Source organism: Centropristis striata, chromosome 6 (genome assembly GCF_030273125.1).
Source record: "Centropristis striata isolate RG_2023a ecotype Rhode Island chromosome 6, C.striata_1.0, whole genome shotgun sequence".
Taxonomy (NCBI): Eukaryota; Metazoa; Chordata; class Actinopteri; order Perciformes; family Serranidae; genus Centropristis; species Centropristis striata.
Genome location: NC_081522.1, coordinates 10,397,066 through 10,684,240, shown reverse-complemented (window position 1 = coordinate 10,684,240; position 287,175 = coordinate 10,397,066). Strand labels below are relative to the sequence as shown.

At 39.1% G+C, this 287,175-nt stretch overlaps 18 protein-coding genes across 26 annotated transcripts; 11 read left to right on the top strand and 7 right to left on the bottom strand.

Moving 5' to 3' along the window:
* Window positions 1-252: 252 nt before the first annotated feature.
* On the bottom strand, window positions 253-4,890 carry LOC131973538 (intestinal mucin-like protein). The gene is made up of 18 exons (XM_059335558.1): window positions 4,679-4,890; window positions 4,398-4,572; window positions 4,054-4,301; window positions 3,692-3,875; window positions 3,393-3,603; window positions 3,113-3,288; window positions 2,856-2,925; window positions 2,464-2,564; window positions 2,349-2,380; window positions 2,082-2,259; window positions 1,861-1,965; window positions 1,725-1,765; window positions 1,488-1,610; window positions 1,283-1,381; window positions 1,016-1,144; window positions 883-922; window positions 677-800; window positions 253-558 (listed from the first exon to the last, which is right to left on the bottom strand). Exons 2-18 carry the CDS (start codon window positions 4,537-4,539, stop codon window positions 348-350), a joined length of 2,214 nt encoding a protein of 737 aa, XP_059191541.1. The 5' UTR covers window positions 4,540-4,572; window positions 4,679-4,890; the 3' UTR covers window positions 253-347.
* Window positions 4,891-6,874: 1,984 nt separating this feature from the next.
* muc2.1 (mucin 2.1) lies at window positions 6,875-52,495 on the bottom strand (the record flags this gene model as incomplete). The annotated part of the gene is made up of 28 exons (XM_059334837.1): window positions 52,213-52,495; window positions 51,116-51,232; window positions 43,616-43,717; window positions 21,795-22,050; window positions 21,601-21,715; window positions 17,693-17,783; window positions 17,443-17,570; window positions 17,142-17,358; window positions 16,094-16,219; window positions 15,902-16,016; window positions 15,657-15,807; window positions 15,428-15,541; window positions 15,275-15,344; window positions 14,929-15,066; window positions 14,035-14,199; window positions 13,795-13,889; window positions 13,580-13,706; window positions 12,908-13,163; window positions 12,535-12,587; window positions 12,319-12,422; window positions 12,006-12,157; window positions 11,741-11,879; window positions 10,832-10,942; window positions 10,535-10,714; window positions 9,972-10,211; window positions 9,736-9,892; window positions 9,150-9,281; window positions 6,875-8,931 (listed from the first exon to the last, which is right to left on the bottom strand). Coding segments are annotated over exons 3-28 (5,493 nt in total), but the record flags the coding sequence as incomplete, so codon positions are not given.
* Window positions 27,512-33,901, top strand: saal1 (serum amyloid A-like 1). Its single transcript, XM_059335574.1, has 13 exons — window positions 27,512-27,652; window positions 29,237-29,436; window positions 29,583-29,684; window positions 30,511-30,594; window positions 30,702-30,781; window positions 30,872-30,931; window positions 31,007-31,122; window positions 31,504-31,672; window positions 32,018-32,100; window positions 32,223-32,408; window positions 32,672-32,829; window positions 32,931-33,023; window positions 33,526-33,901. Exons 1-13 carry the CDS (start codon window positions 27,649-27,651, stop codon window positions 33,601-33,603), a joined length of 1,413 nt encoding a protein of 470 aa, XP_059191557.1. The 5' UTR covers window positions 27,512-27,648; the 3' UTR covers window positions 33,604-33,901.
* Window positions 44,613-51,086, top strand: tph1a (tryptophan hydroxylase 1 (tryptophan 5-monooxygenase) a). The gene is made up of 11 exons (XM_059335572.1): window positions 44,613-44,758; window positions 47,104-47,238; window positions 47,376-47,559; window positions 47,656-47,756; window positions 48,212-48,279; window positions 48,370-48,566; window positions 48,655-48,790; window positions 48,881-49,007; window positions 49,103-49,198; window positions 49,920-50,053; window positions 50,136-51,086. Exons 1-11 carry the CDS (start codon window positions 44,669-44,671, stop codon window positions 50,308-50,310), a joined length of 1,443 nt encoding a protein of 480 aa, XP_059191555.1. The 5' UTR covers window positions 44,613-44,668; the 3' UTR covers window positions 50,311-51,086.
* sergef (secretion regulating guanine nucleotide exchange factor) lies at window positions 52,044-62,389 on the top strand. Its single transcript, XM_059335575.1, is given in 12 exon segments — window positions 52,044-52,073; window positions 52,076-52,132; window positions 52,411-52,549; window positions 53,940-54,092; window positions 54,987-55,081; window positions 55,262-55,322; window positions 55,405-55,518; window positions 55,636-55,698; window positions 56,456-56,614; window positions 56,716-56,882; window positions 58,734-58,770; window positions 61,253-62,389. Coding segments are annotated over 12 exon segments (1,269 nt in total). The 3' UTR covers window positions 61,447-62,389.
* Window positions 60,038-75,002, bottom strand: kcnc1b (potassium voltage-gated channel, Shaw-related subfamily, member 1b). Of its 3 annotated transcripts, none has more exons than XM_059335564.1 (4): window positions 73,481-75,002; window positions 68,751-69,669; window positions 67,698-67,871; window positions 60,038-60,177 (listed from the first exon to the last, which is right to left on the bottom strand). In XM_059335564.1, the coding sequence occupies exons 1-4, from the start codon at window positions 74,045-74,047 to the stop codon at window positions 60,104-60,106; spliced, it is 1,734 nt and encodes a 577-aa protein (XP_059191547.1). In that variant the 5' UTR covers window positions 74,048-75,002; the 3' UTR covers window positions 60,038-60,103. The 3 variants fall into 3 exon arrangements, with proteins under 3 accessions (XP_059191547.1, XP_059191546.1, XP_059191545.1); XM_059335563.1 differs by lacking the exon at window positions 60,038-60,177 and adding an exon at window positions 62,390-64,018; XM_059335562.1 differs by lacking the exon at window positions 60,038-60,177 and adding an exon at window positions 65,286-66,659.
* A 796-nt stretch (window positions 75,003-75,798) lies between these two features.
* On the top strand, window positions 75,799-88,039 carry LOC131973557 (CD81 antigen-like). Its single transcript, XM_059335586.1, has 8 exons — window positions 75,799-76,111; window positions 77,828-77,942; window positions 84,833-84,930; window positions 85,013-85,087; window positions 85,186-85,299; window positions 85,415-85,516; window positions 87,249-87,332; window positions 87,426-88,039. Exons 1-8 carry the CDS (start codon window positions 76,046-76,048, stop codon window positions 87,489-87,491), a joined length of 720 nt encoding a protein of 239 aa, XP_059191569.1. The 5' UTR covers window positions 75,799-76,045; the 3' UTR covers window positions 87,492-88,039.
* A 5,366-nt stretch (window positions 88,040-93,405) lies between these two features.
* pkp3a (plakophilin 3a) lies at window positions 93,406-110,775 on the top strand. Its single transcript, XM_059335552.1, has 13 exons — window positions 93,406-93,766; window positions 99,415-99,506; window positions 100,310-101,121; window positions 102,435-102,558; window positions 103,639-103,843; window positions 105,397-105,568; window positions 106,014-106,131; window positions 106,231-106,395; window positions 106,496-106,678; window positions 107,484-107,637; window positions 107,797-107,992; window positions 108,149-108,236; window positions 109,633-110,775. Exons 1-13 carry the CDS (start codon window positions 93,544-93,546, stop codon window positions 109,672-109,674), a joined length of 2,574 nt encoding a protein of 857 aa, XP_059191535.1. The 5' UTR covers window positions 93,406-93,543; the 3' UTR covers window positions 109,675-110,775.
* Window positions 110,776-111,036: 261 nt separating this feature from the next.
* sigirr (single immunoglobulin and toll-interleukin 1 receptor (TIR) domain) lies at window positions 111,037-120,026 on the bottom strand. Its single transcript, XM_059335571.1, has 10 exons — window positions 119,376-120,026; window positions 117,619-117,888; window positions 117,144-117,348; window positions 116,909-117,036; window positions 115,901-116,059; window positions 115,674-115,817; window positions 115,187-115,289; window positions 114,861-115,011; window positions 113,935-114,112; window positions 111,037-112,343 (listed from the first exon to the last, which is right to left on the bottom strand). Exons 1-10 carry the CDS (start codon window positions 119,443-119,445, stop codon window positions 112,171-112,173), a joined length of 1,581 nt encoding a protein of 526 aa, XP_059191554.1. The 5' UTR covers window positions 119,446-120,026; the 3' UTR covers window positions 111,037-112,170.
* Window positions 120,027-120,828: 802 nt separating this feature from the next.
* Window positions 120,829-136,054, bottom strand: LOC131973535 (anoctamin-9). Of its 2 annotated transcripts, none has more exons than XM_059335554.1 (25): window positions 135,939-136,054; window positions 135,702-135,834; window positions 134,974-135,048; window positions 134,749-134,871; window positions 134,501-134,637; window positions 133,549-133,598; window positions 133,401-133,459; window positions 132,089-132,168; window positions 131,118-131,252; window positions 130,932-131,025; window positions 130,795-130,855; window positions 129,487-129,569; window positions 129,291-129,395; window positions 128,161-128,325; window positions 128,042-128,078; window positions 125,547-125,658; window positions 124,573-124,630; window positions 124,351-124,448; window positions 124,052-124,248; window positions 123,799-123,951; window positions 122,886-123,033; window positions 122,679-122,801; window positions 121,824-121,917; window positions 121,479-121,602; window positions 120,829-121,372 (listed from the first exon to the last, which is right to left on the bottom strand). In XM_059335554.1, exons 2-25 carry the CDS (start codon window positions 135,720-135,722, stop codon window positions 121,269-121,271), a joined length of 2,436 nt encoding a protein of 811 aa, XP_059191537.1. In that variant the 5' UTR covers window positions 135,723-135,834; window positions 135,939-136,054; the 3' UTR covers window positions 120,829-121,268. The 2 variants fall into 2 exon arrangements, with proteins under 2 accessions (XP_059191537.1, XP_059191538.1); XM_059335555.1 differs by having other exon boundaries at window positions 135,702-135,750; window positions 135,939-136,043.
* Window positions 136,055-143,121: 7,067 nt separating this feature from the next.
* Window positions 143,122-164,078, top strand: ano5a (anoctamin 5a). Of its 3 annotated transcripts, none has more exons than XM_059335550.1 (22): window positions 143,122-143,820; window positions 146,979-147,046; window positions 147,544-147,681; window positions 148,010-148,051; window positions 151,830-151,937; window positions 152,975-153,043; window positions 153,427-153,711; window positions 154,305-154,424; window positions 154,598-154,713; window positions 154,802-154,936; window positions 155,679-155,784; window positions 155,885-155,945; window positions 156,203-156,354; window positions 157,147-157,221; window positions 158,260-158,488; window positions 158,649-158,821; window positions 158,939-159,036; window positions 159,562-159,692; window positions 160,106-160,311; window positions 160,403-160,593; window positions 161,404-161,509; window positions 161,703-164,078. In XM_059335550.1, the coding sequence occupies exons 1-22, from the start codon at window positions 143,751-143,753 to the stop codon at window positions 161,931-161,933; spliced, it is 2,910 nt and encodes a 969-aa protein (XP_059191533.1). In that variant the 5' UTR covers window positions 143,122-143,750; the 3' UTR covers window positions 161,934-164,078. The 3 variants fall into 3 exon arrangements, with proteins under 3 accessions (XP_059191533.1, XP_059191534.1, XP_059191532.1); XM_059335551.1 differs by lacking the exon at window positions 157,147-157,221 and adding an exon at window positions 156,705-156,785; XM_059335549.1 differs by lacking the exons at window positions 147,544-147,681; window positions 148,010-148,051.
* A 438-nt stretch (window positions 164,079-164,516) lies between these two features.
* Window positions 164,517-165,952, top strand: LOC131973554 (succinate receptor 1-like). Its single transcript, XM_059335581.1, has one exon. It carries the CDS (start codon window positions 164,618-164,620, stop codon window positions 165,611-165,613), a length of 996 nt encoding a protein of 331 aa, XP_059191564.1. The 5' UTR covers window positions 164,517-164,617; the 3' UTR covers window positions 165,614-165,952.
* Window positions 165,953-166,122: 170 nt separating this feature from the next.
* Window positions 166,123-177,480, top strand: slc17a6a (solute carrier family 17 member 6a). The gene is made up of 12 exons (XM_059335565.1): window positions 166,123-166,766; window positions 168,120-168,375; window positions 169,347-169,465; window positions 170,445-170,559; window positions 171,524-171,611; window positions 171,840-171,926; window positions 173,011-173,153; window positions 173,240-173,389; window positions 174,010-174,142; window positions 174,229-174,339; window positions 174,425-174,552; window positions 175,687-177,480. Exons 1-12 carry the CDS (start codon window positions 166,681-166,683, stop codon window positions 176,014-176,016), a joined length of 1,746 nt encoding a protein of 581 aa, XP_059191548.1. The 5' UTR covers window positions 166,123-166,680; the 3' UTR covers window positions 176,017-177,480.
* A 6,755-nt stretch (window positions 177,481-184,235) lies between these two features.
* On the bottom strand, window positions 184,236-185,739 carry fancf (FA complementation group F). Its single transcript, XM_059335578.1, has 2 exons — window positions 185,236-185,739; window positions 184,236-185,154 (listed from the first exon to the last, which is right to left on the bottom strand). Exons 1-2 carry the CDS (start codon window positions 185,597-185,599, stop codon window positions 184,568-184,570), a joined length of 951 nt encoding a protein of 316 aa, XP_059191561.1. The 5' UTR covers window positions 185,600-185,739; the 3' UTR covers window positions 184,236-184,567.
* A 205-nt stretch (window positions 185,740-185,944) lies between these two features.
* LOC131973552 (growth arrest-specific protein 2) lies at window positions 185,945-208,369 on the top strand. Of its 2 annotated transcripts, XM_059335579.1 has the most exons (8): window positions 185,945-186,781; window positions 192,325-192,486; window positions 195,256-195,386; window positions 199,285-199,426; window positions 201,531-201,594; window positions 201,697-201,907; window positions 201,995-202,102; window positions 207,339-208,369. In XM_059335579.1, the coding sequence occupies exons 2-8, from the start codon at window positions 192,342-192,344 to the stop codon at window positions 207,546-207,548; spliced, it is 1,011 nt and encodes a 336-aa protein (XP_059191562.1). In that variant the 5' UTR covers window positions 185,945-186,781; window positions 192,325-192,341; the 3' UTR covers window positions 207,549-208,369. The 2 variants fall into 2 exon arrangements, with proteins under 2 accessions (XP_059191562.1, XP_059191563.1); XM_059335580.1 differs by lacking the exon at window positions 192,325-192,486.
* Window positions 208,370-209,039: 670 nt separating this feature from the next.
* On the bottom strand, window positions 209,040-212,339 carry svip (small VCP interacting protein). Its single transcript, XM_059335590.1, has 4 exons — window positions 211,798-212,339; window positions 211,429-211,479; window positions 210,520-210,636; window positions 209,040-210,330 (listed from the first exon to the last, which is right to left on the bottom strand). Exons 1-4 carry the CDS (start codon window positions 211,858-211,860, stop codon window positions 210,316-210,318), a joined length of 246 nt encoding a protein of 81 aa, XP_059191573.1. The 5' UTR covers window positions 211,861-212,339; the 3' UTR covers window positions 209,040-210,315.
* A 3,353-nt stretch (window positions 212,340-215,692) lies between these two features.
* Window positions 215,693-271,607, top strand: ano3 (anoctamin 3). 3 transcript variants are annotated; one of them, XM_059335548.1, is made up of 27 exons: window positions 215,693-215,723; window positions 221,750-221,917; window positions 235,966-235,974; window positions 239,090-239,296; window positions 244,216-244,349; window positions 244,455-244,610; window positions 244,696-244,796; window positions 245,762-245,806; window positions 249,267-249,401; window positions 250,520-250,626; window positions 252,204-252,259; window positions 252,358-252,479; window positions 255,739-255,873; window positions 255,991-256,087; window positions 258,119-258,179; window positions 260,369-260,451; window positions 262,252-262,392; window positions 262,770-262,934; window positions 263,139-263,175; window positions 263,297-263,408; window positions 263,709-263,766; window positions 264,037-264,134; window positions 264,430-264,584; window positions 264,950-265,102; window positions 266,357-266,507; window positions 266,597-266,777; window positions 267,297-271,607. In XM_059335548.1, exons 1-27 carry the CDS (start codon window positions 215,696-215,698, stop codon window positions 267,477-267,479), a joined length of 3,078 nt encoding a protein of 1,025 aa, XP_059191531.1. In that variant the 5' UTR covers window positions 215,693-215,695; the 3' UTR covers window positions 267,480-271,607. The 3 variants fall into 3 exon arrangements, with proteins under 3 accessions (XP_059191531.1, XP_059191529.1, XP_059191528.1); XM_059335546.1 differs by lacking the exons at window positions 215,693-215,723; window positions 221,750-221,917; window positions 235,966-235,974 and adding an exon at window positions 225,642-225,887 and having other exon boundaries at window positions 244,219-244,349; XM_059335545.1 differs by lacking the exons at window positions 215,693-215,723; window positions 221,750-221,917; window positions 235,966-235,974 and adding an exon at window positions 225,642-225,887.
* Window positions 271,608-281,201: 9,594 nt separating this feature from the next.
* On the top strand, window positions 281,202-284,417 carry fibina (fin bud initiation factor a). The gene is made up of 2 exons (XM_059335587.1): window positions 281,202-281,336; window positions 283,188-284,417. Exon 2 carries the CDS (start codon window positions 283,355-283,357, stop codon window positions 283,982-283,984), a length of 630 nt encoding a protein of 209 aa, XP_059191570.1. The 5' UTR covers window positions 281,202-281,336; window positions 283,188-283,354; the 3' UTR covers window positions 283,985-284,417.
* The last annotated feature ends 2,758 nt before the right edge of the window (window positions 284,418-287,175 follow it).

Here is a 287,175-nt window from a genome sequence, read left to right as displayed (position 1 = left end):
GTTATAGTTTATTTTCCTGTCACTGTGATGGACCACATTAGATTTATCTTTTGGGCTTTATGTGATATTATTAAAGCATCTTTTTTTTTTTATGTTATAAGATTACAAAAACCAGTGTGTAAGCAACAACAAACACTGAAACAATATGCAATGAAACAATGAAATCTGGCACAAACAAGACAACAAAAGAGATGAGACATAATCAGAGTTGCAAGCTTTTATTGGATTAACTGATAAATATTCTCTCTACAAAGGTATTTACTTTCTAGAGATGTGATGATTTTTAATACAATATGGGAAGAAACTTTTTCATTCCACATAAATTAATGTAATGACGGATGTTTTTATTACACCAGAGTGAAGCTTCGCCTCCTGCGAGCAGGCTGAGCAGCAGCTGGGGCGCAGGTTGACTGGCCGCAGGAACACTGCTCTACATGGATGTATGTGTAGGGAACTACATCTCCATTCAGGCAGCGCAAATCAACAGTGCGATTGCTGGAGCGTGTCTCCCTGCAGCAGGAGCAAGAATGCTGCATGGCAGCTGCTGCATTAGAGTACCTGAATAAAAAAGAGGCAGGTTGATTAATACACTCAAAATCTACACAAACAACACCTCAACATTTTTATGTTTGTGACTATTCTGAGGAATGAGAAATATTAGTAATGTCATCCTTACATGGTGAAAGTGTTGCAGGATCCTTCACAATAGGGCATATCTACCTCCTGGTAAGACTGACAGCCCTTGTGCTGAATGTATTGTTTCATGGCTAGTAACTTGCAGCCATTCTCCTTTGGCTCACCTTTTCAAAAGAGACACACAAAATTAGCTTATTTTTCATTACAGAACCTACTACCAGAAAGTAAAGAAAATGTCATACTCACAGATTCTACAACAGCCATTTGCTGCAGTTTGAATTGTGCCCTATGGAGGAAAATTCACATCATAATATACTATTAAAATAGTTTCTCACAGAAAATCCAGGTTCATTTGTTGAATGTGATAAATGATACTTACAGGTTGGCAGTTGCTCTGCTGGAATGGCGGGCAGACAATGTGGGAATTGAACAATGTTAAAGTGTCACCGACCCTGATACAGGTGTAATGCAGACACTTATTGTCAGGTGGTGACCAGGTATCTCCTGGCTGGAGAGGAGTGACATGGATGCACACACACATGTAGACAAAGAGCCGAAGGTCAGACATATATCAAAATACTGAGGTAATTTAGGCTACAAAAATCATCATGTGAAGTCACAGGAAAAAGGAAATGATTCAACGTACGTTCAGGAGAGTCTCTGTGTTATTAACACTGGCGACACAGTGTGTCTGTACACACTTCCCACAGCATTCATCTTCATCAGTTTCCACATATTTATAACCCTGAGAGAAGGGGGGGGGGGTAATAGTTCACTCTCCCAAAAATATGAATAAAACTGACAATAACAAGTATTGTGTGTATGAAAATGATGGGTGTAGTTTCTCTTACCAAGTCACATTTTTCTTCACATTTCTGAAACTCACACTTTACTTTCAATAGACCAGTATCTGTCTGCACCTCATTGGAACAGATACAATCCTGACATGGAGCTGCAGGAACTGAACTGCCCGGCTAGCACATAAAGAACAAATGCTTTCAGTGTTTTTAGCCATAAAAAAACTAAACAGCTGAAATCATAAAATGACAAAAGTGATATAACACACTAACAAATCAGTTCTTTGTTACCTGATATTCAATTTTTTTGTGGACACAAACTCTTTTAGGCTCTAGAACAGAGAAAGACAAGGGAAATTACATTAAAATGTGACTACTATTATTAGATTTGATATATATATTCAAACTATGAAATTAATGAGCTCACCACATGTACGTTCAGGACAGCATTTCCCATCAGGAACAGTAATAACTGGATTAAATCCTACTGCACAGCTTGTGTCAAGGGCTGGGCAAGTGTTGCTGTGGCACTCTGTGGAGATGATGAAAGGGTGATAGTAAATACTAAAGGGCCATCAAGGTTGTCATCAATGTATAGCTTTCTGAAAACTCTGAAGGGAAAATGTGCATGGATGCTACATGTCTTACGGCAAACAAAGACAGAGCAGCAGGGGTCTGATGGACTAGTTTGGTTGACGAGGACATAACCAGGACCGGTGCAGTCTACTACAGGTGTAGTTGGGCATTCCTTTGGCATGCAAGTCACAGTCTTGGTTGCCTCCAAACAGATGCAGTTTTGGCATTTGTATTCAAACCTCTCGTTAAACTGAAAGAATAAACCACAATAAAGACGTATTAACTCCTGCAAGAAAACTACACGTTAGGATTTTGACTGATCACTAGTAGAAGACTCACCTCACGAGGATTGCCCTCAGGATCGAGACATCCTGTTGGAAGATGAGCACTTTGTGATTGAGACAAAGACATGTTCAGCTCATTAATCAAACTTGGGCATAAACACCACACTTACCACACTTATCAACACATATTCCAGAGTCTTTGTTGAAGAGTTTCGTTCCATCAGGACAAAAGCAGCCCTCAGTAGTGTAGTTAAGAGTTGGTTCATTAGGACTGTAATAAGAAAGAAGAGTAAGATTATGTCATTTCTTTCAGATCTTGAAAAAAATAGTTTTAAGTAATTAAGTTATTAATAATAATAATAATAATAATAATAATAATAATAACAACAACAACAAAACAACAACAACAACAATAATATAGTTCATTTAATACATTTATTATTTATTTATTATTCTACTCCACTCCCTTATTACCACATGGTGTCAACAAGAAATATGTATTGCCACAATTCACAAGATCTTCGCTTCAGAGACGCTAATATGCATTTTTGGTTTAACTTACTTGTCATCACAGGTCGGCTGTTCTGCGGGACCACATGGCTTGTAAACTCTGTTCGATGGGCAGTCACTTGCTGTTAGTTAAGAAAAGACAATCTTTTTAAAACACATAGTGCCTACTTAATGTATGTAATAAAATGTGCAGCCGTTCAAGCAGCGGTTCAATGTGTGCAAGATGCAACAAAAATAAATGAAACATGTTGCCCCTCTTGATTCCACTGATCCCAGCATTTACAGTAAAAATAATGAGGCGTTGCTTACTACACAGCTGGGTGTGGTTCCTCCAGTGAAGACAAACCCCAGCCTGAGCACAAGCTGCAGCATAAGTCTGCAAACTTGTGCACTCCACTGCTGGGTTGGAAACATGGCAGCTATCAAAAACACAACCTTTGAAGAAATTGTCAGGAGAGACAAAGGGATGGCATGGTGCAAAGAGACTGTGAAGGTAAAACACAGGAGAAAAAATAGAGTGTATTAACTGCATTTTGTCAAACTTATTGGAATGAATGTGAATAACTACATTAGATTAGATCATGTCTACCTGCTATGAAGCATGTCACACATGGAGTGTGGCTTGCATGGAGATAAGGTTGGTTCGGGTTCAGGTGCATTGGTGGGCAATACAGAAGGTATTTCGCAGATCGGCTTGTTAATGTCCTTTGCAGGCCAATAGTCGGCCATCACAGCACAATTTTCCACCAACTGGCCTCCAGGCAACCTGCAGTCATCAGCCTGGTTGTTATTGCATGTTCCTGATGGTAGAGTCACAAAACAATACATATTAAAGTCTTACTTCAGAGGACTCACCAATATGGCTACTGGAAAGAGATTTGTTCTTACCACAATGGCCCACTGTGTTATCGCCAAAGTTTTGATACGGAAGGAAGACACTAAAGCCAGTTATTCCAAAGGTAATGACTACTCTTAGGCGAGGGATCTCGTAAACCAAGTTAATGCCAGTATCCATGATTTTAACATTGTTTTGTGAATAAGGTAATTTCAGAGGTACACCATCTTTCAGCACCTACATGGGAAAAAAGTGAAGCACAATATAAGAAGAGAAAATGCAACAAAGTATGACAAAATAATGTCATAATCATGGCTTTTCTATCTACATTCACAGTGATAACCCACTGGAAGCTGCTCTGATGAGTTTTTCAGAAAATACAACAAAACTTTCGCATAGCCATATATTAATTTACCTCCAACTCTGCTCCTCCAAGAAGGTCATGGTTTAAGAGTGTGACAACTTCCCGATGGTATGAAATAATGATTGATCGCGGACAAGAAACATCTTCGGTGGGATCACAATAGACATTGTCAATATAAATGTACAAGCTATGTTTTGGTACAATCTCTTGCATCAAGACGTAAGTACAGTTTCCTTGATAACTGTAGTAGTGCCCGTCAAATGTGATGTAATGAGGATCTCCCCATCCTGTACATTCACCTGAAAAGAAACAAAAACAAGATTAAGATGTATTCAAACTAGAAACATTTGAGTAAATAAATTTGTCATACACTCTTTTAAGACAGCATGGCTTACAGTCACAAGCAAGATGCTGACAACAATGCCACTCATCCCACACAAGAACTGGATCCGCTCCATTGGTACAAGTGATGGGCTTTATGGGTGGACATATATATGGAATTATTTCAATTGTCTTGTTCTCAATGCATTTGGCCATGGTGCAGTTGCACAACAAGAAGGTCTCATTTTGCTGTTGAAAAGAGAAATAAAGGGGGAAGTATCAGTATTCAGAATTATTTCTATTATTATTGATGCAAGGATATATTTCAGTTTGTGAGAAAAATTAAGAATCTTACTGAAACATCCCAGTCAGGGCAGATAGGTACAGAAGATGTGGGTGTGGGTGTGGGTGTAGGTGTGGTTGTGGTTGGTGTTTCAGTTGTGGTTGTGGTTGTGGTTGGTGTTTCAGTTGTAGTGGTCGCCGGGGTTGTTGTAGCTGTTGTGGTCGGCGTTTCAGTTGTAGTAGGGGTTGTCGTTTCAGTTGTAGTGGTTGGTGGGGTTGTTGTAGCTGTTGTGGTTGTGGTTGGTGTTTCAGTTGTAGTGGTTGGTGGGGTTGTTGTAGCTGTTGTGGTTGTGGTTGGTGTTTCAGTTGTAGTTGTGGTCGGTGTTTCAGTTGTAGTAGTGGTTGGTGTTTCAGTTGTAGTAGGGGTTGTCGTTTCAGTTGTAGTGGTTGGTGGGGTTGTTGTAGCTGTTGTGGTTGTGGTTGGTGTTTCAGTTGTAGTGGTGGTTGGTGTTTCAGTTGTAGTAGTGGTTGGTGTTTCAGATGTAGTAGTGGTTGGTGTTTCAGTTGTAGTAGTGGTTGGTGGGGTTGTTGTAGCTGTTGTGGTTGTGGTTGGTGTTTCAGTTGTAGTGGTAGGCGTTTCAGTTGTAGTAGTGGTTGGTGGGGTTGTTGTGGTTGTGGTTGGTGTTTCAGTTGTAGTTGTAGGTGTTTCAGTTGTGGTTGTGGTTGGTGGGGTTGTTGTAGCTGTTGTAGTTGTGGTCGGTGTTTCAGTTGTTGTAGCTGTTGTGGTTGTGGTCGGTGTTTCAGTTGTAGTTGTGGTCGGTGTTTCAGTTGTAGTGGTTGGTGTTTCAGTTGTAGTGGTTGGTGTTTCAGTTGTAGAAGTGGTTGGTGGGGTTGTTGTAGCTGTTGTGGTTGGTGTTTCAGTTGTAGTGGTAGGTGTTTCAGTTGTAGTAGTGGTTGGTGGGGTTGTTGTGGGTGGTGTTTCAGTTGTAGTTGTAGGTGTTTCAGTTGTGGTTGGTGGGGTTGTTGTAGCTGTTGTAGTTGTGGTCGGTGTTTCTGTTGTTGTAGCTGTTGTGGTTGTGGTCGGTGTTTCAGTTGTAGTTGTGGTCGGTGTTTCAGTTGTAGTGGTTGGTGTTTCAGTTGTAGAAGTGGTTGGTGGGGTTGTTGTAGCTGTTGTGGTTGGTGTTTCAGTTGTAGTGGTAGGTGTTTCAGTTGAAGTAGTGGTTGGTGTTTCAGTTGTAGTAGTGGTTGATGGGGTTGTTGTGGTTGTGGTTGGTGTTTCAGTTGTAGTGGTAGGTGTTTCAGTTGTGGTTGTGGTTGGTGGGGTTGTTGTAGCTGTTGTAGTTGTGGTCGGTGTTTCAGTTGTTGTAGCTGTTGTAGTTGTGGTCGGTGTTTCAGTTGTTGTAGCTGTTGTGGTTGTGGTCGGTGTTTCAGTTGTAGTTGTGGTCGGTGTTTCAGTTGTAGTGGTTGGTGTTTCAGTTGTAGAAGTGGTTGGTGGGGTTGTTGTAGCTGTTGTGGTTGGTGTTTCAGTTGTAGTAGTGGTTGGTGGGGTTGTTGTGGTTGTGGTCGGTGTTTCAGTTGTAGTGGTAGGTGTTTCAGTTGTGGTTGTGGTTGGTGGGGTTGTTGTAGCTGTTGTAGTTGTGGTCGGTGTTTCAGTTGTTGTAGCTGTTGTAGTTGTGGTCGGTGTTTCAGTTGTTGTAGCTGTTGTGGTTGTGGTCGGTGTTTCAGTTGTAGTTGTGGTCGGTGTTTCAGTTGTAGTGGTTGGTGTTTCAGTTGTAGAAGTGGTTGGTGGGGTTGTTGTAGCTGTTGTGGTTGGTGTTTCAGTTGTAGTGGTAGGTGTTTCAGTTGTAGTAGTGGTTGGTGGGGTTGTTGTGGTTGTGGTTGGTGTTTCAGTTGTAGTGGTAGGTGTTTCAGTTGTGGTTGTGGTTGGTGGGGTTGTTGTAGCTGTTGTAGTTGTGGTCGGTGTTTCAGTTGTAGTTGTGGTTGGTGTTTCAGTTGTAGTGGTAGGTGTTTCTGTTGTGGTTGTGGTTGGTGGGGTTGTTGTAGCTGTTGTAGTTGTGGTCGGTGTTTCAGTTGTTGTAGCTGTTGTAGTTGTGGTCGGTGTTTCAGTTGTTGTAGCTGTTGTGGTTGTGGTCGGTGTTTCAGTTGTAGTTGTGGTCGGTGTTTCAGTTGTAGTGGTTGGTGTTTCAGTTGTAGAAGTGGTTGGTGGGGTTGTTGTAGCTGTTGTGGTTGGTGTTTCAGTTGTAGTGGTAGGTGTTTCAGTTGTAGTAGTGGTTGGTGGGGTTGTTGTGGTTGTGGTTGGTGTTTCAGTTGTAGTGGTAGGTGTTTCAGTTGTGGTTGTGGTTGGTGGGGTTGTTGTAGCTGTTGTAGTTGTGGTCGGTGTTTCAGTTGTAGTTGTGGTCGGTGTTTCAGTTGTAGTGGTAGGTGTTTCAGTTGTGGTTGTGGTTGGTGGGGTTGTTGTAGCTGTTGTAGTTGTGGTCGGTGTTTCAGTTGTTGTAGCTGTTGTAGTTGTGGTCGGTGTTTCAGTTGTTGTAGCTGTTGTGGTTGTGGTCGGTGTTTCAGTTGTAGTTGTGGTCGGTGTTTCAGTTGTAGTGGTTGGTGTTTCAGTTGTAGAAGTGGTTGGTGGGGTTGTTGTAGCTGTTGTGGTTGGTGTTTCAGTTGTAGTGGTAGGTGTTTCAGTTGTAGTAGTGGTTGGTGGGGTTGTTGTGGTTGTGGTTGGTGTTTCAGTTGTAGTGGTAGGTGTTTCAGTTGTGGTTGTGGTTGGTGGGGTTGTTGTAGCTGTTGTTGTTGTGGTCGGTGTTTCAGTTGTTGTAGCTGTTGTAGTTGTGGTCGGTGTTTCAGTTGTTGTAGCTGTTGTGGTTGTGGTCGGTGTTTCAGTTGTAGTGGTAGGTGTTTCAGTTGTAGTAGTGGTTGGTGGGGTTGTTGTAGCTGTTGTAGTTGTGGTCGGTGTTTCAGTTGTAGTGGTAGGTGTTTCAGTTGTAGTAGTGGTTGGTGGGGTCGTTGTAGCTGTTGTGGTTGGTGTTTCAGTTGTAGTTGTTGACGTTTCAGTTGTTGTAGCTGTTGTAGTTGTGGTAGGTGTTTCAGTTGTAGTGGTAGGTGTTTCAGTTGTAGTGGGCGTTATTGGGGTTGTGGATCCACATCCTACAGGACAACAAACTCTAATCTTATAGTCCAAACACTTTAGTGGAGCATGTTTCTGGTCCTCATGTCTACATATTAAACCCTCCTCCACACGACAAGAAACATTTTGGTTAGTTTCATCCAAAAAGTCATTGAAGTCTTGTTGAGGCTTAGCTGTTGATCTACAATCAATTATCATGGGGTCTTCACATATTTCTTTACCATTATTTTTTATGTTCTCATATGTTTCCAAGTCATTTTTGTCAACCTTTGGGTCATGCACATCATACCAATCTGACCATTCACACGTTGGAATACATGTAGTGGTTTCAATTGTTGTTGTGGTTGGCGATTCTGTTGTAGTAGTTGGCGGGGTGGTTGTAACTGTTGTAGTTGTGGTCGGGGTTTCAGTTGTAGTAGGGGTTGGTGTTTCAGTTGTAGTGGTTGGTGGGGTTGTTGTAGCTGTTGTAGTTGTGGTTGGTGTTTCAGTTGTAGTGGTGGGTGTTTCAGTTGTAGTAGTGGTTGGTGGGGTTGTTGTTTCAGTTGTAGTGGTAGGTGTTTCAGTTGTAGTAGTGGTTGGTGGGGTTGTTGTTTCAGTTGTAGTGGAAGGTGTTTCAGTTGTAGTAGTGGTTGGTGGGGTTGTTGTTTCAGTTGTAGTGGAAGGTGTTTCAGTTGTAGTAGTGGTTGGTGGGGTTGTTGTTTCAGTTGTAGTGGTAGGTGTTTCAGTTGTAGTGGTAGGTGTTTCAGTTGTAGTAGTAGGTGTTTCAGTTGTAGTAGTGGTTGGTGGGGTTGTTGTTTCAGTTGTAGTGGTAGGTGTTTCAGTTGTAGTAGTGGTTGGTGGGGTTGTTGTAGCTGTTGTGGTTGGTGTTTCAGTTGTAGTGGTTGGCGTTTCAGTTGTAGTGGTCGGTGTTTCAGTTGTTGTAGCTGTTGTAGTTGTGGTCGGTGTTTCAGTTGTAGTAGTAGGTGTTTCAGTGGTAGTAGTGGTCGGGGTGCTTGTTGTAACTGTTGTGGTTGTGGTCGGGGTTTCAGTTGTAGTAGGGGTTGGTGTTTCAGTTGTAGTGGTCTGCGGCGTGGTTGTTGAAAATGCTGTAGTTGTTAGTGATTCAGTTGTACTGGGTGTAGGTGAAGGTGTTGGACATAGCTCCACACACATCCCAGTTTCCTCATCAAAGAAGGGCTTATCTTCCGGGCAGGGTGCAGGGTAACAGCCTGTACAAATCAAAGCATAAACATAATACATTATTTTTGTCCATTGTTTTTGTATTTGTTGTTGTTGTTGTTGTTGTTATTCATATTGCTGTTTTTTTCTTGGACACTGAAGCTGGCTAGGTGATCTTTGGATCTATTTCCTTATTTTGCAACCTAAAGCAAACCCAAAACAGTTCAACATACAAGAGTTTAATTAGCACATTAAGTTAACCTCTTACCGTCAAGGTTGGGTAAGGTTTCATTACAAACTCCTTCAGGATTCAAACAGGTCTTGTAGCAAGGTTTGTGGCAAGGGTGGTAGTGCCACTTGCATTCATATGGGCCATCATTGTAGTAATCACAAAATACAGCTAGGAAAAAAGATACAAAGGCATGTTATGTTTTAAATAAAGAGAAAGAGACTTGAAACTTGTGCTCCATCCCATACATTTTTGCATCATATTTATTTTTGGCCAGAGGACAACATACAGTTTTATCTAAACTTTAAGTTATCACTCACTCAAAGGCATTATTTACATAAATAAATGCAGTTTAAAAAATTGTACTGTTCATGAAGTATGCACCGACGCTCATAGTCCTCAAGTCATCAGCTATAATTACATTTGGTGCCTATTCACATATTAAATATATATATATATATTTTTAAAAACTGTAGGATATTACAGATATAAGCCCTGTCCAAAAAGACATAAATAGCTGACCATACTTATAAAAATGTCAAATCTCTAAATGCTATTTTTTTTAATCCAAAAAAAGGCTGGAAAACTTCAGTTTAATGTGGGAATATTATTGTTGTTTACTTACGACAAATTTCTGGCGTTCTCCATGCAACACACACAGAAGCCTCATTACAAGCTTGAGCATAAGCTGCGACTGCTGAACAGAAACACTCGCAGTCTCCTCCAGTGTCGCAGGCACATGAGTCTCTCACACAATTATCATAAAATGGATTGGGATCCACCTGAATTTTTAAAATGTGTTAAATGTTTTGAACCATTGCATTTGAAACAATGCTAAATTGGAAACAAACATGACCTTACCTTTTTATGGCAGTCTTTGAACGTGTTTCCAGTTATAATGCTGCACATCATTTTTGCCCAGTGATGTCGATGAGGTTTTACTGCACAAGGGTCACCATTCAAATCCACATCTGGGCACTGGCTTGACACTTTCCAGCTGTTTGCAAAGTCTAACGGACTGCTCACTACCAGCTGGCCCTGGGTGGTGAAGTCGTTCAGTGCATCGCCATCAAAATCTCCACACAGGCCACATACCTCTCCCTGCACAGCCAAACAAAAGGAGTCAGTGGCTTGTTTCACACAAAGATAATAATCCAAATCAATAATCTTTGAAAGGGAATTAAAGGAACACAATTTCCAAGCACTAATGTGTTTGTTATGAATCTGATAAAAATTGCAGAAAATGTGTTTTCAGTAATGTTAATATACCATATACATCAACATCATTGTTGTCCCAAAGCTTTACAAATAAGTGGTGTAAGAAAGTTATGACAAAATATGTGCCCCATTATATATCTAAAGTTCTAAAACTTCTACTGTAACAGATTTCAGTCATATTTATTAGAACAAATAATGTGACTTACACTGTGCTGTGGTTGCAGCATGATGCGAACAGTTGTTTTGCCGTCCCACATCACTGCCAGACCAATGGCACTTTCTATCACCAAGTACAAGCCAACCTTCTGTATTTGGTACGGAATCTCAGCACCACTTTCCAGGTCGATCACTTCATGTTTACCCTTTGAAAGTTTGATTTCCGTTCGCTGTAAAGTTAAGGAGAGTTTTGTTGCTTTCATTGTAACTCAGTTAGTTTTATTTATTTGATTATATTGAGAATTTAAGACACAGAATGCATATCAGGTGTTGGTATGAGGTCTTACCCCCAGGTAGACTCTGACAGTTTTGGAGCAAGTGGTGCCTGTAGTTCCACATGGTACATTTTCTGTGATGACTCCAAAGCTGTCCTGTACTGTTTTATTGGCACAGTTGTTCTTAAAAGAAAGAAAGAAAAGACTCATTTTGCATGTTTCTTTTATATTAGACGAAGACCAGTGACCTTTACATGTCCATAATACTTTCAGGTTGTTAAAGAAAAGCTACAACATAAAATAAAAGTGTAACTGAACCCCAGGAGAGCAAGATTAAATAGTTATCTGCATGAATTATTATAACAAGCATTTATCTAAAAGTGAATGTAAGAAAACAGCTGTTATTTTTTAACATTAATGTTCAAGTTTAATAATAAGTGAGAATTGTCTAAAGGCCATATAGAGATTGGACAATATACAATTTTCATTATAGGGATAATTGTGAATATCTGGCTTGCTAATGTACAGCCCTACATAGCCACACGTTATGACGTTACTGTGTGATGCAGTCCCTCTATTCCTACCCCATGAGGTCTCCAGTGAATTTAACAGTTTTATCTCTACCCTGCTGTCTAAAGCATATTTTGCTGGTTATTAGGATGAAATTGTGCATTGCAGTTATTTTCCTCAGGATAATTGTGACACGAAAGTTTCATATCATCCCAAGCCAAATGTTATATCTATGACTTTCAGAGACGAAACCTTATAAAACATTGTAATTGAAGCATAATTTTTCAGCATTGTCCAAAATCCCTTGCTATTTACTTTTTTTTTTTTTACCATTTTGCCATTTTATTTGTGATGATGATACAAAATGATGATGAGTAAATGTATGCAAGGTAAGAATTTACTGCTCACTATGTAGTGTCCATTATCTAGGCAGCAGAGAATGAGTGAAGAAGGTTGTGATGCATTGTTTACCTTAACAGCAACGTAAGCACAATGTCCTTGAAAGCCATAAGATTTCTGATCAAATGTATTGTAGTGACCGCTCCCATAAATAGTGCAAGTTTGTGGGCATTTTTTCTGACTGCACTTCCAGCTTCCACTTTTGCAGGTACTAGATGAGATATGGTTAAATATATTATAGTTTTGTGAATACTGCATTCAAGTAAAAGATGCAGGCAAATATAATAACATTTATGCTTAATTATACCGGCATGTCTAAATAACAAAAAGGCCATACCAGGAGTTGCACTGGTAAGGGACTTTTGTTCCATGGGCATAAATAAAGCCATCGTGCTGACATGGACATTCGTTTTCTTTCACACAGGACCCTTTGCCATCATCAAGCAGACCAGCTGGACACCGACAGCCGGATTCACACTCAGTGGATTCCTAGGGAGATAGAAAGATCACAGAAATAGAAAATAAGAAAAAATACTATTAAAAACAATTGTCCAGAAACTGCTGAAGAAACTACACAATACACAATGATGCACATAAAACACTGTCCACCACAGAGATCCACATCCAGTTAGTTTTAACTGAGAGCTCACACAATCATTGCTGTCCAGATTTAAACAAGTTCGAGCACAGTGCAGTCCCAGCTCCCCTGTGGTCGCAGCGGAGCAGTTGAAGAACACTTTAGGAGAACGACATGCTGTAGAAGAAGAAGAAACTGATTAAATATATATATATATATTAACTACCAACCAGACCAGAATCAGTGTCAAACAAATGCTTGTCTTGTGGTAGAAAAACAAAAAACGTACTTGATGAGCGGGCTCTCCAAGAATGGCAATGAAGAACTCCATTGGTACACACGCTAGAAAAAGACGGCAAAGATAGAAGATGATATGCAACACAAAGACGAGCAGTTTCATGTTGGAGCTATTTTCTTTCTAATTAAGTTCCTGCATGAAACTGCTCACAACAAGGTTTGTGAATTATCTTAACTGGGTCTTGATTTCTGGAAGGAGACATTGCTGTTGAGTTTTTCAAATGATAAATAGCACGAGAGGTACAGTAAGAGAAAACATATGTATTTAAAATAAATCTTATGACGTGCAGGCATTACAATCATACCAAATCCTTAGACTAGATCATTAAAATCCAATGTCATCAAAACGTAAACAGCTGACTCACCAGTGCTCGTCTTTGACACTGATGGACTTTCCTGACTTGATGTAGACGTCGTTATGGTAGCAGGGACATTTCTCCATGGGGACGCAGATGCTGTTCTCATTAAGGTAGAACCCCTCAGAGCAGGAGCAGCCATCCACAGGCAAGAAGTCAGAAGTGCAGCTTTGCTGCACTGTGCTCAGTGAGCTGCAAGTCAACTGGCATCTCTGATGTGTGTAAGAGAACGTCTGAGATGCTGGGCAGCTCCTTGTGTACTTATCTGTATTGTACACAATGTGAGAATGGATTACTTAAAGGGTCTGTACATGGCATTCAGAACCTAATATAGCACAGACATCTCCCACTTCAGTAGAGGAATATGAAAACACCTCTCGAGTGACAAACTTTGCACAGATACAGGTCAGTCCAGTTAAGGTTGAACATTTTAGGGGACATGAACATAAGAAAAACACATGTAATGGGAATCACATGGTATCACAAACTGACATGTCTTGAACCACAGCATTTAATTAGTTTTACAGTCACATGTTTATGTTAACCTGGGTTCTTCAGAAATTACCACTTCAGCACATTTCTGAGAGTAGTAGGACTTTATGACTAACTGATGAAAGGAGAGGTGTTAATCAAACTCCAAAATTCTCACTTTCACCACCATATAATGAAAGGAAGCCTTACCGCACACGCTCTCTCTCCAGTCAGTCAGGAACACTCCCTTTGATGCACAAGCCCGAGCGTAGGAGGAGAGGACGGCACACAGGCAGTCTTCACTCTTCTCACAGTTACAGCTGGCATAAGTACAACGCTGCAGGAAAACGCAAACACTGTTAGAGGATTACAGTACCATCAAAAATGTAATCCAATGAAAGACAAACTGAAAGGTTCTGCAGTACCTTGTAGTATATCTCAGGATCCACTACTGAACGGCACTGTGCAAAGGCACTGTCTGGACTCAGCAGCATGGCGCACCAGTGTTTAGCATACATCTCTGGGGAAACAATAAATTGTCTACTTTCTGTACAAACAACATACTTGCAGACTAAAAATAAGACACACAAGATAACAGTAAAATAATCAAGCAGTATTAATATTATTATTATTATTATTATTATTATTATTTATTTATTTATTACCATTTTCCACACTGAGGGAGCAGGGGTCCTCATGTCTTTCCTCTTTGTCCTCACACATGAGGTTAGCCTTCCAGGAGTTTATAAAAGTTGCTGCTGCTCCCTCCACAATTCCCTGAGGAGTCTTCATGTCATCAGACAGGACCATGTTGTAATTCCCACATAACCCTGAAGAAACCAAATATTTTACAGTTAGAATCAAGTAACAATTGAGCATTAAAGTTGGATTTATAACAAACAGTTGGCTGAAACCACAAATAGGAAAATGGATGGTGTGAATTAATGTAATGCAACAACTCCTTTGAATTTATTTAGTTATTTGATAAGAAAAACAGATATTATACAGTGAGAATTAAGGCTTGCAGTGATGTGAAATAAGTTAGATCCACTGTTTTATTCATGCAGAGAGGGAAAAAGAGAGTGGGAGATATAAAGGGTGCATATTTGAAGTCAAATGCATGCCACCACCCGTTTGAAATAAGGGTTAACTGAGCTGATAATCAACTGCTGAGTGCCGAGTTAGGCTTCACCACTGATCCAAAGTTTATAAAGATCACAAACTGGTAATATGTGTCTCTAAATCTTTGAATTAATGTCTGAATTTTTTCTATATTATCCTGATTGGCTTATTTTATTGGATTCAGGTATGGTGGGAGGACAATGAAAGCAACAGGCATGGATATACATTTTTTCTTCTTTTGGAGTTACTGTCAATAATAAAATCATAAAATAAAAAGTATAACCAAATATCATCATGCACATTTGTGTCCACCCATCCAGCACTACATGGCCAACAAGTATTCTGGGTGTTTCGTTTATTTATTATTGTTAATGTACTCATATAATCTGACATACATTATGATGATGCCCAGAGGTCATGTTAAGGTAAAAACTTACCACGCGTCTTTGTTTTGTAGCTTTGCTCCAGGCTGACATAGACTTGCATGAGAGGCACGTGCTGGATCTGAATTTGCAACCCAAAACTGGTCTGAAGCATGATGTGGAAGGATGAAGCGTGGAAAATGTTGATGTCACCTTTGGATAAAGACAAGTACAAAAGCAATCAGATAATTTGCTGAGGTCACTGCAAAGAAGAAATATGACAATAACATTTTATCACTTTATCACAAGAACAAAATATTAAAGCATTACATATAATGCCATTTAAAACAGAGGTAAAGAGGGTTATATATGTACCTATAAACAATAAAAAAAAAAAAGAGTTTCTTATTATCTGACCCACCTGAGTTGTATGGTAAATTGACAGTCTGCATGTTCTGTTTTACTTTGCCGTCAGAAGTGAACATTAACACCTGAATAAAAACAGAATTGATCATTTGAATGTTGCCGATATCAGTCTAAATTTATAAATGAGTATTATTTCACTTCAACTCACATTGTTTCTGTCATTGTTCAGCAGGATTTTGAGGCTCTTCAGACAAGTGTCAAACTCCTGATTTGCACACGGCACCAACTGAGTCAGGATGGTAAACTTTGGACTTGCTTCATCCTGAAATATACAGAGTGAGTGTAATTAAATGAAATTAAAAAATATATATATATTTTTACACCACCTGTTTAAGTATTTTCTGCCATTAAATTTTTCAAAGCTATAGCTCATTCACCTTGCTTTCCACTTTAGCGAGGGTGTAGTAGCAGTCTCCATGGAATTTGTAGGTTTTCCCATCAAAGGTGGTCACATGTGAACCCTCTTCAACTGCACATGTGGCAGGTGCTTGAAGGCTCCTACAAGCCCATCTGCCCTCAACACATGTACTGAAAGAACCCAAATGTTTTTAAATTAACAATAAATATATACCATTATCAGGAGACCAGATGAAATATAACTTTGGTGAAATATTTGACATACCATTCCTCTTTGTCCTGTCGGTACACCTCACCGGATTCATAGATTTTATTGTGTTTACACTGACATTCAGATTGAGCAATGCAGCCTCTCAGGGAAATGTCATCATACACAGTTCCTGAAGAAGACACATGTGACGTCAGAGTGAAATCTAAAAGAATCTTTATAGGTGATAAAAAGTGAAACAGCACCAACCAGGGGGACAGAAGCAGCCGTCCATCTTGTGATCCTCGCACAGTGAGCTTGTGTCTAGAAGTGAACATGTATCCATGCAGGGGGAACCACTCTCTTCATAAACCATGTTGAACGGGCACTCTTTAGCTGTGAGGATACACAACAATTACATTAAGGTAGGTGTGAGTTTATGTGAATCATTAAATAGTGTATCAATGCGGAGAGTGGGAGTTTTTCCTTATGTACAGTGCTTAACAAATTCATTTGACCACCGGTTTGTGCCACAGCTGTCCTAAATTAACAGTATGAGTAATAACCAAAATTATTTTTTATGTTTTTGTAATGGTTAATACAGTATGGTTAATAGCAGTATTTAGAAGCTCTTAAACTGAAGTGATATTTCAAATTCTGAAATATAATTATTATTGTTATCCATGAATCTTCTATTTTATCCACCCATCCATTTTCTTCTGCTTATCCGGGGCCGGGTCGCAGGGGCAGCAGGCTAAGCAGGCTAAGCAGGGCATTCCAGACGTCCCTCCCCCCAGCCACAACGTCCAGCTCTTCCTGGGGGTCCCTGAGCTGTTCCCAGGCCAGGCGAGAGATATAATCCCTCCACCGTGTCCTGGGTCTTCCCCGGGGCCTCCTACCAGTTGGACGTGCTCACTTTGGTTATATAGGGACCGGATAGCTCGTAGCATCAAGCCCGGTACCCCATAGTTCCGCAGTACCCCCCACAAGACTCCCCGAGGGACACGGTCGTAAGCCTTCTCCAAGTCCACAAAATACATGTAGACTGGATGAGCAAACTCCCATGACCCCTCCAGAAGTCTTGCGAGGGTAAAGAGCTGGTCCGTTGTTCCACGGCCAGGACGAAAGCCGCATTGTTCCTACTCAATCTGAGGTTCGTCAATCGACCGGAGCCTCCTTTCCAGCCCCCTGGAGTAGACTTTCCCGGGGAGGCTGAGAAGTGTGATTCCACGGTAATTGGAACACACCCTCCGGTCCCGCACCATATAAAAAGTAAATATGATTTTAAAACACAAAAGAGAAAATGTTGAAAAGTTACCACAGAACTGAGGTGTCCTCCAGCTGGGAGGCTGCCCTCCTGCGTGGGAACACTGTCGAGAGAACTCGGACAGTGTGCTGCAGACACAGAAGTCCTTTGAGCTGTTGGTGCAGCCGCACATGTCCTGCACACAGGCCTGGATGTACGGTTCAGGGTCAATCAGTCCGGTGCAGGAGCTCCAGGCCTCTGAATGCAGCATCTGCTTACAGGTGGTTTGCTAAAAGGGAAAAGGAGACAAAGTTCCTACCTGTGTGTATTATCGAGATCACTTTTACTAACACTAGGTAGATAATCAACTCACAAACTCTTTGCATGAATCCAGCACAGCCTCCACTGATTCTTCTTCCTCTTCAAAGGGGTCCTCACAGTCGTCATTTGGACGGTGGGCTTTCTGCTTGTTGCCAAACTCAATGGGGCTGATTTTACGCCCTGCATGTGATTGCAATCATAATGTCAAAGATACAGTGGCTGATTGTAGAATATCATATAATATAAGCATATATATAACAATATAATATATATTAATAAATATAGTGAATAACCATATCTACCATTATGAATGAACTCATTCTGCAGAGGAACACCATTGAAGTCTCCACAAAGTCCACAAGTTCGATTTGCATAATCTGTATCCAGTTCCACCTACAGCAAAGCAAGTAGTTATACAAAGTTTTCTCACAATACAAATAACACTTAAAAAAATAAGAGGACACAAGTTAATTATAGTTACATTACATTAAATTACATTACATGTCATTTAGCAGACGCTTTTGTCCAAAGCGACTTACAATAAGTGCATTCAACCTGATGATACTAGACATAGACCATAGGAATCGAGTAAGTACATAACTTTAAGAGCTAACTGTCATTGCTAAGGAGTGCTATATGTTAAAGAAGAAAAGAAGAGAAAAGAATAAGAACTTTTTTTTTTTTTTTTTTTTTTTTAAATATATGTATCTGTTAGGTGACCATGACTTAACCGAGGTATTGTTGGAAGAGATAGGTCTTCAGCCTGCGGCGGAAGATGTACAGGCTGTCTGAGGTCCTGATGTCGGTGGGGAGCTCGTTCCACCATTTGAGAGCCAAGACAGAGAAAAGTCTGGAAGTGGTTTTGAGTAGCTCAGTCTTTCCCAGGTTGAGTTTGAGGTGGTGCGAGGACATCCACTGGGAGATGTCGGCCAGACATGCAGAGATACGTGCTGCTGCACGTGTTTCAGACTGGGGAAATGAGAAGATTAGCTGGGTGTCGTCGGCATAGCTATGATAGGAGAAGCCATGCGAGTGGATGAGGGAGCCAAGGGAGTTGGTGTATATCGAGAAGAGAAGCGGACCAAGGACCGAGCCTTGAGGGACCCCGGTGGTGAGTAGACAGGGTTCTGAAACAGAACCCCTCCAAGTTACACGGAAGGTGCGGTCCTTGAGATAGGATTTGAGCAGAGAGAGGGCAGAGCCAGATACTCCAAGGTGGTGAAGGGTGGAGATGAGGATCTGGTGATCCACAGTGTCAAAAGCTGCAGAAAGGTCCAGTAGAACCACAACAGATGAGAGAGAGGCCGCCTTCGCCTTGTGAAGCTGTTCAGTCACAGCGAGAAGGGCAGTCTCTGTTGAGTGGCCCTTCTTAAAACCAGACTGGTGAGGGTCAAGGAGGTTGTTCCCATGCAGATAGGAGGACAGCTGATTGAAGATAGCCCGTTCCAGAGTTTTGGAGAGGAACGGCAGGAGAGAGACGGGTCTGTAGTTGTCCACTAAGGATGGGTCGAGGGTGGATTTCTTTAGGAGAGGATTCACCCTTGCTTCCTTCAGAGAGTTAGGAAAGCAGCCAGTAGTCAAGGAAGTGTTGACAAGATGGGAGAGGAACGGGAGGAGATCCGGAGCAATAGACTGAAACAGGTGGGAGGGAATAGGATCCAGCTGACAAGTGGTAGGACGGGCAGAGGTTACAAGGCTGAGCATTTGAGGAGGAGACAGTGGAGTGAATGCTGAGAGGGAGGGAGACACTGATGGGGAGGGAGGAGAGGCAGGTTGTGAGACTGGATGGGTAAATGACGAGCATATGTCCTCAATCTTTTTCAGGAAATGGTTGACAAAGTGGGTTGGTAGGAGGGAGGAGGTAGGAGGGGGAGTTGGAGGGACCAGGAGGTTTGTAAAGATGGAGTAGAGCTTCTTGGGGTTGGAGAATGAGGATTGGATTTTGGTCTGATAGAAAGAGCTTTTTTCAGCTGAGATTAAAGATGAGAAGGCAGCAAAAAGAGATTGGTAGTTGTGTAGGTCCTCAGGGTGTTTAGTTTTCTGCCACTTCCGTTCTGCTGCCCGTAGGGGAGCTCTGGTGGCACGCACAGAGTCTGACAGCCAAGGGGCAGGGGAGGACTTGCGCACTTTCCGAGGAGTGAGAGGACAGAGTGAGTCAAGAGAGGAGGAGAGGGTGGCAAAGAGAGTGTCGGTTGCAGAGCTGGGCTGCAGAAGTGAGAATGAGTCCGATGAAGGGAGGGATGAGAGAACAGTTGAGGCCAGAGCAGGAGGAGAGAGAGAGCGAATGTTGCGGCGGACCAGTGCAGTATCTGTCGGTGAGGACAGACAGTCCGATCGGGAGAGTGGGAGGGAGAACTTGATAAAGTAGTGGTCAGAGACATGAAGTGGGGTTACAGAGAGATTGGTAGTCGAGCAAATCCTGGTGAAAATGAGATCGAGGAGGTTGCCAGCTTTGTGAGTAGGGGGTGATGGAGTGAGCAAAAGAGCGAAGGAGGAAAGTAGAAGTAGTAGGTCTGCTGACTTCTCGGGCTGGATGTTGAAGTCCCCGAGAAGGACAAGTGGTGGACCATCTTCAGGGAAGTTTGACAGTAGGACGTCAAGCTCCTCCAGAAATTCCAAGGGGACAAGGTGGGCGGTAGAGAACAACAATGGTTATTGGTGAGGGAGAGGTTATGGAGACAGCGTGGAATTCAAAGAACCGTGGAGAGAACTGTGGGAGTGGATGGAGGGAGAACTTCCAGTCACGGTTGATAAGAAGACCTGTTCCTCCACCCCTACCAGTGTGTCTAGGGGTGTGAGAGAAGGAGAAGGCAGCAGAAAGAGCTGCAGGAGTGGAGGAGTTGGTTGGTGTTAACCATGTCTCGGTGAGGGCAAGGAAGTCCAGTGATTGCTGAGCAGCAAAGCCAGAGATGAACTCAGACTTGCGACATGCAGACTGACAGTTCCAGAGTCCACCCTTGACGAGATACTGAGTGTGCTTGGAGCGAGCGGGGTGCACAAGGTTGTGATAAGTGCGACAGGTTGTGCGAGGTCTGAAGAATCTTCTAGTTGAAACTCGAACTGGGATTGAGTACGTTGTCATGGTCAGGGCAGGAGGTACAAAGATGGTGCAAGGGGCCAAGCCACCAGCAACCAGCAACAGGGCTGCTGGTTTGAAAATTTTTCTCACAATCTTAAAGCAAAAATACATAACCAGAGACTAGGAGCTAGGTTAAGTCCACACAAGATAAATGCACTAAAGATTCCCAGCTAAATTTCACAGTTTTTAAAGGGGCTGGCCACTCCCAGATACTTGTAAACAAAAGCCACTAAATAGCCAATCAACAGATAAAGTAGCTAGGCAGTGGGGCTCTGAAAACTGACCTTAACTTTAAACTTAAACCAAGCAAATAAAGCAGAAAGCCCAGCAAGCAGAGAAACAAACTTAGGCAGAAACACTAAGCAACCTTAAGCAGAAAAACACTAAGCAACCTTTAAGCAAAACAATTAACAATCTTAAAGCAAAAATACATTACCAGAGACTAGGAGCTAGGTTAAGTCCACACAAGATAAATGCACTAAAGATTCCCAGCTAAATTTCACAGTTTTTAAAGGGGCTGGCCACTCCCAGATACTTGTAAACAAAAGCCACTAAAAAGCCAATCAACAGATAAAGTAGGTAGGCAGTGGGGCTCTGAAAACTGACCTTAACTTTAAACTTAAACCAAGCAAATTAAGCAGAAAGCCCAGCAAGCAGAGAAACAAACTTAGGCAGAAACACTAAGCAACCTTAAGCAGAAAAACACTAAGCAACCTTTAAGCAAAACAATTAACAATCTTAAAGCAAAAATACATTACCAGAGACTAGGAGCTAGGTTAAGTCCACACAAGATAAATGCACCTTAGTTGCCTTATAATATTACATGCATTGAATATACTGTATGAAATCAAGAAAGATAATTGACTAAAAAACAAAAATCTGGGTAATTGATGTCTTCCCAGGAAACTTAAAAATGAATTCAAGTATAATTAACAAGAAACATACAAAAGCTTGACTGCATCGCTGAGGGGAAAAGTGTTCCAATTTCAGACTCAAAAGAAATTGTCTATGGACTATTATGCACTCCTTAAAGTCTACTGTATATGTCTCATACATCTAGGCCCGATTGATTACACCATCTGTTTAAATAGGCATGGAGGGCAGAAGAGGAACTATTATGTAAAGTTTTACCATGACTGCATCTTCTCCGTTCCACATGATGGTGATGCCGACTTTAGACTGGAGCTTGAAGTAAACAGCATTTCTTTCCACTTGTACTCCTGAATTGTAGTACGGCAGGTTGACACTGGAAAAAAAGAGATTTTTTTAAATTATAATGCACAAATATATAAAAGAGAAGCACAGCTGTATTGCTTTTGACTCACGGGAGCTCATTCACAGCCACCACGTCCTTGGTGAGGAAGACCATCAGGTCATTGATGGTGACCACCACATGACTGACTGTAGAGTATCCATCTTGCTTTTTCCTCTTGATGTGCACGGAGAACTCCTGGTAGGACTCGTGGCAGTCGGAGACCAGGTTGTAGTCACACATACCAGGGAACTGGTACACATCTCCGTCAAACGTCTTGAAGTGCTCTCTGCCCCATGTGCTGCAGATGCTGCTCACATGGTTTTGAACTAGGGAAATATTTTAAAGTATAGAAAACAGTTAGAGACAATGCTATAAATTATTTAACGTAAAGATGAAGCAGAATGATCCATCATACCCAGTCTGGCTTGGACATCAATGTCACTGGTTACACACAGAGCAAGGAAACACAACCACACACACTTCCACCTCATGGTTACCACTGTGGGCTTGTTGTCACCAAAGCAGGTAATGGTCAGACTGCACTTGACAGCCCTTTATATCGGGGGTTTTTGCTCACGCCTTTCCAAACATGACAAAACATGTCAACCATGTGCTGAATGGATTAATCATATCATATATCCTATATCTCCTTATCACTCAGTTGAACAAATATGCACTCCGATTATGATGTTATGTTATGATGTGTGCTCCTTTTATTACGTTAAAGTTATTCAAGTAGTTGCTTCTGGATGTAATGTGTGAGAGTAGTGTGTGTGTGTGTGTGTGTGTGCGTGTGCGTGTGCGTGTGTGTGTGTGTGTGTGAAGGATTTCAGTAAAATTGGACCTGTTGCACAAAGCACCTGAAAATAAGATTTCACTTTAAATTCTAGTTAAGGTTTCCTTGAGTCTTCTCCTTAGTTTCTTTAAGATGTCCTACTTATCTTGGTCTTATACTTAAGGAATTGCTTGAGGAGCTGCACAAATGACCGTAACAACCAAAGTAAGGAATAAAAGGTAAAGTCCCTCTGACTGACACTAACCTAATGATTAACTGTAACTAAGTTACCTTTTTTGTGGGTTTCTGGAATGGACCAATGAACTAGACTTCTTGAATTAATTTTGGTTGCATTTTCCTCCCACATTTGTTGCTTCATGCTTGCTGTTATTTTATTTATTTTTTAACTTTTTTTTACTGAATTCTTTTAGAAGTATGTTTTTTCCCCTCCTCTGACCAATTTGTTTTTCTTTTCTTCCATTCTGCCATTTTAGCATCTCAGCTCTCCATTAAAAGTATATAATTTTGCTACTGAAAAACTCTAACTGTGCTGTAATTACTGTATGTATTTATTTTACTAAGGAAACCTGTTAAGTGATTCAGTGCAACACCTTTAAGTAAATTCCTCAGTGTCTTACTGAAGGAGAAAACTTAAGATGCTTAAAATAGTGATGATCACTTCACAGCCATAATTGCCATGAGAAATGTGTTATAATGTGATTAAACAGGAAATAATATTTCTTTATTATTTGATTATTGTCTGTCACACCCAGTGTCAGCTGGGATATGCTTAAGCACGCAACACTGCACAGGACAAGCAGGGAGAGATTACTTTTACGTGTCTGAACAACCCTGTGTCAACAACGCATCCTGACGCTTGATTTCCAGGAAGCAATTTTAATAATAATGATCATGATAAGAACTAATAAACAGAAGGGCCCACGGAGGTCGCAGACTCCAAAGAAGGTCCTGTCCTGCAATGGTGACGTTCCTGATTTGAGGATTTTCCTGGTCAGGAAATAGTTTTTCAGATTATTCACAAACCAAGTGAATGCAACACAATGTTAAAGAGAGTGAAAATAATTAGTGTATCCATCCTGTGATTATAATCCCTTCCGAGTTAAAGGCTTCTCCCTTTGCCCATGTTACCCTTCCAACAAGTTTCATGAAAATAAGGCATGCAGACAGACAGACTCAGCTGAAAACATAAATACGATACTAACAAAATTAAATGGAATTAAGACAACTTGACATTTTGATGAGCATAAATAAATACATGGATGTCCTGGACCAAGAAGAGTAAAGATATCTTGAGTAAGCATGACCTTTATGAAGGTGTCGACCTATAATGACCTTAAACTTTGACTGTGCATGCTCGAACAATCAGCCTGTCTGCCATCTGCTTTATATTTGATCGGCAGGTGGATAATTAACAAATCTATCCACCAGGGATCTTGTTCTTTTCAGGGTAATCACTTTTCTGAGTAGTAAGGTTTGATAATAAATATCACTATGCATTATGTATATTGTGAGCTCATAAAAATGTGTTGACAGGTACAGATTTAGCTTTATAGTTTACTTTGAGAGAGCTCATTCGTCTGTAGTAGCATATTGTATGAAATGGTGGACGTTTTTGAACAGGGCAGTCATTTGCAATATTGGATGAAGTAAAAAACATAAAATCATGAGTTTAATTTGAAAACAACATCTTTCTAAACATGTTAGCAAGTTGTATCTACATACACTGATTTGGGGGGATAATATGTGACCTGCCAGATTCTGTAATGCTGCATAAGAAAAAAGACTGATATTAAGATGAAGTCTTGTCCTGCTATCACAATAACATTCAAAACATGTTTTACATAGAATGGTACTCATGTCATTATACTTTTCTTTTTTACTTTTTAGATGTTACCTAATCTTAAATGTACAGAATCCTTACTAAAAAGGGAATTTAACAAAACAATTTAACATGACAGATGTATACAAGATTTGGCTTGACATTGAACATTTAATTATTAGGGTTGAAGCTGAAGTGCAATCCATTCATTTGTAATTATCAGAATATATTACAGGACACTATGAGGTGTCCGAGGAGCTGAATTATTCTTTGAAAACGTATTCTCTGGGACATTACAAAGCAAATGTGTTATCGTGTGAATGTGAAAAAGACAATATGGCATTAAATGTTTGTTTTGATGTGAGTTTACTGTGATATCATATTACATCTGACTGCTGAATGGCCCAGGATGTGCAACTGACTCCACCACATCCTTGATTGCTATCATCTGTGCAGTATCATGTGACGTGGCATTGAATAACATGACACTTCAGTTAGAGATTAAATTTCCAGCGAACAGATAAAATTGGGACGGCAAGTTGTATTGTGGGTACAGTAATCATTTGTTCAAACATCATTTAATTATTGAAAACTCTTTTAAACAATGAGTTACTGTATTAATTCACCCGTAAACAAATAATTAAATGTTACAGGTGAACAGATATTTGAACAGATTATCATTAATTAGTTTTCTTTCTCTCATCAAGGTGATAGGATTACTTGACCTTTATTAATTACACCAGTTTCATTATGCACATTCAGTCAGTTTAGACATTTGTCTTTTCTGTGGTTATATCTTGGCAACAAACATAAAGTTATGTTTTATGTTGTCAAATAGCAGTTCAGTAAAAGCTCCTCCAAGTGCAAACAGGTCTTTGGACCACTCCCACAGGGGGACAGCTGCATGATGAGGAAGGCGTATAGTTATTCCTGTCTCTAAGCCTCATGCAGTGTTGATCCAGGGAGGACAGTACACTCACTATATTACCCCAAGACAGTTTTGATTAGAGGTGTAGCTGTGTAAGATTTTGTAATCCGTGTTGACATAATACTGTTTGTCTTCAAAACTCATCGTCATTCCCCATGAAAACAGACTGAAATGATGTGTTAAACAAGGTAATGTGTGGGAATAGGAACAGAAAATGGTCTAACATGAGTTTGCTGCAGAATGTTTTATACATTAATTTGATTTATTCATTTTAAGGGTTAAAATACATTCAAGAGGTTATTTGTACCTCATTTGGTAAAAGATAAGGGACGTAATATGATTATATTCAATATGTATGAAGGATATTTCAAACAATTTTCCAACAATTGCACTGAAGTTAAACTGTCCAATTTCACATTAAATATAGACTATTGCAAACAGAACCAATTCACTCTAATTCATTTTCTAAAAGTCTTAAGATATTAACATACGTTCCTTTTATAGTTCAGGATGTATACCCTCTGAATATTATCATGGGTGGGAGGAGTGGGTACTTATACATTGAATTGTCAAAAATGTCTTAATAAAGACTAAAGATATTAACTTTGTTAAAAAAATAACATTTTAGCAAGAACATTTTACACAGGTTTTGTTAGAGAAAATAATAGAAAAAAACTTTAGTTAGGATCAAGCCTAATAAAACTATTTGACTACAGGGCAAGGTTGGTAAATTATTGGTAGAGGGACAGGTGCATGCACGTCAAGTATGCAAAGACAACACTGTATGTCTGTAACAACACACAAAAAGCAAACAGTGTGAGACAGTAAAAACTAACACTGCATTATTAGTTACACAATCATTATCAGCTGTTGCTAATGCTGGTGTAATTATTAGATCAGCAATGAATAATTATTTACATTAAGAAACCGTGTTATTATTACTTTCTCAATTTATCATTCCATCTATATTAAATGTCAAAAATGCCTGTAAATTCCAAGATATCTAATATCTTTAAATTCGTTGTCCATTTTACAATCAGAAATCCAATGAGATTCTATTCACTATTGTAGATGACGAAGAAAACCATCAAATTAGACTTTTGAGAAGATTTGAAAAATGTATCTTTTTTAAAAAAATCTAATAATTTAACTTCTTTTATTTATTATAATGAGTTTGGATTATGAATATACCTATATTTTGCTTATTTTTAATTTGAGTAACAAGTGAAAATGGGATTAGGGTTAAATCCATGCAAACCTCTCGCTGAGGATCAGTCTCGATAGTTTTTTAATTGCTTTATGTTGAGAATAACGGAATAATGTAAAAGATAATTGGGGGAAATAATAGCCATTATATTATAATTACATGCTAATTATCATGATATGATATACTTATAAGGATACAGTTCTAACATAAACATGGTACTATACCATCTGCCAGATTAATTTCAGGTCCATGGTGTCCCTTAATTTCTTAAACATCATTAAATCAAATCTAAACACTAAAACAAGTCACCTCACCTGTGACGTGACAGTTGACATCTCAGAGAAGGATAACTCCAAACATGAGAATAAAACACAAAAGGAGTGATTAAGGTGAAGCCTTCAATGCCCAATGTGTAGGTAATTCAAATTACTGGAGACCGTGGATTTAGGTTAATAAAAGGTAAATATAACCTACAATCAGTGGTGGAATGTAACTAAGTACATTTACTCAAGTACTGTACTTAAGTAAAGATTTTAGGTACTCCATTTTATGTAACTTAATACTTCTACTTCACTACATTTAGCCAACAGCTTCACTTACTTTACAGGTCAAGATTTAACATTAAAACTTATTGTTAAATGAGCTCTATCTTTACAAAATTAAGACGCTGCTTACATTAATGCATCAATACGAATAATCCAATAATATATTTAGATTGCATATGACTATCTGAGTAGGGTCATTTTGCATGACGAGTACTTTTACTTTTGATACTTTAAGTACATTTTGATGCTGATACTTTTGTACTTTTACCAAAGTAAGTTTTGAATGCAGGAGTTTTAATTGTAGTGGAGTAATTTCGCAGTGTGGTATTCGTACGGTATTCAATGGATCCTCTTCTTAAGTACACCTCATAGACTGTATACACCTGTTAAAACAGCCTGTCATTCCCTGTGCACCCTGCAGGTGGCAGCATTCGTTCTAACTTGACTTGGTCTACCACAAGAAGAAGACCGTTCGCGCATGCGCATGTTATTAGTTGTACTAAATGGAGGCTGTTTGAAACATTGAAACGTCGCCTGGAAACTGAAATATTGCTGAGACAAGTTAAAAACATGCAATGATATTACATTTAATATTTACCAGATAGCTACGATTGTAGAGACCGGTCATTATGGGTGAGTTGACATGAAAGAGGTACTTTTTTTAATCAGAATGACAGCTAGATCCGCTGTAAGAAGCGGAATTTACGTCTGCTAGCTAAACTGTTAACTTGAACGTTTAATGGGAATTATACAAAGTTTGCATTCGGCGTATAGTTAGTTACTTAATTCATGCAGAAGTTATATAATGTAGTCTGCTGAAAGTAACTGGACGCCAAAACTAACGCTAAAAGTACCGACTATTTATTTTAGCTTAATAGAAAACCAAACTTCATACATAACAACGTTTATGCCATAATGCCATTATGAAGCTCGACATCATGGGATACAGGAACACGAAACTGTTTGGGTGTTTCTACTATTTCATTTACCCTTATTAAAATAAAATGGGATGGACAGAATATAAGTGAATCTCGATATAACGCTGTATAATCCAACACCACCTCAAACTACAGCCTCCAAAATGACTGGTTGAATCAATAAAACCTTTATATTATAACCTTGACAATCACTGCGGTCAAGTGAGCAGACGTTCATCTATCAAGTGCGCCCGTCCATAAAATACTGTAAAATCCCTTTGATCCATAATTTCTGACAAAGGTTTGTTCAGTCGATCTCAGGACCATCCTAACTGTTCACTCTCACGTTATCAAGCATATTTACTGTATCACTTTTTAGAGAGAAAAAAAGGCATTAATGAGCATAATGCCCTTTTTTTCAAACTTTTTGGCTGAATTTCTCAAAAGTGATACAGTAAATATGCTTGATACTGAGTGTGTGAATAGTCAGGACGGTCCTGAGATCAAGTGTACAAGGGATTTTACAGTAGAGTAAATATAGATCATAATGCCTTTTTCAATTCAAAAGAAGGAACTTTGAGGCTGAATTTCTCAAAACTGATACAGTTAATATGCTTGATACTGAGTGAGTAAACAGTCAGGATGGTCCTGAGGACAACTGTATCAACGTTTTTCAGAAATTATGGATCAAAGGAATTTTACAGTAGTGTAAATATAGAGCATAATGCCTTTTCAATTCAAATGAAGGAACTTTGAGGCTGAATTTCTTTTAAATGATACATTCAAAATTAGTATGAAAGCATCAAGTCTTTTCATAAGAAAATATTAGCATTTTGGTTTAATAGCTTCTAGACTACGTGGCCTTCAGCTTCGGATCACATTGGCATGTCTATTTTTACTGCCTTGAATAACCGACTTATTTTGAAAACCGTATGTTTGCTCGCTCCACTGGACTACCTGCATTTACCATACATTCTGTAATACGGGCGCACTTGAAACCTGGAAAATACAACGTCTGCTCACTTGAGCTGAATTTTAGCTTTACTATGTGTACGAAATTAACTGTCAACTGAGTGTAAACGGTTATGTAGACTAGATAGGATGTCAGTTTTTGCTGGCCGGGGAAATGTGACATTGATCCTCAAATCCTGTGCATTCTGTAGCAAGTCTGTAGCAGTCCTTCTCAATGATGGTCTAATACAATATGACAAAACCATACACACACACACACACACACACACATATATATATATTAGTCATATCACCCAGCTTTTATATTTGCCACTATTTTTTTCCCCAGACGGTTCCGTTGATGGTGCTGAGGAAGTGGACACTGACAGGTCCTCATCTCCGACTGGAGCAGAGACTCCTGAAATGGACCGTAACCCATCACCGCCCCCAGACCCGGCCGATGGAGAGGAGGAAGGAGATTTGGACGCCATTGGAGACACCGTTTACAGCAAGCACTGGCTTTTCAGCACCCTGACTCGACTCATCCATGTCAGTTGGCTGTTATTGCTAATGTCAAATCTGAGGCATGAAAATGGAGAATGAAGATGTAAAATGTTGACTGTGCCACTTTGCTGTCACTCTCTGCTGCACACTGTCCCCTATATCTAACATTTCTTAATGGTCATTTCCTGCAGATGGTTACAGAGCATTCAGAGGTGGACTCTGAAGGTCAGATGCAGCTCCCTGATGATGATGAGGAAGATCTGTGTAGAGTCTGGGACATGGCAATGGATAAGGTAGAATATTTTGTCTGTGTCCCATATAAGCTTTACATTCTCTAACTGGTAAGGGTTTTATTTGTTCTGCTTTCATTTCTCTATTGTGTTGTGTTAGGTGGTATTCATAAACATAATTATACCCCAATAAAAAGAGAAATGGATGAAAATTTTGATTGCAGCAGTGTAGTAAAATGAAAATAAAAATAAAGAATAATAATAATAATAAAAGCAGATGGAAATTCTTTGAATATGTTTAGTCAATCCTTTTCAAAACCTATATCAGAAAAATGGAAATTAAACATTATCTAGGCAACACAAGTAGCACTGCATTCTGTGAATTCACATTCAAACACAGATTATTAAATTTGTGATGTTATTTTTGTGTCTGCCGTTCACATATCATTTCCATTGAATTAAACCATACACTCAGCCGCCAGTTTCAAGAAATCCTAAATACCTTCCTGAAGTCATAATGTTAATTTTTTTGCTGAAATTTTTTAGAGCGGTGTTTTTTGGTGCTGTACTGTATCATAATGATAGGTGTTTCTGTTATTTAACCTATGCTCACTGATATAAATGGGGTGGACAAAATATTTGAAACATCTTTAAGTATAATACAACATTAATAATTTACCACAAATGACATCCTCAAAATGGCCGTGAAGCTGAATCAACACCTAGAGCATTTGGCCTTTATGAAAGTGTTTAGGATTTATTGCATTTTAAGCAGTTTTTAACTCGGTGTACGTAATAAACTGGAGAGCGAGTCTATGTTGCCGTTAGATGTGAATCACGTAATTTCATGTACTATTAACATATGACTGTTTATTTTTACTGTGTACAGGATGTGGCTGGTTTTCTGCAGGAATTCAAAGCTACAGATATCCTTCTTGGGGTAATCGCCAAATCTCGTTGTCCACGTCTCACAGTGAGTGCGTCATTATGCTATTTAATATATTTACATTTTTTAAAGCTGTATTTCTGGTCTTTGAGAACTCCCATGGCAAGTCATAGATTTTTCTTTTGCCTCTTTAGGAAATCTGTGTGGGAATCCTTGGGAATATTGCTTGTTTTCCTGACACTTGTCTGACTCTCAGTGAAAATGAAGACTTAGGGTGAGTAAAAGTCATCATGTGTGATTAGTAATAGATTTTGCACACTGTTGTGATTCGTTCTAATTAATGCAACTCCCTGTTTGCCCACAGTGCTGTGCTGTTGCTTCTTCTTGGAGATACAGATCCTCCGACCCTCCTGGAAACCAGCAGGTGACATTTACGTTTCTTGCAGACATTTGAGACAAGACTGAGTGAAGTATTAATCTTCTCTGATCATGTTTGCAGATTGCTGCTGACCTGTGTCTCTCAGAAAGACGTCTGCTCGCTGTGGCTTCAGAGAATACGAGAGAAGACGTCTGTACGCGCCAATCTCCTCTTCATCATGTGCAGTTCGACCAACAGTAATGTGCTTTTACTCTTCCTTTTTAACAAGCCGATGACGATGACGTGTTACTGGTGTGGGGAAAAAATCAGTTTGACATACCAAGTTGACCTACATTAAGTCAAAGTCCCTGTAAGCTGTTTATCGTCAAGGTTCCCTGCGGAGTTTCTGACCTCTAGTAACTCTAGAACTAAAATGCTGGATTTAAAATACTAATACTATTAAACTGGTTTTAAAAATAAATGATTTGACAAAGTTAGACATCAACGATACACTTAATGCCTTTTTTGTTATGTATGAAAATTTACACATAAACTCCACAAGGTATTTTTAACAACTTGTAACCTTGTGTTTGCCTTCCGAAATGGTTATTATAAGTCATTTTTTGTTTGTTTTACAGCTGACCTGCTTGAGAAGGTTGGAGAGCTGGTTGACAAACTGTTTGACCTTGATGAGGAGCTGATGAAGAGTTGGATCACAGCTCAACCAAGTGGGGAGGACGAGGAGGATGGTGCTGAAAGCCGCCTGGATGTCCCCTCATGTTTTCTTGAGGCAGCAAAGCAGCTCAGGTGAGAATATGGAAATTTAAATTTTGGAGAATGTTGTAGAATTCATAGAGTTTGAACAATTAGATTGACTTCAAACAGGAGTAGTAATGTTTTTCTTATAAGGCATATTTAGTTGAATAAGAAATGAACTAACTTTAATTTCTTTTGTTACAATGCCCTTTTCATATTTGTATCTCTTTATTTAGCTGCAGATGCAATGCGCTGGTGTATTTGTTTATATTGACTAGTGTCAATAAAACATACGATTATTTACTGTTGGTCTAATTCGGCGCAGTTCACACTAAGTACATGGTACTTGATGTTGGTGTTGATGATGTAGTTGTCAGTATTTAACCGCTTTCACAGATCCGAGAGTCCGAATGGCTTAGAGGTTTACCTTCATGCGCTACAGCTCCTCACCACCATAGATGAGGGCATTCAGACTTTTGGTAAGACTTTTGCCATCAAAACAGTTTAATAATAAAAAAAACAATAATAACTGTGTTAAACATAGTTATTAATTCAGTAAAATCTATTAGAAGATAAAACACTGTGTAATTGTGTCTTGTAGCTGCTCCTGATGGACCCGGCAAAGCAGTGTGGGACTTTGTGTGCGACGTTGTGTGTGAAGACCTCTGCCAGCCAACAGATCTTCCAGTTGTTCTACAGGAGCAGAAGAGCATTTTGGTTCAGGCGTTCGCTGTGCTGCAGGCTCTTTATAGATGCCAGGATCAGTGGCACAGCAGAAGTGACACAAGTAAGTTTTGCAACAGAATGGCATCAGCCGTGAGATCTGCCTTTTTCAGTGCATTGTGTAGGTGTAAATGTATGCTATATTAGGATTTTTAAGGTGATTTAACAGGATTAGGGCTGGCACAAATAAAATCTAAATTTTAAAAAATGGTCAAAAGCTCAGAGTCTGTAATAAGGACATCCCCTACTTCTGCCCAGGTTTTTATTAATTATTTGATTTGTTTTGTGCTAATACCTTATATATAATACCTTGTCTTTTCCCTCCAGGTCTTCCCCTTATTGGCACCATTTTAAGGGTACTTCAGTACCACAGTGAGGGCAAACATGTCAGTACCAGCGAAGGAGACACAAAAGATGAACAGCTCCAGACTCTCGCAGACATCACAGTTGAGTTTCTAGCCGACATCTGCATTCAGATTCCCAAGGTAATGACGCCAAAGACAATGAAACGCTCTCCTGGTGGACCAGATTGCTGCATTGATTGTTAAATGCAAAAAAAATGTATTGTGCTTTTTGTTCTCCGTAGGACACTATGGCAGATTTGTTGAAGGGAGGTTACCTTACAGAGAAGACTGCTCTAACAGCTGCGGGCAGTTTAATGCCGAACTTCAAGACTTCAGTAAGTGCTTTTTCATGACGGTTCAAGTTTAACTAGATATATTTTGTATTCAAGTAGGGATGCACCGATCTGATCTTTTGAATCAATCACTCAATTAATAGGTAATGGTATGTTGAACGATTAATCAAAGTCTTTATTTTAGGTACAAATATCAGATTTGTTGATGACAGCTTCTTATTTTTCTACATATACATATATATATACACATACAAACATATATACAGATATATATATATACACACACACACACACACACACACACACACATATATATATATAGACCCTATGATAAATCGATATATTCAAGTTAAATCCACTGTGAAGTTTCTCTGATGACCTAATTCAGTGCAAACTGCTGCCTGTGGCGCCGTTAACAAAAGGGCTTCGGATTTATTTTAGTGCTTGTCAGTTCGAGATGTGTGATGGAGTGCAGCTGTACACCAGCAGCTCCAGTGGAAAATAAACATTATGTTTCCACCCCGCCCTTCCTTCTCTCGTGCAGTTTCAGCACCTGCAGTCCGTGCTGTCAGAGGCTGATCCCCAAATGGCAGACATGGTGAGGAAACAGTTTCCTGTCTGAGGCGCCCAGCAGATCAGTGTTCAGCACTCATCCAGACTCTCAACACAGCTTTTTATAGCGGCTTCTATTTCCTCTCCAAAGATCCTGCTTCGAGTCATGCTATTTGGATTTCCGTTGGAAAGACCAAAGGAGGATGTCACACGATCACGAGTAGCACACAGTGACACAAAGACTGTCATTTTTTCATATTTTGAGCCACACTTATCAGTTGTGTTTCTGTTTCTGTTTTATTGTTCTGTGAATGGTATTTTTGTATTAAAAACAGAGTCAATAAAATTAGCTTTTTTAAAAAAAAGGATTTTCCTTGTTTGTGTTTAAAAGCCTTTACTGAATCTTCATGAATCAGCAGAGAAGTCTCCCTGACAATAAAAACATTTGACAACAAAAATTTGGGCATTTTCAAAAAAAAAAAAAGGAACAGTAAAAAGCAGATGGAAACATTTCCTATAGTTAAAAAAAACAGCACATAAAGAGGTGAGAGAGGTTCCAGTTGTTTATCCTAAGTTGTCTACTTTTCTGTATTTTGCCTTATTTTTGACTTTTTATGGAGCTGAGGTTGAGCTTTCAAAATTTGAAGAAAAAGAAAAACCCTCACACCCTCACCATCATTTACGCCATACACATTTTAACTGCCAATTGATTCAAAAAAACAAATTAAAAGGTCAAAAATGTCCCTCAGGACACCTCAGGGTTAAACATTAAATGCATCCACAACAATAATATTTGTTGCTGTTTTTTAATGGTGAAAATGTACATTTCAATATCAAACTGCTTTGCCTGTGTATCGAGTCACCTTTCCAAGCATATGAGTAATGGTACTAATGCTGATGACAGCATCAAGTGTTTACCAGAGGGTGACAGTCACTCGGTAACAACAATAAAATTAGATGAAAGGCTCGAGCATGGCAACAATGATCTCATTTGGTTTCCAAATGCACCATTTCGCCCACTCATGGAGAAGAGAAGGACAACCTGCGCATTTCCAGCAAGCTAACGAAGGCGAATGTGAATATAGCAGCTTTTTAATTAAAGCTTGGATTGATATGTAGAACACGCTTTCTAACGGAAATCCCGAAATGGTCAGAGCTTACGAGAGATCACCCTATGGGAAAAAAACCCCTGTCTTTTTAATCTTGCCATCTCTGGACACGATCTGAACCTCGAGTAGACTTGTGATGCACATAGGTGCCTTGATCTGCGAGTCACGTCCTGTTTGTGCTGTAAATTGTTGGAATGATGTAGATGTAATCGTGCTTGGCCTTTTGAGATTGCTTGTGGCCAGTGACTTGACTTTGCTGGTTGCTCCGTCTTCAGGCCTCACTCCTGGTTGTGTCATGTCAAAAAGATCAGGGTGAAGCCCAGACGTTTCCTGCTGCCCTGCCAAACTTCATTGTCAGCCTGCCGGTCTTCACAGCAGCTTGATATGATCTGACTTCATGCACACAGCACAACAGGCTGTTCCTCGTATGGTTGGTGCCTTATAAAAATGGCAGGCGCTGAGGCATGTCAGGCCTCTCTGACGCTGATGCTGGATGTCAGTTACTTGTTTTTCTGTTTACCTCGGCCCACACAGCGCACCATTCTCTTAAATGACCTGACATTTTGTCTTACAGTGAAATGTGTTCTATTTTTGATTTTACATCTTGTACAAGTTTTTATGTAACCTGACAAAAATAGTACTACTACTTCTATTTGTCACATGACAAACATGACATGACAGTGTAAGAAAGGTTTTTCAAGTCCGAGTCCATTTCCGCCAATGTGATGACAAAAATATCCTGAAAGTCATAATGAGAAACTTTCCCAAAATAAAGACTTAGTATCTCAAAAGCAATGCAAATTATTGAAAAAATTATGATTTACTGACCTCAATTAAAGATTTAGTATCTCCTCTTTTTGATACTAAGTCATTATTTTGATAAATTGTCATTATGACCCATGATCTTTTGTTATTCCATCATAAGGCTTAATTTTCTTCTATTTTTTTCTTTAGCAAAAGAAAAAAATGACAATGGCTTAGTATCACAAAAAAACCTTTTACTTATTAAACTATTTTCTCTTGACATTGCTTTGTGATACCAAGTCATTATTTTGAGAAAGTTTATCAATATAAATATATATGTAATATATGACTTACGGGATCTTTTTTTTTCATCATCAGCCTATGTTTTCATTTTATAGTTTTTTCTTCTTTATTATGTAACACATTATAATGAGAACAATGTCTTAGTATCTAAAAAGTAATGACTTAGTATTGCAAAAGAAGAATTTAGTAATAAAAATAATGAGTAATTTTAATAGATTTAATTAATGTAACAAATTACTTCTCTCGAAATGACTTTGTACCTCAAGATAACGACTTTGAGAGTTTGTCATTATTTTTTGATACTAAGTAATTATTTCAAGAACATTTCTCAATGATTTACAGGATCTTTTTTATCATAAGGCTGTTTTCTCCTTATTGTAATTTTTCAAAGAAAGATCCTCTTATACATTGTAAAGATACATTTTCTCTAAATTATAAGTAGCTTAAATTACTAATTACTTTGTATTTTTCTCATAATTTTGTGAAATTAAGTCTATATTTCGAGAAACATTTTCATTATAATTATTCGCGCCATATGTCTTCTTTTTATGTTTTTCTTTTTTACTGGTGGAAATAGGCTTCCATAAGTTATGTAAATTAACAAAAAAAAAACCGAAACAAAAAGAGCTTAAACCTGTGATCAAGTGGGATCACAAGGCAGTGAAAGGAATTGAACTGCCCTCTCATGACAGCCTGTCATTAAACATAAGCAGAGAGCTTTCTTGAGGAGATTACATTTTTTTGAAAGTACTGTTATGTCATGCTAAAAGATTGACTGACTCATCCCGGATTATAAAAATGACAAATGTGTATGGTCTCGTTAAGGCTGAAGCCTTCTTGAGTGTGTAAATTGTCCCTGATGCTGTTGTAGTACTTGTTGCTGGGCGAGCAGGAGAGATAATGAAGGGGTGAAGAATGTGTGTGCAGCGTCACGTTCCCTCTCCTTTGATTCCAAGGCCCGGCCTATTCACAACCACCTGGTCAAGGCGTGTTAATAAAGACACATGATGCTATTGGGTGCAATCAAAGCCCCCTTCAGCTCATTTCCTGCGTTCCCCTGGCTTTCTATCTCTTGTCAACAGAATCACAATGAAACTTTCCCCTTCGTGATCCCTGGATATCAAAGACACTGACGTTTCCTGCTCGCAAAGAAGTGATGCGATGACGTTGGTGTTTGCATTTTGCCTTTACTTCCTGTTCTGCTTCTTCAACCACCTTATCTGTTTGGCCGTTGTCATGATAAACTAGACAGCTAGGATGCTAAACAGTGTGCACTCTTGATAGAGGCAACATCTTTTTTAACATGGTCACCAACAAAACCTCATTTATAACAAGGTAGAAAGGTTGTATATATTAAAATATACAGTAATGCTTTATATTAAGGTCCTTGTAATAACCATTAATTAACAAGCAATAAGGCCCTTGTAAGTCCTTACAAGATGCTTATTAACATTATTATATGTTTATAAGCTTATATAAGTGTTAATAATGTCATTACAAACACCCATGACCCACCCATTATGCCTTTGCCATGCCTTTATTAATCTTATTTTGTTTGCCTATTGATATTAAAATATACTTTATTGCTCATTTATTATAAGTTAACTATAAGTTAACTATGCTTTTTGCAACTACCGGATCTAAAGCGAGAACAATGCCTTATTACTTGTTAATTAATGGTTATAAAGGACCTTATTATAAAGCGTTACCAAATATACTTTTATATATTTACTTATTATAAGATAATAATCTTTTAAGGAGCAGATTAAAAAGATTGATCCTAAAACCAATTCAAACATCTAAAAACAGCTATACTACGCATTTGTCAAATAATTATAATAATAATAATAACAAAACAATTCTTTGCCAGTATTATATAGGCTATGAGTGTCCATTTATGTCTTCATTCATGAAAACGCATATTGACATCAACCTCTATTGCTAAAATCTGATTATGGCTGCACAATATACAATTTTATCTTCATCATCAGGATATTAACTTGTGCAAATGCAAAAGAATGCAATATCAGGGATTTTGCACTCAGGGATTTTTCTAAACTTTGTTTAAAGAGAGAGATTGTCCTCCCCCCGAAATATGTTATAAACAACAGCTTTTTACGACCCATAATTACATTTGTAGTTAGCAGCATTGGTGGATACAGTTATTATGAAGGATGCCAAAGCAAAAGTGAGATAACGTAAAGGCAAAGGGAGAGGCTAGGCTCCGGAGTATAAATCAAACTAACAGGACTTTCACCCAGGAGTCTGATGTTCGTGTCCTGTTTAAAAGCTAAATAAAACAATGTTATTTGAAATGATTTAACATAACTAAGTATCAATCATTAAATCATCAATGTAACTACCTCACCTCTGGCAGCAGCATGCATTTATCTTCTGTAACGCCTAACCATTTACTTGTATGCAACCAATTCACAACACTAACAACGTTTTTTTTTTATTGGAACCAAAAGCATAATGAACCGTCTGGTTTGGAGGACTCATTGGAAAGAGAGGCTAAAAAACTGCACTTTAAAATATCAAATTAAACTGAATCATTATTTTTTCATCAGCGCCTTTTGTCTTAAGTTCAATGCAGCAGCAGAAAGTCAGAACTAAGAACACTTTTAAACCTATTACAAGTAATAATGTTATAGCGACATATTCAACTATGTCATTATATATTATCCTCATATTGTGCAGCTTCATTTTAGAAATGCAGGCATTAAATTGCTTCCTTTGATTTGTAAGAAACCGTTAGCAAGAAAAGGCAGGCATTTTTTTTATATGCTGTGTAAAACTGCCTTTTTTTCAAAAGTATGTTTTGAATTGCTTCTATTGGAGAAATCATGTAAATGTACAAAAGTAATGTTAACAGACCTCTTAAATGATCACCTAACCAAATTTATAATCAAAACACACTTTCCAGGTGAAATGCTCATGACTTTCAGTGACCCTTTTGAAGCACATATCACATTTCTATTTTGAATGTGGCAGGTGTTTATGGGTGCAGCTCTGTCCTGTCCTTGTGTACCGCTGACGCCTGTCACCAAGTGGCATATGCTGTTGTTTGTTCTGCAATGAAAGAATTGGAGCTAATTAAAGAGATGTAGTGCTGCCACAGGAAGTGTACGTAAGCGGACCATTCACGGCTCTGATTAGTTAGTTGTTCAAACAAGGCTCAGGATCAGGTGAAAGACTGCAACTCTGTTGATGAAGTGCTGTGAGAAGACCTTGAATTCACTGGAAATTCAAATAACACCAGAGAGGAGTGGAAAGTGAGACTGAACATCCCACTCAAGTAGAAATGAGACTGAGATGGTTTCTTTAAAGGAAAAAAAAAAAATGTTTAAAAAGAAAAAAAAAACCCTCAATGGAAATAATGGAAGCCTAGACTTAGAGTATCTAAAAAAAATAAGAAACTTTCTAAAACTAATACTTATTCATTATTTTTGCAATATTTTGTCATTAATTGTGGATACTCATTATTTCCATTAAGTTTGTTGTATTGACTCTTTTTTAGTCACATTGGCCAAAATGGGCTACCATACAAATAGATCACACTATACTGATGTTTCTTTTTTTATTGATTATTATTACAAATAAATCCCATCTTTACTACCCTCATATATTCATTTGTGCATTTATGTGTTGTTGTTGTTGTTATTATTATGTTTGCTGAAGAAAAATGTACAATTGCACTGTTTTTGGTTTAGAATTTTTATTTCACAAGATCAGAATTTATTAAAGTAATAAGTAACTAGTAATATGTGTGAATCAGTGTTTGTGCATTTATAGTCTCATGTTGTATTTATTTGGTTTTAGCCAGTTTAAATGTTTCACACATGAACAGCTAACTCAGTTGCATCATCCATATAAAAACAAAAATACGGTTTTTGAACAACAATTAAACAACAATCAAACCTATGTGCTGTATTCCTGTGTGACTGTAACACTTAATCTGCGATGCAAATCAATACGTTGAAAATGTTTAGTCTTATTTATCGTCCAAATGCCCAGTGAGATGTACTGCAGTTTTAATACACTGTAAAGCTCATGCTGGGCACTTTCTTAGTACCAGGGGTGAGATTAGCCAGAGAGAGCTCTTGCAGCTTGATGCTCAGACACTGTGAGTAAATCCCTCTGATTGAAGTGAACAGAACTGGGACAGACTGGCAGACATGGGTGAAGCCCTCACGCTCTCAGACATGTCTGATACGCAGCATTTACAAAAACCTGCAGAGGGTGATCAGAAAAAAAGAGCTTGTGCAAGGCTTTTTTTGGAATAGTAAATATATTAATATAAATATAAGTTAATAACTGTTAAATAATATTCTGTGAGCATGCTTGGCAGGCGACCAGTTTGGTTGACTGGGTGGCCTGGCACCACTACAACAGCCTTTCCATGGCTGGTTTTTCCTCATAAGTGGATTATGTTTCAGTAATGAGAGGTGAGAATGTTTGGAATATTCTCGTTGTCTGACTGCAATAGAGCATGGAGAGCCTTCTGAGGAGGTGAAAGAAACCAATACTGGGTGGAACTGAGTTCAGCTGTAACTAGCAAAAGAATATAAAGTTTATAGTCTATGCACATGTATTTTTTATGAATATACAGATTTTTGCAAAGTGTGCACAATTTAGTACAAGGTGGAAGAATATTTCTGCTATAATTTAAACTGCTGGTGTTCAGAATGTATTTAAAACGGTAAAAAAAATGCCTTTAGCATAAATGGTAAAAAGATTATTACATGCCATATTATATGATCTTTGTAATTATCCAGAGGCCACACACCACACAGGCTTAGGCCAGGACAGCCACACTGAGCCATCCTATTCATGTTGCACTCTCTGACCTCTGCAAAGGTACTCGATGGCTTAAAGCATCTCTGTCAATTACCCTCTGAGGAGCTGGAGAGCAGCTGCACAACACGCCACGTCCAGTGGTGGAGGAAGTATTCAGATCCTTTACACTAGTAAAAGTACTAATAACACTCTGTGAAAACACTGTTACAAGTAAAAGTCCTCCATTAAAAATGCTGCTTGAGTAAAACTATGTAAGTATAATCAGGAGCTTGGGCTTAAAGTCCTCAAAGTAGTGTTATATATAATATTTTTAAATTATTTATACTCATGAATGAATGTAAAAGCAGGATTATGTTGCTCTAATTGGCTGAGTTAAAGCTTATTTTAAACTCAACTGTGGATTGTTAATTTTTTAATTGATTATTTCATCTATGAATCGATTGATTGTTTGGTTTGCAAAAATGCAGAAAATAGTGAGACATTTTGTCACAATTACCCAGAGCCCAAATTTGAAATTATTAAAATATTTAAAAGGGAAACACAGCAAATCTTGTATATCTATATATTATGTGTATAAATATCTATAATACATCCAAAAGGACTTTGAATATCAGAATAGCTGCCAATTAATTTTTTTGTCAATCAACTGATTGATGCAATGACCATGTTTTAGCTGTTATTGTTCTTTTATAAACTGTTGGGTAATTTAATTTATAACAATATATGTTTTTATTGTCATATTACACAGCATCCAATTTTTAAAAATCAGGTTTGTAGTAAATCAAGTGGTTCAGTTATGGAAATTAAGTAAAGTCAGTAAAAGTACAATATTTCCCCCTGAGATGTAGTAGGAGTCGATGTAGAAAGTGCATTTTCTTCTCATTTGTGCTAACAGTATTTGAGTATGTGTACTTAGTTAAATTCCGTCACTGAAAAATAAAAGACAGTACTAGTTGTTTATTTAATATAATAAAAGTATAATGTAAGCGTTAGTGTGCTTATTGGTTCACAGTTAAAATCTGTAAGCCTGTGAACCTCTGATGCCAAATAAAGGAGATGTGATCCAGGAGCTGTCAGGACACGAGGAGATCAAACACAAGGCCAGAGCGTGTGCAGCATGTCTGTGAAATGTATTTCTAAGTAGATTTTGATGTGCTTGATGCTGCTGTGAGGCAGCTTCATGAAAGGAGATGTTCATTACTGAATGAGGAACAATACCACGTCCATACCATTCAGGAGGCTTTGTCCTTTCCCCTGCCTTTTCTCTCCTCTTGGTAAATGACAGAGCAACAACACCGTTCTACGAAAATCATTTCAACCCTTTTCTGTGTATTAGTCATGTGTATAAGGTCCACAATGCTCTTTGTATTTGCTTCAGGCAGCAGCAGCAGCGTGGTTAACTACTTGTGACATTCACTGACGTATTCTGGTGTGAATAGATAGATGCAGAACTACAGAAAGAGAGTTTGTCTGAAAGAAGTCTCATTTATTTCTCTGACTTTTTAGACAGCCACATTTAATCCATACAGGCAGAGGACAGTATGGAATAGCCACTTTATATTTTATGACACGTCAAAATCAAAGCACATTTGTTTTATCCACCTCAGAGAAAATGAGACAGAGAATCAGAAGTTTAGGCTACAACTGATGCTATCGTAAGGTTATTAGAGCTTAATGCTTCGTGCAAACACTGCCATTCATCTAAGCAGCGATAAATTGGAGGCACACTTTGTTCCTGCTGACCTTTCAACTGTATATTTATTGTTCATTTGTCGTATTTTGAAGCTCTGATATAATTTTTATTGTGTTTGCACATTAAAGCGGAACTGTTTGCCTTCTGTAGGTGGAGGCGATAAGGAGCTTAAGCCAACAGTTAGTCAAACATGTTCACTCATGCTTTCGTGATGTTAAAGGAGGGTAAACCATAGTAAACTTCATGAGCAATACATGCTGGTACATGCAGTCACTGTTGGAGAGGCTCTTTGTACAGTAAAAGCCTGATTCCTCTGTTCATATCCACAGTTAGTGTATTAGCGAACCCTTTAAAACACCGAAGTGAAGTCCTCCAAACCACACAAACACAAAGGCCAACAGGAGCCCAACAGGAGACTTTCCAAAATCAGCATCCTTACCTGTGGCAGAAGATCAACACATAACGTAACAGTTGCCGTTTTGGTTAACTCTGTCAAAGGGTCGCATTTTGGTTAAGTTTGGGAAACAAAACAACATGGTTCGACTTGGGCAGAGAGAAAACGTGAGGTAGTTATGGTACATACTTTCTACAGTTATGGTAGTTTTGCTAGTGAAATAAAACATGACAAAACTATACATGGAAGTTAAACAATATACTTTCAAACATAAAAGAACAATGCTGACTTTTGGCAACACTGGGAACATGAACACTGGTCTCCTGGGTAAAAGTCCTGTGTTTGTTTGAACCATCCATTGCCCCTTTAGTCCACCCAAAGTGGACTTTCTCATTCTTTATACCACATATCCTCACTTCCTCCTTCATTTCCATCATAACTCCCAACAGCCACTCAATAGCGCCGCCTAAAAATAAATGTAAATATGGGTTGCCATAAGCTGCTGTGCAAACAACATAGGGGTCGTTTCTGTGAAGAGGAAAGTCTCAAAGTCTCACTATAACACAAACAAACTAAATGATGGAGGCAGCATAAGACCAACAACTGTCTTGTTCTGTGAGTTAAAGTTACTGTTTTTGTCAAAGGAGGCTGGTGGCTTTGAAGAGAGGATAAACAACGGCTTTAGTTACCCATCGGAAAGGGTTGTCTGACTGCAAGGTAAACATGGAGATATTCTAAATATAGCGTATGCTTAAATTAATAAAAAAAAATTTGGGGGGGGGGGTTGCTGCTGCCCAGCTTTACATCGATTAATTTCTGCTTCTCTCCTCCTGCCTGCTTCTTCAAACTGGGGACATGCTGACTGCCATCTACTGTAGCTAATACTCTGACTACGGATAAGAACTTAATGCAAACCCACATAAAAAAGACTAACCATCCCTTTATTGGCCTACACTGACCGCCAGTACAGACTGGATGCCCACATGATTAGTTAAAATGCTTAACTGTTTTAAAACATGACTGCTTAATGAAAGCTTACTCATCTGAGAGCAGATCTGGATTCAGTCCCAGAGAAGAGGAAGTGCCCTTCACTGCCTCCGCTGTTGTGTAAAGCATCACGGGTTACACAGGCCAGGACCACCTGAGACAAACAGCATGTGCATCAGCCACATGTATCATTAGTAGCATTAGAGCTGCGAGGAGCTAAAGGTACTGGCTAGCAGACAAAGACATTTCACCTGTCCTACTTGTGAGGTGACTGAAGCTTAGAGGGAACAGTGGTGTTATCTGTCTAAAGTAATGAAGTCTCTTCCAGTGCTCCCTCATCTCATCTTGATTCTGCTTGCAGAGGCCTCCAAAGCTTTTTGCACTGATTGTCTTGATCTTATTAAAAGGCTCATGGTGTTAAAGACAAAAAAAACATGCAGATTATGTATGCTATGTGCACGAGAGCCCAGAGGTGCTTACAGTGCAGAGGATTTTAAAAAGGGGGGCACGTTTGGATCACTGTACAATGAAGGCAGGTGGGCTTGAATCCTCTTAAACCTTGACCTCTTCTTAGTCCAAAGGTGTCAACAAAGGAGAATTAACTGCTTGTGTGAATTATCAGAAACTAAATGAGGGCACATTTTCCAGATTTGGTTTTAACCACTAAATGCTTACAGATGACACAAAAACAAAAAATAGAACATAAGTTTTGTTGTATATGTTTTATTATGACAACTGCTGAAAGAACTTTTGTCCTCAACAAGTTGAAATATCTAATTTAAAAAATAGAAATATCTATTTTAAAAACACTTCTATTGAGTATTCCCTTAAAATAAAAATCTGAATTCGTGATTGATCTCATTGAAGCCGTTTCAGGCCTTTAGGTAAATAAAAGATTTTTCCCTAATGACGTGAGCCGTGCGGCTGTTTTTCCATTTGCTCCTGTGGGTGAGATTATTGCCCCCTCCTCTTTCTCTCCGTGGTTAAATAGCAAAGCGCACTGCTTGTCGGGGTAGACAGCCCACTTTACATAGCGGAGGTTATTGAGATAATCCAACCTTCAAGAACCTACATAAAAAGGCGAATAACACAGCAGCACTTTAACATGTACTCAAACAAAAACGAGGGACCACGTAGAGGAAGATCTTTTGACTCCATGAACATTGGCTTTGAAGAGAAGCTGCTGAACAATGAGGTAAGACCTTTTTGGTACAAAGGAAAAAGTAGAAAAAGGTGAAGAAGTTTATTTTGCAAGTGATTTTTTTTTTTTTTTACCGTGATGGAGAGATCGGTGCAATGGTCTTAATAAATAAGCCTCCTGTTTCTCGTCAGCGCAGATTAATTTAAGCCGTTTGTTACAGGCTTCTGTAATTTGCGTCAAAGGGATAAGAAGGTTAAAGTGGGATACCACAGAATCTTATAACTTTTTTGAAGTAGAAACCTATATGTAGATAGATCACATTACATACTATTTTGAAATATTTGTCATATGCGTGTCTTTCCATTTCAAGGCTGCAAAAAATGCAATAACAATACACCAAATAATCAACAAGTCGAAGGTAAAATTGTCCTTTAAACTGTGACTAAACGTCTGCAGTTTTAGTAGACAATCCCACTGTGTCTGTGACCTTCACCTGCAAACTTTTATACATCTTAAACACAGGCTTCTTTGTGGATGTTAGGCCTTTTCTGAAACAGTAATGTTGCAAAAACAAAATTAAATCTAAAAAGGAAATAAGTGTGAAACAAACGTATCTCGCAGTGAGGAAAAAAAAGGAACGTGGGTTAAATTACGCAGCTGTAATTAGGCTTAACTGCAGATTAAATTTAGAATAATCACTTGGACTTTTAATGTGCATATGTAAAACACATTTAAAGCAGTGTATAGATTAAGTTGCATTAACTGACATGGCGAGAAGTAAATTAAGTATTTGAGGATGAACAAGTGTGCGTAAAACCATGTCTCATTACGCGCTGCAGTGATTAAACGCTGCCTAATGTCTGCTAAGATCTCAACATGCAGGGAGCTAATAATAGGCTTCCCCGCTGTCTAAACGGGATTCCAGTAAGGCGATTCTTTGAGACAGAGACAAGTTCATCTTCGTTAAACCGAGACGCAAAGAGTTGACCCCGTGGAGCGTCCTGATCCAGTCTCGATACACTAATGCTGCCAGGGATACTACCGACCAGGGTCCACCGAAAACTATTATGCAGCGCTGTCTACACAATGCTCGAAGGGCGGAACATGGTAGGCAGCAAATTAATTGATATAACAGATTTCAAATCAGTTTGAATCCATTAGAGTTTGCAGATGTTATATTAATGTAGGTTCACATTACATAAATAAAATTAAGCGTCCGAATCGCATATAAAGTGATTTTTTTTTTGGGCAGCCAATCAAAACAGATTAGTTTTTCTGTGCTGTTACGTGTTACACTCCTGCTTCTAAAATCTGATGTGGGATTACTTAAAATTTTCCGCTGGTGCAGCGCGCGCACAGCCCTGAGTCAACGTGAGGCGCTATCCAAGGTGCTGAAACACACCAGAGGGGCTGGTTAACCTCACTAATCTCAGCCGTCTCTTCATGCATATCTAATGCTTTAATGTTTCCTGTTTCATCAGGAAGGATGTAAAGAAATGAGCCATGTTTCCTTTTCAGGGTGACAGAAATATTGACTCTCGGCCTCACTGCCCACTACTTGTTGCATGCTTATTAGGATGTTCATAGGATGTTTGTGTGGCTATAGTTGCTCTTAAGTGATTAGAAGTTGTGCAACGTCGTTACCTGCGCTGAGTTATGGTTTGATGACGGGGTAATGCATTGTTCATTGACATTCACTCAAGTTTTTTTTATTTGAGCATATCATTGTGCCCCTCCCATACAACTTTTACCCATGCAAAAAAGATAACTTTAAAAAATGGCGATAAAAACGGTTTAGAAAAATAAAATAAATAGATAGAGATATAATAAATGAATACAAATAAATTAAATACATTTAAATACATTTAAAAACATACATTGGGACATTAAGTACAATGCACCCTATTCAAATGAACAAATTAGCTGTGATAATTTATAATTTTTGTTTAAGATATAAAACACACTTTATGTCATGCATTTTTGCAATTGGAAAACACATTCTGTGTGCCACAAGTATAGCAGCTGCACAAATCCTGCATTAGATTTATTCAAAAAGGGGTGTCACACAGTTCAGTTGGGTACTGTGTACAGGAGTCCCATTTGTTTGACTGAAACTATGCAGCACAGAACAAGGTAAAAAAAAAAAAGGGGTGGCTTTCATACAATTATTAATACTGGGAAAATATTTTTTATTACATTTTGCAATTTTGTATTTACTTTTATGGGCAAAAACTAACTAAAGTAGTATTTCCGTACATCTTTTTTGAAAAATTTATAAAATTTGTATATCTTATCACATGACTATCAGAGGAGAGACACTTTTAGTTGTGGAATGAAGATGATATCTTGCAGTTACACAAATACAAATCTAACGGACTTTCATTACTTTATTTTTCCAGATAAATAAATCAACCTTCACAAAAATTGAAGAAAACACTGAAAAGAAGAATACGTCAGAGAAAGGGAGAGCAACAATTATCTTTTCCCTCAAGAATGAAGTGGGAGGACTAGTGAAGGCGCTCAAACTCTTCCAGGTATGGACAAAGTTATTATGCTTATAGTTTCTCTTTCTTCATATTTTGGAATACAGTGTCTACATTATAGAATAAAAATGCATAAAGCAGATGTAGATGATAAAATGTTATAAATGATTCTCAATGTTTCTTTGCAGGAAAACCATGTCAACCTTGTGCACATAGAGTCCAGAAAATCCAAAAGACGCAACTCTGAGTTTGAAATTTTCGTGGACTGCGACAGTAACCACGAACAACTGAATGAAATAATCCAGCTGCTTAGAAAGCATGTGAACGTGATGGATATGGAGCCTCCAGATAACTCCTGTCTAGATGAAGAAGGTAAATAAAATCCAGCGGAAACTGTATTACCAGTGTATTATATTTAGACAGTATTATCAGAAAAAAAAATACTAATGTTTTCTTCTCTCTTCTCAGATATGTATAATGTGCCCTGGTTCCCAAAGAAGATTTCAGACTTGGACAAGTGTGCTAACCGTGTCTTGATGTATGGCTCAGACTTAGATGCAGATCATCCGGTATGTCACTAAAAATATATGGAAACATAATGTATTTACTTGAGAGAAAAAATATTTATATATTTGCCCTGTTGTTCTGACTAAATGAGATGTTTATCACAGAATTCAGAGAAAAGGTTTCAATGAAAAAAATTGGAATAAGATATCTCATTAATTCAGGAAATCTAAGCTGAATTTTCAAGCAAAAATAAAAAAAAAATTTTAATTGATGACATAATTATCTGAATTTTTCAGAATTAATAGGATAATTAACCTATTTAATTCTGTAAAAAAAACTTTGAAAAAACTTCTGAAGTTTTTTTTCAGACTTAGATAATTATCTCATTAAATCAGAAAAACAAGGCAAATCTTTTCAAGTGAAAACTTAATGCTTTTGTACAAATAGTTGGATTAAAAAATTGCAAACTCCTTAGATGTGAAGCCTTCTCATATCCTTCCATGTTAATCTCCATTAGGGTTTCAAGGACAATGTCTACAGGAAACGGCGAAAGTACTTTGCTGATCTCGCCATGGCCTTCAAACAGTGAGGGATTTTTTTGTATATTTTGATGGTTATTTGGAAATCTGCAATGTTTGGTACTTAATATTCATAGAATTATTCCTATTGTTGCAGTGGAGATCCCATTCCTCGTGTTGAGTTCACAGAGGAGGAAGTGCAGACTTGGGGAGTTGTGTACAGGGAGCTCAACAAGTTGTACCCCACCCACGCCTGCCGGGAATACTTGAAGAACCTGCCACTGCTGTCCAAATACTGTGAATTTCGAGAGGACAACATCCCTCAGCTGGAAGACGTATCCCGCTTCCTCAGGGGTAGGTTTTTTGTTTTTTACTTCACATACAAAATCCTTTGAGCTTTGTAAATGTAGTTCCCTTACTCATCTGTGTTTTATCTCCTCAGAACGCACTGGATTCACCATCCGGCCTGTGGCTGGTTATCTGTCCCCACGTGACTTCCTCGCTGGTTTGGCCTTCCGGGTTTTCCACTGTACCCAGTATGTGCGTCACAGCTCCGACCCCTTGTACACCCCAGAGCCGTGAGTAATATACAGTACTTTATTTAGAAAAGGAACATCAGCGTTCATGTAAAGCTACTTCCTAATATTCTGTTATCTTTTATTATTAAGGGACACATGCCATGAGCTGCTGGGTCACGTCCCGCTGCTAGCAGAGCCCAGCTTCGCCCAGTTTTCTCAGGAGATCGGCCTTGCCTCACTCGGAGCCTCAGACGACTCAGTGCAGAAACTGGCCACAGTGAGTGACAATGATCAAATCAAATTCAAATGAATAGTCTCAAATTCAAAAATCAGTGCCATGACACTTTCTTTTCGTTAACTCCTGTGTTTCAGTGCTATTTCTTTACGGTGGAGTTCGGCCTATGCAAACAAGAAGGGAAGCTGCGAGCATATGGAGCAGGACTGCTGTCATCCATCAGTGAGCTGAAGGTAAAAAAAAACAACTCAATCCAAATAATAAAATAATTTGCCTTTTCAGTTCACTATATGATGCTAAATTGCTATCAAATTCCCAAATTGCTGATTCGGCTGCATGACTTTTTTGTGCAAGTTGCATTGTTTTAACACCTGCGCCGTAGTCCACACACGTTTGTATTCAGAAAGGTTGGACTATGTAGACTGTAATTCAAACAGTTCAGTTTGCTGTGTACAACATAGTGGCGTTATAAGTAAGAATTTTTATTGACTATTTTGAAAGACCAGTCAATAGAGTACTGCTATATATATATTTGACACAAAAGCATGAATACATGTTTCTGCATCTTTATGGGATAGAAGTTGCCATACTTTGGCAATGTTTCTTAAGAGATAAAAGGCAAATTGTAAAAGAAAGAAGGAAACTGTCTTTACTACCTTTTTTAAATCCTATTTCTTTTTCTAATATTAGGAGTGTAATTCCTAAAATTTAACTTGGTCAATCTGTCTGCAAGACAACCCAGTTTTAGTGCCATAAAAATGATTGCAGTGAGATGAACAGACAAAACCTTTCTTATAGATAAAAAAGTTGTACAGCTATATCGTTAACATGGTAATAAATCACAATATATCACATAAAGAGCTATTCTTTCATTTGAAACAGCTAAATAGAGATGGATTTAATTTAATTTCAGGTTAACATATAATGATTACAACATCTGTTTTTCTATTACAGCATGCGCTCTCTGGTAATGCAAGGATAATGCCTTTTGACCCCAAAGTTACATCCAAACAAGAATGCATCATCACGACATTTCAGGATGTCTACTTTGTGTCAGACAGCTTCGAGGAGGCCAAAGTCAAGATGAGGTGAGCTTGATTTCTCAGTAACTTCACACAGATAAAAATTATATGCAACTACCATCATTCATTGATCTTATGTTCGTTTCAGGGAGTTTGCCAAGACCATCAAGCGTCCCTTCACAGTCCGATACAACCCTTACACCCAGAGTGTGGATGTGCTAAAAGACACTCCCAGCATCAACAGCGTGGTGGAGGAGCTTCGACACGAGCTTGACATCGTCGGCGACGCCCTCATCAGGCTGAACAAGCAGCTGGGCGTCTGACCGCCCACATACAAGTTATCCACCTACAGTCCATCAACGCTCACCGTGTCACCCCCAAGCACCGCTGTAGAGATACTGCTTGTGTATCGCCCTTCGTCAGTACAATGAATGTGCACTGCTTTTGGCAAAAGGCCCCGTTGTTCCCGCTGCATGGTGTGTGACTTTTACATTTGCAAACACATTTACATTAGGTATGTTTAGTCACTGAAATCAGTTAATTGCACAAACCCAAAGAGCTTCTTAACCTTGAGACACTGTTTTGCTTCTGGCTCAATCGGCTTCTGTATTGCAAACATCGACGCGCTTTCATGGTACTTTAGTACCCTTTTAAAACATCCCCCACTTTTATAAACACATATGTGGTTTCCTCATCCTATTGTAAACTCTGCTGTTGTATATTATCATGTGATTTTTTTGTATTCTTCTTCTTCTTCACATTTAATCTTCCTCACGTCAGTGATATGTACAAAATGTACCTTGTTTGTATACTTTTGGTGTGTGTATCATGTTCCTTTTTGTGTGCTGTTGAAAGAAATTATGAAAGTGAAAACTGGTGTTATAAGAATGTTTTCTTGACTGGTTATGACAGACTTGGCCCGTGGACCCTGACCTATTTTATTTTACAGTGATGATTTTGAATACCTCCTCTTGAAGTGAATATAATTGTAGTACTCCTGAAATCAAAACATTATTTTTCTACTGTAAAGAAATATAGGCATCATGAGTAGGATATGTATTCACACAATTAAAAAAATAAAAATAAAATGTTCACCGTGTCTTCACAGTGGGTCAAGTGGTTTGTTACCTGTTGAATTGTCACTGTTTTATGTCCTCATGGTGGTGGATGGTTTTGGATACTAGATGTAGAGGAAGATGATGATGATGATGATCATGGAGTTGCAGAATGATGACAGTGAGGACCCTGAAAGTGATTACAAAGGTGTTGATCCAATGGTCATTTTAGAGTATGTGATGTTGTTAAACTGTGTTGCAGTATAATGAGAGTTGTTTCTCTTATTTTCTCAATCTCATTGATATAACTGAGTAGAATACACACACTACATATTAGAAAGGGTTTAATCTAGGTGATTGTACATAGTGGTGAATTGTAACTAAGTACATTTCCTTAAGTACTGCACTTAAGTACAAATTTGAGGTATATATCCATCCCTTAAGTCGTTTCTTTTCATGACTTCTACTCCACTACATTTCAGAGAGAAATATTGCACTTTTTATTTCCCTACATTATCTGACAGCTTAAGTTACTAGTCACTTTACTAATCAAGGTTTCTTTTTTCTTTTTAAATAAACGAATGATTTATAAAATATGATGCTTGTTTGTAAATTAAATTACCCAACAGTTCAAAAAGTACAGCTGCAATGAGTAGTTGATTAACCAATTAGCTGAAAATTAGTTGGCAACTATCTTGACAAACATTTAGTCTTTTATTTTTAAATTAATTCCGAGTTTTTATATATTATTTATAGGTACGTTAACTGTTAATACACTAGGTAAATTGTCCTGAGAATTTACTTTTACTTCAGTAACATTTTCATTGTTGGACTTGGATTCAAATACCTCCTCCACTACTGACTGTACCAAACTGCCATCTAGGTGTATGTCTAGGCAGGCAATTTAACGTTATCATTAAAAGTGTGAAATTAACACATTATAAATTGCTTTTCTACTTACAAAAAGTCATGAAAATATATCCACAACAACCACTGGTGGCATGCTTCACGACAGTGTCGTAAATCATGATGCAACACAACGTTACTCATGGAAACGAGCTCGAGGATGGTGGTTTGTTTACACTCTTGGGTAAGTTGATAATATTCGCCGTTTAAGCGTTAAAGTTGTGCATGTCTGACGATTTTGGTTTAATTATCTCAAGTACTCACCACTGGCAGAGTTACGCTTCAATGGGAGGTGTTAGCATAGCACTTTTGCTAACATTAGCTTAGCAGTTAATGTTAGCGAACTAGCTCCAACGTTCAAGTACTGCCAAAACAAACAACCGTTAAAGTTGAGTTAATGTTACCGGTTAGGTCAGAGTAACGGGCGCTAGCTGTTAACGGGGTTAATGTCGTTACTGTCAGGGAGCTAACAGCTACGGACAGCTGGGACAGGGACATGTGGAGGACCTGTCGGAGCCCCGGCTTTCTAACACAACTGCTCTACAAAACAAGGCTGTTCGGGCTCTATGCGGCGGCGGGGGACACTCCGTAGTTATCACCGGTAAGTCACTGTTCGCTCCTAAACCACACTTTTCCTTTAATATCGTCACCCTGTTGAAAATAATCGCCTAACTCAGTTTTGCAGGAAACACAAAAAACTTCACCAAAAGTCTAACAAATTACTTTTTTTTATCATTTCACCCAAAAGGGATGTAACAAAGAATGGCTATTGTATTGGCATTGTAATAACACTGTGTGTAAATTATGTAATTATGAGAAGGTGTCTACATAAGAGTCACACAAGCCTGTCAGAAACATGACATGACAAGTATCATGAGCATTAATGTTACTTCAAAGTGTCATTAATGTTCATGGCACATCCCATGTCATGTTTCTGACACACTCTTATGTAGACACCTTAGAGTAAAGTGTTACCGATATTAGTGTCAACAATAAAACACTGATAAACTAAACTGATAACTAAACAATCTCCCTCTAGCTCTTCTTTGCTGGGTTCTTATCTGATGCCTATGAATGTGGCAAATTGTCAAAGAGGTGATGATCTTAAAGGGGTAAAATCACATGATCTGATCAACTGAGAATATAGGCGATTTTACCATAGGTGGCCGAGGAGATGATTTAGGAAAAAAAAACAATTTGGACAAAAAATTACTTAGCCGATTATTTTAACAATGTGACGATATAGAGACCTGATAATATGTGTTCAGCAATGCAATGTGAACCAAGTCTTAACCTGGTCTCAACCAACTAACCAACCTTAGAGAGGTCATGTGGCGCCTCCTTCTGGCCAAATAAGTATTTTTCAGCCCATTGCACATGGGACATGACATAAACATCTACAGCAAGACAAATGTGCAAAAGACTAATTGGTAAATAAATTGTGCAGTAAATAGTAGAAAAAGAATGAAGAAAATGGCCTATAGCATTTTTGGTCCTTTTTATTGATTGTATTTTTTATTTTTACCTCCTCTTAAAGTAATACTACATACCCAAAATGACCTAATCCTATGGTACCTTTTATTTCTTTGTTTTTCTCACGGACCTCCACAGTAAACATAGAATCCAAAAGCAGAAAAAAATACTTGATGAATTAAGTAAATGGGGGTCATATTTCACAAAGGCAAAACTAAATGAAAACAGCTATTTACAAACTCTCACACAAGTCGTGCAGTATAATTCTTTGTTCACTGTGGAGGCATGCAAGTAAACCTAACATATCTCGTGAAAATTGTTATACAAATTATATTTTTTGTTAGGTCACTGGGAGAATTTAATTTTTTTTCTAGTAGAATACAGTAGAATACATTTATAGTATATAAATAGCCAACTTAACGGCGGTCAAGTTTAAAACTTATATTTCTGTGTTTTGGCTTACTAAACAGTACATTCCATGGTTCCCAAATGTTTGTGGTGTATTTTGTGTTGAACAGAGAATGGAGAGGTGCTTGTGTGCGGACAGAATGACAGAGGCCAGCTGGGACTTGGCCACAAAGCAGACATGTCAACTTTTCAACTCTGTCCCAGCCTGACACAGAGGATCACAAAAGTAGCTTGTGGTTGGGATTTTACTCTTCTTCTCACTGGTAAGAACTATTTTACACCAGGATGTGCTGCTTTTTTACACGTGTACTGTGTTCAGAGAATATAATTGTTTCACGATTAGAGATTAATAAGAATTCACCCCAGGACTTTTGGTAATGGATAGGATCACATTGTATGTATCCTTCAGGGAAAATCTGGATATGACAGCAGATAAGGGACAGACATTGAAAAGCATAATAACAAATTAACCAGATGCAACAATATGCTATAGAGGATGATAAGTGGCTAACAGTTTCATATAATATATACAAATGCAACTACATTACAGTAGACGGCAGTAAGTGGACACTAGGTGCAGTCCTAACAGATCCATAGAGTTATGCTGCATTCATCTCATAAGAAAGTTACTATAATTACCTGGTCCCAACTTGTAAATACTATTCATGTCAACATCCAGTTTGTAATTATGACTGGGAGACTTTTCTTAAAGCGCCTATATATCCCTCTTGATGCTTAATGATAGGGAAGTGCCAAAAAAAGCAATAGCTCTCCTGTCAGTCAGTTACATAATTTAAGATGACCCATATCCATATAAATATGATTGTAGGGCTATATTGTCAATCAACTCTGCAATCATATAGTTGTGTTTAGTTTTCTGATGACACACAAATATATGTGAATGCTGCATTAAACTCGCATTCCAAGTGGTCAGTATTGTCCTAAAACTAGCAATAGCTTCAGGGCTCTCATACAGACTAGCTCTGCCCTCAGGCCCTACCTTCTGTAAGTCTCTGCTTGAGGGAGTTACCCACAATTCATAGCACAGTAATGGTAAAAATGGGAATGACAGAGAAGCCTGGCAATACTTTTCACTCATCCAAATGTGGCGTTTTATTTATAGAGATATTAATTTTATTTTTATGTCACGCTGACAGATTGTGGTCGAGTACTAGCCTGTGGTTCTAACGCATTTGGACAGCTAGGTGTTGGAAAAACAGTCACACACTCTGCAGATCTACTGGTTGTTGAGGTGAGATCATGACATTTTTTTCACTCAGTTCTCAGAAGCAGGCTTTGTATATCAGCCATGTCTTTATCTAATAAAACCCCAAGTGATTTAAACAGCTACAAACCAACGTCAAGTTTCAATCTCATGATCAGTTTGATCGGTTTCTATTAAAGAAGATGTCACTATGCTGTTTGTTCTCAGAGTCTGAAGGAGCCAGTGGTGAGTGTTGCAGCAGGACTTAGACATTCACTAGCTGTTACTGGTAAGTTTGCACCAAAAGGTCTTTTAGTTTGTTTTCATTTGCCAGTAAATCCACAAATCCTAAATTGATGTCCTGCCCTCAGACCCAGGCTGTGTATATCAGTGGGGAAGTGGTCTTTTCAGTCACGCTAAGAGAGCGCTCAGTCCACGTTCTGTCCCACCACATCTCAGCTCTACAGTGCCCTCTCTGGTCCCAGGTGAGTGAAATTCTACTGAATAGAAATAATTACAGACAAAGGTTTTGAGACATTCTGTGATTTACAAGGCCACTGATGATCAATAAATGTGATCAGATATTTGTGCCTATGTTGCAGGTTTGGATCAGAAGACCTCACACATGGTAACCGCAGGCTCAGTGCACTGTATGTGCCTTACAGGTATGACGCCTGCATATATGACGATCTATGACATCTTGCATTTGTTGAACTTTTAAAAACTATTTAAACTGTGTGTGTGTATGTATGTGTAAACGTAGCTCAACTACGTTGTTGTTAGTGCCACAACCTACTAACTACAAACTTACATTCAATATATATATATCTGAAATAAAAGTTTTTTCATTTTGGTAAACTAAATTTAACTTCCAGTCAGTTACTCAGCGACAATGCTGTAACTCAAGACAAAACCTGAGAATTATTGTCAAATGGCCATAAAAGCAACAATAATCATTTTAATGCAATTATATTTATATTATATTTTTCATAATCACTGGAAACCAAAACCATAATTGAAAATGAAATTTGATTTATCGCCAAGCCTTTAGACTTCTCTGCACATGTTCAATTGGTTTTAAATCTGGTTCTTCTGAGATCGAGGATAACAAACTTCCAAAGGAAAAAAAGGACTTAACAGTTTTTATTGGTGCTTTAAAAGTATATAATTTCCTGAATGGACATAAGCGAGGCTATAATTTAAAAGCAGATATGTAAAGCATTTTGTGCTGCTCTTTCTCAAAAGGGATAATTTACAGTTTCAGGCTGTACTAGGGAGTTGCGTTCTACTTCATGTTCATGCATCATGTCTGGCGTCCCCCTGCCCTGTAATTAGTTGACCAGCAACACTCAATTACTGCTCTGCCTTTCTGTTGTTGCCTCTGCTGAATGAAGAATAATGTCGCTCCTGTCTTCTGTGCAGGAGGCGGTGATTTATTTCTGTGGGGAAGCAACAAGCACGGCCAGCTGACCACCACAGACCCCTTCCTGTCCTCTCCCACTCTTGTGAAGCGCTCACTGCTGGGCGGAGAGAAAATTATCCATGTGTGGAGCGGCTGGACGCACACTGTTGCTCAAACAGGTGAAAAATAAACAACATATTTTCTGTGAATTATGCTCACTAGTTTCAACAGGATTTAAAGGACCGTTGTGATAGCTGAACATGATACAATTCCATTTCAGAGGGTGGGAGAGTGTTCACATGGGGCAGAGGAAATTATGGACAGCTGGGACAACGAGCCGTACCCAGCCAGAACTCAGAGCAGCAGTCAACTGGTCCTTCAGTAGAAGGTGGAAACAAGGAGGCTTCCCTCCCTGCAGAGGTTCAAGCTCTCCATGGAGCGACACAGGTAAGACTGACACCTCCACAGACTGTAAAACCTCGAGGGCATATGATAAACATTTATAGTCCTTGTGTTGTAGCAGAAAATGTCTGTCAATCCAGCAGGGGGCAGCAGACAACCACAAACAGAACAGATAGCTAAGGGTAGTTGTGTGTGAGGTGAAAGCCAGTGTGACTGAATGAGAGCCAAGCCCACTAAGAGTAGCTTCTTAATGATTTGTATCACTACATCTATCGTGTAGCGTGCACACATACTGCCAGAGGACCACTTACGTTCAGTGAAGGCAGAGATCTCTTCTCCCATAAGGGCAATTATGTGAGAGCATCGTGGGATTGTAGCAGTTAAACTGAACTCTAAATGGCAGCTGAATTGTTGCCAATAAAGTGGATGTCAGGGACGGGCAAGAGCAAGCTCTGGATCATTCTTCTACTGCGCACATGATCATTGCAGCAGCGATGGCGAATGTCAAGGTGTCGAAACCTTGTGCGTGTAAAGCTAAAGGCAAGATGGATTAGCTGCTCGGATTATGAATCTCTCAACCCACCGTACCATGTTATCCTTCTAACACTGTCCATACACACCCACTGAGTCAATATTTATTAAACTGTCACATTTTTATGAGGCCTATGAACATTACTGGAGTAACAAATTATAACCTGTCAGTGGTTCGGGAATCAATGGGTGTGTTTCTATTCATGGCTTGCCACAGCTGTATGCCTTATCAAATGCATTGCTTTATCAATGCAGTTCAAACTGTATTAACAAGGTTATGTAACTCTATGATTGTTATTGCTAATAAGTTTGCTTTAGCAATCTTAACTAGAATATAGGGCCTTTCAAAAGATTGAAGCTTCAAAGCTCCATAACCTTGACATTTCACCTGTAATTTCTGCACAGTTGCAGATAAAGATTAAGCTACACAAATATTATTTGTGTTATATTTTTGTAGAATTGGAATCTGGTGGTGGCTGCATAAGTTTCCATGTGCGATTCCAGAACTTCCAATAACTACAGTATTGACAAAAGACGGATCTAATTATTTCCATCCAACATTTTGCTCTGTTTTATTTAAAAAATATATACTACTTCAAACCACATTTATTAACATTAGTCTTTTAAAAACAACCTTTTCGTTGTGGTCAAAAAACTGTTTGCTCCCCTGATCGCCACTACAAAGGAAGGCACATAACTGTATAAACGGGGCTGTCTAGCACTTGCACACTAATAACAAAAAAGACTTGAAGATTTTGTTCAATACGTTTTTTTGAGGGGACTGATTTAAGAAAATATGACAACTGACATTTGAATTTTCATTCAGCCCTACTAGGATCTAGAGAGCTCTGTCACATGTTTTTACTTGTTAAGCTTTGTAGATTTCTGGATCAGAATTTAAACAGTCCCTTAACTCTTGTACCATTTTTGAAGAAATAACAGTCATTAATTTCTAAGCTTTTGGTCATCAAAGGCAGGCATACTCACCCCTCCAGAGACCATAGCAATAACTCCTCTGGTGTGTTGTAGCTTTTATGAATGAGCTTGCTTTTCTGTTATAGTTTTCTGCTCTGCTCTCTAATGATGCACTGTCGAGTGGTGGCTTTTATATTGGAGCGTCTAATGTATTTACAGACAAAATCATCGCTAATGTTATTTGCGCCGGGTGCACTCGTGTTATTTGCAGTTTTGAATAAAAGGTGGATGACTACATCATGACACATGGAATTTTATTAGAGTTGCAGAAAATATTTAGTTACAAAGTATCTCAGTATCCATGTTGGCATTGGAAATTGTTTCTATTTCAATCTTAAAATTAACTATCTACTTTCAACACACAGTTTTCTTAAATCCTTTTCTCTACAGATTGCATGCGGATCCGAACATAACCTTGCCATTGTAGGTGAGTGTTGTTGAAAAAATATCTTTTTTTGGCATTTCTTTTCATTTTCTTTTTGTATGTTATCTTAAAAAACTGCCTTATTTGCCTGTATGAGAGCCTGAAATGTTGCAGGAAATTAGATAAGCATTCAAACATCTAACATGATACACAACTCTACTGAAAAGATGCATCAAGGAAGTGCAGCTCCTAAGAAGTAGAAATAGTTTGAACTTGCAATATTCAGTATGTTCAAGTGCCTGAAACAGCTGACTCCACTTCTGTCCTGACATGACTCGTACTCTTACTAGATAAAAGAACAGGGAATACACATTGCATCAAAGAACGAGTAAGGGGACTGTCTAATACATTACAGTTAAACATGAGTGTGAAATATTAATCCTTCTGGTAATGCTGCAGAGGATTTCTGAGGTCAGCTCATTGCTCTGTGGCGTTTGCATCAGGAAGTAATTACAGCATGGATAGATGGGTATCATTGACAGAGGCAATTACCCGAACAGGCCTGCAAAAGAGCTGAATTAACCACATGCACATTTACAGGCATGTTTTTCCAGTGCTTCCAGTGTTTGGAGAGCAGTCTCCCTTTGTCCACATAAGAACAGAACATAGACCTTGCAGCTGCACACATCCCTTAAATAATACTAAACAAACAGACAGATGAGAGTGTTTGCCGATTCTCATCAGATTTAAAAAGAGATTAAACGTGCTATTATTCTTTCATAGTTTGTCAAAAGTCTTCTACTTTGCCATAGTTGCACACCAGCACCAGAAAACATTTTGGAAGTAAAATCTTCTGCATTAAATTTTGAACACTGACCCACTTTTTTTTTTTTTTTACATCAGCATGAATATAAATACCGCAGATGAGCACATGCACTGGGTTCCATTAGAGAGGAAACACTGGACATTGGTGGTATTTCTACAAACAAATGGCCATCCACTTTAAGCGTTCTGACCAATTTGAACAGCTGACTGGAAATGCCATTATAATTGGGAAATTGTTAATGCTGAGTGTCCGTCATAATGGCAGTTCTCACAAAGCACTGCTCTGTGCTTTCAGAAGTTCAGGGATGTGATGAGTGTGCAGAACCAGTAAATGGTGAGCTCATGTGAACCTCCTGCACCCGGCTCCTGCGCCATGCTCTCCTCTTTTCCTTCTCCTGTCTGGAGCACGGTGGCAGGAGCAGTGAAATAGCAAAACAGGATTGGAAGCAGAGACCTGAGTGCTGCTATTTCTGGTGCTGAAGTAGGTCAGGCAGAAAGGAACGGAGAGCATTGCATGCTGCTCATGATATCTGTTGCTTGCTCAGCCCATTTGCACCTGAGGAAGTGCTCCTCATGTATGAAATTCATCATCGTGGTCAGACGTGGGAGAGAGGCCAAAGACGCTGTGAGCACAGCTCATCCAATCTGAGGAAAGATTTTTGTTAACGTGAACATTTTGAAATAACCAGGAATGTATAAGAACAACACCTTAGATCAGATCCTGTTTTAGCTCGTGCGTTGGTTATGATGTAAGTCCTGCAGTCTGTGTCACTGCGGTGTTGTTAATTAGGTGTGAGATTATAAACCGTCGGATGTAAAACCAAACGACAGGATTTGTTTACAAGGAAATGGCTTTTGGCTCGAGTGTCTCGATATTTATCCTTTTGTTGTGCAGAATACTGTGCAGGCACTTAGTTGCCATGGAAACACTGATGTGCTGTACTCCAGTCACTGAGTCCATGAATTAAGCACGGCACCAAAACAAGGCTCCCCCCAATGAACGAAACATGTCAACACATTAAGCTCACCAAGGAAAGACAAACAGAATACGTGTTTACTGAATAATCAAAGATGGAGCCTCATGCACTTCAGTTATACGGACATGCAGTATCTTAAAGACGGAGCAACATGTGTGTGTTTGTTGTGTGTAAGCCGTATCTGGCAAAAATTTCACACTGCTGGCATCATATCTCAGTCTATTAAGAGGCGAAAGCATATGTGGCACTTGGCGAATCCAAATCTTTGATGCCACCAATTAACCGAGAACGCAGAAAGACAAAGAAACGTCTCGATGAAAGTAATGAAAAGATGACATGAAAGACACACAGCTGCAGGATGGGGAAAGCTTGACGATGTGTTACCCTTGAGGAAAGCAAGCTCGCTTCTGTTGCCATGGCGATAGAGACTATTAGGTAACTGTGTTGCCATGGCACGTGTCCTCTCAGTGATGCAGACCTGACCACACCCACCAACAAGCTCACCAGCTGTGAAAAGCAGGGAGGCTTTATTGCTGGCTGAGTGTCAGTGTTGGGGACACAGAGAGTGTATGTGTGTGTGTGTGTGTGATCGCATGCCTTCTGTTTTCTATGCACCCAGCCTTTTTTTTTTTTCTTCTTTTTTTTCCTTGAGGCTACTAATTTTAGCCTACATGGTACAGTGCTGCAGCCCTGTCCCTCTCCTCTGTCAGCTCCACTGACCCATGACCCCTCTCCTTTTTCAGGGGGGCGTCTTCTCTCCTGGGGCTGGAACGAACACGGGATGTGTGGAGACGGTTCACAGAGCGACGTCTTTCAGCCGCAGCTCGTTTCTGGTCTTAGACCTCTCCTCATTGGCTGCGGAGCTGGACACTCTATGGCAGTGTGTACTGCGACGACTGACTCAAGACAAAACTCTGCAACGACTCCACCTCCGTAACATCCAATCATTTATTCAGCATGAAGCAATCGAAGACAAGAAGGAAAACAATAACTTTGAGAAATAATAATCTAACTGATTAAGTGGCTTTTTGGTCCTTTGCACAGCCCAATTACTTTGAAGTGCCTTTCAATCTACTGTAACTTTCACCTTCTAAAAGGCTACTTGAGTTCAGGCTCTAACCTGCAGTCGTCATAAATACTGTGATGTGGTTGGACACAGCCTGAGTTATGTAACATGTGGACAGAGGCCATCATTTCTCTGACCAGCCCATCACTTTGATGGACGTGATTGAGGCTTTGCAGGACATGGCCATGCCTATGGCTCCTGGTCCACCTATCGTGTTTGTCTTCCTGAAGGAAGCCGTTATGGATCATATGAGGGATGGGCCAGACTGGTGCTATAGCTCCATCTTCCCATGTCAGCGGTTTTATTGCTGTGATCTTGAGTGTCAGAAAGCAGTCAATCTCTGCACTTCTTACTGAAAATCTCATGATTTACCACTTAAACATACAGTGCAGTATTTTATTCTTTGTCAGCTGTCCATCACTTATTTATATTCTTGGCTGTGTCATATTCTGTGATGTTCTGTTTGCCTCGTTTGCACAACTTTCGTACTGTATCCTTCATTAATCTCTCTTGGGGGAAATTCGTCCGCTGCGTTTGACCCAACCTACATATTTATAAGCTTTGGGCGGCTGCAGTGCAGCACCTGGGGACCAACTGCAGGTCTGAAGCCACTGCTGTGGTCAAAGGCATTGGCATGACTCAGAATCGCTCATTGATGCAATTTATTTAAACGTGTTTATTTGTATCTTTATGATCTATGCAAATTAAATATGAAAACACTGTATCACTAAAATTATGCATTAATGAAAGTTTAATGTCCTTACACCTGGATTAGTTTGAAAAAAAAAAAAAATCAAAACTCGTTGAAAAATGATCACTTCTGTGTTTGTTTTTATTTATCACTATTTATTGTACAAGCCTGAACTGTATTGGTCAAAAAAGACACAAAAATTCCCGAAACAACAAACCAATCAAAACGATCACTGATCACCTTATTGAGATAACTAACCACAAAATGCACGGTGTTCAAAACACACACTCTCAAGTCTCACTTAACGGCACATTAGTTGCCTCTTAGTTGCATTATTGAGTCCGTTTAATAACAGCTGCTGTTATTGTTTTTACCATATCGAACAATGACCAGCACACTGTCCCCCCATTTGTGCTCAGCTCTATTGGCAGATTCAGATCTGCTGTACCTGACTGCACACAGATCTCAGTAGGTTGTTGGCAGTGAGTTTGCAGTTGTTTGGTAAAAAGTTGGTCCCTCTTCACTAACTTTTCTACACAAACAGTTAGGCTGTACTTACGCCTTTATGTCTTTAATTAGGTATCCTCATTGCTTGCCTTTAGAAGCTGATACGTATGGGGGTCCTTATTGAATGTTTGTGCTTTTTGAGTACTGAACTGATGCTTGTTTTAATGGCTGGTGACTGATGACTAACGTCAAATAAAATCAACATTAAATCATCATGTTTGTTAAGCTATACTCGCAAACGGTGAGAAAATTTGCATAACAGAGGCACTTATCCATTATGTTTGTGTAATGTCTGGCATTGGTTAGTGTTGCATACTAATATGCCAATTCGCATGTGTGCAAAAAAGGATTGTCAATTAAAAATGTAGTACAGAATGAATATGAATGTTTAAACTGTAATATGAGTTTTTTTATACTTATATATGTTTTTATTAATCAAAGTGCTGCTTCATATGAAGATATATCAACATTTAATAAAGGTTGAATATATTTTAGTCCTCTCTGAATAAGCTTTTATAAATAACCAAACAATTAGTTACCCATTGTTAACAGCACACTTTGCAATTTTAATGCCTCATTATTATAAGGTAAGAGTGGTGTTTTTGTTTTTTTAAGTATGACCTTGTTATTTTTTTCTTTTTTGTGGATGTTATCTCGGATGCATGAAAACATATCAAAGGAATGTTAAAAGTTCACCGGTGCAAAACAGTGCAAAAGTCTACAAAGATGTGACGATGAAAGTGCAAAGTTAACAAATCTGTTTTCAACTGTTTAGTCTGGCTGACATGACACGTGACAGGTTGTTGTTGGTTTTTTTTTTTGCTGGGTGAATAAAATCGGAGCAACATTTTTTTTTCTTTCAACAGAAGAAGCACACAGATATTTGATGATCACTCAAAAACATTGGTACACACAACTTGAGCACACAAAAAAAGCGTATTTACAGCACTTGCACACACCAAAAATAGGCACACAAATTACAACACAGTAACCAGTCACAGATACTGAGCTACATAAGGCTTGACAACAAAACTTCCTCAGTGCTACATCTATGCTGAGTTTGTGATGTACAGGTTGTCACTGTCACACCCATTTAAAAAGACTAAGTAATACACACAACAATGCTACAGAACTATCAGGTGGGTGATGGGCCATTATGGGTCATACACATAGTGGTTGGGACACCATGGTTCATAACACAAACTGACTCTGTTGGTTGTCTGCTCCGGTGCTGTCGCTGGGTCTCTATAAACATATAAAAAAACAATAACATAAATAAATTATTACACAAATTACGTGGAATAATGGAAATGATGGCGATGATGGATATCTCTGCGAGAGATGAGACATGACACTAGCTTGGAGAGTAAAGAAAATGTGCTCCGTTAGTTCCTCATGGTAAACGACAGGTTTACCATGTATTTCCCATGCTTAGCCAAGGCATCAGACAACGATGTACTGTCTGTGTGCAGAGGTTAGACTCTGAGTAGGTTGATAAACATGCCCAGTCATGCTGCGTTGAACAGGTTGATGTACAGTAGTTCGGTCATTGTCATGCGTTTGTATACTTTGCGTCATGCTCTCACAGTCACCTCGTTTTTTTAATGCTCTCTTTGACCCCGACACATATAAACAGAGGGTCAAACAGCAGTTCAAAGCACTAGCTATGAGCCAGTGGGAAAGGAAAGATGTATGTATGCATGTGCTGTTGAAGAAAGAAGAAGTCTAAACGCTCGTTGTGTATAAAATTTATTTCATGCAAGGACTTATATTTACATATTTTTATTTGAATACTTTTCTGTTGCATAAATGGAAAATACATGCATTTACCTTTCCCCAAGTAGACCCACATCCCATGCTGCTTCGTATTGTACTTTTTTCCCCCCCACTTGAATTGCATGAGCATATAATTCACCTGCATCTCTTCACATCAAATCTTCACAAGGTTTTTTTTTCTTAAATATAGAACGTCCATTAATTACCACAAGAGACTTGACTCGAAATGTAAAACTCTGCTCATTCAGAATAAAAACAAAACTTAGATGAGTTGCTATACTTCTATCTTCTTCTAGAAATTGACATTTCTGATTGGTCAACATAGAATTTGTTAAAGTGCCCTGAAAAAATTGTGCATAATTATTGGGATAGCATCAATACATGTAACAGTAACAGTACTGATGTTTTAAATCAATAGACATACATACTGCCGAAGTCATCGTGACATCTCTGGTAACTCAATATATTTTGGCCCTGTAAAGTTGCCTGGTCCCCTTTTTAATAATTTGTGCTTTATCATACAAAAACATCTAGAGATAGGGACTATAAAGTCAGTGTTTTCAGCTGTTATTATTTCTGCTTGGAGTTATGCATCTCCCTAAGGGTTAGATCCTAGTATGTGTTGGATGTTGTTACAATTATAACCAATTTACAGTGATTAAGTGTACGAGAGTGGTGCAAAAGGTGCAAGGTGCACCTTATAAAATAAAGCTTTCATCACACTGTTATGAGCATGTTATAAAGTGTATTGATGCTACACTGGGAGCACTTATGTAATCATGTCAATTTATTACTTGCTTTTCCTTTGCCTCACCAGGTATGAAGGCACCGTTGTTTTATAATTCATGAGCCGTGCCTTAATTTAGGCTTCACAGCAGTATAGAAGCTGCTGCAGACTACGGATACTGTTTAAAAACTAATACCTACCAGTAAATATATTAGTATAAAAACTAGTTATGCTCATAACAGCATTAGTTGGCTTTATGACAAATTGTTCAAGTCAAATTTTAGTTGGAGGCCCCAGTCAAATGAATACAAGAAAATAAATATATGAATTTGGGGAAAGGCAAAGAATGGCGGCTACATAACAATCTCTGCTATGACTGAGTCTCTTGTAAAGCTGTCTCAAAATGCATAAAAAATGACAAAGCTTTAGAAGCTTTTGAAAGAAAAAACGTATTTTTTTCTTACAGGTACTGCGATACAGTTAGCTTCTTGTTGAACATAATTTCTCATGCAGTTCATGCAAATGAACAAAACAGTTTTTAGTTCTGTTGACATTGAATGTATTCATCACTAGTATCATAGGAATTGTCATCATCTCCATATTGCATTGGACATCATGAACATCACGTTCATATTATTTTTTCTTTAAATGGCCACAGATAACATTGAGCCTCGTCTGGATTGCACTTTCAGAATGATAACGTCTCTACTTTGCAACGTTCAAAGCACTTAAGAGGAGTTCCCTTAACAGCTGGCAATGGTACCTTTTGGATATGTTTCAGAGCCATGTGTTAATGTCCAGCATATTATTAGCAGGAGTTACATCTTATGAAAGTTTCTTTCACAAAATTGTAAAAAGCAGATGAGATAAAAGTTATTGGCAGAAAAGTATGCGAGATCAAAAGCAACAGAGCAACAGGCAATGATGTAAACACAGGAAAAAAGTGGGGTTAGCCTGTGGTAGAAGTAAAACAGTGCTTTGTCTGCAACTGAGGTGACCCATGCAGAGTGGCATGTGCCAATGTTTTCTAGTCTAGGATATGATGACACACCCAAGGAGAACACTTGGGAAAGCTTGAGTATTAGACACAGTAAGGATACAGTTTTCAGAAAAATAATGAAATAAAATAAATGAAAACAAGCAAGAGCGAAGGCAAGTGTAAAAAGCAAAATTTGACAGGTAAGATAAAAAGGAGGAGTGTGGACTGGCCTTCCAATGGCATTGTGTCTGCTACTCAACCATGCTACATAATGGATGGGATGGGGGAATGTGAGTGCTGCATTAGACAAGGTGGGCTGCAGGGCAGGGCGGACACTGAGGACACTCCAGAGGCATCCCCGCTCATGCCAGACATGCTGTTAAGGCTCCAAGGCTTTTCATAACCTTCAGTTGAAAAACAGAGAACGTTCTGAGTACACTGCAGCACTGAATCCAAGACAAATGTTTTGGTTGTTCCTCACTGGTAATACTACACCTGTTGCTTTCTTGTTTTTGTCTCCAAAGAAACAGGTCAACACACACTTGAGACAGATTATTATTCTCCATGCATTGAGTGCATCAGGAGTACAACAGCATGCACCGGGTGGTACTGGAATGGTTTGGAGTATAACACTATAAAAGACTTGAAAAGGTAGGCACCTCAGGCAGGGAATGTGTTCTCAGCTACAGGTAGAATTTCCTACTCTACTGTATGTCATTTACTGTTAATGTGCTGGCTGCACTCACAGACTAACGTGACTTTCCCAGAGGAATGTTTTTGTAGTTTAATAAAGTAAACATAAACAAGGGTTTAAAGTGTAAAAATCAGTAAATTTGAATTTGGTTCTTAATAACAATAATCATAATATATGCCTTCCTCCATTTGTGTTGTGCTCCTTCACCATACTGATAGCACCCACCAGCAAGACACTTCATGCATCGTTATGGTCAAGAGCAATGTACTCATAAGTCCGAATCCTGCATGATATTTATCATTAAAACACATATACATACATGGTACACACATAGCACATAAATACTTTCTTAGGCATGTAAGACAACACATTCTAGATAATATAAATCTCGAAAATAGCTTTCTTACTGGTAAATAAATAGTGGTATTACATTATGCATGTTATCAAAAAATATATTATGTAGATGTGAACAATTATTATTGACATTTGTGGTGATTGTGCTTGGCCTTAACAGATGTAAGTGAGACTTTGAATATATACAATTCCCAAAGGGATGATTGAGAAGAAGCAGCTGCTGTGAATGTGTGTAATAAGAGGTTTGTTGTTGTGTTTGTGTCTGTGTGTGTGTGCCTGTGAAAAACTGAGGTGTAACACTCAGCAAAGAGGGGGGAAAAGAGCGTGTCCTGTCTACAGTCTACGCGGTGTCAGTGTCTTACAGGGGCCTGTGATTGGCTGTTACTGTACGTACCCCTCCTCACTCTCCCCCCTGTGTGGTTGGGCCGTTCAGCAGTGGTGACCAGGAAGCAGGGCCGCTCTCTCTCGCTGGGGCTGAAGATTTCCTCTGGAGATATGGCCTGGTCTATATGAGGGCAATCTTCATTGGCCAAAGCTGCGTTAGCTGCCTCTCCGTTTAGCTTGGAATCTTAAAAGAAAACAATAAAGTAAAATAACAAACAGAAAAAAATAAGGTTTCATATATTGCTCTGCAAAGCATTCATTACATTTACATAGCAGCAGACAAATATTTGCTCAGTAAAGATATAGTGGAGTAATGGCGTCTAATACTCCTGATGTGCGAGTTGCAACCACAGCTTCATGGAACAGCTGTGTGTGCATGTGAGTGTGTTAAAAAGTGGTTCTGACCAAGAATGTGATGAGTTGGAAATGAGAATAAGACTAAGTGGAGTGCTCAGACTCTGAACTATAGATATAATCTGAATGTCTTGTGCAGCACCATTAAGTGCAACATTTTTTTTATGTGTCTTCAGTTTTCATGTTCTGCTACCTGCATACACACAGGAATTAACATTAATACTGTTTATAACTGCTGTCTCATATTTGCTTTGCACTATGTTGCTTTATATGTTTTGAGAACAAAAGGTAAATTTATCTTTCCAGTAATGCCTGCAAAGGAATCCAAGAAGAAATGTGATAACTCCTGCGTCCACTTATATGTTCTTAACATCACAAATACATGATGATTACAAATGCTCAGTTAGTGTTAACAGAGAGGAGGAGTGAATCACTGCATTAAGAAGTGCAAAATCAATAGTTTAAGATTACTCATGGTCTGCTTCAATCTCTCTCTTCTGCTATTCAGAGTAAAATATGCTTTTTCATCACATATTGTATTGATTGTTTTCGGTGGGAAACTCATTTGTTTAATCCCGTGGCTGAATCATCAGCTGATTGAAGTGTGGGAACAGACAAACAATGATACAGCTGAGTAGTGATGTTGCTGCTTCAGGAGGACAGAGAAGTGATGAGACGACAGTATATCAGAGTTATCTTTGTCTCTTACCTTGAAACTTTATCTCGAAAACATCGTCATCATGGGCTATGGGGCTTGGCTGTTGGGAGCTGATGCTTGACTTACAGAAGTTTGGAGAACCTGGTTGGGGCGCACGAGGGATATGCCTGTTCTTTTTCTTTGGTAGTTTCTGTTTCGCCATGGCCAGAGAGTAATACATTCCAAAGTTGTTGACAATCACAGGGACGGGCATGGCGATGGTCAGCACACCTGCCAGGGCACACAGGGCTCCAACCAGCATACCGGAAGTCGTCTGAGGGTACATGTCTCCGTAGCCGAGGGTGGTCATGGTCACCACAGCCCACCAGAATCCGATCGGGATGTTCTTGAAGTGTGTGTGTTCGCTGGCTCGAGGGTCGTTGGGGTTAGCTCCAATCCGTTCAGCGTAGTAGATCATAGTAGCAAAGATGAGGACACCGAGGGCGAGGAAGATGATCAGGAGCAGGAACTCGTTGGTGCTGGCCCTCAACGTGTGGCCCAGCACCCTCAATCCCACAAAGTGACGGGTCAGCTTGAAGATACGCAGGATCCGCACAAAGCGGACAACTCTCAGGAAACCCAACACATCCTTAGCTGCCTTGGAGGAGAGCCCGCTGAGGCCGACCTCCAGGTAGAAGGGCAGGATGGCCACAAAGTCGATGATGTTCAGGGCGTTCCGAATGAAGTCACATTTATTTGGGCAGAAAGTTATTCGCATTAGAAATTCAAAAGTGAACCACACTACACAGACGCCTTCGATGTAGGTGAGGTAGAGCGCAGTCTCAGTCTCCTGGTAGGTTTGCACCACTGTCATGTTGTCCACCACCTCCACCTCGGTGCGGTTGATGATGGGGTTGAAGGCCTCGTGGGTCTCCAGACAGAAGGTGGTGATGGACACCAGAATAAAGAACAGCGAGGCCAGAGCCACCCACTGAGCAGGAAATACAAACAGGGTGCAGAGGAAGAAATAGAGAGGAGAGAGAGGTGTTAGGGGGGAGGGGGAAGAAGGGCAGAGGCACAGTAATTCATGCAATGTAATCAAGCTCAACGCCCAGCAGCCATTCTTAGCACGACACAATGCAATTCAATCTATTATCAGAGACAATGCCGTCTGCTGGTTTGACAGTGACAGTGGCATTGACACACTCTCTCCCTCCCCCCTTCCCTCCCTCTCGGCTCTGTGTCTTGAGTCAGAAGTGTCACTGTAAAAGGGACAATCAATGCGAGCTGGCCGCTGTTCTCGCTTCTCTTCCCTTCGCCGTATCTCAAGGTCATGGCATTTTCAAGGGTATGCTACATTAGAACCACTAAGAGGCAGCATCAGCAGCCGGAGGAGAAAACTGGACATTAACCCACATGACTATAATTAGCTGGGGCTCTTCCCTTCAGCCACATCACTACAGTAGATCTTCCCTACACAAGGTCATACTATCCAGATGATCAACTCCTGGGAATTGTCGTGAGCTAAGAGGCTTGCTGGGCTGATGACAGACTTGTGTGAGAAACATACATTTTCCTTAATGGCAAAAGTGTACTTTAGCCTTCACTATGTATTGATCAGATGATCACATTTCATCACATTGAGGCTCTGATATGTCAAATGCATACTACATGGGTGTAATAGATACAGTATTCTCTCCTGGGTATTGATTGCAACCCTGGCCACATGTTATCCTGCTCTGATCATACTGTAATGGTTTACAGTGTGTGTTTGCTGTAGTTAGACCCTTAAAATACACTATATCTTCAATGGGAATCGCAGGTCAATAGATCAGAGTTGGCGGACAAAGAGTCAGACAGGAAGAGTGGATAGCTACTTAATCATTGCAAAAATTGGATCAATAGGAGATTGTTCATGCATGGAGATGTCTTTATAAGAGTAAGTGAAGCTCTGTAGTGCTGCTCAGACTAATGCACAGCCTTGTTAAGTAGCTGGGAGGAGTAGCATCAGAAGCGGGGCATGTCTGGGCACGAAGACGTCTTACATATATTCCACTGTGCAGAGAAAACACAGCGTCAGTCAAGTCCATTCACAGTGTGTCACTATGGCAGGCACGAGATGGAAAACAGGCCCTCATCATAAGATCTCATCACTGGCAATTCATCGCATTGTGCTGAGGAAATCACTGCCGCTTATGAATGTCTGCTTCCCATCCATGTTAGTGTGGCGGTCCGGAGGGAAACTGTGTTAGTAAAGACAACAGCACGCTGACCACTGTTCTGTCAGCGGGGTTGTCCTCTTTGTTCAGAGAAACAACTCACGCTGAGCAAAGAGGACACATACCAGTTTGATGAAGATGTAGATAGAGAATTAGTCTAATTCAAATACAGTATGGCGTGTGAATAGCTCTGGGGGTTTTTATTTCTCTATCTAGAGTGTGGACTAAAGGAGCACTTGCAATCAGATACAAAACAACTTAAAAATGTGCCTTTGTCAAGCTGATAATGCTCAGCTTTTGTTTATGCAGTGTGAGAGAGATAGTGTGTCAGGTTTGGAGGCATCGGTGTATGTGGTGTTGTATTGGATTGCATAATATTGTTGTTTTGTCCACCCCCTCTACAGTATGTACTGCACAAAATAACAAGTACATCCTAGAATATAATACAATACAATCCAACACATACAATTCGCACTGAATTATACAAAAAAATAACACAAAAGCTGGATTACCAACTGGGCAAAGCGGGTATCTGCCCTGGGGCTCCTGGACATTCAGGGACCCCAAGAGTCACAGATTTATTGTCAGCAGATTTGTCCTTATTTAAATAATTGCAGATTTGTTTGAGAGTGTCTTGTCTAACTGTATCTGGATATATATGGGTCAAATTCCTGAAAAAGTTTAGATAAATCATCTCTAAGGGGGTAAAGGCTGCTATGGGCATCCTCCTGAGAAAACTGATTTTAATTTTCATATGATTGTAACCTGAATCTTTTTCGGATACTGTTGGTCAGACAAAACGGGCTGTTTGAATATGTGGGCTTTAGAAAGTTGTGAAGGGCATTACAGCTCCAACGATTTGTCAATCAACAAAAAAATAATCACCATATTTCATTATTTTGATAAGTCGATTAGTTGTTAAAGTGATTTTCAATGCCAAAATGTCAGGAAATGCTCTTATGGAGTTTTCCTGTCAGTTACAGATCATATTAAACTGATTATTTATTTACTTAAAGACTTTTTCACTATTTTCTGACATTGTATAGACCAAATAATTAATCAAGATTTTTAACACTATGGCTGATAAGAAGAAGAACATATATACATATATGTGTATATAGCCCTAATGATATATATATATATATATATATATATATATATATATATATATACATATATGTGTATATAGCTCTAATGAGCATTTTGTTATTCTTCACTGAATTGAGAAACTGAATATTGAGGCATCTCAATGATGAAAATAATCTTAATTGACAGGTGCACTTGTTATTTTGTCCAGCACACTTCAGTGTGATAAAGCCTTGTACTTCATGCCTCCTGGCACACTGGCTCGCTCAGCCCTCTGAACATCCCACCTTTCAGACTGTTCACCAAATGCTGCATCTTATCAGGCCGCCTCTTACAGTAAATTATTCGCCTTTGTGACAGTTAGGAACAGTGTGGCCTGGAGGGAGGGTGACAGGCCAAGATTGTCTGCTCCTTATTGGCTAATTCTCACTGTTGCTGGCAAACCACAGGCCTACAGTGATATGCAGTGACAAGGGTTTTTCCACTGATGTATCCACTGTGAATAGACTCAGTAATTAACTCACAGGCTCACTTCTAATTAATCTTCTTGCCACTCTTGGTGGAGCTCTGTCAATCTTTGCTCTCAGCTTTGTATTTCTTACTGTTAAATGTGGGACACATCTGAGGAGTTTTCTGCTTTGGGAAATGTCCCTGCTTGCGGAAATTAAAATATGAAAGAAGTGTGTGTGTGTTGGTTAAGCCGATTTCACTAATGTAAGAGTGAGAACGTGTCAATACAGTTTACACTTGCTGGATGGGGCCCGGTAACTAATTACACCAATCAGTGCTACAGCTGTTAAACCAGCGGGCAGCACAGTGGTCTTTGTAGGAGGCGGTGGTAAAAAAAACAAAAAATAATCTGAAGGTGTAAAGTCATTTCATTGTCACCATCAAGAGGCATTACGCCCAGATGGAAAAGTGCCCATAAAAATGACCAAAAACGTCACCTCGGACAACAACCTAATTTTTGTTTGGAGGTCTGCCACCAACATCCTGTGATGCCAAAGTTCTAGTTTCCTAATGTGTATCTGACCTATTTAAACAAAGAGCCAGCCTATTCAGGGTTTTTTTTTTCGCCCTGGAAATATCAATCCAAAGACCAGTGAGAGCACAATCACTCTTTATCTTCTCCTGCGAGATAGAGGAGGGTGAGAGTGATGATTTGCATGTAAATGATACTGACAGATGAGGCCTTTGGTTGATTTTCCACCCCTCCTTCGCTCTACAGTCACATCCCTGCTGTGGAGACCCCTGGGAGAGCAATTTCAAGGTCATCAAAAGCCTCTCTGAAACCTCCCATAGCCATCAATCTTTGCTTCAACATCAAGGGACAAAGACAAATCACAAACATAGTGCTGGTAATGCAGCTTGTTTTATACCAGCAGTGAAAAATTGTGTTAGGTTAGAATGTTCTCATGATAACTACTTGTAAGTTTTCAGCTGTGCAGTTAAATGAGAAGAACAACACCTAACAGTTTAGACTTTAAAGCAACTCACCCTTGCATATTTAGAAGAGTAGGGGTCCTCAAACAGGGCCCAGACATGTTTCTGCCACCGGCTCCACAGGCTGCCACTCCGGGCATCATGAGTGTCTCCCTGTGCCAGCCTCCTTGTCATTTCATCCACATCATCCTCGCCAGCATGCTCCAGCTCTGGCTCCGCATCATCGTTCACCAGGTCTAACAGGCCCCCCCCGCCGAAACTATCAAGGGCCTCCTCTGCCTCCCGGTGCTGGCGATAGGTCATCCAGCAGCATGGCTCCACGTCTGTCTCATCAATGCCCCAGAAGGCCAGTTCCTCCTCATAGAGGGGCCCGCAGACATCAGCCGGGCAGTGCAGTTTACCTGTCCTGTAGTAGTTAAGGATATGTGCAAACACGCCAGGGTGGCGGTCGAAGAAAAATTCCTCGATCTTGGCATCATAGTCAAAGTGGTTGGGTGCATCAGGCTCGGCCAACCAGGACAAGCGAGTGCCAGGTAGAGTGCGCAGGGTGCTGCGGTATGTCTGATGTCTGATCCCTCCCACGTTTATCACAATGCGATCCTTGTCGTCGCTCAGGCCCATTGCGTCCCCTAGGCATTTCTCCCATAAGTTCCCTTCATCGCAAAGGTAAGTCTAGGCGCCCCGTGCAATCATGCACAACAGTGATTACACTGAAAGAAACAATTACATAAAGGAAGCAGCGCACAAAACAACCTGTCGTTTCTCAACAGCTATGAAAGAAATCGGCGCATCAGGCTACATTCACTCTAAAGGCTGGGTTTTCTCCGAGCACCTGTCATGCAACTGGAGGATCATAAACGCTTATAGCTGCCAGGCCCACTGGAGGGTATAAAATCGAAATCCAAAATGATTACAGCCAATGGCATTACATTAAGAATGGACGTCACATCTTCTGTAAATCCAAGATGTCGAGATAAAAGCACAAACGCTGACAAGTTTCCCCCCCGCCAGCGACATAAATCCAGCTCATTGGACTCCCCAAGTTGCGGTAATTAATCAGATCAGTCCTGAGCAGGTTTATGACTTTCACAGCAAGGTGACTGCGGTGGTGCTGAGCGGACAGCGCCTGTCCGGCAGCTCCTGATGGAGACTCGGCGCTGCTTTCAGTCCCTCCTCTGTTGCTGCCTACAGACTCACCTCCTTCACACCGACGCTCAGCTCCCTCTCTGCGTTTAACGACACACCGCCGCTGCACCGCAGCTCTTTGTCTCAGCACGGAGACGCTCTCCTGCTCAGGAACTTTCCCTTTCCTCCATGCATTGCTGAGAAGAAAACACCCACAGTCTATTTCTAAAGGGAGGAAAATGCTGTTTTTTCTGTGATGCGTGCAGAAAGAGAATCAGAGATGAGAGGGCGACAAACCTCCTCAAAAAACGCCCAAACTGCCTGTTATTCACACCGTGCCCAGCTCTCCTCTCAGATCACATGGAGCATGCCCAGTGGACCCCGCATTTGTTAAAACACGCCATCAAGTTCTCCAATTAAGCCTACTGAAATTGTCATCGCAACACAATTTCTCTCACTTAACGTCGACGCTCCGAGGGTTATGATCGGTCAGTCAGGAGGGACTCATCGTCTGCACGCACAGCTGGTTGGAGAAGGTGTGACCCTGGAGTCATGAACGCGCAAATCCGCCCATACCATGAAAAAGAGTCTCATCATATATCACCTTCTTTGTAGCACCAGGATTTACTGCATCACGTTTCAGAGTTGTGTTAACAGCCTGAATGTGTGTCGCTGCATTGACTGTGGAGATATTTTTGAAACAATTAGTTTTTGTTTTTTGCGCAACTCTTATGTGCACTTGAGCTGTGAAATAAGTAGCCTCCACCTGTGTTTGACATGTCAGCAGGGGGCGCCATTGCTCACTGTAAATAAGGTCCTTCGTGGTCCCATTTGTTTTGTAGTCTGTTAATTAACGCGATAAATTAAAAACTTGAACTTGACACTTAAAATGAAGCAAATAAGAACAATAAGAATGTGTTTAAAAGTTTTTGTGTGTATACAGGATTTCCTATTATTTCCATTTTACAGCTTATTTTACCCATTTTTCTCATTAAAAAATAAAATGTATTTCAAAAAGAAAAATGTCACACATGTAGGCTACCCTGTCTTAGGATGTGTATTTTAGAGAAGATTATTAGTCTTTAAACAGGTTTTATTATTAAAAGCTTAGGGTTTGTACTTTCTTCCTTTCTTTCTTTCTTTCTGGTCCTTTTTCCTGAGGAAAACCATTGGAGTTTCTGCCCTACATTTCATCTGACCATAACCCATTTTTAAACTCCTAAAAGGAACAAGTAGGGCTCTCTGTTCGCTCTTGCGGATGGGGAGCTTGTTGTTCTCTCAGCCTTCTTCTCCTCCTGTCCGCTTCACTTGGTGGGCAGTTCTCCCGTCTCGGTTTTCACTCTTGATTATAAAGGAGGAGTTTGCAGCACAGAGGCGCTTATACTCCAAGTGGCCTGAATAAACTGTGGCAGAGACTGTGTGATCCGGGACAGTAGACTGACCTCACTTAGTGTTTGATTTGGGCAAAAGAAGGAGCTGATAAAAACAGGCAACATGGCTGTGGCTGGCTGTACGAAATGCATAAAATATATGCTATTTTTCTTTAATTTTATTTTCTGGGTGAGTTGAACATTTTACTCTGGAGTTGCTTTTGATTTTCTGATTTACTTCTACTTTCCTAAAAACATTCTCCCTCTCTCTCTTGTTGTTTGATGCTGCACCTTTACACATCTGTTTACACATCTGTGTAGCTCAGGTCTTAAAGTTAATGAATGACAAATCCTGGTGGAGATGCACAGAGTTTCCCGCCCTGCATGCTGTATTAATTACACTGCTCTGTGTTGGAGAGGAGAGCAGCATCAATAGAAGAGGCACAGCACACAAAATCATGTCCAGGCTGGAGCTGAAATGCTCCTCATCAACAGTTATTTTCTGCATGGCCGAGCAGCACTGTAAGGTGGCTTAGAGGAGAACTTCAGACTAGGTGGGCTCTAGTTTTCTCACTGGGATTAATATTGTTCTGTCTCTCACATTAACCCTGCGTTTGATCTGCTGTTTCATTGAATTGAGTCATGCTCATATTTATCAAATACTCCAGACAGGAAGGACTGATTTGTAAAGGTATTTGAGAAGAAAAACTGAACTAAGTTTCCTTAATTACTGGATGATTTTATGTTTAGGATCTGGTTCTCCCAGATTAAACAGAGGGATTGAAAAGGGCTAATAGAGTTTCTGGGGGAGGGGAGAGCTGTTTTCCCTCTTGACATTTCCTTTGTTCCTACCTGGTCACCAGACTGTAGCATGCTGCCTTTGAATCTTTAAAGAGCTCAGGAAACACCTCCTGTGATGGTGTGATTTTATTTTTCATTCTTTGTACCATTCAAACTGTCAGTCTTGTTTTCTAAAAAGTTATTTCAATTATCAGGGGCCGTCGCCCCTAATGCAATTGAGTGCATTTTACACTTCATTACATCACATCAGACTTCCTGCAGATGTTCCATCCACTTCACGTGTTCGCTTGTGGCCTTGCACAGCCACAATTGATTACTACTTGTTTGTGAATTTCCATTTGGTTTGTCTGTACAGAGCAGTCGTCTTTTTTTAGATAAGTCACCATATCCTGGACACGCCACACTTGATGGAGTGTTTCCTCTGTCGGTTTTGCTTCTGTGCCTGTCATTGTGAAAACTCTGAGCCCTCTCTTCCTCGTTTTGCTATTTTTCATCTCGAGGATTTAGTTTCCTGTTTCTTGGAGAACAATAGAGTGCAGTCATGGCACTAAATGTGCAGATATCTTGATATAAACATGGAGATAAAGAGCATGTGTCAATAAACTGCCCTGATCCTTCAGTAGTTTTGCTCCATCAGCTTTTACGGGAGAACACTTTCTTGTAGGATATTACTGCTTTGTTAGATACAGAGTAGAGGGGAGATCAGGGGAGATAAAGTTGAAAAACAAAGTTCTTGAGTTGGCTTTAAACAATGTAGTGAGGACGTGGTGTGTGCCGTAGGTCACTGAGGTGTCAGGATGTCCTTTCGTCAGTTCTGTGAAAGGACAGCGGACAGTTCACGGCAGAGCTGAACACACAGAGAAACATTAGCAGAAAGCTTTGAACACTGACTTGATCTTAACAGAGCCGGGCTTTGTGCACTCTCTTTTGATTGCTCTATTTAAAATAGTGTTAAAAATTGATAACTACAGGTTTGTTTTAATATTCATGCTAACTTCTCTTTTTAATATCAGACATTTTAAATGGCTCTGATCCTCCCCAAGGTTTTTCCCAAAGTAAAGAAACATGAAAGAAGATAATTAAATCCTTTTTCCCTTTGGCACAGCTGGCCGGAGGCGTGATCTTAGGAGTGGCTCTGTGGCTCCGCCATGACAGTCAAACCAGCAACCTCCTCATACTGCAGTTTGAAGGCCAGCAGGCACCAGGCACCTTCTATATCAGTGAGTATACACCACCAGCAGTAGAGCTACACAATCTCCCCACACATTGTTTGAAATTGGACTTGAAAACGTGCCTTTTATATATTTTTCATGATTATATCACTGGAGTCCTTTTTCATGGTTGGGAAAGCTGTTAATATTTCACGCTTCAGCACCAAAAGTCCACTGAGTGAGGTGGCCTAATTTTTTGCTCACACATGGTGGACAAAATAACAAAAACATCCTGCAATATAGAACACTCAGTGCCTGAAATAACAGTGAATCTATGACTGTGATTTTTTTTACTTCTAATTTGTGATTAACAGTCTTATTAATTGGACGTATTTCAAAATACGCCATATATCATGATTTATTGGAAGAAACCAAGCTATTTTATGTAAAATCACACATTAAGCACCCCTTTATAGCTCAAATGGAATGATCCTTTGTTTCATACCCACATTTTCACCACTGTGCCGATTGGACTCTGATATTGGCATTCAGGTCAGACTCCTGAGATCAAATCTTCCTCTGTAAATTGACTATTCAGAGTCACCCGTACAAGATATAGGCATTAATATAGTTATATCCAAGACTCAAGCAATGATCATATCCTGTGGCTGCTTAATTAGGGTTAATGGAACTTTTTAGTCCAACTCAGGCACTGAATATAATCAACTACTACAATACAACAAACTATGAGTGCAATAAAATACCATAAATGTCAACTTCTGTCAACAGAGATAGTTACACAATAAGTATTTATTTCAGGGCTACAATGTGAATTTGTTCCTGTGAATTTAGTCTCCTGTTGTTGCTTGGTCATCATCCTGTGTCCCATCTGTTTGCTCATAAGCGACGCCCTCCTGAGACATTACTTATTCTTCCTCTTCCTTGGTATTTCTGCCCTTATTCCTCGTTCTCCACCCGACAGGAAGCTCACTGTTAACAGAGTGATCAAAGCTGACTAATTGACAGAAATACCTGTCTTTAACACTCAGCTTGAACCTTGTGAGTCCAGGAATAGTAGGAGCAGTGTGACCTCTGAGAAAAGAACCAGGAAACAGGACCTGCGTAAATCCGCAGCGTGGCACAGTCGGCGTCTACACCTCAGTGTTTTTACTCAGCTGTCACTCTGACACTGGTGACCGCATGCTGCAGGTGATGGTCTCCAACTCAGATAAACATACATGTTTATAACTTCAGCCATGAGACTCTTTTAGGAGAGAGACCAGATGTTTCAGACAGATGTTGAGACATATGAGCCGTCTATGAGTCGATGCACAAATAAAGCCATCATGTGCCTTCTGTTGCTCACACTTTATTTGATCCACAGCGATTTTCAGGAGCTTTATATTATTATTATGTTTACCAGTGACTGTGCACATCAGTCAACATTTCAGTTTCTACCTAAATGTAAAAAATGAGTTAGCTAATAAGCTCATTTTCATTTGAGATCTGTGAGCAGCTTATTGACAATTAGATCAAATGCTTCAGCAAGCACGGCAGTATAACACAATATGAGAAAATTCAATAGGGTAGGATATAGTATGATACCATATGAAGCAAAAAAAAAAAATGTACAAAATAATCCAATTTATGTAAAAACAAACAGAGTATGTAGTGACAGATATGGGAAGTATGATGACTCATGATGGAAAGTTTGATTTGCTTTGAGCCATTTCTTAATTGTATGTTTAAAGGTTAGGTAATTAGTGCTCTCTTCGTTAATAGGAAGACTATTTCAGTAGTGGGTGGCTCTGAAACAGAAGACTGTTTGCACAAACTTGCTGCTTCTGCATTGTACATAGCAGCCACCCTCTGGTAGTTGCCTTTGCTGCCTTGCTGCTGCTTTCCTTTTGCATTACAAACTGACTAAAGATGAAGCAAGCATCTGCACATTTTTAATTAGATTCACGCAATGTGCAATTTTCCTATGTGCAATTTTCTTGTGCAATATTTCTACACTCCGGTGCATTACTATACTAATGTACAATATGTACACTTTAACCCTATGCAATAATGTTCACTACATATTGTCTACATCTTTACATGCTGTTTATATTCACCCACATCAAGTGTATATATATTTTTTCTATCTTTCTCTTTATTTTTATTGTATCTTTGTCCTTTTTTCTGCTATCCATTTTCTGCTGTAACGGTGCAATTTCCCTGTCATAGGACTAATAAGGGTTAATCTTATCTGATCTAATTTTATCTTAGATTAATGCAGGACAGCATGTTCTCTGTATGTCTTTGTACATGTATTGCAGTTTAAAGAACATGTGCTTCAGGTTTTGGTCGCTGCGTGATCTACAGTCATAAATCATGCTCATGTCTCCTTCACTGCCCTCTGCAATCCACAGATTGGCCCTGAAACCTACAATACATGATATGATTCAAACATTTCAAAGGTCTGCCTTGCCGGTTTGTTGTGGTGGTGAACTCTAGTGAGCCCATTAATTTACATTTGGGCTCCTGCTACTCTTCCATACTTACCCCTCAGTAAGTATACAGAGCGAATGCGAGCCTGTGCTTTTTATAGAGAAAAAGGCACACTCGTGATTTTAAAGGCAGGGCGGCAAGAGAGGCCCACCCAGGCGACATCAAGGGACTGTTTCTTTTTTTTTACCCTCCCTTGAACATACGCCCTTGCATAATTCAAATAACCTTGTACATCTGCACATTACCCTTCAAATTAGAGTTTGGAGTGGATGTTTTTAGCATGCTGGTACACCAAAGTGGTATTTATGTAAGACTGAAAATACACATTCTCCTGCCTCTTTACCCGGGCCTGAAATCATAATTGGTGGCAGTTGTCTGTAGTCTGCTCTGGTTAGTGCTCCAGCCTCTCAGACTGTAGGAGATACAGTAAGCATGACAGATTTTGTTTCACAAGATGTTTCAGCTGCTTTACAATGTATGTATAATGCAGAGCCTTTGCCTGACTGTTTTTTCTGCATTATGTCATAGCTGAAAGGAACAAAGAGGGAGCTTGTATTGGTGGTAAGCAGGCAGTGAAGGAAGGATTTGATATAAAAATTAGTATATCATTGTACACAAAGCTAAACCATTCCTCTGAAGCTTCACGGCTGCTGAAACCTGCTCTGTTGATACTTTACTTTGTCTAAACAGGAAATTTCTAACCTCTCCCACGCAAAGGTGGCAATAAACAAAGATCTTTGGGTTTTAAAGCCACATTTAGTGCAATTGTTTGCCCCATGTTTTAGTAATAAAGCTGATTTTTAAATAATTTACAGCAAAGAGAAAGATACAGTGGGGCTTCTGTCTCTTGGATTATCTCTCACTTCAAATTAAGATTACAAGAAGCTGTCCAACCCATAGGACCACATAGGCTGTTTGTTCTTACCCTCCTAACCTCTGATGCTTCCAATAGAAGTGTAGCGCCCCTACTGGTGGCACAAGATCAACATGTCCTCATATCTCAACATAACAATCCCACGTAGCATGTAGCTAACATTGTGTAATGGTCGCAGTTTGGTTACATTTAGGCCCCTAAACTACTTGGTTTGGTTTGGAAAAAGATCATGCTTGGGTTAAAATAAGTACATGACTTAAGTTAATTATGTTATTTATGTGATGTAACTTAAGTATGTTTGGTAGGATAAATAACTCAATGTTGACTTTTGAATTCACACGAGACATAAACAGCGCTCTTCTTTGTATAAGTAGTGTTTATTTGACTGTCCATCCACCCCGACCTCCTCCCTACGTGGACTTTGTTGCTCTTTATACATTGTCACATGACTTTTTTCTTTGTCCCGTCATAATTACTGCAACCACTAGAGGTTGCAATCAATATAAATATGGGTCATGGATTATGGATTCGCCGCTTGTAGAAATTTACTCTAGGGTTGATTTTCAGGGGGAGGACGGTCCCAGTCACTCGCTGAATGTCAACTGACACTTCAGCATCTGTAGGAATAGTTAAATAATTTGGGAAATGTGCTTGTTCCCTTTCTTGATGAGAGTGAAATGAGAATACCACTCTAATGTCCGTACAGTTTATATGAAGCTACAGCTTGGCTTAAGTTAGCATAAGCACTGGAAACAGGAGCAAAGCCTCAGCCTCGCTCTGTCCAAAGGTATAAAAATCAGCACCTCTAAAGCTCATTAACGCATTACATCTTGTTATTACAATGACAGTTGTGAGCTCTGGAGGTAATAATAGGTGGATATTATTGCAGCAATATTGGACATAGCCAAGTCAACTGTTCGTGTTTCCAGTCCCAATGCTAAGCTTCTTCTTGCTCCTTCTTCATATTTAGCTTACAGACATGAGAGTGGCATTGATTTTCCAACTTTTGGCAAGAAAGTGAATAAACATATTTCCAAAAATGTTGCCCCTACTTACCAAGTTACACTTCAAATATTTACAGTGGATACTTTTTAATCATGTCTGGATTGTGAATAATATTGAAGATACTGTGATGTGGGATACAAACATATTGTGTAACTTAAACGTATTTGCTGCAGGAAGTCAGATGGTAAAGATATGGTGCATGTCTCCTTTTGCTCCAACTCTCGCTGTTAATGAGACAACAGGATGATTTTTTTTATAGATGGAGCTTTTATAATGATTCATCCTCACCTCATCATTTATCCTCTGACACACAGTCTGACTGGCTTCATCTCAGTTTATTGAATGTAATGCTCCGATAGCGTTAACAGCTCTGTTTTAAAGATGCCGGATGATAAAAGAAGAGTCCAAGTGAGACTTTTAGCTGGTCTTCACCTCCCCCTTTTCCCCCTCTGGAGATTACACTGGGCGACAAGAAATAAATGAACTTCCCCGGTGGTATAAAATTGCCTGTCTCCCTTAAAGTCTCAATAGCCTTCAAACCTCAAAGGGTGTTGTCATAGTAATGGAAAGCAGTGGAAATAATGCCTGCTTTGCCGCATTGCCGGGTTACTGGCCCTGGTAGCCGTTTCTCACTACAAAAGAGAAAGAGAGGAGGGGGGGAGTAAAAGAGGAGGGGTTGATTTGACACAGACAGAGAAAGAGAGAGTGTAGACGTAAGTCTGGGGAGGGATTGAGCGTGATATGTGAGGTACAGTGCGAGGTGTTTAAGGCCTCCAGAGTCTCTTACCGAGTCCGTCTGTCGTTTTTTTAGACTGCTCTGTCAGGCTACATTAGAGCCTGCGTGTGTTTTGTTCGCATGTGAGTAAGAATAGAAAACCCTGAAACAGACTGCTCCCAGACCGTCTTCCTAAAAGCAACAAAATATTCACATCCTTTACTTAAAGCAGCGACGAGGAGTTTTTAACAGGTTAGGAAATGGTCTCAGTTTAATACTGATGCCTCTATATAAACTTCATCAGCAAGAAGATCGGCTATTTCTATGTAGTTATTTTTAATGCCTGTCACTGGGTCTGATTCCTTGTGAAATCAGATGAAACATTTGCGGCACACAGATCAGAAGAGCCTGTATTTACGTTTTCCCAGGCAAAGTTTGGCAGAGAGTGGTATGTTAGCCAGTTAAAAGGAAGCAGGAGGAGATTTTTCTTTAGAGAATTTTTATTTTTGACATTATATTTTCTGGTAATGGCTGATCCTGGGACAGGAAAGAGAAAAGGCTGACTGAAGCACAAAAAAAGCAAAAAAAAGGAACAGTGATAGAGCACGGTCATTAAAAAGATAGAGAATTACTAAATATGAAGGGTTCAAAACTGACCCTGGAAGATCATTTGACAGGGGCCTTGTCTTCTTTTTCAAGGGGCCAAACATGTCGGGAGCCCCTGATCTTATGCTGTACAATTATAAAAGACATTGTAAAGCATGTAGCCACCAGGCTAAAAGGAGATTAAGTGTTAACATTGAGAGGTTGCTGAGGATCCGCTGAGGTCATGAGGATGAATTAAAGTTAAACTGCAGCTTCTCTGAAACTTCATGTCCTTCATGCAATTAATTTATGCAGGTTATTGATTTATTAATTCCTGTTGGATTGGAGCCACCCAACCTCTAACCTCCCTGCACCAATCTTTCCTGTAATCACTCTGCTGGGGGAAAACGACACAGTTACAGGAATTTGCATTTTGACCTTCTAATATAGATGACACAATTATTGCTTAAAATGTAGTTTGAGAGTTCAGTTTTTGCCTGACACACAAGGACAGAGAGAATACAGAAACAGCTGATCTTCTCTCTGACGGTCTTGGTGAAGGTCATATAGAGGCATCACTTTTAAATTGAGACTGTTACACAACACGTTCAAACTCCTTGTAGCTGCTTTAAACTCAGCATTGATTTTTTTTTTTCACCTTCACTCTGTGTCCTGAACATTTCCCTTTAAGCTACAGTAAACATAAGCCAGACCTCTGCTGTAACTGGAGCTTTATTGCTATTCATTGACTTTTTCCTGCAACACGACTACCTGCAGTGGAGCCTGCACACTTCTGTTTGTCATTAAAAGTTGTGGAAACTTTGCATTTTTATGGACGCAAATTGATTTTTTTAACGGTTAAGCTCAAGCTGTCGGTGTAAATGTTTTGAGACGATGTGTGTGTGTATATGTGGTTGGGTGTCTGTGTATTCATGTGGTTGCCCCTGTTTCCTGGGGAAGGATAATGCTCAGGGTCAGGGGTCAGTGCTGAGGGGGTTTTGCCGGGGCGTTGGAGGGGGTTGCCTGGAAGTCATTTCCTGGCCTGACAGCTGAACACAGTCAGCTCTCTCTCAGGATCTGAGGGCACTTTATCTCCAGGATGTCAATAATGTCATGTCATCCTACGGGGGAAGGCCAGCAGAACATGCAGGAAGTCCATTACCAAACAATGTGTGGATCAATGGGCCAACACACTGCTCTGACGCTGCTGCCCCCTAGTGGAGCTGGGTACACAGCACCGCCACTATGAACTACATGTATTTAACCTGTCTGTCTCTGTGCTTACAGGTGTGTACATACTGATAGCTGTTGGAGCTGTGATGATGCTTGTGGGCTTCCTCGGATGTTACGGCGCCATTCAAGAATCTCAGTGCCTGTTGGGGACAGTGAGTGTCACCACACAATTAATCGATTTGAGACACTTTGAGTCTGAATAAATCATTCATTTGTCCTTGTTTTTTTCTTTAGTTCTTCTTCTTTTTGGTGATTCTCTTTGCTTGTGAAGTGGCTGCAGCGATGTGGGGTTTCATGAACAGGGACACAGTAAGTGACACGAACACTGAATGTTTAATGTTTGCATTGATTTTTTTCCTCCTCTACTCAGCTAAACCTGCTCTCTTCTACTTGTCTCTGAAACACAGATCTCCAAAGAGCTGATCAACTTCTACGACTCTGCGTACATCAAAGCTGTGGACGTCTCAGGATCTCCCAGCAAAGACTCTGCCATCAAGGTGCTGGATGTTTTCCACACCACGGTACGTCATCATGCAAAATCTCCACTTCTCAGCTGTTTTGTTGTGTGTGTAAGTGATATAAATCTTTTTTTGATGGTGTATTGTGAGAGACCTTGTGTCTTTGTGTCCCCTTCAGCTCGACTGCTGTGGTAAAGGAGACGACACTGCTCTCTTCAAACAAGTCACTGGCACCCTGTGTCCCAGAAAGTCTGCAGATGATTTTCTGACTAAATCTCAGGTATCTTAATAAACTTCACATTGAACACAGTACCTGTATAATACCTGGTACAGAAATGTTTCTCATTGGCAGCTGTGTGCCATCATAAATATATATTTCAGTGGCTGCAGAATATACAGTAAATTTACTGAACATTGAACACAACAACACAAATATAAATTTCAGGTTTTATGAAATTTCTTTATTGATCCCCCCAGGGGGGGATTGCGTTGTTACAGTTGCTGCTGTGTAAGAAATAGAAATAGAAATAAGTAAGTCTGTAAATAAAATAAAATAAAATAAAGATAAAAACACTAAATATACAATATTATAAATACAAATGCAACAAGTCTTAAGTAAATAGGTAAATGTACAAAAATAAATTAAATAGAAATATGAAATATAGACATACATTCTAAGTAAATATATGACATATGTACAAATATATAATATGTACTTATATAACAACAGTGTGACAAATTGAATTAGTGCACATGATATCTACATTTCTATTGATTAGAACATTAAACCAAATGCTAAACAAAAACATCTGAATGTGAAACTGTAGATTGATGAGCGTTGTTAAGGAAAGGGAGACTGGATGTTTTAGAGGAAATTGTATGTATTTATTCTAGATTAAATTGTATTTAGAAAAGAATTAGAATGATATACCCATGTGACAAAATAGTTTGCCGTGCATTTTATACTGTACAATACTATACTGCATACTTTTATACTATTTTATATTAATTTTGGTGTAAAAAACCTGAAATTGCAATTACATTTTTAATTTGAAAGATGGATTATTATTTTTTTAAATCCTTGGCACGGTGAAGACCTGAACATAAGTTATATTCAAAGAGTCTGCTAGACAGCCATTATAAAATGCAGTTAAAACAAACAAGTTTTAAGTATGTATGATTGCTTAAAAAACACAGACAAAGAATTGTACTAGAGGTTCCTAAAAATAACAGGAAAACTCATCACTGAATTATTCACAGGAAATAATCTGCCCAGAATTCATAAACTTCCTGCCGTCATTCTGCTCATTATTTATGTTAACTGTATAGTTTATCAGTGGGTCTGTACTGTTATTGGTATGCATTGGACATAATTTAAAATATCCATAAAATATGTCACTTAGTAGATTTTAGTAAATGTTAGATATTAATAAGTTGGGAACCAGACATTTTTTTTTAAAGTTTGGGTCAATATATAATACTGGGTTAACTTTACCCATTAACCTGGGCAGTTTTGACTGGACTTAGTTCTGTTGTTTCTATATACCTGTTAGTTATTAACCTAAATTAAGTATGAATATTTTTGACCCAGTGTTTGCCACAGTTACCTCATATTTTACCTCAAAACTGTCACAAACATACTGTTAGTTGTCCAAAACAATGTGAATATGACACAAGAAAATAGTTCACAACAGTACTCAATTTATTGGGCATATAATCCAACAATAAGAAACATAACTCTGACACTGTTGGGAGTAAACTCAGTATTGTGTTGGCTCTATATTGATCTGCAATTAATACATTTATCCCTTTTAACTCCAGAGTTTAAGGTGCTAATAGATTACAAACTACAGTACATGATTAATTATTCATAATTGTGCGGTCAGGCGCATCTGATATCCAGCACTTTGTTTTGACAGCAGACACAGATCTCCGTTACATGTAATCCAGTACAATGTGTGTACAGCGCGAGGGCTGAAAACTAATTTTTCTTCATTCCTGCCTCCTGTCAGAGCTGTCATGACAGACTGATCGAGCTGTTCTCTGAGAAGCTCTACCTGATTGGTCTGGCTGCCTTGGTGGTTGCTGTCATCATGGTCAGTAAATATACAATTTCAGGTATTTCACACAATGATAAAGTGTGATAAAAGTGATGAATCTTATTGAAATGTCATTTTTCCCCCCTTTAGATCTTTGAGATGATCTTCACCATGGTGCTCTGCTGCGGGATCCGTAACAGCCCTGGAGTTTACTAGAAGTCCAGCCAACAAGCAACACCAGCCTTTAACAGAATTATTTTATTATGTGTTTCTATGCATCAGCTCCTCTTTCTTATAACACGACAAGATGGATATCTCTCTTTTTAATCTAGACTAGAACATACAGCTTGTTTTTAATATTGCTAATCCATCAACACTCTCCACACAATTATTAAGCTTCTTTTAGTTCTTTATTTATCACACACATGAATCTTTTATACATACGGTATGTTGTGAAATATTTCTCCGAGGTCATAATGCTGTTTTTATGGATGTATAAATTGTATATATGCAGTACTTGTCGTATGTTAATAACACTTAGGAGAGTGCATGTATTCCCTGACTGATTGTTTGTGAAACAGTGTTATAATATAATTTAAGCAGCAGGAGTTCAGTGGTCTGAGATAATGTACTGTCTTACTTATCAGGAGTTAGATGTGTGTTTTTTAGTCGACCCTTCTTCGCGCCTAATGAACCATCTTCACGCTGTCTTTTCTTTATTAACTTGTGAAGCACTCGTCTTTGAATAAACAATAATGCGAGTGCTTGAATGTGAGTTTTTTCTTAAATACTGTACTCTATTTCACAGTAAGATACTAAATCTGTACAACAATCTCTGTCTTTCCACCTTCAAACAGGCTTTGAGTATTTACCATGTGTCACCACAGGGGGGCAGTGTGATATCAACGCCCCTCCTGCTCTGTCAGCACATTCTGTCCCCTAGCAGCACATTTGAATACATTAAAAACTCAACTGACTTGTATTTCTGGGACTGTGGCCGCAGACACACCCAGTACACCCAGTGTTTGTTCTGCCAAAAGGTTCACAGAGGACACAGCCTTTATGCCTGTCAGGTGTGACAAATTTAAATTTTATTAAGGATAACCCTCAAGCTCTAACATGTTTTTATTCGTAGAAACTAAATGAATCATAAAAGATGCATAAATGCTGTTGTTGTTGGTTCTTCTTTGCTACACTTCCTATTAGAAACACTCTCAGTGCACATTACAGGTAAACAGCAGCAAAAAAAAATTTGCCTCCAAAATGACCATGATGTCCATCAACACCTTTTTACACCACCAGTTTCAACAAAAGTTTTCTTTAAAACCTGTAATAACACAACATTTTTTGCAGGATTACAGCTATAACTAATGGCTGCGGGGGCTGTACCTAACAAACTGGCAACTGAGTGACTCACAGGCATCTGTATTAAATACACCTGTTCAACTGCTTGTTGAACATAAAAATCTCACCACACAATTATATGCCAGCAAGTCAATGCATTTAGGCGGAGCCATATGAAGATATATATACAGTTGTACATTATACGGCCCTTCGCGTAAGCATGATTTAGGTGATTGTAAACATGGTATTTTGAGTATTTTTCCAAAGCTGTTGATTTACTGCGATTTTCACACAGACCAGAGGATTGGTCAAAGGTACAGGTGAACCCGACACATGGTGCTGGAGTGGGTGTGGATGAGGGACCCAATTTGGAAATAATTCCTAATATCTGGCAGTTTTTACAAACACATATCTAGGGTTTATAGAGAAATGTCATGAAAGAGAAAACATGCAGTAAGTGGCAGTTTCCTGTGCAAAATGCTTTGTTAATGGCAGAGGTCAGGGGTCAGAGGAGAACAGCCAGACTGGTTTGAGCTGACAGAAAGGCAACAGAAACCTAAATGACCTCTTTAAATTTGAGACAGATAGATGAAATGTGATAAAGATTGCCCTTTCAGTGGAGAAAGCATGAAGCTGTGACTTATAGACTGGACTACATGCCAGAAAACGTTCTTCTCGCTGCTGCCACACCACATACAGCTGGTGGCCCTGTTTTTCCTGGCTGTGTCCAGCTTTGAACACTGTGAACATTTATTTGTCTGTGATTTACTTTTTGGCAAACACATGGAATAGTTAGCCCATTTAACATACAAGACATGAAATACTGCCTTATTGGGTTTAAAAATGATAATTGAGGCAGCGGTGAAATAAACGAGGTACTGTACTTCAATACAATTTTCAGGTACTTGCTCTTTACTTGAGTATTTCCATTTATGTTACTTTATTCTTCTATTTAACTACAGGCAAACATTGAACTTTTTACTCTACTACATTTAGCTGACAGCTTTCTTTACTTTTCAGGTTGGGATTTACCATGAAAAACATGATTAATTAAAATAATTCAGCTTTTTTAACAATTAAACTACATTACAGTATATTAAGTAGTTAAAATCCCTACCTGGACAACAATAAAACACTTCCTATATAAATGCATCAATGATAATAATCCAATAACATAATTATTTTACTTTTGTACTTTTGCTTAAGTAAGTTTTGAATGCAGGACTTTTACCTGTAGTGGAGTACTTTCACAGTGTGGTATTGGTACTTTTACTTAAGTAACGGATCTGAATACCTCTTCCACCACTGCTTTGAGGTCTGTTCTGTGGGTCTTGTACATGTCTGTCCCCAGGGGCCCGTTGTTTCAAATCTATCCAAACCTGCTGCTATATTTCTTCTGAAACCTCTGCAGGTAATCATATCTATTTATATTTATTTTGGATTACATACATAACATTTTTTAAATCACTTTATATATATTTTTTTTTTGATGTTTTTGGGTTGCCACATACTTTGGGCCATGTAGAGTAGTTTCAGAGATTACCACAGACAGACAGACAGTTGGCTCCTGACGCATGAGACAGCAGCAGAACATGGGTGTCACTCTCGCTCTCTGATGCAATCACTTTCTCTGACGCACACACCTACACACACGTACATACACACACACACTCATGCAGTGATAGCTGTCACTCTGCACCTCTGAACTGGTCTGGGAATTCAGTAAACCAGCTGTTCTGATGTATCCGACTAAAAGAGTCATCACTTAAATGTTGCAACATCCTAAAAAACACAAAAAAACAGCACTATAGTGTCGAATTATAAACCATGAATAAAATGTATTGTACAAATGTCTAATAGAAAAACTTCCCCTCACTTCCTTAGAACAATTCTGAGTTCAAAAAAGTGAAAACAAAACTAAAAAACGGAATTAAACTTCTCTTTTGTGTCTCCTTGTGGCTGTCCCAGTAAGACTGTCTGCCCCCCTCTGCTGTACACACCCTGTCCTGTCATACTCTCCTTTGACTCATCGCTTTGTTTAGTGTTGGCGCTGAATTAACTGGCATTAGAAAGGATAATTGTAACTTTCAGGGCGGTGACTGTGACTATAACGTTTAATACTTTCTAATATACCACCAGATCACATCACCTGGTTAGAAGAGCAGGTACACTTCATCAGAGAGGAGAACATCTGCAATTAACACAGCATAGATGAAAATGGTAAGTCGGAATCTGTCGTATTTAAAAAAAAGATATTTATAACAGATTAATTTAATTTATTGCTGTCTTTATTATTAAGTAAAATTAATTTAACTAAGAAAGTTTCTCAGGTTGAGACATGAACATGCATGTGAAGCTGTGATTGATTGTTTCTGTACAAACATTCATGTGACTGTGAAAATGAAGTCGGTGTGAACAGGTGTGGAAGATGTGTGGAGATATGTGTGCAAAAGTGAAAGGTGATTTTTACGTTGAATGAGCAGCTGATGAGTTTCCACAGATCTACTGTGGAAACTTTGTGTGTTTGTCTTTGCGTGAACCTATTGGCTTTGAACTTCTTTAGGGAGAAAAAAATCCCCTGCTCTCCTCAAAGGGAAATAATAACATTTAATAACATTTAGACAAGTTCCGGCTCATCTTTTCCTGCTCAGATGCACCTTAACAAAGAGAGGCCTTCAGGAAATAAAGCAGTTAGAGCAGTACGTTTATTCTTCTCAAACTGTGACTTTAAAAAAAAAAACCTTACATAGGTTTTTTTTATGTATCCAAGTATACGGGTATATTCTGCAGACATGCATCATGCATCAGGTAACACTCCCACGCTTCATATCGCTTTCATATCACCGAGGTGACTCACACTGTTGCTAAGCTCAAATAAAACAAACCAGATAAAACTTAGGTGTGGCACCCCCTTAATAATAGAGTAAGGCTTTGCCACACCTTGTAACAGTCTTTCATTCATACTCGTCATTTGCAAGATTGAACTTTGTATCAGGACAATTTGTGAGAACAAATCTCTCTCACTGCCAGGAGTGAGAGGCCTTTATTGTTGCATAACACAACAGTAATACACATAATATACATAATACACACATGTATTAAGCTATCACAGAATCAAAACGAACAGCAAATCTAATCTAGTAATAATTAAGATTGATTAAGATTGATATTCCAGTGGTGGAAGAACTTTTTACTTAAGTAAAAGTAGCAGCAACGCAGTGTAAGAATCTCTCACAAGTAAAATCTTGAAAAAAGCATAGAAAGAATACTTAAAGTACCAAAAGAAGAAGTTCAAATTATGCAGAATGGTCCATTTTAGATCAGTGCATGCTAATTACAAATATTCAATATTCTGCTGCATAGTTTTATCCAAAATCTTAATTTGTTAGTTAACATATATTTGTTCTGATAATCTGAAAAGTAACTAATGTTGTGGAGTAAAAAAGTACAAAATAGGCTTCCCAAATAGTTGCGAATAAGCATAAAGTAGCATAAAATGTAAATACTCAAGTAAAGTACCTCATGGTTGTACAGTAGACCTTCCTATAGAAGCTTTATTTATTCAGGTGAGTCCCGTTGAGATTAAGATCTTATTTTAAAGAGAGATCTGAGTAAGAATGTGTAATAATAAAACATAAACAAACTGGTTGAAATGCATAATATCAGTGCTAAATAACACAATGATACAATAAAATAAAAAATAATATCATGATCAAGAATTACTCATCCTTGAGTTAATGTAGCTGTGTCTTAGCTCTATCCCTCCGCTGTAAATAACAGTGTTGTAAAGCTGGATGACATTTGGCATCTTAGTGTTAATGAATTAGAGCTTAGCCCACTATTAATGTGGGTATGACTCCACTGACCACAATCACAGAGCTGTTAGGGAGCTGAGTCACTGACAGTTATTTGACCTGGTTAACCCACACCGTCACTTCCTGTTTTACTCTCACTTATTTTTAATCCATTTTACTTTTGATAAAACATGATTGTAATATAATTAACTTCCTTTTTCATTTAAGCATTACATTACAATAAAAAATAAAAAGCTACTTAATATTACATTAAAATGTATTTAAACATTTAGTTCATTTTAACATTATTTTCCACCATTGTCTTCAAGTTGTTCATTTAAACACAATACATATAATGCAAGGGAAAAACAGGAATTATTGATACTGAATTGGAAAATAGTTTCAGAGAGATTTAGAAATCAAACCAGTTTAAGGTATTAAAAACTGGTTTGATTTCTAAAACTTGTATTCTGACATACATACATTTCTGCCCTATTTTTTATTTTCTAATTTACCACCTGTTAAAATATTATTTTTATTATTATTATTATTATTATTATTATTATTATTATTATTATTGCTGTTAATAATTTTAAAATAATTTATAATAATAAAAATAATAATCATTATTATATTTGTATAGAATCTTTCATACATAAAATGCAGTTAAATCAATAGTAAGTCATTTCAAGGTACATGAAGCAATACAACATGTACGTTAAAAACAAGTATAAGATATAAAATAATAAAAATGTTAAAGAGCTGAGATCCAGTTATCATGAACAAAACATTTAGCTGACAGAAATGTGACTGAACCAACAGCAGCTGCTGGACAAAATTATTACAAGTCTAATTACAGACATGGAGAGAGACTAAATCCATAGGTAGGCAGTCACGCACCATTAAGTAAGTCAGCTGCAGTAAAAGCTGCGAGAAGAAGAAGAAGAAGAAGAAGAAGAGACGCACCTGTGGGTCAGGTAGAGAGCTCTGTGTCACTGAGGCTCCTCCTCCCGCCGCTGTGCAGCTCTGCGCCACTCTGTGCGCCTCTCACACACTCTGAGCTGCGCAAACAACCTGCCAGCACCGCTTTATCTCTGTGTCCGGACGCTCGCCTTTTCTAACTCTTCACCATGAGTGTCGTGGCCTCAGAACACGTGTTTTTGTCCGCTTTGCAGCCCAACACCTCGGTCACCACCTATGGACTCCCGTCGGAGATCCACCTCGGGAACGGGGGCTCCATGTCGGACGAGATGAGCAGAGCGCAGCGCGTCCAGCAGCAGGTCAAGATGAGACTGGCCGAGAAGTCCACACTTCCGCGTCACAATGGGTCCACCTCACAGTACGCCATGTCAGGTAAAGTCTCTTTAATCACTTCCAGGAGTAGCTGCAGCAGCTTCATGACGTGCTTTGTGACAGTATTTCCTTGTAAAGAGCGCAGTGGAAGTCTTGTGAGGGGCTGAATGTAAAACTACAGACAGACACAGGTACAGCAGGTGTGTGACAACATTGCTGCGGAGTTTATAGCCATAATAAGCGACCACATATCTGTAATAATGAAGGGGAGTAAAGCTCTTATCTGACCAGTCAGTCCTGTAATCTTGTTTCCTTTGGCCTGGCTCCAGGCAGCTGAAGTAAGACCGACACATGGGTTGGGTTTTGGAGTTTCTCTCCAGTAAGCAGCGGGAATCTCAAAAATCAAACATCAAATATACCCAAACTGGTATATTTCTGTATTATATCCCACAAACGTAAAACTCTTACAAGGTTTGTTATCAGTTAAAATCACACCACATAATAATATAAATAAATTGTGAACACAGATATAACTATCAAGTTTTTTTTTTTAAAAGGGTTAATTAATTTTTCCATTTCAACTGACAAAAAAGACATACAAAATAACAAAGTTATTAAAATAACTAATAACATGGTCTCAAACTCTTATGTTGAGTTAAATGGACACTATTCTACTTTTTAAGGTATATATAACTAAAACAATTTCTACAAACAACAATTATTAATTAAAAAAACAACAACAACACAGCAAAAAGGATAAGTGAAAACAAATATAGATATTATTAGCACTAAGAAACAAGGGGTCAGACTGTGAACTTATAGTAGTTTATGTTTTGATTAATCTGATTCCTTTCTTTATAGTGATTTCTTCATGTATCAATTTTTTTTCAGATTTTCAGTTTTAAACTCAAAGATATTCAGCTAATTATCCAAGGTGACAAAGAAAACCAGAAAATATTCAAATTTAAGAGACTGGAGCCAGTGAAGACTAATACGTAATATTTAAAAAATTAGTTGAATTAATCACATTTCAAAAGAGGAAATGATACATTTTCCGTTGACGGACAAATCCATTATTCAGCTTATTGTTTTAGCTCTAGAGGTTACCAAAAAACAAAACACTTTCTCTGTTGTTCATTTTACTGGAACCAATATCAGAAATTCCCCAGAAAGTGAATCAGTCAGTGCTTTTACAAGACAGCGCATGCATTGATATGTCACACTCTGTTTGTGTGTCCCAGCTGCATTCCTGTGGACTTGTGTCTCATCAGTTCATCAGAGAATTTTGTCCATTCAGCTCTGCAGGTTCGTAGCAGATGAACCTGAAGCTGAATCCTGAGCAGCGATCTCACAGTGCTTTGTGTCTTGTACCTGCACATGAGAAAGGGTTAATGTGTAACAGGCTCAAACAAGAGCTGCTTTCATGAACTTCTCTGATAGCAGACCAAGGTGAAAGCCTCTCTCTGTGGGATTGAGTTTCAGGTCTTACTCAGCTTTAAGAGGTGAGCGTTTAAAGAGATACCTGAGAGATGACGGTGTCGTGAGAACCAGCTGTGGTGTTGTTTGTGAAGACGTCGCATTAGACGTTGTCTGTGTGAGTCTTCTTGGCTTACAGACAAAACGTCATTCGACGTGGGATTGTTATGTAAGCAGCGGTGAGACTCCCTCTTGGGAAATGAAGGGCTTCCTGGAGAGCTGTGAATTAGTTCACTCGATTTTTACGACACATTTGATGATTTGATGATATGATGCGGTTAAGGAGCTGAGTTAGTGTTACATGTATGGACGGATTACTGAACGAGCCCCCTGGGCACAGAACCAGGGGCCCAAAGTGTCAAGGCCCCCCCTCCAGCTTTAACCTGCAAAATGCCACTCAAACAGACACAAAGCAACCAGGAAGAGACTCAAAATGACCACTGACAAACGTAAACGCCTGCAGGGAGACACAGAAAGACAAAGCGGAGACCAAAACAGCTGCAGACTCGCAACAAATATGCAACAAAAAAACACAAGGAGACACTAAATGACTATAAAAGGACTCAAAGCACCTACAAAAAGGGTCAAAACAGAAGAAACACCAGAACAACTACAAGAAGAAAAAACTAACCAAAAACGGGCAAATATAACTGCAAAAAGTGTCAAAACAGACAAAATAGAACTACAAAAAGACAAAAACTAACTTAAAAAAAAGCCCAAGCAATGATAAAGAGACACAAAACAACAACTATAAAACAACTGAAAGAGGCTCTACAACTATAGAGTCTGTGTGTTTTGCTCCAGTGTAGGAGAGACGTTGGGGCCTTTAGCAGGTTGGCGCCCCAGGGGCCCGCTGTCTCATAATGTGGCCCTGGTTGAACTACGCAAGGACACAGAAACCTGTTGACTTAAACCTTTGCATCTGCATGAAGACATTCCTTCGCGTCCCATAATTCACTGTGCCCCCTGAACTACAGGCAGCAGCTTCTTGCTTCATATGGCCTTTTGAATTCTGGGAGCTAAAGAAGCTTTTTCTCACTCATCTAGTTTGAGCATTTCCCTGAGGCGCCAACAGAACCTGCCTCAAGAGACGAAGCATACAGTTGATGACAGGAATGTAGAGGGACATACTGCGAGATGAGTCACTGTCTGTTGTTTTTACCTTTTTATTATATTTGTCCAACTCTTTAGTCAAACATGGACACACTGTATGAAAAACTATGCTGAGCATGTTGCATACTGTTATCTCCACCCGTCCTTTGCCCTGGGCTTTGCCGGGAGGAAAATGTCATAAAATGTTGCCACGTCATATTTACCATCTTTTGAAACCTGGTCAAGAGAGAGAGAAGGATTCCCAACAACACAACAGGGAATGCTGCAATTTCAGTGGCTTGTGGCTTCAGAGGAGCTCAATATGAACGCATAAAAATGCAGCGCAGCTTGTGCGAGTAACGCCTCCTCCTCTGTGTTTAAATGCTGCAACAACTGTGCATGTACAGACTCACTGGTGTTCACAGGTGGACAAGTATCAGCAGAAAGTGAGAGCAGGGAAAAAAATGTGTGTATGTTTAAGTACTGGCTTTACGACCAAAGTGCATTTTTCAAAAGACAACAGAGGGGGAAAAAAAGTATTTCAGGGTGTGTTTTGTGTGTGGTGATAAGGTGTGTTGGGCGTTGCCGGGGTTGGGCTGCGACCAAGAGACGTGTCAGTCATTCTCCTCTACCGACTGGTTTGGTGTGTGTGTGTGTGTGTGAGACTTACTGTACTTCCTACAAAGTGAGGACCGGAACACGTTTTTTAACAAAATGAGGACGTTTTGGGGAAGTGAGGACATTTAAGCCAGTGTTCACTTCCTTGAAGGTCTGTTTGAGGGTGAAGACTTGGTTTTAAGGTTCAGGTTACAATAAGGTTGAGGTTAGGGTTCGGTCATTGCAATGCATTGGCCCTCACAAAGATAGAAGTACAAGGTTGTGTGTGTACGCTCTATTGAATTGTAGCATGAAGGCAGTTAGTCCCTCCCCTCTGCTAACCTGGGAAAACCTGCAGCATACAGATGCACATGTACAGGACATGTGGGTACAAAAACTTGTCTTCGGTTTTTAAACAATGATTCCTCTGATGATTTAGTTATTTTGCAGTTGCAGTCTGAGGTCATTCAGTGTTTTGGTTCCCTCAAGGAAAAGTGATAGACTTGATTTAACACTGATCATGAGCTCGAGCCTCGTGTCAGAACATGTTACAGATCTTCAGACATGGACTGCTGGTTATCTTTTCAGCCATGCCGTCAGTCTAAAACTCAGATATTCAGATATCTCAATAACCGTAAAATGGGTTTCAATGAAATCTTGTGCAGATGTTCATGGTGCCCAGAGGATGAATCATAGATGGCCCTCTGACGTGTCCTCCAGTTTTATCATGAAGTTGACATTTCAGTCATAACTTTTGCTGATCCCTTAACTTTCCATCTAGCTTTATCATCACTGCCTGACTGACTCATTTTCATTCGATTCAGTTCCTTATAAAGCAAATGGAACCAAGTTAACTGAAAATGATGAAATCAGACTATCTGACGTAAGCCTGGCTTATCTGACAAACTTGCTCTATGAAACAGGTCCAAGGTGAGGTAATTTTATTTTGTCCAACTCTTCATTCTTTATTGAGTGTATAAACTGTAGCCTCCACCTCCTACTTTACACGCCTGCTGTCACATTCACCACTCACCTGTCAGGTAACTCTATATTCTGATGTGAAGGCAAAACATTCACACACTCTCAGTCCCGTCAGAGTCTTTGTGTGTCAGATGAGAACTGTTCACTCCGAGTGAAGGGAAACCAGAGACGTCAGACCTGGTGACCAGTCGGGTCCTGCTGTTACAGACTTTGTGTGCAATCGAAACTTCAGTCTGTCTGTGCAACAGGAAACCTGCTATTCAGACTGTGTGTCGTTCATGCAAATCTTTGCAAATTAAAGAGGCGATACAGCTCGTTATGACCGACATACCGACTAAATTTATCTCCCCAGTGCTATGTTTTACCTCAACTTAACTTCAGTAAAGTTATATTAAAATTAACGTATTAAGAGAAACAGTTAATTAAGAAACAAACCCAAAGAAATTAGTGTTTTAATTTGAAAACATGAGCTTGTAAAAGTAAACAGGATCAAACTTTCATTGTTGCATGCAGTAACACCACCAAAGGTCAGACCTGCCTTCTGTATTATTTATGTGTGTGGCAGAACTTAATGATCAGTTGACACAACACACACACACTGTTAAAAGTGTCTTCTCGGTATGACCAGGACAGCCAGCATTGCTCTGCTTCTACATGATTATAAAATTACATTAATCAACATTTTGTAGTTGATTAATCAAGTATGAAGTATTATGCAAGTATTTAAAATAAGTATAAAAAAAACCTTGCATTTGTCATGACTGAAAAATGAACGTGGGGAACTCCTTGCTTGCAAAGAGTGAATTCATTATACATTTCAACAAAAGTGTCTACAAAACAGAGGATGCGGATATGTGGGCGCAACATATTTCAAACACATCGAGATGGCGCTTTCTGCAATCAAAGAGCTTCCAGCTGTCTTTGTGTTGTTTCTGTCTGGACCTGTATTTGACAGTTTATGTGTTTATTCTTATAGACTAGACACATAAAAATCGAGTTTTTAGTCATAAAATTGCCATACAATGCTGATTAGGTGAGTTACTTGTTTCAAGAGGTGACGAATAGATTTAAAAGTGCTGTAAACATTCTTCCTGTTCATAAAATGTTTTCATAATATGATGTAAGAAGACATGTCTTAGGACAAGTTTATATTATAAATACTGCCCAAACTACCGGGCCCATCCTCTATCTCCATGGTGAAATAGATTACACAAAAAACATTGTTACTACACGGAAGTTAAGTACAGTAAAAGGCAGGCTTATCAGCACACCTGAAGAAAAATAAATAAATAAAGGGTTGTGTACTTACATTGACACTGGGCTTTATCAGTTAATATTTGATATATAATGTGTGATCAGCTCTTGGATAGTGTTTGTTATTGACAGTACCCGTATGTTGTTTTTAAAAAGCCATAAAATAAAAACTACACTAAAGTTAAATAGTAAATTAAAACTGTTAAGTCTTTTATTAAAGCTTCATTTAATTAAAGTTGTATCACTGATGTCAATGTGATCTTGTCCATGTTATTCATCTGTTATTCTGTTCCTCTGCTTCCTTCCAGACTACGGCGGTTCTTCAACAATGAAATATCAGACCTACAGCCCAAACTACAGCTCTAGATCCTCTTACGTGACCTCTGGCTCCAGAACAATGGTGAGTGCTGCAGCATTATCTCACTGTTATACACAGCGTGTATTCACACATATCATGGGAATAATCATGTAATATGTCTTTTAAACGCTGACCCTCTGCTGGTGTCACAGCGGGTCACCCAGCTCACAGCAGGTGTGGTATTTCACAGCACGCTGTGATGAGATCAGCTCAGGGTTTTCAAGTCTACCCTCTAGATTCCTCCATTTTAGTGGTTCAACAGGAAGTCACTGGCTTTGTGTCACAGTTGTTTAAGTTCTGAGCTTCAGCTTCAGACCTGAAGTTGCATTTTAGGCTTTTCAGTGCTTACATTTTATACTGAAGTCAATTTTAATGCCCTTTTCTCCTAAATCAATGAGTGGAAGTAAATATGACAAAAAAATCAAAATGCTCTGTCCAGATATAGGTAATTTCATATCTTGGTACTGATTGGGTTATACTTTTCTTTCAGGGTTTTTTTTGCTTCCAAGTACAAGGTTCAAAGTGTCATTCAAATGATTTAAATATTTGTGCAACACAGTTTAGCTGCTGTTTTTTTTTCTTTACTTCACATTAGAAACGATATAGAAAAACATATTATGCAATAGACATTTTTAGGTTATTTTGACAATGTATGTTGTCACGTTGCCCAGCCCTGCTGAAGACATGACCTTTGTTTCTCAGAAGTTAGTCACTGTCACTTAGAAAACATTTTTCTTGGTATGTTGTGACTCAGAATAAATTCACCCACACATGCACGTTACATCATAATGAGCCACTCTGGTTACACATTTAATTCTAACAGTTACTCCTCTCCTCATCCTCAGGGTCCACGCGTATCCCAGAGGGCGGGCTACAGCGCCCAGTCTGCTGGTCCAGACATGGCCCAGATGCACAAAATCAGTGTCGGTGGAGGATACAGCGGCGGTGGTGGAGGATACAGTAGTACTGGTGGTGGATACAGTACTATTGGTGGAGGTGGAGTTGGTGGTGTTAGCACTTATTATCGAGAAGAATCACGCCTAGGCGGTTACCAAGGGGGCGGCAGGCAACCGAGCCGAATGGACTCAGACGGCATCACCATGCAAGCAATTCGTCAGCACACATCAGCGCCGGTGTATCCCTGGATGGTGGACGGCAGCGATGCTGGCAGCTTGGTGTCCGACCGCGACGCCGTCATCGGCGGTCGCCAGTACGCTCACAGCGCAGTCAACGGCTACACCAGCCAGATGAGACAAGGAGGAGGGGCCATGACAATGCAATCACCCATGCGTCGATCTCTTAGTGGCACTCTTTCCCGCGGCGGCGGGATGGAAGGAGGAGAGGTGATGGTTACCCAGCAACATTCCTTCAAGGGCCCAGCGCACCGCACCATCAGCAGGATTACAAACCGGAACCGAATGAGCATGGGCTCCGTGTCCGGGCAGCAGGTGTCCTCAGCAGGGAGCCTCTACGGTGGAGACAGAGTGGACAGAGGGTTCATCGTAGGTGGAGTGTCCTCTGCTTCTCAGGGGAACCTGATGCAGCGTCAGGGCACCATGTCCCGCGCCATGTCAGTCAAAAGCATGCAGAGTGTCGGCCGGGGCATGGACATCTTCGGCGGCCAGGAGATGGGAGCCAGCATGGGAAACCTCAGCGGGTGAGAAGCTCAAAAGACAACAAAGTCACCTGTTACTTACCTCATCTGATACTATCACTGACACATCTTCACTGTGTAAATAAGGATGGATGTTCTTTAGCTTTCTTATTGTCAATAAATCCTTAAAGTCCCTAAACCATGAATGAAATGATCCTAACAAGTATTATTTGTTAAGCCAAAGTCTGATTTACAGCAGCTTAATCCCCTGTGCTGAGGAGTCTCTGTGTCTCCATTGTTGTCCAAAACTACTGAAAACACATCCATGAGCCACACTTTTGCACTGAGTGACATGTCCCTTTGTTACAATGAATATTGGCACTGTAGTTTGTCTTGAGTCAATCCCCTCCTGATGGCTGCCAAGTGCGCTACTGAAAAAAGTCTTCAACAAATTTATTTTTTACTCTTCAGTTTATACTACACTTGCTTCAGGGTTTTTTTTATGTAACTTTCAACTAGCATTTTCTAAAGCTTTGTGTGTTCAATTGGACAGGTAGTTCTCATGAATGTCCTACAAAAAGTTATGCACTGGAATTTGTAACTTTCAACTGGGAGATTGTTGTTTGTGTCCCATCAGTAGTCATATTGCAAAACGTGTTTAAAACATAGATTGTCATGTTTAAAACATCGACTGATCATTTTTCGTAGGAAATCGTACAACCTGTTCGTGAGAATATGTTTAAAAGGAGCATATGGGTTTAGGACAGAGTAGGGAGGTCAAAAAGTATTGAGTGACACGTTTTTGTTTTTTTCAGTCTTCTCGTGGGATTTCTTGACAATAAGAAAAATATGGAATAATGCCAGCCTCATTCTTCATTGAGGTTATAATTCACAATCACCAAAGCCTGCTTTAGTTATTCTAGTGACTCAGTCTGAGTTATGCTCCCTGAACTTCGTCACTGACATGTTCGTGATGCACCAGTATGATGGAGTCACAACTTTCATGTGTCAGGAGGTTTTGGTGAAGGAGTGTGTCATGTGAACAGTGTATTTACTAAGAGCTGTGGATTGGGAGGTGGCTCCATAGCGGCAGGACTGGTTTTGGGTGGGGCAGCTCAGTTTCAGGCCTCGCATTTCACACATCCCACAGCATGTGGTTAGCCAAGCGGATCTGCAAACCCGCTGTGTGATTTGGAAGAAATTCAACAGGCTGAGTTTTTGCAGACAAGAAACAAATCATCCATGAATTATTATTGTGGCTTTTCATTCAAACATCCCAAAATACATATTTTGTGCTACCATACATAACAGTGGGGAAGTTACATGGATGAATGTTTTAGATTCTTTGTTAATTAACACATTTTTCCTTTCCCTAGGATCAACACCTTGGACATGTCCTCAGCCGTGCAACACCTGAGACTGTCCGACCAAGACCTGCAGGTCCTGGGTGCCGCCTACATTCAACATGAGTGTTACAATGACAGCGACGCCAAAAACGAGGTAGTTAAAACTGAATCCACTTGTGGTTAGAATTCCTCAGGGTCTTTCCTCACTGCAATCCCTTATTGTGAAACTGTGAAAATTGTTTTGCTTCAAGCGTTGGCGTCCATTGATGGATGTTTCTGCTGACAGGTTTTGCTCCTGTTCTGGTGTTCCACAAGTTGGGCAATTTTTTATTGTTGCTGTAAATATAATTGCACCCTGCCCTGTATGCTGACGTGAATCTATGTACACACATTACAGTAGGGATTGGAACTTTTATCTTGTATGAGAGACAGCTCAGGGATGTTGAGGTTATTTTCAGCTCTGAGAATATTTGTGAGAAGTCTCTTGTGAGCTGGTTTAGAGTAAGTGAGATTTATGACAGAAGATTTTATATAAAGAGGAATGTGTTTGCTACATTTTGGCAAATAAGAATATTTGCTTTTCTTCCATCTAACTTTCAGCAAGAACAGGAACGAGTCACTTCAACACTTCTCCAATGAGATGGAAGATACCCCAATCACATAAATACAACGGCGTATAAGGGCCATTGTAAAAAAAGAATTGAATAACTATATTATCATAGGGATGCTCCATCATAGCAAAAATCATAATCACAATTATATTGAACAATATCATTTGCACAACTACTCATTGACCTTTTGCACTTCATGCTTTTATTGAACTTTAAAAAATACTTTTTATAGTGAATTTTCCTGAACTTTAAATACAATTCAAGTGAAGAAAAATATAAAAAGATTGGATAAACTAAATAATATATAAATATATTCATATAACTAAGACAAAATGAGAGCATCATTGTGTATTAAAATGCAACAAAATAATTATTGAATCTTGTTTTCTTCATTGTACAAATCCAAATTGTAAAAAATAAATCTGATTGCCCGTCCCCATTTTTTTTTTTTTTTACCAACCATGGCCCTAAAATGCTGTGTAAATAAACATTCTACATATAGTGACTTAAATCCATGAGTCTATTTATATTTAGTTTCCAAGCCAACAAAAAAAACTTGAATCACCAGTCTAAGAAAAACATAGTTACGGAACATTACATTTTTCTGCCGTTCTTGTCTCTAGGTGCGTCGCTTGAAGGGCATTTCTGAGCTGGTGAAGCTATTCAACAGTGAGAACCTGGAAGTTCAGCGTTACGCCACGGGCGCCACACGCAACCTCATCTATGAGAACATGGACAACAAGGTGTCCCTGATCGAGGAGGGCGGCATCCCACAGCTGGTCGAAGCGCTTAAGGAGCCTGACGACGAGCTCCGCAAAAACATCACAGGTAGGAAAATCCTCATCAGTAAAATAACATGACAAAACAAGCACAGCCTCGAGGTGAAATTAATGCAGATTAGTCACAATATTTGGATGCAACGTGATCTTGCCAGGAGTGTCCTTGAATACTTTGAGCAAACTGTAACCTTTGAAACTGATATTATTCTCCTCCAAACAAACATGAGGCCAGTGGCAAGCTTTAACTCGACACTTGCAGGAATCCTCAGATTATGAGCTTTTAATGTAACTAGATTGTATTTTTAAAACACTATTCTTTCTTACAACAGAGTATTGTTTCATCAATGTCTGTTGCTCATTTGAAGTTCAAGTCTAAATAAGTTTTGTTTCCACTTGACTCAGCTTCCTCGCCCTTCAGCACTTCTCACAAGTTTGGTTGCTGTTGTTATTCATAATCATCTGCCGTCAGCAGAAGTAGCTCAGACTTTCTCATAAAATGAGCGCTGACTGGGAATCAGGAGAATAGATGTTGCAACTTCAGAGGTTTGCATGACATATATTGGGTCTGACTCCATAAAGAGGAGGAGGAGGTGGAGCTGCAGGCTTTTCTATAGGGTGTGTGAAGAGGGGTGAGTTGTCTGGGCCTGCAGACTAACCGTATATCTGCCACTCCCCTTTATGACTGATGGCCTTGCCACTCTTTCCTTTGAGCTGTTACACCTTGATTTGTATCTCTTGGGTTGCTCAGAAAAATGGTGGGAAAGTGATGAATAACAGAGTAGCTGTACCTGAGCACCATTTTTCTGGGTTAGTTTCCAAAATGTGACACAGAGGTCGATTAGCTTCACTGCGGTTTGAGTTTCGACAGGAATTCACATGTCCAAAGTACAAAATCACAAGCTTCCTAACTGTTGTCAGAGGCTGTTTGGAATAAGATAGAGCCAGGTTGAAAGTATGTAAAATCTGTTAATAATGATTATTATTGTGTATGGCACTGTTTTGTTTTGTTTTTCAAATTTATTCATTTGATTACCATGATATAAATGTATTTATTTATTTATTTTACAGAAGACTTCATAGTTCGACATATAATATTCCATCTTTATTTATAATAGTTCATACTTACAGGTTTGTAACTATCAGAATAGAAGATTTTAGTCATATCACGAGCTCAATTGTAAGCTATGAAAGTATGAAACTACAGTCTGTAGCTAGTTAGCTTAGCTGTAAACTGGGGGAAACTAAATACACCTCGAGCACCTCTAAAATTCCAAAATGTTACATTTGCATTATTAGAAATTACAATTGTAAGATAAAAAATTTTGATTAATGAGTTTTACAGTTGGTAGTTGGTGTTTTTTTGTTCCCTACAATGCCAGGCTAGCTGTCATTCTGCTAACAAGCTGCTGGGTTCACTAAACAGACAGACATGAGAGTGGTACCCATATTCTCATCTAATGCGCAAGAAAGCGACTAATCCTATTTCCAAAAATAAAAATGTCCAAAAGTACTGACATTCAGATTGATAAATAGAATTTTAAGCTACAGCAAAATGAAGCCTAAATTTCAGTTTTGCTAACTTTGTTGTGTTTGTGCGTGCAGGTATCCTGTGGAACCTTTCATCCAAAGACAACCTGAAGGAGAAACTGGCCAGGGAGACGCTTCCTGAGCTGACTGAGAAGATCCTCATCCCTCTGGCAGGCGGAGAAACTGATGGCATCAGTCAGTCTGCCTCCGAGGCAGACATCTTCTACAACACCACAGGATGCCTCAGGTGCACCTCACTTATCTGTGTTTTCTCTCGCTGGCTGCAGCATGCTGCTTCGTTAAAATTGATTTCTTGCTTCTGATTTTTCTCCCATGGCCACATTTGCATTTGGGGAACATTTTGTGTCAGCTCACAGATACTGGAGCGTTCGCCACACCCATCACTTTTCACTGTTGTTTGCAAAAGCCTGTGTCACTGCAGCCTCCAGCTGCTTTGGCACTGCTCTGTTTATGTGCCCCCTGGAGAGTTTTTATCTCCAAATTAATTGCCATTTGGCGGATATTTGCAATGCTCCCTGCATGATATTTATCATGCAGCACAGTGCCAGGAGTGGAAACTTATCTCATCTCTATTTGCACTATCCAGTTAAAGTAATCACATGCATGATTCCTGACTGAATAAGACCTGAAACAGCCCTTTGACCCCTCGCTTGTTGTGTGTCTGTGCTTAGGAATATGAGCTCTGTGAATGAGAAGACCCGTCAGCAGATGAGAGAAACACACGGACTGGTGGACTCTTTGGTGGCCTACATTAAGGCCTCCCTTGAAGAAAACAAAGCAGAAGACAAGGTGAGACAAGAAGAGATGAAGCTAAATTCAAGCTGGTGTTTCTGTTCAACCCAAAGCGTGCATGTTTATTTATCTGTGTGCCTGTGTGTGTATTCTTAGGGTGTGGAAAATGCAGTGTGTGTCCTGAGGAACCTTTCCTACCAGCTCTACAGTGAGATGCCTCCATCTGCTATGATGCGCCTGGAAGGACCAACCAGAGACCAGGCCTCAGGAAAGGGCGAGGCCATTGGTTGCTTCTCCCCTCACGGCAGGAAAGCCAAAAATGTAAGCACGAGTAAGATTTACCTGTTAGTACTTTTTGGTGTGAATGGACCAAATTCATCCATCCTAACCGCGTCTCATGTGTCTTCCATCCCCCCGGCAGAGCAAGTGCCAGGATATCTCCACTTTCACTGAGGTCGCTCGGGTGCCGAAGGGCGTGGAGTGGCTGTGGCACCCACAGATAGTGGGAGTGTACAACCAGGTGCTGCATCAGTGTGAGATCAACTCCACCACCCGCGAGGCAGCGGCTGGGGCGCTGCAGAACATCACAGCTGGAGACAAAAGGGTTAGCAGCATATTCATCAGCTCTCCTCATAGACTGTCAATTATGGACGCTCTACCCTTTTCAACCATTGCAAACCTAGTTTTCGTGCTGGTGCTGGTTCGGAGCCAACTTGCGAACCTTATCAGAACCTGTTTGCTTTTTCACAGAATAGAGTTGCTACAAATGTTGCGCCTGGCTTTGCGAGCCTATATTGGCATCCAAACACGCTCGTCTTGAATGCTATGGTCCGCAATCACGTTCTTATAAACATTGAACGTAAGATGTTAATGTTAACACTAACACTACCATCTAGGTCTAACTAGCTACCTAGCACAGACTACCTGGTATCCATCACAAAATAAAATGAATGATACACGTTTCAATTGGTCACGATAATCTCGTTCCATAGTTTTCCTGGCCGAGAGCCGGTTCTTTGGCTGTCAAAACACAAAGAACCAGATCGAGATTAGGCACCGGCTCGGAACTGGCCCTCAGAGTGCCTTGGTCGAGGAGGATATCTGTGACGTGGAGGGAAAATGGGCAAAGAGGGCGAGCGTGGGTGAGCTGAGGCAGGACGAATGAAGCATGTTTGCTAAAACACGCCACCCACCTGCCACTCAAAGCAGCCATGCCCTGACTTAAGGATACCTTTAAGCCTTAATTTAAACGGCTTTTTGGAGCCAGCCTCACCCAGCAAGTAGAGGCACTTCCACATGGCTTCAATTTTCAACCCTGGAGGTTGCTGCTTTGTTCTCCTGTAAAAAGCATTCAAATAAAACAAATTTGTCTCGTATTTAAATTGTGTTTTTCTCTCTTTATCCTGCAGTGGGCGTCAGTGCTGAGCCGCGTGGCTCTGGAGCAGGACCGTGTGCTGCCAGTGCTGCTGGACCTCCTGCGTACCAACAGTGACTTGGAGCTGCGTTCTCTCACAGGATTCCTGCGAAATCTGTCCCGCCATGCCAGGGATAAGAATGACATGGGTCAGTCTTTAATTTTATTTATTTTATTATTTAAATTTTTATTTTAAAAAATTCATCTGTCATACGTCTATAGGATTCAATGCAGAATATCTCCTGTGAAATAACCAAATGTTTTTTGATAATGTATGTAACATTTTACTGACTTATTTGTTTATTCAGCCACAAAGGTGGTGAACAACCTGGTGACCAAGCTGCCCGATGACGGACAAAAGAAGGAGCCGTCTAGCGACGTTGTGGTCAACATCTGTGGTATTCTCAATAACCTGGTGACCTGCAGCACTTTAGCTGCCAGAGACATCACCTTTTTTGATGGTCTGCCAAAACTGATTGGCATCAGGGACTCGCATGACAGCAGGTTTGTACAGTAGAACTTAAAGATTAAAGATACTGTACTCGTCAAACATGTACTTACCTGGAAACAGACAATTGATTTGATGACACCTCATCTGCTCAAACAAGATCATTTGAACCAAGCGTTGACATTTGATTTGATCTTTTTTTTTTCTTCTAGCTCTGGGAAGATGAAAGCAGCCAAAGCAGCAGCCACAGTTCTCAGCAACATGTTCCAGTACAAGAAACTGCACAAAACCTACAAAGAAGTAAGAGACTGAAAACAAGCTCCTTTTAAATGTTAATCACATCCATTCTGACGCCTTAAAAAATAATTAAATGTGAACTTCATGATTGAAGTTGTTGTGTATGAACAAACTATCAAATCAAATCACACAGTAGCAGATTTTAAACAAGGGATACTTACTACTTGGTAAGTGTATGAGGTTCACATAGTGGTCACCTAAAAATATCAATATCAGTTTAAGTGTACACTATATCAAGGTTATTTTCACCGCTTTACCTTGCTGGTGGTGGGGACTGAAGCTGTTATCTATGCTATTTTCAAAGCCACCAGACTCCATTGACAAAAACAGAACACAGGTGATGTTTGTCTACCGCTGCTTCAATTGGTTAGTTTGTTTGTGCTGTCATGTGACTTTTGGTGAATCCAAACTAACTCTTTAAAATACCAAAGTCACCCCCCAAATTAGCCCTTTAAGCACATATAGCACAGTTATAAAAAAACAACAACTTGATGAATAAGAAAAATATCTTTAAGCATTACCAACATGTGATTATACTGCATTTTAGGATGTTATTAAAGTATTCTCCTCACACCTGTTTTAGTGATATTTAATTCAGTGTAAAAAGATATAAAAGACATTCAAAGTAAAAAATTACCAACTTAATTAGTGCAGTGCACTCAGTCCAGTACAAAACACTTCTCTCCCTGTAGAGCCTCCCGGCCTCTAACAAGGCAAGGACAACAAGTGAGATCCTGTATGTTGACTGCCAAACAAAAAAAGCTCAGTGGAAAGACCTCTCTCCTCATGGAGCCCCACCCTCATTCTTATATCTGCCTGTCTGTGTGTGTTTCCGAGTGTGAAAAACAGTGAGAGTGACAGATTGTGTGTGACGGATGACATTCCTCTCTCTCCGCAATTCCCTTGTTAGTTGGGTGGCGCTTGTTCAAAACTCATGTATCTCTGACTGTTCATGCTGCGAATCTTTCAACATATACACAGACACCCACACACACACGCACACACTGAGGCGTGTCCATGTCTTGGGCAGGACCAGGTAACTGTCCGTTTACTGGATTCTGCAGATCACGACATGCCCCTCCCAAGGGTGCGGTGTTAAGCTCATTTCCTAACCAACAAGTCCCGACAGAGCAAAAAATGCATTAATGCTTGTCTTGGAAATTTAATCTTGATACCTGCACCACCACAAATAAATACATACGTTTGCAAAAAATAAGATATTCAAACACTGAATATTAATCTGAAATGGAGGTCACTAAAGGTCAAATTTCAAAATAAAAGAGGCTGTTTACACCTTATTTGTGGCGTACAAGATGATTCATATTCAAAGAAATTCTTTAATCAAAAACAAAAGTTCTATGTGTTTCATGTCAATGCAATGTGCTTTTTTGTGTTACAGAAAGGGTTTTCAAGACGGGATTTTGCAGATATGACGATCTAAAACAAAGTGGTACGAGCTCCACCAGCCCCCTTTGGACTAAACGGACTGTTAATACTGTTAAAAGATAGCGTAGGTTTAGTTTTTATTTGTTGTACTTTGTGACGAGAACATGGACACACAAGTGATGGAGGATCTAACCGATGGAAAAGCACTTTTTGTGTGTTTTTAAAAGTCGATGGACAGCTCAAGAAATGTGGATCAGAACGTTGGGACTATCGATGGACTCTGATACAAAAGTGTGCACCTTAACCATTTGCTCCCTTTGTTTGAACACTGTATGTTTTAGTGTGGAATCAGGGATTTCTCTTCTCTCAGAGCAGCATGTTTTCAGTCCAAACTGTTTGTTTCTGCCATTTTAAAAACAGTTAAAAAACTGTTGGACAATATGGTGAACGCTTGTGCCTTTTCTTCTTATTGTTGCACCACAATCACAGCACATGCATGTGTGATTCTAACATGCCATTTTTTGTAAATATTGCATCTTCTTTTACATAGAAATCAAGTGTTTTATATATTGCAGCTTTGTACTTAGTTCTCGGATGGATAAATGTGTTTATAAATGAGTGTATGTTATAACATATAGTTATAATTGAATGTAAACCACAAGAGATTTATATATATTTGGTTGTTTAATATGTAATTAGATTCAGTGATGTGGGGATTAGGATTGTGCCTTCAAAGTTGACTTCTGTATGTGCTTTTTAAACTTGTAAAATCTCAGTCTTGTCATATAAAAATGCTGATGTGTGACATTTGTAATTGCCTTATCAAAACAAACTTGTTGAGTAAAATGATGTTTATTTTTCCTTACACAGGGGTGAAAGGAATAGTTTTAACTTTGATTTGAGAACAAATACAATATTTGTTTGTATTTGAGGTCTTACTGCAAGAGCTAACACTTCACTTTCAGACACTAGAAACTTATTTGGATTGGCAAGTATGATATAGAGTTCAAATATCAGATAAAATCTTTGATTTATAATAGCTCTGTAGCATAAGTGGTGACTTTGTGTGTGGCGTCTGACTGTTTTATATTTGATTTTGCGTTGTGTACAGGCAGATGTATCGTGGATATTTTTTAAGCGAATAAAAAGACAGATTTGGAATTGAAATGGCATTTTTTTTTAAGTGTTTTCCGTGTGTGTGTGTATTTTGCAGCAGCGTTGTGCTGTGTGTGTAAAAGAGTGACACTGATGTGGTGAAATGCTGGCCACTCCCTGTTTACATATTTGCTCCTGCTCAGACAGGAACAATACCAGACCTTCCCTGCTGCACCCTTATTTAGGCTCTTATTTCACTGCAGGTGATCATTACTCCATGAAGACAAAGATCCATCAGCGCCTCAGAGAAATAGCCAGGTAATTCATCAAACTGCTTTATTAGCGTGATTGCTGTAATTTTATCAGGGTTCACATCACACAAACACACACACACACAAAGGCCCCACCTGGACAGAAATGTCAAAGAGTTCTTCATACTTGAGCGTCGTCTGACTGGTGTGCAAACTAGTACCAAAGTTCTGGGTTCAAATTCGACTTTATCCGTAACATTTATTTCCTCCGCATACGATCGGCTGTCAAATTATGACAAACTGCTTAAAAAGCAGAATTCCTTCATCTTATCTGACATTACTCTGCCCTCTGCTGGAGACTTCATAACACATGTTGGCAGTGAAACAATCAAAAGTTACTTCTTTTCCTGATTTATATTTAAGATATTTTCTTGAATAATTTTTTCACAAAATATTTACACAACAGTAAAAAAGAAATAAAAAAACATTAAAAAAATCATTTTTGAGTAAATAGAAACAGAAAAATGCAACACTTTGATTTTCAACAATACACTGTACATAAAAAAATATATTGACTTAAGCTACATCCACACTAATAAGTTTAGTTTTTAAACATTTAAACCTAGCGTCCACACTGCGACAGCATTTCCAAACCTAAAAAAGGACTTTTGGAAACTGCTGACATTTTTAGTTTGAAATCTCCAGGGTCGCAATTAAGTCACAGATTTGAACAGACTTTTGAACAGACACACACATTTAAAGTCAAAACATTATAGCCCTGCATACCTTTTGTAATTTCATTGCTCTTGTGTAGATCTTTTTTGACATTGCCATGGTTTCGTGCAGTGATGGAAAAAAGCTGTAATATGTCTCCATATTATAATATATCCTTTATATATATATTTCCTTTGTAATAACTCCCCATCTATGTTTTCTGCTGCCTTCACCATCTTATACTAATTTGTGACTTTCAGTAATAGTTCCACCCTGCTGTTTTTTCTTCTAACAATCAGTGTACATAAATGGTCAATGGATGGAGATTCTTTTTTGATACTGTGCTTAAACGCTTCTGTGGACAAAGATTTTTTCCCTTTAAAACATCAACATATTAGTGTGGATGCAGCCTTTAGATATCTTTAAAGCAATGTCAATGAGGATCTCCAATATTAACCTGATAGAGACCATTAAAGTAAGAGGAGTGTGGATCAAATGTCATCCTTAGTGACCAGGCAGTAGAAGTCTGTGCGGGCTCCATAGTTGCGTGATCCCAGGTCTGACACGTCAACGTCAGAGTGTTTGGGCTCGGCCGCAGTGAGGGGATCAGCAGGGAGGACTGGAGCTTTGAAGGACAAAGACTTGTACACAGGGAGGCGAAGCCCTGCAGCAGAAAGGGGAAAGGTGAAAAGTGAATCCCAAATATCCCTATAAAAACATTATATTGTTCACTGCTGAAGAATTTGGGCTGTGTTATGATTTTTATGTTAACGAATAGTCAATTAAATTCTGGTTTCGTTCATCCAGACTTTTTGCCCCTACAAAAGGTGAAGGCTAAAATACATGTGCCAACATGACACTCAAAGGTGTATCTCCTTAAAGGAGTAGTTTGACATTTTGTGACATATTTATCTGCTTTCTTGCAAAGACTTGGATTAGAAGATTGATGCCACTCTTAAAATTTGTCCATTAATTGCATTAAGCTGGTATAGAATATATACATATATATATACACACATATACATATATATATATATATATATATATATATATATATATATATATATATATATATATATATATATATATATATATATATATACACACACACATACATATATATACATATACACATATATATATATATATATATATATATACACACACACACATATATACATATATATACAACACATACATTTACACATACATTGTAATTAATTAATCGAAATTAATAGCATTTTAATCGCATATAAATATTTCACCTGAGAACAGTGAGAAGTAATTTTTTTTCACATGAATTTTTAGTATACCATTTAATAATGACTGAATACACAAGCTTAAGCAACAAAAATATTGTTCATTTTTGCCATTAAGTGTAGCAATAGCATATTTACAAATATAGTACATTTCAGAAATTCAGGTAGCCTATAGGTAGGTAGACCTTCTGTAAACTATAATCTATTGTTTTTTAAGTAAAACACAATCCACGCTAGCTACCACACTAGCCGCTAGCTGCTATATGTTTTGCATTGAGTTGATACTTGAGGCTCGATGTGCTGTGGTGATATGCGAATTCCTTGTTGCATAGCAACACAACCATGCTCTTATCGACGCTTTTCCGTTTTTTTGTAACAAAATTTCCCATCCACGGGGCCAACCAAAGCGTCTCATCAGCTTCTTCGTTCATGTTCACTGTGGTTTGTTGTTGTCTGAACTCATGAACGCTAGTTGGTGCTCCAGTATAATCGGTCTGCCTGAAACTCATCCAGTGAGAAACGTTTTGCGGTGCAAAAATAAGTGCGATTAAAGTGCGTCAATTATTTTAATGCGTTAATTTTTCTGTAATCAGTGTGTGTGTGTGTGTGTGTGTGTGTGTGTGCTCATCATGTGATTTAAAGTTAAAGAGTTAAAGAGTTAAATATGTGTTCATTGATTCAAACTAGTTTTAAACTAGGTCTGTTTGAGCTGCACACTGTGTGTTGAAAAAGAGAAAAGATTCTCTATCAGGTTGAGACTTGCATACAGGCCATAACTTTTTATTTTCCAATTCTCATGTAACAAAAAGCACATGAAATGCCAAACAGTTGACAAGTGTTTACATCTCCTAATCAGAGTCAGTACAGGATGGTTGTTAAACATGAGCATGCATGCCTCACTGTGTTATTTAGGTGTTGCACACTTATTTGTGTACAGCAGTACAGCTTTAATATGCATTATTTTTTGGCATGTGCTAATGGAAATGTTGTCCTTACCCAGATCTCCAGCAGGGTCGGTGTCTGAGCGGCAGTCCAGGTAGTCGGATTCAATAGTCAGCATGGGGTCCTTGTCATCTTGAAGCAGAGTCTGAGGGTCGCCTGTTGACTCGCTGCGGAAGAGGACTCGGCGAGGCATCGCAAGGGCCAGCTCCTTCCAGAAGACTGAGGAAGGAGTCTGTGAAAAACAACAAGTAAATTAGAGCTGCAAAGATTAGATTCTGGACAAAACAAAACATTTTCTAACACCATCTTGAACTTTATGAAACACTGATTGGCATTTTTTTATTTTCTGACACTTCATAGACTAAACAAAAAAAAGATATGTAATCAACAGATTAATTGTCATTAAAATAGTTAGTTTCAGCCCTACTGTACATTTATATTTGAATTATATGAATTTTATGTAATTTCACTAAAATAAATGTACACTGAGAAAGATCTATAATTACATACTTTATTGTTGTCAGTTAAATATATTATTTTCACAAAAAACTAATATCTAAGTATGTTTTTTGTCCTGAACTTAAACTTTGTTTCTTTTTTAGTCATGAATATTTAGAAAAAGTACTTTAAAAGGAGTGTATAGGGGCCTTCAGAAATAAAATATAAAGTGCGTAAGAAATGCTCTATTCGAATGATTATTTCACTGTAATGTAAATGTTATGTGACTGAAAGGCAAACACAACATGCTTTCAGAGGGAGACTATAAATATCTTAGATACTTTGCATATATGTAAATATGTTATTTACATAATAATATAACATTTCCCTGTGACTTAGCTGTAATCCAATTTATCTCAAGGCCTTCTTTTTTGTCAAAACATAAACATAATGAGGTTCTAAGTATCACATTTTGCCTATTTTTGTTGTGTGTTTTGTTCAGAAGGCACCAACAGGTGTTGTATATAAATTGTAAATCTTACCACAGAGTTGTGTTTCCAGGTGAGTATGGTGAGGCAGTGCTGGTTCTCCTTGAGCAGTTGCTTGATCTCAGGTCTCATGCGTTTGGACTGACCCTCCAACAGGATGAGGATGGGCTGCCGAGACAACTCCAACAAATGCAGAAGTCCCTGTCTGAAAACACACACAGCAGCCGTCTATTACAATAAGACAGGAGACACTGCAGGATGTGGCAGCAGCACTGACCTCTAGTGGTATAGAGAATGTATTGTAATGATGCCACAGTCATTGTATTCATCATATAAAGTGTTGATTGAACAGTGTTGTTTCTACTTTATATCCGTCTGACCTGAAGTTATTGCAGCACCAATCCTGCTCAAGGAAAGCATGAGAGAGCAACACAATCAGACGCCGGGAACGACTCATGCTCATCACCAGCTCTGCAGAAGGTTCTGGAGACAAATAATATTGTTGTGCATTGTTAAAAATGACCAGCTTTATGTTGCTATTCGTTTCCCAGGATCCTGTTTCACAAAAAGTGCTTACAAACACATTTAAAATGGTCACACAAATGATTGTTAATTGCAAATTGCAGATACATTTGTGATAAATGTGTTGTTTTTTGGCTAAGTCTCAAAATTAATAAGAGAAAATTATATCTTGCTTGCATGATTAAATTTGGTGAAACAGGCCCCAGAGCAACAGGCAATGAATGGGACAGCAGCATCTGAAAACCCTGCATTGTAAAGATTTAAAGCAATAAAAACTGCATAAAAAAGGATTCAATATATCCTTCTTCTCTTTTAATTCTAATAAAAAAAAGACAGAAAGCTTACCTGAGCCAGGGAGGATATCGTTCTCATTGAGGTGCACCTTATACCCATTTTTATTCTCCAGGTGAGGTTTGAGGATAAAGTTGACAAACTTCCTGTCATGATCATTGTTCACATAGGAGATGTAGGCATCATATAATTTGCCATCTGAAGACACAAACATACCAGTGGTGTTAAAACTGCAGTCTAATGATGATTAAAGCAGCCTTAAATTACTTCAGAGGTCTCACCGTTGAGTTCATAGTCTCCATAGGAGTTCTTGTAGCAAAGTTTGATGTTCAGGTGACATCTGGAGTACACAATAACAGCTACAGCGAGCAAGAGGAGGAGGATGATGGCTGCAACAACAGCAGCTGCATGGTTGGGGCCGCCATAGCACTTAACAATATCTGAGAAAACAATCCAAAACACAAGCATAAAATAAAGAACGAATACTTTGATTAAAATGGATCATCACAAACAACAGGCGATGGATTCTGTTAGTAGTGTGTGTCTGTACATCTGGGTTCTTGCAACTTAAAAATAAAAAAGTTTGAGTGTTGATGAACACTTATCATGTCTGAGACACAGTGCTGCAGGAATGAGTCTTTAAGTAAATTTGCATTATTTTTGCACTTTTGGTTCCCTTGTCAATGAGATTTTTGAATAGATGCCTGAAATAATGTCAGCAGTTAATACAAGTGTCAGAGATTTTCATTTCAGTAAATAACCTAATTCTGTAGCATTTACATGTCTTCTAAAAAGGGGCTAAATGAAGCTACAGTTATTATTAGATACAATTAAACACCATTGGCAACTTGGTGGCGTTGAAGTCACCTGACTGTTGTGTAGTTCAATTATAGCCTATATTACTTCTGGGGATTGTATTTAGGCTTCAAAATCATTTCATCATGCTAAACAAAATGAATCACAAACTTTTGTTTGCCACAGAGCTTTTTTCTACAACAATCCAAAATATGACATGAAATTGGCTTTTGGCCATTGGCTTTTTATTGAGGGAACCAGTGTGATGCTAACTTCCAGGTTGGCCAATAAATATTCTTCATCGCTACAACACTTGATGTAGATACAGGGCATAACTTCTCTTTAGTTATGGAGTCTTTCATTTTTAGTGTTTTCTTTAATCTTCCCATTTGTGTGCCTCTTTTGGGTAGGTAAACTCTTTAGAAATATAACACAAGATGCAGGACAGAATGTAAGAAACCCAGACTAAATGAGTGTATCTTTAGTTGTCTTACTTGAATGAGGCACGTCGAAGGTTATGGATAAGTTCCTCACTGTACAGATGTAGAGCCCATAATCATCCTCATCTGTGACGCTGATCGCCAGCAGACTGGTTACCATCAGCTGGCCAGCAGCAGGAGACCTGATAAGGAGGACAGAAAACTTGATCTTACTCCCACTCTCATCCTCATCTCAATCCTTTTTTAATGCCGATACAGAAAGCTGATATTCTAAAAAGTTCCAATTTACCACGAGGAGGTATTCTGTGTGTAAGTTTGATTGGCGAGGGACTGGCCATATCTACTCCACTGCAGCTTGGTCTCACAGTGCTCTTCTTTTGGGTCCCAGAAGAGGAGAGCAGTACAGTTCAGTGTCACTATGTACTCTGCATCGCTCATGGATATTTCCGGGGTCCCTCTTGTTAGAAATTCTGGGTCTCTGGAGCACTGGGACTCTGTGGAAAGACACAACACTCTTATCTGTGTTCACTGCAGGAGCTGCAGACAATAAAGGCCTTCATGTGCCCAGCCTGAGACCACAGCTGGAGGGCACGCTGAAACTAAATGCCTCCTTGCAGGTGTAGCCGTTCAACCAGCCCCTTCAACCTCCCCCATACAACTCTAAGTTTACTGCAGTGAGAAAATATTAGCTTACTGCCAAAGCATAATTACAGTATCAGGTTTGAGATGACTTCATTACACTAACACATGGAAATAACGTTTACCTTTCACTGTGAGATGCACAGTGAATGAGGCTGTGCTGTTGCCCTGTTGCATACAGGTGTAGTTCCCCTGATTTTGCCGACTGAAGCTGGTAAACTCCAGGTAGGCCTTCCCTTCCTGGGTGAGGAGCGGTTTGCAGTCCTTCTGCCAGGTCAGCTTGGGCTGGGGGGAGCCCTGGAGCTCCAGGGGGCAGTCCAGCCGATATGGAGGCTCCTGCTGCCCCTCATACAGCACCTGCTCCTTAAACGCCCTCTCATCCACACAGGACTGAGCTATAAATAGAGACAGAAGGAGTTAAAACAGTCTTCTTTTCTTTTCTTTTCTCTCCTTTTCATTACAGATGCAACTTTATTCCAAAGCTTCAGATTCTGATCCCTTAGCTCGCACTGATCCCATATTATCTCGCTCTCTTCTCCCTGAATCAACAATCTGTATACCTCACTCCGTGGACGTCAGTGGAAACAGTTTTAAATTATGTAATGTGAGGCGACTACTGGACATGACCTTGCCTGAGTTTTAATAAAAGCATAAATGATATCAGACAGAATTTTCAACTTGTTGCACTCAGCAGAGTGGAAAGATTCAAAGGTCTGGACCCAGCAATGACTACATGTCTGAAAGGGCCTACTGGACACAGGCCCCGGGGACCAAAGATTCAGGGGCTTCCTGAGTCTTCACCTACAAAATAAATGTCACTTCAAGAGACACTTACTGTTAAGGAAGAGGCTCAATATATAAAATACCTGTAAGTACAGGCCAACAGATACATCAGTTGATATTAACCTCGGTATCAGTGTCTATGCTTTCCGATTTGTGCTGTTATGAAAACTTTTTTAATCAAATATATTGACAAAGTAGGTACCTGGGTACATTTGTAGAGTGGTGAAAAATTGGTGCACAATCCATATATAAAGGTCTTTTTTCATTCCAGCTCAAAGAATTATGACATTGGCTCTACATTTTCCCCTCTAAAATCAGTTCAGGATCAAAAATCTCATATTGCTTGGGCTCTCCCTTTGAGAAAACACTTTGCCTACTGTCTGTGGATGTTTGCATATAGTCTGTGCAGCTTCAGAGGACAGCGTTTGGCTTTAAGTTGCTTCTGGCAAAGAGTATCTAATGGTGCATGAAGGTGAACCTGTTTACTCTTTCATCCTGGCAGACTGAGCAAATGTGTGTTCTGCTGACTTAGACAAAAGAGTAAAAAAACATCATGTCCTTTTCTGTTTGAGGACTTGTTCAGCGCAAACAAAAACTTAATATCAGGCCAAACTGGTCAGGACAGATTTCAAATGTATCCCAGACAATTTAAATCATGAAATCTGCCCAACTTAACCTGGACCTGTTCTTCAAGATATTATGCGCATGCGCCTATCGTGAAACAACAAATAACCCGCACAACTGCCCTCTCTGGTTCCTCTCACTTCCTTTTTAATTTATTCTATTTATTTTTAAGTTTCACAAGGGGACACACACACACACACACACACCGGGTCCGAAGTCCAGGTCCTCAAGTTGCTAGGCAGCAGCATGTGACTGCGTGACAGATATCGTGACCGTGTTCACACTGACCACATTTACATTGACCCAGTATTTACCCCTCCGGCATCCCAGGCTGTGATAAAACTGTTATTACAGCAAAAACAACACGTTGAGTACTGCTATCAATAAATAAATCGCATTAATACCAGAGTTTTTCAGTAAATTATGCAATATCTGAGTAAATCCAAGTAAATAAAGTTAAATTTTCCATCCTCACCGTCTGCGAGGAAAGTCTTGTCCCATTTCCCGGAGAACAACAATATGAAAGCAACTAAAATCACAGCCATGCCAAGCAGTATTCTTCTTCTTCCTTCTTCAGGTGAGAAATAAACCGAGTGAAGAGTTGTTTGTAAACCTACATCACTACCTACAATATAAGCTGTTAGTTTATTACAGTTTCGTCACATTGAGATGACGACGCAGACGTCAGCCTTCCTCTGCTTGCTCCACTTCACCTGGAGAGATACCTGAATCTCCTCCGGCTATTGGCTGACTGGGGTCACGTGACGCCTGCACCGGCTTTTACCTTTTACCTGCTTTACTAACAGGAGGTGATGCAGGAAAACTCAGGTATTACTCCACCGTGGACCTTTGTGTGGAAATCCCATTTTTGTATAAAATGTATTGGGAAACAACATGGCTTCTCCCAGAAAAATCCGCAACAAAGTTTAAAGAAATACGTTACAAAATCATACATAATATTTATCCTAACAAGAAATTTATATGAAGATTGGTGTGACTCTCTAACAAATGTTAATCTTGTTTAAAAAAAAAAGAAAACAGAAGACAGAACTACGCATCTATTTTATGAATGTACATCAGTACATCAGTATTCTGGGGGGAAATGAGGACGTTTTTATTCTCAAACCAATAATTCAATTAAGCAAAGGATATAATATTATACTTTTTTTTAAACAAAAACTGACCACTTATTAATTTTACAGAATTGAATTTAAAATGTATTTTGAGCTTATGCAGATTTTAAACAATAGGAAATATGCTCATTTTATATATATTCAGTATTTTTATTTATAATTTAATATTTTCCTTTTATTTATTTATCTCTTTATTATCTATTTTAAATTAGAAAAGAAAATTTAAAAAGAAAATGAATAGGGAATACTGCAAAGGTTAAATAAATAAAGACGATAAAGATAAGTAAAGAAACAAATGAAAACAGAAATATTAATTTATGTCACATTTCATCCACAAATGAAGGCCAGCATTTAATATACTTTTAGACAATTTAATTATGTATAATTAATTATATATATTATAATCAATATATAATTAAATTATTTAGAAATAGTCGACTGAGTCGTTTGTTTATTTATTTACATTTATTTCTTTAATTATTTTCATTTTGGCATCTTCTGTCCTCCATGAAAGTCTGCAGCTGCAAATGTTAATAAATAAGTTATAATAAATGGATTGTCAGCAACCCTTTCCAAAAATTAAGTTTAACAGACAAACCAGTTAAACAATGAACTCGTGAAAATATAAATAAAGAGGGAGGACATGAAGTCAACACTGACATAAATGTAGCTTTTACTTAATTACTATGGTGTTTTTTTCTTTTAAGTTTGTTATTTGGCAAATTCAAAATGTCATATATGACACATCTTGTAACAGACACACTTAAATTCAAAAGACATCACAGTACATGAGGGCAAAGTTTTTCACTTTTATTCAATAATATAAAATATTAAAATGCAAAACATTCTTGTGTCCGGTTTACAAAAGACACCATCAGATTCTGTCTGCAGTAATGACAATATAAGGCAGCATCGTAACACACAATCGGTACTGTATGTGCAGTAGCAGTATAAATTATCTGTAGGCTTTCAATAAAAACACTCACATACGTCTCACAAATATAGAGATCCAACAGCAAGCTATCAGTGCATTCTTACAATAGAATAAAAACAATCGCATGGTCAGTAAAATCAGTTACTGTACACTTGTTTTGTCCAAGAAAAATGTGTCTGTCTTCAAAGTCCACTTCATAGATGAGAATTCAGATAGCCAGCAATTTACATTTAACTGCAAACAATAAAAGAGCAATCCGTCTGAACTCTTCAGAGAGATGAATAATGACTTTGAAGTCGACTCAACACTGTGATATTCTGTATGCACAAGGCAATACTTGGCTCTTGTCCTCAGGGGAAATCTTGCAACCTTCCTGCGTCTGCGCGTGCTCACGCTCCAAATGAACTGTGAGAAATAAAAGCAAGAGGGTGTGTTAGTTGGAGCATCTGTGCGAAAAAGCAAAAAGTGGCCACACAAGTTCAAAGCATGTCTTTAAAACATTGAACATTACTTGAGACTCGCCTGAGTTCCTCTTTTAGTCTCCTGAGTTTATCAAAGAGTCTGTCATTCTTGACCTGCATGGGAGCGCTCGGCACAAACCAGGCTGCAATAAACTTGCATATAACCACAACGTGCTGCAAGCAGAGAGGACAATGTTAGGAATGTAAATCTCCTTTTCTACCAGTGAAAATGTGGTTTCATTAAAGATAACACCCTGATTTTGCCGAGATAAAGTTTGAAACATAAGAACAGACAAACTGAGCTGGGAGGAGATTGTGGGATTTCGGTGTTGTATTGTGTACCACAGAACAAAACAATACTTGAGTTATAAGTGTGTTTTATGGTTAACACTTACCTCAAACAAGATAACAAATGCAAAGCGAACAGCTAAAATTAACCAGTACTGCGGGGTAAGACTGTAGTCCTCATTGCTCCTGTAGTCTTTATACCTGTGAACAGAAACAGATGTTCTCTCTCTTATCAGCTGTCTTTTAAATCAATCAAACGGGGGTTTACTTCGGGTACCAGCTGGGAAACAGTGGTGAAATGTAAGTACTTTTACTCAAATACTGTACTTAAGTATAGTTTTAAGGTACTTTAAACTTACTTCACTACATTTTAGAGGGAAATATTGTAGTTTTTACTCCACTACATTAAGCAGTAGTTACTTTTCAGGTCAAGATTTAACATAAAAAGGATAATGCATGTTTATAAATTAAACCAAATAAAAGTATATTAAGTCATTTAAATTACGCCTACCTGGACAACAGTAAAATGCTGCTTACATTAAGGCATCAAAAATAATACAATGCATATTTGGAATATATATAACAATCTGAGTTGGGTCATTCTGCATAATGAGAACTTTTACTTTTGTTACTTTTAGTACATTTTGTTGCTGATACTTTTGTACTTTTACTGAGGTAAGTTTTGAATGCAGGACTTGGTGGAGTAATTCTGCAGTGTGGTATTAGTACTTTTACTTTAGTAAGGAATCAGAATACTTCTTCCACCACTGCTGGGAACTTTTAAAGACAACTTATATTTCCTGACAGTTGTTAACTTACAGGAACAGTCACAGTGCAATATAACAAAGATATATGAGGGCACTGCAAACACACTGCACGTTTGGACTTTGGTTTCTTCTGACCTAAATGCCATGAATAACGCTTCAGCTATATAAGACAATTAAGATTGAAGGAGGACAAACCTGCAGTGAGTGACATTCACGCCACTCGGAGTCATCATCTGATTGGCTGAAAATTCTTTGCTTATGATCTGGTCGTCCATTCGTGCAATGGAGAGAGTGTTGTTGATGTATCCGGCCATGCAGCTTAAAAAACAGTATTACAATCATTTAAAGCATGTGTTCCACACAACAAGACAGAACATAAACATTTTCTGAAAAAATTCTCACTCGATATCTGTTGTTGTGCCGTTGACACACGGACCATAGCGATAACGGTACACGAGTCGAGGGATGAAGTCTGAAGACACGCCGATGACCAGCCCGTTTGCAATGACAGCTAAGACGCCAATGGCCTCCAACACGTCTATCCACACACCTGAGGGGAGGAAATGTTAATGTGAGGAGGATATCGACAGTATGAACAGGCAAACGACTACTGCCAAGATTTAGCCAAAATTTTTGTTTAAAACGTTCCAAAAATTAACACCATCAACAGAATGTGAAGAAGTAACAGTTTTCACTTTATGTCAAAGACATCTATTTCTTGTGTTGCAGAGATATCTATTGAAATGAGCATGCTAACCAGCTTGTGAGGGTGCCTACAAATCAATAATTAAGTCAGTCTTTCAATTTTAATGTCACAATCACGGTCAAGACCAAGAGATTATTGGTTTTTACCCTGACAATTGTCCTTCCCATTTTCAATTTTTCTTTTTCTTTCTTTTTTTAATGATGGTCAACATGGTATCAATTGTGATATGATTTTTTTTGTGGGAATATACCACACTAAGGCCATATAGTTCACACATTGCCACCACTTGGCATTACTTTCTGTTATGAGATAAGGTAAGATTGGAAGTCTGGAAGTTCACTATACATTTTTGAGGACATAGCAAGGTTTATGATGCATCTATCCCGGCTGGGAGGGCTTGAAATGCTAAACATAAAAGCATAGGGCCAAGTATTACAGCACACATACACCTTTAAAAGTAAAAATATGTTCCTGCAGTATTGGAGGGTGCAATTTTTCAATCATGGGACTACATTTCCTAGAATCCTAGTTTTTTGGAACCGTAGTGGTTATGGTTAGAGGTCAGGGTTCTGAAACTGCATCCTCCATCTCTTTAAAAGTGATGCTCACCAATATCGTTGGTTTTCTTGGGAACCAGTCTGCGCTCCAGAGTGACCATTTTAATGGCATCCAGGCGTATCTCAATGACATTATTTATGAGGGCGAGCAGAGGAGCGAGAGGAAACGCTGCCACAAATATGGTGGTAAAGCTGAACTGGATCACTGAGGAGAGAGCAAAGAAGAGTATTATTTACCAAAAACCTACCCAGTATTTGTCTCTTGTTTATTATAGTTACAGTGTTCAGCAGAGTAGCCTACATACCCATCTCCAGGAACTCATGGAATAGGCTGAAGGAGTCAACATCATTGAGACGGTAGTTGCTGAGCCAGTCTCGAAGCTTGCAGTTCTCACACAGTTCAGCTCCATATTTGGCCTCTGATTCATCTTTTAGGTAGCAGTGGGCACATTTCCTCTGCAGCTTATGGGTTCTTCGTCTCTTTAACCACCTGCAGAACCAGCTGATGCAAACAAGAGACAGATATCAAAATCCTGGACCTGATGAGAGTAAAATGGAATATACAATTATAGAATATATAACAACAAAGCTGATTTATACTTACGGTCCAGTGAACTCAAAGACATTACTGATGGTTTGCTTCAGTACCATTATAATGGCCATTTGGATGAACAGATCTGTGAGACATCCACTGGGATGACACTAGATAGTGGAGAGAAACGTGTTTGAAATGCAGTCAGATACAATATTCAAAATAAGGCAGCATTTTTTACTCAAAAATTGACATTAATTTATTCCAATTGGGGTAAATATTTATGTTACTCACCTCCTCTAGCCTCCATTTCCCTGAAATTCGGACATATCCACCAGGATGGCCATTTATCCTGTTGTAAGTGTTACAAAACATCATCATTATTAGTCATGTGAGGACACAGGGTGTTAATAAGTAAGGATAAAAAGTTTTTTTTAGAATTTTATTTTAGTAATGACTGTGGGTCATCATAGTTAGGTACCAGGAAGTACATCAAAACAACAAAAAATAAAAAATAGCAATTTCAGAATTTCATCAATATCAGAGTTTAGTAGTATTTCATAAAAATCAAAGTTACTTCAGAATTTCATCTGTCTTATTACGTCCAATGCTTTCCTAAATACTAATAATTGGTTATACAGACTCACCCCTACCAACCCGCCTCACCCCCACCCAATCACAACTTCCATAACCCCCACCTATCCCACCCCACACCCATTAACCAACCCACCCGCACTGGATAGAGCTGAAAACACCTTGTGCAGAAGACCACCCTATCTCAATGCTGGTCCACATTCAAGACCGGACACACACACACACACGCACAAAAAAAACTTAAAATTTTAATTTAGGGTAGAGTACATGGAGATGAGTATCCTGGTTATGAGGCTTTTCACGTTTTTTGGAATATCTAAATATAAATCAGTGTATTCATACCTATGTACTGTACACATGATAAATACTTTTATCCGGTTTCTTATTAAGTTCTTCAGCTAGCATATTCTGGTTTCTCATGAATGGTATAATGGCTTATCTGGGTTTCGGAGGAAAGGAAAACTGGTTACTCCAAAAGTCATTAACTGGTTATTCATGTCAACATACAGAAAACACACTCACAGGTTCTCTGGAAGTCTAGAGCTGTGTGGTATGTTTGAAACTATACTGATACGCATATTTTTTTGCTACTGATACATAATATATGACACAATTAAAAGTCCTAAAATGTAAATATTTAATCAGTTTAAATTTAACAGTATTTTAGTTCTTACCTGCCGAGAAAAAAGGCCACGTAGAAGAGGGAGGAGAAGTAGGTGAAGAACTGGAATGTGAACATCTTGACAGTGAAACTTTTCTCTGTGGCAGCAAACGATCGTGTTTCCTCTGTTGAACACAGATCTTATGTCAGTTCCCATGCAGTTCAGTATTTGGTCAGTGGATGGCACAATCTCACACGTGTGAATTGAATTTCTATCTTCCATCTTTTATATCATTAGACCTAATTTACATTTTATCTATTTTATCTTAATATTGTTGTGCTGCTGCACACAATATTAAGATAAAATTGTGAGTGTTCAAAGCTCAAGTTGAACTTGACTGGCTCTCTGTGCTACACAATGGCCAAAAAGATGTTTTATACAGACAATCAACATATCAAAATGCACAGCACACCTTATGATTGTTGCATTTGAATTAGGTGTGCCAGTCACAGGGTCCTGATATCAGGCAAATTGGCATTTTTTTACACATACTTCCACTAAAAATATATTTTTTGAGTTTCAGTTATGATAAAGCCCTTGTTTTCATACTGCTGCAACACTGATATCAGACACGCTGCCCTCCTGACATGGGACACTTCAAATTAACGATAAATGTTCAATCTCACCTGTGTTTCTCCTGACACGAAAAGTCAAAATCTCTTGTGAAAATTGTCTACAAAAGCACTGATCGATTGAAATAATAAATAAACCAAACACCACAAACAAATAAAATATAGAGGGGCTTCGATGGACTCTACATAACTGGGTGGGCCAAATCCTTTTTGGCTTGGAAACCTTTAAATTGAAGGCATGTCTACTTGTGACCCCTCGTCACATCTTCTTCCCTTCCCAGATGGTTTCATGTGGGTAGTTTTCACAGGCCAGAGGAGCTTAAACTGGAGTCTTACACATTATAACAGCAAAAAACCTTTCGTCTTAAAACCCTTAGGGTGATCTTTTTGACAGTAACCTTGCACAGCTGCTGAATTCTGACAATCTCACAAGGATCCATGACAATCATGGGATCACTAGATCACACGAAAGTCCATCTTGTCATACTTAAAGTAATGTGTTTGTGTCAGAATCACTGAATCATTGTCCTGTAAGGAGCTACTTGCAGCTCCACTATCATGATAGACAGTTATAGACAGATCATCACCTGCTGACAAGTATTTTTTCAAAAAGTCCCTGCCGTTATCTACTTAGTTAGTGACGGCTTATCAGTTGTAACTTTGGGGCACCTATCAAAGACGACAAACCTCTTCTTCTGGGAAAATACCAGACCTATATATTACAATAATGTATGCTATTTTAAATGCCTTCGGAGTGGAGAGAAAAAATGTATAAATATGTATGTATAGTAATATGTATGTACTATATTTAGTTCTGCCATCTCTCCTTTATATATTTCTATTCTTCAATCCATTTTAATTTAATTTAATTTCATATTATTATTATTATTATTATTATCATTAATTTATTTTATTTATCTAATTGTTATCCGGAGATGTATTCAGTATAGAATGTCGTTTGGTTACTGAAGAAATGACAATAAAAATGTAAACCAACATAAGGAAAGTATTATTGTAGTATTGTGTGCACCATAGCAAGGTACACTTATTCATGGCACTATAGGCGGCCCTACATGTAATTGTAGGCCCAGTTTAATATGCGACACAATTTTATACAATATATGTTCAAGCAGTAGGGGGTCACTGCTTTGTCCATCGATCAGTTTAAGGGTCCTTGGCCTGAAAATCAGTGAAGACCACTTGATTTAAATAACAAATGTGAAGAGCATAAAATCAACAGGCCACTCACCATAGCTGTGCAACAGATCAAAACCAGAGTGCTGCGCAGATAGGAGTGCTTATATTTTTTAGGTTCACAGTTGAAAGTTGTTGTGCATCAGGTAAACATGACAGGGCCTGCAGAGTATATTTTCTTGTCTCACCTTCTTTTTACTTGGCCTCAGTGAGTTTCCCTCCTCTGAATATAACCTGACCATTGACCATAGAAATGAAATATGGCGGCCTAGTTCCAATGTCCAACCTGAGAGCTGTTGATTGGTCATAAACATGATAATGCCTCCATATAATGACGACGTGTGCTCGCTGCTGTGTATATGTATGTATTCCTCAGTGAAACAGCCTTGAGCCCCCACAGGCTTTAAAAAGACCCTGCAGATAGGTGTGTGACTCTGTAAGCGTGGACGTGGGCCACAGTATAGAGGACAGCTTTCAGTCTCTCTCAGCCACATCATCTGTGTTGCAAAGATGTTGCCGTGTTCCAGACGCTGATTTTATATGTGTCTGTTATCTGTGTGTCTGACCTGTTTGCTGTCTGATTACCTGCCTTACTGCCTGTTCTCACTGCCCACGACACTGACAGCTGTAAACCTGTTAATCTAGTGTTTAATTCTGCCTGGAAGCTTAGTGTAACAGCGTCTCTTTGAAATTTGGTACCATGTAAAAATGAAAATTTAAATGCAGGTTTAGCAGACGTACCGATGTCACAGAGCTTCATGGCAACAATCCTGTTGATCTGCAGAGACAAAGACACGGTCAGAGTTACAGAGAATATAACCAAGTGTGAAATAGAGATGCACATTTAGAGTCAGCCGTACCCGTGTCATGACAGTGATGATGAGGTAATGGAGGACGGCCCCCAGCATCATCGCTCCACTGTTGGAGTGGTTGCTCAGGAACTCCCATTTTCCTTCAGCCAAGAGCACTGCTGCGATCACTCTGAACACCACCAAGGCATGCGTCAGACCGATGATCACCAATATCTGCAGAAACACAAAAACAGTCATCTATATCAGTAACTTCTGTGGGCCTCTATTAATTAACATAAATATACTCAACTGACTGCAGTTCATTCCAAAACCTAAACATTCTCAAACATGATTCTTATCTTTACCTGAGCTTTGAAGTTGTATGAGCCTCTTCAATCCTAGTTCTTAAACAGAGTTTTATTTTTCCTCTCTGCTGTTTTTTCAGGAGTTATTTCAGGGGGCTGCCAAATTATGGTTTATATATATATATATATATATATATATATATATATATATACCTATTTAACCTATTTGTAAAAAATAAAATGCATGCATGGTGCAGTCATGTGCATAAGCTAATCTAGGCTAAATAACTTTGGGGCACCTATCAAAGACGACAAACCTCTTCTTCTGGGAAAATACCAGACATATATATTTCAATAATGTATGCTATTTTAAATGCCTTCGGAGTGGAGAGAAAAAATGTGTAATTGTATATGTATAGTTATATGTATGTACTATATTTAGTTCTGCCATCTCTCCTTTATATATTTCTATTCTTCAATCCATTTTAATTTAATTTAATTTCATATTATTATTATTATTATTATTATTATTATTATTATTATCATTAATTTATTTTATTTACCTAATTGTTATCCGGAACTGTATTCTCTATAGAATGTCGTTTGGTTACTGAAGAAATGACAATGAAAATGTAAACCAACATAAGGAAAGTATTATTGTAGCATTGTGTGCACCATAGCAAGGTACACTTATTCATGGCACTATAGGCGGCCCTACATGTAATTGTAGGCCCAGTTTAATATGCGACACAATTTTATATAATATATGTACAAGCAGTAGGGGGTCACTGCTTTGTCCATCGATCAGTTTAAGGGTCCTTGGCCTGAAAATCAGTGAAGACCACTTGATTTAAATAACAAATGTGAAGAGCATAAAATCAACAGGCCACTCACCATAGCTGTGCAACAGATCAAAACCAGAGTGCTGCGCAGATAGGAGTGCTTATATTTTTTAGGTTCACAGTTGGCGTTGTTAACAATTTCCAGGATCAGTTCCTCCTACAGTTAAATACAATACAATAATAGACATGAATTCCAATGAGCACTGACAGGTATTACTGAAATGGGAAGTGTATAAAACGGATCATACCTCCTCCTCACACCAGTCAGACACCTTCCATTCACACACATAGGAAGCCCGATGTCTCTTCCAGAACTCTAAAAACAGTGTCGCTGTAAGGATCAAGAGTTTTTTGTTTTGAGTTAATAGACCACTGGAACAATATGAGAACTGAACAGTGTTTATGACAATATTAACATATTAACATTAATATAACCATGTTTGCTTTTGTTTATAGCATGCTGACACCAGAATTTGTCACAAAAAGTAGAAAGCAGAAAATTCAGGAACCGATCCTGACTTCTTACGGTAAACTGCTACTGTGACTGTAAATTGCATCATGTCCAGCCACTTTTTCCAGACTTTGACACAATATTCAAGTGTATTTGTTTCGTTTTTAACACATTTTAAACTGGTAATATAAGGGAAATTCCATTCAGCTGGGGACAATGTTTCCTGCAAAATCAACATTTTTCTGTTGTCCTTGATGCATTGTTCCTTTCTGTATCTTTCCCCTCCATGACCCACTTCCTCTCATATACTGATGTAATCACTTTTTGAAGACGGATGTGGATATTCTAGTTGACTGTACTCTTCCCAACTTCACTTAAATACATTCTTTCACTATCATTTGACTTAAACCTTTATCTTCTGTAATTCACAAAAACACAGAGGTTCTAACAGCTGAATAAGTCAGTGAAAGAGCATTTTTATGTTCTTATAGTTGACTGCTTGACCACCCCCACGGCCAGATGGCCTGGGCTGAACACTGTAAGATGTAAGAAGCCAGGACGAGTAGGTTCTCTCAGTGATGTGGCATCTCGTTGGCAGTACATATCTCAGTGATCATAAAACATGCAGGCAATTGGATAAAATAAATAGGAGGCAGATAAAAGACTTGTTTGTCCAAGTTGTCCTGTGAAGCCAAAAATGTTTAGGCGAATCAACAAAAAAAAATCTTGGAGAAGAGTTCTGCACTCTGATTATTAATTGTTGTTTTTTTTAATCAAATGTGCCTGTTGCGTGTGTTTTAATGGTTTTAAGAAGCAGTATGATTGTGATAAATCACACTAATCCATCTTAAAGTTCCCATATTATAAAAAGTGAGATTTCCAAGATGGGTAGGTGCTAAATAAATATTATGACAGTCTAAAAATTCTTAAAGCAGGTGTTGGCTGTGTAAGTTTGATGGCTGGACCATACTGGGATCATGTGTGATCTTTTTTAATAGAGTTCTGATTAACCATATTATGCAAGCTTTGCATACCTGAATATTGCACATACATGACTATTTCTATCTACATATGAAGAATAAAGTCATAGACACACAAAACTCACCCCACACTGCCATGAACATTGCAAAGAGCACTGTGCCATTATTATCAAACAGCTGGCTCACCTATAGGTAGAGGAGACAGGCAGTGAGCACAAATAAACACATCACTCAGCTTTCTACTATAAATGCACTGATGTACCTTGGCGTATGTGCAGGTGTCGGAGAGCTGCCACACTTTGCATCTCTTGTCACACAGGGGACACATGACTGTGTCAGCCTCACATACCTCCTTTCTGCAAAACAATAAGCAGTGTATTTATCACAGCCTGACTGCTCTGTTATGGCACATGATATGATACTGTGGAGTTGTGGAAAAAAAACTCACATGAGGGGTGAGCTGTTAAAGAAGGCAAGGCCATAAAGGAAGACTATGACCCCAATGAGAGCAGGCGGGATGAGCAGGTACGTGTACCAACCCAACCACAGGTAGTACAAGGCCACCTTCTCCCCAAAGTAGTTCCTGACATGAGAAAACACACACACAGACACACAGAAGGAGAAAAATGACAAATGAGGTAAGGATTTGCACTTATGTTGCAGAAATGTATTAAAAATGAACAGGAAAAAAACTGCATATATCTATTTTTTGGTCCTTGCTTTTTAAATTCATCTGTCTTTACTTGCTTGTTTTTAAATATATTTTTTTTCTTTTAAATTCCAGTTCAATTATACATCTGTTGTTTCTCTGTTAGATTGAGCTGTTACAGCGATTTAATGTTTGTTTTACTAAACCAGCAATGGCAAATTGTACCATCAATGCATAAAACCTGTAGAAAATTGACTTTTATCACGTAGCACATAAACAGAATAACTGTATATCCATATATAACCTTAATAAATTATAAGGACAACAAGTACTTGACTGATTCTGAGAAAAATAAGGAGAGATGGTACACACTGCATCTTGTTTCTATGGTTTGCTGATCAGCCTGATGTGGGTGTTATAATAAAAGACTGAATTCTATCATACTGCTTACATATTAACATGAAGCTTACACTTAGCAAATTACATTTTTACTTTAAATTGGAGATGTTTGCATGTGCTTGTTTGCATCATGATGCAGTTTGGATTCATGTACAGGTGTGTCTAAAGACAACAGGCTCAGATCTGCAGCAATGTTAAGTGCTGCACACGACTTTACACAATGACTTGAAACAATGTCTGCATGATGCGTGGGGGGGATGACATTTCTGACATGGAAAACAATAACGCTGCAATAACTGCAACTGTAAAAAAAAATAAAAATAAAAAAAAAACACAGGATAATGAATAGGCTGTTGTGTTGCAGTCCAAACCTGACGGCAGTAATGGGTTGCCCTTGGAGACAGGCTGTCCATCGTGCCCAGCTCTCCTTCAGCTCTCTCTGTTTCTTTTTCTGAAAGCAGAAGCACACAAACATGAAAGGAAGACACAAACATGAAGAAGAGATTTGCACATATTGGTAAGCACGGCACACAGTCAAACTGAAAACTGAAGCTGTAAATGTAAAAATAAAATCTGATTTAAACTGATTTTACTAGTTTCTATATACAATTCCAAAACAATCACAATTAATACTGCTTCATATTGTGTAAGCACTTGTGAATGTATTTGCATTTTACTTTCCTGGGCTTTTCATTTGGTATTATTTCCAAGAACACACATGTCCATGTTTACATGTGCACATATGTGTCAATATATGTTCACACACCTGCCCACACACTCCCAGCATTGACTGACTCAACGTGACTCCCATAGAGTTTCTGTGAATTAATACTTTTTTTTGGCAGCAATGAACTGTTTTGGAAGACGGCTGCCAATTTTCACGTCATAATTTCCAATGCTCTTTAAAAAAACACTTTAGCCGCCACATGAAGAGGAAAGGAGATTTGCAAGTAGATAATAGTGGCACTATCTTTAGCATAAGCTGTGTGGAAAAACAAAAATACTGGTTTAATTGTATCATTCACAACTTTAAAAATGTTGATTCAGTATACTGTTTTTGTTCTTTATTCCCACAATCTGTTTAGTCTGCAGTTCCTTTTTTTCAGATTTTGCTCTGATTTAATTGCATAAACGGATCAAAAAGGATATTAAAATAACTACATCATGAGGCCAGTTTGTAAAAAGTCTAAATTTATGCATTGTCAGGTTTGTCTGCAGGCCAAACCAAACTATTTTTAAAATGATTACTTTTTAATATCGTTCGGATTTATCATATCCTTATGCAAATTTTGCATCTACTTACGTGTTGCATTGACTTTGTATATAATCATGCCATATGAAAAATGTTTGTTTGGTTTCAACATACCATTAAAGAACCAGGCAAAAAGCATTTCACTTATAACACTTTTGCCACCACAGGAAGAGAGGAAGAGATTTGTAAGTAGATAATAGTGGCACTATCTTTAGCATGAGGCTGTGTGAAAAACAAAACTACTTAGTAGACTGAATCAACATTTCTTTTAAGGTGTGAATGATACAATGAAATTGTTTTCATTCCTTATTCCCACAATCTGTTTAGTCTGCAGTTCCTTTCCAAACACTTGTAATAACACAATAACCAGGCCAGATATGGTGACAGTATCTGTAAAAGTGACAAATCATAGATTTAGTTAGGATATTTACCTCATGCAAGCAGAACCTTGCCTCAAAAACCTTGATCTTCATAAGAGCCCGCAAACCCTCTGGGAAGAACAACAGGTGAGAAGAATAACATGAAACATCAGGCATCCAGTTACCTGAGGAGTATGTACACATGGTTAGTCTTTCTCACCTCCTGTGTGTATAGGGGTGTGATTCAAGATGAAGTGGACAATCCTTATCCTGAAATAAGCACAAGTATCACTTATAAAGCTGAACCTGCAACCAGAGGGATTTTGTCTTTCCTAACAATAAAGAAGAGGCTTAGAGGTCAGTTAGAAAATCACATTCATACAAAAACACAGAGTAAGTAGAAGCAATAAACAACCATATATTTATTTAGTTAGAACCGACTGATTTATTGGTCAGACAATTTTATCAGACAATATTGGTTTATGACAAATGTATATCTGTAATTATCAGTATTTATGTTTTTCGATATGCGCTGATAGGAAAACCTTTCTCTTAACAGATACATAATTATTTATATAAATAGTAAGCATAAACTGATTTTTTAAAATGGTCAGTAATTGACGAAGCTGAATACTGAACTAACATACAATTATATTTATTTAGCTTTTAATTTCAGCTTTATTGATATAGTCTGATACTGAATCCACAGTACTGATACTTATTTATGTATTTATTTTAGTTTTTGTTTATTCTTTATTTTATCAGTGTTCATTTGTAGAATTGGTCAACAATGTAATAAATTGTATGTATACTAGATAATAGACATAGATAATGTTAGATAGTCTTTATTAAAACAAATATAGAGTTATTGGTTTAAGAAAGCAGCCTTCTGCTCCGTTGTGTCATATTGTTGCAAAGTCGGTGCATGATCTAGATAATGGTCTATTATTATTCCAGCTAAAAAATGTTTTGAAAATCACCATACTGGCCACCACATCAGTAATTTGTGATTATTTTTCAACAAAAATCATTATAGGTCTCAAAATTCCAATACCAGTCGGGCCCTAATTAATATTATACAGAACACATAAACATCAGAGATACAATCAGAGAAAAGCACCCATGACTATTTAAAATGCCAGAAAAAGTGACTGTACAATAACGTGTTTTACCTGGTGCTGAGTGGAACAATGTTCTGATCTGAGCTCCAGTTACAAGCATCAGACACTTTGAGCAGATACCTGTACTTCTCAAATATTTCTTTAGGCGCTTGAATCCCATAGAAGACGAGATCATCATCTATAATTTTCTAACAGGGAGGAATAAAGACAAGATCACTGAAACAATCGTGCAACCTTTCCAACAGCAATTTTTATTGAATAATTAATTGTATTATTTGTATTATTAATTAAAGACTTACAGTCACTTTCAAGTTCTTTTTTTTCAGTTCTTCAATGTATTCAGTTTGCTTTTTGAACGTCTCTCTCTCCTGTTTGTCACTTGTTTTCGCAACCAAGACGTAGTCATATGATAGTGGTGTGTGCTGTGTTCGAAAAATCACATGGCAAAGTCACAATTTCAGACATATGTATCATTTGTAATAACTAGTTAAATTGTTGTTAGAGGGGACAGATTATATTCCTACCACAGGAGGGAGGGATGTCTGTTCATTGCCATTTTCTCTCACCACTCCCATTAATTCCAGCAGTTCAATACTGGGCTGTGTAGCAAAATATTGAAAAATAAAACAAGTCAAATTCCACACATAATGACTAAATGATTAAGTATCTGGAATGATTTTATAGGCAGAGTGACAAATAATGTTTCTATTAAAAGACATAATGAGGTTTCCACTGGTATGTAATAAATAATAAGCGTGTGAAAATTAGAAGAAAGGTCATCATTGAGCCAACAAAAGAATTCTGTTTAACTGTGACGTGTGGATGTGTCAGTGAATGCCACTGTGGTGATACTAACTGACTCAATTTAACCTGACTGAACAGCATGGCATGTGGATATACTCATGTCAATCCATGCTATTCACTTACAGGGCAGCCTGATACATGTAGGCCAGCACAGTGAAGGTGTGGCAGTCCTACAAACACAATGTGAGCAGAGAGAAACCAGCAAAAAAGCACATCTCATTCAAGGCTAATTCAGATTAAAGCATTGCTGTCACTCGTGCAAAGGGTGGGTCTTGTACGACACTGAAATGAGCTTCTGTTGGAGCTATTTTGCCTGACAAGTGAAGAATTGGCAGTCGTGTCAAAACAGCCGGCCCGTGATCAACATAACAGGAGCTGAGCTGAGAGAACAGCTCCATTATGAATCGATACAATCTCATTATTAGGACGTGTGACTAAGATCACCTACCTGTCTCCTGTGGACGGGCATGATGAGTAGGTGCGAAATGCAGATGCGACTTTAAAAAAATAAAAAATAAAAAAAGCTTCAGTCACCATTCAATGATCCCAGAGCCTCTCTGTCAGCTCGCCGATGTGTCCAACTATAAAATCACATATGTGCTCAAGCAGCAGCCAACTTCCGTACTTCCCCAAGGAACAAACGTGTTGTTGTATCACAAGCTAAGGAATGTAAAAGCGACTCTACCTGTTGCTGGTGTCACAGTATTATTCTTTATCGCCTCCACCTTTTTTTTCTCTCTTTCGCAGGTTCAGTCAGTTCAGCGGTGCAGCCAACAAACACTCAAACAAACAAACAAACAATAAAAAACATTCTACTGTTTGTTTGAGTAGATACAGACTCACAGATAATCTCGATGTATGGCTCGTCAGGTGCACTGGAATGGCTTTTTTGTTACCTCCTCCTCACTGATGCAAAGTAACATAAAGTCGCCACTAGATGGAAGCAGTGACTTTAACAGCCTGTTAATCATTGTGAAGTGAATCATCCTACACACTCAAACACAAGCACTGACTGTGACATTTAAGACATTAACACCTCTACATTTTGAGTCATGAAATTACACTTTAAAAGCATCTCGATGTCAATAATGTAGGCTGAGCAGTCCCATTACCATTCACAGCAGAGGAGGATATTTAAGTAGGTATACTTGAGTGACCAAACCAGAATTAAACAGACCAAAATAATAATAATTCACGGTCACGATTAAAACTTAAATTCATCATAAATGTTAGCTTAAGCGTGAATTAATTTTTTGCACCAATTAAGTTACAATTGCAAAAATGTGCTGCCAAACGCTAAAGTATCTTGACTATACATGTTCAAAATAAACTCATGTTATTAGATGTTCCATGGTGGGAGCTTTATTTATTAAATAGGCAACACATGTTGGCTAAATCATACTTGTTTAATGAAGATAACACAGTTTTACAATGGGTCTCCAAATTGCATTTTCAGCAGTTTATATTTCTACTACTACTTTCAAATTCCCATCCTTCGACAACATGCCTACATTTATAGGAAGTAGCCTACCAAAACAAGTCATGAAACAACAATAATGCAAGTAAATAAATTAAAAATTAACACGTAACATGTTGGTAACTATACATTTTTGGTGCTGGAAAGTAACTGTACTTGAATACATCTTTAAAGGTAGGCTATGTGTACTTTACCAGACTATTTACATTTTAAACACAATATATTTACTACATTTTACTCCACATCTTTATTTGAGCTCTATTATTTTACAGAAAATATATAAGCAACCTATAAAATATGATGCGAGGTGAAGATTAAATTACCCAACAGTATGTAAAACTATTAAACTTTACTCCACCATAACCATGCATAAATAGAAGGCTAATAATCTAGTATGTAATATGAATAATATTACACACAGATAAGGTTAATACTTCTAAAGGTATAATATGTAACACTTCTGTAATAAGTGTTTAAAAGCGACTAGACCTATGTTGTATATTTTTTTGTTTTCCCCCCTCTTACACCTGAGCCTCCCCCTTGTCTGTCACAAAGATGGGGGTGAGGTTGGAACTGGGAAGACTTTGCTCTGGGAAGGCTGCTGGCCAGATGGTGTGTGTCCAAGGCTGCTCAAGGACTGTGCTGCCCAACTGTGTCAACCTCTCGAGATCTTCAACCTCAGTCTACAGTTGGGGCCAGTGCCGGCACTGTGGAAAATTTCCTGTGTTGTGCCTGTACCAAAAATGAAATGTCCAGCTGAACTTAATGACTACAGAACAGTAGCCCTCACTTCTCACATCATGAAGACCTTGGAGCGGCTGATTCTGAGAGCTGAAGTCAAAGACAAACTCGACCCCCTGCAGTTTGCATACAAACAACACATCGGAGTGAACGATGCTGTCCTCTACATGCTTCACCCTTGCTCATCTGGAGGAAACTGGTGCTCATGTGAGAATCATGTTCTTTGATTTTTCAAGCGCATTCAACACCATCCAACCCAACATACTCAAAAACAAGCTCACAGAGATGGGAGTGGATCTTTCCTTCATCTCCTGGATCACAGATTACCTGACAGGAAGACCACAGTATGTCAGGTTGGGGAAATGTGTTTCTGGGACATTAAGCACAGGGGCTCCACAAGGCACTGTTCTGGCTCCATTCCTGTTCACACTGTACACTGCAGACTCCAACTCTGAGTCCTGCCACATCCAGAAGTACTCGGAAGACATTGCTACTGTGGCGTGTATCAGGAATGGACAGGAATCTGAATAAAGGGATCTGATAAAAGCCTTCAGTGACAGGAGTCACAAGAACTATCTCCTACTGAACACCTCAAAGACTAAGGAAATGATCACAGATTTCCGCAGGTTCGAGTTGGGAAGTTTGCAAGTTAGCTGGTTAGCGCACCGCCCTTTCGCATCACTCCTCTCAGCTAGACGACTTTAAATTGAACTCAGCTTGCAATAACCCCAGCACTGGTGGTTACAGCAGACTGGTGACCAGCAGCAGTGTTGATGGCAGTGAGAGGAAGTTTGCTGATCCGGCAGGGAGTCCGGGTTGGGCATCAGATCCAAGGCACTCAGCTTGTACCGACTGAATTGGAGTTGCTACAGTGGCTAACTGAAGGTCCTCTGGTCGTGTTGCTGTCCGCTCTACCCCGCCAAAGTAACATCTCTTGGTGACAGGGAGTAACCTACATCAAAGCACTTTCCCCCTATGCTGACTAAAAAGAGGAAACACATTGCTACCTTATTTACCTTCACCCTTATTGGCAGATGCATAAAGTTACTTGAGATCCAGCTTTCAGCAACCAAAAAGCCTTATGACTTCTCTTGTAGTGGACTTCTTCTTACCAATTCAAGCCAGCACTGTAGGGTAGCATCAGCTCTTCAAAAAACCTTAAACTATTCTGCTTTTTACATTATTGGCAATATAACTTTTCACTTTCACCCATTTTCACTTATCAAAGTATTCCTACCACTTTAACTTCTTGTTCCTACTACTTCCACTTGACTGACAGATTCAAGCCAGCACTGCAGTGTAGCAATTCAGCATTCAACATTTACATTCTCTAGTTAAAGATGAGTTAGGGTTAGGGTATGGGTTACATCCAGCCTGTTGACTGTCCCTGTGCGGCCCGTGTGAGGTTACCCGGAAATTAAAAACCAATAAAACCGCAGTACTTTTATTTTGAAGACGATGTACGTATGTGCGTGCGTGTTACATTGTTACCTTGTGAAAAACACTTATTGCTTTTTGTATGAAATTAATAAATTGCTGGTTTACTGCATAACATACATGCTCTATATGACTGACGGTTCACAAGATTTATTCAAAATCGTAGCTCAATGAAAATAAAAATAAGACCGTAAGAGCTACGAGGTGGGAAAACAATAACAAACATTATTAAGCATTATCACTTGAGCAAACAAGCACTTTTACTATAGTTAAGACAACAAATATAGCCACTAATATATGACAGAAGAAAATAAACTTTAATAAACCTTGTGCCCCTGTCACCCAGACACTATAGAAGTCTTTTTGATACTTAATATCAACTTTATATGAATTACGACGCAGTCGTTATTATTTACCGTTCGTTTTTCATTTAACCGTTCCACCTGTTATTTCTTGTCACTACCTTTCAACTAAAATAATGGAAATGTGATATAGGGATTGGAGTAAATTTACTACTTTTTACTGCTATATTTGATTTACTCCACATTAAAAGTCTTATCATAGCATGTATTCTTACCAGTAGCAGCTCAAAATGAGATAATTTACTATATTTTATAAAGCGGCTAAATTAATTTTGAGCAGAATTAAGTTCAGAGTATTGGTCCGGCCCTCCGCAGCCTTTGCAGTGTCCCATGAGGCCCCTTTGGAAAATGAATTGCCCAACCCTGCTCTATACTTTTCATCCAGTTGTCCTTTTATGCAAATGCTCTTTTAGATATTTCTGTTTCTTTATAATGATGATAACAATGGCAATTGTAGACTTTGCACTCTGTTCAGCTCCATTATTTATGGTTCCAAAACAGAGTGTCAGTACTGTTGTCTAGTCTTTCTTTCTCTCTCTCTCTCTCTTTCCGTCTCTTTTTCCTACAGGTTTTAAAACATTTTGTCACAGAAAGCCCCTGGTTGCATTTCTTTACTACCTCTTATTTCCTCTGACTGCTGAAAGGAGGACAATTTGAAGTTTTCAGCTGCACTTCGGTGTAGGGTGATAGTGGCAAAAGCATTCAGTTAAGAGCAAAGTTTCTGTGCTGTTGCATCTAGAGAAAGAGACGTGAACAAGAGCAAGAATATATACTGCCCACTCTTAACTGTATAAAACCCAAAAGGATGAAAAAATGATCTTTAATAAGCACTGTGTGTCCTGGAAGATAGGCTAAAAAAGTGTAAATAAAACAACAACAAAAACAATCAGATGTAGACTCTCTATCTCTGCTCTGTACTTCATGGGCACATGCTAAAAGCTGAGATGAGGGCACTGTGTAGTGAGCACTTTATTTGCTTTTTCTTAGAAAAGGACCAGAAGACACATTGTTTCTATTTTGAATTACTCCTGTGTGGGTTTTTGTCGTAGCACATTAACACTTTACGTTTAATCAGGTGTGGTTGAAAAAAGAAAATGCCATTCGATTTTAAAGTGGATCATTTCACATCCCTCCCGCCATTCATTTATTCAATTTTTCTTTTTAATTTTTATGCCCACTTCATGTGCTTTCATGGAAAATGACAACATTCAAACAAGACCCTTTGGTCAGGGATAATTGCACAAAGAACCATTAGCAGTCTTCCGAGACCAATGTATTGTGAAGATTTTTCTTTTTCTTTTTATAACGCTCATTCTGTAAGAACATTCCTCAAAAGGAAGAGGGTAATCATAATTTAATTATGTGTCATTATGAAGAGTAAAACGCACGTCACCGTGGATAGACATATGCTACATGCTGTTATAAACACATCAATTAAATGAAATAGGATGAACAAACAAGACAACTATATATAGTGTAGGTTTAGTGGCCAAAGGTCTGTTGTTTTTCCCCTGCCAATTTAGTTAAGGCAATTATAGTGAAAGTTTTGTGCTCCTCACCTGCAAACCCACTTCTGATCAGGAAATTGGCACTTCACTGAAATCAGCAGATGTATGTTTGACTCATGTAGCCACAATAAGGTTACCTTGAAATGCAATCATTTTACACACTGATATGCTCAGAGTTATTCTTAAAGCATATTAGTTTCAGTTATGTCTGGCTCACCAGCATGTATGATAGAATATTCTGATTAGAAAACTTTTCATAATAGCTGTATCATATTATGCAAGAAGCATGTTTAAATAAGCACAAAAAGAGCATTATTGAATGCTAACAGAATTCACATTTGTAATAACAAAACATAATTTAATGTCTTAAACGGTAAATGGTAAATGGACTGCACTTATATATCGCTTTTATCTAACGCGCTTTACACTACAGACTGCGCTCATTCACCCGTTCACACACACATTCATTCCGAGGCTACCAGTGCACACTGGTGCCACCATTGGGAGTTCATTTATACACCGATGATCAGCTATGACGATGTGTCGATATTGATACATGGCCTGTTGTTTTGGTGTTTTGATGTTTTGGCCTGGACTCTGATCACAGATGACACATTTGGGTCGGATTGGACAATGTATGCTGAAGATACACAGATACTGGATTTTGAACTTTGCACTGGGAACAGTCTAGATCAGACCTAGGCATTAGGCGGCCAGAGGGCCACAGCCAGCCTGTTGGCTGTCCCTGTCCAGCCTGTGCGAGGATACCCGGAAATTAGAAATCAACACAGTCACAGTGCTTTTTATTTTGAAGGCGATTTACGTTTGTGCATGCATTCCACAAAAAACACTGAGTTACCTTGATACCTTGTCAAAAACACTTCATGCTTTTTGCATAAAATAAAAAAAAAATGCTGGTTTACTGCAGAACAAACATGCTCTATATTGTTTTTGTGGTTTGAATGTATATTGTGTTTAAAATAAATGGAAAAGTGAGATAATGGTTGGAGATTTTACTGTTTTTACTACTATATTTGACTTACTCCACATCAACATAGTGTTATCATAATTGTATATTCTTACCAGTAGCTCAAAACCGTATAATTTACTGCATTTTTATCAAGCAATGAAATTAATATTGAGCAGAATTTAGTTCCCAGTATTGGTCCGGCCCTCTGCAACCTTCACAATATCTCATGTGGCCCTTTGGGAAAATGAATTGCCCACCCTTGAGTTAGACCATTAGTCTTAGAAACCTTGAAAAGCAGTGCACACCCAGGAAGACCCACATGTGAAGAAGGAGAGGCGATATGAGGCTAAAGAAAAAGTGGTCACGAAAATAAGCAGCTGTATTTCTGTACTCGGCCACACCCCACAGAGGAGGATAACATAATTACACCAGTACAAGACTGTGCAAACCACTTGAAGGGCGACAGAGGGGGCCGTTGCGGCTATATTTGCCCTGAGTGGAAGTACAGGGTAGAGAGGTGGCTGGGAGGAACAGGGAAAAAAGCTGCTGATAGACCCTTTCCTGAACTCCCTGTCATAGAGGAAACAAACATACGGACAAGATTAACTACTGGGAAGATAATCTAAACATCACACTGCTTGAAACAAAACAGAACAAAAGACTAAACCAAACATCCGAGTGACTGCTGAAAGATTCACTATGGAGTTCACAGTCCTGGAAATGTCTCCTTAGCAAACTATTGAATGGGTCAATAGGTTTTTATTTCACTGACTTCTGACAATCATTTAGTCCAAAATAATCACTGAGGGTCTCCAACTAACAAATTGGAACAGAATTTTCTTTTTCAGCTGTCTGATCATAGGAGACTGGGACTCTTGCAGGACACTTGATATGAGCTTTGGGAAGCTAATGTAGTCGTAAAAGGAGTTCCTGGAAGCTCTCACTCTCCAAACAAATCAAATTAATACCTAAGCAAATAAATGCTCCAAGGAAAAGAAGTGACAGAACATCCACCCAAACACAAATCTGTGTTGTCTTGATGGCTGTCTTTGTTTTATGTAGCCTCATTTGCATATTATCAAATTGAGAGCTTAACTGTAGTTATCACGTGGTCTGGGTGAGCTACTAGGTGGTTATTTTCAGTCAGTGTCAGTCACTTGGTTTCATTTCCCACTTTTTCAGACGGCAAGTGTTAAAAAAAAAGTCGCTGTATTAAACAGCATTATAAAGATAACAGTCTGAATACATTGTACTTTAAATCTTTAATAATTATTTTTAATTCAACTAAATCGAAACCACGCCCAGGAGAATACTCGTTTCTGATTGGCTGGCAGGTGTCGAACACAGTTCTTGTCAAGAACTTTACTTAATGTTGGTAACCATGGCAACGAACTGTGAATGAACTCTCTTCGAGGGAAAATTAGTTTAAAAAATGATGGAAACTAACTAAAAATAGACGACTGTTTGGACCCGACCTGGCTTTTTTATTGTATTTTCTGTCCGCGGATGAGTAGAATACTGAAGAGAAAACATTAACTCCCAGTTGTCTTCATTTAATGAAGTCCATGGAGGAAAGCCTCACAACTTGTCTGTTAGCTACCGTTAGCTTGTTGCGGTTATTCCAGTTAGGTTGTTTCTCGTATTAGTCATTTATTTTAGTTGAGTTGTAGCATACACCCCTAAAATGTAGACTTCTGAGTTCTGTATCTGTTCCCCCCATCGGTTCAACCCCAGCCAGACCATTGGCTTGTGGTGTGGAGCCACTCCCCTCACGTACCTCCCTTCTCGCTGAAGTGATGCAGCAATCGGCGGTCAGCGGGTGAAGGAGGGCAGCCAGGCTGGTAGTAGCTTAGTGGACTAGCGGAGGCGTCTCCGAAGAGGACAGCTGTGAAGGAGTAAGGTTCGGAGTTCAAGCTCAGGAGGGGGGACAGAAGTCTGACTGGGTATATCTTGGTGTACATGAGGCTCGATAGTCACGGACTGGGTACACAAGAGACTCAACATGCACCGAATAACGGGGAGAGCTGGAGGGGACAGTTTGATTGAGATGAGCCCATCGGACTCTTTCAACGGTGAGTGGCTAAAATCCGGGGCTAGCCGGCCGGTCTGCCCTAAAATGTTGACAGAAAGCTAATGTGTTGTGCTTAGTGGTGAGTGTCAACCTACTGGGAAATCAATTAATACTGAGGTTGTTATTTCCCAGTAAGTACGGTCTCAACAAAAACTTTCAAAATGGGCTAAAGTTTTTTTTTAAAGGCCTAGTCTATTTAAACATTTTGGACACGTAGCTTACATAAACTGAAACTTTATCGCGACCATCACAACATAACCAAACCATAACATTTCTCAACTGACAACAAAGGTAAACAGAACATTTTAAATCTATTAATGTATTAAGTCTTCCTGGGACAACTGGCAAATTCCAGTGTTTACTGTGCCAGTTATAACATTGTATCAACTTTACCTAAAAAATAAAAAAAAAAGATTTTAGTTACATTTGCTCAACTATTTTAAAATGTACCCACCATGCACATTTCCCCTTTAAGGCCATAACCATCTTATACACTGATTTTCTTTCATTGGAAGCAGCAGTGACTTACAGCCAGCCAGCCCCTGACAGCTGGCCTGCTCACTGGAAACACTCTGTCACTTCCAGGCGCCACTTCATCCACCAACACAAACCCCAATCCCTCTCTGCTCCTGGCTAAATGTGAATTATAAACGAGGGTTGTGTTTTAGCCATTTATGGTGTTGCTGAATGGAGGATGATTCACCCTGGATGCCCTCCAGCAACCCTTATCTGTATGAGTCGATGTAATAGTGTTGTGTTTCACCTGCAGCATTTAGAGAAGCATATTTTAGCAGATCACTGCAGGATCATGAACTATATTTCCTGTTACCTCTGTGTTGTATGTTTATGGCTTGTGAGATTTCAATGGAGCAGTGTTTTCCACAAATCACACTTCAACCTCCACAACATTAAATCACCGTAGTACTCCAAATCTGGAATATTCTACTGTAGAATAACATTCAACAATGGTGACTGCTAATGGAAAAACATTAGACCTGAATAAATGCACTTAAGCCTTACCCTAACCTTATTGTATTACATAGGGCCAGTAAAAATACAATTTAAGAATGTAAATAAACACCCAATAAGACTTAGAATTACTGGTACCCCTACCTTTTTTTATTTCCAGACAACACATTCAGAGTTTAAATGAATACAAACCATATAATCTGAGAGTCTGAAGGTCTCACAAGTTGCTTACAAACTCTTTGTGCACTGTATTTAATTACAGATTCAAACCACATTGAATATACTGTGGGTGCAAGTTGCCAAACTATTCATGGTTGTGGTTTGACCACGTAGTTTCAAACCTGGAATGTTCGTTGTCATTGCTTCAGTGCATGTCCTTGCTGTAATTATGGATAACATTTATCTAGCATTTTCTTGATATGTGAACTGGCCTGCAGGTGTATGTGTATGTGTGCACCTGAAAGGTAATAAATATGACAGACGGACTCATGGCTTCCTGTCACAGGAAATCAGAAAAACCCACCAATTTTGTGTTTATAAACTTTACAAGAAAAGCAGTTTGAAGTGAGGGTTTCTAGATTTACATTAATTCACTTTGCTTGTGGTAACACTGAACATATAGGTACAAAATCTGGTACAGTTATACAGATACTAAAGATTAATATCTCGGTCATTCAACAGCTGTAGTTGTTGTTGCTGTTATAAATTTAAGCACGATTGTCCTTTTATTATCAGTATATAATAATATTTCTTTGTGTAAATAAGATGTCCATTTGGTTTGGATCTGGAGTCTGTTGGGTGCTGTAGTAATACAAAAAAAAAGACAGAAGAGGCCTTGTGGCATTTCCACTGCAATCAGCTGCTCTTTCTTGAACAAAGCTGCAACTGTGGATGCTTCTTAGGTCGGTGGGAAAAGACTGCCGGTATAGCTGAGTGGTTTAAACTGAGTGCTCTAATACTGCGCCCAACTGTGCAAAAACATGCTCAGCTGTTTAAGAGGCTCATATGTTGTGAAAGAAATACATTGTGGAACAGATTACAGTGCTTCAAATCAGAGTCAATATCATAACTGTTAGTTAGTTGTTGAGGAAGATGAAACAAGAAGTTGGATTTATTGTTGTTGTATAAACATTATAAAAGAGTTGCTACATGTTTTGCTTTAAATCTGCTGTAAATATTACTGTATGGAACTGATTGTCAATTGTTCCCCAAGGGGCCACTGCTGGTAGATAACAGTCCCTGATATACTTCCACATGCTGCCATAACTTAAAAGATACCTGTAACAATAAAAATGCCATGTATGAAATCATATCAGTGAAAAAACATGATTTTTATCCAACAAAACCAAAAAACAATGTCGTGCAGTGGAAAAAAGCTGCTGTATTTCAGTTGAGTTGAGCTTTTATAACAAATGCCCTTTATTTTAGTTTTGAACCACTAACGTGTACTTTACTGACTTGGAGTGAATTATAGTAGAGACGGAGAAGGTTTACATATTACAAGGTTCGAATGCTTGTTTCAGGTCTGTGTAAGAAAGTCTAGACTAAATATAACCTCAGCGAGACCATCAATTTGGACATTTCTATTTAAACACAGACACAGAGACTCAAACCTTCTCCTGCTTTATTTTTTTGGCGACAGATGTACCAACAGCACTTGATGTTTGGCTTTTCCATCTGCCCTGGTATTTGTTTATTTAAATCTCTTTATCTCAGAGCAAGAATGCTGTAATTGCATTTGAGAGACAATGAATGGCAGATAAAAACAGAACTTTAGCATGTTTAAAGCTATGTTTAATTGCACTTGCAGCTTTCATTTTCAATCACATTGAGGGGAGTTACCAGACTTCTCAGTTTCGTTTCCTGTAGTCCCTCTTGTAGAGGTAGAATCGCGGCACAGCAACATGGCTGTCTGTATTCTTTCACAGTGATCCTGTTAAGTCATGCTGTCTGGCCTGTGGGAGTCCTGCCACAAAATGCTGTACAAATTTAGACCACAACATTGGCCGACTGTCAGTGGTCCTGTCTAAACTGAGGCAGCTGTTCATTTGCCTGAAATGTAACTTTACTGCCACCAACCTGTCTATCAGAGATTCACTGTTTTATTTTTACAAGGGTTTGACATTTTTGCTATAACAACATGGTTAATGTTATTATTAACTTTGTGTTCCTTATGTTGCTGTCTTGCAGATGACATAAATGGCTACCACCAACATGCCTCATCCAGCTCAGGATCCCCCCAGCAGGAACAATCACCGGTAAACACCAAACTCACACCTCCTTTTCCTTGACTGTGGACAGTCTGAGAGACTGTTTCTTGTCATACAAATTCCAAATATTAATGTTATAACATCCCATGTCATTATACATGTTTGAAAGTACCTCAGAATAGTTTGCAAATTCTTGGAAGCTTTGAATGTATACCAGCTATTTAAATATGTGCAAATGTGCCCATCCTATATACATGAAAGATTTCTAACAGTGTCATATCTCACCTCCAGCTTGCCTGTAAACATTGTAACAGGAAGTCCATTATGTACAAGTAAAATGCTGTATTTCCCCATTAGTCATATTGCTTTTCTTATAGTAAATCCCCCACTTGGGCTTGTGGTAGAAGCATTTAGCTTCTTATCTCAGTGAAAACCACAGCTCATCATCTTAGTTTTGACATTATATACATTTTTCCCAATGCAATCATAAGTCAGTGGTAACTCTTGCTCCTTTCTATTCTCCCTCTTTCATGCTGTACTTAAAGTCTCCTTTAACACCTGATGTGTGTGTGGAGACCTGTGAGTCTCTTAACACCAGCTTGGCCTCCCTGGCCCCCTCTGACCACAGTGACAGTCCCCATTTTGAGGCTCAGACCTTAGACCGAATCAATACTTTGACTGGGGTAAGACACCAGTCGAGGACACATATGCATGCTGCTGTGTCAGTGTCTGTGTGTTTGTGTTATCTCACATTGTCTCTGAACTCAAACCTGTTACTGAACAAGACCTGTCAATGACCATGTCTGACTTATAACATTAAGTGCTTCTCAGAGTGTTATGACGTGTTTTTTGACAAAAATTGTAACAATGTGTAAGCGTAATGCAAGTGTGGAGTGTTTGACATTTGGATCACCTCTGTAAGGTTACTGCTACAGTTTTTGCTGTACTGTATATTGTTGAATTTGTTGTGTTGTTAGACTTTCCCTCACTATCCACTCGGTTCCTCTACAGCTGTCGAGAAAGCGGGCGCTATTCCTGAAGTTTCGTTCCAGGGTATGGCATGGTAAAACAGGCTTGTGATGTGATGCAACTTTATGCATATGTCTGTCTGCCAGCCTTCATTTTCTTGAGAAATGTCTGTTCAGTGTTGGGTTTCTCCACTGCATTGGGTATTCAGAGAATAAAGCTTGGACATCAGAGTTGAAATCAATACACATTTCTTGGTAGCTGATGCTGGCTTCAGGAGAGCATGTTGTTTTCCGCAGAGAGTAATGGAAACATGCTGGCATGAGCTATTTGTGAGTCATAAGCGTTCATTAAAAATGGAAAAGGCCTTTTCACTTGCTTTGCTCTCACCTGTGATAATGGTCCGCTTCACTGAAAAGAAATCAACAGCCTGGTGTTACAACATAATTAGAAAGTGCACACAGCTGCCCTCACACACATGTGAACTTGAACATGCACAGTATACTGTATTTGCCTAGCTGTTTTGTGTGTGTGTGCAATTATGTGTGTTCTTGTACTTTAAGTGTATACAGTCTATACTGTAATCATGACCCTGCCCTGCGCTCATGACAGGACTGGACTTTTCTGTGGCGAACCATATAATGTACTGTAGGCTTCTCCTTTTGAATCCCTCAAATGTGGTCTTGTTTAATCAGTGTGTGACAGCTAATCTTTAAAAAAAACATGTAATGACCTTTTCTAATAATCTGGTTCCCTGTAACTAAAGGCTACCATTTATCCCATCATGGTGTTTTAGAGGGGAGGCAGCTGCACATGTATAAATTGCCTATATAATGAATAATAGAAGCAAAAGCTGTGTGCATGGTGTTTCTTCTACAAAAAGTTTCAGCTGCATGAAACATTTCAGCAGGGTTGTCAATGTGTACTTTTAGAGAGGCTCACTGAACTAGAACCTTTCCCTTTTATCATAGCCTTTGAGTATTCATTTTCCCTTTTTTAGCTCTCTGCGTTTAGAACAAATCTGAGGATCACAATGATAAAATAAACCTATAATCCAGAAATCTAGAGGCAACCATATCCTAAATATAGCCAACAATACAGACCTATTTTGCAAAAGAAAAGAAAAAGAACCTTGATATTGTTGAAATCCTATCACAAAAACAAAGAGAGAGGGGAGAGAATTGAACCCTTGAAAGTAGGTTTAGTTGCATTAAGAAAGCATTCGAGACTTTACATGATGTTGAAATGTAGAAAATGGAGCTAGACAGGACAGCCACCGGTTGGAGAGAAGATTTTACATTGTGATGCCAGCTGTGATATATTTAAAATCAAAGAGGTGACTACTTTCATAAAAGTCCTCTTCAAACATCTTTAGCCTCAAAACAGACATGCTTTGAAAGTAATATTTTAAAGAAACCCCTCCCTGAAAGTAGTTGCCTATTTATCAAACACCACGTTCTACATTTACCCTCCTTAATTAAGATGAAAGACATGAAAACCCAGTAGTTTGGGGTTAGTTGGTAAATGTATAGAGCTCTGTGGCCTCTACCAACCTTACTGAACGAAAAAGCGGTCCCAGCAGATGCACTGATTCCATACAGCTGATGTATAATTACAGTAAATTAGAGAGTTTTTGCAGGGATGTCCCAGTTAAAGAAAGCACCCACCCTGCCATGGTCAACATGGTCCATTCTAGTCTGGGAGGTAATGCAGACCAGCGGTTAGAACGTATGCCTAACTTAGGATGAGAAAACCGTAAAAAGGTTAAACACGTAGACAAAAAAAACTTAACTTAGCAAAAAATAAATTAAAAAAGCCTTCTTACTTGTATATCACTACTTGTCTGAGGCAATTTACATGAATTTTTCACTGATAGTGTCCCATTTGCAGTTTGTACATGGTTGTGGTAAGGTCTCCAGATTGTTCAATTGATTAGTTTCAAGCAGTCAGTCAGACTGCTTGAAACTACTTTCATTTTTTGTTGTTAAGGTAGTTGGGTCAGTTGGCTCTTCAGTTGATATTTGACTGGTTATATTAGATGTCTTGTTTAAGGGACTTTTCATTCTCTGGGTGGTCAGTCTTGTCCTGTACAGTGATATATCACTTTCCCTAATGCTATGCTCTTATTACATTAGCTAGCTAGCTGGCAGCCGCTATCCCATCCCTGTGCTGATGTCATCTCTAGGAGTCTCCTCTACTTCTCTCCTCCTCCTGTCTCACTCCCTCTCTTTTTTCTGGATGTCTGAGCAAGTGAGGGCTTGTCCAGGGAGGTGAGTGGATTGGATGGAGCTCCTCTGGTCAGGGGGATCAGTAGAGTGAGAGTGAGAGAAGCAGTGTTTTCAGGGCCGGACAGCACTCCCTGGAGAAAGGCAATTTAGCTCTTTCGGGCAGCCAGCCTTTCCGCTGATGCATCATAACCATAAAGGGAGTGGGCCATGGAGGTAAAGTGCTCTTCCTTTCCTCTCTACCCCCACAGCGTTGTGCTCATGGACAGAGCCGGCTCTCTCAGAACTACAGGACAGTGGGATGTTGTAGTTTTTGTGATGCTAAATGGTAATGAATGCTCTGAATTGTCTGCAGTCCAGTGTAGGTAGCTACTTTCGTGATGACAGAAGTTACTGGCACATGGTTATTTTTAGATTTCTGAACAGCTGAAGCAGCACGAGCAGCAAGCCGACATGCTCTCCTGTCCTTCCCTAAAGCATTCCTGTGTAGTTCATGTCTCTTACGGCCTGTGGCTGCTGAAGAGACAGACACCAAAGGGCTAGCATTTGCCGGTTAGCACATGTTTGGAATTTCTTTGACCACCAATAAGGCTGTTTTCAGCCACCAGAATTTACAGAAAAGGAAATAAACTCTCACAAATCTCTGTTGTGTGTGTTAAGCCTGATATGGCTGCTGAATGTCCTAGTTGTGTAAAGAATGGTATTTGTGAATATGTAATACTTTCCACATATCCTTTGGTGTTACATATAAACTAAGATTGTGTTTAATGGATGACCTGCATTCAAAGCCTTCTATATGATGGTTAGCCCTCTGAATTTTTTTCTACTGATTTTGGTGGCCCCTGTGAATAAAATAAGTTGTATATACCTGGTACTATTGGTTTTAAATCCACTATTCTCTCCATCTCTTAAATGACTGACCAAAGTTGACTCATGTTTTTTGCCAATGCTCTCTTGAAGTTTTTTTTAAATCTTTTTTGTTAATGCATTTTGATCAATTATTTTATTTTTCTCCTTGCTGACCCTCAGTATCAAAAATGGATTAAAAATGGGTTAAAAGCGTTAAAAACGTTCTACCCAAGTTCTGCAGATCTTTGCCTGGAAAAAAAAATGTAAACCTAGGCTCTTTGGGTCATGCCATAAATTATTTTGTATGATTTTGTGAGGAATCAGAATGGGGTTTCAGGCATAATAATATTTTATAGAAATAACCAGTCTTTTTTGCTGATGGTCTTGCTTGCTTATAGGTTATATAGAGGCATCCGTATTAAAATGAAACGGTTTCATAACTACTTTAAAAAAAATCCTTGTAGTTGCTTTAAATGCATATTCTCATCTTGTTCAAAGATCCTATAAAGTGGACACCAGCAACATGAAACATCTGAGCCATAGCAGATGCCCTTCGTTTAGCATGCTGTTTGTGTTTGGAGTGAAAATATGATAATTAGCATTGTTGTTGCATTAAACAAACAGATGAGTGTTATGTGGTGTGGAGGCCTTGTTCTTTGGGTTGTGCTGCCACTGACACATAGTTTGACTGTCTGCTCTGCAGTGGCGAATGCATCCAATGACTTGTTGAGCTTTTTTATCTGTGTATGTCTGTATTTAAATATTGTGACCTCTGTTCCATTTCATTACAGATTGACAAACAACAACAAAGTAAAGACTCTGTGTTCTTCCGTGATGGAGAGCGCAGGATTGATTTTGTCCTGTCCTATGATGAGGACAAAGATGGAGAGAGAAAACAGGTAAGAAACAACTTCTAGGTCCAGTATATCCAATATATTTTCCTACTAGTTCACTAACTGCAAGCTGTTTTTAATAACTGATGTTTTGTTGATTGTTTTCCAGTGTTATTGTTGTATATCCAGAACAAAATATCTTGACATCCTAAAATATCACACAAAAGAATAGAGGATGTTATTTCCACTTTATGCTAAACAGTAAGATGTGTTCCTTACAGGATATCCTCAGAGTTCACTGTGTGTGTCAGCAGCATACCCCAAATACCACAACACTGATAAAGTTAGATAAACGGTGATTCTCAGTTTGTATCACTAATCCTCTCAAGGAATTTGCGAAGGTCACTTCTACAGACTTAAATATATCAACTCTTGTTTAGTATTTCCATACTACCACTGGCTAGATGTGTTTTTTGTGTCTCTTTATCAGCTATGGGGTGCTGAAAGGCTTGTGTTTGATACTGAGCTGTTAGACTTCACATCTCTGTGTTACCACTTGGGTATGAGGCAGTGTGTGGCAGTTGACTCATATTTTACCCACGGCCTCATCAGTGAGTCAACACTCAGACCTCTAGTCTGGCCAGGAACTAGCTCATTTGTTCCACTCTATGAGGAAGGGTATACAGGAGGCCAGTTCCTGTGTGTTAGCCACATTTGCTGTAAAATGTGACGGTTAATTTCAACAAGAAACTTTCACTACCTGTTTGCACTCAGTGACCGCTACTATTGAAAATACTGAGCTAACACACTGCCTTTAACAGTAGTTGTGTCATTGTTTTGTGGTGTTTTTATACCTGCTGCATCACAGTGACTCCATGTTAACTCAGGGTTTTTCTGGGTTTTTTGTTGCTTGATCTACATAGTTGCTATATTCAACCTTATTGCAGTTGTATTATCAGCTGTGTACCATACAATGTGATGTGTGTAATGATTTTCACACAGTTTGTGTACTTTATTTAGTTGTACAAACATTGTAAAATGCCATAAAAGGGATTATATAAAACGAATAAATGAATGCATTTATGCTTTGTTTTCTTCTAAAGGAGAGAAGAAAGATATATGAAGCCAATCTAGTAAATGTCGGCCTGGAGCTGGAGACAGAAGATAAATCGGTAAGAGCTTCCGGTCATTGATTTGATTATATATGATGTGATAGAAAATGGCTCTATGCTATTTATTAATCAACTGATTTATTGACTATAACATCAAAACATTTTTATCATGTTCTATCTGGCAGAGAGCAAAGAGCAAATCAGTGATAATTTGTAGTCTTGTAACTGTTCCCTCATTGATTCCCATTTGCATCACTTCTTAGTAATATTAACAGTTGGGTAAAAAAGGACCCCAAACCCCATCAAAGGATTCCATTTTCCTTTTCGTAATATACATTATCTCCTCCATAGTGCAGCAATTACTCATTTAGCTTTTCTATTTTATGAATCAGTTGCCCTGCACTCATTATATGGCACACCTGTTTCACTTTCATTGTCATTAGGAGTCAGACGATGGAAAGACGTACTTTGTGAAGATCCATGCTCCATGGGAAGTGTTGGCCACCTACGCAGACGTGCTGAAGATCAAGGTGCCATTTAAGGCCAACGACATCCCAGACAACAGCGAGATGCCCATGAACTGGCTGTCCACCCCCTTTCGTCTGCCGGAGCACATCATGCACCCCGAGCCGGACTATTTCACAGCTCCCTTCAACAAAAGCAAAGCCGACTTCTTCCTTATTGGCGACAAAGACACATTCTTCCCCCCATCTGTCCGCAACAGGATAGTAAGGATTCTTTGTCCATGGCTTTTTTAAAATCTTGTTTGTGACCTTCAAGTAAAAACATTCTACTGGCAGTCACATCAAATGTGAATATGCTATAAACACTGCAGTATGATACAGTTCTTTTTAAAGGCCTCTCCTATGTTACGTTTTTGAAAAGGCTTATTTAAAGAAGCAGTGTGGAGGATTTAGGGCTCTATTGACAGAAATTGAGTAGTTTGCCATGTTGCACTGCCATGTTTCTATAGTTGCCTGGAATTAACAAATCAAACACTGACTCTAGAGAGGGCCTGTCGTGTTTTTATGTTGAAGTGAGGCCACTGTAGTTCTCCTTCATGCTAGGGTTGAGGGACACAGTATTTAGTTAGATGCAGTCTGCAACCTCACCACTTGATGCCAACTTAATCCAACACTACTCCTTGAAATGATAAACTTTCATATTTAGTACAGCGGGTTATGTCTGTTGCAAAAATAGAAAAGAATGCCTATTACCTCAAACTAATGTGAATACAGAAGGGACGTTATAATTCTGTTTTCATCCAATTTTCAAGCTTTTGAACAACAAAAACTGTCCTTTTCTTTCTCCCTCTGCCCAGGTCTACTACATCCTGTCCCGCTGTTCGTACTTCAGGGATGAATGTGGAGATAAAGACAAGAAGGGAATCAAGAGGCTACTCAACAACAGCACCTACACTGCTGCCTTCCCCCTGCATGATGTGAGCCTCTTTTGGTGAACTGTTGGCACTTTTTTATCATTGCAAAAGGGAAATGGAGTTTTCAGTGGAATGTGCAATCATCCTGCTGGAAGAAGTGCTCGATGTTGCATTGCAAGGATGAATAACATTACAATAATGCTATGAATGTGCCTGTGTCTCCTGTATGCATGCAGTCTCGATACTGGACAAGATCGAAGGATGCTAACTGCGAAAGCGAAAGATATAATCTCCACAAACACTGGGCTCGGTTCTTCTGTTTCTTCAAGGAGCAGCCTCTCAATCTTATCAGGTAAGACTGTGAAACAAAGTAGTCGTATGGGTATTTACACAAAATTTAGTAAAGACTACAGTAAAAATGTTGTTTTTCCCTTCAACAGGAAGTACTATGGGGAGAAGATAGGTATTTATTTTGCGTGGCTTGGCTTCTACACGGAGATGCTGTTGTTTGCTGCAATTGTTGGGACGATTTGTTTCGTCCACGGATTCCTCACCTACGGTGACAATGAGTGGAGGTGATTTTTATTAAGAATACTAGCCTGGTTTGTTGGTCTTTCAGGTTATTGTTTTATTAGGTATTATTTTTATTGTTAATGTCATTGTCTTTTTATTGAAAAGAAAATCTAATTTCCCTACAGTAGTTAAGTAAACTTTATATATAAAGCACTTTTTATAACAGCAGTTTCAAAGTGTCTCACAGTTTATAACAAACATGCTTGACAGTACAGCATGGAAACACATATACTGTTTTATGAATCAAAAACATACTCCATTATGAAGGAATTAAAACAAACATAACAGAAAGAAAAGACAAACAAAACCAAAAGGACTTGCAAAAGACAAAAACATGGTACGGACTCCATAGTGTTGGAGGGAGTTAAAACAATGAAAGCACAGCCCCCCTTTGTTGGTCAGAAAATCCAAGTAATCTTTTTGCATAGTACAAGGGTGCCATGGCGTGTTTATCAGAAGCCTGGCTGCCACATTCTGAAACAATTAAAGCTGAGCAATTGCAGACTTGCTCAGACAGAGTTACAGTAATCTAGCCGGAAAGAGATAAAATCATGGATGATTTGCTCTTAGAAGATTGCTCTGATTTTGGCAATATCTCTTCGTTGCAAAAAACAAGACTGAACCAAGTTCTTAATGTGATAGTCAAAATTTATGTTCAAACACTTTGTATTTGTAGCAGGTGGTTTTATATTCCAATGGAAAATGCCTGAGGTATGAACTAATACTCTTTAATATTCATTACAGTAAAGAAATATGTAATGAGACGATTGGAGGGAATATCGTCATGTGCCCGCTGTGTGACAAGAAATGTGGTTACTGGAAACTCAACTCAACATGCAACTCCTCATGGGTGAGACAGTCTGGCTTGGTGATGGGGTTGTTTTGACTTGTACCAACAATCCAAATCAGTTTCATTTTCTCACTATTTCTCAAACATGTTCTTCTTTCAGCAATCGCACCTGTTTGACAATGTGGGAACAGTGTTTTTTGCCATATTCATGGGGATTTGGGGTGAGTAATAATGACTGCTCTCTGCATTTTGTATATTTTAACCCAGTGCACCACCTAGTGGCAGCTGATGTATTGTTACTTATCATTTGAAATCACTGTTACTCACTCTGTATTTCAAGATATTCACCCAATTAACAAAAAAAAACATATTTTCTCACTTACTTTTAGTCTAACACTCCTGCAACCACATAATATAAAATAAGTGTAAGGGGATTAAACTGTCAAAAAATTACATTTGAGGGTCGTTTGTTCTGCAGTGACGCTGTTTCTGGAGTTCTGGAAGAGGCGGCAGGCTCGTCTTGAGTACGAGTGGGATCTGGTCGACTTTGAGGAGGAACAACAGCAGCTGCAGCTCCGGCCAGAGTACGAGACCAAGTGCACCAACCGCAAGCTGAACCGCATTACTCAGGTGTTTGTGTGCTCATGAAATACTAATATGCTGTATAACACTGTTCTAATGTACAGCTCTAGGTCTGTGTAGCTTCCACAGGGCTCTACTACATTGTAGGATAAGTCAGGTTACAGTATCTGTTGTATTTATTGGATAACTTCACACACTGAGGTGGTTGCAGTCTTTCATTGGGCCAGTTCCTGGACTTAAATACTGTTGTAAATACAGAGTCTTTCATTAAGAACAGTATTACAAAGTGGAATTGACAACTGTTCAGTAATACGTCTGTTAGTGACAGACACAGACCTGTGAGATTAACGGAAACAGGGTGTTGTAATTTGTCTTGCCCACATCCCACCCGTCTTTAGGAAACGGAGTGGGTTCTTAACAGGACTGCTACAGATATTATGGGGAAGTTGTTGCTGTGCTGGGCCACCGTGCTGCTCTGGGTAAGGGTGGCACTTAACATGGAATGCCACATTGGTGAGGAAGAGGTTTTGGTGTGGTGTAGTTTGTGTGGATAACAGAAATTTCTGGAAAGACTCAGAGGCACGAGTTTCTCTCTGAATTGCATCACCGTTTGTCTGGTGAATCAATATTTTGAAAGGCTGGCTTCACTAGGAGACCGTTAAATGAAAGAACTGGAAACATCTACACACAAATAGCTGTGATTGGACGACCTTGCTCTGCCTTGCATCTGAGGCCAGTGGTAATTAAAGGATCCTGGCCTTTTTAGAGCTGTCTTTTCAGGATATAACAAAGGGTGTCTGACTGACTCTCGTGTCCATGCTTTGCTTGCTTATGATGTAGGAAATGGAGCCATATTTACCAATAACAAGCAAGTGTGCACGCTCATGTCTGTCTGGAGCCACCGTCCTGTTATGGGTGAGCATAGCATCTTTGGTACACTTGATGCATTTAAATGGCTTTCATCCTCTTAACTGTTCCTCCCCCCTTTGTCTTTCTGTCTTTCCCATCATACTGTTCATCGTCAATACTAATATCATGTAACCAGGGTCAGTATGTGTAAAACCTCTTAAAAAAATGGAGCCCTTTTGAAACATTTAAGAGCTGACACCAACATGTTGTTTGTTTATTCTGGTGATTAATTTCATTACTCTACTCTTTACAAAATATTTTTCCTCCTGTATTTATGGCTTAAGAACAGGTGATAAAGATGGGTTTTGCCTTGTTATTTTATTTGTTCTTTGTTTATAAGTTAATTTTTTTCAACAGTAAAAGCAGGTGGCTTTTTTGTCTGAATCATTTTTCCAGGTCTTTGTGTCTGTAGTACTCATTTTGGCCACAAGAGGCTGCTCTGTTCAAAATACAGGGCTTCTACTCCTTTTTCAAATTAAAAAAATAATAAATTATCCTGACAAAAAAAAAAAAATCAGCTGGCAAAAAACATCATTCCCACCTTTTTCACAGATATTTTTTAGGGAACTTTTATTCAGGCAAAAACATTTTTCATCTGTTTTTATATCATAAACACAAAAAATATTTAGGTCAGAAATTGGATCAACAGATTTTTTTCTCCCTTGCCTCTCAGGACTTCCTTACATTTACTCTGAATTCTAAAAATATGGGCAAAATTGTGTCATTCTTAGAAATGTGACCCATTAAAGACCAACATCTTAGGGCTTTAAACATACTGGCCCAGAGTATTACTGTTGTGGACTTCAAACACCTCATGTGAATGAGCTAATGGGAAGGTTATTGTATATTATTACAGGGCATGTGTGCACACTTCAAGCATGACAGTTAGTCCTAATATCCATGTTGGCAATAATTCCCCTTGCTTTATCCAAATGTCTACATGTGTTTGCACTTGCATCACAATTGGTATGGTGTTCTCGCTGTATTTTTGTCTTGAGACTTGTAGTTGTCTTTCATGTTGTCTCTGTTGTCTCTGTCCTGAAGATCTCATTGATCATTGCCTGCATCATTGGGGTGATAGCGTACCGCCTAGCGGTATACGCAGCCTTCGCCAGCATCATGAAGGACAGTGCAACAGCCCACCTGCAGGTGGTTGGGCCGTACATCACGCCACAGCTGGCAACCTCTGTCACAGCCTCCTGCATCAACTTTGTCATCATCATGATCCTCAACCTCATGTATGAGAGAGTGGCTGTTTGGATCACTGACATGGGTGAGGGTCAGAGCGAGAAAGCGAGTCCCAGATTATTAAACTTGTGTGTCTTTCTGTTCCATTTTGCATTTCATATTGATCCTCAAAGTCGTTATGGTGTAAAATGTGTTGTTTTTCGGGTTTATGTACTTAAAATCTATGTTTTATTCCTATGTGGCAGAAATTCCCAAGACCCACCTGGAGTATGAGAACAAACTGACGGTGAAGATGTTCCTCTTCCAGTTTGTAAACTACTACTCCTCCTGCTTTTACGTGGCTTTCTTTAAGGGCAAATTTGTCGGCTATCCTGGGAAATATGCGTACATGTTTAACAGCAATCTGAGGAATGAAGAGGTACCAGATAAAACTGTATTACACTGTATAAGATTACCACTTGTAATGCAACCTGAAACTGAATTTGAGTTTGTTTCTTTCCTTTACCTTCTCCAAAATCAACCTGTCTGCATTCAGTGTGACCCTGGTGGCTGTTTGATCGAGTTGACCACCCAGCTGGTGATAGTGATGACTGGTAAACAGGTGTGGGGCAATATCCAGGAGGCTCTGGTCCCGTGAGTACTCTAACTGAACCGACCATCAGAAGCACAATTCATCTGCACACAGAAAAGATACAGAGGAGTTAAATTTACACATTCTTTAGAGACTGTGCAGCTGCATCACATAACGCATAGATTTAGCAGCCATGGCTGGGGCCTTGTTTAATATTTTTACCTTTTAACACATGAGACAAGGAAAAGCATTCCATTTAGCTGCTTGTTTTTCAGAGTCCTGGTATCACACTGTCACACTGTCCTAGAGCCTCATTACAGCCTCCATTACACCTATACTATTGCTACATTGACAAGTGAAAATGTCTTCTCTAAAAAGGCCAATTTTTAAGTGGATGCATGATCAGTTTTCATTCAAAACATTCACAGAAATGAATTTGACTTGTATTCTCAGTTCAGATGGAAAGCTTTTATTTTTAGAAAATCTCTTTAAAGCTGTTAATTACTTCAATACAGCCTTCAATTCTGCTCTTAAGAGAGTCAATTATGTTAATTCAAAGCTCTCTATCGCCCCCTTGTGTCCTCCAGGTGGCTGATGAACTGGTGGGGCAGCAGGAAGGCACGAAACCACCCAGAGAGTCTGTACAGCCGCTGGGAGCAGGACCACGACCTGCAGGGCTTCGGACAGCTGGGCCTCTTCTACGAGTACCTGGAAATGGGTAAACAGTTAGTACATAGCCAATCCATTACACAAAGAGCAAAATTTAGAGACACACAAAGCTTTGCAGCAGTCAAGACCATTTTAGTGACGTCCGGTTTCAGTTCAGAGTGGGCTTAGAACAAAACATAGACAAACACTTGTAATTATGTGTTAAAATCCTGCAGAAAAGTTGAATGAATATGCACGGACACAGGTTTTAAATGATTTCTGATGCTAGGAAAATTAAACAACCTAACTAAAAGAACCCAAAGTACTGATATTAAAACAGAGACTAGACATAGATCGATAGATGGACGGATTGATTGATAAATAGATAAAAGGAAAGATAGATGCAGTATCCTCAGAGATTCTGTAGATGGTGCTGTTCCATCCTACTGCCTCTCACTAACCTCTCTCCTTGCTGTGTCCCAGTGATCCAGTTTGGTTTCATCACGCTGTTTGTCGCCTCCTTCCCCCTGGCACCCCTGATGGCACTCATCAACAACATCATCGAGGTCAGAGTGGATGCCTGGAAGCTCACCACTCAGTTCAGACGTCCTGTGGCAGCAAAGGCCCACAGCATCGGAGCCTGGGAGGAAATCCTCAATGGGATGGCAGTACTCTCTGTAGTCACAAATGTGAGCGCTGGACAGAATCAGTGTGCTTTGTGTCTGCTCCTTATCTACCCAGGTTTATCTACCTCACACTGTTTCTTTCCCTGCTTTCTAGGCGTTTATTGTGGCCTTCACTTCTGATATGATCCCTCGGCTCGTCTACATGTATGCTTACGGTGAGATGAGTATGAAGGGCTACATTAACAACAGCCTGTCTGTGTTTAATATATCTGCGACCAATTGGGAGAACAGGCCAGACGAAGACGAGAACCCTTACTGGTTCAACAGCTCCATTACTACCTGCAGGTGTGTGTGATTGTAAAGACTCTGTGTGAGTCACTTTTATGTTGAAATATGACTGTGATATACTCAGATTCGTTACTTAAGTAAAAGTAGATACACCATCATGAAAAAATACTTTTATTATAAAATAATATTTTACTAGTATAAAAGTATTAATTTTGCAGTATGACTCCTTTCAGATTTTTAAATATATTATATTAATGGACTAATATTTTTAAATTATTTTTTTATAATTGAGTGAAGCTAATTTGAACTATTTTATAACTTCGACTTGTGTAGTTCAAAGACCCTGCACACCTAAAGTTTTTTTTTTTTTTTAACTTTATCACTCTTGTTAGTACGCCAACATGAGCAGGTCCAATGAGCCACAATAGTTGAACACACCTGTGGAGGTGTGCAGGGCCTTTTAATCAATAATAGATAGAAATCTAGAATTCTATTATATAAGTTGTTCTTGTGTTTTGTATGTAAAATCAAAGTAAATGGTTATTCAATATGTTGAATAACTGCAATGGAGTAAAGAGCACACTGTTGTCCTCTGAAATCGAGTGGAGTAGAAGTATAAAGTAACATAAAAGTACAGTATTTGAGTAAATTCACTTAGTTTCTTTTCAACACTGATATAATAAATGTCTACCAAGAATGAAAGGTCTCTCTATAGTGCATTATAAGGGCATTCATAGTGAATAATTAAGCTCAAATGATTAATAGTTATGTGACTAGTTATGGGGTTGACTGATGGGGTTTTTAATACATCATCACTACTTATACTCACCAAAGCCTGCTGTATATCAACACATTCCTTCTTTACAGGTATCGGGACTACCGCTACCCTCCCGGCCATGAGAAGGAGTACGCCCACAATATGCAGTTCTGGCATATTCTGGCAGCCAAGCTGGCTTTCATCATCATCATGGAGGTAAAACCAGAACACAGTGCTTCCACCTCCACCACTTACTGACCACTTGAACTTACATTCTTAACTTAAGCAGCTGTTGATTGTTTCATTATTGTCAATCCCTGTTCTGCCACACATACATTTTTTTAAATACAATACAAATCCATGCAGTTTTTCTGCAGCTTGAAGTTAAACTAGCCTCGTTCCTCCGCAGCATGTTGTGTTCCTGGTCAAGTTCTTTGTGGCCTGGATGATTCCTGATGTTCCGTCTGACGTGAGGGCTCGGGTGAAGAGAGAACGCTACCTGGTCCAGGAGTATCTCCATAACTATGAAGTGGAGAAGCTGAAGATCCAGCTCAGCCAAAACGGCCATAATGAGTGTAGCTGCACGCCCATGATCTATCCGTCTCTAACGAAACATGAGGTGCTGTCAGAGTGTCTCTAGCCCAGCGAGCTGCTGGTCAATCAGCTGGACGTGATGGGAGGACATGGTGATGTAGATTGCCCTGCTTGTGTAATATGATACTGACCACCACTTTGCTGTAGTGCCTGTGTTGTTTGTCCAGTACACACACACACACACACACACACACGACTTTAATCAAAGAGCTAGAGGTTGCCTCAGTTCACAACCCTCTTCTGCTAACCTGCTGATAGTGAAGATGAACACAGGTGAAAGACCAATGCATGCTGAAACATGTGTATTTAAACCTCAGCCTCATATTTATGGCTTTTCACTCTCTAATCAAAGTGCTGATGATAATCAACATTTGCTGTAGGAAAAGAAAGAGGAAATCTTATACACTGTGTCTATGCCAGACAGCGTACTTATTTTAATATTAAACTATTTATTTAAGTGCCACTATAAGTAACCAAAGACTGGATGCCTTAGTATATGACACTTATAATTGGTTCTATCTGCCATTAGAATAACAGTTCATATCATTTAATAACTTGGAGCTTGCTCATTATCATTTTGAGTGTTTCCCTTGTTTGTGCAGCTGGATAAAAGGTTCCAGTGTTTCATACTGTAAGTTCATGTTTTTTCAGTTACTACAACAAATGTGCGCATCCCCAAATCAAAAATATACATTTTTCCTCATACCTGTCACGCTGTTTATCAGTCTAGATTGCTTTGGTGTGAGTTACTGAGTCTAGGAGATACCTGCCCTCTCTTGAACATAATGGAGCTATATGGCACTTGGCTTGTGGTGCTTAAAGCGCAGTAGCTGCTCGCAACAAGGTCTGTGGATTATTTTGAGTAACTGGGTCTTGATGTCTGGAGAGAAACGTTGCTGTTGAGTTCTTACATTTTTTGGCACATTGGGCACAACAAGCCCACTGTCATGTAGTTCAATTTTATTACAGGGAAAATGTGTATTTTTGATGTTGCGCTGAACTGTCCCTTTAAGGTCATGCCAAAGATGTAACACAAATGAAAACATTTTTCTTAACTCCACTGGCAGTTAATAGGCTGGTCTTATTTTTTCTTTAATCCAATAACAGCCCACCAGTTTCTCCAGGCCAAAATCTGACCTGTGAATTAGCTTTTTATGAAGACAAATCTGTGCAGCTGTTAGTACTGTGAGTGAAGGACAGATTTTGTCCTGCAATGGCCAGTTGTTGAGCAGCAGCAGCAGCAGCAGCTGGTGCATGTTGACTGTTGACAGTGAGTCCTGTTACTGGAGATGAGAAGCGAGAAAAAAGCCCTGAGAGATTGAAGAGATCCCTTTTTAATGTGTCTCTGTTTACCAATATGTCGGCGCTAATAAAAGCCTGCCCCTACCTACTGAACTATGTTTGCTCCATTACACAAAGCATATCAGCCATCATCCAGTTCTTGTTCTTCTGTTTTTCCTCAGCTGTGTCTGTGTCGAAAAGGAAAGATACACATTCTTTTTTTTATATTGCACAAAGCACTTAATGAAACGTGACTACCAAGACATAAAGCTGTCAGTGTAACTGTTGTCATGACACTACGTATTCATAACCAGTGTTTTGTAGCAATGTGTGATAATCTGCGTTAATTTAAATGGAAGTTGTATTGTAGGTAAGAAGAATTCTAAAATTGAGAGAAAGATGTAACTTTTTGTTTTGAAAATATATGAAGGACATTTTTGTTTATTTGGCTGCCTACATTAGGATTATGTGAGAAGTATCTGTTGTTGAAGTATTTAAATTATAGGTGAAATATCTGGCTGGCTGTGCTACAAATTCAGGCCACTAAATCTATGTTTGTTTGAGATGCATGTAGATGTGACCATATAGCGAAGAGTAATGTTGGACTGTTACAGTTTGCCTTTTTCATGCTCTGCGCTCAGCTCATGCCTTTTGATGCCTTAATACATCTAATTCATTGTGTTTTCTATTTTATTTCCTCTTTTCTTATGTCCTCTTCTTGTTATGCTTTCGTAATATTTTATATCGCCATATACTTGGAAAAAAAGGTGAACCTGTTTACTGTATGCTTAAAGTTAAAATTTCATGTTTTCTTTCATTTATTTCTGTATTTTTTGTATTTGTCCTGTATCCAATGTCATTGTAAACAAAGCTAATCTCCAAAATAAAGTTTGAGTTCAACTTGAGTAAATTTGTTGGATGTGTTTGGGGCTGTCCTAAATACTGGAGCTCATGCATGGACTACTCTGCTGGGGACATCAAAGTTGCTGTTCACATAACAGATGGCCCGGGAGAACACTGATAACTATTCAGTGTTTGTTCACACGGGTGGGTGTGTTTTACACCAAAATATGTTGGCATGGTTGTTTCACTTGGCCACTGTAACAAAGACATGGGCAACACTCAGGTTCAGGTAGGCTGGAAAGATTCATTGTAAATTTTAAACATTTTATCAGGTTATGATTTATGAAACTACAAATACAGATTTTAAACAGTGATGGACAAATTAGGTTTATATGTGCTTCTATCAGAGCAAATGTCCATATCTGTAATGTGGTTGTGTACTAAAACCCCAGTTAAAGAAGCTTTAAATGATAAAAGAGAGGATATAAAGTGTCCTGTGATATATCTGGAATGTAAAAGTTTAACCTCTTGACCCTGCAGCCTCCAGAGGAAGCCTTCTGCGACCTGGACACAAATCAGGCTCTACCGGTGGTTCAGCTCTATGTGATGCCGTCCTTCTTCCTGGCGGTGCTGATCCTCGGGCTTCCCCTCAACCTGCTCTCCCTCTGGGTTTTCCTGCACCGCCTGCGGCGCTGGACCCGCAGCACGGTGTTCCTCTTCAACCTCACCCTGGCTGACACCTCGTGGCTGCTGGCCTTGCCTTTCCTCATCAACTACCACCTGGACCATCTGTACTGGAAGCTCGGGCTGCCGCTCTGCATCGCTGTGCGGATGTTCTACCACAACTACTTCTACCTCAGCATCTTCTTCGTCACCTGCATCAGCGTGGACCGATACCTGGCCATCGTGCACCCGCTGCGCTCTCTGGTGCTGCTGGGCCGGAGGCAGACCTACGTGCTGTGTGTGGCGGTGTGGGTGGGCGCCCTGGTCCTCAGCATACCTATTACCGGCATGACTCTGATCCAGACTTGCCCCGGGAGCAATCGCACCGTTTGCACCTTGTACATACTGCTGAGTGAGACCGAGGAAAGCCTCCCTTACTCCCTCTTTTGCACCACCGTCGGCTTCCTGTTCCCGCTGCTCTCCATCTGCTACTGCGGCCTGCGCAGCGTCAGAGAGCTGCGCCACCGGCCCTGCCGCCCAGACCCGCACAACAAGCAGCGGCGGCTCCGGCACGTGCTGTGCTCGGTGCTGATTTTCTTCGCTTTGTTTTACCTGCCCTACCACCTGAGCCGCAACGCCGCCATCGTGATGCGGGCGGTCTACCCGAACAGCGCCGCCTCCTGGCAGAGCGCAGATGCGGCCTTTGCGCTGGAGATGTGCCTGTGCAGCCTCATCACCTGCGTTAATCCGCTGTTCAGCTGCTTCATGGGCCGCCACTTCAGGAAGGAGTTTCACGGCTCTTTTGCGGTCCTGTTCTCTCAGTGTCCGGGCACGCAGGTGGCCTCAAGGCTGTCTAAGAGGACCCGGATGACGGTGAGGAGAAGACAGGGGACTGCTACTGTCACACCTGTGTGCGCACTGCCCGCACCTGGATCCTGAAATGTGGACCAATGATGCATCTTAGCGGCAAACATTATAAAACTGTATATAAAAGCTTTCTCTCATTTAAATAATTTAAATCGCCTGTTTTCTCTGATTGGTGGATAAAAAACTGTGTATAAAAATGGTTTCCAGTCTCCTTTATCTCGCATCAGCAGCTCCTTAACTTTCTTACACAACACTGCCTCTGCGTGGTTGACTGCATACTGTACTTTACACCCTGGTTCCACATGGATACAATCTTTCTTTTAAATCAATGGGAAAAAAATTACAGTTTAGTTTATTCAATTTAGTGAAATTCTATAAATGCGTGCATTAAGTTTTAACAGTGCGTGTAAATGTAGTAGATCAAAGTAAAGCCGGGAGATAACCGGATGTAGGGGGGGGGGGGGGGGGGGGGGTCCTTGCTTTGTGCCTGCTGCAGCAAGTGATTTATAAGTGCTCCGAGCTCATCCTAAAATCCTTTTTCATTCACTTGCATATAAGCGAAGGAGGGAGGTTATGCAGTTGGCAATAGTCGCCGTTAATAGATTTTTATAGTAGTAATTGAATCAGAGGAGAGGAGTGGAGCGTGGGGAGGAGGGGCGCTGCTCGGAGCTGCTGACAGGTAGATGAGCTGTCCGCGGTGCTGAATCCTCCTCCGGCTGCTGCCTCACCGGAGATCCTCACCTCAGATCAGACCGGAGCTCCGCTGACCTGCACCGGATCCACATTTTTCACTTTCACCACCTCGATTTCTGAAAGAGAATAAGAAAAATCCAACTTTGCATTTTCTGTGTTACTGTTTTCTAATCGCCAGCTGGATCTTAAGATGGCACTGCATGGATTAACATTGCGCAAGGCAAAAGCGGACTTATTTGACTGCTGTTTTGTGACTGTGGAAGCAGCCCTTTCAGACTGAACGTGTTTCCCGCAGCTTTCTCCATTTTCTCTGTTCAGGACATCGAGACGTTTTCTGCTCAGAGAGACAGAAGCGCGTTACTTGGATTACTATCTTAACAATATGCTCATTAATGCAGCTCTTCCATTTGTTATAGTATTGTAGAATTTCTCAAGATATTTTGGATATGGAGCCAGGCACAGAGAAAGCTGCCCCCACCATTAAAGATGGGGTGAAACAGCTCGCAGGAAAGGCCCTCGGGAAGATTTACAGGTAAGGAGAAGACATTTCTGCGTGTCTTTTTTATTTAAATATCAGATTTATATCTGGTAAAAAAAAAAAAGAAAATATCCAGATGTTAACATCATACAAAACATACAATGGCTTCTTTTTATTAGGCTACTGAATTACAATGAAATCAAAAGGGAATTCTCTTTTTTTATGAGATGAATCACGGAGAGGATGAGTCGTGTGGCCCGAATATTTAAGGATCAGATATTTCCCTGGAGGATGAACCCCTCCACCAGCTGCTGTGGGTGTTTTTTAATAATTAATGAAACAGAGCGAGTCGTGACACAAGGTCGGAGGATATCTATTACCTTCTGTATCCATCTGTATTAATCCAAGATCGATGGACTTCATATCAATTGACTTCCTTTATTTTTTTTATCCTGTCTGAAGGACCTAAATGAAATGTAGAGCAAAGAAAACTGCAGTTTAAATCAGAGACCAGAACAGGGTGCAGAGGAGCGGTTTCTCACACGTATAAAATTGAATTATTTATTCATTCTAATTGGAAATTCGAATAAAAATAGCCTTTGTTTGAATATTAAGCCAGAAAAAACGAATTTTACATAAATCTTATTGACACGCGTAGCTTTTACAAAATACATCTATTTTAGATTACCATTTGTGTACACACAATACACGTTTATTTATTTTTGCTCCTTAAATGCTTCTCAGAGGTTGAACTTGAAGGTGCAACACAGAAACGTGACACAAAGCTGTGCAAGGGAAAAAAATCTGGTGGTTTCATTCAAGCTGTAACAGGCCTGCATGAGGCCTTCATATTTCCATATTTAGTTAAAAAAACAAAAAACTTAAAATTCTTTGTTTAAAAAAGTGGAGTGAACGCCAAGGCAAACGCAACATATATGAGAGCCAATAAAAAAATGAAAAGGGAAAAATTAACTCAAAACAACGATGCTGCTGGTACTGCTGCAATGCGGTATGAAGGAATTTCTTTCCTCGTTTGAGTCTTTCTTTTACAGAAACATGCAGAATTTTAGCACGGAACGAAATAAAGCAGTTTGGTCTGTATTAAAGAGAGAAGGCTTTACAGGGCCTAAGCCAAGTTAAAGAAGAAAATGAAGACATTGTTAAGGCCTGTATTTGACAAAGCACTAAATAAAGATGCAAGCTATTTCTCTCTGTAATATAAGATGAAAACAGCCTGAAAGAAGAAACATGAATCAATCACAGGTTGTTTTTGTTTTTTTTGCATATTCCCCACGTAATTCTCGCACCTTAAAAGCAGCTTAATCAAACAAAATGTTTGATTTAAATGCATCCAATTTTTGACACCGAATTTAACCAAATAAAGAGCATTATAATCGGCCCTTGTAGGAGGATGGAAAAGAAGCAGCAGACAGGTGAGGCGATCGAGCTGACGGAGGATGGGAGACCCACGGCGGACCCCGAGCGGAAGACGCCCCTGTGTGACTGCACATGCTTCGGGGCACCTCGCAGATACATCATCGCCATGCTGAGCGGGCTCGGCTTCTGCATCTCCTTCGGTATCCGGTGTAACTTGGGCGTGGCCATCGTCAGCATGGTCAATAACCACACGATCCATCAAAACGGCAAGATCATCATCAAAGAGGTGCCTGCAAGCTCCGCCCCCCTCACGAGCGCCACATGTTTAATAAGTGATGAGGGCCAGAGCCAATAGGCGGATCGATATGGTTTACACACCTGGAGAACATCAGCTCTGTTTTAATTGTAGGGCTAACTACTATATTCTTTATCATTTAATTTGTTCATTATTACGAGTAACAATCGTTCGGTCTAGGTTATAAAATGTCGAAAAAATAATGAAAAATATTTATCCCAGCTTCTCAAAACTCAAGGTGATGTATTTTAATATCTTGTTTTGTCAGTCCAAAACCCAAGATATTGATTTTAATATGATATAAAACGGAGAAGGAGGAAATATCTTATGTGATCTCTTTTTATGAGGCTGAAAACACAATTTTATGCCATTTTTGCATGAAAAATTACCTTACTCATTAATTGATTATCAATATAGTTGGCATTTATTTCATTTCGGCTATATTATTTAGTTCTGGGCCTGTATTTTATAACAAGAAGTTGCAAATATGTGTGAATTGGCTTATTTTCTTTTTAAATTGTCGTAGAAATCTGCTTACTTTGTGCTAATTAGTTGACCGACGATATTTTAAGCTCACCTCGCGTCCCTATGAAAGGTATTAACAATGGTGGAATATAACAATATAAACCCAAGATATTGTTATATATATATATATATATATATATATATATATATATATATATTTAATGTCTGTATGTTTCTGAAATTGGCCATTCTGCATTATGAGTACTATAACTTTCTGTAATTTAAGGCTGTATTTTGATGCTAATAATTTTGTACTTTTACTGCGGTCCTCAAGTAAAATATATTATCCAGTTCTGGGTGTTAAAGCATCAAATAAAATATTGTAGGGCCTATTGACAGTATTTCACATTTAAATAAAAAAAACATTTTGATGAAAATACTTTTAAAAAATATTTTGGAAAATGAATTAAAATGTGTTTTTATTTTTTGTCTGAAAGAAAGCAAAATTCAACTGGGACCCAGAGACTGTGGGGATGATTCATGGCTCCTTCTTCTGGGGCTACATTGTTACTCAGATCCCAGGAGGGTATATCTCGTCAAGACTGGCTGCAAACAGGTAACTACCCTCGGACATTTCTGGAAATACACTACCAATAAACAGTGTGTGGGTGGAAATATTTCTAAATGTCAGATTTCCTGTTTTAGATATATTCCTATTTTTAATTCATAATAGAAACATAGGTGTAATATTTGGACTGAAGAAAGGAGCCTGACCTTACAGCAGATAAACTGGGGATTTGGCCGATACCCACCAGGCATGCCTCCTCATGTTAATGAGCTCCCATGGGACCACCGTGTCTAATCCTTTATGTTCAGAGGCATGGCAACCACACCAGCCAAAGCCCATGTGTGAAATGTGCTTCTGAGTAATGACTGTAGTATGATTTCAATAGCAATATACTGCCTTTATACCACATTATTTCACTAACAATTGATTAGTCAGCTACAATTAGACAAAGGGAACAGAGCAAATGAGCAACAAATATATACAAATTGTAAAAGAAAAATCAAATTATAACAACAAAACTGGAAAGTCTCGGTTTGGAAAATGATGTAAATATATAAATACGGTTATAAGGTTACAAGGTCGCAATATAAATCCTTTTAAATCTATATTTTGGAATTATTAGAATTCACATGAGGGAAATGGAGTCTAAATAAGATGCAAATCTTGAAGAGCTTCATCATGCCAAGTCAGCTGAGCCCATTGAGGCCTTCTGCTGCAAACACCTCCTGTCCTCACTCCCTGGAAACTGGATAACTCTGTGTGTGTGTGTGTGTGTGTGTGTGTGTGTGTGTGTGTGTGTGTGTGTGTGTGTTGTATGCAATTAGGATGGATTTATATATCTTCCTTATCAGTGTTTATTCTTCCTGTATGTAGTAAATAATCATACAAGAGAACATTGCATGGATATTTTAGTTTTGAATGTCTTTGAAGTGCTTGCATCAATATGTCTGCTGTGTATCTTGTTTGAATGAGATGATCTTGTTTTGATAATATTCCGACAAATAATCCCAACAAAATGTTTATCCAGAGTTTTCGGTGCTGCCATTGTGCTGACATCCACCCTGAACATGTTCATTCCCTCGGCCGCCCGGGTGCACTATGGATTTGTCATCTTTGTGAGGATATTACAAGGGTTGGTGGAGGTACGGATGCACAGTTTACACATCAGAACCTGACCTTTAAGAGACTCAAAATTGATGCCTCATTATCAAGCTGAAAGCTAAACTCGACCCCTAATGAAATGGTCCTGACATTCTGTATTTGACCACGTTTTACAGAAATCCTCTTGTTCACACTGAGCTCTTTCTATTTGAATATGCACTGGAAAATGAAGCCCATTATAATTGAAGTTCCTTTCATTATACATACAACAAACAGCATCAAATCATGAAAAGCAGGGCTTATGTATGTTGGTTTACCTGGCAGAAACAGCCCCATGTTCACATAGAAACACAAAGAACAAAAGGAATAAAAAGCACTTGATGCGGGCGGCTCCCACAGCCCAACAGAAAAGAAAAGATTTCAGTGAGAGATGCTATTATCAGACTGAAGGTCATCCTCTTTTGTGATTTTGTTTTGCTGCATGCTGCCGTTTCAATAGCAGCTCATGACCATGGAGAGAGAGAGAGCCGCCTGCGTTCAGCACCCATCGACTTATTACTGCAAATTAAACATTAGCATTTCAGGGTGTCTCCCACTGCAAGCCCTAGCAATTTGTGTCTATCAATAGTTGATTGTATGCCACTTAGTGTGTAATGAAGATTTAATGGGAGCAATTCAGTTTTTTTCATGAAGTGGGCAGTCAGCCTAAATCTGCACTGACTCACACCTAACCCATTAGTCTCTATTTGAAAGGTCAGATACAATGCATGTCAGTTTGTTTGTTATTAACTACAATTTGTCTTGGTCAATTTTCCTTTGGCAAATGAGAACAGACAATCAGGCAGAATCAGTTATATTATGTAAATACTATTGAATGAAAGTGGAAAAATGTAGATGTCAAATGTTATTGATAAAGGAAGATTATTCGAAAAACACATTAAAGTTAATGGAAAATGAACCTCAAGTGTTCAGATTGTGACTGTAATGTTATTTGTCACCGTGCAGGGAGTGACTTACCCAGCCTGCCATGGGATCTGGAGTAAATGGGCTCCACCGCTGGAGAGAAGTCGTCTGGCAACAATCTCCTTCTGTGGTACAAAATCAACACGCAGTCATGTTTCTGTGATTGACGTATTAGTGTCATATATCATCATATCACTTCAGACACTGAAATGCAGGTTTACAGTTACATAATATTGCTTCTAAAATGTGCATAAACATGTAGAGAACACATTTGTCATTAAACACTGGGACAACACTGCTTTCTGAATGAGCAGCCGGGATCAAATTCTGCTCCGTCACAGTATTTTGTCTTGTTCAGGATCCTATGCTGGTGCAGTGATAGCCATGCCTCTGGCTGGGATCCTGGTCCAGTACACAGGATGGTCCTCTGTCTTCTATGTGTACGGTGAGTGACTCTGTATTAACACCTTAAATTGAGTCTATGTGACTTTTAAAAGAAGAAACAACATAATCTCTTTCTTATGAATGAAAAGTTTATAAGCTATAAATTGTACTCTTGCTCAATTCAATGGGCTACACTCATGAGTTTTACTGCTACGGTATTATGTGGTCTGGTATAAACCAGGAGCTTCTGGAGGCTGATGTTTGCCAATGTTCACAAACCAAACATAAATTTGCTATGTAACCAGGCGGAAAAGTGAAACCAACATGTCAGTGCCTTAAACCTGTATTCTTTCAGATGACCAGCAAAAATAAGTCAGATAAGTTGTATTTACATTATAGTTGAAGGGAATTTGAAGCAAAATTTTGGAATTCTGCATTAAACAAAATGCGAATTAGGGACGTTTCTGTCAAATAATTTAGAGCTAATAAACAAAGCTGCATAAACGCACAGAAAAAGTGTTTCCATTTTCTGTTTAGAGCATTAACTATTTTTCTTTCTTCATCAAAATTTGTTGTCCCCATCCAGCTTTTCTCATGCAAATCTTTAAAAATGTGCAGAGAAATTAGTTGATGGGAAACACAACTATTGCAAATAAGTCTTTGATTAAAAAAAAAAAATCACTTGATTTATTAACTCTATATATAATATATGTATATATTTTCCTAATGAGTTTATAGTCTCAATCGCTAAATTCAAGTCTTCTTCAATACAGCATGATGTTAATTTTATAAATTATCTATCTTGGAATAAAATAGATGATAAAGCATGGTATGGTCTACCTTGTGATTGAGAAGTTGTTACTTTGGCTGTCTGTTTGTTTTCTGTCTGTGACATCAGCTTGTCACTGATGCGGTTATATGATGATTACACTGAGAGAAATGTTCAAATCCAAGGTGCACCATTCTATCAAATAGATGTCTTGTGCATGATTTTATACACATTTCCCCAAAATTTAGTCCAACATATTTGGTATCTTTGAAAACTTTGGGATCTCTGAATTTTTAAATAAAGTTTTGTGCAACATTTGGCTGCACTGCATGAGTTTGCAATGACTGACTTGTCATCACTCTCATGATCTGTTCAGGATGCTTTGGGATAGTGTGGTACATGTTCTGGATCCTCGTGTCCTACGAGAGCCCAGCCGAGCACCCGACCATCACTGACGAGGAGCGCCGTTACATCGAGGAGAGCATTGGTGAAAGCGCCCAGCTGATGGGTGCAATGGAAGTGAGTTCTTAATCTGTATCAGTTGATATGTAACACCACATCAAGTGCTGTACGTCTGACATCAGACTCTCTGTTTGTTTTAACAGAAATACAAGACCCCCTGGAGGAAATTCTTCTCCTCTATGCCCGTCTATGCAATCATTGTGGCCAACTTCTGCAGGAGCTGGACCTTTTATCTGCTCCTTATCAGCCAGCCTGCATACTTTGAAGAGGTGTTTGGCTTTGAAATCAGCAAGGTAAATACATTCCTTACAATGCCTGGTGATGGACAAAAAATGTCTTTCAACATCATGTGATATAATGAAAGATTTTTCAGATTTCTTGTTGTTTTTTTGTGTCAAACCAACACAGTTTAGTTAGTTTTTGACAACAGAACTACTTGCTTAAGTTTGGGGAAATAAAACTAGGAAAGTATTGTTAAAATATAGCCATTAAATGACAGAAAACTCCCAGCATGCACTGAGGCAAAAGACTGTTGTGTAGATTTAAATACTGATCTTGTTTTTGTGTTATTAATTCAGGGCAATTTACACTAACTGCCTATGAAAATGCCGTGGTTTGGTACATTTCTGATCTTGCTGTCCACGAGAGAATGTGTCAGAGAAAGATTCTACTCAATCTTAAAAATGTCATAGTCTTTGCCCTCGCTGGAGAGTTTGAAGCATGAATCAAGCTGATCTGTCAGGTGTAATTCAGCTTCAGGATTACTGCAGGTGAATTACTGCTCGGATGTGATGCTGAAGTCACAGGTTGAAGCGAACACAAAGATTGGATTTTAAAAAAGGAGAAGAATCACTTTTGTTTTGACAGTTTCTTTGTCACAATTGCTTCAGACAAGTGTTTGATGGTTTCTCAGGTTGGAATAGTGTCAGCGCTCCCTCACTTGGTCATGACCATCATCGTGCCCTTAGGAGGCCAGTTAGCGGACTACCTGCGGACCCACAACATCATGTCTACCACTATGGTTCGGAAAATCATGAACTGCGGAGGTGAGGCTTTAATAAATGGCTCTTGCTGTTAACATGATATGACAGAAGTATTTCTCACAACTTAACTCTCTTCTTGTTGTTTTTAGGGTTTGGTATGGAGGCAACTCTCTTGTTAGTGGTCGGTTATTCTCACAGTAAAGGGGTGGCCATCTCTTTCTTAGTTTTGGCGGTGGGTTTTAGCGGATTTGCAATATCAGGTGAGTCTAAGAGCAATGGATTGTGATTCAGACCATTTTGTGTTATTCAAAAGAGCCCAAAACTCAAAATACTTTGTTGCTGCAGGTTTCAATGTCAACCATCTTGACATTGCTCCTCGCTATGCCAGCATCCTCATGGGGATATCCAACGGGGTGGGTACCCTGTCAGGGATGGTCTGCCCTTTAATCGTGGGAGCCATGACAAAAAACAAGGTGAGTCTTTTCTATGCATGCAGTGATGTGAATGTTAATGCAGACAGAGCTTTAAAAGTAAAGCCCCAGAAAAGGTATTTTAAAATCTTAAGTATTTCTCTACAACATTAAATATTTAAAACTAAATGTGCAACAATCAAAGTTAAAGTCAAAGTGTTCAAAGTCATGAAATAAGAGTTTCATCATTAGTGTTGGCTCACACAGTTGGTAATGACTCAGCAAATACAGCCTGATACAGAGTTGAGGAATGATAGGAGCTGTAGGACTCTTCAATTTTAGCTACACTTCCCTCACCGGCATCGTTAGAACAGTAGAAAGGGTAGGATAATTTGGACCTCAACCACATTAAGCATGCTCCTCTTACTGGGATATTGCCTTACTAGCTACCCACAGGCTGAAGTTGTATATGATAGGTGGGGTTAGCTAGTTTCTCCAGATCATTTGATTGGCTAAATCTATGTAAGCACCCTCCCCATGACCAAGATGACTCATTAAAAATAATTTGGTTTTACAGGAAGACAAATAAAGTGGCATTACGATATAAAGTAAACACACTACAGACTACCGAATGACCAGATAAGTTGTTTCTACAAGCAGCCTATTATGACCCATATTTATCTCTAGTGGCGTAGTTATTACGGTGTATACAGAGTGACAAAGTCTGCATAGGGAAGATGTCGCGGTGGATGGAAGGGTTAAATAAACTTTGACCACAAGAACTAGAACTTAAAAAATGTATTTGTCATTTCCCTTTGTCTTTGATACTAAGGAGCCCAGTTTCATCAGGACTGAGTGGGTTTGGTATGGATCATATTTGACATATTATATTTGATGTTGACGGTGGACTGGCAACCCCCACAACTGGCGTTATATTTTGATTCAAATGTTTCTAAAACCTGATTGGTACACGGAGATGCATGACATCACTTTTGTCCAACTACCCACTTGAAACTAGTGGGAAGCGCTCAGACAAAAACACCAATAGAGAAATCTCTCATGTGATATGAAAGCTGTAGGAAATTTGGCAGAACATTTCGGAGCCCACCTCTCATGATAAGAAGTTAGTTGAGAAAACATGTCATAAGGGCCTTAAAGAAGTGACTCAGCCTGGCTGCAACTGTTTTCTGTCTCTAGACCCGTGAAGAGTGGCAGTACGTCTTCCTCATTGCTTCCCTGGTGCATTACGGGGGAGTGGTGTTTTATGGACTCTTTGCATCTGGGGAGAAACAGCCATGGGCCGACCCGGAAGAAACCAGCGAGGAGAAGTGCGGCTTCATCGACGAGGATGAGCTGGCTGAGGAGACGGGTGACATCACGCAGAGCTACGGCGCAATGGGAGGTCCGGCTAAAAGCTACGGAGCCACTGCACAGCTCAACGGAGGCTGGGTGCAGGACTGGGATAAGACGGAGGAGTATGTACAGGAACCGGCCGGGAAGATGTATTCTGAGCGCGGCTACTCTTAAAACCAGACAGTTGTGGTGAGTCTGCTCCCAGAAACAGACTCTCCATCACGGATTGCACAACATTATCTTAGATATTTAAATCCATTCTGTGTATTCAAGTAAAGCGGTTACTAGTTTCAAAAAGCCAATGTAAAGAAATAGTTATTGCAATGCAGAACAATCTTCATTAGATTCTCACAGGTCTCTCATCACATCTACCTACCGTAGGGCTTCATGATACAGAGAGAAAGAAAACTGCAGGCCTATGTTGTACTTCTAAACCTCATCAATCTACTTGAACAACATGAGCCACATGACACTGCAGTTGACCATCATATAGAGTCTTTCTCTGAAACACCACTCTGATTGCACTGAAACTATAAGTATTCTAAAAACAAGATTATATTCTGTTTCTCAAATGTGTTTTATGTACTGTACATACCTGTATACTGTTTCTGTGAGACTATTGTGGATTTTGGGTCGTTGATCTGTGTTAACATTAATATAAAAGGCCATATTTTTCATGGACAGTACCTTTTCAGGGAGATGTCTGCTTGCAAAAAAGGTCTCCCTCTCCTCGGGCTAGGCCTATAATACACTATATGACAAAAATAGCGTGAGTGAAGTTGAACCGTAGAGTTTTAGTGTGTGTTTGTTTGCATGAATTTGCTCAAATTAATGTTTCAGATGCAGCCGCCTCTCAGTCACTGATAGTCCACATTCGGCTCACTGCTTAGTTCTTAGATAAGCGTCTTCTGCCATTATAAATAATAAAATGAACTTTCATAATCAGGTGCCAGTCGTGATGTGAGACAAATCAAAAAAGTTTTGAAGGCGATTGCTCAGATGACATTGTTTATTGATGTTTGGTGTGCACTGCAATAAATTCTGTGTACCAGCCGCCACCCATCACATTCTGTTTTGTAATGTAACACTGGCTTGCTGTATCTAACTGTAATTGTTTTGGAGTCATGTGATGCTCAACATTAAGGTGTGTGTTTTAACAAATTACTAGTGTCTGGAGAATCCAGCTTTAGTGCTCATGATGCAGGACATGTTGTTGCGTTTTGACAGCGAGGAATGCAGTAATGTACATGGACAGCCAGGTTGTTGTGATCTCTTGGTGTTTCCTGGTTGCTCTCATTGTCACCAAAAGTACTTTGTTGACACTTTGATATTGTCACGTTCGAGTGGACCACATGAGTTAATAGATGGCTCTTCCACCTGACTTTATTTGCTATTTGAACACTTTCTTCATTTGCTGTATGAACTTTGCAAGGATGTTTAAAAAATATATGAATATTTAAGAATGTTTAAGATGACCAAAAGATGCTATTATATGGCTTTGTGCCTAAAGTTTATGTAAACAGATAAATGTGATTTTATGGCTTCTAATATTGTGTTTAATGAAGAGGTATGTTGATGTCAAAAAGTGTTATAAAAAATACTCATATCATTTTATAAAAAAAAAACAACCAAAAGTCACATTTTTGTCGTTCTTCCTCATCTTTTCGTCTTGTGTGTTGATGTGATGCTGGAATATGACCAAAAAAGGAACAAGTATCTTAATTCAACAGGTGCATGACATGATCACCACGTGTGTCTTTGACATATTTAGGCTATATTTATATGTATATCTCATAATGGTGACATTGAGGAATAATAGATCATTCCATTCAGGCTAAATTGAGGTGCTGAGTGTGGGATTTTACATAGAATTGCTTGGTTTCTCCTAATAAATCATGATATAGAGCCTATTTTTGGTATATATGTATACCAGCTTATTAATACTAATGTTAATAAGTACTGGAAGTATGGTTACTCATGGACAAAAACAGTTTTTTTGGTACTCAGCATTAATGGTAGTGACCCATTACAGGCACTGCATGTACTGTAGTAGATCCAGCTGTTTATTTGAAGGTTAGCGGTCCTCAGAGACTGGACTCCAACCACCTAACCAGTTAACCACCTTCTCCAATCAGTGTTGTGCATCTCCAATTCTCTCCACGTTTCTCATTAGTAAATCAATGACTGCAGTCTCTGGAGTCCAGGGGAGAGTATTGGACCCTGTAGCTTGGTAATTGGTAAAAGGAAAACAGCAATGTTAATGCTATTACTGGAGTTTACATCACTACAAACAAGAATCATTGTCTGCCTTTTCAAAGAGGACTGGCTTTAATATGCAGTGAGGATCCAGAGGTGCACAAAAGTGTGATGATCGTTTTAAAATGTCTCGGCAGCATCTCACACTTCACTGAATTGTACAGGAAAGGAAAATAACCGAGGCCTGACTGAAAAAGAAATGTGAGAATGTATAATGTGGGATGTTATACTTGTGGCACTCCCTGTTTCTTCTGCGTGTCTCTGCAAAACTGAGGTCAATCATGTTTCATGTTACATATTCAACTATTGACCCAGCTCCTGCATTAAATTGTGACCAATCAATACTGTTTAACTCTAGAGCGTATTGGACTTTTAAAACAAAAATGCTTCGAATGAATTAGAATAAATCTGTGACAAGAAAGGTCACGCTACCTTTGTATTTGTCATTGTATGTCCTTGTTATTAGATTTTCATGTTTGCAAGAAAAACATGGTATTAAAGCACATAGAAATAATCAAGACGGTTCATTTACATTGTAATTACATACTTGATGTAACTTGAATGATAGCAGCTGCAGAATAATATTTAATTCCTGCATTACTTGATAGTTTGTTCGTATGTACAGAAAATATTATTGTGTTGGTTTGCACACATGCATCAGTTTATAATTAAGTATCCATACAATGAAACTTCATTGTCAAAATCAATGAGAATGTAATTTTTAAGATTAAGATTTTTAGCAGAACCTGTGCAGAACTGGCTAAAATATACATACAGCTCCAAAACGCCACATTCAGGGAGCGGTGAAGTTAAATATAAAGTGAGAGGTGTACAGAGTGAACAAGAGTATTACCTTCTGTGTTGCTCTCCAGTGTGTAAAACATGCCACTCTGAAGGCCAACAAACTGCAGCTCATCAGAGAGGTGGTAAATAATTCAGGAAAACCTGGCGTCCTTCCATACACGTGCATCAGTCAGAGCTTCTCCTTATAGCAGGAAGGCCTAGAAGGTGTGTACGAATCTGGATAAATCAAAGAAGGCAATTCTGACTGCGCCTTTCAGCCTCTGCAGGTGGAGATGAGTCATATGGAGCAGATACAGAATATGGGAGCAGTCCATCATTAGTGGTCTGACCAGCGTCTTGAAGGTCCTCATTACACATGATGTCAGTGTGACCAACTGGGAGACATTAGATGTGGTGGGTTTTTTCTGACTGCAGGCCAGGCTGAATATACACAGGAAAGATCTCTGCAGCCTGTTGCAAATGAGGCCTTTGCAGCTCCTAAGAAGAAATGATAGACAGGCGTGAAGTTTGTGGGGGTGAGGGTTAAGGTGTTGACCATCGGTTTCATGCACATGATAGACAGTCTGAATCAATTTAATGTGCAGCGGCAGCAGTCTACAGTAGCCTTGCTCTGTGTCGACTGATGCCTCGATCACAGGAAGCAGCTCAATGTCGGAAACACTTCCAGTAGCAGCAATGGCAGCAATTACAATAAATCTCAGTTTCTCCTCCGATTATCTGCCCGACTGAGGAGGGAAACCATTAACGCTCGCCACCGCCTGCTCCTCAGTGCACATGTTAATTTGACAGAAAACACAATTGTGTCACCAGCCACGTGGAACATGTTTTCTCATGCCTAACCAGCCGGGGTGGTCATGGCTGTTGCATCTGTGACGTGCATGTTGGGGCACACGGTAATTGGACAAAATCTGTGTGTCGACATTTCATTCATAGGTGGGAACTCTGTCAGCGTTCACCTGCCTTTAACCTCTAATCCTTTGTTGTTTTTGCGGCATCTCAAAAATAGAGTTTTTGTGATGCTGGTGGTGCTGTTTATGTAAGCGTAAGGGCGATGGAAGGGGGATTGAGTAGTTGTCAGTCTGTGGGGCAGGTGCAGTTTGGCTCCTGGGGGACTGTAATGGGATGAGGCCCAGCCAGAATGAGTGTTTGATGACGGGGTTACACTCCTCCCCTGAGACTCTGCCTGCATGCATTATCCTCCTGATCCTTTCTCTCTTCTCCAGTCTGCAGTCCAAACAGTCTCCTCTCTCCACACCACTGCATGAATACCCTTTACCTTGCCATCTAAAATTAATCTCCCTCATATGCAAAAATATCCAGTAATTATAACCCAAAATCTCAGAGCAGTATTGGAGTAATTACTATTTTATGGCACCCTACAGCATGACATTACACTACCTCAGGGCAATTGAATGTAAAAACGCCTCCTTCTCCTCCCTTGCTAATTGCTTTATTAATGGAGTGCTTGGCACCCCAAATCAGTCTGTGTCACCAGACATGTTATATGTCTCTGCTCTCCGCCTACAGCCACACATGTACACACTGATGTATTTTTACGAAGACTTCTATGTTTCCGCAATCATTTCTGAGTCTCCCATTCATGTTTCTTTTTTTAAAATCTCTTGTTTTTGCAAAGAGCTTCTGCTTAGGATGCTCAGTCTGGAAATAAATAAATAACCCTCCTCCTTTTTGTGATATGCAAATGGCGTCCACTGTAAAGCTTCTCCATCTTGTTGAGCTCCCAAAAGCAACTAAGTCTCAGTGCAATCATTATTTTCATCTGTGTACTGAAACATTTATGAGCTCCAAACTACTACCACAGTACTGAGGCAGGGGAACACTGAGCTACACTTTCAAACCACCACCATATGTGGAGTGAGAATTGCATCTTTCCCTGATCAGACGAAGAGGAGGGAGATTGCTACATCCAATTGTTTTTCCTCCTCAGAACTGGTTTCCTACAGTTGCATGTGAGGTAATCTATCACAGGTCCTTCCAGTTCCCCTCCCCCATATCACATTACATTGACAGCTTCATACCCTCCTCTCTACAGCATGCTCATATTGGGCTCGTATCACACACACAGACAAAGGATGAGAGGCTGATAAGATTTTACATGATAGCCTCATTGCTGGCAGGGCTTTGCTTTGAAATTTTGATAAAATCTAGATGATTATTTGCAGATAATAAGGGGAGATATTTACAGCTTATATTATGTTTAATCATCTACATCACATTAAAAAGCGAATTAATTAAACATAAAATAGCTACTATTTACACTAAGCATTTTTAAAAATAATGAATTAATCTTTGCAGCTCTACTTTCTTTTGTTCCCCTACAACTCAGCCCCCCTCCCTGTCCTTATGTGCAAAAATACAGTAGTGTTTTTGCAAACACAGCACCTCACTGGAGTGTCTGACAGTGCAGATTTTATGGGATGTCCTGGAGAAGAAGATGTGAGCTTCTTTCTTCCTGTTCTTCACAAGCGTGACTTCCATTTCATATGACTCAGTAAAAGCATTTCACTTCCATCTGTCCTTTCCTCACAGCTTCACTGCAAAAAACTCAAATTAGAGCATCAATCCCTCCTCCTTTTCCTCGGTGCATGCCTGATGATGGTGGCCACTGATCATCAGCGTCCCCTGAGTGGGACACAGGTGTGCAGAGGGGCCCTCCCGCCTGTGTGATCCGTCACCGAGGCCAGACAAGGGCCAGGCTGGATCGGCTTAGGCACGTGCCGAGGGAGGGCTCTACACCCCCACTCCACCCCCACCCCGCCCCTCTGAGGACTCCCTATTCACACCACCAGATGGGGGCTGGATCTGAGTTTTAATGAATGCTATCCTTCACGACCCTTTAGAAGCAGCAGAACAACAGTCGCCCTCAGCAGCACGTCTCACCGCAGTTTGTTACCCCACGCTGACACACAATAACAACACGCAGGACAGAATCAAAAACAAGCCAATGAGATGTGAGAGCAGGAAAACTGTGTGTTTCATCTCTGTTGTCAGATCCTCACTTTATAATAAAACATGAATCCTACATACTATGGCTGAAATTAAAGGTTATGGCTATATTTAACGATTATTCATATTAATAAAGACCTTTTTCCCCCGATTATTTGGTCTATAAAATTGTGAAAAATGTCCATCCCAGCTTTTCAAAGTCCAAGAGAATGCCTTTCAATGTTTTGTCAGTAAAAAAAAGATGTTTAGTTTAATATGAAAAATGCAGTTAATCTCTATATTTGAGAAGCTGACGACATTTTCTGCTTTTTTTTTTTGCATGAAAAATCAAATCAAATCAAAATTACTTTATTTATCCCGGAAGGGATCTTCAGTTAGTCTGGTAGAATCTCAGTTAGAATGAGACAGCCTGATGGCTGTAGGAGCGAAGGATCTTTTGTATCTCTCCGTCCTGCAACAGAGAGAGAGGAGCCGTCCACTGCTGTTTTTTTGGTTCATAAAGGTTTTGACTTGGTGATTATTATCTGTTGACTGACTGATTAATGGAATAATCATTGCAGCTCTGATACATATTCCCACAAATACTAAGTTCACTGTTCAGAAGATCAGCTGCTGCTTTAGTGAACAGATTGCAGAGACATTTCCAAGCAAACGTCACACGTTTAAAGTAGGCTGGTGGGAGATAGATATTATATGTGTCTACCTCCTGCTGTTTGAAGTGATACAACAAGACAACCCTGTAATTTCACCTCCCAGGTTAAGAGCAGAGAGCAATTTGTTCACATTTATGAGACAAAGCCAGTTTGGTAATACTAGCAGTTTTATATTAGAGTGGTGGTCTTCATAAGTGGGAGCCTCTGCAAAATTGAAAATGGTTGTTTATAAGGGGAAAAAAACAGGTCCCTGTCAATAAAACCTCAAGATTCGTTGACTTTCTTTTTTATTATCATCAATTGTCAGACTTATTTTATCTTATAGAAATGATCTGATATTTATCCTATGGGTTAAATGTGTTTTCCCTTAGTGTAGATATATAAAGAAAATTGTAGGCTTCTCATTTGAGTCAGACTAACACATGTGAATCATCACCATGACTGTTAACCCACTCTGCCAGTTATTTGTAAGGCTGTGAACAAGAGTGAGAAACAAAAAATCTAAAAATGAAAAGATTCAGTCAGTGTTCAGCACCAAAGGCTAAATGCTGCCTGCTAACATGTAGGTAATGAGAAGTATTTGCTGAATGAGCAATGTGTCCCTGAATAATTTTATCACATCCTTCAAATCTGATCCAACATGATGAAAATCTAAATTAAATGAATTTGCATGGGTTTATAACCTTGGAGCAGGTGAGATCCCTTCAATCACTGTGGGTTTCCATCCAGCCACATGCATATGTTCTTCATTGGTTGGAAATAAATTGGTTGTGTACATGCAGCCCCTTACTCAGTGACCCTTGTCTGTCTCAACGTGAATTGCTTTCACAGCGTGTTAAACGAGCCGTGGTCGTGTTGGTGTTTCCCTGTGCACGGCAGCCGGGTCTCTAATCCGCTGTCTGCCAGAGTTATGTCACACACCAGCTATTGTGGAGGGTTTGATTGAAGACGCCTGCTCTGACTAACTGATCCCTCGTCGCAGAGGTGCTCTGACACATGGGCGAGGACTGAAATGTGTGAATTGGCAGTCGAGGCACGTGACTGGCACCGAGCCAATCAAAATTTTCAGATTCAAAGGGAGTGCAGCTTTGTGGCGAAGAGGCAATATTGACAGATGGTGTGTGAGAAAGTGGAAATGATTTAGGTGTGTGTGCAGATAGAAAAGGCTGAATTGGATTTGCAATGCTTATGCTTTCTTTGTTTTTTGCCATTTCTTTACCGCCCACTGTCTTTTAAAATAAAACATTTCAGAACCTCATAAATCAGCAGCTACAGAATGACTGTAAAACTGCACATCTATAATATAATTTGGTGTTGAGGTGGGATTTATGATGCTAAATGAAGCCTTGAATCTCCAGAGACCAATTTATAGGGTGTAAACCATTCACTGCCTGACAATTACTTTCAATTTAATTCAGTCAGATCACGTGATGCTACTGATCACAAGGCAGCATGTGATGCTACCATCTGTCCAAACCTTGTCAGCTGTGTATTTTTAACAAATAACCAATTGTATTGATATATTTAAAAATCCATTATTACAAGGTGCATGGATACATTTTTACAATAATATTTAGACTGTGACAAAAAAGTCTGGTATTTTAAGGCTTCCAGGTCCACTAAAGTGAGCATTTTCAGAATTTTGTCATCATTAGTTAAATTTTTTATCATATTTCCAGCCTGTAATTTTATCAAGTTTTAGAGCCTGACCGATTTATCAGTGGGCTGATTTTATTGGACAATATTGGCCTATTGTAGACATATCTGTATCAGCTTATAAATTTTCCAGTTTATGCTGATACACTTTTTTATGGAACATATAATGCAAACTTTGCCTATTAAATAAAACAGCTTCAGAAGTAAATAATAAAAATAATTTGAGAGCCAGCTTCCAATAATGTGTGGTATGGACGCATTCTGTATGGTATCAAAAAGTACTGAGGTTTAATACCCAGTTCTAGTCAAACACTGCATCAAGATATGAACTCACATTCACATTTGGCTACGTTTTAGCACATCTTACAGCTCTAAAGAAAAAATCACTGTCACTTGTTAAATGCTGACAGGAGGTCTCCCCACACACTCAGACCTCTGACATCAAAGTCCCCATCAGAAATTTTCAAAGCATTTAGCTCTTTTTCTACATCGTCCCTCAGAGAGGGAAAGGCTTCAAACAAAGCCAGAAAGTGCTCAGTCAGTCTCTGGAAGGACACTGTTCGGTTCGTACTGGTTTGAACCCATTCACCCTCATTTATGCTGTACTCCATGTCAGAGGCCCACTGTTTCAGCACATCACAGTATGCACATCTAAATTGAAGGTGTTCTTTGGCCAGATCTATAATAAGCGTAGTAGGCAGTCTTGAACACATGTGCTGCAGCATGCTGTGTTTATTCTGCAGCCAGTCCAAGATAAAATCCTGTGAAGCAGTTTTTGTATCCGAGTTTGTTGTTGTCAGCAGAGCTGCAGCGATGACCTGACAGAAATGTCCTGCTGCTCCTTCACATCCCTGGAGGACAGAATCTAAAATGTGCTCTGTCCGGCAGGCTTCACTGCCTTGGCTCAGCAGGGCATCCAGCCTCTCCATCAGCATCGCCCCCTGCACCTCAGCATCAGCACCAACAGCTGACAGGTCTGTGAGAGGACTCAGGACTTTACAAGCAGCTTTGCACTGAATGATTTGGCTGCAGAACCCAGTAATATCTTGATACTCACTCTGCTGGGTGTTTACAGGGCTGGTAGTGTCAAAGAGTATCTTCATGATGGAGATGGGCAACTCAGGATTTTTCAACAGCCCAACAAGCAACAAGTGCTGACAGCGGGAGAGGTCCGAGAAAGACAGTTCTGTGTATCCAGGGAAGGCAGCTCGCAAACTTTGATTTGTGAGCTGCAGCTGCTTCTCCATAATTTCCCTTATCGCGAGATTATTGTGAAACCGAGAAAACAGGTGTTCGCAGTACTGGGCCCAGTGAAAAGCTCTGGACAGAGTTTGTTTATCCCACTGCTCCACCACGCCGCTCTGTGCCGCCACGGCCAGCAGCTCCGCCGTGCTCGCCAAGTTTTTCAGCACCGCCTCCATGTGGCGCTCTCCGCGTACACAGCTCAGCCCCGGAGCGCCGGTGGTGGACGCTCACTGTGGAGGAAAGTCACAACTTAGGCCATTAACATTTAACCCAACTGTATTCTTTCTCCGAAAGCGCTAAACGGTTATTGAGCTAGCTAGCGGGTTAGCAACAGGTTAGCTAACAGTTAGCTAGATTCGACAACAAACAGGACTTCCGGTGGCTCGTTTCAAAACAAAACCCATCTAACGAATGGGGTTTCGGTGATATCCCTTATTTATATACAGTCTATGTGATATCCAGTGTTGGGCGAGTATGGACGATACATTAGTTGAGGGATATTTATCAAAAAGTTAACATAGTTGCAGTTGTACTCACTTTCTTTTCACTTTCTCTTGTTAGGCAGCTTGTTTGTTTGTGCCGCCTTTACCACTGCGCATGCGCTCTTGAGTGGTAAGCTTTGGCCAGTTTATGTTCCTTCAAAATAAAATCCACCGAGTAACTTATGAGCACAAAAACTACAGTAATACTTTTAAAAATTCAGAATTCAGGAAAGAATAGCAACCCAGTCCACACATTGGATTTTCTCGTTTTGTTTTCAATGTTTATTTTCTGGCATACATGTAATATATTCTCTATATTAACCTATATAGTCAATATTGTATCTCAATAGGAAAAAAACTATTCATAATTGTGAAAGTGTCTGCGTTATGATGATTTATTCACAACTACAAAACCGTGTTATTCAAATGTATCACTTGCAACCACCATAATTGTAGATTTGATATAGTCAGGGTTTGTCAGTTGGATCAGATTACTCGGGCACACCTATAAAAAAATAAATCCATTAAATCAAAGTGTATCGAAGGATTAGATTCCTCGGGCTGACCTCCTGAATCCAGTCCAGAAATGTCATATTGAGGCAACACAAAGCGGAGAGAGGAGGGAGGCACTGCCAGCAGGATCAAACTTCCCTCCCATCAGCAGCAGCAGCAGCAGCGTGCTGAGTATATCTGTGTGTGCAGTCAGATCCCTGTGCAAATGCGCAGCGAGAAAGACCTCCCCGGTCCACATTGGTTCAGTGTTTTGGAGCCTAACCTGTGGGTCAGTGCACCGCGGTGAAAAGCATGAAAAGTGGGATCCAGCAGCTCTCAGGACGAGTGAGAGGAAGGTGCGCACCAACGAGCTGAACCCCCAGGGTAAGCATATGAGGCTTTATTTTTTTTAAACTCACAAATTTTCGCTGCCTTACTTCTCCCAAATGAATATCACACTTGTGAATGTCTTCATGCATATTCTGTTTATGGTAGGGGGTGTAACTTTATAGCCCTTTGTTCTTATCACCAGAGGGATGTGTGCTTTGCAGAATAATGTCATATTCTATATTTAAAAGTTAGGACTGGCAGTTAAAAAAAGCTGTTAATTCCTGCTTTTATATTCCTCTCAAAAGTTATTCAAGGCATCTTTAATCATGCAAAATCTAACATATTTTCTAAAGTTGCAGCTCTCAGTCATTTCATTGCTTTTAATTAGTGGCTTCTCTGCTGGATTTCAGTCATAACTCATCAGGCGTCCTCCCTTGATCCTATTTCCAGAGTGCTGAAACGTCTGTTGTGGCTGTTTTTATTTGTGACAGTTGTAAAGGAGGAGACAGATCTAGAATCTTATAACTGTTGTAAATGACATGTGCTGCTGCTGAGAGTTTTAAGAGGCCTTTGCAACACAGTTCAAAACCAATTTATTGCACTACATTCAGACATAGTAACAAAAGATCCGTATGATGCAGGAATAAAGACGCATTGTCCGTCTGAAATGCAGTTTGTTGATGTTTAAAATGTTTATGACACAGGCGTTTTTATATGCAGGCCAGAGGCAGCCTATTTTTGAGATTATTTAGTCTAGAATAAATCAGTGCAAGATCACAGCTCAGAATGTGGTGCACTAATAAATCCCTTATTGGGATGTGTGATATGATGTTGGGGTTTGTGCTGTAGGCTTATTGTATTGTTGATTGTTTGATCATGCAGGAGAGAATTTGTAGATATTTACTGCTTTACTGACCATAGCTGATGTTACAATCTGATACCTGAAAACAACACTAACTCACAACACACACAGCACTTATCTGCAGTAGAAACATGCTGAGCTCTGTTGTTTAACTGGACAAATCAGCCTCCAGATCAGTTTACTGTTGCAGAGGAGAAAAGGCATGAAGGGCAACAGGGGTGAGGAGGACAGAGCCACTCTTGTTTTTTGTAATTGATGTGATTCAGCAGTTGAAATTCCCATCCATATGCCTTTTCCTCGAGCAATCTGCAACAGGCTGTGGCAGGTTATGGCGGCTTTACTGAAGTCATGAGGCTTTTCAGGCTGAGTTAATGTATATGTGTTTATCCGTGCATAATCTCATATCTCTAGGCTGTTGATGCTTCTCAGGGTGTAATCCTGAGCCTACTGTCAGATTCTGAATCTGATTCTGAAAAATAACATCACATATGAAGCAGCAAGTTCAGCAAATGGTACATGAAGCCTAGCAGAGCGGTGGTGCTGGCTGTGTTTGTGGCCTGCAGGGGAAGAGGTCAGGCTGCAGTGTGGTGAGAGGAGCCAGGTATGTTTAACAACAGATGGTTGTTTCTTTAGGACTGTTCCCTGGGAAAAGGGGGGGGGGGGGGCACTATAATGTTTATTCATGATACTGTTGAGAACAAGTGTTTTGCTATGTTGTTCATTGATAGTTTATAACTCCAAGGCAGTTTTGTTCTTTGCATTTTTAAATGGTTTATCAATCAAATCAAATCAAATCAAATCAAATCAAATCAAAATCAAATCAAAATCAAAATGTTTGTGTTTCTGTACCAACATGTAATACTGTTACTTTAAGTGAAGGAAATTACATCTTTTAATAGTTTGAAGAAGACAGCTCCAAATGCTGCTGGAATTTGATTTAATTTTAGAGCATCTTTTGAAACATTTTTCAAAATTTTCTCTGCCAAGCATGACATATACACCTTGTCGTCATGTGTCCTCATGCTTAGAAATGAAAAATCTACATTTTATGAGCAAAAATATTAAACTTCCAAGGTCCAATCAGAACTGTTTCCATGCAGTGACTCCAGATACATATGTTTTTATTGACTGGACTTATAAATGTATAAATGGGCCTTGTACTGTGAGACATGAGAAGTTGTCCCAGTGACCTTGTTCTGTCTGTCAGCCTGCACTGCAGTGGACGTGGGAATGTAGCACCTGTGTGTGAGTGCTGAGCTCCAGAGTTTAGTATGTGTACGCAACGTGGAGCTCTTGTCTTCAGGAAGATAAGACGAACTTGGTCGGACATCAAGGTCCTGATGTCCAGTGTGGCACCTCTGTGTTATTTGGTTGCAACCAACTCCAGGGAGACCTTGAAATGTTACACAGCTTTAAAGGTCAGATTCCTCACATTGTGTTACACTCCCTCGGTATTCAGAGGAAATTTTCAGCCATCACAGACTATGAACTAATTGTTCACAGCAGCTATGCTTCCTTGTTTGAATAAGGTCTTCTTGCAATTTGCATAAAATATCCTGTTGCTATTTGCCTACCGTGTACCATGTAAGATGTTCCTGCTTGTGTCCAAGCTGGAGGCAAAGCTGCACCAATTTGATTTCATTGTTGGAATATGTATTGTACTCAACCTACTTTCTCTCTCTCAATGAAGCCTGATCATAGAATTTCCAACAATTAAACAAGAAGGTGGAACAACAACAAAAAATCACATTAATCTGCCATCTGTGTTGGTAAGTTATCTGTAACAATAGCAAAGTTATGATTAGTGCAGGGCAATACATCAATAGATCGATATTGTGACATGAGACTATAGCTGTCATGATATATTTTGGACATCATAATATGGGACAAATGTTTTCTTTTCCTGGTTTTAAAGGTTTCATTTCAGTCAAGTGATGTCATTTTTCTGGTCGATTATTTCTCTTTTCCAATTTAGTCATTTTATCCGCATTACTGATGATTATTTATCAGAAACCTCCATGTGTAAATATTTTGTGAACGCAGTAACTGTCAACAATACAATTGTGTTGCAATATTGATATTGAGGTATTTGGTCAAAAATCAGCCTTGTCTCCTGAAAATGACTGTCCGTCAATTACGTTCAAAACATATCTTCTCGTGATTTACGTTTGATCTTGACATATAGAAAATATGTTTCTAATCAAAGTCAGTGAATGTCAATGCACAAAGGTGGTTGGGATGAATAGATGGCTCAACTTTCACCCAGGAGACGGCTGTTAGCGTCCAACAGTTATTAACAAAACTAGCACACTCATTTTAACTCAAAGTATGATCTTTTACTAAACCTAACCACATGGTTTTGTTGCATTAAACTAAAGTTGCATATATAATGTATTTATTTTAACCCAAACCATGATCTTTAAGTGAACAACAAAGCAGTTTTGGTGGATGAACCCAACCAAACTGTGACCATTTCACAATATATTAACCACATGTTTAAGCTGTATTTATGTTTCAAATCACAACCACATGTTTAGAAATGTGACTGTAATTCCATAGAACAGGGATTCCCAAAGTGTGGTGCGTGTACCCTGGGGGTGCACGAGCTGCCGCTAGGGGGTGCGCGAGATGAAAAATGTAATGGTGGTCTGAAAATTTTTTCCCCCCAAACAATAAATACGTGTAAATAAACATTTCCTTTGTAAAATGTAAAATCAAAAACTGTAATATTAATTAATTAATAAATGCAGGCTATTCAAAATGCACTTCATCTTAAAATGAAGCGTAGAAGAAGTTATCTTCTTCCATTTTTCCAACCCGTGTTATGATGACGGGGTTGTGTTAGCTCCACGGTCATTTAAACTTGCTACAATTTTTGTTCAACGCGGCTCAAAATATTATAACATTTTCCCAACTTATCTGCTTTCTGCCTCTGATCCTGAGCCTGTCATCATCCTCTTTGCTCTTAAAAGTGGAAGCTTGTGCATAACTTTGTGCCATTATATTAAAACTGTGTTTCAGATGAATTCAAATGCGAGAGTGCATTGTTGTGATCTTGATTATTTTATTATATGTGTGTTCTGGTCATTTGAGCATGATTAAACATGCCGCCTTTAATATGGCTACAAAAAAGCTTACTGCATTTTTTTTAAGGTGTAGGGGATTGGGGTTGCTTCAACCTGGTTGGGACATAGAAGTGGGTGCACGGCTAATAAACTTTGGGTACCGCTGCCATGGAAAATTATTTTCCCTTAAAACATAAATGAAGATGAGAATGCAGTTTAGTTTTATGGGATCATACGTAACGAAATATTCAGATGTCTCTGTTAGCTCATGTACACAAATTTTAAACAAATCAGAAAGAGTCTTTGCCCATTTCTATTCTATTTCCTCATTCTGAAAAAGATGTCCACACATACACTTTCCATGTTGGTTGTTGCATCTGGTGGCCAGTTGTTGTGTCAGTTACTCGCGTGTCACGGCTGCTGCAGCAAGTCCACTAATGGAGTGACAGTTGATTGAAAAGTGAAAGATTTTCACATTATAGCTCCGACATTTTGAGCGCCTGGCACACTGTAGCACTGTATTGGAAAAGGACTGTGAGAAATGTCTCATTTACTTATTGACTTCACTTTGCAGGCAGTAAGTAGCTGTTAAATGTCGCTCTGAATATTGATGTCAGATGCAGTCGCTCCATCAGACTGTAATGTAAAGCCTGCTGCAGTGGACGGACAGATTGATTTAGACTCTATGACAGACTGTACCTATAATCTGAAGGAGCTCTTTGTTAGGGAAACAGAAGTCCTTCTGTGTGAGTCTGGCTGGTATAAAAGTGTCTCTTGTCCAGTGAAGAGGTGGACAGACACTAAGCTGTCTCATTTCATCAGGTGGACTGTAAACCAAACCACGACTCAGCCAAGAGGACAAAAGCACTCAGATCTATTTTCTCTTGTATTAATTTTAACCCTCCTCCTCTTGGATCTGACTTTCAGCTTTTATTGAAGAATATTGTCACGATGATTTGAATTATTAGTTTAAAACAAAAATGTTCAGATGTTTATTTTCACAAGTGAGAAATGATTTATATAATAATTTATCATAACCTTTATAACAACTGGTTTCTTAAGAGCCACGGTGTTATGCAGCTTGTGAGTTGGAGCTTTTACATCACTGTCAACTGACTATTATAGAGTTTTATATTTTATATTATATGAGTTTTATGGAGACTGTTGAATTTTCCATAATTTATGGGAATCATGTTCTTTTTTCTGACATTCTATAGACTGGGCATTAATCAAGAAAATATTCCTAATAATAATATAGGTATATAGTATACATTGAAGCACATATTGTGTGTTCATACATTGTACAGATTTCTATACATGCATACACATGGTATATACCTCCAACATATGCATTAGAGTAGTGGACACATTGATTTTAAAAACCTGGATGAAGTCATTTTAACAAGTGTGGCCTGAAAAATGTCAATAGTTGAATCAACAACAAAAAGAACATCATAAGATTCACATATGAAGTATTGATTGCAGATCTGCTGTAGTGCACACAGATGTTACTGTTATTGTGTGTCCATTTCCATATTGATTTTCTATATAGTATAGTACAAGTAGACATGTCTGTCGTTGTGTTTGCAAACTCACATTGCAGATTAACATTGTGTCTCTGTCCGTGTCGGCTTTGTGTGTCCTGTCCTCCTCTTCCTCTTCTTGCTCAGGCCGTTGATAGGGAACCATGTGCAGCTCCCTGAGCCCCAAACAGCCCAGCGGCCCCGGCCTCACAGACATGCAGCAGTACCACCAGTGGCTGGCCAGTCGCCATGAAGCCAGCCTGCTGCCCATGAAGGAGGACCTGGCCCTGTGGCTCACTAATATTCTCGGTAGGAAGCACTCATAATTAAACACATAAAGGCATGATGAATATGACTACTAATAATGCTGCAACATCAGGGCTATTTCACAGCATATATCTAGGGATCTAGGTTCAGTCAAATTAGCAATTTATCATTGAGTTACACCCACAAAATGGGCCTACAACATGCTGAAAAGTTCACGTTGTTGTGTTGGTATTTGTTATTGCCATAGATGATATTATGTTGTTATATTTCATGTTGTTCCCCACGTATTAATTTCCCACAAGTCTTGCTAACTTTGCAAACAAATCCAAAGTGCTGTTGCTGCTTCATTCAAAACACTGTTCCAGAAATAGCTTGGCTTTGAAAAATCCTGCAAATTTCCTTATCTTCAACATTAATTCAATTGGTGTTGCTGATGTAAACACCTCTGCAGGGGACTGGAATCAATCTCAACCTCATTACAAACTATTTTAAAGTCCCTAGGATGTGTGAACCTGTTTCCCTGCTCACACACTCTCCCATAGATTTCCCTTAATTGAATAATGGCCGTCATTAAGAGTCCTGAGGTAATGCGCAGCCAGTGGTGGAGAATAAGCAGCAGAGGGAACATCAGCAGAAGCTTTGTGCAAGGTTGCTGTTGCATAATAAATCCCGCTGTGTAGCGTATTTCCTCAACAGTGCAGTCACAAAACAAATGCATGAAGCACTCTGAGGATCTGATTTGAATAAAGAGACTCACATTTAATTGGGTTTGCATGCTAAAAGTTTCAGGTTAACACATGATAGACTCAATGTTCTTTGGTTGAGCATGGGAAATGCCAATTTGAAAGCTTAACTGTGGCGCCAGTAAAAAAACAGCGTCGATACAAAGATGTGCTTGTTAGCAAAACACAAATTGTTACAATTAATCCAACAGAGAATGTTACAATGTAAGAATTCAACAATTGTTTCCTGAATTTCCAGGAAGCTAACTGTCTCTTAAGTAGTATTTTATGTATCAGAATTTAAAAGAATTGTATACTATGCAGGTTTGTAGTAAAAAAACAAACGATGTATGAACTCAAAAAAAAATGATGTCTCTCATTCTATGACACTAGATGTTTGTGTCGATGTCTGTATCTGCAGAGACGCTGCCCTCTGCTTGTATTTTCTATTTCTCTTTCCTTTTCGTTTTGCTCTGTTCAGGAGACTTTTGAGTGCCACCCTTTGGGCATGGAGCTACGAAAATAACTGACACAGCAGAAAAAAACGAGAGTGAACCTGAAGTTCAAACTTGAGGAGGGGTCAAGTTCACAAAGTGTAACCGGTAATCGGTAACCGGTAATTCCTGCACAGGATGCCTTTAACTGTGACTCCAGTGACCAACCAGGGTCCACACAAAAATGTAGTTGTTCACAAAACACAAATTCCACCACCAGAGGCGGTTACAATGTAAGCAATTGTTTGCTGAGATTCTAAGAGGATAACTGTCTTATAACTATTTTTACAAATGTCAGCTTTTTAAGATTTGTTAGAGTGTGTTTAGTCTGCTGATGCACCTCATTATTAGAGGTTTTTCTTCAAATGCTTTTGAATTTTCGCTGAATAATGTTAAAGTGCTGCACTAATGTCTGCAGGTTGCTCAGTGATACATCCTGCAGACTGTACACAGCCCAACAATCATTTCTCAAATCAACTGACTCGTGCCTGTGTGTAAACAACTTAAAACAACTCCAGTATCTCCCCTGCTATCTCTGGCGCTCTGTGTGTTTGCACTGGAACCAGCTGAGCTAGAAACCTCTGGTCTGCTGCGAACAAGGATCAAGGACAAAAAGAAGCACGGACATCCACATGTTAGCAGTAAATACACGGTGTCAAAACAGTTTGTTGGTTTAAGCCGTGTCCTGTGTTATCCAGCACCTTAAAATTCTAAGAAAGAGGGCTCTGATATGCACAGCAGGGTTAACAGATTCAGGTGGGAGGAGCGGTGCGGCGTATCGAGTCCACTGATTGAGTGGGAGGCGGACGCTTGGTTATTCTGATGAGTCATTTTGTTGTTGTGATGGGAGGTTGAAGGACTGTAGCAATTTATAGGAGTGAGTATTTGAGTTGAAATGCTCCTCTCGGAGCCCTCTGGAATATATTTTTCCTCACACAGCGAGGAGAGACGGAGAGTTTGAGCATATAAGACGGCATCTCACTGAGTATTTCTCAAGATTTCAATCTCTCTTTTCTGGGCTCAATTACAACATTTGGAACTCATTAAACGTCGAACCCCCCAGACCCCTCCTCCTATAAGAAACAGAAAAGGGATTAAAAAAAAAATTCTCTCCGGTTTCTTTCCACAGACACCCCCCTGCCACCACCTCCTATTTCACAGTGATCTAACTGTGAAGGAATGGTCCTCTGGAAGTCAGTCAACTGGACACCACATGTTGATCACCAATCTATCTCTGCAACTGTGCAGGATAATGAGGCTTAATGTGCACAATCAGATGCCCTGATTCCATGTGATCTTGTCTTTGCCACCCCACGGTGTACTACCAGAAAATCCCCCACCAGATTCCCCCAAGTCATGTTATAATATGTGAACATTTGGCTTCTGCAGAGCTGCCTAAACCCAGCAGCACAAGCCAAGCTCAATCAGCCAGGCGGTTTCTGGGAGTCAATAACATTGCATCAGGTTCAGCTGCGACTGGGAATGGGCTGGAGAATGAATTGTATTTCCTTACACTGTATATATATTTTAAAATGAGCATTTTTTTGTTAAATTTATTGCCAGACTTTCTGCTTTTTTATGTGTCCCCTGGTCAGGTCTGGAAATCACCGCTGAGAGCTTCATGGATCGCTTAGACAATGGCTTCCTGTTGTGCCAGCTGGCTGAAACACTTCAGGAGAAGTTCAGGCAGAATAACGGGGACCTGCCTGCCTCTGGCAACAGCAAGGTACCGAGAAACCTGAGGATTACAGTAGTCTGGCACAATAACGGTTAGAGTGAAAACACTCATCTGGGAGCCAAATCTTGACTGAAAGTTCTGGACCGATCGATTCTGAGAGGGAGAGTAATTTATTAGATCATTCTGACTGACAAGCAGCACTGTGGCCTCAACTATTTGAACAATCCTTAGCTTGATTAGAAAAGAAAATACAGACACACAAAGAAAAAGTATTTTGTTTTAACTCTATTTCTGCATTGCAGCTTAAATCATCCCTTGAAATCCTGTTTTCTGCATAATTTATTGGGACCAGACTGCTCGAAGAGTAGTATTGAAATTTTATTGACTCATCCTGAGACAGGAAATAGCTATACCCTGATATCAGGTTTCCCTCAATAAGATCAATAAAAGCTGCACTTTTAGAGTCCCTCCCATCTCAAAGAAATCTTTTCATAACCTCTGGAGAGTAACACAAAGACAAAGAGACTCTAGGACAACTTAGAAATGGTAAATAGCATTATATTTGATATGCACACTGTCCATAGATCTTGCTTGTCGATCGGTTTGGTTAACTCAGCAGCGACCCTGATTCAAAACTTTGCAACGAGCTCCATAATTTCAGAAAGCAGCGCACAAAGGGTGGGATGGGGGATGGGGCCCTGCAGCCTTCAGCAGGGCAAAAAAAGGAGAAGAAATAAGACTGGCAAGGACACATTAACTGATGGGGCCCCACATCCCCTTTGAGAATTGGCAGAACTACATTAAATGTTCATTTCTTGTGAGCCCAGAGTGAGGGTTTAATGAATTTATGTAAGATTAAAGGGTAACCGCACAAGTGGTATACTTTACTGGGTCAGCGCTCAAAAAACAAAGCGATCGAGGTGCAAATCTTTAGATTGCATCAGCTTCAGGGCTACTGCAAGAAGGTTTGGTGTCTTCAGAGGGAAAAAAACCAAAGTATTGTTCATGTATTTCTACTGGTGTCCAGTTTGTAGACATCACTGAGCAAATTTGCTTTGACCTCAAGAGTTTTCTTGACTAGTAGCTTTCAAACCTATAATGTAACTTCATAAGACTTAAAAAATAAAAATAATTATTACCTCAAGTAATGCATTTAAAACCCTACTTAAGTAAAAGAACATTAGTATTGCCAACAAATAATTTTCTAAAGATCGACCAATGATCTACTTATTGTTGCAACTCTGACTGACATATGTATATTTTTATTTTATTTGACTGTTAATACAATATTGCTGCACCAATGCATAAGCAGCATTTACTGTTTGAGTGGAGATAGTTTTGATAACTTTATGTACAGTTTTTGAAGTCAAGTGGTGCCTCTTGCAGTGAATATGACAAAAGCATTATTTTGCAGGAATCAAATCATATGTTTAACATCTGCCATGACTATAAGTGTCTTTATTTAAACATTGGGCTGACGTCTGCTGGGATTATGTCTGTAACAGAGGGAGGAAACACTGATTGGTTTCTGTTCAGAGGGAAAAAGCAAAAGACTCTTTTGTTGGATCTTGAGTGAGAGTTGTTGATGTTTGCACTGAGGCATTACTGTGCTGATGACGGTGAGTCTCCTGATCTCAGTGTGAGTGTAACAGCACAGATGTGAGGAAATGCTTGAGGTCAGTGACCGTGGGACGGCAGAGGATCCACTGAAATAGAGGAGCCTATTGATCATGGAGGCCAACAGACAGACAGTCCTGAGGCAGATAAAAGAAAGAGAGAGTGGTCGACCCCAGCCTACAAATCAGGCTTTAAAATCAAACAAAGTTACATTATAATGTCTTATTTACAGCTACTTGGAGCTCACATTAAGCGCTCTCAGTTAAATCAGCCATGATTAACCACGTTCTCAATGCCTAATGCACTGTATCTCGTCATATGTTATTTTAGTTTTATGATTCATATTGAACAACTGTTGCTTTATCAGTTCATGTTGCACTTTATAAGCTGTAGTTGTTCACTGTTACAAGTTACCACTTTAAAGAGCGCTACCATCTGCTTTAAAGCTCATTAGAAGTTGCGTGTGTGGAGCTGGACTAAGTGATTCCAGCAGAGAGAAACAATAAATCCCTTTGTGGATGCTGTCTCTCGTACATCTTCCCACACATTTACATCCATCAATACCAACTGCAGATAAGTGACTATGATATTTCTTTCCTGTCATATTACTTCCATGTGCCAGATTCGATACCACCTTCTCATTAACTGTTAAAATTGATCACCGTGCTGCCGAAATATCAAGCAGTAGAGAGCTTCTTTGGTTAAAGCAAAAGTTCAACTTTTTAGGGAATATGCTCATTTGCTTTCTTGCTGAGAGTTATGAGAAGATTGATACCACTCTTATATCCATTATCTATTAAATGTAAAGCTCCAGCCTGCACTTGGTTAGCTTATCTCAGCAAAAAAAAATGCTAGCCTGGCTCTGTCCAAGGGAACAAAATGTGTCTAGTGACACCTTTAAAGTTGGCTAATTAACCCATTCTATTAGATATATACAAAAAGCAGGGCGCAAATAGACAGTTAGCTATTTTAAAGGGTTGTGTGTCAGTTATTTCTTGTCTGGGATTGAGGGTGGGTGATATATCGAATATACTTGATGTATTACAGCTTGTTCTATGCGGGATCTAGTGTGTTTGTTTGTATCTTGAGGGAAGTAAGAAAGAGGGAAAGAGACTGAAGGGGGATAGATGTGAAGTGCCAAAGATAGTTTATATGTGGGGACTAGTGATTGTAGCTGTGTGGAGGATGTAGTGTCCCATTAGCTCAGTGGCCCAAATGGCTGCTTGCAAGCACTAGTCAGCAGAGCTGGATTTATAGCCACAGTTGTCTTACTGAACTGTGGATTTAGTCAAAAATCACCAATAAAGTTCACAGGATTGCAAGATTGGATGCCCAAAAGTATTTGTTGGTTGTACGATATATAAGCAAGACTGTTCTGAGTGAACAGACTTGAAACTAAAAGCCAGATAACTGCAAAATTGTACAATTTGGAGAGACACTCTCTCGGCAAAAAAAGTAAATTAGCATATTTCCCAAAATGTGGTACTGTTCCTTTAAAGTTTGCATATACAGCTGTGAAAGCAGAGATGTTGAGAATCTAAATAAATCCACAAATCTAGAGTTACTGAAAATTATATGATTTTTAAGCAAAGTACTTCCTTGTCCTCATTATTTGTTCCCATCCCTCTAAACACAAAGCCTTCCAGAAGTTATTTGCCTTCTGTGCAATTATTAGATAAAGGTGTAGATAATTCAGCAGGCCACCACTGAAATAACAACACGTCAGTCTGATTGTTAGATCAAACGAAACTGGCAATGTGGTCGGCATTATTCCTCCAGGAATGCAAAGCAATTCAACAACAGAAAGGATCCCAGAAAAAGTCAAAAGGAGAGCCTGGAAAGAAAAGAAAAATACCCACAAAAGCCTGCATATTTCAAGCATGAGCTCATTGCACCTTTCTCATAGCACAGACGCACATATCCTGTATAAAACCACAGCGAGGCGCATAAATCTCCCCGAACAGACCGTGTGGGGGCTGAAACCCATATAAGCATGTCATTTGATCCCGAATCATAGAAGGCCTGGTAAAGTAGGGCCCAGTTTGCTAACCCGCCATCTCCCATATTGATCTGCATGGAAAAGGGTCCTTGATCCTGAGCTGAAAGCAGCAGATGGAGAAGAAATCAGTGTAGATAAAGAGTGTGTTGCTCTATGTTTTGATGGAAACTGGGGGTTGGGCTGGGCAAGTGGACGTTTGTTTTGTCTTTGTCAAACAAAGAAAAAATCATGTTCAGTTTTGTGTCTAAGTGCTAGTCGTCAGTGAAAGTTTCTTTGTCTCAGGTTCATTCATGTGCCGCATGAATAAAAACTTCTGTGTGTCTCTTGCAGAGTATTCCCAACCGGAGGATACCATGTCGGCAGAGCGCTCCCTCCGGTTCCTTTTTTGCACGGGACAACACAGCCAACTTCCTTGCCTGGTGTCGTAAGGTTGGAGTTGGACAAACATGTCTGTTTGAGTCAGAAGATTTAGGTGAGTATTCTCTCTTTCTACCATACACATGTCGAAAATCTGAATGGACAAAAAGGGTAGCTTAAAAAGAGGCTTCAGATCTTCCTTTTGGCGAATGAATTACACTCAAAATCTAAGTGTAGGGAGGTGGAGAGAGAATCTGTAACCCTAAGTGTACGAAATCAGGCAAAAAACCCAATTACACTTAATGGTTAGTGAAAAGGCAACCAGATGAACCAATAAACAAAAAATCCACAAGGCTTAACATCTGCCATCAATGCAATGTTAACTGAAACACAATCATTTGCAGGGAGCCGGGGACAGAGAGTTTGTGTGTGAGACCACAGGCTGACAAATAAGCACTCTAATACACTGTGATTATTTCAACAAGACCTCCAAACCCTACAGCCACATGTCATTTGTTCCTACCCTGAAATGCAAAATTAGTCCTCCTACCTGTGGCAAGTGATCATCACGTCCACATAAAAAATGTAACATTCACCGTTTTTAAACACATTAAAATTGTGTTGCAGTTTCATCAGGTTATGGAAGCAAAACTACTTTAAGGTTAGGGCAAAAAAACTACATGGCTAGGGGTTAAATATGATGACAATAATATGACAATGTAGGGCTGTTACTGCCAGAAGTGAGGTAGTTATCTAGCTGTGCGTCTCTCTTGGTAAACATTGTTGTTTTTCATATTCTTTATGTTTTCTACACTGCTGTACTGCCGTACAACCAACACATAGGGTCCTTTTTTGGGAGTGGACCCATAAAATGTACAGTACAGTCTATTATAACTGTACAAAAGTGAACAAAAAGGAAAATTACACTAATTGGTAGTGAAAAAACAAATCAATACAATGTCAACTGAAACAAAATAAATAGAAAAATGGTGATTATTTACACACTGTTATGATATGTGTATTATTAACATCAGTATTTCAGTTCTTTAAATATCACGGTTATTGTTAAAATCAGTACATAGCAACGTCCCTATTCAGTTACAACTGGCACTAGCAGGGCACTGGACTCAGATTTCTATCTGTGAATGGCGTTATTGTGCAGGTAGAGTATCACGCAGGCTGGACTGCTTCCCGCTCTTCCTCCTCCCCTCCTCTGAGGCTCAGAGGACTCACATTTTCAGCCTTCGCTTCAACTCCTGTGACATTCACACAAAGCTCACAAGGGCAGCAGTCTGCTGGGAGCAGCTCCACCTGACGATAAGGAAGTGCGCATCTCGATTCCTGTGCTCACGCACGAACAGTGCAGAGTAAAACAAAGGGAGCACAGACAGAAGGGTGCGAGTTAGTGGAAAAGTAGGCCAACACTATGCAAATGTTTTCCTCAGCCCCGAGTGAGGACATTTTGCTCTCTTCCTCATTCACTCACTCACTCAAGTTGTTATCTATGTCTCTCTAATCTATTGTAAGCATTTTTTGCGTGCAATGTCACTGAAATATGCTCGCAGTTAAGATATTCCTGCCTAAATATATTGTGCTTACAATCAGATGTACAGTATGTGACCCTGTCAGCAACAGACATACCAAGAATATTCTAACAGTCTTGTCATTTCTGACTAATGGCTGCTCAGACATCAGCAATTTCAAGTATGCAAATAATTTCACACACACACACACACACACACACACACATACACACACAGTTATTCATCAGAACTGCACCTGCACATGCAATTGTGAAATAAAATGTTGTGGGAATTCTTTAGAAAACAGTAACAGCTGACTTCTCTCTCTCTCTTTCTTCTGTCATTTCTCTGGATGGATTTATCAGTTCAGCAGTAGATGTTACAACACCAGGTTTGCTATCATGCAGTGGATATTTTGTCTCTGATGCATGGTGTGGTGTGTCACATGAATCACACATCTTGTCTCACTGTCTGGTCACACATTCGGAGACCTCAAGTCTGTATATATACATCCACAGTGTGAACAGTCTTCATTTTCATCTGATATGGGATAAACAGGATTTAAAAGGGAATGCATGAAGTTCATGAGCTCATTTTCATGTGCATCCTACCATCACTCAGCCGCTCATCCTCACTCATTGCCTTTGTCTTTGCACTGTAATTACCCCAATGCTAAAACGCTGCCTCTTCCTGTAGTTCTTCATAAGCAGCCACGAGAAGTGTGCCTCTGTCTGTTAGAGTTGGGACGGATAGCATCACGGTACGTTTCTTTGTATATTTTCTCTTCATCCGTGACAATTTTCCCATTTTCTTCTGAGATCTTCACTTATAGACAATTTTTCTCTCTCTTTCCTTGGTGTAGGTACAATGTGGAGCCTCCTGGCCTTATAAAACTGGAGAAAGAGATTGAACAAGAAGAGAGAGCACCTCCACCACCTCCATCCCCCATATCCCCAGCTCAGCCTCTTCCTCCTTCTCCTTCTGTATCTCCGTCCCCGTCTCCTTCTCCATCCCCGACTCCAACCAAAGTCACGTCCAGCAAGAAGAGTACAGGGAAGCTGCTGGACGATGCTGTAAGTAAGAAGTTGTTTACCTCCCCTTCTTCTCTTGATTCCAGGAGAGAAACATCTTTAATATTTGTCTTTGTGTGTGTTTTACAGGTTAGAAATATCGCTGATGATCCCCCCTGCAGATGTCTGAACAAATTCTGTGTAGAGAGACAGTCGCAGGGTCGATACCGGGTTGGAGAGAAGATGCTTTTTATACGGGTGAGTTTATCACAATTAGGTTGAGATGTATGCAAAATCCAGTGTTAGAAAATGTTTTAATTTTTCAACAGTGAAGGAAAAAGTATTACATTTCTTTGCATAGTTAAACGCAAGAAAAGCACATGGAAAAATGTTCGATTTAGAATAAGTGTGCCAGTTTCATCTTAGCAGTAAATGCAGATGGATAGAAGTAGATCAAAAAGAGTAGGGAAGATACAACACAAACTAGTCCTAATAAAAATGTCGGTCTTTGTCAAATAAGCTTTATAGGGGTCCAAGGTTTTAGAGAAAATGTTGGATTTCCTAATGAGTGCTTTTACCTACAATACTTTTGCACATGTTCTGTTAATTAAACGTAACGTAAATTTATCAATCAAATCAAATCTTTATTGTCATCTAGCAAAGCAGCAGTTGTACAGTGCAAAATGAGAAAACATGTCTCAGGGAATACCAGAGCATCACACACATAAAACTTGAAACACTGACACATAAATCAAACAATAAAACAATCCAGTTTATTTTATAATCCTTAAGGACTTTTGATAGGAGTTCCACTTATTTAGTAATTTAGTAAAAAAGTCTGAATCTTCTTCCTGCTTTCGACCGCGGCCTAATTTTCCAGCTATGTATCACATTATTAGAAGAAAATCTGCAAAGTACATATTAACTGCAAATGCTAGATAAATGTAGCTGAGTAAGACGTAAAATATTCCCTCTGAAATGTAGTAAAGTAAAAGTATAACATTGAAAATGGTCAATTTTAGAGCCAGTATCTATAAACCGAACTGGACGGGACATTTCTTTTTTTGTGATGTGTTTTATTGGGTGGATATATTTTACAACATAACCCAAAAACCTCACAAAACTGACACAAGTTCACATTTTCACTAATAAAATTTCATCCCTTCTGATCATTATTAAATCAGTTTGGGGTTGACAACAACACGGCCTCACTCTGGAGTGCAGACCCCGCTCCATTCACACAGCATATGGTAGTGTGTTGATACTTGAGGCTGGCTTTGGGATGAAAGTAACCCATTGTGTCTGCAGAGCCCGCCTTTTGCTGTGAGGTCTCATTTACTGGTAATGGTATTCTAGCAATGTCCATCTTCAGCCAAACATAATGTGGCTCAGCCGCTATTAAGGGAAAATAACACCCACACATTTCCATATGATCTGAAGTTATTACTTGGAAAATATTTGACTACGCTTTATCACCTAATCCTGGCCGCAGCATTAATTACATCTTACAATCACACTGAATCTATCAGCCCAGGAAATGTTACTCTGCTCTCTCAGAGTGGAGGGATGAAGGAAACTGGAGGAAGATAAATGGAGGCTAACGCAGATTAGAGAAGTAGCATTGGTCCCCTCGGGATCCTGGTTACTTGGCAACCCACAACCAGGATTCACACCTCTACGAATGTGATTCATGCCGACGGTGTGTTTCGGATGTGGAGACGTTCAAAGCAGAGTTTGCTCTTGGATGTCCTCTGCTGACGGCCCGTTAGACTGCAGCTGCTAATGTCACATCTCTGACAAATCAAATCTGTCGTTGTATGAAGAAAACTGTTCAGAAACATTAGAGAGGACAATAAGACTCAGCTTTCCTGATAGAATAACATGAATCTGAATAAATCTGAATATTTATCATCATTTTCAGCCTTTTTGATGACTGAATACTTCAGTCTTCTTTGTGTTGCTGAGCAACCAAGGACAAATGGTGAGAATCACAGTGTTGGTCCAATAATATGCAGCCTACAATACTTTACAGACCAAGTCAAGACGATTTCATTATTTATAAGGCTCAAAGGCTTTATGTCATCCCTATGAATATAATTTTTTTTGCATTTATTCCTTCAGTGTTTTTTTTTTCCAGAATCTACCTTGGGTTTCAAATATATTTATTGTGAAGAAGTATTCACAGGGTGATGTTTGCCTTTTCTTCTTAATAAACATAAATGATCAAAACAAGTCAAGATAAATAAGGTATTAGGAAAAACTGAACATTCGACAATCATCTGATTGAGAAAATAAAAATACCATAAAGCCAAAATAAATAAATAAATACATAATAATAACAATAATAATGTAAAACAACAATATTAAGATAAATAAAATAAGTAAATAAATAAATAAATAAATACAAATATAAACAATGTTTTACAACAGAATTAAGAAAAAATAAAATAAATAAGTAAATAAAAATAATGAATAATTTATAAATATCACATCATAACTCTAGTAATTCAACATAATTGACAAAGAAAATTCTCAACCCCAAATTCCACCTCCCATTCTCGCCTTAGCTACCCCATCTAAATAGCACTATCTTATTCCACATTTTATTCTTTTATTCTAGTTTTGTTTAAAATATTTGAATATTTCTTAATATATATTTTGCGTGTGTAGCGTGGAGGATAAGATAAGAATAAGATAACATGAACTTTATTGATCCCGCATCAGGAAAATTCACAAAAAAAGTGACTGAGTAATAAATAAAAATTTAAAAGATGAAATCAAGACAAAAAAATCTATAATAAAATAAAATAAATAAAAAAGCTATATATACTATAAACATGATAAAACAAGACATAAGTACAAATAAAATACATATTAAAAACATTATGCTTTTGTTAGAAAAACGTCTGACTGGCAGTGGAAGGGGCACTACAGCTGCATTTTATTGTGCAATTCTGCATTGTATCATAATATGTAATAGAGCTGAACTCTTTATAATCTGTGCAGCATAACACTCTCTCTTTATGCATAGACCCTCGATTTGATCAAAAAAACTCAACCAAAAAAATGCTTTTAATGAGGAAAAAAAGGAGGAAATCCTCCATTCAGGGCAGACACATATGCAATAGATGTTGTGTGCACAGAGTATTCAGATTAAAAATAGTTACATTACACACCTGTGTGTTACCTTGCGCCATTGTGTGTACTCACAGTTGGAGTATGTGAGATAGATCATTTGATCAGACTTAAGCAAGTGTTAAACCTCTGTGTCTTTGTCTCTCAGCCAGCACTCTTCACAGTCAAAATGCTTTAATTAAAATTCCTCAGATGGTTTTAGCCTCCAGCAGCTGCTTCCTCTGAAAGGCATGAATACAGTGCAGCCGGGCAGCGAGGACAACAATGGCATGCAGTGCATATCAGAGTCTACTCCACAATTATCTGTACATGCCTGAGAGACTGACCTTCCCAGCCCCTGGAATAAATGAGGTGGTTGTAGCCTCAACAAGGGGGCAGAGCAACATCACAGTGTTTGTGAGAAGTGCTGTCCCCAGCCCAGCCCCGGGCCTCTGTCCTTCTCTGGGCTGCAGGAGGGAACAGGCTCCAGTCAGGGTCTTGTCCCAAAGCAGCGTGATTGAAACCCCTCTGGATCGCACAGGTCCATTAAATCCACAGTCACAGGGCCTGAAGGCCTGGTGCTGGTGATTGGAAGCACTGCCCCACCAGTGCCCTCCTGATTGATTCTTTTTAGAGGCTTATAAATGTTGCATGTTACGCTGCTGGGAGGCAGAAAGCCTCATATCAGGCCAGACTGAGGTGACATGAGGTAGTTTACCCTTTTATCAAACGATTTAGTTTGGTATTTGTCTCCTCCTGTTTGTGTCTTAAAGACAAAAATCCCAACCTCATTGTCTTAATACAGTAATATCATCTTTATTAAATTTTTCACCTTAGAAGGGCTCTGGGTAAACAAGCTTGTTTTAGTCGAGGTGTAATGTCGTGTTAATGAGCTTGGGGTGATCCGGCTCCACAGTGAGGCAGACATGTTTTATGTGCACAGTGTCTGGGGAATGTGATATCCAATATATCAGAGCCTTTTATTTCTTCTTCTCTTTATTATAACGGCCAGTGTTGCCATGGTACCCAACCTTGAGATTGCGCCCCGATGTGGAAGGTGGCATCGTTTAAAAGGCAAATGTTGCAGAGTGAACAATGGAAAAACACTGCATTTAATTTGTTTTTAAGCAGAGCAATAGTGTATGCTGTAATTTTAAGGGTTGGTGCTTATCAGTGATGAAAAGATGAAAGCCATTGTTTAAATATTTTTTAGCCATGCTAAAGTTGGCCTATAGGCACAAACATGCAAAAGGCCCACATTCTCTTTTTTTGTGTCGTTTTGTGGTATTTTTAGTTTGTCTGTTTGTAGCAGTTTTGTGTCACTTTGGAGCTGTTTTCCATCTCTTTGTAGTTCTTTTGGTGTATTTGTGGTATTTTGTGTCCCTTTGTAGTCATTTTGTGTCAATGGAGGTGTTTTCCATTTCTTTGTAGTTCTCTTTTTGGTCATTTTGCGTCTCTTTCTCAATGGGATGTGTGTCCTTGAGTGACATTTTGTAGGTAATGGCCAGGAGGGGCCCCTGGTCTGATGTGATAGGCCTGTACAGTAAGCCAACCTGTCCAGAGTCAGTCCTTGCTCAGCAACTTTTCAAGGTAGACTGCCATGAAATTTCCTACAGACATTCATGTTACCAGGACTGACTTTGGTGATCCTCAGACCTACTTCTACTGCTAACATCAGCTCTTCTTGACATCTATTTGATGAAATACAATTACTTTGATGCGTTCTACTAACCCAGAGGATGAATTTCAATGACTTTGGGGACCCCTGACTCCTCTAGCGCCACCAGCAGGTCAAAATTTCACTTATGCAGTGAAATATCATCATAACATCTGCAAAATGGATTGGCACAAAACTTTGCACAGATGTTCGTGTTTCCTTGATGACACATTCTTATGTCTTTGGAGATCCCCTCACTTCTCTTCCAGTAAATTTTTAGTTTTCAGTGAAAAATCTCAACAACTGTTGGATGAATTACCATGTAAACTGGTTTAGACGAACTTTGGTGACTTTCTGTCTTTAATCTAGTGCCCTTTTCAGTTTAAAAAATGTATTATTTTATAAAATACTATACTTTATGTTCCATGAATCAAATAGTGAGAAGAATCAATCATTCTGCCTGTCTGCTCAACATGGCATGAGGCTTCGGAGAGATGGAGGAAGCTTCCCTCCAGGGACAACAACCAGTCTGAAGCCTCCAACATCAAACAACAACGTCTCACATCAAAGCCATGCTTAACTGTTCATTCAGCCTCTGCCCGAGAACCAAAGCCTCAATCAGTGAAATGACATTAGTCTTGTAGAAGGAAGGGCTCTGCATCAACCGCTTAAAGCTCTCCTTTGACATCAAAAGTGACACTTTAATTCCGTTTCTCTCTGTAGATGCTGCACAACAAGCACGTGATGGTGCGTGTGGGTGGAGGCTGGGAGACCTTTGAGAGCTACCTGCTGAAACACGACCCGTGCCGCATGCTCCAGATCTCCCGGGTGGAGGGCAAGACATCCCCCGTCGGCAGCAAGTCCCCCAACATCAAGGACCTCACACCTGACAGCTACCTGGTGGTGGCAGCTCACTACCGCAGCAAAAAGTGAAGACATGAGACTGAACCGTGCCATTGATAAGAAGACACAGAGGATGACTTCTTGCCATTGTTTACTCGCTAATGGACGTTGCTATATAACAGATCCCTGTTCTTAAACACATTACAGCCGCATTCATGGAAAGCAGAGAATTCAGTCAAATGGGTGTTTGTGTGCAGATTAAGGCTGGAATCACACCAGTAGGCCTTTAACAATGTGATTTGTTTAGATTAACAGAACTGAAAAATGTGTCAATCACTACAATATGACATAATTACAATTAAATAATTGGGCCTACGGAATCTGGCTATATTTGTAATTGTTTAAACCTTTCTCTGAATGAAATTAAGTAAGTGGCGGAGGTTTCAGGGCCTTTAAGAAGCTAGTCTTCTTTGGCAATCTGGTGTGTGTGTGTGTGTGTGTGATAGTAGAAAGCAAATAGACATTTTGTATTGTTTTCCTCTCTTTTTTAAACTTCCTTACATTACATTAAATACACAGGTGGCTCTAGTGGGCACCGTACTCAAATCAGAATTTAAACTTTAACTATGACATTATAAATGGAAACTTTCCTGTCCAAAGAAATGTTATTTGCCAATTTTTTTCCATATTATTCCACTGTACTGTATTTTTGTAAAAGTTGCCAAATCTCCCCTAGAAACCTTGATCATAAAATATTATGTTTTTTTCTTGTTTTTAAAAAATATATAAATTAGGCTAAGAAATTGAAGCAATGCTTAGACTGTTTACATTTTGAATAACTATTCTATGAAATGCATTTTTGTACTATTATCATTTTTAATAAGTATTCATGGTTAGGATAGCTCCTGTTTTATATTATTTCTATTGCAAGAACATGGACAATCACCTGTACAAATTGCAGTATGTAGTTAAACAGAACCTCAATGATTTATGATGATAATAATACAGTAGGTTTACTCTCTAAGGTTCTGCAATTCTTCCAATTTGTTGCATGTTACTGCCCTCTAGAGGTAGTGCAATCACAGAAACTTGATCATTCTTTTAACCTTTCTCATAATTGATAGATTCACAACATAATCATTTAATGTGTTAATTTGTGTATTATTTTCCCCCTGGAAATAATATGTTAGGCATGAGATCACTAGCTATGCAAACAGGTTTGTATGTTAAGTACATAAGTCCAATTTCTGTTTTAGATGTACATTTTCAATAAATTCTCAAAACCTGAATCTTCATCATTTTGAAATTTCTACTTTGTATATTCATGTTTCCAGCAGGACTGGATAGGTATTCTGATCAAAAGCCCAAACATAAAGGAGGAGTCTGCTTCAGAATGTAAACATTTTCATTATATGCAAGACTAAAAAATACTGGTGATGGAGTAAGTCTACAACTAGGTGTACTTTGTTTTAATTTAGGAACCCTAGTATGTTGTAAACTATATCACTGACCAACTTAACCGGAATGAAACTTAAATCATCTTTCTGTAAAACAGTAATTTTCATGAAATCCACTCTAGAGTAGCAGAAATGTGGTTTATTGTAGTAAATAACATTGGCTAGATTTCTTGATCTATAAAATGGCGAGAGCACCGGAAGCATTTAAGGAGTGAAGGCTTAAGAAATGCACTCAGTTAAGTGAGTCAAAGTAAATACTTCAGTACAGACTGTACATACTTCACGTTCTTTTCCTTCAGTTTCTTCCCCTTTCTGTTATAGCATGTTTGCTGTTCACCAAATGTTGACAAACTGTGCAAATAGATGTCTAACAAAAGCTTACGTTTCTAATATGGCAATTCAAACACATTTCATATACTTTAAATTAAGCAGGCATCACACCAGTGTTGCATACATTGCAATTGAAATGCAACACAGTAAAATTGTGCAGAAAAAAAGACAAAAAACAAAAAGGGCTCTGTTTAAGGAGTAATGGCAACGACCAGTGCAAAGTGCAATAAGCCATGTGCACAAGATCACTGATGGTTTTGATGGTTAACAAATTATTAATAATTGTTTTAGTGTTTTATATTGATCAGCAGTCCCCATTCTTATCAACAGGGGACATAGGTGCAGCACTGGTAACAAAAACAGCCCAGGGACAGACCAAGTGCATTACAAGTTGGGTAAATTCCAACAACTTTTAACACTGTTTGCACGAGTCATTGTGTTGCCAACAAATAGAGCCCTAAATAAGGTGAAATGAGTGTTAACTGGGTGCTTACTTACTGTATACACATCCTACAATAAGCACACTTAAATTTTTGTAAACATTGTTTGTGTTTAAGTTGTGAAATATGCAATCTGCATAAAGGACTTTTAAAGAAAAAAACTAATATGCATTTACAGATCCTTGATGATGAAAACCTGAAGCAGTGTGGTGAAAGAGCCAAAAAATGTTGGAGGACAGCTTTGTGTTCATACGACAACAGTCACCAGAGATACAACTGGACTTCATTATCACATTCTTTTGTGTAATCTAATCTTGGTCATGGGTCAAATTATATTAATACCGTAGGACCTGTACATGCGCACACATTTCTGTGTCATCCCTGACTTGTCCAAAGGTCCAAAGTGGCTTGTATAACTTGGCAACATGGGAGCCAGCAGTTCGTGATAACTACAGATTGTTTTGCATAGAGCATGACAACCGTAACTGTTTGTCTCATTATAACGTCATAAAATAGGCAAAAAATAATAATAATTCAAAAACTGGACAGCAGTTCAAACATCTTTCAAGTCATATTGCTGCCATTCTTCATGTTGTTTTGGACTTCTGAGTCAATACTTCATCCTGATTTTCAGCCCACCTGCCACTAGAGAACAAAAGAGGGGAAATCATCAGAATAATCTCCAGTATATTGATATATCAAAATAATATTTACATCAAGATATGAGACTAGATCTCTTCTATAAATCAGTGCATCATCAAGCAACAGTATTATCAGTAAGAAATATTGGCTCTATTGGTTTTGTTGTTCTTGGGGATAAAACACAAAACTAACCTTCAACCCGCCCCCGCCACCAGACACAGAGGTGGTCATCGCCTGTTTTTCAATCTCTTCTTGTTTTTTCTTTTTTCTCTCAACTGCTTCTGGATTTTTAACGCCCCTGTATGTTGTCTGAAAAAGAGAGTGGAAAATAATCAAGCACTTGGCAGACAATAGCTTTATTTGAAGTGTTTTAATCTCATTGAGATGTTAAAAGACATTAACATGCATGTTTTTCAAAAGCATTGTTAATAAATTATTTTCCCACAACCTCTTCAAAAAGCACAAGGCATGTTTGTGTAGCACAATGACATTGAACTGCCAAATAAGGTAATTCAGATAAAGGATGGAGCAGCTAACTGAAACGTGACTGTGCGTTAGGGCTTGGTGCTTTCTTTCATCTGCAGTCGTGAAAGTGTGAATCCTCAGGGTGTCAGGGATATTTAAAGGTGAAAACAGTGATTTGGAGCAGCAACATGTGGTGGTTTAGATATCAGCCAATCCAAAAGGTTCACCTGGCCATGTTTACTTACCTCGATACAACTTTAGCATGTCTCTTATGGGTATGCAAGTGGCTTTTCTGTGTAATAAAAAATCACTCACCACACTGTCATAGGAATCTACCTTGATTGGGACGTATATATGTAATATAAGGCTAAAAAGTTATACTACATTAAAGTTACCAGAGTATTAGGTACATGTAGCTATAATGAACAACCCTGCAGTAAATCTTGTTTTTATAAAAGGTGATAAATTGAGAAATTGTATAAATAACAGAAGACAAGGCTTTATTGCAGAGCTGTTGTGTTGAGAATACATTAGTTTTAGCTAGATTGAACTAAAAAAATAGAATCAAAGTGCATCAAAAAACTGTCCTGACGGTGTTTAAGACACATACAGAGAACCAACCACTACCAAACCTACCTCTTTTTGTCTCTTCTCTGCAGCTTCAGCTAATTGTTGTCTCCGTGTCTCCTGAAAAAAAGGAAAACGCACAAGAAACGTGTAAGCTACAACTGCAAGTAATCTTCTTAAGGTGTATAGCTCGTTGGTTGCTCTGGGCCTGGAGCATATTTGACATGCCAGTGTTTACAGAGGCTAAACACAGTCAACGCCTCTGCAGCATTGCCTAGTAGGGCCTGTTGGTGTCCTACGCTACGGATGAATAATCACATTCACGCAGCGTTAAGTTGAAATCATTTGTGTCAGTTCTTCGTGTTGTAACACAGGTGCGACACTGTGACTTATCTAGTGACACAGCTGGTAGTAAAAGTTTTATTAAAGTCAACCTACTGGATCTGGAGTGACAACAACGTCGTCCGCTGCTCCACCAAGGCACGGTAAGCACATCCCCATGCTGGAGTTGTTGTTCCAGGCAGTAAAAGGCAACGTAGAAAATGAGTTATCAGTGTCTCGGTTCAGCCTGACTAGCTACCTAACTAGCTGGTGAGCCGAAATGCTTAGCTGGTAGTCAAGGCAACAGAGGCAGCAGCTTCTACTCCCAGCAGCTTTAGAGTCTTCTGGCATAACGTAACCGTTAGTTAGCGAGCTAACGGCTTCTGGTAGCTTACGGTAACGTTAGCATACTAGCTAACAGCTACTAGCTACAAGCCCTGCTACTTGCCCAAGCAAACCTAATTAAATTATTTCTCCTCACACCTCTTGTTCAATCGTATCGGCATTTGGAAAATATGTATCAGAAAGCCAAATGTTATCCCTCTGAGATTGTTTTGGTCACAGTTCAACCAACTGGCTGACTAATTTGCCGAGGTGCGTTCAAGAGCGGTACGTTAGTGAACACGGTTTTCTTCTTCTTCATCTTTGGTGTTTATTGGCAGTTGGCATCCTTTTCGTTGCATATACCGCCATCTGCTGGACTTCTTTCATACTTCCCTTCTGTTATATTCTTTGAATTAGTCCAGTTGTGGCAAGAAATCTCAGAAGGATTTTCCTCCCTTCTATAGATTTCCCACCTTCTAATATATTTTTGAATTTTTCTCCACTTATAGCTGCCTTCTGCATCTCTACCTTCCAGTGGCGGTTCTAGACCAATTTTACTGTGGGGGCCAAGCATAGACAGATTATCATGACCACGGGCCCTGGACACAAACTCGCCACGGGCCCCTGCCTACACATGCAAACAGTGTGCGCGCAAAGGCGCTCTTCCCATTACGCACATAACAATACCGGGCAACACACAACCACACAAAATAACTGTCATTTTAGGTCTGTTTTGTTTGGCACCTGCCACGTACAGGACGATATACACATCGAAGGATTATCATGACCACGAGCCCCTGTCTACACACGCATTATGTGCGCGTGCAACGGCGCTCATTACGCACGTAACACCGGCACACACAACCACACAACATTACTGTCAGTTTAGGTCTGTTTTGTTTGGCACCTGCCATGTACAGGATGATATATATGTTATTGGAGAGACAGAAAGCTCAAATAGCCAGTCCTTGCAGTATTAATTAAAATATAGGTAACCACCTATTTTAAAAAATGAAACTATCAACCTGCGCACCCAGAGTGTCCCATTAATACTCTCTCTCCCTCGCGCTGGCCGGCGCACACAGACGCACTTACACACACAAATACAGGTACATGCCATGGAGGAGTCATTTTGTAATGGTAATAAACAAATGCACTAAATCGCGCTAATGTGTTCAGACCGACCGGGGGGTCGAACACGGCACTCAGATGCCGAGTACTCAGATACCGGCTACATTCCTAGAAACCACTTACCTAAACCACCGGCCTTTCCCTGGCCTTCGAGGAAAAGTCCTTGATAAATTAATCACAGTCCAACTCTCTGACCAGTTTGGCCTCTACGGCCAGTTAGTTAGTACATAGTGTGGTTTCAGCCCTTTCACCTTTTTCTTTCCACTGTTTTCGTTTAGCTGATCCACTGAGCGCCCACGTCTCCATTTTAAAAACGCATTTTTTTCAACTTTGACCCTAGTGACCAGCGTATTGTGTCATCACACATTACTGATTTAATATTATAATTTCTAAAGCATTTAATTGATTTTATTATCATACTACATTTTCAAAGCCACATTCATTCCAATATATTTTTAAATTGTACCAAAAACATTTTTTTTTTTAAAATCTGAAGGCCAAGGGCCCCTATTGGCTCTAGGGCCCTGGGCACACGCCCACTTTGCCCATGCGGTAATCCGTCTATGGGGCCAAGGAGGGGCCAGTGTTTAATCAGAGGGGCACATTAGCACATGAAAAAATGGCAAAGATGATATTTAAGCATTCAAAATCTTTGAATGTCTTGAAAAAGACACAAAATGACCAAAAAAGACACAAAATGACAAAAAAAGACACAAAATGACTTACAAAGACTAAAAAATGGACAAAATAGCCCTATAAGACTCCATAGAGTTAAACTATTATACAATGTACACATTCTGGGTGCCTTTTGTGTGCAATGAGATATTGTTGGAACAAAAAAAAAGGTTAGAATTGTTCCATTGTTCATTGTTATAAATTGACCATTTTATTACTAATTTGACACAGGGGCCACAGCAGGGGCCAAAGGCTTCTTCACAGGGGCAGTGGCCCCTGTAGGCCCCTGTGTAGAACCGCCACTGCTACCTTCATCTTCCTTCTCCCTTTCATACTCAGGGCACGCTGTTGCCACATGTTCTACTGTCTCCCTCTCCCCACTCACCAGTTGCATGTTTTCCTATTTTATTAAGAACAGTTTTCTGCTAGAATACAAACAAATAAACGAGCTTTAACTTCCACGCCAGCTATCAAAACACTAGGAGACCACTGCTGTACTTTAAACATGACGAGTCGAAAGAAGTAGTGGTCTTATTTGTAGCAAACTTTAGTTATTTAACCTCATTGCGTCAAATGTTTTAATTGTATGATTTTGAACGTAGCTCAGATGGGTGGATTCTACACGCTGGTCCTCTGGTAGCTGGTCAAACAGCGCCACCCAGTGGAGAAGGACAGAGCGAAAGGAGAAACCCCACGGTGAAAATAAATAAATAAATTATTGATTATAATGCATCCAAATCAGCAATTTACTCTCGATTAGAACAACAACAACAACAACAACAACAATAATAATAATAATAGTAGTAGTAACAAAAACATCAAGATTCAACTAAAAAAACATTATAATAATAAACATAATAATAATAATAATAATAATAATAATAATAACAATATTAACTTTTCTTGTATAGGACCTGTCGTAGATTCAATGCAGCTCAAAGAGTCACTCTATGGTATTGAAACCAATAAAGGGAACCTAAAGTGCTTTATAGTGTGTCATTAAAACACAACAAAATGAAAATGAATAAATAAATAAACAAGACCTAAACATTAATACAATATACATAAAGTAAAAAAGATAAACGTGAACGGAAGAAAAATAAAATTATTACAGAAGATACAATAAAAGATACAACGAGATAGGCCTACAATTAAGAACAAAACAAAAATGTATCTCAAATCCTAATTGTGTACATTCAAGGAGTAAAGGGTAATACGAGAGAAACACAGGAAAACGGCAATGCATAGTGAGGGATTCACATTATAACCCATAAAGGATTTAAAAGATGAAAATGATTTTAGCCTAATTTTGTATTTTTTTAACACAATAAATGCATCAGAATATAGCCGGTTAAAAAGATGTAGAGTGCTAAATTGAAGGTAGACGGGACACACAAGAAAAGTCAATGTGAGAAAAAATAATCGTAAAGTAGCCGATTTTATAAGCACAGTATCAGAAGTGTAATTAACCTACATGGCAGCAGATAATGCAAATCAAATTCAAAACAAACTAGTATATCATGAAGAGGTCTTTCTCTCCTATTTAAGGGGGTCATTTGTTCTCAATCACGTCGCTTTATGTGAAAGCTGCTGTATGTGATGTGAGTAATTCTCCATACAGCAGTTCCGTCCAGTCGATAGCTACTCTGCAATCAATAACCTAAGAGTTTTGATTTTGTACCCCGCTTAACCCGACAACACTGTAAACTCCACCCATCCGTCTTCGTTGCACCGCCCGGCTGCCTTCACGGCTCAAAGTGCTGCACTGTGGGAATGGCAGGTTCATGAGACTGCACAGCTTCTTGTAGTTGTACAAGTTGTCACTCAGAAACTTATTGATGGGGGATTTGTGCTGAAGGCGTAATTACACGCAAGTGAAGTCAGGATGTCACAGGCTCTTGGCAGCTCCTCAGGTAGGTTTGACTCACTTCTGAAGGGGACACAGTGAGTTAACCAAGGAATTAGAGTAAAACTGCAGCTAAAACTAAATATATTCAGGAGCGACTGTATAGAATTGATTCTGTTATATGGGTATATTATTACTCTCCCTCCTATGTCTGGGTAATGTTTTATCTTATTGTTTATGCAGTTAGTTTATATGAAAAAACAATATTTTAATAAGTTGTTCTATTCTGCAGATTGAACAAAACCATCTCTGTGCCGTATTTATGTACACACTTGGAGAAAAGTGCACTTTTGGTTAGCAGTTTTTACATTATTATTATATTAATTATACTGCAAAAGCTGCATGAATAAGTGATGATGAGTGTAGAATAGCTCAGTAAACAGTATGAAACTGTATCAATCTATGTGATGACAACTGATCCATTGTGTGATTGATTTATTCATGAAGTGTTACAGAGGTGCTTCATGACATGGATTAAAAGGTCATTGAATTGAATAAAAACTACACAGGGCATTCATGTGCGGTGTTCATTTGGACATGTGAGTAAATCAAATTGTAATCTCGTGCCTATAACCTCAGTGGTCAGTCGCAGACTGGAGAAATGAGAGCGCGTGTTTTCTAGGGAAATCCAGCAAACATGTCTAGCGTCATTCAGTTTAATGAGCTATCTAATGCATGAAAGCTGTGGCTTTTATTAGCTGTTCTAAATCATCACTGCCCCCGGCAAAGATGAAAATGGCAAAAACTGTGGTTATGTCCTGAGAGCTAATAGGACAGTGTTTTCATCCGTGTTGAGCCATGTGGATAATGTTCAGTGGTGTGCAGAGACTCAGAGATGGGACATGGGAGCAAATTGTGATGTGGTGGCTCTGCTGGAAGCTGGGTCAAGTGTGCACCATAGTATATAAATCAACAAGCATTTTAAGCTGGTTTAGATCCTCCAGTGTGTGCTCCTTCACCTCATGTTTCAGGGTCACTCCTCAGTAGTGAATATAGTGCTTCTCCATTGACTAACATGGCTCTCCCTGTCGGTGCTTTATGATGTGCAGAGATCTGGGCCATACTGTGTCTTCCTGCTATGTAATCGGAGAATTTAGGCGCAAGAATGTGGTTATTGAAGCATGTGGTTGTTATTCTGGAGAGGCCATTGTGTTTAATAGCTGTTCTCCTCTTCTATTGTTTTGGGGTTTTTTTTTCATCATAATTTTTCCGCATCATGTTTTACAGTAAAGATCATTGTTTAGAATTATGTTTAGAGTCCGAAAATTAAGGCCTTTTGGACACCAATACTGATTTTAGAAGGGACAAATTAATGGATTACCGGTATGTCAGGCCATATGGTGCACTTTTTACCTGGAAAGAAAATAGACCTTTTCAATGTGGATTTTGCACTGATACAACCATACACGAAGGTACTCAGTAGGCTGCTTTTGTAAATATAAAGACTTTATGAAAGAATATTTAAAGTTATTAAACATTATTCATAGAATGCATTAATTGTCAACCATTTCTAGAAATGAACACTGTGAAAATGAAGAATACATAAAAAATGTAATAAAAGTCTAAATAAACACCAGTACTGTATATTCGGTATTTAAAATTTAGAATAAATTATATATTAAAAAAATATTAATTTTTGTATATATTTATTGTATGTTCAGTATCAGTCTATTGCTGACCATTGAAATAAAAAGCTATGTATGTTCGATATAAGTCAATTGCTGAACATTTAAAAATGTAACCAAAGAAAAATAAAATAAATAGCTAAATGATAGTTTATGTTCAGTATCAGTCTATTGCTAGCTATTTAGATAAAATAAAATAGAACATTTAATTGCAAATTGTTTTCTGCATGATGTGTTCTGTAAAAACGGTTTTCATAACGGCACATTTGCAATACCAATGAGTGTGATAGTGCAATATTATCTTTTTTTTATTTTCATCTGAAAGAACACAACATTTTATCTGCACAAACTGGATTAGAGAAGGAGACAAGAGTGTTGTGGTTTAATGGAGACGTTTATGTGGCTGTAAGGAATCACTGCCCACTATTGTAAGCTGTTTAAGTGATGTAAGGCACACAGAGCAGGCTGGAGTAGCCATCATGTAATGGAAATACTGCAGTATAACTGCCCTGCAGACTGGATACTTTAGCTTATATGTATTAAGGTGATAAACACTGATGCCCCTTTTATTCAATTAACAAGTTGTTGGAGAAGATGTCCACCTGGCTGCACTCAAACTAAATACATTTTCTATGTCAGCTCTTGATATTTCCATAACGGAAAGTGTTTATGCACATACACTGATGTTATGTTTCCATCTCCTCAAGATGAGTTTGTGGGACTTATTGCAAAGTAACAATTTAGTCCTGGTCATAGTATCTGTCAGACAGTCTGGCTGTGGGGCTTATTGTGTATGGTTGGATAGATTATACCTATCCATGATGAATGGGGTCACACTTTCTCAACCTCTCATCATACATTCACAGCTACTCGAGAGAGGAAATAAGTGACCCAGGGCTTTAAAATGTATTCGTTTAAATAAATAATCACATTCCAGGAAGTTCAAGGAGGAAGTATTTGCTCATCAATCGATCTACCTAGTGTCTCTATAATTGTGAAATCCTCGGGACAGCATATTACTGCACTTACGATAATGGACAAAGCACTTTTCAGAGAAAGTTATTAATTTTTGACCAGTCTTCTGGTGCTCTGGTCACCTAGACCCAAAAGTTTTCATGTTACTATTCTTTCTTGGCACTGACGTCCGTTCAGTAATGTGTGTTAATGGTGCTTGTAAGGCACTACGGGGAGTTGAGTAATTGCACTTAGTCATTGAACACACGCTGAACTCAGACCTAACCCTAATGTATCTCTTGGGACAATTTTGGCTTTTTTGGTTTTTACATTTTTAAATAATTTTGGCTGAGTTAATTCATTTGGCATACATTTTACCAAGGGTTTTGATTTTGATTTTTTAAATCTCCTATAATGACTATTAAATAAACTGTGTAGCCAGTTACAGACACTGAGACCCTTAAGGACAAAAATCTTTATAATTGTTGTTTTTATTTTTTTCTACAAATTGAGCCATGTTCTCATGTTTGCCCTATGGGGCAAATACATGCTATTTTCCTGGTTTCCACTGGAGGCATTGCTGCTGTATTATGGAGCACTGGAGTGTTTGTTGCAATGCATCAAAATCAATGTTGTTGCTAATCACTGATCTTAGCCCGGACTGTGAAAAATATCCCCCCTTGCGTCGAGTTTACAGAAAATAATTTGTTTTGTGGATGTTTTTCATAAAATGAAGTGACATTATATAAACAAACTGTCAAGATTGACGAGATCTGGACCTACGATGCAGACAACAGGATCCAAAAAGTTGTAAAAAACAAAGTCTTTAATGATAGTGATTGTGGTTAGGCAGGAGCTGGAACTGGATCTGGAGCAGGGCAGAGGGGGTTGTTTGAGTCCAGGGGGAAGCAGGCAATGGCAGGAACTGAAAACAGAAAATACAGTCAGAATGAGCAGGAAAAAATATGTAGCAAGTCCAAAAAAACTACAGAGCTGAAGTTCATCACACTACCACAGCGATGATCTGGCGATGAGTGGTGAACTGAACCAGGCTTATATCCAGGGAAGAGTGTAAGTGGCTGATTGTTGGCAGGTGGCTTGATTGAAGATGGCTGATGGTGTGCAGGTCAGTGGTAAACTCCAGCTCCGCCCAGCTCCAGACGAACACACACAAGACAGGGGAAAACAAAACAAGACACACGCCCGCAAAAGGGAAGGAAAAACACTAGGATCCTGACACAAACCACATTTAAAGGGTTAAAATTCTGAAAATAAATGTTTATTTGGTCGTTATGATCATGTAATCTTTGTCAATAAAAATCTAACTCAATGAAAGTGGGAAATAATCTATATTTTTGTAGCAAACAGTATTTTTTTAAAGGGTACTGCACACATTGTTAGAGTAGTTAATATACGGTATATTAATATAAAGAAAATATTTAAGAAAAATGAATGTGCTTTTTACAAAAATGGCATTATGGACACACATTTATTGGGTTGAAATGAATAACTTGAATAATTATACGATCAGGACTGATGTTGGGTTAAAGATTGAACCCAGTGAAGGTGAAAATAATATTTCAATATATATTTTTGTCAGCTTTTTTGACTCAAACATTTTTGTCTTCTAAGGTGACAAGAGGGAGTTTTTGGATGAACTCAAACATACTGCAGTGTTTTCGGTTGAATTACAACACCCTCTATTCTTGCAGGCTGTCTTACGCAGCCCTCCGGTTACTGCTGTTGCTGTCATGAACTAAACTGTGAACATTTAAAATTTAGCATTTTAATAACGTACTGTACGAACCAGCGTGTCTGGAAGCCATGTGCTGTTCTCTTGTGGCTCCTTTGAGGAGAGATGCTGAGGGGAGATGTCGTGGTTGAACCTGTGGAGAATCATTTGTGAGATGTAAAGTACTTCTGGATGTTGGTGAGTCATGTTGTTTGGACTGAGTGCAGCCCCGCGGCCCTTCCTGTTGTCCTAATGAAGCTGAATGAACACATGAGGGAGGGAGCACACATCAGCACACACTGAATAAAAATCTCTGACTGTAGATGTTATCCCTCCATCGTAAACAAATTAAAATGCATTATTGTATGCTAACTTGGTTAACCTTGGCACTGACCTGTTTAGGATTCAGAGTAGTAGCCTCCACATTATGTAATAAAACAATTACTTCAACATAATGGCTCAGTGGATCTATGCAAAAAGGATAGATATTCATTTATAGCATGCATTAGGGCATTTTTCATCTCACTGTGCTGATTATAATCCTCCTTCTGAATTTCCACATAGGAGCATTTTCATACAACACGAAACATGTTATATGAAAATGAGCTGAAAAGAGAATATATTTCCTCATATTTCTGGCAATTTTCATGATTTTACTTTTGTAAAAAAACACAATAAAAAGGGGGGGAAAAAACTGTTGATATTTGCTCTAGTTTTCTAAAGATCGTTAACTCCACGGTTGCAAAACTGCAGTAGACAAATACACAGAAATAATTAAAATGCATCCCCAAACCGTTTTATTCAGTCAGATCATGTGTCTCATTAGCCTGTACTTGTTATTACACATTCCTGCCAGTTTAACTTTAATTTTAATAAGAAATATAACCTGATCAGACGAGTTTCACAGTTGGTTTTGGAAAGCCAGGGGCCTTATTGTTCCCCATTAGTGTCAAGTATCAGAGGGTAAAAAGAATTTTAAAGACTTGTTAAAAATGTATGAGTGCAGTAATATGAGAGAGTTAAAGAGGGAGCGGGATCTCTGTGATCACCTACAGAGTTTACTGATCTGAATCTACAAGCTATTATATGTTCTTTCTGATCATGTAAAGACACATTTCAACTCAAAATACAAAATACAAATTTCTCTTCTTACCAGCTGTGCTATTTATTAGTCCAGATTGTTTCGGTGTGAGTTAGAGTGTTTGAGATGTCAGCCACAGAGATGTCTGCCTTCTGTCAAATACAAACACATTTGGTTACTCAAGATAATCCACAAACCTTGTTGAGTAGTTTAAAGTCAGAACTATTTTCTTTCTAGTATAGTTTCTAAATGAAACGGCTCACAACAAGGTTTGTGGATTGTTTTGACTAACCGGGTCTTGATTTCTGGAAAGAGACGTTGCTGTTCAGTTTCTTAATTGTATTTTTCTCACAAAATGGGTGTCTTATAGTTCCATTATAGAGAGGTCAGACAACTCAACAGCTGATATCCCCAAAACTCAGCAACACACAACAAAGCAATCTAGACTGATAAACAGCACTACAGGTGAGAGTAAAAATGCATTTTGGATTTTGAGGTAAACTGCCCCTATAAGCAAGTGGTATCATGCTTTTAGTATATGTAATGAGGCCCTCGAGATAAAAGCAACAATAAAGATACTTTAATAACATGATATCAGTATTGTAGACTGTCACTTTGATCACTTTGTGTCCTTTCTGCAGGATCATGTCTTCAGGACAACTGCATGTTCCTGCCCCTGCTGGAGAGTGGGGCGTCCAGCTCCTCTGCAGCCGAACCACATGTTGTTATCAACCCCACCATCGACTACTCAGCGTCCTGGAGCTCCTCGCTGGCCAACAGTTTCCAGTCTGGAGACACAGAGACGGACAGCGACCAACTCTCCGGTGAGTTTGCCAGCAGCACTTGTGAATAAAGGTTTTTAAATGCATTACATCCATCCAAGATCCGCCCATACTTGTTTGGCATACTGCTGCACACCTAATGGGTATATGAAGGTTGAGGTTAATACTGAAAATTTAAGCTTATTCCTTAATGAATATGGATCATGCTGACTTTGCCATTAATCCATCGGTTCATTAGCTAAATTAAACTGGCAAAAGTTTTGACCATCGATTTATCATGAAGTTCATTTATCCACTTCTAGCTGAAGATCTGCTGCTTTTCTCTCCTTAATACCACTGTAAATCAAATATCTTTGCATTTTAGACATCATCTAGGTTTATGGGAAAATATGATGAGCAGTTTGGAACCATTTTCTGAAGTTTTATGGAATAGATGATGGAAAAAATGTATTGACATAATAATTAATAATGAAAATGATATGTTGCAGTTTAGGCCCTCAGTGTGACTGTGTGCTCTGAGCTTTTAAAATCACTTCATCAGCAGATCTCTTAACATCAGGAGTGATTTAGTTGAATGTGTGTAGCTGTTAGAGGTCTTTGTCATTCACGAGCCTCTTGAACAAGTGGAGAGCTGTTTGATCCTTCAGACGAGAGATGTGTTGAATATGATATGATAAAACATCTTTTCTTTTGATTATTGTTTGGCTTTTGATGCAAAGATGAAAGTTTACAGAAAAATACAACAGCGGTGTCTTTCTGATTTGCTTTCCTAGCTGTCTGTGCTCTCTGACATTTTTCCCCCTTTTGAGTTTCTTCGTTTTCACCACAAGTTTAACCTCATTCATTTGACAAGCTCAACCACATGGAGTCATGAGATAATGACTCTGTTAAATCAGATTCCCGTCCAATATGTCAAGAGAGCCTGCATGTTTTGATAAAAAATCAAATATTTGGTGCCAGTGAATCGATGATGTATCGCAACAGGGAGCGATATGATATATTCCTGTATCGATATATGTTTGTCCCACAACAAGAAATCACATTGTTTCTGTTTGAATCAGTGGCGAAAGGACTTTATAGACGTGATAATGATGGAACCAGCAGCCTCAGCTTTGCAGAGATAGTGGCTTAGATGGACCATGATTACATAGAATACATTATAAATGGACATTTAGTTCAAGAAGTGTTTTTGATTGTTTCCACTGTTCTAGTTATAAAGCCGGTAAACTTCCTAAAAAAGTATATTTATATATTTTCGTCTGTAACCTCTGGCGTGCTCCTAATGTATTTGTGTTGTTTGTTTTTAGGTCTTTTTTTATTCCTTTTTTTATTGTGATTTAAAAAGCAGTTTATGATTGTATAGTGGCATGCATAGGCTGATGTGATTAATGCAAAAACCTCTCAATTGGAGCTGACAGCTCCGTTAGTCCTCTTTTTAACCACAGGATGGCAGTGTTCTATTTATTTAAAAACCCTGCTCTGTCTGCAGCTATCATCTGACCTACATCTCTAAACTAACAGCCAGGAATGGGAGAGATAGAAATTTTAAATGGGACTGACCATATAAGAGCTGCTTACTTATTTATTTATCAGCCCGCTGCAAGAAATGCATTTGCCCGCTAGTTCAATGACATGTTATAGGGTTGGCACGCAGCCCTGCCACCAGTCCTCAATAAACATCTAGAGCAGTGGGAGGAAGAGAGGCGTGCTGAGCTGCAAGAAAGCAGATGGTATTTGCATCTATGACAGATGCCAGACTACTCCCCAGAATATCAGCTCAGACACAGACTGATACTCTGAAAGTAGGAGCACAAAAAACTGTGCCACTGTGACCCTTTGAAGTCTGACCACATCACAACAGCCTCTGCAGTGTCTGCTCACATAGCAACAACATGAGCAGCACAGGGTTTCCCTCTCACAGGGCTCAGATCATGATTGCAGGTCTGCTGGTCTGGAACTCTGCATGGTTGACATTGACATAAGACCGGTGACCTTGCAGATAAACCACGATAACATCTCTATGCAGTCACTACGCAACTGAAGGCAAAGTGATAATGAGACAATATGTTTTGACTGCATGTTCTCACTAAAGGTGCAGGTTGAAATAACACATTAATTCACGTCCCTGTGTGTTTACAAGACCAGGTTTCAAGTTCCTTTATTTGCATTTCACATATAAATGTTAAAAGCTGCTAAATGTGCAGCAATCAAGTCCTTGTTACAAGTAAGCCAGAACTCTTATTATGACACCAAATATGTGTATTTGAGTAATTGCTCCAAATGTTTTGTGTTCTGTTTGTTGGTTCCAATTCTCTGTTTTACTGTTTGTGCGTTGTCATGGATGTTTTTCTTGTTTTTAATTATTATATGCACCGATTTAACATTTTAAACTGTAGCATATCATTTTAATGATTATATTAACTATCAAAATTAGCTTTAGCTGCATATCAAACACGGCATCTGACTGCTACTGTCAATGTTTATCTGTACTTGTCCCTTACAAATAAACAAATGAATGAAAAATATATAAATTAAAGATGACAAGTTAAAGGTAATGTCACTAAATGAAATAAATAAATAAAAATAGGAAAATAAAAATAAGGTGACGAGAGAGAAAGGCAAAGTGATATAGAAAGCAAATTTTAAACAAAAAATGTTTTAATTGTCAAAATGTAACATAATGTGTGTATTCTGTTTATTGTATACATTCTATCATCCCAAATCTATAATTAAATACAATTTCTAAGCTGAGTCCCATTCGTGCAAATAAGCTATCAGTTTAACCATCAGGCAATCAAACTATACTGCAGCAGTTTTAACAGCATGCTCAGTTTTCATGACTGATATTGTAACATTTGCTCTGTAAGAGGGATCCCCCTGCCACTACAGCAGCAGTGTGTCAGCAGCTGAGCTCTGAGCCTGTAGTAGTAAGCTATAGTATTGATTGTTTGAGTTTTTCTCATAGCCTCGCAGTCTTTAATGCCTGCCACAGCAAATGGTTCAGCCATGAGGAAGTCAAATGGGTCCACGTTGCTTTTATTGGCATTTTTGTATATTGCTTTTTATTAATTTATTTGTGTGTTTTTAGGATAAAGTTACAGTGAAGTTACTAGATATTGTCAAATGTGTTTTATCTTGAAGTTTACATGATGTCCATGATGCATTTTATATCTAAAAAGGCAATTTCATTATGACTTTTCAAGGATTTTAACATACTTTTTTCCCCAAAGGAGTAAAATGGAGATACAATATTCCAAAGGGGCTTTTAGAATGTGAAATGTGAAGGTGCCATTCCATAATCTATTAGTATTTTTCTTTTTAAAAAAAACTTTATTGAATAACCTACAGAATTCAGATATGCAGACATGTGCTCAATATAATAATATAGATAAACAAACAAGAAAAAGAAACATTTTCACAGTTTAATCCCTTTTTTTTTTTTTAGTTTATTTACAAGTTTAAGAGTAGAGAATAGAATAGCGTATTTCCCACCTTGATGGTTATTACACTGTGTGACGCCATAGGGTGCAGGCAGCTCTCAGCTCGTGCATCTAAAGCATGATCGATGACCGAATCAATACATGTCCTTGTCGGCCCATTTGAGACGTGCTGCCCCAGGTAATTTCCCGCAGCTTATTTGGGAGTCAGTAAATCAGGACGGAGGCGCACGTGTCCATCTCAGGACCTCCCCTCCCGCCCGTCACCATGACAACAGCCGTGGATGGTGGTGGTTAGGGAGGAGGAGGAGGAGCAGGGGAGGAGGGGGGTGGGAGAGCATGCGGAGCTGAGACAGGTGTTGCTGGGTCTTTGCGCATCGCCAGTGAGACCGTTTGGCAGGATGGGAGCCGCGAGGACACCTACGCAACCCCACCACAGCTTCCCATGTATCCTGCTGTCCTGCTTTTCGTAATACGGAATTCAATTAACGCTGGAAACCAACTGAACGTCGCAATGGTGCACCACTCGGGCTCCATCCAGTCCTTCAAGCAGCAGAAAGGTTGGTCGTCTTTATATTGTGAGCGTTTCGCGGTCCGGGAGTGATTGATGTCTGAGCTGAGTGTGATGTGTGGGGACTTTTCCACGCGAGTTAAATAGTTTGTGGTGGTAAATGGCACTCTGGGGTATCGGACTCTCTACTTGCTGTAAGTGTGACGCAGAGTTGGAGGTCTCGCAGCCTCCTCCTCCTCCCGGGATGAAGCCTGTTTATGATATTTTACCCACTTGTTTATTTTACTTTGAGCTCATTATTGTGAGGCAGGGGATCAGAAAAAGTAAATATTAATAAGTGCCACCTTTAATCTGCCTGCATTAATCAGGACTTGTTTTTATTATTTAAAGCTTGCAGTTACAGCTGCACAGTGGCAAGACATGACCTTTCTGCACAAACAATGTAATGCAGATATGTGAAAGGTTGTTAAAGGTTTGCTTTAATTGCAGTGATTTTTCTTTTTTTTTTTTACTGCACTCAGTCGTGTCCGCTCTGAGCGAAAATCCACAGGCAGAACAAGTGGGCTAGAATAAGCAGTGATTACATTATATTATGCATGTGCTTTGAGGACAGACACAAGCTGTTCCATAGAAATCTGATGCATAATAGTTTGTGCTAAAGGTGAAGTATAGCTTGCCAAGAATAGCTGCACTCAGGCTTTCACAGTGATATAAAAAAATAATAATTCAAAGCTGTTATAAGTTCCTGTAATTCATCTCCACTCAGCTTGTTATTGAAAAGCCAACATGAGACATCCAGTTTGTCGCTGGCCATTTGGCATTTTTTTGCGTTTTGCACTGATAATATAACGAGATTATGTGTCAGTGATAGCAAGATAATTGGTCTCGTCACAGTGGTGCGAATTTCTTCAAATCTATAAATAAATATATCAAGTCATCCATCTGTGTCTTCCATTCCAGCTTGATTACACCACTGCGCCAGTATTGATTTTAAACCCTAAGTAGGGCTCTTTGGAGAACACTAGTGATTCTTTAATACTTTGTGTTAATTATTAATGTGCTGGCTGTCTAAATTTAGGAGAACGGCGGAGAAACTTCTTGTTTTCATGCTGACACAGGCTCATAAATGGGGAGCGATGACCTTTTTTTTTTTTGTTGCTGTACCTGACTGAAGAGGATGAAAGGGTCTGGATGAAATCTGTCCTCTGGCTTCTGATGAGAGGATGCTGAGTGGAGCAGCTAGCAGTCTCATGAGTGAGGGATGCCCTGCTGAAGAGGGTGTTCACTGGTAGTGAGTGTGAAAACAAACTGGAGGAGTTGAACAAAAAACAGCAGAAATCAGGTTATTTAGGATGTTTGTTTCCAACATGACCTACATGCACAGTTAGGACTGAACTACTGGTTTGCATCAAAACAGATTTTTTTTATTTTATTTTATTTAATGTTTTGGTTATATCATATGAATTGCATATATTAATTCTAAAACATTATATATGGTAGATTGAAGCACTTTCTGGCTTTAGTGCAGCCAACAGGAACAACAACAAGATATCAGATTTATGTAAAAAAAAAAAAAAAAAACGACTACAGGCTTGAGGGCCCACTCAATATTTCAGTGACTGCTAAGTGCACTGTTAAATTGAAGGCACAGAGGGTGAATGTTGGCTCGCAAGGTCCTGCCAAAGCAAAATTCAGAAATTATATTGCAGTTCTCCTCAAACACAATCAGCAGCACCCTGCGAGAGCATTAAAAGGCTTCGAGCTGAAAGGAGGTTTCCTTCGTTTCTTTACTCAGGAGGTGAACGACTTTATTAGCGTTGCTGGAGCCAACACATTTATTGCTTCATTGGTAATCAGTAAAAAAAAGGAAAATTGATTCTTTATCAACTTGAAGGCCATATAAGAGCTTTATATTAGAATTAAATCTCTTTCCAAGTTTCCCCTAAAACGCTCTCTGCTGAGCTGCAGGTGAGAAATAATTTCTGGTTGATTACTGCACAGAGTTAGAAAAGGGACTGATTATAGAAGTAAACATAAGATAAGGGCATGAATGGCTTTTTTTTTATTCCTGCTTTGATAAAATGTATCAACCAGTTGGTTAAAAACGAGAAAATTCAGCTCCATATGGGCTTCAAGACAAAAATGACTCACACCATCTGATATTACCTTCCAGGATTTGAGTGAATTTCAAATGTTCTTTGGCAGACTAATCATAAACTGGTTGTTAAAACTTATTGACCCACTGAACACTCAATATCAGCCAGAAATGATTTGCTTAAAGGCACAATGAGTAGGACTTCCCCAAAGAACCATATATAGATATAATGAATCCCTCTCAATCATCACTTGCAGTGGTGGAATGTAACTAAATCTACTTTGTACTGTACTGTACTGTACTTTTTTGGTACATATACTTTACTTGAGGATTTAAGTTTTATGGAACTTTATACTTCTTTTTTTCTAGATTCAGATGAAAAAAACATGATAAATTTAATTAATTAAACTTTTCTTTTTAAAATTAAACCTCATAACAGTATATTAAGTAGTTAAAATTTGCCATACCTTGAGAAAATTAAAAAAGCTGCATACATATATGTGTATGTATATATATATATATATATAAACATAAATGTGTCAATAATAATAAAAATACTCTTGTACTTTTACTTGTAGTTGAGTAATTCCACAGCGTGGTATTAGTACTTAAGTAAGGCATCTGAAAACTTCTTCCGCCACTGATCCCTTATGACCCATTAGAAGTGTGTGGTGGTGTCTGCATCGGTGATTCTGCCCTCTGCCTGTATTTTCTCTTTTCATTTAGTTGTAAGAGAAGGCTACAAAATTGGCAAACATAGTGATGAAAAAAAGAGTAAATACAGCGAGCTAAATGCTGAGCAGACAAAGCTCTTTACACAACAAGAATGAATCAGGAATTGGTTTTCTCCCGCTGGCGAGCAACCGTGGTGATGCAAATAATCGTTAGATGCTGTCATAAGTAGTATTTACAGTGCTAGCAAGCAACTTTTCGTATGGTGTATATAAAGAATCAATATTGCATATCAAGCAATATCCTGCTCAAATTCTTCCTAGAAGTAGCGTATTGATTAGTGATTATTCCCTTTTGTAAGTGTGTGTGTGTGTGTGTGTGTGTGTGTGTGTGTGTGTGTGTGTGTGTGTGTGTATGTATGTGTGTGTGTGTGTGGGTTGGTTCAGTGGTTGCTGAAGGACTGAGTGTCCTGTCTCCTTCTGTCCTGTTACACTTTTCAACTTTATATGTTTGCATATACAGCAACTGTGTGTGTGTGTGTGTGTGTGTGTGTGTGTGTGTGTGTGTGTGTTCATGTGTAAACCTTTGGTTGCACAGTCCTAAGCAGGCCACCTGTCCTCTTATGCAAGCAGGCAGATGGTTTTATAGATAGCGACATTAATTTCAGGACAGATTTGGGGAGAGCATGTATACAGTCTCATCTGTGATTTAAACAGGCTGCTGTAGAATATAAGCTTTTATAGGAGTCGATATATACGATATATAAATATGCCTTTTATCAAACTGTAGCATGGTACACAAACAGTTTACAGCAGGACAAAACAAAGAGGTGTGTGTGTGTGTTTGTGTGTGTGTATGTGTGTGTGTGTGTGTGTGTGTGTGTGTGTTTGTGTCGTTTCCAGCTTTAACACTTTCACAGTCTTTAAATAGTCGCCGGTTGTTTTGTTGCTAGGTTATAAGAACAATACAGGCACAAGTTCTGCCGGAGTCCAAAGTTATTCTACAGTTTAATCACGTCAAAAAAAAACACAGATTTTGGCGATCACTGGTGCAATGAACATTTTCTGGTGTGACCTTTCTGCTAGCTGGTGTTTACTAAAGACAGTGCAGTTTATTCCCTGATGAGGTGTGTACACAGGGAGACAGCAGAGGCTTTGCGGAAAATCCTGTGACGTAGTAGAAATCACAAGCAATCAGGGGACATAAGAAGATAGTGTGGCGTTAAAGGAGCGGGGGGAAAATAGCGATTGAGAGAGAAGGAAGATGCATAATCTGCTCAAATGATGCAACACAGAGGTTGTGCCAGGATTGTATAATAAGGTCCTGAACCGTTTAAACCGGGAGTAAAACGTGCCAGCTGCTCTGAGGTGTTCTCGGTCAGGCTGTCGGGCTCGGCTGCACGTGGTAGACAGACAACAACTGACAGCAGTGTCTGCAGAGCAAATTATTACCTTCTTTAGGCTGCTTTTTTAATATTCAAGTATGTTTCCGTTGATCAGTGTCCAAAAACAAAATTACATCCACTGTGATTCAAGGTTAAAATTAAAACGGGGTGAATAGTTTAATAGTCACAGCATGAAAGTATGTTTTTCTTCACTGTTGGTTAATGGTTGGCTGCTGTAATTAGAGGCCTTATGTTTTTACAACACACTTAATCTCAGGTCAAGTCAATAAGTTGTTTTGTGATTTTAATGCATCAGCATGAATTTTCAGTATTTTACATTTGTGCAAATCCCAGATACATTGAACTGAAATTATGTTTTTGTCCTGTGATGAAGCACTGTGATGTTAAAAGTAGAGTAGGTGTATTTTATTTTATTCATCCATTTGCTTTTGAAGTTTTGATTGTCTTGCTGTTTTTTTTTTTAACTGTATGTGTGTATATGTATGTAGATGTATGTATGTATGTATATATGAACATATATGTATATGCATATCTTTATAACTATGTGTACCAGTAAAGGGAAATGGGGGGAGGGAATGGGAGGGGGGGCAGGGTAAAACAAAATAGGATGTTCAATATGTGACTTGCCATGTTATATGTTAACACGACAAAATCCAATAAACACAATGTTCAAAAAAAAAAAAGTAGAGTAGGTCCAAGGACTTTAAACTAAGAGGCCAGTGTTTACGTCCTGTTGGAAGTTTTGTATGGTATTAGTGTTTTTTAAGGCTAAACATGTTGTTTTTATCTAACCAAGTCATCACATGTTTAAGATTTCATCATGTGTCACATCACAGGTCGCTGCAGGTCAGAAACATTCACATTCAACATATTTGTGTTTTAAAGGGTACAGATTCAACAAATCTGTGCAGAAATGTAAAATTCCAACATTTTCCCCACCTACTGGGTTGTAACACATCATCCAATAGCAACATCATTATTGTATTGTCATTAATGTCAATAGCTTGTATAGTAAAGTCAATAATTTACAACATATCAGATTTGATGATGTTGTTAATTTGCATGGGATCATGGGTGTTGTTGTCTTTATTGTTAAACGACCACCAAGCTGTCCCTTGTGACTGAGAAATAATTCTCATGGATGAGTTGAAATTATGAAGTTATGTTCCAAAAATAATCCTAATATAAAATGATTTTATGAGCGTGTTGTAATGTTACTACACATATTGGTATGGTGGCTGGCATGAGCCACTTGTCATAGTAGCACATCGCAGTCAGCTGGGTAGATTGAAATATCATCATATCAATAAATTAGGTCTCTACCTTATTACTGTGTTGAAAAATGTCATACAGTTAATGGGAAAATGATGCTATGTGTCAGAAAAATCTCTGTATTACTGTTACTGATTATAATACTGTGACATTGTATGATTTGCAATTGCTGTCTGACGAACCAGCATTGAAACATTGACAGACAAAACATTGAAGACATATATAGGAATACTTAAAAAAACAAAAAAAAAAACAGCCTTGGTCCAGCCTGTGTCTGTCACAGTGTCTTTTTGATGCTATCACAGGGAGTGCCTGTCTAATTCAATTTATTGTGGCTTTAAAAATAAATGTGATAGTGAGTGCTTGTTGTAGAGCATTTCAGAAACTACTGGTGCTTTAAATCTCATGCTTTAAAAATCGTGCTTGAAATAGAAAATCTAATTATACTAACTATCCTCCATGAAATCTAAAGCTACAAACCTGTGGTCACAGTATTAGTGGTGAGGCAGTTATTCTTCAGCTTCAGCATTAAAAAAAAAAACCTTTTTAAAATGCTTTTAAAACACATTTGACTCCACTGCTCTGATACTGATGTATATTTAGCTCATCCTCTGTTTCTACCAGTTCAAGTTAGTCAGATGAACAAGCAGAAACAAAAATGTTTGGATATCTTTTCACATTTCCTGTGATCCATACCAGAGATCGCTCTTCATTTCATACTTGTATTTGGTCAATTATCAGTGTGCCTCGAGTCACCGTGTAACATAAGATATGAGCTGAATATTCAGTAGCTGTTAGTGATACCGTTCTAAATACTAGCTGTGAACTCAGCTCGGTCTGTGTGTTCTTTGATACGGTGCCAGGCGGAGGATGAAACACTCTAATTGCTTAGAGAAGGTTTCTGAAAGAGTGGCAGCCAGCCTCGCCTCGGCCCTGCCTCCACGTGATAATTTTTATAAAGCAGCAGTGTTTGGACCCACTTCTCTAAAGTGGTGTGTGTGTGTGTGTGTGTGTGTGTGTGTGTGTGTGTGTGTTACTTTTTCTCTTCTTTGCCCACCCTCTTATAGCCGCTATCCCCTGAAATGCACCCTGTAGGGGGAAGGCAGTAATGATGTTTGTTATGCCCATAATGCAGAATGTTCCTCAGCTGAGAGCTGTGATGCTGAAAGTGCTATGTGCTGAACATGGATGAATTATTGAAGGTATAGAATGAGGAAACACAGAGGCATTATGGGAAACAGCCCACTGACCTGAATTCTCTGTTTGTTACTTTTCTTGCAGCGTCCTTGCAGAAAGTGTCGCGATTCTTAAAGGGATCTTGGTTCGGTACTTGCTTCAGTATTTTTAGACCTGGACCTTATTCACCCATGTTTTTGTGTCAAAGTGACTAATGGGGACAACCTTTTTTGAAATTGGTCCAGAATTGAGCGAGAGTGTTGCAGTCTGCAGCTACAAACGGGTCCTCCGATGCAATTTGCGTGACATCGATGTACTGCCACTAAAAGTGCTTGTTTTTACCACATTGTTATTTTCAGTGTGTGACATTATAGAAAGAACCCTACAGAAAAATACATTTTTTGTTTTCCCCTTATTGATCAGACCTGTTTTCTCGAGAAGTCTGGTTCTGAAATCTCACCATCTGACTTGTTGCTGGAAGACAACAGTGGAAAAGTGAGTGACAGAGAGACGTGCTGGAAAGAGTTTGTGTTGTACAGAAAGTTTAGCTTAGTGTTATCTAAAATATTTTTAGTTAATTGTTTCTGATTTTGAGAATGTGGAAGAGGCTGCACAAGATTTCAGAATGAAACTTATTCTTCTTGAGCGAGACACAATAACTGTGAAGTTCTTAATTGCATTCAATTAACAGTTACACTTAACAGCTTCCCCACCTGAAAGGAATTGGAATCTTTCTTTTCATCTTCCTGGAGGTGAAAAACTCAATTTCACTCAAAAAAAACAAAGCACTTTTTCTCTTTATCTTCTTTTATTTTGGCAATTAGTTAGCAGTAAGTAGTAAATTAGGTGAAAAACATTTAAATAAACAAACAAAAAATACAAGTATTACACACACATTTCACATTGCAACATGACATTGTTGGAATTTAAACTCCGCATATGAATGTGCAAACCTCTTTTAAGTTGAATGGTTGAAAATAAATAAATAAATAAATAAATAAGAATATTTTTTACTGATATGGCAGATAATTAAATCTAAATAAATATTTTTTAATAAAAATAAGGCAGATTATGCATTAATATATTTTTTAAATCTTTTATTGACTATTGTGTTGGGAAAATAACTGCCTTGAAAGTGACTTAAGTGATCCTGCTTTACACATTAGTAATGTGTACAAATAAGTAAATTCGCAAAAATTAAATTATTAAAAAATTATTTAATTTTATTAATTTAGCCAAACAGACCAAAATGAAATGGAAAAAACTGTTTGCCCTTTGGCTAGAAAATTAACTAAATGTACCCATAATTGGCAAAAATAGCCAAAAATAATATCAGGACGATTTAATTAATTAAACATCAATTATCAAAACCCAAAGGATTTAAGCAGAGCAGATTAAGTGAAAGGAAAATAATAACTTTATTCTTTAATATATTTCCCTGTAGGATCCTTTTCACTAAGTTGTCAGACACTTACAGTAACAATCTGAGCCTGTCAGAGTTATTTTAGTGGATGTATATTGTCATTGGCGCAAAAGCACCGAAGGGTTACATTGAAGCCTGTTTTGCGGCTGCTGGCTCCAGCACATTCACTTAATACTGGACAACTGCCAAAAAATAGTTAGCCCCATAAATCACTTAGATTAAAAAACATGGGAAAATAGGGTCCAGGCTGAAAAAAAACAGAAGTTTTCTTTTAAGTTTCTGCAGGTCTCTGGTGATAATGGACAAGAGCAAAAGAAAGCAAAACCATTTTTTTTTCAGACATGACAGTTTTACTTCATTTAAACAGCATTGTTTTGCTCCCTCGGCAGCCTGCAATTGATCATTAAATCCTTGACATTTTTCAAATTAAACGTTTGTTCTTCCAGCTGGCTCAGAGTAGACTGGCGACAGTCACACAGAGACACTAGAGGAACAGTGCTGTGACACTGCCAGGGACATGCTCACTTTTAATGACAGAAATAATCGAGACGAGGATAACAAATTAATAATGAAGAAACACAACCTCCACGTTCTTCGGTGTTTGTCACAAGCAGAAACATTTGTAGGCAAGTATACAGTACACAGTGTACATCTACAATGGTATATCATACCCACACACATGCACAGGCCGAAAAAAAAATCCTTTTAATCTGACATCACAAGACCGTCATGGACAAGCTGCACAGGAGAGATCCAAATCCCGGATCACGACCTACCCTGAATCTCGTCCAACTCCCCCTCAGATGAGCCTGAGTGGGTGTTTGTGAGAGCTCACACAGGGATTGTCGTCAAAGGCCAGTGTAATGCTGATGCAGAGAAAATTCAGAGGTGTTTTTACCCTCATCACCTCACCGCGAGTGTCCACTGCCTGGGCCTCTTGATCTGTTCGTTTTTTTATTTTTTTTATTCTTTTATTCCTCTCCTCTCACTGTGCAGGACTCACAGTACCAGCCCACATGCTCCCATACCAACTGGCACACACACACACACACACACACACACACACACACAAACGTGCACATGCAGTCCATGCACACACACAGGATTAACTTTCTCCTGATAAACCAGTTTAAGCCAGTGCATGGCAAGATTAAACACAGGATTTCACATTAGATGAACCCTTTATATATTTATATAGACTTACACAATGCACTGTCTTCTGAATGTACCGCACAACTGCTCTGTGTGACACAGAGTTCACAGAGTCTGTCTGCCTGTGTCAGAAAAGCTCAAGCTTGGGATGAGGGCAATGATGACCATTATTATACCCTTAATATCCCCAGATAAAGATTTAACAGTGTTTTTTTTTTCCCCCCGTCTACACGTGTGCTGAAATTTCCATGCAACAACCCCAACTCCGTCTGTTTTCTGGGTCTATTTTAAAATTTTAGAATCCTTTGGGAGCACCGAGCCTCACCCCGACAGGCCAATTAGCCAGCTCTGCTCTGATGTATCATCTCAGACATGTCGAGCCTTGCCGATGTCTGCTGGGATTATCTAGGGTCCACTTTATGTACATTCCTGATAATACATATACACAGCAGCCATTACATTCATCGATCAGCCTAATGGAGAGAACGTAGGCAGGTATATTGGATAAGAATGCATCAAAACTCCACAGGGACTGTGGAGTTATGGCACTTTAGGCTTCAGGCCTCTTGAGTGGAAGCTCACAGCTCGCACAGTCATAAAGCATGTTGTTGCTGTGTTTGCTGCCGAGAGGCACAGACCTTCTTCTTCTTCTTCTTCTTCTTCTCCTTCACTGGACCATAAAATATCTGATTTCTGAAATGTCATTGCAGATGTTATTGGCACAATATGACTCTTTAATGATAACCTGACAACCTGCAGCTCAGTATTGATTTGAAACGTTGGATTTAATGAAATTGATTGAACTATGAAAAGCAGCGAGGCAGAACTGAATGCTTGTGTTCACTGATAATTAAAGACCTGGGAAATCAAGCTCTGTTGTGAGCCCGAAGACATATTAACTTTCGGTCATAAACAAATAGATTAATTTAAAGATCACTCTTGCCATATTTGTGCTGAATAATCATATTTTTTCAATTTAAAATACTTTTAGTGCAAACTATTTTTCTATGTCTGCCTCTTGAGTGAAATCAAGCTGCGAGCAAAGTTTAGTTTCAGCGCACATTAAGATTTACACAGTTTCACTTTCTCAATAATTCATCATGTAGCTTTTAGCTGCAGCTCAAAACTTTCATTCATTTCATATCTGTGGGGCTGCTCAGGAAATAAACAGCAGTGTGATCAGTGGTTCCCCTGAGCTCTCCAGCTCCTGTCTTTAACTGGCTCCCTTTCTCACCCAACAGCGCTGGGAAATCCCACTGGGATCAATGACACGAGAGTGAGTTATTACGCAGCTCACAGTGCAGACCCTCAGGATGCACAGAGTGAATTATCAATGCAGCTGAGTGTTTCAGGAAGGTCAGGGAGAGAATTCCTCACTGGGGGTGAAAGTAAGTCACGTTCCCTTTTGAAAGCGAGTGCCTTTATTTCATGAATTAATGTCAGCGGCTGCAGAGCTGGAGCTGCTGCTTGGTGTGAAGGTCGGCTGCCACGACCTGCTTTTAACTGGACGTTTATTATCGTTCCTGACCTCTGAATTTCTCTTTAAAATTCATCATTACACTATTGTTCAGTTACTCCTCTCTCTCCCATCTCCATTATCAACATATTTCTCTTTTATTACTGGAATAACCTTGAAAATGACCTCTGCTGGCATTAATAAAACAATGACATGCTAATGAGAAACTTATGTAACAGCACAGATGAGCGCTGTTATTACATGTCTCTCTGTTAAATTGGTTGCAGCAGTAGCAGGCGTGTGTACGTAAGTTTCGTGGTGCAACATCGTGCTGCTTTACTCGAGGTATTGAGCTGTGAAATGATGGAGGAGGAGTGCTGATGGTTTTAATGCACTCCTCTATGAAGGACGGACACTATCACCTCTGTAGCCTTTAAAAAGATCGACCAGCTCATGACTGAAGAGATTTCTCCATCCCTCCCTTTTTCCCCATTCTTTCCCCTTATTATCACTCCATGCAATATATCTACTTAGTATTGTAAATAGGTTTTCTTTTTTATTTGATTTATCTTCTGTGTTTGTTTGGAATTTTTTTTTGTTTTTTCCCATTTTCTTAATTGAAGGATGGATGTAAGTTACTGATCCCAAATTGGGTCATTCTTGTATTACAGCAGCAGGTTATCCAGTTATTGTATATGAACAGTAAATAAATAATAAAATAAATAAATATTTATTAAAAAAATTAAGGTGTCTGTGTGTGTGTGTGTGTGTGTGTGTGTGTGTGTGTGTGTGTGTGTGTGAATTACACATCACACAGCATTATACTAACACATATTATTTTTAAAAATCAACACATTTTGCGATATAGAAGTGATAAAATTAAAAATCAAGCTAGCCAACAATAAAAATGACCAAATTACACTATAAAATAAATCATTTTAATTAAAAATGCTCATATATATATATATATATATATACCTTTGACATGGAAATTAATCTTATATTATATATATTATATTATTATTATTATTATTATTATTACTGATACTACTAACCTTTCTGGGTTTATTTAGAGTTCATACTTTAGTATACTACTCATTACTGCCTAAGTGTGCATTACTTTTATTAAAAATAATATTATGTAACTACTGTATAAATGCATAAATATCAGTGAATGGAGTTTTGCATTAAAGTGCTGACATCAGACTTGCATTAGCTTATTGGTATCAGCTGCTTCACTTAATGGACACTACAGTGATTTATTCTTCCATTTCCAAAAAGTTGGCGGACTAACAAGAGCCAAGAGCCTTCTTTTTCAAAAGAATAATCTTAATGAATGCAGCAGAGGCTGAGAGACGTGGGCCTATAGTCCCTGGTATGGGCCGAGCTCCAGAAACACATTTCCCAGAAAACAAGTAAGGTCTTTAGTGAAAACCTCTCTGCCTGGTGGATGCCCACATCTTTTTACACTCCAGGGCCTCAGTTTGTTATCAGAGATAAACTGAAGCCATCATTAGGGTTTTTTTCTCAGAATCTATAAAGCGCCTTTCAGAGCTGCATTATACAAATGTTTTTTACAGGCTGAGTGTGACTATGGAGAGCCCTTTTAATGCTTCGCTATCAGCTCATTCATCAGGGGCCAAATGCATAAAATTCTGTTTATACTCACAATTAAAACTGTTAGTAAACCCAAAGACAAAAACGTTCTTGTGCATTCTTTTTGTCAGATCTCTTAAGCTGCATTTATGCCTGATTCTGTTTTATAGATCTCAAGCACATGTGCACAAGCCTTATTACACACACAGATTCAGATTCATCACGTCACTGCAAACCAAATTTCAGTCATCATTTTTATTAGACATCAGAGCTATGATCACTTTAAAAAGAGCTTTACGGTTCAGGATAAAATAAATAAAAAGAATGATGAACCTAATCACTCATAAATCATGTAAAATTAAGTCTATAAATGTGTCTTTGACAGTTTGCAGAACAAATACAACATACACAATCAGAGAATTTAGCAAACAACCTTAAAATAATGTTACTTCACTCTGTGTGCACATCCCCACCACACATTCTTCCTTTATAAATACCAGTTTGTGTGTGGGGAGAAGGCATAGGTATGGTTTCATGCATAGTTTATACATCTGGCTCCAGCTGTTTGGCCACCAGCATGTCCACTCAGACTCATGCAGCTGCACAGTGCAGTCGTAATGACCTGGCGCTTCTTCCTGATACCTTCATGCTGATACCATTTACTGCTGTAGGTCGCAGCACTACCACACCAACCTCCTCTTTATGTAATATATTTTTTATATTGCTGTCCTCAGTAGGATTTAATGTCATGTATGTGTCATAGCAGAACCTCATCCAATCCCTTAATGCATGTGCCTCATAAATATGTTTATTTATCAGTGTGAGCCTGCATACATGATGCAAATATGCTATAATATATTCTGTGTGCATATATATGTGTAAATATGTAAAAATATGTTCATGTTCAGATAAAGAGTCTTCTATTTTCCTTCTGTGTTTTTAAGATTTTTAAAGTGACTACTAGTAAATGACCACCACGCGTCCTCTGTCCCTCTCGTCCTCAGGCATGCACACCAGCATCAGCGAGATCCTGAAGGAGAAAAGCCTGAAGCCGTCTCGCCGCAGCCTGCCCTGCCTGGCCCAGAGTCAGACTCATCCAATCAACCTCAACCACTTCCTGTCTGTGCCTCTGAGCCCGGAGCCCAAACCAGAAGTCGAGGTTCTGAGTCAGAGCATCAGCACCTCCTGCAGCCTCCTGCCCCCGCAGACAGGTCAGTCCCCTGAAAGGAACTTACTCACGTCTTCCTAAACCCAGCAGTGGAAAACGGGCTTCAGTCAGGAGAGTTTGGATCACTCTGCACTTTAAGTTTACCTTGAAGATGTCTGCAGTGTTTAGTCAAAGTGATCAAGACTTCATGGGAAAGAGTTTTAACTTAGGAGCAAATTATTTATTTTTGCACATTCTGTGTGAAAGGAGGTTCTTATTGGATGTCATATAATTTAGCAGAATTGTCATATATCATGTACCTTTATCCTACGTTTTAGCTCACAACTTCTATTCTTTGTTGCTAGACTGACACCAACATTTGGCCAAGGATTTACAAAGCAACCCCAACTTTCATTAAGAAAATATATGTACATAATTAAAAAAAAGGTTTTGATACTTTTAGTGATAAGATTTTATGTTTGTACTCAGAAACAATGAAAGTAAAACGAAGCGGTGAGTCTCTAAAGAACAAGAAGGTCAGGATCAGAGGGGATTACCAGATTGGGATGAAATAGCGTGCCAACACAGAAACAAAACGCTAGCTGAAAAATAGAGACGTTTCTTGTGTTGATTTGCAACCAACCACAGACAGCCCAGCTCTTTTCAGTGAAGTGATAGACAAGTCCGGTGATGAAAATTATTCGTTAGTCATTATCTGCAAAATGAATTTAAATTATTAAGAGTAAAAGTAGTCAATCACTCAGAAAATACTCAAAAAATAAAGTCTTATAAATCAATTAAATTAAATTATTATTAAGATAATTAAAAAAGGAAGCAGCATGTCTTCACCTTTGAGAAGCTGGAACCTTGAAATGTTTTTACATGAAGAAAGAGATGGTGATCAAAATAGTTGCCAGTTTTTTTTTCTGGTCATTGATCAATCGTTCCAGCAGTACCTTTTTATATGTTTTGTGTGCAAAAATCTTAATTTGTAAAGTAACTGAAGCTGCCAGATAATTGCAATGAAATAAAACATACATTATTTTTACTCTTAAATGTAATGGAGTAGAAGTAGTAAGTGGCTGAGATTAAAACACGCCTCAATACTCCACCTCAAATGTTTACTTAAGTACAGTCCTTGAGTAAATGTAGATGTACAGCTCGCAAAATTCAAAATAACATTGAACTTAATTTGAACCAGCTGTTTATGCTGCAGTCATGAGTTCATTTCAAAGTTCTTTTTCATGATTTGTTTGAGTTCTTTTTCAGCTCTATTTAGACGCCTTTCACAGCAAATCCACAACGCTTCTGTGATGCAAACTGTTTATTTCTGTGTATCTTGTGTACTGTTACTGGTTGTGTTTTTTCTTTATAATATGTTTCATCATTCTCTCTGTCATCTGCGCTGATTGAATTTAATGTTATTCTAAACTGGAACAGAGCTGGTTGTTACAGATTTTCGTAATGGTGACATTTAAGACGTGTGTGCTGTATTGATTGAGCAGATTGGGATAATGCTGCAGGGGATTTAGTAAACACAGTCACGTGTGTCTGGTGCACTTTCAAAGTCAGTGAGATAGTGTGTGTGTGTGTGTGGGGGGGGGGGGGGGGGGGGGTGGCGGCTGTTGCAGTGAAAACAATACATCACAGTACAGACTAGTAAAAATGCAAATGCCTGTTGAAGAGGGAAAATTATTCAGTTTTAGTAATCTCTCCAGGAATATTCAGAGGTGTTTGACAGTGAAGGCTCTATTTCTATTACAGCACAATGACAAGCTGCATGCAGCACTTCAACATGTGGGTATTTCATGACCTTGAGACGACCTTTGCCTGACCCTTTGATATTTTGCCGCAGAGTGTTTTTTGCAAGAGAATGAAGAGAGGTGCAGTTTCATGCAGATGAGGCAGAACAAGGTGAGGTGATGCTATTTTGGTGAAAAGCGGCTCTTTGTCGTCGTGCTGAAAATAGACGTCTGAGGAACAGGTCTGTCTCCTGCCGGCCTGTGGAGGGTGCAGGCAGGAGGAGGGAGTGAAGAGAGACCAACCACCTGTTTACACTGACAGATGTGTCTGATAGGTCGAAGCTGCGTGCAGCTGCTGCAGAGTTAACCCAAAATGTGACACACTTTAGTTTTACTGTTATTGTACTAGTTTTACTGTAGCCTGCAACTGTTATTAATTATGTAACAGCAGCTTAAATTGGAAATGCTTAAATTCACATTGCAGGGCTCCTACTTCTTCTTTTGGGTGTTTTTACTGAAGCAAAACAGATTTTTTGTGTTATTTACACATGAGACAAACAAACAGAGAAACCCCTACCACCTCCCCACGCACTGCCCACATATGGTAGAAATGTCTCCCTCTTCCACGACTGAAAAATAGAATAAAATTCAAAATGTTCAGTTAAGTAAAGTATGAGGTCCTAAATTGTAATATTAGAAATTTAGACTATAAGAGCACAGGAGGACAATTTTTGTGATATTTCATTAGCTCTGTAAGTAGTAAGGCCAAAAAAGAGCCACATGTTTTAGTGTACGCTGCAGGTTTCCTCCTCACACTATATAGGATCTTTTCAGATGTACTGCAGGTTGTGAAATAATTTAACTATCACCTCCACAAAGGAGGAAGGGCACATTTTCCCCTCTGTAGAATTCACTTTTGCCAGCTGTGGCTGCAAGCAATATGACGTTTTTTTCTTACTATGGCTCACATTAAATTCTTGTATGTCTCCTAAGATCCAGACCCTGGGGTCAGATGAAACTTAGCTTTTCTTTAATATCTGAAGTTATTCTAATGATATATTTCTGAAATTCTTCAAGAAAAGGGCAATCCTCTGGCATTAATGAGAGGCATTCTGGTACGTTTTGTGCAGTCAATGCGGAGTGCAGCAGGTTCTGTTAAATACGTTAAACTATATTTGACGTTTTTTAGTTGAGACATTGCACTATACGACATCATCCTAATGGCATTGGAGATCTGATTGCCTTTATTTTTAATCAATCTTATCATAGATTGGCAAGTAACAGTTATAGAATAATATAAATGGAGGATGTGAGACATCGCATGGCTTCTTGCTGCGAGCAGTGTGTCGTGTATTCAGGCTGCTTTTGGATTGTTTTCAGCGATCCGTGTTGCTCAAAGTTCTGAGTCATTTCTCAGCCCTGTTGACACTTTTATCACCAAATACAAATGGACAGTAATGGCTTTCAGAGTGGAGGAAGTTCACATTGATGTCTGAAAACAAGACACAAGAAACATCACTGCAATCAATTCCCCCAAACTGTCTGGACTTTCTAGACTAGTCCTCTGCACTTTTGATATTAGCTGTACATACTGGGTGAAATAGCTTTGAGTCATTCCTTTTCGATGTTTTGTATTCTTAGTGGTGTGTAATAGACAGTGGCAGAATGCAAATACAGTATGTGCTGTGCTCAAGTACAAATTTGAGTCTTTTCTTTTTAAGCCACATTCTACTTCCACTCTACTACATCTCAGTTTATTTATCTGAAAGCTTTAGTTACTTTTGCACACAAAACACATTAAAAGTTCATAAAATATGATAGTTCCTCATATTATATAGGATTTACAACTACAGAGCAAATTATTTGCAGTTTAATCAATTAGTTGATTGACAGAATTAATTTTCTGCGTTGGAAAGTACACAAGTAAACAAGTTTTTTGTTAGGGTGCAAAAGAAACTTTACAGCGTTTTACAGCTTAGCTTTAGTACTTCTGCTTAAGAAAAATAACCTAAATCCTTGGCAAACAATTCCCATCACTGCTTTTTATAGATACATTCTTCAACTTTATCACATGCAGTGCCGTCGCAGCTGCAGCCACTTTTCTACTATTCTGTGGAGATCTTAAGATTATCACTTTGCTCAGTTGTGATCTTAAAATAGACAGAAGATAAGACGGTTATCTGTCAATCCCAGTGTGGATCAGAGAAGATGTTAATCACAATTAAAAGAAAGGAAGGAAGGAAGAAAGAAGTCACAGCTAGTGATTTTGCATTAAAGCTAAATTCTTTCAGTCCAAGGCCCATAATGTGCAACAACACTCACTAAAACACATTATTGTCTAGAGACCCTAATTTAACTCCAGTTACTTAATGAAGCTGTTAAGTCTTGATGCTGCTGATTTAAATGAGTTGCTTAGAAAAAAGCTAATTAACTAGTGCTGCTTTGTTTCCACTCATATTTTTAATAATAAAAATATATAATCTTTGGTATCATAAGAGTGATTTCAGCGCAGCAGTATTACGTTTCTCCGACTGCAGTCACACCGAGCTGATCTGCCGAAGTCGACACATTTGACTGAAGAAACGAGCCAAGACGTCACACTTAAACTTGTGCTGTGAAATGCTACATCTGTCTATAGCTATGAGGTGTAAACTATGTCCATGTCATGTAATCAGAGAGCATGCATTATGTGATTTAGACATAGACGGATGGATTGTTATACGCACTAAATCTACTTTCCTCCTCATAAAAGCCATACAAAGCACTGAAAATGTCCAAATGTTGTGTTGCAAAAGCCTTATTGCTCATCAGTGAGGCAGACTTTTTCTTGTTTGTGGCAATGAAAGGCAATCTGATAAGGTTTCCAAACACTGAGCTTTAGGAGGGATTTCTTGATACAGTCTGGATTGTTTGTCTTGCCTTACAGTGTGGGTTTAACAAAACTTATTTTGTTTGTGCACATCAGTGGGATGTGTGAAGATTCAGGAAGGAAGGAAGGAAACACGATTGGCCCTCTGTCAACACCGGTGCACGGATCTGTTAAATTACATCAAGGTGTCGCTCTCAAGCTGGCGCCCACATTTAAATAACTTGGATTTAGCTCAGATCTAATTTCAATGTTGGCAACTTGATTTGAGGAAAATATTGACTTGAGCAACAACAAAAGACTTAATGCAGATAGGATATTTTGTGAGGTGCATCACCAGTTCATTTATGTCTCATTGATCGTGTCTGTGTGCAGCAGAGGAGGGAAAGGATCAGTACGTGGAGGAGTCGGAGGCGACTACGTGTGAAACCAGAGCAGACGAGTCGTTTCTGCTACACAAGCCTACAGTCACACGAGCTAAACTAGAGGCTCGCACAGAATCACTCAAGGTACCCAGTAATCTGCAATTATTACCATGAATGGTTATAATGTGTTTATTATCCCTGCATTTCAAATTCACACGTATTCTAATCAGTCCAATCTTGCCGCTACAGGGAAAGAATCGAGCTGGATCCTCTGGGCTGTTTTTCCGAGATGGAAAAAAGCGAATTGACTACATCCTGGTTTATAAGAAGTCCAGTCTTCAGGTGGAAAAGAGGTCCACCTTTGAGAAGAATTTACGGGCTGAGGGTCTAATGCTGGAGAAGGAGGTAAAGAAAAAAAAAGTTTGGTTTTAGATTTTGATTTGCCAACTCAGTTATCAAACTCTTAAAAATTTTCTTTGTGTTGTAACAGCCCTCCTTGACGAATAACGACATCATGTTTGTGAAGGTCCACGCTCCTTGGGATACGCTCTGCAAATACGCAGAGCAGATGAACATCCGAATGCCTTTCAGGTAACCGTAGTCAGGCTGCATTCACACCAAATAAGGTAATAACATATCCTACCATTCATTTGAGTCAGGTCGTGCATTTAGGCTGCAGTGGTGGGGACTGCAGGGTATGCTGAAAAAGACAGAACGGCAGACTGCAGCAAATGTAGCGAACAGAATACATTTTTGGAGAAACACAGCCCAATGCTGTCGCGCTGCGTAGCCAATAACCAGAGTGAGAGTGTACATTAAGCACCCCTGCCTCTATTGCTGCCAGGGGACGGTGGTAGCAAAACATACTAAAAGACAACAGACAAGAAAGTTTAAAAAACTATAAGGGAGAGAAACTGAAACACAAGCACTTACTTAATAGTTTGTGTAACAGCTGACTAGCTACTTGAAGCCCGGTGGGGAATTTGCCACTGCAGGCAAGCTCCTGCACAAGGCTGAGTCCCTCCGTTGTTTCTATTCAAGCTGCTGTGAAATTAATTATGCTGCCTTCAAGTGCAGTTGGAAATGTCAAGATAATTAAAACACTTTCACCAAAAACAATAATTGTGAAATATGAAGTCCACTTCTGCTCCATTGGTGGGTTAAAGTTCACACACAGTAGTTCACACATGCATTATTATTATGATGAATCTCACTCCTTTTCTTGGCAAAACCTGCTCTGCGTAGCATTTATAGGATTTGCCAGGTGTCCATGTTCTCATGAGGTACCTTACCTGATTTGTTCAGGTCCTATCCCTAGGAATTTAAGGTCTGTGCCGAAATAAAACGAATTAGGCTGCTACACAGGGCAAGATAGGAGTTAGATTAAGAATCAGGTTATACTCCCACACCGCTGCACAACCCTGCAATAATTGCCGCATCACCTGATTTGGTGTGAATGCAGCATTAGAAAAAACATTCAGCATTCACTCTGGAAAGTGTTGAGGTAATTTGTTTAGTTGCAGTCTTTCTAACTTGTCTTTTTTTTATTCTTTAAGGAAAAAATGTTACTTTACGGAGTGGAAGAGCAAAACCTTGGGCAGGTAAGTAGATTTAAGGTATAGGATTATTTTTCTCTGTTGCTCTCTCGGGAAAGTAAGCTGGATGCTTCACTGCCTCTAATGAATTTTGTGAGAGCTACAGCTGCGAGGCCTGAGCTGTAATGTGAGCTGTGGATGGTGTTTTAGAACTAAAGTTATCAGTCGCTGCAGTGAGAACCTCTCTCGAAGAAAGTTTGAGTTAAACCACATTGTCCTTTTTAATCCAACTGCTGAGTATAAATTTGTCATGAATTGTAAACCCTACACAGATGGTGAGTAAATAAACGGTGTGTATAAAGTCTGGGATTGGAAAGTCGCCCACTGTGTGCAGCACTGATAGATAGCAAAAACTGAAATGGTTAGAAAGTCATTTAAAAATCAGTAATAAAGTGCACTTGACTGTTTTGTTTATTTATGTGATTAGTTCAACCCTGCAACCTTTTCAAAAAGCACAGCATCCTAACACACTGTGCAATAGTGAAACACTGACAGTGCTTTTCTATAAAATACTTGACTCTTTCAGTCAGATAAATGGAGCTGCACAGGCTGATTAGCATACTATTTTTAGAGAGATGCATCACACTTTGATGTGATGTTCAAGAGTTGTCTGCACAGGACTCCAAATTTCAATCACACTGGAGTGCAGACAGAAACAGTCCACACACAACAAATCGCTGAAATAAGTTTACAGGAGCATCTTTTGCTTTGAAGACGTTTAACAACTGCAACACTTGCATTTATGGCCCTAAAAACCCTTTCTCAAATAAGATCTTACTATGAGTGATGCAGATCAAACATGAGCTCAACATTTTCTGTCAAACTTTGTTTTTGTTTTGCTTAAGCTCTTTTCATTAGTTTACAGTGGGCTGGACTCAATAGCTTGTTTATTCTATGTCATTATATGTTCTCATTCACTGTCAGTCAAATCTGGTCAAATCACATTCCCACAGTCCTGAAAAGGCAGAATAGCTGAGTTTATGAGCGTTAATCTTTCAATGGAAAACACCAAATGATATAATGTATTTCTTATTTGGCTATTAATATCAAAGAGGGAAGAGACAACTTTCCCCCCTACTGTTTCCAAGTGGTATAATTATTGGTGCAGCTGTCACACAGACACCCAAATCGCTCTCCATTTTCATCAAAGCTACCAACAACACTGTGAAGCACACAATGAACTGCGAAGACAGTGATAACATATTTTTTGTCTGTTGATTTTCGTATGAACAGATAGATTGACGCAGTTGTGTGCATATCGTTTGCAATATGGCTACCACTTGTAGTCAACACATTTAAGTCTGCAGTACCACTTAGCAGACAGGTTTTGTTTCTCACTGATTTTAGTAGAAAAAACGTTTTTATATATCTTTCTCCCTCGCTGCCTTTGCTTCCTCCATCAACTGGGCTCTTTTTTTGCCCTCTAAAGTTTCTCCAGTTGTTCCAACGCCTGCCATTTCCACTTCCACTAAGCTATATTGTTGAGTTGCATAAATGCTCTCCAGTAAGCAGTTGATGTAGTAAATATGTCTAGGGCTTTTATTGTGAAAGGTAAGAATGGACATACAGAGGTGCTGTCTTGGTCCAGACTACAGAGCTCTGTGATATTATTTTATTACCTTCATAAGTACAAGAACAACTTAAGAGCTATCCTCTTCCTGTTTTGTGCCATAAACCGAGCTTTTATTTTCCAAACACTGAAAGCAAGTCTTAAAGGGAACCAATCTAAACACCAATATAATGTAATAGCTATTACATTGTGCAGTCGACATTTACTTCATAATGATCGGTTAAATGAAAAAAAATTGTCTATTGTTGCTTTAATGTCATAGAAAAATACATTTTCTCTTTAATGTTCATATATTTCACTGTATTGTTTGTCCTTATAAAGCATGAACAGGTAACAATGGTGAAGTGTGATAGTGCCGGTCATGAAGGACTGCTGGTTTTTATCTGTTAAACTGCAAACGTGGTGTGACTCACGCTGCTTCCACCCTTTGGCTCTGTGTTGGACGGAGCTTTTAAATGTGTTTTATGATACTTCACCATGCAAACTGATATTAATAAAGAAACACATACTGGAGTCAGTTAAACACAGTTGGAGGAGTTCACAATATGGATACTGAATTCTGATATTGTTTTTTCACCTTTCACAGTTCCATGGGTTCATTTTAATGGCCTTATTCAGAGGGCACACACACACACCTACACACACAGAGCAGACAAAAATCACACAGACACACTCGCCCACCTGTCCTATTGAGAACAAAGCACTTTTGAATCATGCGCTAGCAATCTGAGTCATTTTTGAACAATGAGGACCGTTGTGATTTCCTCAGCGCTCCTCAGAGAAAAATCTCCCCGAGTAGTAAATAGGCTTTATGTGTTTACTAATGGTCTGTCACTAACTCACGTCCCTGTAAAGCTGAACAAATGGGCCGTGTGCAGGTGGTGACAGCTCTCTGGGTTGATATCATTACTTTCTGTACAGTACCTGTCCCCTTCACATCGAGATTCATAAAATTCTCTGTGGCAACAATTTTTTCCACCCCTAATTCCCATTTATATTCATTCAGTCAATATCACAGTAGAGCCTGACAAATTAGGCACAGACCTGTTCAGCATATCTGAAGAAGCAGTGGGCGAATATTACCCTGTCAACTGATGTTTACCTCGAGGGATGTCAGTATTGGTCTGCTGGTTGGACCACGACTTTAGTCCTGTCTGAAATATCTCCAACTACTGGATAGATGAAATATTGTACACACATCAAAGATGCCCAGAGGATGAATCCTAATAACTCTGGTGATCCCCTGATTTTTCATCAAGGGCCATAATGAGGTTGACTTTTACAGTTTTTAACTGGAATGCCTCGACGACCATCGGATGGATTGCTATTAAGTTTGGTTCAGACATTCATGATCCCCGCAGGATACAATTTAATAACTTTTATGAATTTTTTATCCAGTCAAAATTATAATTTCTCCTAGGAGGTAAAGTCCAAGGGGATCTTGTGGATGGCTTTAAAATGACAATGGAGGAGCCGAAAGGAATTAGAAATGTGGAGAAACAACCAGGCAAACTGTGACATTGACATTAAAAAGGAAATTCAATTTAGGAAATCAGTGCAAGCCTTCAATCTTCAGCTGGTCTTAAATCATGACCGTGATATGAAAAATAAAAAGAATTATCCTTTGAGTTGGATTTAGCAAGCTGTTATCCTGGATCAGTGACTCTCAGGCTTGTGAGTCACGAGCAGCGTGAAAATGAAAAACGAGTGTAATGCCTGCAGAGCGTGCATGTGTGTACATGTGTGTAAACTTGTTTTCATTGGGTGTGAGCCGTGTGTGCCAGCTTGTTGTTGTGTTTGGGGTAAAAAAGGTTAGAGCCACCATTCTGCATGAAAGAAAACAATCTTCATGTTAATCTGTGCCGTTAATCCTGTTTTCTTCCTGCATCCGTGCAGCAGGTTTCAACTGAGATGTTGTCAGATAAAAAGCTGGCTTCCCAGAAATCCCATGAAGCTGGACAAAGAGGCCTTGCCTGACCTGGAGGAAACCGAATGCTACACAGCGCCCTTCAGCAGAGCACGCATGCACCAGTAAGGATGCTGTGGACACAGTCATTCATGCCGCTACAGAGACTCACTCACATGATCAGAGTGTCCCATAATGATAGTGTCTGTGTCAGTAGCTGATAATTATCTGCTCTGCATCCTGAGTTCCCCTCTTATCCATCACATCCATTCAGTGGTGAAAGAAGTATTCAGATCCCTTACTTAAGTAAAAGTACTAATACCACACTGTGAAATTACTCCACTGCAAGTAAAAGTTCTGCATTCAAAACTTACTGAAGTACAAAAGTATCAGCATCAAAATGTACTTAAAGTACCAAAAGTAAAAATACTTGTTATGCAGAATGGACCCACTCAGATTGTTAAATGTATATATAGGGTATATAATATTGTATTATTATCATTATCATTATCATTATTATTATTATTATTATTGTTGATGCATTTATGTAAGTAGCATTTTCATTTCGTGAAGATAGGGCTCATTTTAACTATTTAATATACTGATAAGGTTTAATTTAAAAAAAAAAGTGTAATCACTTTAAATTGATCATGTTTTTTATGTTAATTTTTGACCAGAAAAGTAACTTAAGTAGAATATTTGCCTGTAAATGTAGTGGAGTAGAAGTGTAAAATTAAATAAAATGGAAGTACAAGTACCTCAAGATTGTACTTGAGTAAATGTACTTAGTTACATTCCACCATGGCATCCATTCATGTCCAGAGCTCTGGACGTTGAGTTGAAAAAACAGCACTCTTGTATATTTCATACCTTAGAGTTAGAACTTAAAGCGATAGCTGATCATAAATAAGATATTGAAACGCAGCAGCAGATGTGCATGAAATGATTAGCTTTCTCCCCCATTCCTTCCTGTTTTTTTTATCCTCATTTTGATGAAACTTTGATGAAAGGTGCCATCTTATCTCATTTGTTAGTGAATCATTTCCACTTTTCCTTCTCTTGTCAGCCTTGGCATTTAAAAAAAACAATGCTAGAATGAACAAAAACTTTGCAGCCCAAATTGAGTTTTAACGAGCTTTGCATCGTTATTGGCTCAGCTCTCATTAAACTCTGTGACTGGATGATATTGATATATCGTTACGTGATGAATAACTGAAGGAGTGTGCTGTTATTTTTCTCCCAGCTTCACTATCAACAATAGAGAGACCTTCTTCTCCAATTCCACCAGAAGCAGAATAGTTCATCATGTGCTGCAGCGCACCAAGTATGAGGACGGAAAATCAAAGATGGGTAAGGCGCCGCACTCGCTGCTTGCTCTCCTTTTTCATCACATACTGCATAATATTTCTAGTAGTGTCACGTTAGTGTCGAGGTATTCCCATGCTCCTTTATATATAATAATGTATGTAACTATCAATCTTTACGACCTATTTAGGACCGAGAAAAGGACAGAGTCTACATGTTTTAGAAAATAAATTATTTCTGTTAATGTCAAGCCTTATTCATAAGCAACTTTAGTAGTAGACATCTATAGAAACAATGCAATTTTATTTGCCAAATGTACAATGTACTAATGAATTTGAAGATAAACAAGAAAGTTAAAAGGTTAAGTTAAAAAATTAAAGAAAGTTCATGAAAAGGCAAAGTTAAATGAAAGGTTGCATAAAAAAATTGAAGGAAGTTAAATAAGAGTTCAAGCTTAAAATAATTAAGAAATTTAAGTATAAGGTTATGTTAAAAAGTTTTAAAAAATGTTATGTAAAAAAAACAGAAAGTTAAATAAAAGGTTTTTATTATTTAAAAAAGTGAAATGCAAGAATTGTATACAGTTAAGAATGATAAACATTGTGTGAAAATTAAGAATATTTAATTATGCTGCATTATGCTACACTTATTGATACACATACACATACTGAACAGTGCTTGCGAAAATTGCTCATATTGCATATTACAGAATCAGCCTGAAATAATTAACCTCAATTAGAGGCAAAGGAACAAAAGAAGACACAATAATTCTGTCTTTATATTTATCTGTGCTTTCCTGCTGGTTGTTCTGTGTTTATTATGTCACAACTAAAACCATTAAAGACGAAGATTTTGCTGGTAATTTGGCTTCATGCAGTGATAGTAAGGTGGCAGAGGGAATTATGCCTTTGTTGGTTGTTTTGCTGTGGGATAATTAAAATGTGGGCTGCTGCTGAGCTGCTGGTGTCGTCCAACTTGCAGCTGATCCCTCCTCTCCTTCTGGCTGTTGTGTATTTTGGTATCGGCAGTTAACCAAACTGTCCGTCCACTCTCCCACATCTACTATCTTCTTGTCTGACAGCCTCCGACATGTTTTGCTGATTAAAGTTTGGCCTTGAAGGGCTGGAACGGATTTCACATTAATATTTTAATACTGTTGACCACTCTACTTTCCATCAAATAAGATCAGCTCTGCCACAAGAGTGGAAAATCCTTTTCAAATCCACCCCCCGCTCCTGCTCTCACTTTCTACAGCTGACAGTGCAGATCGATGCACTATTGTCCTGTGAAACATAACATGTCATTACTCAATGCTTCACACAGTGCATTACCTGCAGCCACTCAGTCAGCTTATTGTGACTTTACACAAAGTTGCTTCCTGCAAAATTGAAAAAGGTGATGTTCAAGTGTTTGCAGATATTTAAAATGTGAGTGTTTAAAGCCTCTAATGTGCTTGTCTAATGCAGCTTGTCAGTTACATAATGCGCAGTAATGGAAGTGGAAATCTAATTGGACCCCTCTTTCAATCATGACTGGTACTAATTCTTTAATGTGGCGCCCTTGTGCTTTTCTAGCTGGTATATCTGCATCCTTTGTAATGACTTTGTTTATTCTACTTGTAGGTATCAACCGATTATTAGGCAACAACACATATGAGGCTGCATTTCCTCCTCATGAGGTGAGAAGATTTTAATTGTGCTGCAGAGATTCACAAATTGTCAAACTGTAAAATTCCTCCTATTATACTGAAGAGCTCCCTCCTCTTTGTCTCATCAGGGAGGTTACAAGAGCACACACCCGATTAAGACACACGGTGCCCAGAACCACAGGCATCTTCTGTATGAGCGCTGGGCCCGCTGGGGAATCTGGTACAAATACCAGCCTCTGGATCTCATCAGGTAATTAACACAAGCATCATTCGCTGTTTTTGCATGGATTGATTCCTGCACAGGCTTACTAGGCACAGGCCTAGGGGGTCAATCACAAAGAGACACTAAATGACCACAAACATCCACAAAATTACTCTAAATTACCCAAAATGACGACAAAGAGACAAAAATGACTACAGAGAGGCTGAATAACTAATGACAACACATTACTACAAATAGACACAAAACCACCACAAGGAAACCTAAAATGCCTAAAATGGCATGCAAATCTGCTACAGAGAGATGCAAAACGACTAAAAATGGATAATCAAAACAAATCAAAGTAATCATAGAGATCCAAAATAACTACAAAGAGATGCAAACAACAAATACAAAATGAGCACAAGCAGGTGGAAAACGAGGAAATAAAGATCGTAAGTGACCACAAAAGACTGGGAAAAAAGATCAAAAAGAAATGTAAACAGTCTAAAACTTCATTTTCATTGAGATATGGTTGGAAGAGATTGATTGATAAAGTTTTGAGAAGCAGGAATCACATTGTTACAATCACTCCATAGAAAGAGGTAAAAAATATTTTATTCCAACTTTATGGGTGACGGAAGCAAAACAACTACAGAGAGACACAAAATGACCATATACACACAAATTTGACTACAAAGGGTTGCACAATTACTAAAAGCAGACTCTTTGACTCTTTGACTTTGGGGTCTTTTTTCCTATAGAGACAGGGAAGGGGCCAATTGTCCTATGTTTTTTAAAACTAACATGAGCTCTAGTGTCCTCATTATTAGCCTCATTCTGTCTTTAATCATATTCAGGATGTGTTGTTTAAATAGAACAAACAGTATGTGTAGTAACCCAGTTGTTCATCTCCCTGGTGTAAAGATATGCAGGTTTCTGATCACAGTCTGCTGTCTGAAAAGGTTTTTTTCTTGTTCACTAACATCCCAGTCTGATGGCTGATATTTCTGTGGAAGTGTGAGCCCACTTTAGTTTGTAGCTGCCTTTGCAGCGCTGTGTTTTAGCACTTTTTCTAATAACAGTGACAAGGTATCAGTTGACATTTTCAGGGAATACGCTTATTCACTTTCTTGCCAAGACTTATTATAGAAGAGAGGATCAATATCACTCTCATGTGTGAAGTACAGAGCTGGACCCAGGAGATGATGAACTAAGTAACACTAGATACAAGGACAACGCCTCAACATGACTTCCTTTAAAAACCAAAATATGTCATTAATTATGTCATTTCTAATTGTAGGCTGTTTTAACAAGGTGATTCCCAATTTCCCAGAAAAAGAAAAACTATGATGTAAGACAAGATGGGATGATGCAGCACTATGTACATATGAATACAACATATGAAAATGAGGATTGTGTTTGGAAGTATGTCACAAGTTTATCCAACATTATTGCACAAAGGTAATGAGAAAAAGAAAGAAAGATGGGGTGTGAGGGATTGGAAAGAGATAAATAGATAAATATTAATATATCACTTTGGACACATGAAAAAGAAGATCAAGAGAAAAGAAGAGAAGAGAATAAAACAAAGGAAGGATGAGGAAAGAATCAATATATTTATAATAACATTCTTAAAAATGAAAAAGTGTATGAAGTGTAAACAATGTAAGACGGAGCGCTAAGAGTGATAAACATACAGTGAAATATCACCGCATCAGCAGCTCGGCTCAGCTTTACTGCCAGAGTTTATTGAAACCATCAATGCCAAGGCATAAAACCCGGGCAGCTGAAATGTGACCACGTCCAGATCAGAGGCCAGCTGCATTCAGACGATCCATAATCCCTCACTCTCAGCGCTAAGTCCTATTCCCCTATTTATATTCAAAAATATTTGTGTAATGATGTAATTTCCTCATTTTCATTTGTTTATTTAAAAAACAGCAGACAGACACAGTTAGTGACAAGCTGATAGTGGAGCATTAAGCAGTTAAAGAGACAGATATTTCCCTCAGGAGTCGTTATTGACTGTAAAGAGAGCCAGAAGAGAGGAAACATTGTAGTTTCATTGATCAAGTGGACTGAAACATGACCCCAAATGAATGATAATGATGCTAAATGTCTGCTGGATATGTAAATAGGTAATACATTCTGTATATAAGGATGTTCATAACAAAAATCAGTTATTGCAACTTAGTATTAGCTCAAAACAGACATTCCCATCTGGTTATTACCTCAGCCAAGGAGGTTATGTTTTTAATTAGGTTTGTTGTTTATCTGTTAGTCAGCAGGATTACGAAATTAAATTTTACATTGAGGAGCGGATCTGAATCATGGGGGGGGGATACATTCATTAATTTTCCCTTTTGTTAACATTGTGAGGTAGAGGCCTTGGAGGTCAGCGAGTACCTTTCTGGTTGAATCTATAAATGGTTCCTCAGTTTAATATTCAGAACATTGATTTATAAAATTTGATACTGTTTACTGCGATAGATTTTCTTCACATCATCCACCGATCACACGAAAGAGATAAACCCAAATGCATGATTCTGGACAATAATGTAAAGGGTGAAAGCCTTTACTTGCCACACACTGTCGATGACAATGACAAGGCAAGCAGAGGCACAAAAACATTAACATTACATTACAAGGATCCAAAAAACTGGTCAAAAACATGAAGAGGTAAAACACAAGGAAACAGACTAGAGAGCTCACTGTGAACAGACGAGACAACCTGGCACAGACACAGAAAAGGTCAGAAACTTAATACAAGGGGAAGGATGGAAACTCAGGCAGGTAATCACACATGAGGGCAGGAAGGGAACGGACCTGAATGTGAGTGACAAATTAAATGGGAAACATGAATGTCTAAGACAATGCTATAAAGAGACGTCTCACGCCCAGTATATTTCAGTCATAGAAACCCAGTCCTGAAACCAGCAGGGACCATTACTGGGACACTAGTGTGCATGTAAACATACTTAAGGAAGATTTGTTTTTTTTTCCTCAGCCATGCCCCCCCTCATTGTTAATACAGAGTTGCAAACACACTTGGGAGTTTCCTGATACAGATAATTACCACTGAGCTGCTTTACTGGAGCAATTGTGAAATTTGTGTTTTGCTCAAAGGCACTCTGACAGCTGTGGTTTACGAAGCAGATAGAGTTATTGATTCATTTCCCACCACAGTATTTTACTGTGTGACCTTTTAAGCCCATAAGCCTCTCTATCTATTAGTCTACCACAGTACACTGACATTCACAGTTTATTGGTGAGTTTTGACCACGCTGTCTCTCCGTCTCTCTCCCAGGAGGTACTTTGGTGAGAAAATTGGTCTTTACTTTGCGTGGTTGGGCTGGTACACCGGCATGTTGATCCCTGCTGCCCTGGTTGGCGTTCTCGTCTTTCTTTATGGTCTCTTCACGATGGACTCCAGCCAAGTCAGGTCAGTTGACACAATCTGCGTACCGTGATATAAGATGCACATACTTCCTTGTGTTGATTGAAATGTAAAGTGTAATTTAAAACAAGTTTATTATTGATTTGCTCATTGTCTCCTCAGTAAAGAGATCTGTGAAGCCCACACCACCACCATGTGTCCTATGTGTGAGGACACGTGTGATCCATGGACGCTGAGTGACAGTTGTGTCTACGCAAAGGTCAGTGCAGTTCTGATATTTATCTCTAGTCACAACATTTCAGCATTTTAGAGTTTCATCATCATCATCTTTTTCTGTTGAATTAGAGCATGTCTTGATCACAGAGGGACTCTTTAATTGAAGATGTTAAAAATATATTTTACATCTTTGGTTAGACATTTTTGGAAATACATTTAATTAAAAAAAATAATAAAATATACATTTTTTGAAAAAACATTGAGGGGAAAACCATAATTTCGAGAGGTACATTCAATAAATGCAGATATAACTTTAAAATAAAATAGCAAAAGGAGCATACATGGCTCTGTCAATTTTGTTTAAAAAAAAAGAAAGAAAATTAATTAAAAAGCAATATCATTTTCTTTCTTTAAAAAAAAAAATGAAGCCCGGTGAATAACACATTCATTATATTATATTATTATATTATATTCATTGAGTGTGCTTTTTCAAGCACACTCAATGAATTAAAAGCAGTATCATTTGCAGTCAACAAGATCAGCAGTTAAACTGGCAGTATTAAAGACTTCACCTCAATATTTTGTTAAAGCATATTCTCTCTTCTATTCTATATTACAGACTTTTTACATATTATTTTTTAGTCTCACGATTCCCATGAACTCAAGTTTTAAAGTTTAAAGATTTAAAGTCTTGATCACAAAGACTTTGGAACTCTAAATAGATTATATTGCAATAAAGATGTATTTATAATTCAGTTTATATTGAAGATATTAATACAAAAACAATATTTTAAATCTAGGTAAGACCTTTTTTGAAATATGCTGAATTTATTTTATTTTATTTATTTAAAACCACTTAAAACACATTGAGGAAAACCCCTCATTTTCATTTGTGCTCAGGTATATACAATACAGATACAATTCAAGTCAAATAGCAATAAGAAAATGCATGGTCAGATCAATTAAAATATAAAACGAAAGCGATAACTGTAATCAGATTAGCAGGTAAATTGTGGAAAATTTCTGCAGTAATAATGAGGTCAACTTAAAGTTTTGTTGAAGCATATTCTAAGCATGTGGTGGACAGTTACAAAAGAATTCCTAACTCGACAAATGTTTGGCACCTGCTGGGTCATTTAGGTCCATTTTAAGAGAGCAGTGCTGATAGACAGCAGATGGAGCTTTTGTAAAGTGGCTTTATGAATAAATTAATACAAATGTGGATCCCTACTTACTTAAAAAGCAGGTGAGCCCGTTTTTGGCAGTAGGCAACTATCTCCAGTGATCTTAAGGCTGAGTGATGTACTCCATCTGCAGGTCTGAGAGTGGAGCTGGCTGCCCTCTCATAAATAACATCACCACAGTCTATTACAAAGAGAAAAACTCAACAATTCACTTTCTCCTAAACAACAGGGAGAGATTTATTTCTGAAAAGAAAGCCCAAAGCCCTTTGCTTTATATTCTTGCCAAGAGTTAAGAAAGAAGATCAACAAGGTCTCCCATATCCATTTAATATGAAGCTGAAGCCAGCAGCTGATTAGCTTAGCTTAGCTTAGCTTAGCACAAATACTGGAAACATGAGCCAACTGCTAGTCTTGCTCAGTAAAACCCCAATTTTTATTTTAATTTATCATCTCTACACTTCATTTTATGTACAGATTAAACAATTACGATAAACGGCGATAACTAGTGAGCTTTATCGGTGCTGTCAGGCTGATTTGTTTCTGGTGGACAGAGCCAAGCTCGCTGTTTTATCCTCTTTCCAGTATTTCTGCTAAGCTAAGCTAACTGACTGCTGGCTGTAGCTTCTTATTTATCAGACAGATATGACAGTGGTATCAATCTTTTCATCGAACGCTCAGCAAGAAAGCTTATTTCCCTTAAACATTAAACAATTCCTGTAAGAAACGTTTCGTGTGAACTCAAAGATGAGAAACTTTTTAGATGTTGATCATGAAGCCCTTACATATGTTTGAAATTGAAAATATATCAGTCATACTTTTGTTTCATCTATAAAACCGCCATTTTGGGAAGCACTTTTTTCCGAGCAGCCCTTTGTGTGCTTGTTTTCTAGGTGACCCATCTGTTTGATAATGGCGGCACGGTGTTCTTTGCTATCTTCATGGCTATTTGGGGTAAGTGGAGGCGTTTTTTTCTTTTTGTCCCTTTCTTTTCTGGATTTTGTCAACACTTGTTGTGTTACATCAACTATGTGCTTCGCTTGATACAAACCCTTCTGGAATTCAAACCTATTTATACAACAGTGTGTCAGTGTTCATGCTTCCACCCTGCGCTCAACTCCTCCAAACACATTAAGCTTTTCAACTGAGAATTTGATACAGTAAACACACTGCAAGATCCTCACTCTGAAATACATTTGTCAGTGAATAAATTGTGATCAGGTTTCTCTGACTGAATGTCTGCACTTACACTCCCAGTGGCACCCTGATGTAATTAGTCAGATAATTAAACATTTCTCCAGAGGGAGACGGTATCGCTTGGCTGTCAGGGCTGCACCACGTTAGCAGTATATTGCAGCTATGGTTCCCACAGCTGTAATATCTTTGTAATGTAGAGTGTGAGCAGCATCTGGCCCTGATCCATCTATCTGCCAGCGTGGTAAATAATCACCTGAGTCCAGAGGGAACACTTGGCACATTGTGTTCTGTGTTTGGGCTAAACGAAGGCCAAGGAGAGCCGGAGAGCCGAGGGAGGTCTGGGCTGAGTGAGGTCTGTAGCTCTGAATCCTGCGTTAAGGCTTTTGGCAGTGTGGACCAAAGTAACAGTGCTGCACCAGTGAGTGAGTGCACTCTCTAGGTCTGCTGAGCGTGAGCGTGTGTGAGCGAGATAGAGACGAAAAATTGGTTAGCCCAAGGGACCGAATGTAGGCATCTAGAGAAGGCTGCTTTTCTCTCTCTAAAAACAAAAGTGGGTCAGGCTACATTAAACTTCAACATCTTTAACAGCAGTGGAAGTTGTTCTGACTGAGGTTTCATGTTCTGCTGCTTTTTGTAAAAAAAATGTTGGAAAACGACTAGACTTGTGTTACATATATTTTTGAATTGTGTACTTTTATTATCCCAAATGTTTCGAACAATGTTCAAACCCAGAGAATTCTGTAAATCTATTCAAAAATAATGGTGTGTTTCATTTTCCCCTTTTGTTGCTCTTCCTTCCGGGGGATCAGTTAATGTGCTAATTATTTTCTCAATTAATTGATTAATGGACCAAACAATGTGACACAAATGTCCAAAAGCCCAAGGTGATGACATGAAATTGCTTTGTTTTGTCTAACCAGCAGTCTAAAACCTTTAAATATCCACTTTAGTATTAAATACAACAAATAAATGCAGCCAATTCTCATAATTGAGTATCTCGAACTGAGTCATTTTTGGCAGTTCTGCTTGAAGATACTCAATTATAAAAATAGTTCACAATTAATTTGTGTTCATTGATAATTCACTAACTGTTCCAGCTCCAAAATCATGGAATATGTTCAGAAGCTGTGTTGAAGCTGCACAGCACTGATCGAGTACTCATGTCAGTTTTCATTAGACGTTCTTCCATCTGTTAGAGAATCACATATGTGTATAACATGTACATCTAATGAAAAGTGACGAAAGAGCTGAATCAGTAGTATCGTGTTTCAGTGTGCTGTCCATCATAGATCATCCATGATTGCACTCTTTTCCACTGACTTTGAGGTCCATCTGTTACTGCCTTTGCACGAAATGCTACTAAGATGATTTTTCCACATATGTTGAACCACATAAATGCTGATTATGAAGCGTGCATGCCATTCACTCTTTATAAAAGCCTTTTTTCTGATCTTATGTATCTGTAATAAACCAGAAAACATGAAAAGTCTTGACAGAAAGAGATTACCAACATCATTCTAGTGTGGTGTGCAGCTCGAGTCACAATAGAGTCCCACACAAAGGAAACAATGCCTGCAGAGTGAATCCTGCCCACAGAAAGCTTCACTTTTGAAGTCTTTCAACACAAAATGGAGCTCGCCTGACAAAGACACGACTCGGGGTGAAATATTGTACAAGTAAAGCCTATTTGCTGTTGCCACATTTCCTTAACTTCGCCGCAGAAACGGAGCACTTTGATGGCTGTAATCAGTTTCCATAATGGGCCATGCATGTCACTGCAAACTGTGTTTCACTCAGGATATCTGGCTGCAATGTGGTGTTTTTATCCTGGTTGCACATTGTGTGCAAAGTGAGTGGCCCTTTGCTGTCACATGATTATCAATCACACTGTGTGTTACATATAAAAGTTGATCAATAATGTGATTGATTCCTGGTCCCCTCTGCAGCCACAGTATTCCTGGAGTTCTGGAAGAGGAGGAGGGCAGAACTGACTTACGACTGGGATCTTATCGATTGGGAGGAGGAAGAGGTATGTCAGCAATATCCTAAAAATAAATCTGACATCGTTTGATTACCTCACAATGCAGCACATCTTCTCAGTTTGACACTGAGACGGACCTTTTCTCAAATAGCTCCAACCCAAATTTTAAACTAATTTAGCAGAACGTGCAGCTATCTTCCTGGAGCCCCAACCATCGAGTTGGTAATTTTTAATTTCAAACACAGAGCATACTTCACTCCCCACACATTGCATAAAACTAATGCGTCACCATCACAAAACTGCACCCTTTGCACTCAGAAAGCGTTGGGCAAATTTTTTCATATTGTGTGGGAGTGCCAAAGGGTGACGGAGTTCTGGAAGAGGGTTTCAGAGATGCATACAGCATACTGTCAAAAAAAAGTCCTTACTTGCCAGAATTCCTGATACTTAATGACAGCTCTAGTTGGAACTCTTGCTTTGTCTCAGTTTGCGTATTTCTGTACTTACACTTTTACCTTGCATGGCAGGTTGATTTCGGCAATAGATAGAAGATCGTGCAAGACTTACGGGATAACAAATGCTATCTTGTCAGGATTCAATTAATTTGTGTCTGAACAGCCAATTGTTCAACTAATCAGTGTCCTGTGAGGATCTACTGACAGTTACAGGTGTGGTTAAGGTGTCTGTGACAACCGGTCACAATACAGGCAGTGATCAAAACAGTGGCGGTAAAAATAGACATTGACCAACAAATGGTTTGTACAATCACTTCCCAAGTAGTTTTTTAAATTGCCTGTCCTTTTCCAAAAAGTTTCCAACAATAGCTTATCACATGGTTCTATGTAACAGACAAAACCATCTGGGAGCGACAAGCTACGTACACTTCCCTGCAATATGTGTTCCCGGATAATAATAAAAGTTGAGTGTGGAATGCTGGAAGCTTGTCAACCTCAACGGTCGCCATCTTTCCTTTATAGCAGATGACCACCAACCCTTTTCATACTTGCAGCGGGCGAGGAAGCTGCAGTGTTTGCAACTGAGTTAACTGAAACACTAAACTATAGAAATTTAAGTATTTAATATGTTGTTTTATTTACTCATTACCACAAAGCTGTAGTAGATAGTAGCCATTTTGGGGTTCATTTATCAATCCAAAGTGAATAACTGACAGCACAGCATAATGTCCCAAGCTTCTGTTTAGTGTACGTCAGGCACATGGGATCAGAGACAACACTACCTTGTCAAAATTCATTATGCAACTAAGTGCATAGTGTACACAGTGTACTACATGCAAGTATCCTATCAGGAGTAACCGAATTGAGACGCAGCTTCTGTGTTAGGCAGAGAAGTCTGGTGGCAAGCTGGTCTTAGATGCCAAGTGACTAAAAGCTTGTAGATGGAAAGTTGTCATCCTGTCAATATACAAAGATCATTTTTTGACTTCAAAGACATAGCAAGCTTCAAACACTGGGCTGCCAACATGCATCAAGCAAAAACCGAGAATACTTTGTACTGGAGACAAGCAATTACTAGAATAAAATCCTGTTCTCTGTGTCCGTAAGGGTGAGCAAGGTGAGAGGGAACCAAATGGAGGGAGGGAGGCTGGGTTCATATATCTTCTAATTTATTTATTTTTTGTTGTTGTTTTAGTGCTGATTAATGCATGGACACTTATTATATTTCTTTATTTGTGACTTTATTTGTAATCTATGAACTTGTCATCCCACATGCTATATAATCAAGTTTAAATATCAATAACAAATTATTCCAAAAACAATAATGACATGATTTGAAAAGAAATGAACATACAGTTCAGTAGTTCATATTGGTTTGTGTGTTTTGAATCAGGAGGAGCTGCGGCCTCAGTTTGAAGCCAAGTACTCCAGGGTGGAGAGAGTCAACCCCATCTCTGGCAAGCCCGAGCCTTTCCAACCCTTCTCAGACAAACTCAGCAGGCTCATGGTGTCTGTGTCCGGAATATTCTTCATGGTAAACCCTTTGATCTTTCAATAATCTCCCCTTTTGGGATTCAGGCTGAGAGTGAGATCACCGTTGTCTTGTGTGCCACCTTTTGGTTTATGATGTGCCAGCAATGGCATGACACCTCCCCCTGCTGGATGGAAAGTGTATTGAAAGAAATTGTTGATGTGGCCTTTCTGGTGGCCTAATTTCTCCCGTTTACTGATTAAATTTGAATGACTTTGTTTGCCGGTAAACGTAATTGTTTCTTTATCAATAGTTTTTTTTCTATTAAAGCCCACTGTAGTTCATTAAAAGATAAAACCCCTTTAACCTAAGAGTTCAGCATAAATGTGCATATAACATCCCCTCTTCTCTGCTTCCTCCTCTCCATCATCTCTGATTAGATTTCCCTCGTTCTGACAGCCGTGTTTGCCGTGGTGGTTTTCCGTCTCATTGCGATGGAGCAGTTTGCTTCCATCAACTGGTACTTTGTGAAGAAAAACTGGCAGTTTGCCACCTCTGGCACCGGCGTCTGCATCAACTTTATGATCATCATGTCTCTCAACGTGGTGGGTGTCTGGACAGGCCTCATCTGGCACGTTCACATATTCTGTCCAGCAAATGTTTGATGAAACACTTACTTAGAACTTTGTTCCAGGGAATGTCACATCCACAGCCAGAAATCCTCTTTTTGAGATTCCTGTTTGCTTCTTTTTCTCCTGATGCTCAATCGTTTTCTCTGTTGATTCTTATGAGTGCTATCATCCTGTCAGGTGTATGAAAAGGTGGCCTATTTGCTGACAAATTTAGGTGAGTGTTGTCCACATGTTGCATGCTTTTACACCTTCATTATCTTGTGCTTCCCACATGGTTGGCAAGCATTTATTTTCTCCCTCGCCCAGCCCAATCAACCCCTATTTCTCCCCCTCAGAGCACCCACGGACAGAATCTGAGTGGGAGAACAGCTTTTCTCTGAAGATGTTCTTGTTCCAGTTTGTAAATTTGAACAGCTCCACATTTTACATCGCTTTCTTTCTCGGAAGGTAGGCTGGCCGCCGTGAACTCTACAGTTTCTGTTTACAGTGAATTTAATGAGCGATTGTGCAAAGATGTTTTATTTCAAACTCCCATGTCATGACATTCGCCAAGACTCCTTCCCATTCCCTCCTTGCTGTATTTTTTCGGCCCCATGTTTCAGCATTTACAATAACTGTCTTGAGTAGAAATGTTACCCACCTCCGACATAATTAGCACCTTTAAGTGTCCTTTATTCCTGCTTAGACTTTATTAGTTTTCCTCTGATTGAATTTCGTAGCTAATGTTGCCAATCTCAATCTGTTCAGGTTTGCTGGCAGGCCTGGAAAATACAATAAACTCTTTAATCGATGGAGACTGGAGGAGGTGAGTGCAATTAGGCGTCACCATAAGTGGGCTGATTATTGCCTTCTGTTTGAGAATATATTTAGAACTGTCACGTAATTCATCTCTCTAATGATCCGCCTCTATATTTCTATGTGAACCATTAATCTCCCTCATAATTACTGGGATTTCGAATTTAATGATCAAAAAACAGAATGGGATGAAGTGTGTCCCAGGATTTTCTCATGGCTTTGAATTATCAGGCATGAAATATGAATGTTACATTTTTATTGCTTGAATTATTTTTCTCAGTGTCACCCCAGTGGCTGTTTGATTGATCTGTGCCTGCAAATGGGAGTCATCATGTTCTTCAAACAAATCTGGAACAACTTCATGGAGCTCGGTTATCCGTAAGTAATATTTTATTGCAATTATGTGGCTCTTTCTTTAAGAACCATTTGAAAAGTCACATTTAATCCTCAATGCTGTAAATCTAAGTGACTGGCAGTTTACAAACCTTGTGTCATTTCTGCAAAGTTTTTTTTTTTTGTCCTTCAGCTCATTAGCATATGAAAAGGCTTTTCTCTTGCAGAAACACATCAAATCCTCTTGTGTGGAGCTTAGTAAAAAGCTTCCTGCCGTGCTCAGTAAATTGTCAGAAATAATTGCTTTGAGTTGACAGTTAGCTCCTTGCTACGTTTTCAGCTTGCTGCAGAACTGGTGGTCTCGTAGGAAGATGAAGCAAGGAGGTGGTGGAGGGCAGAATGTAGAAAATAAATCCCAGCTCCCACAGTGGGACAAAGACTGGAATCTGCAGCCAATGAACGCCCATGGACTGGTGGATGAATACCTTGAAATGGGTAAATTAATCCATCATTAGTTTTGATCAAATAATATTTATTTAGTTAATTAGTCATTTTTATGCTTTTTCATGCTAAATTACTTATTTCCAAGAAAACTATGAGCACATCTTCAGTACACATGAAGTGTCACTATTGAATGATTCTTTGTGCAGTTTTACAGATCTATCAGTTACATCAACAAACTGATTTGTTGTGTTAGTCGACTTATAATGTCTTCAGTTGAGGAGAGCCTTGAATATAACACTGTTTGAGTGTTATTTATCTGAAGAGGGAAGGAAAAAATTCAAAGTATGTGTGATGTCTGTGCCAGAGTCGAGACGGACGTCCTCTGAAGTAAATCCAAACGTTTCTTTCCTCTGCAGTTCTCCAGTTTGGCTTCACCACCATCTTTGTAGCGGCGTTCCCGCTGGCTCCCCTCCTCGCTCTGCTCAACAACATCATTGAGATTCGTCTTGACGCCTACAAGTTTGTCACTCAGTGGAGGAGACCCATGCCTGCCCGAGCCACTGACATAGGTCAGTGTGAGCTCCGACCACCCCCGCTCCTCCTCCGTGTCTCTCTTACACTGTGTCTGTTGTATTTTTAGATCAGAACCACTTCAAATGGAGATAGATATGTTCCCATATCCTCTGCGTCTGTACTGCCATATGCTGCATCTCGCCTCCCACCACCCCTCTCTCCATATGATTACAAACAACACCCTCCAACTGCCGCGTATTATATGGCCAAATGCTTCTTGTGGCATGTTGCCCTGTAATTAAAGGAAAAATCCACCCTGAAACACTTATAATTCTTTAGCTGTTATGAGCACATGATGTTTTCAGTCACACAAAGAACAAAGCTTCTTTGTAGGTTTAAGCAGATATTTTCTGATCATACAGAGATGAAGGCAGAAAAGACAAAGATGATTCTTCTCTCAGCACAGTAGCCTTAAGAGACTTTATTGAAATGCAGCCAAAAACATGCTGTATTTTGAGTAACTGTGAACAAACCATTTGGCAATTATTTGGTTTGGCTCTTGCAACTCATTCTGGTCACTTTTAAACTGCAGAGAAGTAAATGAACTGCAGTTGTTCATCATTATCTTCTGCTTAACCCTTTAATAATCCGAAGGCCTTTCTGTATTTCTAGCTGGCTAAATAATTCTCCAAAGTTAGGCTACATTTTAGTGAGGGAAAAACTGACATGGCCATTTTCAAAGGCAACCCTGACCTCTGACCTTTATGCTAATCCCATGCAGTTTGAGGCAAAACAATACAGTATAATTGTGTTATTCTCACCAATTTTATTTGAATATTTCTGCATGCTGGGTCTCTAAACTATCTGGTAATTGCATACATTGGGTGTCACTGGAAAGCTGGGACCCTTGTAGATGCAGCCCAGTGTTATTCATGTGTGATCCCCATCGTAGCCATTTTATTGAAATTAGAGTAAAATGACTCATTCAATCGCCAAATAATTACAATTCTACAGAAATCTCCAAAATTTCATCTTGAAAATTCCAAATCACTTCTAGATGCCACCTTTATGTGGCATCTCCAACTGACCTTTTATCTACCCCTGAGCATCCCCTGTCCTCCACCTCTCTAAAAAAAAAAGGAAGATGAATGTAAAGAGGTTAATGCTGTTTAATGTTTCATCAATAAAAGCATTTACGTTCCAGTGTGTTGTAGAAAAAGATATGCAGGTTTATCAACCTTTTCCTGACTCTTCATTTCCACTTTATAAAGTAGTGAAAAGTGTTTATTCTGCTCTGGTTTATCTGTCAGGTATCTGGCATGGGATTCTCGAAGGTATCGGCGTGCTGGCAGTCATCACCAACGCCTTTGTCATCGCCATCACCTCAGACTACATCCCCCGCTTTGTTTACGCCTTCAAATATGGCCCCTGTGTGGACAAGGGACACCACCATGCGGATGAGTAAGCACTAAATAAAATGTGTAAGCTTTAGATATATCCGGCAGAGTGGCTGGTGTTATGGTCTGATAGCGTCTCCTTTCCTCCCTCAGGTGTTTGCGAGGCTACATGAACAGTAGCCTGTCTGTGTTTGAGATGAAGAATAGCAGCCAAGTCAAATACTGCAGGTACAGAGACTACAGAGCGCCGCCCTGGAGCTCAGTGCCGTACGAATTCACCCTGCAGTTCTGGCACGTCTTGGCTGCCAGGCTGGCCTTCATCATCGTCTTTGAGGTCTGTCAGAGTTTCTTTTTTCTGTGTGTACTAGTAAGGCAAGCAGCTAAAATGAAATCCCCTTGTGTCTCCTAAAGTCTGTGAAACTACAGATTGTTTTGAAGATTTATATTTATATATGTATTTTACTTTAATTAATTTATGTGCTGTCATTGGCAAATGAAATCCTCACAGGCTGAATTTTGGTGATTTACATGCTTTAAATGGTGCTACAGTAGGTTGAGGAATTTCACTGAAAAACCAACAGAATAAATCACTAATTACACGGCGGTCCAGCTAAAAAAAATGCACCATTTATCTTCTTTTTCCTTGAATAGTTGACAAGATTTTCCCCTGACAACGCTGCCTTGTGCAATGATTTGTGCAGTTAGAAAAACTGGCAATAGCATGCACCTATAAAACATTTTAGGCCACATAAAGTCCTTTATTGTGGTGCACACAGTGTTATCATTTGCATGCTTATTGAAACATGCAGCAAATCCTGGCAGCATAACTCATAAATGTTTAATGCTTCCTCAGCACCTGGTGTATGGGATCAAGTCCTTCATAGCGTACCTCATTCCGGACATGCCCAAGGATCTCTGCGACCGCATGAGGAGGGAAAAGTACCTAATGCAGGAGATGATGTATGAAGCAGAACTGGAGCACCTGCAGAAGGAGAGGAAGAAGAACGGACGGCGTTATCACCACGAGTGGCCTTAGCTTTTACCCCCATGTCTCCACTACACGCCGCACAGCCCTCAACTCACAGGCATGACTCCCCCCCTGCCTGCTTCTTTATGTATTTTAGCTTTGAGAGTCTAGCTTCACTCGGCTGATTCTGTACACCAAAGACACCCTCTTCAGTCACCAGATCCTCCCCACAAAAACCTGTCTGGCTTCAGGCTGTGACCCGACCACTCCCTCGCCATCTGTTCCACGTCCAGCGCATTCTGCCCCGCCCTGCCCTGCCCCGCCCCCTCACCTGGCTTCATCCAGCAGGTTGCCCTTGGGTCTGTGCTGTGTCATGGCTTCACTGGGAAAACCTGTGCAATTGTAATGTTTACTATGCAGATCAAGGGCTGCAGATCACCACTGTTCACTTTTGGCACCCATCCTGCACTCTCTCTGTGTGGCAGCTAGCACTTCGCTTTGACTCTGTGTGGTGCAGCTTGCAGCATGGCCGTGTTTTTCTCCCTTGAGCATCAGCAGAGGTGCCGTTTGGCCTATTATATGTGACAGAGCTACTGTGGCACTCGGCATTTCTTGTTGCAAAAGAGATTCTGGTGATGTGGCTACCAAATACAACACTGTTCTTGCAAAGCGACTGTATATTGCCCTTGAAGCATGCTGATTAATATTTGCAGCAAGAAAAGTAACAAAAATAAAAGCAGCAGCATTCATTGTGGAGGATGTGAACATGCATTAGGTACATCCGACAAAGAATTCTCTATGACATTATATAAAGTGCATGGTAATATTGTTTTGTACCTTTTGATAGACAAAGTCCCTGTCATGATGCCTGGTTCACGTGTGGGTGTACTCAGTGTGAGCTGTGTGTTAATCTCAGTGCTACTGCTGAGCTTGACCGTCTTGAGTTGAGGAAATGTGAACTTTTTGATTGTGCCTACAGTTGTGCGCCCCACGACTGTGTCACCAACATCACGTGTGCCTGTTTGTGCTGCACGTGCTTTTTTTCAAGTGCAAGAAATATTCTCTCGTCGTTCCGTTGTGTGATCTTCTGCAAACTCTCTGAACTCTCCTGGAAGGATTTGTTTTGGATGTGAGTCACACCACAGTACCTACTCGGGTCTCGGCTAATGGCCCTGAAACACGGTATACGTTGTAATGTGACTCCCATCATGAACAATGTACACACTCGCATGCAGGAGCCTCAAATCTGCTCTTCCGTTCTGTGCCCGCAGCCTGTTTTTCATTTGTTGTTGGAAGCCCTGAAGCGTGGTTGAAACTTGGATCACTTAGACATACCTGTGGCTTGGATGTTCAGCTTGCAAAGAACATCCATCCACTGTTCTTCGCTCATAAAGTACGCCAACATACTCCAGTTCCTTTGCTAAGCACATGGTCAGATGCGGTTTTCTGCTGCTTCCTGACCTTTACTGATGTGAAACTGAGAAATTAGGTTTTGTCAAATGCAAAGTCGTGACCTTTTATTGTGGTCAGTTCTGATGTCACAGAGCTGTAATGCTTTGGGGAACTCAGGAAAACAGGCAGCATGAGCGACGCATCCATCTGTGAGGCTGAGTCAGAGTCATAATCATTTCCTGTTTCATTCATGTTGAGATGGAGAGTTGTGAAGTGAACAGTATTAATGAGGGGGTTTCTATTTTGCTGGTGATGAGGGGACCTATTATGCTCATTTTCAGATTCATACTTGTACTTTTGGTTATTACTAGAACATGTTTACATGCTTTAATGTAAAAAACCCCCACTGTTTTTCATATAGTGCCCATGGCTACTGTACCTCTATTCACCCTCTGTCTGAGACGCTCCCTTTTAGCCTGTCTGTTTAGCCCCGCTCTCACAGAAACCGGTTATAAGCTTCTAAACCGTCTCTGGCCCCGTCTGCTCTCATTGGTCAGTGTTTATGGGTCTTATGCATCTGTGATCTCGCTGTCTCTGCACCATCAGTCATCATAGCCAGAAAAATGACACTCCTGTTTCTACTGAGTTTCTAATGTATTTAAAGGTATTTTGGTGTTTCTTCCAGAAATTATGAATATCCATACGTTTTGTATGTTTGTCTGTGTTGCCACGTTGCCTATGAAAACACAATGTACACATGCTACATTCAATTTTAACACATCTGTCACCACTACGAGACAACCCACAACACCATTCATAGGCAGAAGGGACAGCTAAGTCAATGTAGCTGTTACCTTTGCTGTTCTGCCTTAAAAATATAAACACAGCTGCAAATCTAAGCAGAGTTTTCATTTATGTCTGTGACCATTTATTTTAAAATGCCTGTAAGGTTGGTTTTAATAAGGAGTGGGTTAAATAAAAAAGAAGAAGCTTTAAAACCAAAAGCTTGTCATGGTTCCAACAGGAATGTGATGTGAAATTGGGGGGAAATTAACAACATCAGCAACCAAGATTACAGGTTCCCCTGATATTAGCATGTGGCTACATGTAGCAGTGTTTGTAATGTAAACACTGCAGTAACGTGCCTGGAGCAGGTGACTATATATCATGAAGTGACGTCAGCTTGAGCCAAGAGTAGAGAAAGCTGTTGGAAACGGAGCATTTAGAACAGTTTGAAACATGAAACTTGTGCTCAGAGGAATTACTTTTACATAGGTAAGTAAGAAAATAAGAGCATAATAGGTCCCCTATTAAATGTTGGCTTAAGAGTTTCAGTACAGGTCATGTTGATCACATGATGGTAAATAAGATCTAACTGCACTGAAGATAAATAATATCTATAATAATAACTACCCTGAATGCATTGCACAACACTTGAAAACGTGGAATTTATAATTTTACACCAATTGTACACATCTTTGTATATACATTTTATGATGTATGTAATGTTTGTATATTTTTTATTTTCTGCTCTCAGTATGAGTTCACCCGTTTTCACCCTCAGATAAACGAGAGTTAATGTCCACATTTCTCAGGTGTCCTCTGAATGTTTTATATTTTCTAAGATGCAATCAAAGGTGTCCTGCTTTTTAAGATATATATATTTTTGCACTGCAGTGCATTTGCATGACTATGATGCACACTCACAGTTGAAAGCATGTTAGATTTTTCTTTGCATTATCAAGGTATAAGTATAGAGCGTATCAGAAAGAAGACATGTGATGCAGGTTGTTGGTTAACAAGTGTTCAGTCCATCATCACAATCATTTCATTCACAAGAGAGTTTTTTAAGCTCATTAGAAAATGAGTCCAGGTTTTCAGAATATCTTCCCTGCTATGTGAACATTAAAAATCTATGCATGTTGTTAGTTTGAACAGATGCAGATGTAAATGTTCTGGTACATTTGTACTGTAGAGTATGCATGACCTAACAGCTGCTTCGAGCAGAGCTAACTTCTGTAAAGTTGTTAACAGCGTCTTAAACATATCACCTCCCTTTTCAGTGTTGATTCTTTTCTGTAGGTCCGGACAAGACTTTATGTTACTTGATGTGGCCGAATTTTAACCTGTAAGAGTATTTTCTGAATAAAAGTTTGGACTTTTTATTTATATAATATGGAATTTCAAGGACAGTCAAATAAAACTAAACCTTCAGATTTGCTTTGTTTGAACACTCAACTGGGAATTTATGTTTACCCCCTAACAGCTGATGTGCTTAACCTAATGTGATAGGGGTAATTTTATGAATGAATATGACCTTGGATGTTTGACTTGCTCGGCTATTAATCTTTTTCCTGTTATCTCTTCTCTGAGAGCATCGGTTCACATTCTCACTAACACAAATGCTGCACAGTGGTGGAAAGGCTGCCTTCATGCCTTCTGCTGTTAGCAATAGCACAATATGGGTATTGCATAATGAGTAATAATGGCATGACCTTGCACATCTCTGAAAATATAACAGTCTAGGGGGGGATTAAGCTTTCTGTTTTCCGCTTTGCCTCCTAATAGGATTGTGCTTGAGCAAGTGTTGTACTTGACGTGGAAGCACAGTGACATTAGACCGTAGATTTAACTGTACAATAGGGTGGTTTCAGTCGTGACATGAAGTGTATCAATAACATTGTTTACTTCGTTCCTGTTTACATGTAAAAACATATTGAAATGTATAAAAATAATGTAACATAAAATAATTTGGATATCACTCTTTTTCTGTAATAAATCATGGATTGTATCTTTTAAATCAAATCTACTCTCTTCATTTTTGTAACTGTTGTGATATAAACAGCAGACAAACAGCCTCTGGGCCCAGCTGATATCATCTCAATGACTATCCAAGTTTAACTAAATCTGCTCATGGAACAAACCAGAGCGCAGCGGAGAGCAGTTTCCCCCCTTGCTATTATCACAGACCACAAATCTTCTTGCCAGAGAGCGTTCATATAACATATTGTTAAAAAAGATCGTTTCTATCACAAACCCACCATTTGAATAATGCAGGATTTTCCCACTGTGTTATGACCGTTTACTGCCACTGCTGCTCAGGCCTCAACTGTTTTTCCACTCATGTCATGAAATGTTAACACACACTGGTTTACTTTGAGCCTTGATGACAAATGCTTTATACTTTTATTATTTCCTGTCATCCGTCTTACTGCTGGATGTGCACACCCAGATATTTCCTTTCACCTCTTCCATCAACAGACGTTACATACTGCCCTAAACAGCTGCGGTTTCACATTCTCACCAGGGTTGGGGTCCTGCTGCAAAACTAGAAGATCAGAAATAGTTTTATTGCATTTCTATCTTGTTGTGCTGCCATCCCACATAAAGGGCGGATGTTGTGTGGTGCTGGAAAACTTTAAGAGGGATGCTGAGGAAGTATGTGAAGTCTGTGCAAAAAGGGATGGAACTTATTAAATTAAAATAATTAAATGAAAACAGCAAAACAGCGAGATGCCACTGACTCTCCTGGTGGAAAAAAACAGTCAAACTCTCTTCTTAAGTACAAGTAGCAATACAATATTGTAGAAATACTTTTTTTTTAAATGTCACTGCATTCAAAAGCTTCTTAAGTTAAAGCACCATGTATTCAAATGATCAAAAGTAAAGCACTTGCTCTGCATATACAAATTAAGTGATTAATTTGTATATATTACTTCTCTGTTTGTGCAATCTGTTTTCACTCACTGTTTGTAGTTAAATCTACAAAGTTTTGCAGTATTATTCATTTATAACCTACGTAGCTGTGAGCCAGGAGGTGCAGCATATGATCAATACTGAAGTTAGTTGTTTGGACGCAACCTCTTGTGGCAGGGAGGAGAGTAAATGCAGAAGTCAGCCGACGTAAATAAAGACACAGAGAGTTAATTTAGGCAATGTTGTTGTATTAGCAAACCTGTAAATGTCCTTCTACTTCTACGTCGTATTTACGTATGGAAATAGTTATTTTTACCCATATGCTGATCTTTTTCCTAACCTTAACCAAGGATCAGAAGATGAAGGTTTTTGTTACTTGAACATAACCAAGTACTTCCGTTTCACAAAATGTGTTTCACAATGTGAGCCACATGTTTGAAATAGTGTTTTTTATATATATTTAGAATATATAAAACAATATGTGTGGGTTCATTCTGCATAACGACTACCTTTACTTATTGTACTTTAAGTACATATTGATGCTGATACTTTTGTACTTTTAGTTAAGTAAGTACGTTTTGAAGGCAGGCCTTTTCTTGTAGTTAGAGGAATTTCATATTAGTACTTTTTCAACTATTGTTCACATGTTTAAAACAGCAACCTCGGACCATTTTGCAACGTTAAATACATATTACTTACTTAAATATTTCTTTAGATATCATATGAATTGTTCAGGAGAGTGCTTTGTTTTGTGACACAGGAGCAGGAACAAACCAAATGTGGACCCAGACTTCATAGCTCTACAGGTGGTCAAAAACTACACAGTGTACTTTTTAATGATTAAACATTTAAAAAATCTGGATATGTTGTAGATTTTATGTGTGTGCATATGATTATGTTAACAGGCTGTAATGAAAAGGGGAGAGAAGCAGCCACATACAGAATAAGCTCTGGACAAAGAGAAAGACGCTCTGGTTCAACACTAAATGTTTTCTCCAGTTCACTTGTTTCTGCAGGGCAGTAAAGTCAAAACTGTCTGTCTACCATTAAAACAGAAGCAGCTTTATTCACATTTAGAGCAGACCAGTTTTCCAGAGAAATAATTACAACCACAGCTTCATATATCAGTTCTGTTAACCACTCTCCCTGTTGTACAGAAAGCAGACATTAGTTCTCGGCCTCTACGAGCTCCTCCAGCTGACTGATGTTTTTCATATAGATTTACAGAGCATGTTAGGAAGGTAATCAGTGAGCCCGCTGAGACTGTGGCCATAAATCCAGCAGCTCCGAGGTGTAAACAGGACAGGGAGCCGAGGATGACCAGCAGGGGACAAAAGAGTCACAGCAGTGATGTCCACAAATCATCAGTGCAGGAAACTGTTACAAAGGGAGGCGTTCACTGATACACAACCTGTACTCGGTTAGATCTGTTTCTGGGCCGTAAAAAAGATCTGTTTTCACAAAGATAAATGACAAAATATGTTTAGCTCAGACTGAAATATATAATGTGGACTGCAGTGACATTTTGTGCAGGTAAAGTGAGTACTACCATTATTTTTTTGCTAATAACGCATTAGTTTTGCAATTCAAGTTATCAGGTATTTAGTTAAGACTTTAAATAAGCAATCCATTAATTAGTAGTACCACAAAACCTAAATCCGGATGCATTTGCATTGTTTCTGGTTCATTAATTGCATGTTTGTTAAATGATCTACTGCAGGCTATAAAGCTGTGTCTATATGCCCAGTTCACTGTCAGATTGTCTGCTCAAGGTTTTCTATTTACTTTCATTTACTTTAAATAATCCAACTGTTTTAACTGCGGTTGAATTGCAAAAATTAGCATCACGTGTTGTTTAAACTTGTTGGGTTAGCTGTAAAGGAGATATTGGATCTGTCATTCCTGTTATTCACCTGCTGAGTTACAGACTATGGGTTGTGGATTAGTCTCTGCAATGAGTCAATACATTCAATACATTCAAACAATCGCAAAGGAGTTTTCATTCATTTCATCAAGTTACTTTTCTCAGAAAGAAACACTATAACAGTGTTACATAACAAGTAACTTTTTTACTGTCAGCAATCTTGTAATGATACTCAATGCTGACTCTGATTGAGTCAGCATTGATCACCCTTTCCTCTACGCCACCATGAGGTTTACATGTGACGTTCTGGGTGAAAAGTCTTCATTACTATAGATTGTATTGATATTCATTTTTACACTCATAATATTCAGTTGACTGAAAATAATGTTGTTGATCTCCAGACAATTATAATTTGTTTAAATACTTGCAGAGTTGTTGCCTCAGCTGTACTGTCTATGACAGCATGTTAACACATTAAACTGAAATAGTGAACATAAACATTAATGCTTGTTAGCGTTGGTGTTGTGAGCATGATAGCATGCTGACGATAAGCTTAAAGCATGCTGCTAGCACGTCTCTAGACTCTTGTCAAGTCTTGTTAAGTTATTGCAAAAATGCAGTGCTGTCAGCATGTTTCTCATCAATTGACTGGCTCCGAGTTTTTACTGGCTCCTCTCATTCAGAGTGCTGAAGTCAATCCAACATCAGTTTGATGTATCTGAAGTGACAGCACGCTTGAAAGCCGTGTTTAAGTCACACAGAGCAAAATTCAAACACCAACGTATGCACAACATTGGTTACTTAAATAAAAAACTGGAGATGTAAATTGTTAATTACCACCGTTTTGGGCCATTTCAAGCCATAAAAATGTATGGAAATTTGAATGACTTTATTATACATAAATCATGCATTTTACAGCAGGTGAAGATAACAGTACAGAGGGCACGGTGGTAATATGTCTATATCTGGGTCGAAGAGGGGTGAGATTCAGATATGAAGCATGAGTAACAGCAGTGACAGATGAGCTGACCTGAGCAGAGCCTCCTGCACTGAGAAGCAGTGTCCTCGAATTAGTTTCAGAGCTGGATGGATGAATGAAGTGACACCTGTGCAGAGGGTCAAGGCAAAAACCCGCCATCAAACCCTCCTGCAGCTCCAGGGAAAACCTTGGCAGAATAACTTTCATTTATTCTACACAAACTAGACATGAGGTACTAATAAAACCTATCATCACCATCGTTGCTGCTGCTGTTGTTAATTACCCGGGCGTGTGCTGGTGTATCTTGAATTTATTATAGGAAAAATCAATGTGACATATGCCTAATTTTTGTACATCTGTGTCTTTGTACTATTTCTCCTCATGTTGGATACAATCAGTGCCAATAAAGTACAGTCTGCTCCAGAATAAACACCTGCAAATCAATCCGCCATCACATGGAAAAATGTGATATACTGCACCTGCTTGGCCACCTGACACACGTGTCCTGCTGTTTTATGTTCCGCCGTGCAGATTAATCTGTAAACAGCATTAAGCAAGCTTTGTGTTTACAGAAATGTTTGTTAGTCCAGGTAGAGCTGCCGGCAGTGCTGGAGGCCCTACACACCTGTTAGGTCACTGAAGCTAACAGCCACAGTGATGAGTGTGACAATGACTTGTTAACTGTTTTGGTCTCAGACTTCCTCACTCTTAATGAGAAATTGTTTAGTAATCCACCAAAAACCACCGACGGTACTAAAAACCTGGAAAGTTCCTCTTGAAGTCCGATGAGCCATGAGCTGGTGAGCCAGGGAACTGAAACCCATTAGTTAAACAACAACAGAACATTTCATGTCAACAGACGTGGTTCCACATTTTGCACAGAATGAATTTGTCATTAGAGCAAACAATTTAACACAAAACAGTATTACGAGCAGAGTGCAGAGGCTGAGAGACGTAATCCTGAGAAGTGAAGAAAAAAACAGAAAAATATCCCCTTTTTTTTTAATTTCTCACTTTACTTGAAGACAATTATAGTCAGTGTGTAAAACAGAGTCAAGGTCTACACCTAGAACAAACTGCATCTTTGGATTATGAACTTTTTATTTTGTATATATTTAGTTTTATTAAATATTATTATCTTATCATATTACCACAACCAGTATTTGTCTATACAAGTAATTTCCTTTTTTGTAAACTATTTTATCATATTCAAGTCCCAGTCCAGGCCTGTTATTATTGTTAATTTTATTTTATTATTTGAAACTATTTATTTTATATATATTCAATATTTTTTCATTATGCATGTTTTTTTCTGAAATGCTTTTCAAATGTGTAAAAACAAATTATTCCGAGGGTTATACACGAGGGCGTCCCTGATATATTCTGTATTTTGTAAGAGGTCCTTGGCTGAACAAAAAGCTTCTCTACTGTTGACGTGCCTGCACTGGAGAAAGATCCACACACACTTCATCTCTCAGAGTTGGTGTCAGAGTTTAGAGCAGAGAGAGTAATTTGTCATCAACATTGTTCCATTTCATAACACGAGCAGGTGCAAGATGAAAAACATCCGCCCTCATTTGCACTTTTGAATTTACATCTTTAATATTCAGTGGGTTCATTTCCAGCGGATGCGTTTGTAGCGCTCCCACTTTCCAGAAGGTTTGTGACCTTTACACAATGGTGAGTGTGTGGGCTCCTGAAAGCGTCGTCATGTGTGTAGGAAGAGAGGCACAAAGTGCTGTGACAGTGATTATAATACTATAGCAGCTGAAAAATAGCACAAAATGATATGTCTTGTGGCTGTATTGCATTTTGGTCTCCTGAGGTTTCTGAAAAATGACTTCCCCTGCTTCAATAAATTTCCTCGTGTGTGACTGTTAACACTGGTGCAGCAGTGAGCTCAACAAAAGCATTTTCTCTTTCGAATAAATACAGAAATCTGATTCTTGCAGTTGATGTTTCTGATTATAATTAGCATGAAGCCTGAGGATGATTAACAAATCCTTAATTTTGGTGAGTTTAGTTAGAAAAATGTTTCCAAGTCACTACTTACAAATAATTGTATGTTTAGCTCCTTAGTCCTGACCCATTTTTCCCAAGACTTCTCACCCGACCTAATTTTGTTCCTTTATTCGAAATTGAGCTTTTTCCTCTCTGAAATGTTATGGATCTTCATCAAATTTGGCACAGAAGATAAGATATTTGCACGAGCAGGGACATGCACATACATTTTGAGGCTCTGTAGCTCTAACTTAAAAACAAGGACAACACCCTTCCCCAAGTTTACACTTTGAAATTGTTTTTTTGAAATTGAAAGATTCTATTTTCAGTTAAAATAAATAATGTTTATTTAAAAATGCACCTTTTTCATCTGTATTCTTGCCATCTGTCAACATTAAGAGTTTTGCCCAACACAGATGTTTTGTTGGTTTTTATTCACAGCTCCGGATTGCCCAACTCTTTGTCAAAAAGTAATAAAAGTTTGGATAATATGGTAATTTAATTTGGTCAATTTTTTTCGCAATTATGAGTACCTCATATTTTTATAACCACAACAGCAAAATAAGACAATTATTGTTCAGCTCAGCCAAGGAGAGCTGCTTCTCAGGCGACTTAAGCTCAGCCTTGTGCACAGCCTTGTAATTGAGCATGCAAAAAGTACATTTATTTGCGGGGGTTTTAAATATCCCATGGTGTTTCCCTCGGTAGAAATATTGGCTTCCAAACAGCTCATTTGACAAAACTGGCACATCTATTGAATATATCACGCAGTTACAGCAAAACCTGAGGGCTCGGGGACACGACTTCCAATCCTCCAGAATTAGCATTGTGCTGATAAATGGCACTAAAGCAACATGATACATTTAAATGGAGTTTTACTCTCTTGGAATTCTTAAAATGTCATACTTGCGCATCTTAAGTTTTACGACAAATATTCTACAAAACTTTTGATAATCAGCATGACTTTCTGTCACTGTGCTGATTTTATTACAGTGTTAAAACAGTAAATTATTCATATTAAAACAAGATTGTGCAGAGCTCTGTGCTTTCTCGGTAGTTTTTAAACATTGATTATTTATTATTAAGAGGAAGATTTCTCTTGGAGCTTGTTTTCATGAAGTTCAACATAAATAAACCTTGCTTCATGGCTAATAACCAAGTAAAAACTTGTCTGAGATGAAGTGGGGTCATTAAGGGTCACTGTGAGACTGAGTCAGCTGCCTTTCTCTGCAGCCGCCCACACAGCCTGCAGGCCTTCGACCCTCCTGCTCCGTCAGATCAGCACTGTGAGGAAACACATTACCACCATCTGAAAGGCATCTGTCCAAACTGCAGCCCTGAGGCCTCCTTACACACACACACACACACACACACACACACACACACACACACACACACACACAAACATACAGACACAACATTATACTGTAGAGGATCAACAAGAACATCCCTCCCAACTCCACTAAATTATATTTGTTGTCACATCTGTTGCTACATCTGCTTTCAGGCAGCTCTGCCCTGCAGTACCCCCGCTCTGCTCTGGCGAGCCGGTCAGTTTACTCTATCGGTGTTTATGTTGAGAGACACTGTATTTATTCAGGTGTGTTGCTGAAGAAGAAACAGAGAAAGGCTGCGTGCCGGGAAGCCTCAAGCTGTCTCTGCTTGTATCCTTCACTCAACAGTGTTTTCAGCAGTGCAACAGTGGTTTTCAAACAAACAGAGAGCTCTGACTCTGGTTTCCTCCATTTGTTCTACAGTACAATTACAAAATATTTTCACACACAACCTCATACTGAATATTATGACCGCATTATTGTGGCGCAGCAGCGATAAAACTTCTACACATGACATAAAACCACTGACTTTAAAAAATCTATTGCCCCTTATGAACTACTGTTGGATTGTGACTCAAGCTTCAAAGATAAATGTAATAAAAAGTACAAACTGTGTGTGAATCAAAACAGAGTCCCAATGATTTAAGTATATTAGCAGAGATATCAGATTCAGTTAAACATTGCTACATTCTTTTTAATGATATTTGGCATTTTCTGGCATTTTCTATAATTTTAGTACAAAAAATAGAAGAAATCTCCTTTAATAATCAGTATTCTTTTACTATCAATCAGGACTGTAGTTCTTGAGATTGGATCCGAGGCCATTTTTTTGAAGTCTTGCAGTTTGGCTAATGGTTCATCCTAAATCAACACTGTATTAGCATTGGAAAAGACATTATGACCTATTATAGTCATCAACAGGACCTGATTTGCTCTGGACTTAATCTGGACTTAGCCCTGACAACCTTTGGTCTTGGGCTTGACTCTGACTCCCTTAAGTTGATCAAGAGAGCGGCCCTGCTTGCGATTGCTCGATAATTTTCACTTAACACATCAGCTCGTTGTTTTGATTGTCTGACCTGAAACTCCACTGTTTTAGTTCAGTCTTGCTGCCTTAATCAGCATCACATCCAGCCCAGCCACAGCAGGCAGCTGTTCTCTGTAAAAGAGCTCTAAAAACCCTGTGTACACGACCTGCTCAGCACCAAACAGCAGACGGACACAGTTAGTGACGAGCTGGTGAACACAGTGGAGCTTCTAGCAGCCAAAGATCCAGATATTTCCTCTGTATAATGATCTGCATCTGATTGATCACCCTGTTTCCACTAAACTCCTCTGTTCTTTCCAAATCTGCCACAGGCCTTTTACATGACACAGTGTAATTAATAATATCAATACAGGCTGCACTCCATTTAGCTTTACTAGTTCAGGGCCGTGCAACTTTCTCACTGATACACTTAAATGAAACACATGCTGCCATACTTTCTCTTTATACATTCAGTTTGTACCTCAGCTGCTCTTACAGTATGTTGCACGCAGTATGCGTACAGTTGGGACATAATAATCCATCATAACATTGTGCCATGACCTTTGACCCTCTTATATATCCATTCTGTCAATGAGATGTCATTTGTCTTTGCTCTGTCAGCAGCTCAGTCTATGTGTATCATATTTTGCTGTGCAGAGGATTGTGGATCAGAATAGCCAGAAAAGCATGCATATGAATTCGGGAAGTATTTTTGCATGGGAATGGGTATTGGAACACACCCACATAAATCATTAACCCTTTAGAGTTTGGGGCTATTTTGTCGGTTTTGGACTCCTTTTCATTCTGCCTGTGTAAACCACTTAAAAATCGATGTGTTAATATAATTTTTTTCAGCACAAACTCACCTATATGACCTGATTATTATTTTCATTTTGACTTACTGGATCAACATTTTTAACACAAAAAACTCACACAAAAAATACAAAAAACACTCACAAAAACACACCAAAAACATTAAACATTTTTTACAAAACACACACACAAAAAAACACATAAAAACACACAAAGAAATTACATGGAACACAAAGAACACAGATAAAAACACAGCAATTACAAAAAACAGTAAACACAAAAGATTGCATTAAAAATGCTAATTAGAAAAATCTCCGCAAAAAAAGTAAAATCATGTTACTACACTTGGTCAAGGTGTTTTTTTTACCGTTGCTGAAAAAGAGTTGATGCATTAAATTGGACATGGAAAATTCTGGAAAAGCCAAAACTTTAGAGAAAAGCTGACAGCAGGGCTCAGTGCTGCTTCGTTTTTACGTTGTGATGTCATGAAGAAGTTGTGCTTTCGTGGACTCTAGAGGTTAATTACACCTTTTTCTGCTCTGAAAAGAGGCCTCATTCCCTCCATCCTCTGACTTCCACACCCTCCTGAGCACCTGCCCTCAATTCCCTCATCAGCTCAGTGTATATCTGTATCCTGAGCACTTGTTTCCTGTCAGATTGTGCCTCGTAGCCACAGTGTTCCAGCTTTGTTGTCTTGTATCTGCCTTCCTGTTTTCTCAGTCTTTTGATCCTAAAAAGTTTTTGGACTTCTGCCTGCGCAATCTTATAGTTCTGTTTGCCTGCCGACCTGCTGCCGACCTGCATCCTGCCTATTGACAAGGTAAATCCTGCTTTTATCCTTCTCCTGCTGTCTGAGGAGTCTGCTGCGGCTCTCAGTTGTTAGAGGAAAGAAACACACACAGCAGCAGCTCCTGCAGAATAACAAATACTGCAAATGTTCTCAAACATGTTTAATTTTCCAGTTTATTTAGTTTATGATTAAATCAGATATTTCATATGCTACTCTTAAGACTCGTGTGTGTATTGTACCTTGTTGTGTAGCAAGAAAAACAGGCTTCAAACACTGTATGGATCATGAATAAAAAAAATCTGGATCAAAAACAGAAGACAAAAAGCAGCCATATCCTGCCTGTGTGTGTTTACAGTTTGCCATATGTTTCTAGTTTGTGCAAGTTTTGCTAACATGCTGAAAGCCGTATCTGAGACCACCCTGTGATGATGTAATTACCTCAGACAGGATGTGCAGTAGAGGGGATCGTAGCCCAGGGGACTCTCCCTCCGTGCAGTAATGTAATCACCTGAGTGAAGAAATCAGACCCAACTCAAACTACATTAACACACTGAACCCAACAGAACTGGGAACTGATGCCTGTTGAAATTCACTGAATTTATCTGAAAACCGAGATGTGTGTACTTTCTTTCAGCAACACAGAAACAAAAAAACATTTGTTCCATTTGTTGTGTGGTGTTTATGCATCACAGTACTCACAAGATCTGCTAGATACTAAAATAACTAATCTGATTTTCTTTGTTCTTTCCACAATATCAGTTTGATGCTGTAGTTTATGTGAAGGCAGCAATCTTAAAACATTGGTCAGGTTTATTTAAATATGAAGGATTTCTGTTTTTATTTACTTATTTACTAATATGTGATCAGATTCAGACCTTTACAAGACCTGGACTTGATACGGTGCAATAGATGGATTGCATTCAAGCCTTAAATTGAATCAGTGGCCCCATTCATTAAAATAACTTGGTTATGTGTAATAAAATTGTAATATAAATGCCTTGTCAGCATTTGGTGACCTTGAAAAACTTGCATTATGAATTGCAGTTTTTTATGAAGACAAACTCTGGCTATAGTGTTAATTTAAGATATAAATCCACCTTGTTCCTACTGACTGACATAGGTTAAAGTTTAGATAAGGTTCCCGCTAATATACTAATATAATAATTTAGCTCCTGATAATATGCACAAGTTACTCCCAAAATAGAGCTTTGATGATTAGTCAACTAATCAATTCATTAATTGATTAAAAAGATATTGCCAAGTATTTTGAAAATCAATAGTTCAAGTTATTTTCCATGCAAAAATGGCAATTTTGCCTCAGATATGGAGATTTCCTTCTTTTCTTTGTTATATATCACATTAAATTGAATATCTTTGGATTTTGCACTGACAAAACAACATATTTAAAAGCATCACCTTAGACTTTGAGAAGCTGTGATGCATTTTTCACTAATATATGAATCAGTAAGACACATGCCTCCCAGAAACCGAATCCAGATTGCAACAGATTACTCTGCCACTATATTTAAAATAATTAGATATACTACTAGTGGTACTTACTTAAGTAAGGGATCTGAATAGTAATAAAAGTACTAATACCTATCAAATGTACTAATACCACATGTGAAATTACTCCACTACAAGTAAAAGTAGTACATTCAAAACTTACTGAAGTAAAAAGTACTAACACATTGAAATGTACTGAAAGTACCAAGAGTAAAAATTATGCAGAATGGACCCACTCATATTGTTAGCCTAAATATATTCTAAATATATTATTATTTAATGTAGTTAAACTTCTACTTTAGTTTCACATATTTCATCACTTCGCATCAGTGAAATGAAGTTGTATATTTCCATTTCTTTTTTTCTTTTTTTAAGTGACTGTGGTTGGAGTACACAGGGGCCACCAGGGGCCCCCCTGACTCAAACAGGCGGACTGCGCCTTTTAGGTGACGGGGGATGTGTAACATGAGTCGGGATGAAAACTGTGCGCTGGATCCTGCTGCCAGTGCAGATGCTGTTCGCCAAAGAGAGAGAGGAGGTGCATGATGGATCCCGTCCCACTGCTGCTCATCTTAGTCACCTCTGTGCCGCTGGGCTCGGCAGTCTACGACGGGCCCCTGCAGCCGGAGATCTCCAATGGCACTTTCCATCACTTCTTTGTCCCGGACGGGGATTACGAGGAGACGGAAGACCCGGAGGAGTGCCAGATGCTATTTAAGTTCTCGGACGTGTATCCGTGTGGGGCCTCTGAGGAGAGGGACTCCGTGGTGAGGGACGACTTCATCATCACCAAGCTGCAGGCGGAGGACGCGGCGCGGCTGCTGGAGGGCATCGGCCGGACCGTGGCGCACGACCTGGACGGAGAGGACAGCTACGGCAAGTTCCTCCAGCGGGAGATCTCCCAGATCGGCGAGGCTTTTTCCAACGTGGACAAATCTCTGCTGGAGCTGGAAGTGAAGTTTAAACAAAGTCAGGAAACTGAGCTGAGAGAGGAGCAGCAGCTGAACGGCTATGTGATGAAGCAAGTGAGTGACATCCGCGGAGCTCTGAGGGAAACTACAGACATCTCTGTGGGACTAAAAGACAAACACGAGCTTCTGTCTCTCATCATCCGCAGTCATGGTACCAGACTGAGCCGCCTGAAGACAGAGTATCTCAATGTTGGCTCATAGTGGGGTTATTGTAAGCTTAGTGTGTGTGTGAGAGAGTGTGTGTTTTTGTGTGTGAAAGACAGACCCTCCAGTTCAACAAACAACTGGAAAGTTAATTGTGGCTTATGAGTAGTATCTTGAATATCTCTGACCCTTGGCTGTCCCCATTCCTTGGACATGTGTCATTAAAGGGAGCCCGAACACAAACATCAAGACATTCCTCTGAGTCAGGAAGGAAAAAGGAAATGTGAACATTAATTATGTGTGCATGGAGCCCTCTGTGCCACCTCTGAGGAAGAGATTTATTCATAAGGGAAGATAAAAGCCTCCCAAGTGGATTTATCAGCCTCTGAATCAATATAATTGCTATATTTTTTTGTCTGTGTGGTTTAAATTATGTTGTTTAAACAATTATAGGTTTTTCTCATCAAATAAAAGCTTATTATTCATCACATATCTCAATTTTCCCTCATATTTTAAGCAAATAAACCCCAACTTAATCAAGAATTTTGAAGTCAAAAGTTTTTCATACAGTATATTTTACTAATTTGACCTGCTCTCTGCCATACAATGGTCTATTTCTTAAACTCTCTCCATCCTTTGAAGCTTGAGGTTTACACAAACAGTGAAAAGCCTTTTGAAATCTGAACTTTTGATTTTCGGCACTTGTGTCTTTGCGTCACTATGTTTGCTGCCGGCGCTACAAGTGGCAGACTCGACTGTCCCGTCAAGTGGCCCTGGTTAATTGGCGTCTGAAGTCTGTCATTGCCTCCCACTTCCATCTGGAAGTCATCTACTTGAGTATGAAATATGTTTGTCCAAAGGCGACCACTGTCGTCATTATCTACTCTTTTGTCTGTCATGATCTATAAACTTGTGTTTTATGTGCAATGTCTTTGTGTTGAAACTCTGAGTGGTTTTCAGTGACGTCATTTGGACTAAAAATAGATTTATACATGAAATACAGCTTGTTTAAATTTCAAAAGAAATATCCCCTTTTGCTCTCTGCTGTGTTGAAATGCAACGTTTTATTTCAGACAAACTGTTTACGGGAGGAAAGTTGTTTTGAATTCCTGGAAGGCATTAACTCTGCCCTACAGGGTCACACACCAACTTACTGCCGGGCTGTTTTAATTTGCCTTTAATTTAATATTTTGAATGCCTTTGGTGGAAATCTGTGTAACTACCGTTTAAAACGCTCTTGTTCCAGCCAAAGTCTGCAACAACCACAAAGTAACTGCCATAAGCGTGCCCACTTTTTACAGAGATCATGTCTGTGCAGATGTGAGGGAGCCAGATGGGCTGCCATGGGCGCAACTGGGTGTGATTTCCTCTGTCTGGTTTTCCTCACAGTCCAGCTTCCCCTGAGGGACCCCTTTTTAAAAACAGCTCTCTGTAGCTCAGCGCAGTGCGGGCCAGCCCCCGTCAGAAAACCCCAGAGTTGCAGGAGCTCTGTGTGCAGAGAAACCCTATATGTCTGTCTAGCTCCTACGTTCCAGGGGCACTGCTCAGGGCTCTTGAGATTTGATTAAAAGATTTGGTTAAATGTTTCCACTGTGTAAGTAAAAAGGTAGAGCAGCTCACGAACCTCTCTCAAACAACCCGTCCATCAACTTAATTTGTCTTTTTTGGCTCTAATTATTAATTCCATCTATAGGAAAGTGTGTAGATTGGTTTCAGTCCCCTGGTGTTAGGAGGAGGAAGGCTTGAACATCGAGAACACTGCTGGAAGAAAGTATTCTTCTCACTGACAGATTTTAAGGACAAACAAAGAAAGGTCAGGAATGCAGAGTGGAGTTGACCTGAGAACACACTGATCCCTCTCTGTGCAGAGCACAAAGCCCCCAGACCACAAGCCTCTGAAGTGTTATTATTAGAAAGATGAGAGCCGTTTGAATGCTACAGCTGCTACTAGTCCAACCATTATTATCAAGGCAATGAATACCACTTTGTTTTACTACAGCTAATAGTATTACCATCCTTCAGATATCTGTCTCTAAATGTGTAGGAGTCCTTGTTTGATAAACTCATTTTAACTGAAGATCCACTTACTGGCTTTTTGGTCTGATGAAGACCATGAAATGTTGAGAGGCTATAGAAAAGGTGGACCTTGAGTTACGATTAGTTAGAGAGACCCCCAGTCGTTTTCTAAACAATTAAAACAATAACAAAAGGAAGAGTTAAAGTAGCGTGGGATTGTGGGAGTTATTGACTTTACCGCCATTGCAGTAAGCTTCTCCCAGTTAGGATTCCTTCCATTTTATCGGCCACAAAGGTCTTCTCCTCCCCAAAACAAACGAACTGGGTTAAAAATCAGTTTTTCTCTGATGATTGGCTGTTGTTTAGCTTGTTACTCAGATAACTTAAGAGCCAGACATCTCATGACTAAAATCCTTCATCCGGTTAAAAACGATCAAGATCTAAAATGAATGTGTGGCTTAAAACTGGATAAAAAGTGAATTTATGAAAGCTTCTAGAAGACACACACACACACACACACACACACACACACACACACACACTGATGTAAACGGCTATAACACCATTTACAGGCGACCAAATGCACTGTAACCTTGTTTAAAATGACAAATTTCTCTGGTTTTCAAAATTGTTGGAGAACATAGAACAGGTTTTATTGTTTTTAGACATTTCAGTGCAGAAAAGTAACATTATTTCTTTTTTTAAACTGCTTTATACAGTCCAATATTTACTCAGACAGAGTGGTAGAGAAGAACTGATTTTGTACTTAAGTATTGGCATCAAAATATACTCAAGGTAAAAGGTACTCATGCAGTAGAATGACCCATTTCAGAATAATAAATTATAATTGGACTACACTCATGGATGCATTAATGTGTACATCAAGTAAATGTTCCAAAGAAATCCACAAACTACAGTGCTGTAGAAAACCTAACTGGCTGAAGGACTTACTGTTGATGGAGAGTGCAGCTTCAACCCTTAAAGACTATGATAATGGCCGAGGTGCCCCATGGACTCTCACTGAAGAATCCATGAATAATAAAATAATAACCTGACTCAGAAGTATGTGAGCATATGTATTAATGTCCGACATGATGGTGAGTAAGACCTGAGCAGATGTAAGGTCTTACATATTTGGCGGTGATGTAGAAACGGTAAAGTAAGTAAAGTTTATCAGATAAATGTGGTGAAAGGGGGAATATTTGCATCCAGAAGAAGTATAGAAGTATAAA

Excerpts from the sequence above, each read along its gene's own strand:
- ano3 (XM_059335548.1), top strand. The coding sequence starts at position 215,696 with ATGTCACAGGCTCTTGGCAGCTCCTCAG. Across the intron at positions 266,508-266,596 it reads GGACACCACCATGCGGATGA|GTGTTTGCGAGGCTACATGA; the intron begins GTAAGCACTAAA and ends TTCCTCCCTCAG. Across the intron at positions 266,778-267,296 it reads CCTTCATCATCGTCTTTGAG|CACCTGGTGTATGGGATCAA; the intron begins GTCTGTCAGAGT and ends ATGCTTCCTCAG.
- pkp3a (XM_059335552.1), top strand. The coding sequence starts at position 93,544 with ATGAGTGTCGTGGCCTCAGAACACGTGTTTTTGTCCGCTTTGCAGCCC. Across the intron at positions 102,559-103,638 it reads ACAGCGACGCCAAAAACGAG|GTGCGTCGCTTGAAGGGCAT; the intron begins GTAGTTAAAACT and ends TCTTGTCTCTAG. Across the intron at positions 108,237-109,632 it reads TGCACAAAACCTACAAAGAA|AAAGGGTTTTCAAGACGGGA; the intron begins GTAAGAGACTGA and ends TTTGTGTTACAG.
- LOC131973535 (XM_059335554.1), bottom strand. The coding sequence starts at position 135,722 with ATGCCCGTCCACAGGAGACAG. Across the intron at positions 131,026-131,117 it reads TTTAACAGCTCACCCCTCAT|AAAGGAGGTATGTGAGGCTG; the intron begins GTGAGTTTTTTT and ends ATTGTTTTGCAG. Across the intron at positions 129,396-129,486 it reads CTGACTGGTGTGAGGAGGAG|GAGGAACTGATCCTGGAAAT; the intron begins GTATGATCCGTT and ends ATTTAACTGTAG.
- kcnc1b (XM_059335562.1), bottom strand. The coding sequence starts at position 74,047 with ATGGGCCTGAGCGACGACAAGGATCGCATTGTGATAAACGTGGGAGGG. Across the intron at positions 67,872-68,750 it reads TTTCGAGATAAAGTTTCAAG|ATTCCAAGCTAAACGGAGAG; the intron begins GTAAGAGACAAA and ends TTTTCTTTTAAG. Across the intron at positions 66,660-67,697 it reads AGGGGGGAGAGTGAGGAGGG|GTTATGAAAAGCCTTGGAGC; the intron begins GTACGTACAGTA and ends TTTCAACTGAAG.
- svip (XM_059335590.1), bottom strand. The coding sequence starts at position 211,860 with ATGGGGATGTGCTTACCGTGCCTTGGTGGAGCAGCGGACGACGTTGTT. Across the intron at positions 211,480-211,797 it reads TTGTTGTCACTCCAGATCCA|GAGACACGGAGACAACAATT; the intron begins GTAGGTTGACTT and ends CCTTTTTTTCAG. Across the intron at positions 210,637-211,428 it reads CAGAGAAGAGACAAAAAGAG|ACAACATACAGGGGCGTTAA; the intron begins GTAGGTTTGGTA and ends TCTCTTTTTCAG.
- fibina (XM_059335587.1), top strand. The coding sequence starts at position 283,355 with ATGATGGATCCCGTCCCACTGCTGCTCATCTTAGTCACCTCTGTGCCG.
- LOC131973538 (XM_059335558.1), bottom strand. The coding sequence starts at position 4,539 with ATGGCCAAATGCATTGAGAACAAGACAATTGAAATAATTCCATATATA. Across the intron at positions 2,926-3,112 it reads GAACCACACCCAGCTGTGTA|CAAGTGACTGCCCATCGAAC; the intron begins GTAAGCAACGCC and ends CTTAACTAACAG. Across the intron at positions 1,966-2,081 it reads CTGCTCTGTCTTTGTTTGCC|AGTGCCACAGCAACACTTGC; the intron begins GTAAGACATGTA and ends TCATCTCCACAG.
- LOC131973557 (XM_059335586.1), top strand. The coding sequence starts at position 76,046 with ATGGCTGTGGCTGGCTGTACGAAATGCATAAAATATATGCTATTTTTC. Across the intron at positions 76,112-77,827 it reads TCTTTAATTTTATTTTCTGG|CTGGCCGGAGGCGTGATCTT; the intron begins GTGAGTTGAACA and ends CCTTTGGCACAG. Across the intron at positions 87,333-87,425 it reads TGGTGGTTGCTGTCATCATG|ATCTTTGAGATGATCTTCAC; the intron begins GTCAGTAAATAT and ends TCCCCCCTTTAG.
- LOC131973554 (XM_059335581.1), top strand. The coding sequence starts at position 164,618 with ATGCCGTCCTTCTTCCTGGCGGTGCTGATCCTCGGGCTTCCCCTCAAC.
- ano5a (XM_059335551.1), top strand. The coding sequence starts at position 143,751 with ATGCACCGAATAACGGGGAGAGCTGGAGGGGACAGTTTGATTGAGATG. Across the intron at positions 153,044-153,426 it reads TGGAGACAGAAGATAAATCG|GAGTCAGACGATGGAAAGAC; the intron begins GTAAGAGCTTCC and ends CATTGTCATTAG. Across the intron at positions 154,425-154,597 it reads CTGCCTTCCCCCTGCATGAT|TCTCGATACTGGACAAGATC; the intron begins GTGAGCCTCTTT and ends GTATGCATGCAG.
- saal1 (XM_059335574.1), top strand. Across the intron at positions 31,673-32,017 it reads GAGGCAGCAAAGCAGCTCAG|ATCCGAGAGTCCGAATGGCT; the intron begins GTGAGAATATGG and ends CCGCTTTCACAG. Across the intron at positions 32,409-32,671 it reads GCACAGCAGAAGTGACACAA|GTCTTCCCCTTATTGGCACC; the intron begins GTAAGTTTTGCA and ends TTTTCCCTCCAG.
- LOC131973552 (XM_059335579.1), top strand. The coding sequence starts at position 192,342 with ATGTGCAGCTCCCTGAGCCCCAAACAGCCCAGCGGCCCCGGCCTCACA. Across the intron at positions 195,387-199,284 it reads CTGCCTCTGGCAACAGCAAG|AGTATTCCCAACCGGAGGAT; the intron begins GTACCGAGAAAC and ends TGTCTCTTGCAG. Across the intron at positions 201,595-201,696 it reads TTGGGACGGATAGCATCACG|GTACAATGTGGAGCCTCCTG; the intron begins GTACGTTTCTTT and ends TCCTTGGTGTAG.
- slc17a6a (XM_059335565.1), top strand. The coding sequence starts at position 166,681 with ATGGAGCCAGGCACAGAGAAAGCTGCCCCCACCATTAAAGATGGGGTG. Across the intron at positions 168,376-169,346 it reads GCAAGATCATCATCAAAGAG|AAAGCAAAATTCAACTGGGA; the intron begins GTGCCTGCAAGC and ends TTTGTCTGAAAG. Across the intron at positions 171,612-171,839 it reads GGCAACAATCTCCTTCTGTG|GATCCTATGCTGGTGCAGTG; the intron begins GTACAAAATCAA and ends TGTCTTGTTCAG.
- sigirr (XM_059335571.1), bottom strand. The coding sequence starts at position 119,445 with ATGGCTGTGATTTTAGTTGCTTTCATATTGTTGTTCTCCGGGAAATGG. Across the intron at positions 117,349-117,618 it reads TGTGCATCTCACAGTGAAAG|AGTCCCAGTGCTCCAGAGAC; the intron begins GTAAACGTTATT and ends GTCTTTCCACAG. Across the intron at positions 115,012-115,186 it reads TGGTGCTGCAATAACTTCAG|ACAGGGACTTCTGCATTTGT; the intron begins GTCAGACGGATA and ends GTGTGTTTTCAG.
- fancf (XM_059335578.1), bottom strand. The coding sequence starts at position 185,599 with ATGGAGGCGGTGCTGAAAAACTTGGCGAGCACGGCGGAGCTGCTGGCC. Across the intron at positions 185,155-185,235 it reads CCCTGTAAACACCCAGCAGA|ACCTGTCAGCTGTTGGTGCT; the intron begins GTGAGTATCAAG and ends GTCCTCTCACAG.
- tph1a (XM_059335572.1), top strand. The coding sequence starts at position 44,669 with ATGTACTCAAACAAAAACGAGGGACCACGTAGAGGAAGATCTTTTGAC. Across the intron at positions 48,567-48,654 it reads CGTATCCCGCTTCCTCAGGG|AACGCACTGGATTCACCATC; the intron begins GTAGGTTTTTTG and ends TTATCTCCTCAG. Across the intron at positions 50,054-50,135 it reads GAGGCCAAAGTCAAGATGAG|GGAGTTTGCCAAGACCATCA; the intron begins GTGAGCTTGATT and ends TGTTCGTTTCAG.